The following is a 288,358-nucleotide window of genomic DNA, read 5'->3' as shown; positions in this document are numbered from 1 at the left end:
ATACAATTAACTTAGGCTTGAATAGAGACTGGAAGTGGATGGGTCATTACACAAAGTAAAACTATTTCCCCATGTTATTTCTTCCTCCCCCCCGCCCCCCACTGTTCCTCAGATGTTCTTGTTAGCTGCTGGAAATGGCCCACCTTGATTATCACCATAAAAGGTTTTCTTCCTCCCTCCCCCCTTCCTGCTGGTAATAGCTCATCTTAAGTGATCACTCTCCTTACAATGTGTCTGATAAAACCCATTGTTTCATGTTCTCTGTGTGTGTATATAAATCTCCCACTGTATTTCCACCGAATGCATCCAATGAAGTGAGCTGTAGCTCACGAAAGCTTATGCTCAAATAAATTTGTTACTCTCTAAGGTGCCACAAGTACTCCTTTTCTTTTTGCGAATACAGACTAACACAGTTGCTACTCTGAAACCTGTTTATAAACAAACTCCCTGCCCCAAGAGCAGAAATTGTTAGTAGCACAGATCTCATCAGATTCCACACTCAAGCTCTGATTTCTGGGTGCTAAGCACCCACTATTCCCTCCCTCCTCCTCCTCCCACCCCATGGGTACTTGAGCCCCAGGGCACTCACGGAGTCAGCCCCATGTGTGGGAGAAATATTTCAGTGTGTACACTTGCACTGTTGTGTCCATGAAAGCTGACTTTTTTCAAGAAAACTGTGTAGTGTAGATCAGGCCTAAGAATCATGTCTCTACCATAGCCTCCTGCACATCCTCTGTTTCCTGATAGTGTCCTGCTGTGGTGCCTGGATCCCAAGAGTCCAAACATCTTGTCTGAATTTGTCCCGAATATATTTAAACTTAATTTCCCCATGTCTTTTAGACTTGATACCACAATGCTGTCTCCTTGCATTTGCACTGACATTGTTATGTCGTAGTAATGACATGCTTATGTCATCTTCATAGGCTTGTAATGACAGGTTTCATGTGGTCTTGATGTGAAAATTTGCTCTCCGCTAAGTTGCATTTACAGCTTCATGACAGCATAGTAAAAATGCAGTCATGGGTAAGTTGAGGTGTGGAATCAGCTGTTGCAGACTTAAAGCATTTCGAGTAGCAAGGGGGGCCTTGCTTGCTGGAAGAATTAACTCCCCACTAAGTTATTCTTCAATTACAGTTTTGCAAAACAAAAGTTTTGAAGTTAGGTAAAGATGAAGGAAGCCATGTCCTACACTGAAGAGACAGCTTAATGCTTTGCAAATGTTTGGTTTTTGGCCTCACAAATTTGTTTGCTAAATTTCAGCCTGATGCAATCGGAAGCAGCTGGGACATTTCAACTCTGTGATGAGACTGACCATTTTCTAATGATAGCTTTCAACACCATGTTTTTTCTGGGCACTGCAGAACTGCCTTCTCCCTTTCATTTAGCAGCAAGAACACTGGAGCCATTGCCAGAGGCCACAAGGCCTCTGGATCTCGGCAGTTGTCGTATTCCTCTATATTAGGATGAATAAGGTCTTCTGATTACTACCCTCCCCTTCTCCCAATACTTGCAGCCTTCACTGATGAAGTTCATTTCAAGTGAATGTGGTGAAATTGCTTGAATTTCCCCTTTTCAGTCTTCAGGGTGACAGCAAGGAAAGGATCTTCCCTTGTTCAAGTACTGAAGCTCCTCACTATTATCCTCTTTGTGCTTTGGCTGTTGTTTATATTTGATTTTCTGGCATACTTTATATCCCATGTGGACGAGTAACCCCAGTTCCCTTTAAGGGTGATGTCAGCATTCCTGTGTGTGCCACAGCTAATAGCATACAGTGTATATTGCTTTCTATTACTTTATCCATAAATTGTTATGATTCTGTAACATAGCAGGATGTGGCCCATTTAAGTGGCCAAGGAAGCAGTATCTCTACCTCCCTCACTGGTTACGTGCAGTCAAGCTGTCTGCCCTCCAGTGGGAAAACAGAGTATGGGAGAGAATGAGCAAGCACCCTGTCCCGGAGGAGTGTAGATGCTACATTTGAGAACTGCACATCAAGGTGTGATAGAGTGGGAATTTTTCATAATATTTTGTGTGAATATTGTATGTGCCTCAGTTTCCCCAACATGGTGCATGGTTAAATATGTGGTGGGAAAAGGTTGCTTACTTTTTGCAGAGACCCAGAAATCTGGGTGTGACTGATGCCTAGCTAGCTGGGCCCTGGGCCCCCATTACCATGGAGTGTCCAAGAAGACAATGGCCACTCCAGGTGCCCAGATGTCTGACACCTAGCAACTAATGACCATGGATGGCCTACCTCCTTAGGAAGCCAGCTGGGTGTGACCAACCGGAGAATAAAGGGCTAAGGAGGAAGGCCAGGTGACAATGTTTGCCTGGGAACAAGGAAAAGACTGAGGAGAGGCCAGGTAGGGTGTTAAGTGTAGGCTGCTGGAAGGAGGGGAGATGCTCCTGGACTGGGACTAAAAGGGATTAAAGGGCTCTGGGACTGACCCAGATATGATGTAACTTTCTGTTCTCTATGTTAACTAAGGACTTCCTATGCTGTGCTCCAGACATCTAATAAATTCTTCTGCTTTTACAAGGCTGGTTGAGAGTCACGCCAGTTTAAGGAATTTGGGGGTGCATTGCTCCCTTTGGGTGTACAAGTCTCCTCAGATAGCCAACTCAGGTGGACTTGCGGCAGGGAACTCGGAGCATGGAGCAGATTTCTTTTCTGAAGGCTCCGAGGTTCAATTCCTGGAGAAGGTGAAGCCAAGGGGGCTTACCCTAGTGAAAGAGAGTGACCCGAAGGGGGAGAGGGCTGACACACTGAAGGGGTACTCCCAGTGACTGTTCCAGAGCTGTCCAAGAGCACTAGACCTGTGGATTCATGACACAAGGCTCAAAGTATAATGTGATAGGGAACTATATGAGATGATAATGCACTGGAGCTAGAGCCACTGTAATCAAAGGCTGTGCTGAATAAAGCTATGTAATCATCATCTCCACATGCTGTTACTCTAGCCTATCCAACTCCTGCAGAGCACCCAGCAAGCTGACCCTCCAAGACCCCACTAGATTTTGAATTGAAATGAGCTGCTGTCTCCTGTTATAAGAACTCAAGGGGGAATAAAACCAGCCAGCAAATACATTACATCACACATTTATTTTCATTTTCTCCTGCAGTTGAAGCTGGCATTTTGCTTATTAAATTTAAATACCCATCCAAAGATTTCATTTGTAGGAAAGATTTGCTCTTTGCTTAGCTGGCTTTAAGCCAAAGTGTTACGATTTAGACATGGCATGTGTTGTAAAACCCTGCCAATGCACTGAAATGAAACCTTTTGATGTCCTGCACAAATCTTTATAGAGGATGTGGCCTTTAGTTTAGTTGTTCTGCAGTGAGATACTCAGGGTATTGCAGCAAGATACATTTTTGGGCACCAAATCATGCAGCACTCACAGAAAGAAAATATGCTATTTCAGCATACCCAGATGATTTCTGCTTTTCACCATGGGCCTGATTAAAAGCTCATTGAAGTCAATGGAAAGACTTCACAGCAAGCACAGTGAGCACAGCGCAAACTCATTTTGCTAGATTGCACCTCCACACAGTATTACACATCATACTCTACATTTGTAACAGGATTGCAATCCAGCCATCAATTCCATGGAGGATTTTTAAGCATGGTTATATTAGAAAAGTTCCCAGTGGAGAATATGTCTAGATGAAATGCACTGTGCAGATAGAGAAATGCCCCAACGAAGTCAGTGAAAGCCCACTGAAGCTGTGATCTCAACTGAGCCCCTTCTGGGCTCATAGGACTGGATTTCCCTTCAGGATTACAAATCTGCTTAATGCACAAGAGCTCATTGTAAAATTCCTACCTCTTCCCCAGCCATGTAGAGTCTTACAGTAAGTTTTTGAAATGGCTCAGGTCCAGCTGTGCCTCTATGGCAAAGAGAATCTTTCCACAAATCTACTGAACAGCTAGAATTACTCAGAAGTCATTTGTAATTTTTTTAAAATAAACAAAATAGATGTTCAATGTTTACTTCTTTAATGAGAGGAGGAGGAGGCAGTGTGTGTGTGTGTGTGTGTGTGTGAGTGAGCACGTGAATTCATTTGGTCTGAAAAATAAAACAAAAAGTTAAATCCCACTAGGGCTTCAAACGGAGGCAAAGGCTCTCTGTAAGTAGTGGAAATGCAAATAATCAGAGTTATTTTAGTAACTGAATAAATAGTAAAATCCTGTTTTAGGCAGGGTGGCTCACAAGCAAATGAATAGTTCTTTCAAAGAAAATAAATCCTAGAGCATATATATATATATGCTAAATCCTATTGCAGTCTTGAAAAGTAACAATCTTGCAGAAGGTAATCTTCAAAGTAGTTTGTAATTTGTACTCTGGTAAGAGTTAATAATACAATGGCAAAAGTGATAAAATATGCAGCTTATAAATTTTTGAAATCAATTAAGTCTGATACAGAAAGTGTTGTCCTATAGAGAAGAGTAGGGACTGAGTCTCATTTACACTACTATTCCTTTACACTGCTGCAGTGATGGAAAGGGGCCCTACAGTAAATGAAAATCTTGTTCAAAATCTTTATAGCGGACCATCCCAACCTGATAATGTTTTCAGACACTTTAGGGAGGAATTTAGACAATACAGATCTCCTTGAAAAGGAGTTCATAGTGCCTATTGTCTCAAAAGGAAAGAACTTATGGAGTCACTTTTGAGCTTCAAATAACTCCTTTTGGTTTAAGAAGATCCAGGTGTAGCTGCACCAACCCAAAGGTGGTTGTGACTGACACTTGGACCACTTACCTGGGGTGAGAGTGATAGAACAAGGGATTTAGTGTGCTGAGGACATAATGAATACACAGTAAATTCAGCCCTGGTGTAGGCAGTCACAATTCCCATTCTCCTTCAAATCAGCCAAGGCTGGTTGTGGTCTAAAGTGCTTCCTCTTTTAAGTCATGTTGATTATTATTGGTTTTTGCTTTGTGTTTGGGTTTTTTTGGTTATTTTTTGCATTGGCACATTATTGTAGCAGATACTAGGAGCCCAACTCTGTTCCCCACCTTCTTTAGGGGATGTCCTCCCCTACTTCTACTTTCAATTCTAGTTTACTAGGGAGTCAGACCACCTATTAAAGCAACTGACAGAGCAATACACTGAACAAGCATACCCTAAATTTAGGCTAAATAAAAAATCCCTGAGTGCAACATTATGATTCTCCGCTTCCTGGGCAAGTAGCGTATGTATGCATGTGGTGCAAGCAACTCATTGCCTTCAGAGTCAGAGGACGGGCTGTAGAGGCCAGAGTGGCTGAATTGGAGGAGCAAAGGGAGACAATGGTACACACAGGAGACTTTTAGGGACATAGCACAGCAGTCCCACCTCCTATCCAATAGCCCCTGTGTTGTTAAGGAGGATGAAAGTCTTGGGGCAAGACAGTGTCAAGCAGGTGTGCAATGAAACAATCCCATCTTTCAGATAATGTCATGATATCTTTTCACACAGAGTATATCCCTTAGGGGCTGGGGACTACAGTTATTAGGAAGAGACAGACAGTAGTAATGGGAAATTTGATTATTAGAAATGTAGATAGTTGGGTTTGTGATGAGCAGGAGAACCGCATGCCAGATGGTAGCAGATCTTAAAGAATCATTGAATTGTAGGACTGGAAGGGACCTCAAGAGGTCATCTAGTCCAGGCCCCTGTCCTCAAAGCAGGACTAAGTATTATCTAGACCATCCCTGACAGATGATTGTCTGACCTGCTTTTAAAAATCTCCAATGACAGAGATTCCACAACTTCCCTAGGCAATTTATTCCAGTGCTTAACTACTCTGACAGGAAGAAATGTCCAGCCTAAACCTCCCTTGCTGCAATTTAAGTCCACTACTTCTTGTCCTAGCCTCAGAGGTTAATGAGAACAATTTTTCTCCCTCCTCCTTGTAATAACCTTTTATGTATTTGAAAACTGTCATCATGTCCCCCTCCCCAGTCTTCTCTTCCCCAGACTAAACAAAACCCATTCTTTCAATCTTTCCTCATAGCTCATGTTTTCTAGACCTTTAATCATTTTTGTTACTCTCCTCTGCACTTTCTCCAATTTGGCCACATCTTTCCTGCAATGTGGCACCCAGAACTGGACACAATACTCCAGTGGAGGCCTTATCAGTGCAGAATAGAGCAGAAGAATTACTTCTCAGGTCTTGCTTACAGCACTCCTGCTAACACATCCCAGAATGCTGACTGCTTTTTTTGCAACAGTGTTACACTGTTGATTCATATTTAGCTGGTGATCAACTATGACCATGTGATGGGGCGCCTGCCCCACACTGGGCTCTAAGGGGTTAATAGAGCCTTAGTGGGGCTGCACAGGAGGCAGCCAATCAGAGAAGGACTGAAGGGAGCAGCCAAGCAGGGCCAAGCAGGCCCATATGAAAAGGGAGCTGCAGGGCAGAGGAGGGCAGTTCTCTGCTGGGAACCCAGGGAGGAAGGACTGTGTCTCTGGAGGGCTAAGAGAACTACCAGCACTCTGGACAGAGCAGCGCTGCTAGCAGGGACCAGGGGAGTGGGAGACAGCTCCTGGCTGGCTGCTGGGGTTTGCAGGCTGAGATCCTGAGGCAAGGGTAAAGACGATGCTGGGGCCACGAGGAAGTAGCCAGACAATTTGCTGAGGTAGGCACTAAGGGAAGTGGCTGAAAGCAGACTCCAGGTCCCTCAGAAGGGTGGAGCACATTGTCTGACATGTCCGGACTGTTGTGTCACTGAAGAGGACGCTGCGGTCCTTGGAGAAATGTGGGTCCAGGGCAGGAGTGATGGTGGCAGGGCACCATCAGAAGAGGGCGCACTAACACTCAGAGCTAATTCCCATGACAGCCAGCAGGAGGCACCAGAGTGATGAGAGAACCCCGTTACAGACCCCAGATCCCTTTCCACAGTACTCCTTCCTCGGCAGTCATTTCCCATTTTGTATGTGTGCAACTGATTGTTCCTTCCTAAGTGGAGTACTTTGCATTTGACCTTATTGAATTTCATCCTATTTACTTCAGACCATTTCTCCAGTTTGTCCAGATTATTTTGAATTTTATTCCTATCCTTCAAAGCACTTGCAACCCCTCCCAGCTTGGTATCTTCTGCAAATTTTATAAGTGTACTCTCTCTGCCATTATCTAAATCATTAATGAAGATATTGAACAGAACAGGACCTGGGACCAATCCCTGTGGGATACACTCAATATGCCCTTCCAGCTTGACTTTGAACCACTGATAACTACTCTCTGGAAACGGTTTTCCAACCAGTTATGCACCCACCTTATAGTAGCTCCATCAAGTTTGTATTTCCCTAGTTTATTTATGAGGTCAGACAAGACTGTATCAAAAACCTTACTAAAGTCAAGATATACCACATCTACCACTTCCCCCCTGTCCACCAGGGTTGTCATCCTGTCAAAGAAAGCTATTAAGTTGGTTTGACATGATTTGTTCTTGACAAATCCATGCTGACTATTCCTTATCACCTTATTATCCTATTACCTTATTATCTCCTAGGACCTAGGTGGTTGAAAATTGATTGCTTGATTATTTTTCCAGGTACTGAAGTGAAGCTGACTGGTCTGTAATTCCCTGGGTTGTTCTTATTTTATAGATCAGCACTATATTTGCCCTTTTCCAGTCCCCTGGAATCTCTCCCATCTTCCATGACTTTTCAAAGATAATTGCTACTGTTTCAGATATCTCCTTAGTCAGCTCCTTGAATATTCTAGGATGTATTTCATCAGGTCCTGCTGATTTGAAGACATCTAACTTGTCTAAGTAATTTTTAACTTGTTCTTTCCCTATTTTAGCCTCAGAAACTACCTCATTTTCACTGGCATTCACTATATTAGACATCCAATCGCTTTTTGGTGAAAACTGGAAAAAAAAAGTCATTTAGCACTTCTGCCATTTACATATTTTCTGTTATTCTCTTCCCCCCAGCCCCATTTACTAATGGGCCTATCTTATCCTTGGTCTTCCTCTTGCTTCTAGTGTATTTGTAGAAAGGTTCTTTTTGTTACCTTTTATATCTCTAGGTAGTTTAATATAGTTTTGTACCTTGGCCTTTCTAATTTTGTCCCTACATACTTGTTTTGTTTTATATTTGTCCTTTGTAATTTGACCTAGTTTCCACTTTTTTGTAGGACTCTTTTTTGAGTTTCAGATCCTTGAAAATCTCCTGTTAAGCTATGATGGTCTCTTGCTATACTTCCTATCTTTCCTACACAGTGATATACTTTGCTCTTGTGCCCTGAATAATGTCTCCTTGAAAAATTGTCAGCTCTCTCAAACTGTTTTTCCCCTTAGACTTGCTTCCCATGGGCTCTTACCTACTAACTTCCTGAGTTTGCTAAAGTCTGCCTTCTTGAAATCCATTATCTGTATTGTGCTGTTTTCCCTCCTACCATTCTTTAGAATCATGAACTCTACCATTTCATGATCAGTTTCACCCAAGCTGCCTTCTACTTTCATAATCTCAACCAGTCCCTCCCTATTTCTCAAAATCAAACCTAGAACAGCCTCTCCCCAATAGGTTTCTCCACCTTCTGAAATAAAAAATTGTCTCCAATACATTCAAAGAACTTCTTGGGTAATCTGTGCCCTGCCGTGTTATTTTTCCCAACAGATGTCTGGGTAGTTGAAGTCCCCCATCATCACCAAGTCCTGTGCTTTGGATGATTTTGTTAGCTGTTTTTTTTTTTTTAAAAGGCTTCATCCACATCTTCTTCCTGGTTACAGGTAGTCTGTAGTAGACCCGTATCATGATAGCACCTTCCTTTTTACCCCTTTGATCCTTACCCAGAGACTTTCAACAAATCTGTTTCTTATTTCCGGTGCTGGAGAGGAGCTGGTGGTCATGGTACATGTACTTAGCAGTGACAGAAGAAAAGGTAGGAAGGAGGTCCTGGAGGCCAAATTTAGGCAGCTAGGTAAGAGTTTAAAGTCCAGGACTTGCATAGTAGCATTCTGTGAAATAATGCAGGGCCAATGAGACAGGCAGAACTACAAAGTCTCAATGCATGGCTTAAATGATGATATAGGGAGGAATGATTTAGATTTATTAGGAACTGGGGAACCTTTTGGGGAAGGAATGGCCTATACAGGGAGAATGGGCTCCACCTAAATCAAAAAGGAAACCAGATTTTTGGAAAGTAAAATTAAAAAGATTGTAGAGGATTTTTTAAACTAAGGGCTGAGGGAATGCCAACAGGCGTGGAGGAGTGCATGGTTCAGGCAGAGATGTTCCTTAGGGATGAGTTTATTAAAAGGGGAACTCTGTATCCTAATAAAGAGGATAGGAAAGAAGTTGGTAAAGTACAGGTAGGAGCTAATGAGGAATAGTCAAAAGTAATAGAGTCCTATTTAAATATAACACATGAAGGCCAGCAACTGAACATTATCAAAATGTACACATTTTTAGAAGTCTAAATACTAAGATGGGTGAACTAGAGTGTCTGGTGTTAAATGAGGATATAATAAGCATTACAGAAACTTGATGGATTGAGGATAATCAATGGGACACTGTAATATCAGGGTACAACATATATAGGAATGACAAAGTAGGTCATGCTGGTTTAGGTTTGCCAGGTGTCTGGTTTTCGACCGGAATTCCTGGTTGAAAAGGGGCCCTGGCGGCTCCAATTGGCACTGCTGACCGGACAGTTAAAAATCCGGGCAGTGGGGCAACGGGGGCCTGGGGCTAAGGCAGGCTCCCTGCCTGCCGTAGTTCCACACAGTTCCTGGAAGTGGCCACCAGGTCCTTGTGGCCCCTAGGTGCATGGGCAGCCAGGGAGGCTCTACATGCTGACCCCGCCCCTAGTGCCAGCTCCACAGCTCCCATTGGCCAGGAATTGTGACCAATGAGAACTGAGAGGACAGTGCCTGTGGGCACAAGGGCAGCATGTGGAGACTTCCTGACTGCCCATGCACCTAGAGGCCACAGGGACCTGGTGGCAGCTTTGTGGGAGCCGTGGTAAGCACCTCCATGACCCCACACCCCAAACCCCCTCCTGCACCCCAACCCCTGCCACAGCCTGGAGTCCCCTCCTACACTCAAACTCCCTCCCGGAGCCCAAACCTCGCACCCCCCCCCAACATCTCAACCCTCTGCCCCAGCCTGGTGAAAGTGAGTGAGAAAGGGGAGAGTGAGTGACAGGGGCAGAGAGGATGGAGTGAGTGGGGGCAGGGCCTTGGGGAAGGGGCAGGGCAGGGGGTGGGGCAGGGGTGTTTGGTTTTGTGCAATTAGAAAGTTGGCAACCCTATGCTGGTTAGGAAGTGGTATTGTATATAAAAGAAAATATAGAGTTAAATAAGGTAAATATCTTGACATGCTATTGTACAGTTTGTTTCATTCTATTGATAGAAATTCCATGATTAAATAAAAAGAGTATAGCAATAAGAATATACTACTGACCATCAGACCAGGATGGTGACAGTGGCTGTGAAATGCTAAGGGAGGTTTTAGACAAGCTACAAAAGCAGAAAGGGCAGTAATAAAAGGGCATTTCAACAATCATCAAATTGACTGGGTAAATGTCACCTCAGGGCATGATGCAGAGATAAAATATCTAGCCATGATTGATTGCTTCTTGGAGCAGCTAGTCCTGGAATCCACAAGGGGAAGGCAATTCTTGATTTAGTCCTAAAGTGAAGTACAGGATCTGGTCCAAGAGGTGAATATAGATGAACCATTTTGTAGTAGTGACTATAATGTAATTAAATGTAACATCCTTGCAGAAATAATACAAAAAACCCCCACATCTCCATCATGGTAGCATTTAACTTAAAAAAGGGAAACTACACATAAATGACAGGTTTCAGAGTAGCAGCCGTGTTAGTCTGTATTCGCAAAAAGAAAAGGAGTACTTGTGGCACCTTAGAGACTAACAAATTTATTCGAGCATAAGCTTTCGTGAGCTACAGCTCAATTCATCCGATGAAGTGAGCTGTAGCTCACGAAAGCTTATGCTCTAATAAATTTGTTAGTCTCTAAGGTGCCACAAGTACTCCTTTTCTTTTTACACATAAATGAGGATGTTTGTTTGATAGAAATTAAAAGGAGATGTCACAAGGGTTAAAAGCCTGCAAGCAGCATGGGGACTATTAATAAAGACCATATTAGAGGCTCAGGCTAACCTATACCCCAAATCAGATGAGACAATAAGAGGACCAAAAAAATTCCACCATGGAGAAACAGCAGAGTAATGGAGGATGGTAGAGACAAAAAGGCATCATTTAAAATTTGGAAGGCAAACCTATTGAGTCAAAAACATGGAGATGAGTCGGAAGTTGAGGGGAGAATGGGCTATTATTGCAGGGATAAAGGAGACACAAGACCGAACTGGGGAGGGAAATCATATCAGTATCTTAGCTGTCTGTATACTAATGCAAGAAGTATGGGGAATAACAGGAAGAACCCGAAATGCTAGTAAATAAACACAATTCTGACAGCTGGCATCACAGAGACTTGGTGGGATAATATGCATGACTGGTATAGAAGGGTACAGCTTGCTCAGGAAGGATACTGATTGTGTTTTATGGGGGAACAAATGGTACATTCCAGCGAGATTTAGCTGTATCAAGGGAGACTATGCCAGGCTAGGGAAAATGCTTAAGGAAATGGAGGCACAGCTGATCTTCAGTGGTGCTATAAGGAGGGCTTTGGGATGTTTGATCACTGGAGGCATTCATGGACAGAGGACTGTTCTCATGGGATGGACTCCACCTGAGTAAGGAGAGAAATCAATTTCTAGGATGGATGTTGGCACTTAAAATAGCTTTAAACTAGGCATTTGGGGGAAACGGTTGGGTGATGCTCATGTAATCTCCATGCCTGATTCTATCATTGAGCAGGAGGAAAATCAAATAAAGGATATGGCAGTGGAGAATGGAACAGCAGTGGGTGGGAGAATGGACGTTAGGAGGAAAGAGTGCCATTACCAATCAAGTTAAGTCAGGTAAGCCATACTGGCATTAGAGTGACAGTACCTAATTGGTTGAGGAGTGCGGGCAAAGTCAAGCAGCAACAACTAAGATGTCTGTACACCAGTGCAAGGAGTCTGGACTCCCAGAAAAATGATGCTAGGTCAGATTTAGCTGCTGCACCCTCTGCTCTGCTGGCCAGGCTGGCCATTTTCTGGGGCAAGGCTTCTTGGATGAGCCGGTGAGGGGATCAGCCGGTGAGTGTGGCTGGAGGGAGCAGCAGCAGCTGCAGTCTCTTCCTCTCCTGCTTGTTGTTTTGTTCGCTGCTGTCCATGGCTTCTCGCCGCCGTTGGTGATAGGCTCCCCCTGCATCCTCTCACACTTGGCTGGGTGGCCAGGGCTAGGCGGCGAACGAAGACGAGGAACTCCTGCTGCGTCTCCTCCAGCCCCAAACTGCATAGGAATGCCCACTCCCAGCTGGAGCTGCGAGGACACATCAGCGACCAAGAGAAAATAGACAGTAAGAGGAGTGTGGCGGCTACAGGGATAGGGAGCTCCCCGCAGCCGGGGGAGCAGGGGAAATCCCTCCCACAGCCTGGCCAGGGAAGTCCCTGCTACCTCAACCCACAGGGGCAAACCCCAGTGAAATGCAATCCTCACAAGCACACAGGGAGCTTAGGGGCAGGGAGGAACTCTTTGGTCCTGTTCAAGGCGGGAAATATGGCATCCGTGCCAAGCCTCTCTCCCCTCGTACACACTATGGGACGCCCCATCACCTCTTCCTTGCCTCTCCATGTTCAATCACTTCTCTCTCCCAGGCATGACCTATTCTCTCCTCTCCTCTTCCAGTTTTTTTCCTGTGTCTTTTGATGATTGCAAAATATATGGTGAGACAGTGGCTTTGTTTGGGTTTGTATGCCTCTATCCATAGTTTCAAGGCCTCTGGATGCCCCTATCCCTGCATCACACAGTACAGCATTATTTGCTTCCACCCTAATATGTCATGATGTAGCCCAATTTATGCCCACCTGCACCCTGTGCACGTGGTTCACAATCTTAGGATCTTAGTGTGGATTCTTCCCATGCACATTGTGTTATGGCATTATTTGCCCACCTGCTCAGCTAATATGAGGCCTTCCATAGTATAGTTCTCCCACTTTATCATTGGATGAAAGACTATAGTGCTATTTACCCCAGACCATATTTGTAAGATATTTATGTGTAGTTCCAGCCTCATCCAGCATGGACTGATGTGGCCCTGTTCACACTGGTTCACAACTTCCAGACCCAACTCACTCAACTATGGATTTCACAAATGACTTGTGGCCCACCCAAATTTACTTAATAAAGATGATCAGTGGAATCAACTGTTGTCACGGACTAATGGTTATCTGTTGCTATGTGAATGTCAAAGCGAAGGCTGGTTGGGGAATAAAACTTAAAGGACAAACCCAGATAGTTATGGAAGTGGGAGAAATTTATCATATGAGAACCTTCAGTTCCAGTGACTTTTGTCCCTTCATTACACTGATGATGAGGCACTGGTATATTGGAGTGATGCATATTCTCTCTGCAGTATTATTGGAAAAACTGTATTGGCTTAGTAATAACCAAACATCCTGTTGTGTGCTCTGGCTAATCAAAACCTGACCTGTTCTTAAAAGTGTGATTTAATGTAGACGTATAAGGTAGTGTCTGATTAGCTGAAACAGTTAGTCCTAAAATTTAATTGGTAAAATGTAAACTTTCTCATGGTTTGACATAAATTGCCTTTGGCAGAAAGCAAAAGAGTCACTTTGGCACACATCAGATTCTTTCAACATTTTTTCATAGCTTTTGTGATCAATTGCAAACTTTGTTTTAGACCGGTTCTCACCATTGGCTGAAACTTAAAGTTCTGCATAATAAGGTAATTTTACCTCGGGTTAGGATTGTGTCTTTTAATTAAATTACATTCCGGAATTGTGACTGTCGTCTTTCAGACATCTTTACTTCCACAGTAGAAAACCTGGTCTGTAACAGGCTCAATGGGGCGGGGCTGGGGGGAGGGAATGCGTAATGGTCAGGTTTAAGAAAATTGGGGGAGATGGAAAAAACCACTTGTGGACATGTGAATGACTGATTCTTGTAACACCGCTGTTGTCCAGATTAGCAGTGAACACCTTTGTGTGGAGAATATCTAACCATATTCATTTTCTATGTGGAAAAATTAAGCAGTTAATTTAGGCATAATAAACTGGAATATGATTTGCTTTATTATTAAGGCAGGGTGTGAACACAACGCAGTCTTAGTATTAATGCATTTAGATACATTCATGTTCTTAATGGAGCGTGGGGGGCCCAAATGTTCTTTGTGCCCAGGGCCCTAATAAATCTTAATCTGCCTCTGCCCATAAGAACCCAAAACCTAGGACAGGGAGCCCTACACTTAGTGTGACAGGGTGTAACAACCACACACTAGCAAGGAACGGGTTAAAGAGCTTCTCTGGATGCAGGAAGCCATGCCCTTTCTCCTCTGCTGGGCATGCTCCCAGTGGCGAGACTGTTCAAAAGACAGCAGCTTGAGTCAGTCTGAGCTGAGAGGGGAGGAGAGTAGTCTCATGCAGTAGCCTCCGGCCGGGAAGGCTGCAGGATTGCAAGCTGCCAGGGTCGGGATGCATATCTGAGCTGCTGGAAACCCATTGACCACAGGAATTGAGGGAGAAAACTTCTGTTGGCAATGGAAGAGATTCTAGAAACAGAGCAGATGGGACTACAGGAAGGACAAGTCCCCTACCGATATGAAACTGTAAACCTAGTACGGAGAGCCCAACCTGCAGGTAACCAAACTGTTGCTACAAGTACACTACCCATAGGAAACCTATCCCTAGGGTGGGGAGCCTTGCCCATAGGATGCCTAACCCTAGGGAAGGGAGGCATGCCCATTTGAATTATATCTCCAAGTATCCTACACTCAGTGGTGAGCTGGAGCCAGTTCGCACCGGTTCATGCAAACCAGATGTTAAATTTTGCAGCCGGTTTAGAACTGGTTGTTAAAGGGGTTCGGCAAACTCCAGCCCGCAGGCCACATGCGGTCCGTGGGACCGTCCTGTCTGTCCTGCCTGAGCTCTACTCACCCGGTGGCCCTGCGGCCCTTTGGGAGCACTTCGGCGGCGGGTCCTTCAGTCGCTCCAGGTCTTTGGCGGCACTTCGGCGGCACGTCATTCACTCACTCCAGGTCTTCGGTGGTGGGCCCTTCAGTGCCGCTGAAGACCCGGAGCGACTGAAGGAACCAGTTCTTCAGCTTCTGGCAGCTCATCACTGCCTACACTTAGAAATGCTATCCCTAGTTCAATGTACAGGGCCTACAGGAACACTAACTCTGGGGCGGGGAGCTGGGAGCTGAGGAATGCTAACCCTGAGGAGGAAAGCCAGGAACCCAGAAACCCTAACCCTGAGGCGGGGAGCACTATTCATAGGAACCGTAACCGTAGCCGCAAGTCCTCTACCCATAGGAACCCTGACCCTAACATAAAGTAATTTACCCATAGGAACTCTAACCATAGCTCCAACTCCGCTACCCAAAAGAACCATAAATATAAGAATGCTAAAACTAGCCACAAGTGCCCTACCCAGAGGAACCCTAACGTAGGATAGGGAGCTCTACTCATAGGAAGTCTACCTCAAGAGTGGGGAGTCCTACCAACAGGAACCCTATGCATAGTCCCAAGTCCCATACCCATAGGAATCCTAGGTTGGGGGGGAGCCCTACACTTAGGAACCCTAACCCTAGGATGGGGAGCCCAACCCATTGGCCTAGCCCTCAAAACTTAAATATACAAACCCTAACGCTAGCCCAAAGTCCCCTATCATAGGAACCCTAACCCTAACACCAAATGCATAACCCATAGGAACCCTAACCCTAGGGTGAGGAGCCGTACCGATAGGAACTGCTAAAGTATGATCTGCTGTTTGAATGAGAAATGATTTGTACATTGCTGAGGACAGGTGCCAGATTAACTGAGCTGCAAAAAACAGTCTCATATTTCTTATCAGTGAAAGTGAGTTGCCATCAATATTTTTGGTGCTGCTTCTAGTAAAAAAACAAGTTGGGGGGAGGGATAGCTCAGTGGTTTGAGCATTGGCCTGCTAAACCCAGGGTTGTGAGTTCAATCCTTGAGAAGGCCATTTAGGGATCGGGGCAAAAATCAGTGATTGGTCCTGCTTTGAGCAGGGGGTTGGACTAGATGACCTTCTGAGGTCCCTTCCAACCCTGATATTCTATGATTCTATGAACCCTAACCACAGGGCGGGGAATCCTACCCATAAGAACCTTAACATTGGTCCCAAGTCCCCTAGCAATAGGAACCCTAATCCTACTGTGGGAAGACCTACCCATAGAACCTTAACCCTAAGATGGGGAGACCTTCCCCTAGGAATCCTAACCCAAGCCCCAAGTTCCCTACCCATATGAATCCTAATGCTAGCCCCAAGTCCCTTTCCCATAGGAACCTTAACCCTAGGGGAGGAGCACTACACATAGGAACCATAAATCTTGGGTGGGGAGATCGACTTATAGGAACCATAACACTAATCCCAATTCCCCTACCCATAGCAACCCTAATCCTAGCCACAAGTGTACTAAACATAGGAACCCTAACCCTAGGGCATAGACCCCTAATTTTAGGAACCAGAACCCTAGGGCGGGAGACCTACCCATAGGAATCCTAAAGCTAGGGCAGGGACCCCGACCAACAGGAACCCTAACTTTAGCCAGAAGTCCCATACCCATAGGAACCCCCACCTTATGGTGGGGAGACTTACGCATGGGAATCCAAGCTTTCCTCCAAGTCCCCAACCATAGGAACCCTAACCCTAAGAAAGGGACCCATACCCATAGGAACTCTAACCCAAGGGTGGGGACCTCTACCCATAAGAACAATAACCCTAGTGCTAGGACACCTACCCATGGGAACCTTAAACCTATCACCAAGTACCACAGGAATCCTAACCCTAGAGTAGGGACTCATAGCCATAGGAACCCTAACCCAGGGCAAGGACCTCTACCCATAGGAACATTAACTCTAACTCCAAGGGCCCTACCCATAGGAACCCTAACCCTAATGTGGGGAGCCCTACCAGTAGGAAACCTAACCCTAACTTCAAGCTGTATGTGAGCAGACCAAGAGTGATAGCGCTCACAGTAAAGCTTAGGAAGCCTAACCCTAGGGCAGGTAAAAGGCACCTCAGGCTGGAGAACTGAGGGGACAAAGCTGTTCATTGGTCCAGATTGTACCCTGGGTAATGTCACACCTATCCACTAGTTCCCTGGGTTGGTGAGAGGAAAGCAAAAAAACCTCAACCTGATCAGACTACTCTGGCAGTGATCAAAAATTCCTTCCTAGTCCCCAGAGCCTATTAGTATGATGCCCGCGGCTAAACCCAATAACGCAGTCCTACGCTAATCCCAATGGTGGGAGTTGCTGCTCTTGGATACAGAATAGCACCCCAGGCAACGGTGGCACTTCCCCACCGGTGTGTGGGAACCATTGAGCTTCTGCCAAACATTTCTATCCAGCCCAGGAGCTCCCACTCCCTTTCCCCAGACCACTGAGGAGATAGCCTTCACTAGGAAGGGGAGGGTAAAAAGGACAACACAGTCCTTAAAGGGGACCGAGTGTTTTCTTTTCCCTGCTAGCCCGATAAAAGCCTCCCCATCTCTGAGGCTGTGGTCTGTAGCATTGGCCTGGAACAAAAACAAAAAGGAGTCCCCACAAAGCCAGCAAGGGAAAGAATAATGTGGTTTTAGGATATATAAAGAAGGTCTGAAAGGTGCTGGGGGTTTCAAAGTCTTTATTTCTGCTTGTTTTTTCTATTATAAATTCTGGTCTTGTCTACCTGTTTTTTCCTGGCAGAGACTGTGGATGCCTTGAGAACGAGTAGGATTATGATATCAGAGAAAACATGCAAGTGAACCTTGATTAATTGAGAAGGGGAAGTGGTTTTTTTTATTCAGACCATTTTAAACTGTTTTATGTTACTAACACTTACTTCACTTTTAGGAAATGCTTGTTGAAGATTCAGGACCACTTGTCCCTTTGATTTCTGACGTTTTAAAAAACTCCCGCACCCCAATCTGGGTCTATGCTGGTTATGTGCTATGTATATATCTTATGAACCTTGTAACTGACACTTGTAATCCCTCATGACCCAAGGCTGATCTCAGATGTACAGTACCTTTCCTCTTAACTTGTGTAAATTTGATTTTAAACATTAACTTTAATAAAATGTTTAGGATTTAGTATTCTGATGGTGCAAGGGGGCAGAGTCTGAGATAAGAAACCGCAGCAGTAACCCTCTAAAAGAAACTTTTTCTATGTAAAATACTGAAGCTTGTGAAATTTCTTGATTATATCCAATGGTTGCCTTTAATTTATTTATTCATTGCATTTTTTTTCTGTTGTGGTAGTGCCTAAGGACCCCAAACAAAAATTGGAGTCCCATAGTACTAGAAATTGTATGAACAAATAACATAAATGTGGCTTCTTTCATACTCTGCCCTAGATAGTTTATAGTCTAGGAGTCAGACAATATGCAATAAGTGAATAAACACATGGGGTATAGAGAGGTGAGGTATAGTGAGGAAAAGAAGGCAAGGGTAGAGAAAGGTGTTTGCGCATGATTAGTAGTCACACTGGTGTCAGAAATCACAAGAGGTCACCAGCCCAACCAATGCCGGATAGCAGGGATTTGTAGGCATCACAGCAAAGGTGTAATCACTGAAACAAATAGCAAAGATGCGCAACTTGTTTTGTCCCTAGACAGCTAGCCCTCATGATAACTCAACTGAGGAAGCATCTGAAATGGCAACTACCCCAAAACACACAATCCTTCTGGACAGTAATGGGCCTCTATGCTGAGCTAATGGTAGGCCAAATTCTGTAGAATCTTCATGATGGCAAGTACAGTTCCTATACTTTTCCACAATGCAAAGCCAGCCCAGGTTAAAAAGAGTTGTTACACTAATGGCATCTATGTGCTAGCAAAAGACCTATAATTAGAGCTGGTAAATGAAGAGATCAGCAACATCATCACTTAATGTACTGGTCATATGAAGATCTCTTGACAACCATGAAGAAGTGCAAGCTGAAATGGTACGGCAATGTAACAAGATCATCTGGCCTATCCAAGATCATCCTACCAGGGACAGTACAGGGGAAGAGAAGAAGAGGTAGACAGAAGCAGAGATGGACTAACAACATAAAAGAGTGGACAGGAAAGGACTTCACGGAGACTCAAGCACTGACACACAATCTTCGTGGGGGGGGAGACAATTGGTTGATTGCTCATCAGTGATGGTGCCCCAACAATCAATGTGGTCATGGGAATGATGATGATAATTTTATAAATGAAAAGTTTTTGTTGAAAAATGACCGGTTTGCAAAAACAACATTTTTGGTAAGAACTTCCCGACAGTTTTGAAATTTGGGAGCTTTTGAGGAAAAAACTGTTCTAAAAACATGTTATCAAAATGCTTATGAAAATTTTTCATTTACTGAAAACCCAGATGTTGGTAAACAAATTTGATAACCATTTCTGATCCTAAGACCGCCTCAGTGCCCAATGGCAGACAGTGCATTATACTGTAACTCGTATCAGGCCTGATACATTCACTATCCAAACACACTGTTGTCATACTATGCAGCTAAAAGGTGTCATGTAAGGTATTGTATGTAAACTGATGACATGCTGGTCCCAAAAATAGTGTCATATGTACAAGTTGTATATAGAAAGAGTTGTGTTTGTGCTGGAAATATGGTATTAAAATATGTTTGGGAGGCAGTGCATACATCAAGCCTACTCTAAAGAAAGGAACGTGTATTCCCCCTCTGACTGGAGGGCTAGAGATTCTGGTAACTTGATGTGAATAAGAAAACTGCTTAAGCAAAGACTGTAACTTGCTAAAAATTAAGTTTTAGTCACTGGAAAGCATGTTTTATTTTGTTTTGTTTGTAACAGTACCTGTATTTTTCTATTGTTTAGTCTCTGTTCTTTGTTAAAAAAAACCTTATTTTTATGGTTTCAGAGTAGCAGCCGTGTTAGTCTGTATTCGCAAAAAAGAAAAGGAGTACTTGTGGCACCTTAGAGACTAACATTTATTTGAGCATAAGCTTTCGTGAGCTACAGCTCACTTCATCGGATACATCCGATGAAGTGAACTGTAGCTCACGAAAGCTTATGCTCAAATAAATTTGTTAGTGTCTAAGGTGCCACAAGTACTCTTTTTCTTTTTTGCTTATTTTTATGTTATTACAAAACCAGCTCAGTGCTGTGTATTAAAGTAAAGAGTGAGTCTTCAACTAACCAAACAGGCTGATGTGTGTTCCTTCTCTTTGGAGGCAGCAAACGTAATTTCCGTAGGTGTCCAGTGAGAGGGACTGGACACCGCAGGGAGATGTCTCTGGGAAACTTGGGTACATTGATTGTTACCTGCAAAGCAAGGGTTAGACTTGAAGAGTTTGCTCGCAAGGCAGACAGGCTGGTGTGTCAGAGAAGCCAATACACAGCTTAGCATCATCAAAGCTTTCACTTGCTGAGGTAGAGGTGCAGCACAGTGGCTTATAGTTCTGGGTGTCCTGAGCAGACTGCAAAGCTTTGACAAAAATTTTAAATAATTGTAGAAAAAGTTTTAAAATTCTCAAAACTACTTGTGACCAGGGTCCTAGGGGGGAAACCAGCTGTGGTCACTTAATTAGGGTGAACTGCAAAGAATGGGGCAGCCAAACCCCAAAGAGCTGGTGGATATTCCAATACTTAGATTCACCAAGCCAGCATAATGAGTGGGGTCCCACAGGAATTGGTTCTGGGTCAGGTTCTGTTCAAGATCTTCAATGATTTAGATAATGGCATAGAGAGTGCACTTATAAAGTTTGCAAACAATATCAAGCTGGAAGGGATTGCAAGTGCTTTGGAGGATAGGATTAAAATTCAAAATTATCTGGACAAACTGGAGAAATGATCTGAAGTAAATAGGATGAAATTCAATAAGGACAAATGCAAAGTACTCCACTTAGGAAGGAACAATCAGTTGCACACATACAAAATGGGAAATGACTGCCTAGGAAGGAGTACTGCGGAAAGGGATGTGGGGGCCATAGTGGATCACAAGCTAAATATAACGTTGTTGCAAAAAAAGCAAAACATTCTGGGATGTATTAGCAGGCATATTGTAAGCAAGATACCAGAAGTAATTCTTCTACTCTACTCCACGCTGATTAGGCCTCAACCGGAGTATTGTATCCAGTTCTGGAAAGATGTGGACAAATTGGAGAAAGTCCAGAGAAAAGCAACAAAAATGATTAAAAACACGATGTATGAGGGAAGATTGAAAAAATTGGGTTTGTTTATTCTGGAGAAGAGAAGACTGAGAGGGGACTTGATAACACTTTTCAAGTACATAAAAAGGTTGTTACAAGGAGGAGGGTGAAGAATTGTTGTTCTTAATCTCTGAGGACAGGACAAGAAGCAATGGGCTTAAATTGCAGCAAGGACAGTTTAGGTTGGACATTAGGAAAAACTTTGTCAGATCATCAGGTTAAGCACTGGAATAAATTGCCTAGGGAGGTTGTGAAATCTCCATCAGAAGTGTTTGTCCCACCTGCTCTTAAAAATCGCCAGTCGGGGATGGTCTAGTTAATACTTAATCCTGCCTTGACTGCAGGGGACTGGACTAGATGACCTCTCGAGATTCCTCTCAGTTCTATTATAAAACAGTTTCTTTATTACCTTTCTGGTTACTCAGAAGTCCAAACAACACAGTTCCCTTAAAGTGATCCAGTCTCAGGCCTCCATCCAGGTACCCACATCAAATATGATGAAAATTTTTGTAAATCTTATTTCATCGTATAAAAGAAAAGGATCTACCAATCCCAAAGGATCAGACACATTACCTCCCAAGTTAATGAATGTTTCAGATCTTACCCAAATACATGCTACAGCCAATTCTTATTAACTAAGGTCTAAAGATTTATTTATAAAAAGAAAGAAAGGTGAGAGTTAAAATTGGTTAAAGGAATCAATCACATACAGTAATGGCAAAGTTCTTGGCTCAGGCTTGTAGCAGTGATGGAATAAACTGCTGGCTTAAGTAAAGTCTGGAGTACATCCACAGCTTGGATGGCTCATTCAGTCCATTGCTCAGAGCTTCAGTTTGTAGCAAAGTTCCTCCATAGGTAAGAAGCAGGATTGAAGACTAAATGGAGAAGATGCAGTTGCCTTTTATAGTCTCTTGCCACGCGGCTTGTGCTTCCTTTATTTCAAACACAACCTGCCCAGCATATGGATTGGAAACCTTAGAGTTCTCTTCATGGGCATTTCCCTGCATGCCTTGCTGAGTCGTAAGGTGTATCTGCCTTCTCTCAATGGGTCAGTTGTATAGCTGATGGTCCTTAATGCAGCATCAAGGAGGCTAGGCAGTGCTGATGCCGAACTGTCTGGGGGCACCACCCAGAAGCATAGCGCCAGTTTGAAATACAGACATACTCATAATACAAAGGTGATACAAACATATAAACAAGATTATCATATCTGGCAAATTATGATATTTTTGCAGATATCTTACATGGAATATCTGGCTGTTTACTTCGTGGGTGTTACCCCAGGAGCAAACATTTGAAATCCAGGTATAGAGCCAATACTTATAACTTTAAATACAAAAATGATACAGGCATACAGATAGCATAATCATAACCAGCAAATCATAACCTTTTCATAGACATCTGACTCAACAACCTTTGTACAATATTTGCTGCAAATAAATAACAGTGGTTGCAACAATGATCTATATGGTCATATTTTAATCAGATAACATCACACTACTACCAAGGGTCCTTTTTAAATACTTTGAAATGAAACAACTTCAAAATTCTAAAATTTTTAACTAAAATACATTCTCATTTTGCATCCAGCTCTCCCTCTGACAGCATTCACCATTGATAGGGTAGGAGTCCTTGAAAACCTACTAGATAGACCACAATTTCTGGTCTTTGAGAAAAAAAATCCTGGAAACTTGTGGCAGCAACCCACACAGTTTGAGGGTGCTGAGCCACTAGCTTCCAGTATCCTCCGCCCATGAGTGGGTGGATGTAGGGGATGTAGGGTATGTCTTCAGTGCAGAGTTAACTTGGGTGTTTGGCACTCAAGGCTGAGCACTTGGGTTAGACTAGCCCAGGTGTGAGCAGTCACAACTGAGTTATTGAGTCCTACATGGTGTGGCTCCCCTGTGTGTGTTACTAGAACTTCTGGTGTATGTCTAGACTGGAGTGCAAGCCTACTAGTTAGTAGAACTTGAGTTAGCAGACACTGGGTTTATTAACTTAGGGTTTGAGCATCTACACATTTGTAGCCCAAATTAGGAATCGCTGAACCTTGGGTCCCAACGTACACTGCATTATACAGGCCCAAGTCCAACCACCCATATCCCAGACTTCCTAGTGCCTTCTCAAAATGTAGCAGCTCTAGCCCTTTGTTCAGGGTGAAGTGTGGGAAAACCTGACTCTCCACCAAATATTGACTGTCCAGAAAACAAAGTTGGCCTGGGGGATACGTTTGGTGGATGCCCAGAGCAAGGGTCCAGTGGAGCTGCATCCACATGGCAAGGCAATAGGGATTGAACTCTGGCTCCCAGCTTGACTCAGTCAAGCTCTACCCCAGTGGGGTTCTGGGACTGAACCCTGGGTTAGCGTGATTTTGTGCATCCATAGAAGGGGGGTTAAGTTTGAACCTGAATTAGAACTCTGGGCTTACGTTGCAGTGTAGACATACTCCTGGTGGCATACCCTATGGTTCTTTGTGCAGTGGTAAACTGAGCTGCTATACAATTATTTTGTAGTGACTTGTGGGACAACTTGTTTGCCCTTCTGGATTCATGGGGTTTGGGGGAACTATGGGAAAGTATTGGGGGACTAGCAGTACTTGATGGCTTTAACCTCTGTCCACACGACAGAGTGGATATATGATGGGGGTGGGCTCATCACACAAGCACCTTCTGCTGATAGTATTGCAGATCAGCTCCACTGGTCAGTACACCAACTCTCAGTGGTGTCTCACCTGCTGAGACTTTTGCTTCTGGACTTGTGTCACTCCAAGGATGGCAGTGTCCTCTTCAGGACACAGCCCTCCGGCTCTGCCAAGCTCTGTGCTCCCCCCTTCTGGGGGACAGTACTGCAGTCTAACAGTCCAGTCATTTCCTAAGTGGTGGGTGGGAAGACCCAGGCCTTCCCACTACTCTGGGTCCCGGCCCAGGGACCCTGTAGATCAGAGGTTCTCAACCTATTCACCCTTGTGGGCCATATATGCAGCTCTCTGTGGGCCGCATTTACACAATATATACACCACCCTGCCATTTGTGGCTGCCCAGTCGGGCACATGTCCCACAACTCCTACTCCCAGACAGTCAGAGGCAGGGCAATCCCACCCACCGAGCCAGGGGAAGCCACCAAGGGACAAATTTCCATCCTGCACCAGCTCTTCCCTCAGAGTCGGGACTTACAGGGCAGCCTCCTGCTCTGGCTCTGAGCTCCAGGTCTGGACATGGCCAGCAGGGAACGGGCAGGCATGCATTGTGTGCTGCAGGCAGTCCAGGGCATGCTGCAGCCTGGAGTATGCTCATCCTGCATAGGTGACATGTAGCTGTGGTTAGTGAGGGGACATGTGCCCCCTCCCATTTTTCCAGATGCCTCTGGCACAAACACACAGAAGCGAGGAGGCAGCGCTCCCTCAGCAGTGGTATCACAGTCTTCTCCTACCCCTGCCCCATCTCCCTATCCTCTCCCCACTGTCCCCTGCCTTATTCCCCATCCCTTTCTCTTCCTCCTACTCTATCCCATCCCTCTTCTTTCCCCACTGCCTCACCCTGCCTCCACACAGGCACTCGTCATTATACAGAAACAGGACCCAGGAGAGGTAGAAGAGGATGACAGCAGGCACTAGGACCCAGGAGACAGCATCCCAGAGCTACCAGCTCAGCCAGGTAGAGGCACCAAGTGAGCTGGCGCAGCATGGGAAGGACAGAACCTTCCTCCTCCCCCGAAGCTGAACAAAGCAAACCCTGCTCAGCATTTGCAGAAATCTGGAGGAAGTGGGGGGCAATGCCCACCCCAAAGGACACCCATGGCTGGCATGGGTTGATGACCAGCACCTCCCCCTACCCTGGCAACCCTACAGCATGTTCTGCAGCATGGAGAAAGGAAACAGCAGGCTGTCAACTGACCTCTTCCCCCAGCACAGCCAGCTTCACCTTCCCTATTGGCAGGGAGCTCTCCAGCAAGGCTCAGTGGTACCATCTCCCCCTCAGCAGGCCCAACCCCTGCCAGGACCCAGGAGCAGCAAAATTTTTTTTTTTAAGTACTTAGCTAGGCCACAGCTGTGTGCAAATTGGGCCACAAGCAGCCCACTGGTTGAGAACCACAGCTGTACATGGCAGCCACGTGCTGCGTTCCTTCCAACCTCTTAGTCTATTTTCCTAGGCCACTTCCCCACAGCCCCAGTACCTTCTTAAACCGCAGGGCCTCAGCTTGCAAGTCCCACCACCAGCTCTTCCCTAGCTCCCCTGGTCCCTGCTAGCAGCACTGCTCTGTCTAGCATGCTGACTTTCTTCTACCTGCAAGGGTTTCAGGGAGCAACTGAACCTGCTCTGCCCTGAAGCTCTTCTTATATGGGCCTGCCTGGCCCTGATTGGCTGCTTCTCGCAGCCCCTCTCCTATTGGCTGCTTTCTGTGTAGCCTCCCTAGGGCTCCATTAACCCATTACAGGCCAATATGGGGTGGACACCCCATCACAGGGTACCTGCTTAAGTGAAAGTAGAACCTGGGCTTTAGCCTACAGCCCCAGCTGAGCCAGCCAGCTCAGGTTGAAAGGACCACCAAACTTGGGTCAGAGGTTTTTGTGTGTAGATGGGAGTGGGGTTAGGGCAATACCTAAGTAAGAGCCTGAATTAAGTTTGCAGTGAAGATGTTTCTCTAGCTATATTCATTTAGGTATCCATTTTAATTGGAAGCCATGTAAATGTAATCCACACACCTTCTGGGTGTGGTGTTCTGTCCCCTTTAGTGGCACCGAGACCACATAGAGATTAATGAGTCTGCTACAGTTTTATCTAAGGGCCATGTGGCTTTTAGCTCATGCACTAGAGGCTTATGCATTTAGCTTCAGAGATCCCAGGTTCAAGCCCCCTTGCCGACAATCAGGGTCTGGCAGTGTTATATAAACATGAACCAACCAGCATAGCTCAGAAATTAGTTTTGTCAAGTGACTTTCTAATAGCGAAACATGGAGTGGTTTTTAGCTATAAATCCACACCACATATGCCCATTCTAATTACTATAGCTTTATAGGTTTTTTGTTGTTGCTGTTCAGGATCATTTAAAATAATGATCTTATATCTGTTCAGAGAAATAACCTCTGACCACTAGACCCAGACTTGGGTCACAGCAAGAACAACATCCTTCCAAGTTGGGGACCAGTAGCAACTATTTTTAGTTTTGCCATCTTCAAGGAAGATGTACAAAATGAACAAAATTATAAGATGGGTGCACTGAAGGAAGTTGGTGGTAAAGTGAATTTACAACACATTTTCTTTTTCACTTCAGTAAAAGTTACTCAAATTAATCTGTAGGAACTGGGAAGCAGCCAGTCACTCAGTCATTTTGTATGTGCACTAATGCAGGAAATTTGACCATGGTCTGCTTCTTCTCAAAGTAAGCTACCCATTAGGCTCTGGTGTAATCACAATTTCTTATGAACAAAAGGATAATTACCGGTCATTAGTAGACCAGGCATTTTATGTACTCTTTCATTTTGGAGCATTTCTTTGCTATTGAGGTAATACAATATCTTTTTTAAAAACATAAATAGAGACATCAAAAAGTAAAGAGAAATTTTATAGCTCTACAGGGGAAAGAAAAACACTTCCTAGTTTTAAAAAAACATTCAGGTTTTCTAAACTTCATGGGTGAAACCTTGGCCCCACTGAAGTCAATGGCAAAACTCCCATGACTTTAGTGCGGGCCAAGTTCACCCTATTTTATTTATTTTCAATGTACAAAGCTTGATCCTTTCAAAGATTATCAGCAGACAGAAGAAAACACAAAACTGCACAAATTTAGACAGGGACAGTACACATGTAAATTGAATTTATAGGTAAAAAAAATTTCCAAGGGCACTTTTTGAAATACTGTTTGAAAATGTAGCCTTACACCAATTTTCCTCTTGAAAATGCATATATTTAAACCCAATCTCATCTGCATAGCTCCTACAGTATTGTATGTATTACTGTGGGAATGTGGTTTTCCATGTGTTATACCCTTTCATTGCCTAAAGTCTGTCTGCAATCAGTTTTTGCCTGAAAAGGAACTACAGGACTGAGTCCCTGTAATGCATGACTGCATAGTGGAATGATTTATTCCATAATAATTATGGTTGTTAAGTTTGGAAACTTTTGGGGGAATATAATGTAATCAATATGTAATTGATTTTCCAGACACACACAAAAGACACTAGATAGATAGATGTGTGTGTGTAGATATTATGCAGAGTTTGAAGATATGATGTACATCTTGCATGAGGAGGAAATATCATGAAAGACATATTAAAAAATAAATTGTGATATTCTGAACAAACACTTCAGCATAAAAAGACTACAGCTAACAATCTATAATAATATTAAAAATATAAAAATAAAATAGCACAAAATTAAAAAATATAAAATAAAAATGTCACAATGAAATGTTTCAATTGACGAGAAACAACATTCCCAGAAAATTTTGAAATTTGACATTTTGTGCAGATTTACAATGAAAATGCATTTTGTCATCCCAGAATTTCTTGTGAAATGGAAATTCCAGTTCCCAATCATCTCTAATAGATAGACAGATAAGTATAAGCTCTACACTGGAATTCACTTCTGCAAGTAGCTGACATATAGTCCATTTTTCAGCTTCTTCCTTAGGGTGAGATGAATGGGATGTGTTAGTTAATTTGAGGCATTGCCTGTTGGTGTAAGTACAGCCATATTCTTATTTACACTAAAGCCCCTTTAGACCATCCTGGCAGTGTAAAGGGGACATAAAGTGGTGAATATGTAATTTACTTTTACTGTAAGGTACCCTTTACACTGCCAGAGCAGTGGAATGGGGAATTAATGTAAATGAGAATATGTCCCAGTGAGTCTTATTACGTGATTTACCTGTGCCCTGAAATGTGAAAGCAGGCACATTTTTTAAAGATAAATAAATGCAGACTCAAGTACAACGGGCTACTCTACGTCAAATGGTCCCTTACAATATGTGTAGAGTTCCACGTATTCAGTTTTTACCGATTTTCACTGATAAATTACCAGGTTTTTTAATTAAAGGAGTTCAGTTTTTACTGATTTACACCCATTTATCAATCCACTCAATTTTTTGAGGGTACTATTTTTGTTAAACACTAATGCTTAACGTGATTGTTGTGTCCTGCAGCTCTGAGACTGAAGCCGTTCTACAGTGTAAAACACAGAACACACACACGATGGAGGTCAGAAAATCAAACAATGTTAATATCATGCTGTGACTGGCTCACATAGAGATGCTGGATGCCTATTTCTTTGTGACCGTTTAGTGCAGCAAAGTGAACAATCAATTCTCCACAGATAAAGATAAGGTTAAAAGGTAAACATGGGGTGAAAACACATGAACGCCAACAAGAAAATCAGTGCTTAGAAATTTTCAAGACAAGTAAAGGTGGGAGTGAGGAGGACACCTTGCGCTGCAAGTACTGCAGCAGTGAGGTCAGTCCTCGCCCTGACATAATATAGGAATGTGTCCAAAGCAAGTGACACAAAAAGCTCAAAGAAGACAGTGAGCTTCGGGATAAACAGGCAATATCAGGAGCTTTCAGCAGGGCTTTAGTGAAAGAGAGGACACAGCATGATTGTGTCAATTAATTTGTGTGTGCTCTTTGTTTCATTGGACAACTGCTGTTAATTGCAGAGGGGCTTATTGGTGACTTTGTGCAACAATACTGTCCAGCAGCAAAAACCCTTCCTAATGCAGACAACATCACTCATAAGTATCTGGAAAAAAATGATGATTTTTTGGTATCTAAACTCATGGAACAAATTGATGGAAATGTGGTGTCTTGTCTGATTTTTGACAAATCTCCCAATGCTTTGGACAATCCAATTCTTGGCCCTGTGTTTTCATTTTTTTATTTCAAAGCAAATAAACCTGCATTGTTTTGTGACATTCATCCCCTCTGCTGACATCCGTTTGTTTGACACAGCAATAACTGACATGTTTGAGATGTACCAACTAACTGGGGAAAATGTGGCCACAGCTAACACAGATGCTGCTTCCTACATGGCTAAGTTTGCATGGGAGATTAAATTCAACCCGCTCATCTGATTAACGTTGCACCATCAGCAGCTACTACTATATAAGAAATGAAAGACGTAAAATCTTGCATAATTGGATTTGGAATCATTTTCAAGTATGTGAACAAATTGAAGGCTTTGTTTTACACAATGCAAAATGAGTGCAGCGCCGACTGCTGATTACCTATGACTGTCGTGCCACATTGGTGGATGAACTTGTACTTCGCTGCCTGGCATGTAAATAACACATGGACTGTGCTAATGCATCTCCTAAATTCTCCTGAGTTTGTTGGTTCTAAAGCAAAAACTCTGAAGAGACTGGCAAATAATCGAAATGACCGCCAGATTCTGCACGCCAAGGTAATGATCATTGTTGAAAACTTGGAATCACTGTGTGACACACAGAAAACACTGGAGTTTTCTCTGATTACTGCCAACACGTTTACCAATATAGACATTTACCAGATCCTGACAAACAAAATCTCATCTGAATTGAGTACAAAAGCTGCAGGAGAAACATACAGTGAGAAAACCCAGCTGTTTCTGGAAATCCTTCCCACCCTGGAACATGAGAAAACCAAAAAAGGGGTCAAAACCTTCAACACAATGCTGAGTGAAAAATGGAAGACAATTGTGGCCCATAATTGAACCCTGACACGTTTGGTTCTGAAGATTCTTTTTGGAATGTCATCCAGGTGTTGCACCCCTTTGTGGAAACAGAAAAGAAAGAGAGGGTTTAAGTGCAGCCATTTTAATTTGTTAGAAAAAGAGCAACTTTTATGCTAAGTCTTAGCCTAATATCGCGGGACCTGTAGAAGCAGGCTCACATCAAAAGTGGGTAGGAAAACAGCAGCGCAGAGTCAGTGTGACCTAGCCTTGAGATAATGATGTTTTAAGAAGTGAAAGTGAGAAAATGCTGGATTAGACAGGATATAATATAAACAAAATGTAGATGTTTTCAATTATTTCATGCCACAAAAGAGTATAACTGCTTGTGTGATATTGCTTGTATTTTGGAGAAACTGAGGCAGAGATGCTCTCTGTCAGCTGTATTCTTCCCTTGCAAATGCTTGAATAAAGCTGTCTCTGATTTTGTTAAAAGAAAAGGAGTACTTGTGGCACCTTAGAGACTAACAAATTTATTTGAGCATAAGCTTTCGTGAGCTACAGCTCACTTCACAAAAGCTTATGCTCAAATAAATTTGTTAGGCTCTAAGGTGCCACAAGTACTCCTTTTCTTTTTGCAAATACAGACTAACACGGCTGCTACTCTGAAATCTGATTTTGTTGCTTCCAACCTAAGAGTGAAGACTCTGTTTTCTTCCACACCTTCCTCAAGGTAAATTTTGCAGCAGACTATGACCATTATGCCAGAGTGTTTCAACCATTTGCCATTAGAGATGAAATTTCAAATCTGAAAGGAGAATTTACTACTTATATGAACATGCCTAACCCTGACAATGTGAAACCAGAACAGTTATCAGGACACACTTCCCAACTTCAGCAAAGTGTATACCCTCGGGATCTATTGATGTAGAGTGCTTACTTTCAAAGTTGGACTACCTTCAAGACAGCAAGAGGCTCAACATAAATGAGGATAGGTTGAAGAAAATTATGCGAGTGTAGACAAAACAGGATTTCTGGAAAAACTACTAGCTGTGAGAGAGAGAAAAAATACCTTTGTACCTAAAAAAAAGTTTCAATTATAGTGCAGTAAAATGTGTATATTATACAGGATTTTTGTCTTTCTTTTTTCCCCAATTTTTAAAGTATTTTAACCTGATTTTTTTCTGGTTTTAATGTTTGTAAAATAAACACTGAAAAAGTCCTGGAATTTATTTTTTTTTTACAAATGAAAACGAAAATGTGGAACACTAAATATGTGCTATCTACAGATGCCAAACAATTTGTTCCTGCTTGCATTTTGCTGTGACTCTGGGAGTACTTTTCCCAGACCGGAAGAAGAGCTTTTTGTGGATCAAAAGTTCATCTCTCTCACCAGCAGAAGCTGGTCCATTAAAAGATATTCCCTCACCCACCTTGTCTCTCTAATATCCGTGGGACCAACTCAGCTACAGTTACACTGAATTCAAGGACAAACAAGCCTTTTCATTTCAAACTGACCTGAGAGAACTGTGTAATTGCCCAATTACTATTAGTAGCTCTTTGGGGATGTGATGCAGGATATAATGATGCTGTTCACTCAGGAAGTACCTGGGGCCAAGGCAGGAGCAGGACTGGAACAAGAAGGCACAAGAGCTTTCACAGCCATGGGCAAATACTTTGAGCAGCTGCTGAACAGCTGTTGCTGCTGAGCTTAAAAGTGGGTCAGCTGACTCTTCCAACGAACCAGGTGGCACAGCGAATCAGGCAGCCTATTACGCGCCAACTGCATTCATCAGATTGCCTGGAGACTGGCTCTGCTGCAGGCCCTGATTCCTGACAGTACCTCACTCATTCCCATCTATGGAGTGACCCATCTATGGGCTCCACTAACTCAGGGAAATCCTTGTGCTGGGTGGGCTATTATGTGCTCTGGTGAACTCCGGATCCATGAAATAGCTCGAGGCACCCAAGCTCACCAGTGCCCACCCTCTGTACTGTTTCATGCTTGTTTATGGTTTCAGAGTAGCAGCCGTGTTAGTCTGTATTCGCAAAAAGAAAAGGAGAACTTGTGGCACCTTAGAGACTAACAAATTTATTTGAGCATAAGCTACAGCTCACTCACGAAAGCTTAAGCTCAAATAAATTTGTTAGTCTCTAAGGTGCCACAAGTTCTCCTTTTCTTTATGCTTGTTTATGTTCTTCCTATGTGTTCAAAATTAGGCTCAACAGTCTGATTTCAGTCTGACAGTTCCCTGCTATAGATTATACTAGAATTTGATTTTAGACATCAAGCTATTCCTATACTTTACAAAACATGAATTAGAAATCCATAGAGCTGTGCTATGTAGGCAAACTGATCAGCCATTATGTACTTCACAGTACATAGGGTCTTGAACATTCAAACCTGGTTTACTGAAGGAATAAACATAGGTCAGGAAAATGAGGTTATCCCCATGAGTTCTTTAAATATTATCTGGAAGAATATCAGATATAGACCAAAGGGACTTCACTTTAATGTCTCATTCAGAGAATGTATTCAATCTGTTTGAGCAAGATTCCTTTCTAAAAATAAAATATTTAAGCTGATAATAGAGGCATTAATCTGAAGAGTTGCTTATTCAGTTACCGAAATGTCCATAAATCATCAGCCTATTAAAAGCAAAATGTTTTATTTAACTCCAAAGTAGCCTTGCATAACCTTTACTCCCCAGCCTTGGTAAAAGAAAAACAGTATGCTTGTGAAATATGTTTTCCAAAGCTTAAAGCAGTATGGGGTTGAAAAATATAACAGCTTAAACCTCAGGCTTTTCCACAAGTGTTGTGCTCTGGGCTACAATTAAACTTTTCAACTTTAGAAATAAAAATTAAAAAATCCTTAGTTACTCAGACACAAGCTAGAATGTTTAGATGACATGAATCAATATTGGATATTATAATACACAGGGAAGAGTTCTGAAAACAATTTATGGTGCTTTTCAGTGAAGCAATCCAGAGAATTGGCAGAAGAATAATTTGGTAAAGTTTCTGGTGAAAGACAGAAGGTATGGGGATAACAGAGTTATTTTCTTCTCTCTGTTTTTAGGAAATAGATTTCTTAAGATTTTGAAGCTATTAAAACAGAGTTGTACATACTTCTTGTAATTGTTTGGGTCAAATTTATATTAAGGCTACATTTATAAAGAGTTTACAAGTGGTTAAAAATGAGAAATAGATGTTACAAACATGATACAGATATAAATGGTATAGATCAGTGGTTCTCAAACTGTGGTCTGCGAGCTCCATTCAGGTGGCCCACGGATAGTTCCCTCTAAGGTGCGCACCTGGGCGGCCGCACATGAGAATGAAGGGCCACTCACCTAATTAGTAGAGCTGTGCAGATGTGGCTCCACTAATTAGTGCCTGGACCCTGAAGAAGACACACATGTAATTGTGTGGTGGCCTGGGGGGGGGGAATAGGGGATAGATGGAAGGAAGGGGGCAGTGGGGTGAGAAGAGGGGTGGGGGGAATTTGAGATGTGCAGGGCTGCGGTGGCCAGAGAAAGAGCAGACTTTCCCCAGCCCCAGCTTGGGGGCTGCCACAGCGGGGAGAGAGGGCACATCCATTGCATTAGAAAGGTAAGACAACTTATATTAAAATATGAGTTGTGTGCTTTTATTTGTACAGCAAAAAAAGTTTATTATTATTATTATTAAGTTTTCTTTATATAGTACTTTTATCCAAAGCACTTTACAAGAGTTAGCTAATGTACAAACAACATTTGGAAAGATCATTAAGTGGTCCGCCGAGCCCCTCAGCAATTTTCAAGTGGTCCGCGAAAAAAGTTTGAGAACCACTGGTATAGATAGTTTAAAAGCACATCAGTGAAAATCATAGTTCTAAACAACCTGTTTACCTGTTGGATTCTATTGATTAGCCATGTATTAAGACACCTATTAATCATGAATCTATACATGATTAATTAACTTTTTGTCAATTATTTATAATTTACCTCAATATAAAGTATGACCATTATTTGATCATGCAAACAAAAGAGTTTAACTTAAAAAGTTATGCACACTCCTGATTATTTTACAAACCTTCCGGTTGCTAATGCTAGCATTCAAAATCATCAGATAGTGTTTGCTTGTTTAATGCAGTAGAGTATTTTAAAAGTGATCTTTTATATTGGGGAAATTTTTCAGACACATCAGATATACAGGGGGGGAGGGATAGCTCAGTGGTTTGAGCATTAGCTTGCTAAACCCAGGGTTGTGAGTTCAATCCCTGAGGGGGCCATTTGGGGCAAAAATTGGGGATTGGTCCTGCTTTGAGCAGGGGGTTGGACTAGATGATCTCCTGAGGTCTCTTCCAACCCTGATATTCTATGATTCTATATAGAACATAAATTCCACAGACATGGTGCTCAGAATGATCAATCAGGAAGTGGAATTAGATTATGAAAGGAAAGACATTTTTATTCCAGGGCAAATATTTTTTGTTTGATGTTTGTGCGTGAAAGTAATTGCTACAGACCTGATTGAGCACCCCACAGCTGGCCACTCACTGGCCTGCTTCTTCTGGACCCACACAGTGGGCCTGGGTGGTTTTAACTGCCCTTTAGTTTGGGTAAGCTTAAAACGCTGTCCCCTTCTTTGGCCTTTAGGCTCACTCACTGGACACAGATTGTCTGGTAACCCTTCTTGGAAGTGGGACCCTGTAGTCCAGCTGCCCTAGACCCTGAGACTAGAGCTGAACTTGCCCGAGACTCCTGAGTAACTTAAGCACAACCTCCCAAGAGTCCACCCTTATGGGCACTCTGATGTATAATTTACCCTTTCAGGGACATGGGATAATTGAAGCTAATTGACACAGACTTTGCAGAAGGATTTATAAAACAGTCATTCTTTATTTAGCCATTACAAGAAATATACAGATCTGTGCAAAATAAGAAACACCTACACATTGTTCCTTGTCTCAGTTTCCTCACCAGTCTTGAGTCCTCTTTTGGATCTGGTCAGAGTGCTCTAGGGAGTCCAGGAGCCTGCCACTTCCTGCGGAGAAATGGATGGGTCTCCCTTTGGACCCTATTATTGCTCCTCTTTATAATCCAGAGGCATTCCTGTTGTATAATTTGAGACTTTCCTCTCTTTACTTGGAGCCTCTGGGGTGCTCCCAGACAAATCATTAGTCCTCTTGAACCTCGCAATGAAATATTACACACACACTGGGCAACCTAGTCTTCTTATACCACCTAATACTGAACCTTTCATTACTCACCGTCTCCTTGTATTATTTGTGAGGACTAGCCTCCTCAATTTTATCTCCCTTCCATCCTGGCAATATCTTATGTGTACATTAGGTATTAGCTGCATACACTGCTTTTCTTCCTGCTGAGATTAGCATTTACATAAATTATTATAAAAGAGCTGCTGTCTATGTCTGATGAACAGCAGGGATTTTTCAAGTCTTGCTGCTAGGGCAGGCAGGGGCTTCATATATTTTTATTGGGAGAAAAGACTGACATATGCTGAGCGCATTGCACCCAACCCTAAAGAAATTATAAAGATGACTCTACAGAGAAAGATCCCTAAGAAGAAAAATTCCTTACTCCTCGACTCCCCAAAATGGAAACCAGTTGATCCTTCCCTATACTGTAAATAAAGCAGAATATGTGTAGTTTAGAAGAGCTGTTTAGAGACATGCAATATACAGCTGACGTCAACCACAGAAGAATGGTTGAGGCTTAACTACATTTAATTAAAGTTGTTCCCTTACTAAGGTTGGGAACCAAACATTCTATTCATACCAGAGATTTTATTTCTACCTCTGACTTCAGTTTCTTTTTAGTGAAAAGAAAATGTTACCTTAAGATGATTTAAAAAAAAAAGTGGGCTTTCAGAAGTCATCTTCTGCAGTCTATAACACTGATTTTACAACAGCTGGGAAATGGCAAATGGTCTATAAATTATAGTATAAGTTTAGGCTATAACTATTGGTCAACTGAAAAAAATACAGGTGCCAGGTTTTTTGTAGACAGCTGGAGAGTTGAACAGCTGCAACAAGAGCTATGGAAAACAGACCACAACTTTGATCTTTATCTACATATTTCTAAACGTCATGGGCCCAGATCCTGGGCTGTGATTCTGGAAGCACTCAAGCTCAGACGATCTTCTCGGAGCTAAGGCCTGGTTTAACAAGAGAGTATATAATAAACTAACTTGTGTGTATGGGTGACACTGCCTTCTTTGAAAAATGGCAGATCTGACTCTAAAACTGTTCTGTTTGCTTAGGAAGGTATTAAAACTGTTCCTTGGGCTTACCATAAAGAAACTTTTTTTGGGTACAAGTTCAAATCCTGTGATTTCCCCTGGAGAAGGTTTGTAGGTGTAGATCATGAGTATATAAAAAACTGTGGAATCCAAAGGATAATTGAAGTTTTCAGCTGAAGTTGTCATCTAGTCCTTTTTTGAAACATGGAAGCAAAAGATAGCTAGTATAGGAAGCTTTCAAGGTGATTGGTTACTCCCTTCAAATTTAGTAACCAGTGAGGAGGAAAAGGAATGATCTCAATATTCAAAAATCATATAGTACATAAAAGCTAGTTGAAAAACAGAATGAAATTTTGTTAAACATTCAGGAACAATAAGAAAAGGAGTACTTGTGGCACCTTAGAGACTAACAAATTTATTAGAGCATAAGCTTTCGTGAGCTACAGCTCACTTCATCGGATGCATTTGGTGGAAAAAACAGAGGAGAGATTTATATACACACACACACAGAGAACATGAAACAATGGGTTTATCATACACACTGTAAGGAGAGTGATCACTTAAGATAAGCCATCACCAGCAGCGGGGGGGGGGGGGGGGGAAAGGAGGAAAACCTTTCATGGTGACAAGCAAGGTAGGCTAATTCCAGCAGTTAACAAGAATATCAGAGGAACAGTGCGGGGTGGGGTGGGAGGGAGAAATACCATGGGGAAATAGTTTTACTTTGTGTAATGACTCATCCATTCCCAGTCTCTATTCAAGCCTAAGTTAATTGTATCCAGTTTGCAAATTAATTCCAATTCAGCAGTCTCTCGTTGGAGTCTGTTTTTGAAGCTTTTTTGTTGAAGTATAGCCACTCTTAGGTCTGTGATCGAGTGACCAGAGAGATTGAAGTGTTCTCCAACTGGTTTTTGAATGTTATAATTCTTGACGTCTGATTTGTGTCCATTCATTCTTTTGCGTAGAGACTGTCCAGTTTGGCCAATGTACATGGCAGAGGGGCATTGCTGGCACATGATGGCATATATCACATTGGTAGATGCGCAGGTGAACAAGCCTCTGATTGTGTGGCTGATGTGATTAGGCCCTATGATGGTATCCCCTGAATAGATATGTGGACAGAGTTGGCAGCGGGCTTTGTTGCAAGGATAGGTTCCTGGGTTAGTGGTTCCGTTGTGTGGTGTGTGGTTGCTGGTGAGTATTTGCTTCAGATTGGGGGGCTGTCTGTAAGCAAGGACTGGTCTGTCTCCCAAGATCTGTGAGAGTGATGGGTCATCCTTCAGGATAAGTTGTAGATCCTTGATGATGCGTTGGAGAGGTTTTAGTTGGGGGCTGAAGGTGATGGCTAGTGGCGTTCTGTTGTTTTCTTTGTTGGGCCTGTCCTGTAGTAGGTGACTTCTGGGTACTCTTCTGGCTCTGTCAATCTGTTTCTTCACTTCAGCAGGTGGGTACTGTAGTTGTAGGAATGCATGATAGAGATCTTGTAGGTGTTTGTCTCTGTCTGAGGGGTTGGAGCAAATGCGGTTATATCGTAGTGCTTGGCTGTAGACAATGGATCGAGTGGTATGATCTGGATGAAAGCTAGAGGCATGTAGGTAGGAATAGCGGTCAGTAGGTTTCCGATATAGGGTGGTGTTTATGTGACCATCGCTTATTAGCACCGTAGTGTCCAGGAAGTGAATCTCTTGTGTGGACTGGTCCAGGCTGAGGTTGATGGTGGGATGGAAATTGTTGAAATTATGGTGGAATTCCTCAAGAGCTTCTTTTCCATGGGTCCAGATGATGAAGATGTCATCAATGTAGCGCAAGTAGAGTAGGGGCATTAGGGGACGAGAGCTGAGGAAGCGTTGTTCTAAGTCAGCCATAAAAATGTTGGCATACTGTGGGGCCATGCGAGTACCCATCGCAGTGCTGCTGATTTGAAGGTATACATTGTCACCAAATGTGAAATAGTTATGGGTGAGGACAAAGTCACAAAGTTCAGCCACCAGGTTAGCCGTGACAGTATCGGGGATACTGTTCCTGACGGCTTGTAGTCCATCTTTGTGTGGAATGTTGGTGTAGAGGGCTTCTACATCCATAGTGGCCAGGATGGTGTTTTTAGGAAGATCAGCAATGGACTGTAGTTTCCTCAGGAAGTCAGTGGTGTCTCGAAGATAGCTGGGAGTGCTGGTAACGTAGGGCCTGAGGAGGGAGTCTACATAGCCAGACAATCCTGCTGTCAGGGTGCCAATGCCTGAGATGATGGGGCGTCCAGGATTTCCAGGTTTATGGATCTTGGGTAGCAGATAGAATACCCCAGGTCGGGGCTCCAGGGGTATGTCTGTGCGGATTTGTTCTTGTTCTTTTTCAGGGAGTTTCTTGAGCAAATGCTGTAGTTTCTTTTGGTAACTCTCAGTGGGATCAGAGGGTAATGGCTTGTAGAAAGTGGTGTTGGAGAGCTGCCTAGTAGCCTCTTGTCCATACTCCGACCTATTCATGATGACGACAGCACCTCCTTTGTCAGCCTTTTTGATTATGATGTCAGAGTTGTTTCTGAGGCTGTGGATGGCACTGTGTTCTGCATGGCTGAGGTTATGGGGTAAGCGATGCTGCTTTTCCACAATTTCAGCTCGTGCACGTCGGCGGAAGCAGTCTATGTAGAAATCCAGGCTGCTGTTTCGACCTTCAGGAGGAGTCCACCCAGAATCCTTCTTTTTGTAGTGTTGGCAGGAAGGTCTCTGTGGGTTAATATGTTGGTCAGAGGTGTGTTGGAAATATTCCTTGAGTCTGAGACGTCGAAAATAGGATTCTAGGTCACCACAGAACTGTATCATGTTCGTGGGGATGGAGGGGCAAAAGGAGAGGCCCCGAGATAGGACAAAAAGAAAAGGAGTACGTGTGGCACCTTAGAGACTAACAAATTTATTAGAGCATAAGCTTTCGTGAGCTACAGCTCACTTCAAGCTTATGCTCTAATAAATTTGTTAGTCTCTAAGGTGCCACACGTACTCCTTTTCTTTTTGCGAATACAGACTAACACGGCTGCTACTCTGAAACCGAGATAGGACAGATTCAGGAACAATGTATCCCTTTTTTCAAACAAAGTTTAAAATTCCAATAGAAATCTTTGTTGTAGTTTTGAGTTTCCACTTTTTTTTAAACCAAACCAGGTGGGACCAAATACATTTTCCACAGAAAATATTGTGCCTCCCCCCACCACCTCTTTTTGTGGAAAATTAAAAAAAAATCACCAAAAAAATTGTCAAAGTTGAAAATTTTTGACCTGCTCTGATTTGTAATGACATGCTATTTTTAGTACCACCCTTTTATTTCTAAAATACTAGCTGTAATACTGTCTCAATGCAAAATGTTATGAAAGGAGAACAGTATACAAAAGTAAAACTACTGAAGAGACAATGGATAAGAAAATTAGAAACTGGCAGAAAATGAATTTTTTCATTCTTTCACTTCCACTCTAATGAAACCTGCCAGAAATTAAAGCCTTTGGAGGATGTTTCCAAACCACTTAACATAGCCACATTGTTTTTCATTTAGTAAAAGTTGGAGGAAAATCAGTGCAAGAGTCTTCTGTGGATTGATGGGCCCAAGTCCTCAATGGGAGTTAGATGCCTAAATAGGTTTGATTTCAGATCCTTGAAGGCTAATTCAAATCATCATAAGATTCCAGTTCCTTCTTATTGTCTCATAGTTTGAGAGATTCACAAGCTTTTCCAGTAGTTAGACTTGCCAGGATTTCACAGTAGAACCAGGCTCCTCCTCTCATCTCGCTGACCTTGTGTCTTCTGCTTGTAGAACTCCTTGCCCATCTTGATGCTGACCTTGAGTGTGATGCTATCTGCTCATCACATCCTATGTGGCATCAGAATTTACCCCTGTAATATGAAATGTGGTGATGTCAGTGCATTTATAGCCTTGTAAAAAAAGAAAGCTAAGAATGAAGACTATGTAAAAGAGAATTTAAAAAAAAAAAGAAAGGTTTACTTCAGTTGCAATGAAAAGAACAAAATGCACTTGTATGGAGTCCATCATAGAAGGGGAAAGCAGGAAGCTTTACAATAAAAATGGGATTAAGATCATCAGCATTTAAAAAACAGCCCAAAGCAATGGCACACAGATATTTCCTAAGGCTATTCTTAAAAACCCATAGCAAGGTGTGCACAATGAATAGAGGAAGTTAAAGGCCCTTCCAGATTCTGTACACTGACTGTATCCCATTTGCTCTGCTCTGAATTAAGGCTTGGAGAGGAAATGAGAATTGCCCAAAGTCACATTGCAGGTCTGTGGCAGAGTGGAGAATAGTACCAAGATTTCCTGAGTCCTACTTTTGTGCCTTTACCCATTGGGAATCACTGCCTTCCACCCCTTCTCTGCTCTGAAATAGAGAAAGTTGCTGACTTTCAGAACATGCAGCAAGCCTGGTCTAATTTCTTACTTGTTTGGGGAGGGTTGCAAGTATAGGTTGGATGGGGTTTTCAGTGGACAGTGCGGTGTTCTTTTCACATGTGATTGCCTGGTTGCATTAGTATTTTGTTACCTTGGTTGGTATTAGTTCACGCTGGACTTGCTATTTTAATTATTCTGCACGGATTATGTAATTTTAAATAGGGTTGGTCAGAAATATTTTGCTGCTTTGACAAAAAATGGCTTTGAATTACTTCAGAAATTTTTCCATCATTTGAAATTTTTCAGCAAAACTTAAACCCATTTAATCTTGAATCCAAAAGTATCAATCCCTTTTAAAAAAACCACAAACATTTTCCAGTTTCTTTTTTTCTTGCTTTTCTCGTCCTTCCCTCCCCGCCCTGCCCCCCTCACCACCACCTTTCAGCGGAACAAAAGAGGAAAGTGGAGATCAAAAATGAAAACCAAACATTCATTTTTTAGCAATTGTTGAAAAAAATTCTGCATAGAATTTCAAACAAAATCCCCCTCCCCAGAAAATACTTAGCAGTTTTCAATCAGCATTAGCATAAAGTAGTTAAAGCTCTGTGATAAGCACTCTGCATAAACTGAAATACAATTAAAATTAAGTGATGAGACTAAAATGTGGCATTCCATACAACTTTTTTTATTCTACATGTCCCTTTGATACAGGGGGAAAATCCTTTATTGGTTTCCAAAATAATTCCTGCAATAGTTTTAAAATCCAAGCTGATGCACTAGGCACCCCAAACACAAAGTATGGATGCTGGAACTATTGGAGGTACTGGAGTAGGTATATGTCATGAGCGTATACATCCCTTCTGTTGCTGTCCTGCAGGCTCTTTTCTTGATTCCAATCCCTTGCCAGCTCACAAGAGCAACATTCTTCTACGTGTTGGAATTTTGACATCTGAGTGGGGTTCAACACTAGACAAAAAAAGACCTGATCCTGCAGCAGTCCCTGAGCACACTCAAAAGTTTGTCCACCCTCAGCTTTCTAATCACTGCAGCCTTCACTCGAAGGCTGATAGATCTTTTCAGACCTAGCCTACTGCTTGGTGGGGGAAGGGGGAATTTAAAGGATGTCAGATTTTGCACCCATTAACCTTACTATGTCTCTTTAATAGAAGTGTAACTTTGTGTGATGCAAAGGGGTTTGAATTTAAAATATTTCCCTTTGGGGCATTATCTTTTATTCTGTCTTCATGATACATTAATGAAATGTATACAAACAAGTATAAGAGTCAGAGAATGCTGATTATAACTGTCTCCCTCTGCTTTCCCTGATCCTTGCTGAATGGTGTGTATGTACAGCTGGCCAGAATCCTGACTTGTCAATTACAGCAAAGAAAACTTTATCCTTTATGTACTCTGAAAAGGGGCGCCCCACACACACACACGATGGAGAATTTCAATTTATGATCAAGTTACAAGAAAGAGCTTCAGAGTAGCAGCCGTGTTAGTCTGTATTCGCAAAAAGAAAAGGAGTACTTGTGGCACCTTAGAGACTAACAAATTTATTTATTAATTTATTTAATAATTTATTATTTATTAATTTAAATTTGTTAGTCTCTAAGGTGCCACAAGTACTCCTTTTCATTTTAAGAAAGAGCTTGTCACTTTCTCCCACCACCCTCATCATTGCTGTAGAATAATGCAATAAAGAAACATTTTGTAAACATTTCACATGGTCAAAGGAGCTGCATATGAACGAACAGCTGAACAGGGCAAGTAAAACAACTGATTTTTTAAAGTCTAAATCACTTTTGATTGGTTTTCCTAAAGATTCCAATTGTAGCTGTAATTGGATAGGTCAAAGAAAAACAGACTGGATTTAATCTCATGCATCCTTCCCAAGCAAAAAATGGATAATATTTCAAAAATAGAGAAACCCTTTGTGAAATTAGAAATCTTTGGACTATCAGCCACTTAATGTTTTCCCTGAGCTATAAAGATCTTGAGAAGGCAACCACTAAAGCAATAGATCCTACTCTGATTGTAGGCAAATTTCATAACACTAAAGCAATTTACTCCAGAATTTCAGTAAATATCAGGCAAGCACTTACCATATAGTACAAAGATTTTAGGACCAACAAAAGCATGCATAATACTATATAATGGCAGTAGGCCCAATTACTAGAATTATCTGGCCTCATCTGGCTTCTTTTGGCAATATTATATGCATAATACGGCATGTTAACACTAGGCTCCTTGGCAGCTCTTAAAAGATGAAATACAGCTGGCAGCCTGAAACTGGAACAGCTGGGAGAGGCATACGTGGTTTCTTCATATTAAAACATTTGACATTTGATATCTAAAGGGAACAATGTTTGTTTAAAGCTAATAAACAACTCTTGAATCATGACAACTTGTAATGACAGCTTTTATTATGGTCTGCTTAATCCTTAAATTCAGCTTTGTCCTTTTGGACCATCTGCTGTTGATTTTTTTTTTTTAAATAATTTACTTTTAGCATCATGCACTTCAGAAATTTTAGTCATAGAAACATGGTGTCTTGGAGTTGTCTGCAAATGAGGCAGAACTAAAAACCACAGTTGGAGATGATTCAGCAATAAAATGAGTAGGCTAGCGTATGAGTGGGCAGTTTGAGATTTTACCCAGGACCTTTTGTGCATGGATTTGTAGAGCACTGCCCCAAATTACATTTGATTGATGCTGGCATATGTGCAGATCTGGTTGGATGCATTTTCCCCTCAAGCATTCAAGTATATAAGATGGGGAAAATACCACCTTTCCCCCCAATAATGTGCTCTATTTCCACTAGTGTAATTATAAGCTTCTGTCTGCACAAACTTCTAATAAACAGAAGTCAGTTTCCAAACAATGATTTTCCTGGAGCCTTAGGCAGTATCCAGGCAAGGAGCTGGTATATTTCTTGAAGGCAATAGAAATCTGTTTGTGTACATGTAGTGTTATTGTTTATGCCATGAGACTGTTGATGACGGATATCACTCTCAGCTTTTGATACATCTTCCAGACATGAATCAGACATCAAGAATTATAACATTCAAAAACCAGTCAGAGAACACTTCAATCTCTCCGATCACTCGATTACAGACCTGAGTGGCTATCCTTCAACAAAAAAAAACAAACTTCAGAAACAGACTCCAACAAAAAGAAAAGGAGTACTTGTGGCACCTTAGAGACTAACAAATTTATTAGAGCATAAGCTTTCGTGAGCTACAGCTCACTTCATCGGATGCATTTGGTGGAAAAAACAGAGGAGAGATTTATATACACACACACAGAGAACATGAAACAATGGGTTTATCATACACACTGTAAGGAGAGTGATCACTTAAAATAAGCCATCACCAGCAGCAGGGGGGGGAAAAGGAGGAAAACCTTTCATGGTGACAAGCAAGGTAGGCTAATTCCAGCAGTTAACAAGAATATCAGAGGAACAGTGGGGGGTGGGGTGGGAGGGAGAAATACCATGGGGAAATAGTTTTACTTTGTGTAATGACTCATCCAGTCCCAGTCACTGTTCCTCTGATATTCTTGTTAACTGCTGGAATTAGCCTACCTTGCTTGTCACCATGAAAGGTTTTCCTCCTTTCCCCCCCCCTGCTGCTGGTGATGGCTTATCTTAAGTGATCACTCTCCTTACAGTGTGTATGATAAACCCATTGTTTCATGTTCTCTGTGTGTGTGTATATAAATCTCTCCTCTGTTTTTTCCACCAAATGCATCCGATGAAGTGAGCTGTAGCTCACGAAAGCTTATGCTCTAATAAATTTGTTAGTCTCTAAGGTGCCACAAGTACTCCTTTTCTTTTTGCAAACACAGACTAACACGGCTGCTACTCTGAGACTCCAACAAGAGACTGCTGAATTGGAATGAATTTGCAAACTGGATACAATTAACGTACCATCTAATTGTGTCCACAGTACCCCAAATTCGATCCAGCAAAACCGATTTCAGCACTAATCCCCTTGTCGAGGGTGGAGTAAGGAAATTGATTTTAAGAGCCCTTTAAGTTGAAAAAAGGGCTTCGTCATGTGGACGGGTCAGGGTTACATCAATTTAACACTGCTAAATTCGACCTCAATGCCTAGTGTAGACCAGGGCCCAGGCTTGAATAGAGACTGGGAGTGGATGGGTCGTTACACAAAGTAAAACTATTTCCCCATGTTATTTCTCCCCCCACCCCCCACTGTTCCTCAGACGTTCTTGTTAACTGCTGGAAATGGCCCACCTTGATCACCACCACAAAAGGTTTTCCTCCTCCCCTCCCCTGCTGGTAATAGCTCCTCTTAAGTGATTACTCTCCTTACAGTAAAAAGAAAAGGAGTACTTGTGGCACCTTGGAGACTAACAAATTTATTAGAGCATAATATTTCGTGAGTTACAGCTTACTTCATCGGATGCAACTGAGCTGTAACTCATGAAAAGCTTATGCTCTAATAAATTTGTTAGTCTCTAAGGTGCCACAAGTACTCCTTTTCTTTTTGCGAATACAGACTAACACGGCTGCTACTCTGAAACCTCTCCTTACAGTGTGTGATAAAATCCATTGTTTCCTGTTCTCTGTGTGTGTGTATATAAATCTCCCCACTATTTTCCACTGAATGCATCCGATGAAGTGAGTTGTAGCTCACGAAAGCTTATGCTCAAATAAATTTGTTAGTCTAAGGTGCCACAAATACCTTTTCTTTTTGTGAATACAGACTAACGCAGCTACTACTCTGAAACCTGACATACCAAACAGTGTTACCAGGACTGGGAAAATAAAATAAAATAAAATAAAATAAGGGGGGAAAGCTAGTGAAAACAAGAAAATTTACCTCCATCCCTAAGGACTGCTTACAAAACACTATGTAGAGAATGAAAGATCGGATGGAAATTACCATAAGTGGTGTGGTGCTTTTGGTGTGTGTCAGTAGGTTTCTTGTTGAAGGAAAAAGACAAATTTTGCAATGTGATAAACTGTATTCTTCTGGATAATGAGAACCTGAGGGTAAGAGAAGGAGCTATTTGAAATTGAATTTTAACACCGATGATCCTTAGGCCAGGTTGACTCTAAAAAGTTAGGTTGACCCAGCTACACCACTCAGGGGTGTGAAAAATCCATACCCTTGAGCAACATAGTTAAGCTGACCTTACCCCATCTTAGACAGTACTAGGTTGATGGAAGAATTCTTCCATCAAGCTAGCTACTGCCTCTCAGGAAGGTGGACTAACTATGCCAGTGGGAGAACCCCTCCCATCCGTGTAGTATATACTGAAGTACTACAGTAGCATAGGTGTTGAAACTAGGGGTACTGCCTCATCCCCAGCTTGAAGTGGTTTCTATTTTGTACAGGGTTTACAGTTTGGTCAATGCCTCAGCACCACCACTATATAAATTGTTCCAGTGCACAACTATGCAGCTGTAATGTTTCAAGTGTAGAAAAGTCCCATGTTATTTTTGACACTCTTGTGTAGGAGTAGGAATCCCTGATGCAGTTGCCACATTCCAACTCAGGGATTGGCAACCTTTGACACATGTCCTGTCAGGGAAATCCACTGGCAGGCCTGGCCAGTTTGTTTACCTGCAGCCTCCACAGGTTTGGGCAATTGCAGCTCCCACTGGCTGCAGTTTGCTACTCCAGGCCAATTGGGGCTGTGGGAAGTGGTGTAGGCCAAGGGATGTGCTGGCCATCACTTCCTGCAGCCCCCATTGGCCTGGAATAGTGAACTGGCCAGTGGGAGCTATGATCAGCCAAACCTGTGGATGTTGCAGATAAACAAGCCAGCCCAGGCCACCAGAGGATTTCTTTGATAGGCCACGAGCTAAAGGTTGCTGATCTCTGTTCCAACTGGAGTAATTAAATTCCCTGTCCCTAAAAGGAAGGAGGATGGTCTTGCGTTGGAGGCATAAGACTGAGGAAACTTGGGTACAGTTAATTGCTCTTTCACGGGCTACCTGTGTGGCCTTGAACAAGTCACCTTTTAGCAGCACTGCTGTTGGTGTGTAGTGCAGCCACTCTTGGTCAGCAAGAGAGCTCTCCCACCAACAAAGCGCTGTTCACACAGGCGCTTTTCATCAGTAAAACTTTTGTCAGGGTGTGCGTTTGTCACACCCGTGAACGATGAAAGTTTTACCAATGGAAGTGCAGTGTAGACAGCTTACTCTCTCTGCCTCTGCTTCCTCACCTGTAAAATGTGGGTGAAAACTTATTCCTGTTGTAGTAACTCCCCTCTCAGGGATGGTGCAAAATTACATGGGCTCATGTTTGTATATCTGCTACGAGCCTCAAAAGGAAAGTGCTTCAGTACATAAGTGCAAAGTATTTTTTTTTTATAAAATTCCCCTTGCAGTTTGAAACAAATTTAGATCACTTCTCATCCAAAAAAGAACTATTAGTGCTTCAGAATGGCTATGTTTCTTCCCTCAAGTGCCCTATGTGTTCCTTCAGTACAGTATAGGGACAAGGGACTATTTAGAGACAAGCCTAAATTAAAATCCATAAGAATACCTGATTGTTTGTTGGGGTTGGATTGAATGGGGGCAGTTTTTGAAATCTGAACCAAGACCCATATGTGAATTGTGCCTGGTTCAAGCAACCACATTGATCCAAATACTCTTGAATTGTAGGTTGTTCTATCTAGAGCTGCATTTTGAAGCATTTTTCAAGGACCCATCTGGTAGTACCTAGGGTTGCCATAGGCCCAGATTTTCCCCAGCTTTGTCCCTTTTTTGGGGTAGCCCTCCTGGGAAAACAGTCATCTTAGGACATTGAAAGTCCCATTTTTGTCAGCTGAGTCCCCTTTTGGGTTGCTGCTGGGTGATCTCACCTTCTTCCTCCTTCTCAGCTGTCCCACAACTCCTGCTGCTTCCTCCCTGACCAACAAGCTGCTGAGGGCCATGTAAAGAGCTCAAGGCAGCACATCCAGAGCACCCTGCTCCTCATCACGGTGGAGGCTATTTCTGGCGAGCAGGCCCCCCATTCCCTTTCCCAGGAGTCATCTCCTATTCCCACCCCACCCCAACCCCTGTGCTCCCTATCCCCAGCTCAGGGCTGTCCTGGTTTTTTGTACCACAGGGAGAGCAACCCTCCTAGTAGTGGACTGTATGTTTCATCCTCTTTACATTCACTTTCACAACTGCCTTAATTTAATCCTCACTTCCTTTCATTAACTTCTCCATGGTCCTTTTCTTTCAGGTTAAAACTCACCCCCTGTGCAGAGGGCCCACGGCACAAGTCCCAGGTTAAGTGCTTTAGTGGTGTGGATGTCCTAGGAACCCCATCATGGATGGATATGTTTATGTTAGGGCAGGACTTTTGATTTTTTCCCCCACTACTCTCCATCTGTAACAGGTAGATGTGGTCTGTTGTTAAGGAGCTAGTCTGGGGGATCAGAATTCAGTTCCTGGCTTTACTATAGACTGTGACTAAGCAAATCACTTGACCTCTTTCTCCCTCAGGGTCCCCATCTGTAACATGGGTTAATAAGCTTCCTATCCCAAATGACTGTTGTGAGGATAAATCCATTCATATATGTTCAGATACAAGGTTTATTGGAGAGCCAAACACTTGTGCCCACAGAAAAGGATTTTAAGCTTAAACTACTTGGTAGCTTGGTAAACTACAATCTTGATTTAACAATAAATATTCCTTAATTTCCCTTGGGAAAGTGCTTAAAGCTCACAGGTAATGGGGAAGCTTTTGTTTTCTATGAATTAGCTAGAAAGAAACAGCAGCTGGAATGTAGCTGTATTTCATATAACAAAGATGGGGTGTTTTGGGTTTTTCACCCTTTGATTTCCATTGTATTACTCATGTTGCGTGATACATCTTGCAGCAGCCTGTCCATGAATGCCAAGTATAACAAATGAAAACAGATCTGTCTAGTGATCATGTATTCATCTCTGATGAACTAAATATAACCAGGGAGAATAATTAGAGCTATGGGTGCTCACCACACTACAGATTTCACAGCATTTTGCAGATATCAGAAAAAATTCTTTAAACATGCTTCTGTGATGTGTAACCCAGACTGGCAGGTAATTCTAAATCTTTAGAAACAGATTTAAAGTAGGCCACTTATACTAGTCAGGAAAAAAATCAGTGTTTACATAAAAAGCCTTCAAGTAAATGCAGTAGAATAAAAAAAAACCCTCTTTTCAACTGGGGCAGATTACACTGGGAAGTCTGCCAGGTTACCTACCAAATGCACTTCCATCTGCTATGAGAAGTTCCAAGTCCACCTCAGCTTGATTACATCTGACCTACACCGGAATAGTTCAGCATGGAAACTGAAGTACTGCACCCTGGAAGGCACTTAAATCAGCTAGTGCATGGTTTCCCCAGTTTCAATCACAAGTAGACAGCAAACATTATTCCTGTGCTAGTGTAAGCTTCTCCATTCAGAGCAAGCCAATACCTTTGCTATGGGAAATTGTCTACAGGCATGGCTAGGCATGCCTCAATATACTATTAAGAAATGCCATACTGAAAGAACAATTGTTTGTCTAGTTCTGTGGCCCATCTCCCATAGAAGCCAGTGCCAGCTACTTCCGAGTAAGGTATAATACCTTCAGAGTTATAATGTAGGTCAGGATTCTCAACCTAGGGGTCATGAAAGCTATCAAGGAGTTGCAAACACCTTGCCCTTCACATATTGTGAAATTGAAGAGGTCTGGGTGATGGTGCTGGTATGAAGAAAGGGTCCCATTATGGACAATTTGAGAATCCCTGACTTAGGTAATCACCTTTAGTAACGGAGGATTTATAATACAACTATGTGCAAGGGTGCCCTTTTGGGGGGACATGGGAGAGGCTAGATCCCCTCCCCTGAGTTTTGTACCTGTGGTTTACTCACAGCATATGCCCTAGCCAGATAGGTGCTAGAACTAGAAGTGCTGGGGGTGCTGCCACACCTCCTGGCTTGAAGTGATTTCCATGGTAGACAGTAGAACCTCACTTACAAGCACCTTGGGAGTGGAGGGTGTTCATAACTCTGAACGAAACATTACAGTTGCTCTTTCAAAATTTTACAACTGAACATTGAATTACAGCTTTGAAACTTTACTATGAAGAAAATGCTGCTTTCAATCATTAATTTAAATGAAACAAGCACAGAAACAGTTTTCTTACCTTGCCAAATTTTTTTTTGAACTTTCCCTTTATTTTTTAGTAGTTTACATTTAACAATACTGTATTTGCTTTTTTTGGGGTGTCTGCTACTGCATGATTGTGTACTTCCAGTTCTAAATGAGGTGTGTGGTTGACTGGTCAATTTGTAATTCTGGTGTTTGTAACTGAGGTTCTACTGTACAGGGTTTACAGTTTGGTTCAATGGCTTTCAGTACTCCCACTATACAAATTGTTCCAGCGCCCCTGCCTAGCCCCAGATGGAGCTCTCAACTGCAACACAGCTTGAGTGCGATATGTGATTAATTCTGTGCTGCTCCCAGCTTCTGCCTTTGGGGCAGGGTGATTAAGATAACAAAAGGCTTGTCATTAAATTAAGGATTTTTAGATGATCCTGAAAGCATTGCCAGGCACTCCAATTAAAAAGATAGGAAACAAAGGGTAGGAATAAACAGTCAGACTGGAGAAAGGTAAATAGTGTTCCCCAGGGTCTGTACTGGGACAAGTGCTGTTCAACATATTCATAAGTGATCTGGAAAAGGGGTAAATAGTGAGGTGGCAAAATTTGCAGAGGATTTAAAAGTACTCAAGATAATGAAGTCTAAAGCTGACTGCAAAGAGTTAGAAAGGGATCTCACAAAACTGGGCAACAAAATGGCAGATGAAATTCAGTGTTGATAAATGCAAAGCAATGCATATGGCAAACTATAATCACAACTATACATACAAAATGTGGGTCTAAATTAGCTGTTACCCATCAAGAAAAATTGGATAGTGCTCTGAAAACATCTGCTCAATGCACAGCAGCAGTTAAAAAAAGTGAACAGAATGTTGGGAATCATGAGGAAAGGGATTGATAAAACAAAAAATATCATATTGCCTCTATATAAATCCATGGCATGCCCACATTTTGAATACTGTATGCAGATTTGGTCACCCTATCTCAAAAAAGATGCATTGGAAAAGGTACAGAAAAGAGCAACAAAGATGAGGGGTATGGAATACCTTCCATATGAGAAGAGATTGAAGACTGGAACTTTTCACCTTGGAAAAGAGATGACTAAGGAGGGATATGATAGAAATCTATAAAATCATGAATGGTGTGGAAAAATTGAAGTGTTATTTACTCCTTCACACTACACAAGAAGTAGGAGTCACCCAATGAAATTAATAGGCAGCAGTTTAAAAAAACCCAGAAGAAAGTATTTTTTCAGTCAACCTGTGGAACTTTTTTCCAGGGGTTGTTGTGAAGGCCAACACTATAACAGGGTTACAATAAGAACTAGATATCCTCCATTAACTTAGGTCCATCAACGGCTATTAGCCAGGCTGGGCAGGGATGCAACACTGTATTCTGCATGTCCCTTAGCCTCTGTTTGCCAGAAGCTGGGATTGGGTGACAGGGGATGAATCACTTGATGACCTGTTCTGTTCATTCCCTCTGAAGCACCTGGCATTGGCCACTGCTGGAAGACAGGATACTGGGCTAGATGGGCCTTTGGTCTTACCCAGGATGGCTGATGTTCTTATCTAGAACACAGATGCATCTGCCCCTTGCTGTAACCCACTAGACCCAACTCCCCTCCCAGAGCAGAGATGGAACCCAGGAGTCCTGATGGGGTCTCCATCTGCAGACTTAGTAACAAAGAAATATACATTCAAGTTTTAAACCTAACCAGTGTCCCTTTAGTGACTTGCCACAAGGCATCAGAACATTAGTATTAGAGCTGAGTGGATCTAATATTTAATTTTCTTTTTATATAGGGAAAAGATAGTGCTCCTGTCAGCTAATTGCCAAGTTATCTGCCCCAAAAAAATAGAGCTTTCAAGTGCCTAAGTAGCCCCTGGAATCATGGTTAAAGTTTCTCCCCCCACTAAAATCTGAAAGTGCCTATGAGTACATGCAAGCAAGGCTGAAATCAAATGGCAGCCTCTTAGGGATCTTTACCTGATAATTTAACTCAATCCAGCCTCACTCAATGAAGCCTTGTTTATTAATTTGGTTGTCAAATTCAGTTTATCATTAGTCACCTTTGGGCATTACTTTGCCATGCCAGTATCTTGTGGCAAGCACTATAGATGATGTGCAGCCAGTGGAAATCCAAGTCCTCTTCTCCCTTCAGAGAGTTTGTCTCATCCCGATTTGTTTCTATGGCCTGGTCTTGCTTCCTTTTGATCTGGTATGAGTCTAGGACTTGGCTTGTTACTTGGGTATGTTACATACTTGCCTCTTGTGAAGCATTATGATGAACCTTGTCTCTTCTGGGAAGAAGTTTATAATCCTTTTCAAGTCAGGAAAGTTCCCGTCTTTCTCTGTACTAATCCCTTCCACCCAACAATCTACACAGATTGCTTCTTGGTAGAACAGCATATCCCTTTGACCTTTCCTTTCTTCTAATTGCTTGAACCTTGCCTCAGCTCCAGCACCTTCAGCTAGGCTCTCTGATCTGCCCACATTCTAGATGTTAAAAAAAGCAAAGCACCTAAAATGGGCTGTTCAACCAGATATTTACCTCATCTGGCCTCCAAGCCATCGCCCACCCGCCTCCTCAAAAGAGCCTAACCACTTCAAGAAGTGTGGGGTGAAAGGGAAGATTTCCATCCTTCCATAGGCAGGCTGTTAGAATCGTGGGAAAGCCTAGAAATCCCATTTGTGTCTCAGGGCCCTGATTTCTGCAAAGTAAAGATGTCAGCTAAGATTTTCAGAAGTTAGCAATTTTGAGTGCTTCCATTTTTGGGTACCCAACTTGAGATACCTTAAAGAGGCCCAGTGTTCAGAAAGTTGTACCTACCTTCCAAAAATCATGTCCCTTAAAGTTGTCTCAAGTCAGGCAACCAAAAACTGAAGAATCCCAAATCACTAATCACTTGTAAACCAATATGGCCAGTCTTCAAATGTCAGAAGCTCCCTGTATGCTAACTCTCTCTGTTCCAACTAGCTAATATCAAGAGCTGTGTCATGGGGCAAGTACATCCCATCTTCCTTTGGGGCAAGGCAAAGGTGTTGTGCCCCTGTGGTTAAGTCCACCTGCATGCCCTTAGCCTCAAGGCAGTACAGCCCAATGTCCAGTGCCCTTGATGTCAGGGCAGTATGGCTCAATGGCCACAGTTAATATGGTCACCCTTGCCAAAAAGGTCAGTACAGCTTAATGGCTGGAGTCAATATAATCACCTTCTCACTCAGGCTGAGTGACATGGGGCCCCAGTCAGTATGGCTGACCTCCTCAGCACAGTTGTGCAGCCTAGTGGCCAGAGTAAATAAGGTTGCCCTCCTTAGCAGGGCTATGCAACCTAACAGTCATAGAGGGGAAGTGGGCTACCACCTGGGCAGGTGAGGGGAATGCAAACCAGGCCTTCCCACTCCACCAGGTCCCAGCTACTTCCTACTATATTCCCTGATGCTGCAGTCTGGGCATCTTTGGGGTCTCCAGGTTCCTCAGCCAGAACGCCTCCCAGCAGCTCTGACCTCCCTTGGGTATCCACAGATATTTGCCTGGGTCTCAATGCCTCTGGCTCCTATGGTCTGCAATTTTAGCTGTTCCTGGGCTGGAGCCTGCAAGGTACATCCTTCCTCTCTAGCAGTCAACCTAGAATGAGCTGGGCTGCTCCCTTTTATACTGAAGCATCAGCTGGAGCATGCCCAGCAGGGGCAAGGGGGCATAATTTCTGCTGTCAGGAGTGCTGGCTTAACCCCTTCATCTCCAGTGTGGGGCAAGTACACCCCGACACAAGCTGTTAATATTCCTTGCCATTCTTAGGAAGGAGAGGATGGTCTTGTGGCACACAGGAGATCTGGGCTCAATTCTTAGTTCTGCCAGGGACTTCATCTGTGATCCTGGACATCTTGCTGAATTTCTTTGTGCTTCAGTTGCCCAGCTATAAACTGAGCACAATACTTCCCTGTGCAAGGGGCATAGTGTGAGGTTCTCAGATAGTGTGGTGATGGGGGCTATATAAATAGAAAGATCTGATTAAGGGCTGTCATTATTCCAGGTGTCTTACTTTTGTTGAACTGACTTTCTAGGACATCCAGTGTGGGTCCCTTCAAAGGCACTAGATTTACTGGCAGCATTTGATGATACTAACCCTTTATTGGTCTCTCAAATATCTTTTGCGTATTATTGGTGAATGTATTGATAAAGAGCTATGTAAGTTGGATACAATCAGTGCTGTTTTGTACAACTCTGGAACAAGATAATTAAAGGATTACGAAAACAGGGAGATGTACAGCATTGGTTCTCATGGCCAAAGGAAGGGGCATAACATAGCTGGGGGGTTTTCAGGATAAAATATGGAAACACATTAAAGTATGCATAGCTATTTTGTCCGCCTCATTCTCATTCTTGTGGGGAACTTCCACTGTTTTTTTTGTTTGTTTTTTTTAGAAAATGTCAGGAAATATCGTGATGCTATTATTAATGCTTCCAGGACCTTTGTTCCTGGACCGCTGTGTTTGATATTATGCAAATACATAATTCAAATACCATTAATATTTTACTTTACATTTAGTAATAGTTAGAACTTTATAGGATAGCTTGCAAAGATCATACTACAAGTGCTATGGAGTATATCAGTGAATCTTACCAGCATAGGGCCTAGTTGTTTACATATGTAAGTAGTCCCAATGGGCATAAAGTTATGTCCAAGTGTTTGGGCCATAGTGGCTATTAAGTATAGCACAGGCTTATATCACCACAGAATATAAAGGCTATGAATATTACTTCCTGACTTTTGAATGTATTTTTCTTCAAGCTTAGGGGATATTTTTTGGCAAAGAATTAGTCAATTTTTGCATTGATGGTATTTGTGTGGCTTCTAATATTCTCACCATAGGCAGACAAATTTAGCTTCCCCCCACTTTTCCCATTGTAATAGTGTCCCAGGAACAATATGAAACCAAAGAATAAGGATATGCAAGGACAAGAATCACACAAATAGTTCTTCACTCTTTTCTATACTGTACAAACTAACATTTGCCACTAAGTCTGCTACTTTTTGGCAAACATATATTGAAAAAATATCAGTTTGTAACCTACAGTTAGAAGTTCCTCTTCCCTATATATCACAAGACCATAGATGGAGAGTTTTATATAGTTCATATCAATGTTGCAAAGAGCACTCGGATAAGACCAGTGCTATGAAATATCTCAGGGGCTTAATCCTTCATCTCTTGGTTCTTAACCAGGATATTCACATTGGTGGCATTTATTTCAACAGCTTTGGAAATACTTTGCACTGTAGTTGAAAGCCTCCAATAAATGATAGATGCCTGACTTCCTGAAATGTCACCAGACAATATCGCAAACTAGCCATATTTTGCCATATTATTGTTAGAATAAGAATTATCAAATATCAGCTGCTGGTAAAACCAAAATTGAGGTCCAGAGGAAGTCTAACAGGTTTCAGCCTTTCTGGAGCTTCCCCACAATAGTTATATTTTATGTTAAATTGTGGTAGTAACCAATGAAAACATTTCACTGGAAGCGGCTTTCTAAGACCCCCTAGGACTTCACAGTTGTCAGTGTGCAGCACATTATGAATGCATTCAAATTCATGCCAACAGCAACAAGAGAATTCAGGTCTTCAGAAATTAAAAGAAGAGACTGGAGCTAAAGCAGAATATCTGCTAGGGCCTCATACTGTAAAGCCAATGGAACACAGTTGAGTAGTTCTGTTTCCAGTGAGTAGAGGGCAGTGGCACACAAGCACATTAACTAGCTGTACCTTATAACTAACTAATTGCCTAACTCCAGTGTAGAGATTAGGGTAAAGCAGACCCACGAAAGAAAGAAGAATCCCTGGTGTCAATCATGATGGGAGCTCAGACTAGATATAATGGCAGCTGACTGCCCAACATCTAACTCCCGGCAAACTTGGATCAGCAACATGGTAGCATGTAACAGAGTCACTAGCTAACTGGACCAGTTCCACAATCCCACTCTTAGCTGCACATGGGACATATGAGACTTATTGACAATGAACATGGGTGGCTAGTGTGCTTGTATTCTGGGTCTAACCTGTCTAGAGTGTAAATATCCTGGTTCTGGAGCTAGTTTTGTGTACAAAGCAGATAAGCTTTATAAGATATTTGTTCCTCTTCCTGGTGTGTTTTTACGGGGGGAAATCCTACGTCAAACTTAACAGAGGCCACTTATATGTAGTTGCACAATAATTATTTCACTAACATATGTGAAACCTCTTCTTTTCCCACTCAGAAATATGCTTTGACACTTTATTAGTTAGACACAAAGAAATGGAGCCAGAGAAACAAAGGTGCACCTGTGGACTTGACCTGGCTTTTAGGGTGGTTCATTTTTCTTCCTGGCCATTTTAGAACTATTCCAAAATATTACTTGAACCATTCAGTTGAGAGTCTCAAGTGGCTATCGCAGCTTCTACTTCAATATGATGCCAATATTTTGTTGAGCCTAAAGCTTCAAACTTGTTGATACAATTTTGATGAAGTGGAGTAGCGGAATCCTCAGTGTCTGAGCTTACCAGCTGCATGGAATAAACGTATATCATTAGATTCTATTTTAATTTTTATGAGCACAGTCTGTGATGAAACTATGTCATATCAATGGCCAACTTGTTAACAGTGAGAGTTTCAGGGCATGACATTATTCACACAGAAGGGTTTTGCTGCTTCACATGACTTCACATGTAGGAGGTGTCCCACTCCAAAAAATGGATTTAATGGCATGTACTCCCCTTTAGCACATGAGGGACAGGATTACAATGGAAACAATTGTGTTGTGCAGGCTCCTTTGCTATGCCTCAGATTATTCAAATGAAATGACAGTGTTTTATCTGGCTGAGGTTGTGTACAGTCCCTGGGTTTTTAAATCTGTCCCGAGGAGGAATGGTCCTGGACAATGTCCCAGGAGTCTGTTTTTAAAACACAGCAGCTATCCTCTCCTGTAGGATATTATGGTGAGGAGGGGATATAAGAACCTATATAGAATGCTCCCCTTCTTGCATCGGGAGAAGGTAACTTACAGGTTTCCTCTCTCACTTCATTAGTGTCCCTTCCCTGCAAATCTAAAAACCAGCATTGATACTCAACCCCTAGAAGTGAGGAGCTAAGGCTAAAAATCAAACCTTCATGACAGGGCAAAGTTCTTCTAACACAACAGGCCACTCCCAACCATTTGCTTTTCACTTGTTAACCTGTTGTGTTAAAAATCATGAGACAGTGCCAGGCCATTGTATATAGAGCTCCTACTTCTCAACAGGCAGCCCCGCAGGGTGGCTCCTAGCACTGCATTAGTCACAGTTCCCATGATGCTAAACCCTGTGGGAGTCACGGGAGCACAAACCCTTTGTGCAGCTGACGCTGTACTGTGGGTTCAGACTGATCAACAGAATGACGGATTTTACAGAGCTCCAAGCTGATGTGCGTTGAACTTCTCAAAATTGTTGATTGCAAATCAGGGTCACACAAAGGTCATCTGGCGCCCTAGATAGCTCATCCCTGCACTGGTGACTTCTTTCCTGCTCCAGACCCTAGAGACAGACAAGATTCAAAATCCAGTTGTCCGCTTTAATCAAATTCTACATGAATATGTGCTTCAAAGGGATGAGGGAGATGTGAAATGTGAGAGAACAAGGAAATATTTCAGGTCTCATATGTTCACTGGAAGTAGAAACCAGCGTTACTAAACCTGAAGCAAATGTTCATGGTAGTAAAGAATGTGTTTGCTAAGGGCATAGTGTTTATAAGTGGCTGAATACTATAAGGACTGATTAGTAGGGAGCAAATCCTAATGTGTACTTTGCTTTTTAATAGAATGAAAATGGAAGCTAGTTACTTGTGAAAGTTGCCAGATGACACCCACTGCAGACCTGCCTTTGTCCCCAGAACAAGTACAACACAGACTGTGGCAGCGGATGCAGTCTCTGCCAAAGTACCTCAAATCCGATCTTCAGGGGCCCAGATTCTGGGAGTGAGAGGTTAGGCTGGTTATCTTCAATTCCTGGCCTTTCTGCTAAGACTGCCAACCAGGGCACTAGTTGCGATGTGTGCACCTGTTTATTAGGAAAAAGCTGACTCATTTCATAGAGACCAGGCCAGGCAAGTGTGACCTAAATTCTGTGCAACTCCAGTGCAGCAGCCTGGAAATTCTGGAGCAGCACCAGATAAATTAAAAATGGGGCAGGGTGTTTGGAATGAAGTATGAAAATGATGAACACAATCAGAACATCATCCCATGTCTTATTTAATGTAACTCATTTTGTGTTGCCCCTAAATGTTTCCGTTTCAATGTGCTGCAGAATTTTGTGTAGAAAATATATGTACAAGTTATCGGGGGGCGGGGGAGGGAAGCAGGAGGTTTGGGCAGCTGGGTAGGGGACTGCTGGGGCTTTTGCTATTTGGGGAGTGGGGAAGTATATCTAGGACAAGCATATAATGTGAATGTTTCTGATGAAATGGTGAGCAGGAAAACAGTTAATAACGGTAACATTTAAATTGTCATCAGTAACTTCCAAAGTTAATGGTCCCATTGAGATGAATGGAACAGGCCACACCTCTCAGAGTTATTGTTAGGCTGTTTGAAGATTCAGGCAGACATCACTGTATAAGTCTGCATTTGGTTCACATTTGGAAGATCTTCACAGGCTGCCAAAAGGTTTTAAATGAAAACTGTTCATGTCAGGGAAATGTTCTTGCTTTTCAACAAAACCCAGAATATTGTGAAACAATACAAATGTTGGCAGGAAATTTGCATTTGCAAAGAAGTTTTCACTCAAAAGATTTTGACCCGCGCCACTAAAAATGTAGGGCCAGGCCCTCAGCTCTTCTATTGATTTTGACAGAGCTATGCCAATTTACACCAGCTGAGGATCTGGCCCATAACTTCTTACAAAGGGAAAGCTTTGATTTTGGAGCCCAATTCTGCAGCAAGGGGTAGATTCTGTGGCTAAATTCATGGCTTCTGGATTGTGGTACACATATGGGTCTGCATATAGACAACCGAACAGAAATGAAACTCAAACAGCAGCAACTTTCAGTCACCAAGGACTCACACCAAATTTGAGCCAGTGACCTAAATGGTAAATCCTGAACCCTCATTCGACTAACTGGGAATATCACCACCTTCCGGTTGAAATCTAAATCCCAAATCTTTAATTTTGCCATTCCACAGTAACAAACAACACATTAGACTTTATAAGGTGCTCAAGCACCATAGAGATGAGCATGGTATAAATAACCTAGGTAGAGTATATCAATCAATAGCCACCCAGCCCAAATGATAAATTACGGCTCAGATATTCAAGTGAAACTAAAGGAGCTAGATGCCTGTATCCCATTGAAATTCAATGGCTGTTGGGTTCCTAACTTCCTTTTCAAAATCCCAGCCCAAAATATTAGTGAGCTCCCTTTGGAGTGCTGGAGCCAGATCCTATGCATAGCTCCATTTAATGGAGTTGTCTTCAGTGGAACGCTTCCAATTTACATCACCTAGAGAATCTGGCCCTTGGAGTTTTCACTCCAACTGCTTCATTTTAGGTCTCAATTTCCCACCCTCCAACCTTTCCAATTTTCTTCTATAAGGCAGCAAATGCATACATATAGCATTTTACCCTATAGCTAGGAAAATAGTTTCTGAGACCCAGTTATTCTGGCAGGGTCAGTGCAGTCGAGACTGCCCAGAGACAGAGAACTGTTGCTCTGTAGTCAACAACATTCCCAACTGCAAAAGACTCCTGAAAAGATCTCATGTGAAATAACCCCACTGTGGTATCACCAACAAAGGGCAACTTAACATCCAACCCCTCTTCACTGTCACTCAGTTGACATTTCCCACTATTACCTGGACTATCAGGGACTAACTGACTATATCAACATATAGCTTTCAAAAACCGCCACAGAAATATTATTTTCCTATATAGCAAGATGTTAGGGGTAGTCAGAAGGCAGCCAGGAGCATGGCCCAAGGGCCAGAGGATTGATACAAAGTGTTTTGTTCCATTCCCAACTGCATCTACACAGGGGTATTCTTCAGAGAATAATATGTTACTAATGATACCAATGTTACTGTATTTGTTTGTACTCAGATACCTGGTAGCCATTATTTATACGCAGTAAGTATATTCCATGGATTTTCTTCTAACCCTACCACATCAAACTTTTAACTAGGTAATTGTCTGCAGTCACCGATCTTCTGTACAGCTCTACACAAACAAATACAGGAACTCCTCACTTAACGTTGTACTTATGTTCCTGAAGAATGCAATTTTAAGCGAAACGATGTTAAGCAAATCCAATTTCCCCATAAGAATTAATGTAAATGAGGGGGTTAGGTTCCAGGGAAATTTATATATATACACATACACACACACACAGTATGAGTTTTAAATAAACAATTTAATACTGGTACACAGTGTGATGATTGTGAAACTTGGTTGAGCTGGAGGAGTCAGAGGGTGGGATATTTCCCAGGGAATGCCCTTCTGCTAAATGATGAACTTGCAATTGGCTGAGCCCTCAAGGGTTAACTCTCACACTCTACAAGGCAGCAGGAAAGGAGGGAGGGCAGACCGAGACAAAGACACACACCTTGTGTATGTGTGTGTGTGAGAGAGATGCACATTTCCCCTTTAAGTACACTGCCTTGTTAATTAGATCAGCAAGCTGAGCCGCAGCTGCTCCTAGGGCAAGCTCCCTCCCTCCTATCCTGTGTCCCTGCTCCATGGAAGATGGGGTAAGTGGGGTGCAGGAGCAGGGGGGGACAACCTGACATGAGCCTCCCTCTTCCTCCCCTCCCCCCCAGCAAGCAGGAGTCTCGGGGAGCAGCTCCAAGGCAGAGGGCAGGAGCAGCACATGGCAGTGGGGGGAGGGACAGCTGAAGTGCCAGCAATTGATAGCCTGCTGGGCAGCTGCTGCACAGGGAATTTAGGGGAGCAGGGAGCTGCTAGGGGGGCTGCCGGGTACACTCTGGTTCCAAGCCCCCACCAGCTCGCTCCAACGGGCTGCTCTTCCTGCAAGCAGTGGACAAAGCAGGCGGCTGCCAAACAACATTAGAAGGGAGCATTGCACAACTTTAAAGGAGCATGTTCCCTAATTGATCAGCAACGTAACAAGGAAGCAACATTAACCAGAGGACTTTAAGTGAGGAGTTCCTGAATGTACTCACTGGCAAGGGAGAAGTAATTGCTTTGAATAGGACAATGATTAGCTGCTTCAAAGACAGGTTCTTTGTACAAGTTCAAGCCAGTCTGACTGTTCTAGTCAAGCCACAATACTTCCCTCTACTGAACCTATTACTTGCTAAATGAACTCATAATTATTTGAAACTGAAGATTTTGAGCAGCAGTTGTACTCCAATACCTGTCACCTAAACGCTGCTCGTCTGATACTTGAATCTAACTCTCAGCTATAATACTTAACTAACACCGGGGGAAGGCGATTGATCAGCATCACAATTGTCTTATGTGAAATGGTGCTTGCTGCTGAGCACTGAGAACACGAATTGATGACAGAGAAAACAAGTTCTGACTCATTAGCAGACGCGCTTGAAAACGTGAGACATGAAAATCAGTCTCAGAGTTTCTGAGATAGACTCCAATATCCTGGTGCTGGGTGGAGCAGAGATAGGTAAGAGAGGTAAATAACACAAGTTGGATAGAGCAGAGACTTTCCATAATCAATTCTGAGGGTGCTGGGTACAGATGATTTTGAACTTCTTCCATGATGAATGAGCTAGAGGTCATGGCAGCTCTTAGCCCTGGGAAGGCCAATAAGGCCACAGCTTACATGGGTGGCATGAAGGACACAGTTTAATAACTGGTACATAAATTTAAACCCCACCATCCTTTCTGATCAGGGCAGGAGGTATCTGGTGTGGTGGTGCACACCTTGCTAGTAAGAGATTCGGAGCTCAGACTGTCCACCTGCTGTGTCCCTGCAGCAGCAGCTGCTGCTGCTCCTCCCCAGACATAGTTACAGCATGAAAGAAACATTCAAAAATGTTTTAAGCATGACATTACAAGGCAACGTTGTGATGCAGCATTAGTATGTTGGATGCTGTGTCAGGATCTCACCACCCAACATGCATGGCAGTTCAACCAAATTAAGAGCTCAGGTGGCACAGAGGAACTGGATGTAACTGGCCAGATTAGAGATGTCCCAACAGCAAAAAGCCAACAGAACTGGCTCTTGTGTGAATCGTCTCCTTACAATGGTCTCCAACCATAGGGAGAATATTAAGGGTGGGAAAAGGATGAGATGTGACCAGCTGGACCACTCAAAGTCATAATTGGCTGCCTTGTAGACAGCCTCTCCTATACTAGGTCTGAGATGTCTTTCTCTTGGCTGCAGATCCTAAGGTGTTCCTGCAGAAATGAGAATGTGACTTAACTTTGAACAGACACAATGCAGGAGGAACTCTGACATGCAATTGGACTTCTAAATGTTCTAGCAAACTTTGATTTGCCTCCCCCTCCCCCACACAATGTGTTTCTATCACTGATTTTGTTCAAAAGAGCACACACTCCATGAGAGCAGAAATGTTTAATGTAATTACTGCCGATGAATGATACTGACATGCATTGTCTTTTCTTTCTGGAAGCCCTTGAATCTAAATGTTTTTACTTTTAGAAAAACTGTGGGTTTAAAAGAAGATGATCTTTTCTTTTACAGTAGCTTGTTATCCTGGAAATTATAATGCATTCTCATATCATTCATGAGGAAGGTAATGATCTTTTGTAGAAAGGCAACCCTTTGAATTTTGAGTTTCATCTCATTGGTTGTTTTCTTTGTTCACAAAAAAAATAAAAATAAAAGGCCTGAGCTCCCTGAGCCTGTTCCTATTGACATCACCAGCATGAGTTCATAATGCCACTTAAAGCTCTCCTCTCCTGCTCGCCCTTCTTCCACTGATGTCAATTGCATGAGGTCACAAAAAAGTCTTCTCCCGAGAGTGCAACTGCTGATGTTTCGCCATAACCTCATCTGCTAGCCTCTTTCATCCTTAAATTGCTTGTATCAGATGGGCAAGGACCACCAACAGCAGTGTTGCTGTTGAAAATCCTTCTCATGCTGTCAGAGCCATAGGACAGCCTTAAATCACAACAGGGATGTGAACAAAAAGAGACCTTTATAGAAACAGGCGAGGAAAGAGACAAAGAGGATTTTGCTTGCTTATTACATTGAAAATGTAATGTGAATAGCAATCTTTTGTCATATTCTAAGATTTTTATCTCTGCACATATACACACAAGCCAAAATGTTTAAACCTGTGTGCATAATATTAAACTCCTAAACACATATTTAGGCACCTAAATGAAAGTGGCCTGATTTTCATTGGTTCACAGCATCTGCAGCTCTCAATTAATCCCAGTTGCACTTCCTTGCTCTTGGAAGAGGGTTTAGCGCTCCCTTTCTCCAACTAAGAGTATTACCCTTTTACAATAAATCTCTGGAATGCAGGGGAGTGACAGTGTGGGGAAGGGTTCAGAGGTTGAGAGGGACATGTTTGTTGGTGCTATGTGTGCATGGAGTTCTTGGGTAAGTGGTCAGTCAGAGAGAAGAGATACTTAATTAACTGCAGTGACTGAGAAATAAATGTTAGGCAAATCTCTTCTCTCTGATTGGCTAACAAGAGCCTTCACAAAGAATACAGGCATTTGCATGCCGTACAGTTAATAAGAAATAACCATACAATTATTATACAACCCAGATCCCTTAAACACTCAGAATGTAGGGAATTGCATAACTGGGAGATGAGTATACACAACGACCATCCAGCATCTCTGTGCTCGGATTGGCTGAGGCAATTACATTTCAGTATGTTTAACCCAGATGACAAGAGCTATAGTGGAGTGGAAAGAAAATGATGCAGACTCTGCCCTGGGGAGCGGAAAGAAGAGTTGGGAGAGCCTGAATAGAAGAGGGAGTTTAGTTGCTGGCTGTTATTGTGGATGTGCGTGCTCTGGGGTATAAAGAATGAGAACAGACCTCAAGCTATGTCAGCCACAGGGCCTTTGCCAGCACAGAAATAGCCCCCTAATGTAGATGCTGCACAGACCAACAGAAGATTTTCTGCTGGTATAAGAATATCACCTCCCCGAACAACATAAGGCCCTGTCTACACTGGCAAGTTTCTGCGCAGTAAAGCAGCTTTCTGTGCTGTAACTCCTGAGATGCACACACTGCCAAGCCACTAAGTGCGCAGAAACTGAGCAGTTGCAGCACTGTAAAAAACCACCCTGATGAGAGGCGCAGAGCTTTCTGTGCTGGGGCTACAGCGCCACGGTGCCAATGTAGACACCCTCGTCGCTTACAGCACTGCAATTGGCCTCCGGGAGGTGTCCCACAATGCCTGTTCTCACCTCTCTGGTCATGAGTTTCAACTCTACTGCCCTGCCCTCCGGTGACCAACCCTCATCCCCACCCCGTAAATTCTTTGGGAATTTTGAAAGTCCCCTTCCTGTTTGCTCGGTGACACGTGAAGTGGTCTCAGCACATCTTTCCAGGTGGCCATGCCTGCTCCACGCATTAGGCGATCCCCCACTTGGAGCAATGCCGAACTGCTGGACCTCATCAACATTTGGGGAGAGGAGGCTGTCCAGTCCTAGCTGCACTCCAGCAGTAGGAATTATGATACCTACGGACAGATTTCACGATGCATGACAGAAAGGGGCCATGACCGGGACACACTGCATTGCAGGGTCAAAGTGAAGGAGCTGTGGAACGCCTACCAGAAGGCGTGGGAGGCAAAGCGCCACTCCGGTGCTGCACGCACAAGCTGCCAGTTCTACAAAGAGCTGGACGTGATAATCGGTTTGACCCCACCTCCACTGCTAAGGCCCCTGTGGCTACTTTGGTTGCTCGTGAGCTAGTCGAGAGTGAACTGAGCCAGGAGGAGGAAATCTTGGACAAAGATGTGGAGAGGGATCCAGAGGCAGAGGACGACTCGGAGGTCAGAAGGGCATGCAGTCAGGAGCTCTTCTCTACCCCGAGGAGGCTAACCAGTCACAGCTGTCAGAGCTTGGTGAAGCACAAACAGGAGAGGAGCCCCCTGGTAAGTGGCTTTGATTTTGGGAATCGCTGAAGCAAGTTGTTGGGGGCAGGAGGGTTGCAGAAAGCAGGCTTGGGTATGCATGATGCACCTACCACCATATGCCTAGTCTGAGCAGTGGAACAGGGTATTGATTGACTCCCTCACTTCACAGGAATCTGCCTCAGAGATCTCCAGGAAACTCTCATGGAGATACTGGGCAATCCGCTGCAACAGGTTCTTTGGCAGAGCTGCTTTGTTTCTTGCCCCATTAAGGGTAACTTTCCCACACCACTCTGCCATCACTGTGGGGCCAGGAACCACTGCTGCAAACAGGTGAGCCACAGAAAGGCCAGGGTGGAAGCCACAGTCTTGGAGAAGACCCTCCTTTGATTCCCCGCTCACCCTCTGCAGCGAGTTATCTTCCATAATGAACACAGCCTGTGGAAAATGTGGGGACAGGAATGATTATAAGACCCCCCCGATAGTGCTGGCTCTCCCCAAGAGCCACATTCCCAGTGCAGTGTGGTCCTGGAATACTGATTTCCACTGCTCCTGCGGTTACTCACCATTTTGGGGGTTGGCAGCTCATGGGCGCAGCACCGGAGTGGCGCTTTGCCTCCCACGCCTTGTGGTAGGCGTTCCGCATCTGCTTCACTTTGACCCTGCACTGCAGTGTATCCTGGTCATGGCCCCTTTCTGTCATGCATCATGAAATCTGTCCATAGGTATCATAATTGTGCTTGCCTTGGGGCAGCCAGTGACAGGTATGTGAATTGTGACTGTGTTTTAAATCAGTGGTCTGTATGTTGCAAACAATACTGCTTCTGCAAAATGTTGCATTTTGGCTTCACAGATATGACCTTGGGAGCCCAGCCTCCCTCTTCATTATCGCTGGCTGAACTGCTGCACAGAATTAGAAAGTGGCCACAAAGAACTAAAGAGGACTTTCTGTGTGATGTCATGATGCACTCCGCGGCCAAAAAACAATAATTGAGGGAGTGGCAGGACAGCAAGAAGAGGGACCGAAAGGAGAACGCAGCGCGCCAGAATGAAGCCACGGAGTGGCTCTTAAACGTTATGGAGCGCCAAGTGGACACGCTCCAGGCGCTACTAGCTCTGCAAACCAAGCAGCTCCGTGCCCACCCTCCCCTGCAGCCGCTGTCACAAAACTCTTTCCCATGCACCCCCCAGACACCACCAACACACTCTTATCAACCGCCTGGCTCCAGTCTGTACCCACAGCATTCCACTCCTCCCCCGTCACAGTCCAGCATGGCGGACTCACAGTACCCACTGCACTCAACACCCGTCCCTCTGCAGTTTAGCCCTCCTGAAGTACAGTACCCACTGCACTGTACTCCAAAGGACAAGGCTGCATATGATACCTGGACATACACAAATCTTTAACTGTCCCTGGGACCCCACCTCCTCCTGGGACGCTCCCTTCCCCTATCCTCCACCCCCCACAGTGCTGATGTGTTTTTTTGTTTGTCTCTCTCCTCTGTTGTTTTTTAATAAAAGAATTGTGTTAGTTTTAAAGCAATTTTTATTCTATTAATTGAAAGCAGAGTACTGCAAAGCAACAGGCAATTTTCTTAAACCTTCATAGTGCATCGTCTGCACCACTCATAATCACCTCCTAGCATTACAAGCACTGCACTCCTGAGCATAGCAACAAATATTAGTGGCTTTCAGCTTCAAATTGCTGCCTCAAGACATCCCTGATCCTTATGGCCCCATGCTGCGCCTCTCTAATAGCCCTGGTCTCTGGTTGTTCAAATTCAGCCTCCAGGCGCTGAGCCTCAGCGGTCCAGCCCTGAGTGAAGCTTTCAACTTTCCCTTCACAAATATTCTGGAGCGTACAGCATGCAACTATAAGCATAGGAATAGTGTCATCAGCCAGGTCCAGCCTCCCATATAGGCAGAGCCAGCAGGCCTTCAAATGGCCAAAAGCACACTCAACAGTCATTCTGCACTTGCTCAGCCTGTTGCTGAACTGCTCCTTGCTCCTGTCAAGGTGCCCCATTAACATGTTGGAGTGAGCTGCATACTGGTCAACAGTGTGGGATCCATTCCTGAAGACCAAAGAGGCAGAGTGTGCAGTACACAAACCATTGAGAGATGGTGCCAAATGCGGACGGAAGCACAGGATGCGAAGCAATGCGTCATGGGGCATTGGGACAGGACTCAGGATGCTCCGCAACCCCCTCCACTTTCCCACAACTCTTAGAGGCAGAAGAAGAAGAGATGCTCTGTGGGATAACTGCCCAGAGTGCACTGCTCTGAATGCCGCTGCAAGTGCCACAAGTGTGAACACGCTATTGCGCAGGCAGCTGACAGTGTGAGCACACAACAGTGGTTTCCCTTCAGTGCTCTCAGAGCGGCGTTGTAACTGCCGGTGATGTAACTCTGCAAGTGTAGAAATACCCTGACTGTGTATAAAGAAATAATAACCAGAGGCTTGGTCTACACATAAAACGTATACCAGCATAGCTATGTCGGTCAGGAGTGTGAAAAACGACATTCTTAGCAACGTAGCTATACTGACTAAACCTGCAGCTGTGGATGGAAGAGGGCTTCTTTCAGGGTAGCAGTCTTCTAGTGCTCTCGAGCCCTCATCCCAGATCCCCATCTGGCGGGATTTCTTATATCAATGTTGATTTTCTTGCAATGTCTGGGGCACCAGAGCCAAATAATGAAGGAATTATAATGAAGGTGACAGCTCAGAAAGCCAACACAGACAGTCTTCAAATGCTTTGCGCCCTTCAGTCTCTAATAGATTCATAGATTCATAGATACTAAGGTCAGAAGGGACCACTCTGATCATCTAGTCCGACCTCCTGCACAGCGCAGGCCACAGAATGTCACCCACCACTCCTATGAAAAACCTCACCCATGTCTGAGCTATTGAAGTCCTCAAATCATGGTTCAAAACTTCAAGGAGCAGAGAAGCCTCCCTCCAGTCAACCATGCCCCATGCTACAGAGGAAGGCAAAAAAACCTCCAGGGCCTCTCCAATCTGCCCTGGAGGAAAACTCCCTCCCGACCCCAAACATGGCAATCAGCCAAACCCTGAGCACATGGGCAAGATTCACCAGCCAGATACCCAGGAAAGAATTTTCTATAGTAACTCAGATCCCATAATAATAACTCAGATCCCAGTAATAAACCGGGATTTATCCATTCCCTGGGAAGGTTCCTCTTTTTAAAACCAGTAGCATTCTATTACTTTGTATTTTCCCCAGTTTTCCCCAGTGAAGAGATGTCTGTGTACTATGGGCAAAGAGGGAGAATTGGTGTCCTAATGCAAAGATCTCAAGAGAGTGAGTAATCCAACGTACTGAAAGGAAAAGAAAAACATGTGGAATGTTTCCTCTTAGTCCAGTGAAAAGCTCTTTGGGACTCAAACAGTCTCTTCTCTTTTCTTTTTCTTTGACATTAAGGAGGGGGTGGAGCTGTGCCCTCCTACATTACTTAGTCTGAGGAATGGTTTGGGTGATTGTTTTTCCAGTTGAACTGCTCTGCATTATCAGTTGCCCTGCCCCTCATCCACTGTATGAATGAAGGCCTTTGTGGGGGGCCTCCAGTCTTCCTTTAATTACATGCCCAGGGCACACAGAGAAGCACAGAAGCCAGGCCATCATTTTCCCCAGTAAGTAGAAACAGTCCCAATTCCTAGCTAAGCTGGTTCTCAAAAACAAGGTGCTCCAAAGTAACCAGACATTTTAGGAACAATAAGTAGCCTCAGAGAAAGAAGAGAGCTGACAAAGACAGAGGAGCAACAACTTTCTGTCATGGAGAGGGTGATGGAAAGAAGAATTCTGGGGATTTCAATCCGCAACCAAGTCCCCATTGAAGTGATCAGACAGCAGAGTGGAGTGCAAGACGTTGTTGTTGAAATCAGGAACAATAAAATGTGATGGGCAGGGCATATAGCTAGGCTCACTGACAATCAATGGACTGCAGCTGTCACCGAGTGGTACCCGCGGGAACTGAAACAACCAGTCGACTGACCTCCAAAGAGATGGGAAGGTTTTATCGTGAAAAGGTCTGGCCACACATGGAGAAGGAAGGCCAGGGTAAGAGAAGTATTGAAGACATGTTGTGATCGGCGCAATCTATATGAGGGCTGAAGGACCGATTGATCAAGGTGAAGGTGAAGTAGCCTCTTGGACCACTTGCCATTGCCTTAGTTTACTGAACTATTCAGTTCTTTACTGTAAAGTATCTATTTCTTTACTGTGCTGTATAACCTTAACACAGCATTTCAGTCATTTTGCGTCATTCTCTGATTTCAGGAAAATCTTGGCAGCTGGATTACGAAAAACCCTTGATATTCAAACTCTAAGTTGATATGATATGACAGAAAAAAATCCACCACTATTGACTAGAGGTTTTTCAGTAAGATGGGGAAAAAGTTCTTACTGGTATATAATAGCTTTCTTCTGCAGCTTTACACAGTATGTAGGACATCATATAGAAGTTTTCCCAAGAGAACGATAAATAGAATGTTGCTGCAGAGTATGTTTGGAACTGACTCCAAAGAGAAATGGAATCTTTTCCTTATGGTGAACTGCAAGAAAATTTTACTATGTCCTGTTTTTTACATGACATATAAATAGAATCAGGAAAGGAGTGACTAATTAACATAACTATTTGACCTTAGATTGAAAGAAAAGAACATGAAGAAACTCCAAGAACTCACCCAATTCAACATGCAGGAAAATGTGACAGAGCTGGCACCTTAATTATATGCTAATGACATTGCCCTAAGGAGAAAAGTTTCAGAGGTGTGAAAGTAAAATAATATTTGAATGAAATGGGTTTATGTGTAATCACAGAGCACGTTCTAACAACCATTGTTTTTCCCCCTTATTTTTATTTTTGTTAGCATTTAAAAAACAAAAGAAACTAACTACAGAGCTACATGAACCTTTGATATTTGTATTTGATTTTCAGCCTGTAGGCATGAATCAAAAGGAAAACGAATTCTGCAGCAGAGAGGTTTGAATGTGCAGACTTTCAATGAACCCTTTGTTCATTATATTTTTCTGATTTACACATAACTAAGGCCAGGTCTACACTCAGAAGGCTACAGCAGCATAGCGCCAGCGTGGTTGCTATGCTACAACACCACAGCTAGGCTGGCATAACCCCATAATGTAGATACAGCTTATAGTGACAAAAGGGGTTTTTCCTGTTGCTGTAGGAACTCCGCCTCCCTGACTAAGAGTAGCTAGAATGCTTCCATCAACCTAGGGGTACATACATGGGGCGCTAGCTTGGTGCAGCTACAGCACTCAGAGGTGTGGATTTTTCACACCCCTGAGCATGGCTGCTGTGCCGACGTAAATTTGAAGTGTAGATCATCTCCCGGTGGTTTTATCTTCCTAGTCAGTTATTTACCCCTCATGGGTCTAATTTCTCATCTGGTATAAATGGGAAGCAGCATCAACATCAGTGGAGCTATGCTCATTTACACCACCTGAGGATCTGGTTGTAGATTGTAGGACTCACTGCATTCCCTTGATCTCATTGCTTCTGTTTCAGTGGGTGGCTTCCCAAGGGCCTGCATGTTCCAGTTGAATACTTATGGAATCTTCTACTGATAGCAGGAACTAATGACAACATTTAACTGTCCAGTTTTTCTGACCTGAGTTTTCTACCATTTACATATTATATATTTAATAGCACCAAGATTGCACTCTGTTTGATTATAAAGAATTCTTCTTCTTATTGTTTGGCCAGGAATCTTTAGATAGTTTTTCAAGGCTCAGTTTTATTCATACCCTTGCCAGGCCTAACTTGCTTGTACTGAAGTCAATGGTAAATCTCCTATTGACTTCAGTAGGAGCAGGATGAGGCCCAAGCTGTACTTTAACTTTTGTTACTTGAAAAATCTTTCAATGAGCGCCACACAGAAGGACCCTGTACCCACACAGACTTCACTGGGAGGAAGTGGGGTGAGGCAGGGATCCACCAAACAGAGCTCATTGAAGGATAAGGGGCCTTAGATTTTGTTACCTGGTTTTTGAAAGAGGCACTGCACGGCCCCTCAAAAGGAAAACATACATGAAGTGCAAAAAGAGTCAAGTATCAATTTCTTTGAAGAATGCAAAAACCAAAACAAAACAAACAACCCAAACAAAAACTAACCTGCAATCAATGCATGGAAATAATTTAAAATACTCAAAATAAATAAACAAATAAAAGTTCAAGAGGACCATTGTTGCATGCACAGCTGCATAAACCAAACAAAACCAGCCATAACTATGAAAATAAACCTCCAAAATAGTTACAGAGCATTCTGCTTTGTCCTAGCTCAGTGGGAAATCCTTTGGGCTGAAAGTACCAGCAAAGCATCTGGCTAGCACAAGCCTGCATCTGCAGAGCCTTAGGGTTTGTCTACATGGGGAAATTGACCAAAATAGCTATTGCAGAACAAACTATGCTGGAATAAGAAAAGGAGTACTTGTGGCACCTTAGAGACTAACAAATTTATTTGAGCATAAGCTTTCGTGAGCTACAGCTCACTTCATCGGATGCATTTCGTGAGCTGTAGCTCACAAAAGCTTATGCTCAAATAAATTTGTTAGTCTCTAAGGTGCCACAAGTACTCCTTTTCTTTTTGCGAATACAGACTAACATGGCTGCTACTCTGAAACCTGTCATAATGCTGGAATAAAGTCCCTTTATTCTGGAATAATTAGTGCTCTGTCAAATGAAGGTAATTATTCTGGAATAAAATCACTTTTATTCTGGAATACAGTATCCACAGGGGGGAGCTATTTCAGAATAACTATTGTGGAATTTTGACAGGTTTAGGCAAGTCAATTTCCCTATGTAGACAAGCCATTACCCACCAGTTGTCCTGTTGACTTCGAGGCATGTTGAAAAATAATTGTTGACTTGCCAATTGCTTTGGAACAATGTTGTAACTAACCTGGCTTTGCTCTCAGTGTGAACTAAGAGAAGCCAGTGATGGGGTTTCTGTATAATCTAAACAAAGATTATGAGAGAAAGTGTGTGTGTGTGTTTGTTTGTGTGTGTCAAATACAGACGTGTGTGTGTGTGTAAAATACAGAAAGGAAAGCAGGCTGTTTATTTCAAGCAGCTAGAGTCAATGTGACAGAAGACAAACAACAGGAGCCTCTATTCAATCCTAATGAACAAATGGGGTCAGGGAACTCCTCTCAGACTGTCTGCAGAACATTTCAGTTCACACAGTAACACTAAATGCACAGCTCGTCACACCCATATGCTTGATGGGTTGTCTAACTCTTTCCATATGAGTGTTGTTTATTTAGCTTATTGACTAACCCAGCTATTTCAGCTAACAGGAACTTCACATTTTCCAAAGACAGATATGAACCTTTAAAGGCTGGTGACCCCTCCCTCCTTCTTTTGAGAGAGTATAAGCCACTCTTTGTAAAGAGAATTGATTTGTGTTACATTGGGCTTGAGCAGTTATAGAATCAAAAGTCTGAAGAGGAAATGAGAGTGAGTTCTGCTTCAAGAGAATTGCTGGAGATTGTTGGGTTTTGCTATGCAAAATTACTTACTTCCTTTCATTTTGACTAGTATGAAAAATTTGGTATTGCCTGTAAGATATTGTCACTAAACTGGACTGATTCCCAAAAATCTCAAGGCTGACTTACTGAATGAAAGAGGGATGCACTATACTTTACAAAATACCTTTGCTGTTGAACTGGGAAAGTTTGGAGGATAGTGCTTTAGTTTTCCGGTGTATATAATTTAGTTGATCTTCATCTCATTAGTAATGATAATGACTTTATTATCTAGGTTTCAGAGTAGCAGCCATGTTAGTCTGTATTCACAAAAAGAAAAGGAGGACTTGTGGCACCTTAGAGACTAACTAATTTATTTGAGCATAAGCTTTCGTGTTAGCTACAGCTCACATGCTCAAATAAATTTGTTAGTCTCTAAGGTGCCACAAATACTCCTTTTCTTTTTATTATCTAGGTTTTTCTGTGGTGTTCATCACCATAGCATCTCACAGACATTTCTGAATTTAACATCACAACATTCCTGTTGAGGCAAAGAAGTACTATTATCCCCATTTTACAGATGAGGAACAGAGAGGTGAAGTGACTAGCCCAAGGTCACATAGGAAGTTGGTGATAGATCTGGAAAGGGAACCCAGATCTCCTGAATCCCTATCCGGTTCATCCACAAGGCCATCCTTCCTCACTACTGGCCATACCCACAATCTTTACCTCTAAGTGGGAGGAAAGGCAAGTGACTGTCTTTGAAGGAGATGCCAACACATCTCTGTGCACTCACCAGCCAGGACTGGTATGAAACTAATATAGGACCCAACCCTGCCTCAGATGAAATAGATGGACTATCAGTCCCATAATTGGGAGCAACCTCTTTGTCTAGAGACGAAGGGTCACATATTGAGTCCATTGAAGTAAATGGCAAAATTCCCTTTGACTTTAATGGGACCAAGCTTTCGCCCCCATTCCCTCAATCTGGTCCCCGCCCCACTTATATTTAGGAAACGCTAGACATGGGATGTGCTGCTGCAAAAGCAGCCTCTTCTCTCTAAAAATCTCCTAGAAATGTACGAGCTAAACCTTCAGTTCCACTGTCTTTTGATCTCTTTACCCACCTTCGTAAAGCACTGTGAATTCCTTGGATGAAAGGCATGATATAAAGGCAAAGTATTAATTTATTATTAATTATTACTATTATTAGATTTTTGAATCTTGATAATTACTCTGGAGCCATGAAACTATATCCATGCCTAATTTCCTGGAGTTTGAAGCTTGATTTCTCTTGAACCACTCCTACTGGTTACAAGTATCAGAGGGGTAGCCATGTTAGTCTGGATCTGTAAAAGCGGCAAAGAGTCCTGTGGCACCTTATAGACTAACAGACGTATTGGAGCATAAGCTTTCATGGGTGAATACATCTGAAGAAGAATGCATCTGAAGAAGTGGGTATTCACCCACGAAAACTTATGCTCCAATACGTCTGTTAGCCTATAAGGTGCCATAGGACTCTTTGCCACTCCTACTGGTTACTCCTTCTGGAACGTGGGGCAGGAGGAAATGAGACCAGATTGCCGAATTAATTACCTGCCATCCTGCTGGACTAATGAGAAGTCAAGCTAGCATAGGTAACCAACTATTGGTCATGAAGCCAGCCTCCATTGTCTACTTGTTAAATTTTCAAACAAGCTCCTTGTTGCTTTCTCCCACCCTGACCCTCATACTTGGGAGGAGCATCCCATAAATATTTACAAAGCTACCTCTTTATCCACTTCAAATCGCTCCTTCAGTGCTTCTTTGCCATGATGCTTACAAAAACCTTGACAATGGCTAGGCTGTGGTGTGCCAAACTCATTGCCTATTATGCTGACCACTATTGTCTCATTGCTTCCTAATACTCCCTGTCTGTCTGTCTTAAGGTTGCCAACTTTCTAAATGCACAACATTGAACACCCCAATCCTGCCCCTGCCCCGCCCCACCCCTCCTCTGAGGCCCCACCCCCACTCACTCCATCCCCCCCTTCTGTCGCTCTCCCCCACCCTCATTCACTTTCACTGGGCTGGGGCAAGGGGTTGGGATGCGAGAGGGGGGTGAGGGTTATGGCTGGGGGTCCGGGCTCTGGGGTGGGGCTGGGAATGAGGGGTTTGGGTTGAAGAGGGGGGCTCAGGGCTGCAGCAGGGGATTGGGATGCGAGAGAGGGTTCAGGGTGTGGGTTCCCAGCGGCGCTTACCGCAGCTCCCAAGAAGTGACCCCCAGGTCCCTGTGGCCCCTAGGCATATGGGCAGCCAGGACGGCTCCACGCGCTGCCCTCGCGCCCACAGGTGCTGCTCTTGCATGTCCCACTGGTCACGGTTCCCAGCCGATGGGAGCTGCAGAGCTGGCACTCGGGGTGGGGCCGAGTGTGGAGCCTCCCTGGCCGCCCATGCGCCTAGGGGCCACATGGACCTGGCGGTTCACTGGGCATTCCAGTCAAAAACCAGACACTTGGCAACCCTAGTTTGTCTCCACCTATTATCTCTTGTCTTCCACTTATCTTGTGAGCTTAGTGGGGCAGGGACCTTTTTGTTCTGTGTTTGTTTAGTGCCTAGCACAATGGGGTTCTAGTCCTTGACTAGGGCTGCTAGGTGCTATGGTGGCAATAAATAAATACACTAAAATAAATACATTAGTTTTATGTTAGGAGACAAATACAACCTGTAACTATACAACTGAAAACCATGAACAAGAATTAGTAGAATTCATGTGAAAAACATTTAAAGTACAGCTTCTGTGAGCTGTTAAAAAGAGTTCCAAAGAACTGTGATCCTGCCTTTGCTACAGGTCTACCTTAATAGCCTGGCTTTACCATGTGCAGCTCCAGTTCTTGCCCAGTAAGCTCACAATAAAATAATTGACACTTTCTTGTCACACCTCTAATGAATGGCACTGAAAATTGCTGCAAATGAATACAAGGCTGGAAGTGAGAGAATAATTCTTTAAGCAATCTTGCTGCTGCTGCTTCATTGTGTTAGAAATGCTCTCTGGCTGAACTCAGAACATCTGACTGAAAGGAGAAGGAAAGATCTGTGCTGAACCTCTACTACTACTACTACTAATAATAATAAAAAGAACATCCAAAGGATGCCGTCTTTTCCATGTCTTGGAAAAATTCCAGATAGAATGGCTGAAACAGGAAAATCCTGGAAGATAGGAAGAGAGTAAGTGGCTCAGAGTGGTGTTTCTGCTGGCCGACACGTTGTTATGTGTCCCCTTTCCCTCATTTCCAGTGACTTGTACCTCTTTGCTCCGATTCTTTTGCTTTGAGTTTTCTTCAACATAAAGAAGTCAACAAATGTAAAAATGTGTTACACAATAACAATCTCTTTAAGAGTGCCCTTACTCTTTTTCTAATTATTCTTTTCCTTCATAAAAGAAAAAAAGAAAGATTTGTTGCTGTGCTGGACACCAAAATGGATACAATGGTTGCATGAGCAACCACTCTGGAGCTCATTTCAACAGAGTAGAAACAGATTTGATACCTAATCCTGCTACCATTGAAGTCAATGGTGAAATTCCCATTAGTTTGAATAGCAGCATGAAGAGAGCTACCTAGCAGGCTACGGTGCACAACAGCGCCAGAATCAGAAAATGAAACTGACTATTAACAGAAAGCAAAATCCACCCACCTAGTTGCATTATTTAAAATGGGCAAAATACAAAGATCAAGCAAAATAGCTGAAATGGAGAAAAGTAAATGACGGAGCTCTGAATGTTTGATATCTTTGAAAACCAGGCCACTTTTATTCAGCTGCCAAAACAGGATTTAGAGGATCATAGTTTAATTTTAGGAACCCACGTTTGAAAATGTGGGCCTACCATGTTATATGCAGTGTCGTGGGTGTAGCTGTGTTACCTCACCCACCTGGCCTACCATATTAGTTAGTTAATAGATATATTGCTTGGCTTCTAATATATATATTTATGATTATACACCTGCACATGCACACACATGTATTTGATTTATTTTCTTGAAGGTGTCCCTTTTATATCTCCATTTACTCCAATTTAATCAAGAAGGTTGAAAAGGATGAGAAGCAATCCACCAGCTCTTTCTGACCAGATGGGGATTTTCCATGAGGCTTTCCTATAAATCTAGCTGACGGAAAAACTCCATCAGACAACAGAAGAAATGCCTTGAGTGACAGCTTTAATGGGCATTGCATCAGGCCCTAGACACAATGGGCCTGATTCACAGCTGCTATAAATCAGTGTAGCTCCTTAACAGGCAGAATGATTCTGCTGAGAATCTGGCCTCATTGATTTGGATGCATTAGAAATCCATATGTCAAGTAGACAGAGAGCAGGTTAGAGGCACAAGTATTGAAGTCAACATTGTTAACATGACTAAAGGAAGTAGACAACTCTTTACTGGAGAGAAATACGTCTGAAGAGCTTCTGAACCTGCAGAGAGTTTTGCTTACCCTTTAGATCTGTAAAGGTTTTTGCCCTTCAGATAATTCACATGTATGTCCCTGCAGTCTGTGAAACAGAGATTTCTGAATCTCATGCTAAATAATAATTAATAACAGATATCTCCCCCCCCCACCAGCGTAATGGAAATAAACCTGGAAAATAAATAAAGAATTTATTTTGTCAGGTTCCATACAATGTTGCTAACATTAGACACGTTAACATGAGTTGTATGGGGAAATAGTTCTTACCAGACATTTCCTGAACCCAAAACCATGTTATTTGTTATTATCTCTCAGTGTTACAACAAACAGCCTTCACAACATACAAGATATTTAAGCATAAAAAGTGGAAAGCTACTAAAATTTATCCCCAAATCACCAAAAAATCCCAACCACAAACTGACTGTAGATTTGGATAGCCAGGAGTTTGTTAAACCCTCCACAAAATTCCTGCATTCTCAAATGCACTCATTCTCCTTTGACTTTTCTTAAATTTCTCACAATACCTAAGAGCACTGCTGTCTTCTGGAGGTCACTGATCATGATATCTTGCTCTCCTAACATGTTCTTGAGCTGCTCATCCATACCGGTAGGGATCACTCCAAGTGCTCCAGGAATGACTGGGATTGTCTTTGTTCTAGTTTTCCACAATCATTCCATTTCGTGGCAGAGTTCTTCATACATCACCCTCTTCTCTTCCTGTTTCTTTTTGATGTTTCTGACTGTTGGTATGGCAATGTCAAATAAGATAGTCAAGTTTGTTTTTGCTGATGTTGTTATATCTGTGGTCCAGTGGCACCAAGTGACTCCAGTCAGAATCAGGGCTCTATTTTGCTAGGAACTGTACAAACATAAGAAGAGCTTACAGTCTAATGGAAGTGGGTGTAACAAACAAAAGGAGGGAATGCAGGAGGGATGACAGGGATAGGAATGTGTGGTTACATAAGGAGCAATATGCATGACTTGATGGTTCCAAGTCGAAAAGGATCCCTGCCTAAAAAAATATAGATATATAGTATCTATACATAATTAGTAGGCTCCAGTAGCCATCTCTTGCCTTTTGTTATTGGTTCCCTTAATGCACATGCATAACTCTCGTGGAAGCTAATGGGAAAAACATGCACAAATGATGGGACTACCCCTCATGCTGCAGGGGGGTTGCTAACAGGCCACTCACATTTCACAAGATAAACAGTGGGTCTCTAGCCTGTTCTTTGAAAATTGCACACTATTTAGTAGTGCAGAGCCAGAAGCAGGCTTGGGGCAAATTTAGAAACCCCTACAACAGAGACTAACTCAGGTGACAGAGGAGGAAAAGAGAGTCCTGAAAAAAATGAGGGGAGGGGATATGAATTAAGGAAGTAGGAATGATGGAAAAAGACACCCTGAGCTCTTTAGTGGTGGTCGAGGCACTCATGGAGACCCCAAATCACAGTGCCAAGGAGAAGCAGCCCAGGCATGTTTTGGAGGGTTGGGAGAGCCTGAGGTCCCGTGCATCAAGGGAATGAGGGGAGTGCTGCCAATCTACTGCCAGATACAAGGTGGAGAATAGAGAGAACAACCCATAGGGTGCCCATACTGTGACAACTTGTGGGCCAAAACAGGGCTGTGAGGGTCTCCTTCCACCCCCAAGTGCTATGGGTGGAAAATGAGTGGACACCACAAGGACGATCTAAAAAGAGTCAGTAGACCACAGTCAGAAGAGAAGGCCGGGCAAAGGGAGATGGGGATGCAGAAGGATCCTGGACTACCTTAAGGACAGTGACTGAGACTCAAAGGGACTCAGGAGGGATGAGGAAACCGAGGGAGGGTGCTGTGTGCAGGTGTTTGTTATTTTTCATAGAGATGTATACTTCTGGTGCTTTGTCTATGAGTAAAGTGTGTGTGCATTCAGAAGTGCCTTTGCAAAGTCTGCAAGTTTATTACTTTAACTGACACAAAGTCCTCAAAGGGTTAATCATCGAACTAAAGTGACCATGTGGCTTGATTTCTGGAGAGGGTGTGCTTAAACTACTGGGGTGACTGGCGGGGGGGGGGGAGGTCAGCACTGGTGTTGGGGCCTATGGCAGCTAGTTCACATGACCTCACATCCCAAGAAGTGGTAGCAGCATTTGAACCAGTACCCTGGGAGTGTGCCTGAAAGGCCAGACAAAGGCAGTAGGCATAACAGCACATGGCATCCAAAGTTTGGATCTAATAGAGCAGCCTGGTGAACATCCATGAGAGCTGCACAGCCAGGACTATAACAATATGATATGAGATAATGTGATTATTTGATTGGGAAACTACTCATCAGGTCAGTTCCTGGGTTTATAATTAAGATGACACATGAGTTTGTGTCGGGGTGGGGAGAAGAGAGGTCTGGAGGGGTTAGCCAGGGGAAAACTAACAGAAAAAAATGCTTACTCATCTTCTCATAACTTGTTTTTCGAGATGTGTTGCTTGTACCCATTCCAGTTAGGTGTGTGCGCGCCACGTGCATTGTCATTGGAAAGTTTTTCCCCTAGCAGCACCCGTTGGTTGGCTGTGGAGCTCCCTGGAGTTGCGCCTTCATGGCATTCAATATATGACCTCCTCAGTTCCTTCTTGCCAGCTACCCTAACAGAGGGGAAGGCGGACAGGTCTGGAATGTATATGAGCAACCCATCTCGACAAACAGTTACGAGAAGGTAACCGTTTTTTCTTCTTTGAGTGCTTGCTCATATCAATTCCAGTTAGGTGATTCCTAAGCCCTACCTCGGAGGTGGGGTCAGAACTATGGTATGACAGACTGGAGCACTGCTCTGCTGAAGGCAGCATCATCTCTAGGTGATCTCATGCTGGGTGATGGCGTAGTGGGCAGCAAAAGTGTGCACCAAGGATCATGTTGCCGTCCTGAATCGGCACCTGGGCCAGGAACACCATCGATGAGACTTGTGCTCTTATGGAATGAGCCATGAGAACGTTGGCTAATTCGTAGCAGATGCATGAGGTGATCCACAAAGATCCTCTGCGATGAGACCGGGAGATCTTTCATATGGTCTGCCACCACCACGAATAGCTGGTTTGACTTTCGGAACAGCCTCATGCATTTGATGTAAAAGGCGAACGCCCATCAAACATTCAGAGATTGGAGCCTCTCCTCCTGGCTGCTCGCATGAGGTTTGGGATAAAACACAGGCAGAAAGATGTCCTAGTTGGAGTGAAACTGGGACACGACCTTTGAAAGGAAAGCCGGGTGTGGCCTGAGCTGCACCTTGTCTTTGAAGAATACTGTGTATAGAGGGTCAGAAGTGAGGGCTTTGAGCTCCAAGACCCTCCTTGCCAAAGTAATGGTAATTAGAAATGCCACGTTTCTTGTCGGGAGAGATAGCTCAGTAGTTTGAGCACTGGCCTTCTAAACCCAAGGTTGTGAGTTCAATCCTTGAGGGGCCCATTTAGGGATCTGGGGCAAAAATTGGGGATTGGTCCTGCTTTGATCAGGGGATTGGACTAGATGACCTCCTGAGGTCCTTTCCAACCCTGGTATTCTATGATTCTACCTTCCATGATAGATATAGGAGTGAGCAAGTTGCCAACGGTTCAAAGGGAGGTCCCATCAGTTTGGAAAGAACCAGATTGAGGTCCCATGTAGGGATTGGGTGCCAAACCTGTGGGTACAGATGCTCCAGGCCCTTGAGGAAGTGGACAACCATGGGGTTGGCAAAGACGGAGCACCTGGCCGCTCCCGGGTGAAATGCAGTGATAGCTGCAAGGTGTACCTTGATGGAAGAAGCAGAAAGAACTTGCTGCTTGAGGTGTAACAGGAGGCGGAGAGGAATGGGGACCTTCATAGATACTATGGTCAGAAGGGACCATTCTGATCATCTAGTCCGACCTCCTGCACAACGCAGGCCACAGAATCTCACCCACCCACTCCTACAAAAAACCTCACCTATGTCTGAGCTATTGAAGTCCTCAAATTGTGGTTTAAAGACTTCAATGGTGGTGTGTGGCCCTGGGAGCACCAGATTGCAAACCTCTTCCACTTTGTCAGACAGGTGGCCCTAGCAGAGGGCTTCCTGATACTGAGCAGAACTTCCCTGACCGACTGCGAGCACATGAGCTCCAGGGAGTTTAGCCATGAAGCTTCCAGGCTGTGAGGTGGAGAGACTGGAGGTTGGGGTGACGAAGCTGACTGTGGTCCTGGATGATCAGGTCCAGGAACAGCGGCAACATGACCAGGGCGTCCATCAACAGCTCAATGAGTGTGGTGTACCAGTGCTGGCGTGGCCACACCAGCACTACTAGCATGATTGCTGCCTTGTCCCTTTTTTCAGAGTAGCAGCCGTGTTAGTCTGTATTTGCAAAAAGAAAAAGGAGTACTTGTGGCACCTTAGAGACTAAGAAATTTATTTGAGCATAAGCTTTCGTGAGTTGTAGCTCACGAAAGCTTATGCTCAAATAAATTTCTTAGTCTCTAAGGTGCCACAAGTACTCCTTTTTCTTTGTGCCTTGTCCCTGCAGCTCTTGAGCAGGACTTTGTGTACGAACTGAAATGGCGAGAATGCGTACAGCAGATGGTCCAACCATGACGGGAGGAAGGCGACCACAATGGAACCTTGGATATGGTTCCAGAAGGAGCAGAACCGTTGGCACTTCCTGTTGCTTCAAGTGGCAAAGAGATCGATGTGGGGAGTTCCCCACCTCTGGAAGATGTCGGCCGGATGGATCACTCATGGCTGCAGAAGGACCTGCTGAGGTAGTCTGCCAGCTCTTACTAAGATCCTGGGAGATATGTTGCTTCCAGGTGAATGGAGTGGGCTATGCAGAACTCTCACATTTAGAGGGCTTCCTGACATAGGGGAGAGGAATGGCCCCACCCTGCTTGTTTATATAAAACATTGCAGTTGTGTTATCTGTCATGACTCCCATGCACTGACCCCACAAGTGCTCCTGGAAGGTCTGGCATGATAGCCACACCACTCAACTCCTCTCACCATTCTCGCGTCCTGGGTGAAAAGTTGACGCGAACCACACCTGGAGATGTCTGAGTAGCATCCTGGCGTGATGCACCACGTACGTGCAAGATGCCATGTGGCCAAGTAGCCTCATGCAGCCCCTTGCTGTGGTGGTGGGGTACTGTCTGAGACTGCATATGATGTCTGAGATTGCCTGAAACCAGGCCTCCGGCAGGAACACCAAAGCCTGAGTTGAGTCTAGCACTGCCCCGATCAATTCTATTTTTGAGTTGGTATCAGGGTCGACTTGCCCTTGTTGAGGAGGAAACCTAGCTCATCGAAGGTGAATTTAACTAGTCAAATCTGCTGTTCCACCTGGTCCCTGGAGTGCCCCCAAAGCAGCCAGTCATCGAGGTAGGGGTATACCTGCACCTGCCTTCGACGAAGGAAGGCCACTATGACCGACGTGCACTTGGTGAATACTCGGGGGGCTGTTGACAGGCCGAAGGAGAGAACTGTAAATTGGTAATGGTTACAGTTGACCACAAACAGGAGGAGCCATCTATGTGCTGGACGTATGGATATGTGAAAGTAAGTGTCCTTGAGGTCGAGGGCGGCATACCAGTCTCCTGGATCCAGAGAAGGAATGATGGTGTTCAGGGAGACCATGAGAAACTTCAGTTTCATGAAGTGATTGAGGACTCGCTGTTTGAGAATGGATCTGAGACCCCCTTTGGCTTTGGGGATTAGGAAATATCGGGAGCAGAAGCCCTGGCCTCTTAGCTCCTGAGGAACCTCCTTCACTGCCCCTGCAGTGAGGAGTGACTGCACCTTCTGGATAAGGAGTTGCTCATGAGAAGGGCCCGTGAAGAGGGACGCGGAAAAGGGGTGGAAGGGGAGGAGCAAAATTGGAGAGAATATCCCACTTCTACCATGAGAAGAACCCAGTGGTCTGATGTTATTTGGGACCAAGCATGGCAGAAGTGGGACAGACGATTCAAGAAACAAAGGGAAGGATCCGGTGTCATGGCTGGTGCGCCATCCTCAGGTGCGCTGTCCTTGGGCCTGCTTTGAGCCTGAAGATGGTTTCGTTGGCCTTGGCCCTTCCCGGGAAGGGGATGGGAAGGCTTGCGCCTGCCGTTCCTGTCCCTCCTCCTATAGAAATCCTGCCTCAGCCAAGGAGGATAGGAGCGTTGCTGCTGTTGTTGTGGCTTAAAATCTTTGCGATGGGTTGCTGGGGCGTGCATGCCCAATGATTTCATGGTAGCCCGGGAGTCTTTTAGGCTGTGTAGCCTGGAGTCTGTTTGCTCCACAAACAGGCCTGCCCCATCAAAATGCAAGTTCTGCAGCGTGTGTTGGACCTCAGGTGGAAGCCCCGAGGCTTGCAACCATGAGATATGCCTCATGTCAATTCCGGAGGACAAGGTGCGCCCCGCCGAGTTCACAGCATTCAGTGAGGCCTGTAAAGAGGTCCGTGCCACTGCCTTGCCCTCCTCAACGATAGCTCCAAACTCCTCCCTGGACTCTGCTGGCACCAGCTCCCTACATTTTAGTGTAGAGTTCCAGGAACTGAAGCTGTAGCTACTCAGAATTGCCTGCTGGTTGGCAATCCTGAGTTGCAAACCCCCAGTGGAGAACATTGTGCGCCTGAACAGATCCAGGTGCTTGGAGTCCGTCGACTTAGGTGTGGGACCTTGCTGCCCCTGCCTCTCCCTCTTGTTCACCGCAGCCACCACCTATGAGCAGGGTTGCGGGTGGGTGTAGAGGTATTTGTACCCCTTAGAGGGAAGAAAATATTTCCTTTACACACCCTTTGCAGTCAGAGGGATGGAGGCCAGGGTCTGCCAAAGGGTCTTTGTGTTGGCCTGGATAGTTTTAAGGAGAGGTAGAGCCACCCTTGATGGGCCTTCTGGGGTTAGGATGTCCACCATAGGGTCCTCTGACTCTACCACCTCCTCGGTCTGCAGACCCATATTTCATGCCACCCTGCGTAACAGGTCCTGGTGGGCACGGCTGTCTGCGGGGAGGGTGGCTCTGAGGTGGAGGTCCCCGCAACCACCTCATCCGGGCAGGACGACCAGGAGGCTAACGGTGGAATGGGTCCTCCTGACCCTTCTGGTCCCTAGGGGCCTCCTGCCCAGCCTTCTCTTCTGGACCAACTATCCCAGGGTCTGGCCCGGGAACGGGGGTTGGCCCCGGGGGAGGTAGTGTCACCAGTGCAACCTCGGCACTCCTAGGGGTGGGATGACTGGCTGATGCCTCTGGCACCCTTGCTTCGGATACCACCAAATGGGAAACCTTGGATTGGGTGCCCCGGACTTGGTGGTATGCCCACAGAGTCCAAAATGGCCATTACATAGGTCTCTGCCACTGCGCAGGCCATAGATCTGCACTGACATTAGGTCTTCTATGGGCCAACTGGTGCCATCTCCACTCTGAGTAAATAGACACCACCTCCAAGTCCAAAGATGAGGACCAGGACTGTGATGGCCAGGGTGGTGCCGAGTGGAGCTGGGCTGGGGATCAGTGCTGTGACCTGGAGCAGTGCTGGGATTAGGGTCCACACGGAGATGCTGACCTGTGTCGAGATGCCTGGTGCCGGGAGCGGGACCTGCTGCTTGACGGGGACCGGTGCCGCAAAGATCGGTGCTGCAATTGGGAGCAGTGCTGCGAGTCTGAGCGGTGTTGCAAGCCACAGCAGTGTGAGGACTCCTAGCGGTATCTTGCCTCCACTGGCGGTGCCAAAGGACAATGCACGTTGTGGCACCAGAGGCTTGTGTCGGAGTACCGGGGACCATGGCACTGTCATGGTGATCAAGTCCCTCATGACCTCAAAGGTGTCCGGGGTGAATGGCAGTTCCACCTCCTCGACCACCTGGCTCGGGGGAGTCCAATGGCACTGGACTTGATGGCCCCCCTTATAGGGCCAAAGTCAATGGTGCTAGCTCCAAAGTTCTCAGTGCTGGATGCTTCTCCCTGGGACACGCCCCACTGGCTGGCTTCAAAGGAGTGGGTCTTGGAGTTGGAGATCCAAGCTGGGGAATGGGACTAGTGCTGGGCCATTCCCACCAGTTTCGGCCCGTGGGTCTCTGTGCCCAGAGTCATTCTGCGATGCCGCTTCTGCTATGGATGCTGGAGCGCTGCACACCGATGAAGTCAGTGCTGGGTCTTGCCGCACCGAGGCAGAGTGCGGTCTCAAAGCCATCTCCATAAGGAGCTGCTTTAAACGGAAGTTCTGTTCCTTTTTTGTTCTACAGCTAAAACCTTTACAAATCCTGCACTTGTCCGCTTGGTGTGCTTCCTCCAGACACTTTAGTCAAGCGTCATGGGCAACGCCTGTTAGCATGGGCTTATTGCAGGACTTGTAGGGTTTGAACCCTTGAGATTTAGGCAAGCCCTGAGTCCCCAAGGGGGAATATGTGGTCAGGATGGAGGGGAAACCCCCACTCCAAACAGCTAACAGTAGTGACTACAATAAAAACTAAACTAAAACTAATGCTACACTACACTAAACTGAAAGGCTAGGAAAAATGAGGAGAACTTGCCAAGCAAGCCACCACAGTTCCAATGACCATCACTGGCAGTAAGGAGGAACTGAGGAGGCGCCGGGTCGGCAGGGTCATATATTAAGCGCCATGAAGGCGCCACTCCAGGGGGTTCCACAGCCAACCCGACAGGTGCTGCTAGGGGAAAACCTTTCCAACGACTGTGCACGCACCTAACTGGAATCGATATGAGTAAGTACTCGAAGAAGAAAATGTGCATTTTCAGGACAGATTTGAGGAAGAATGAGGCTGCAAGGCACAAAACATGAACCAAAACAATCAAAAGCTAGACCAACGCTCAGGAACTCTCAGAGAGGTGAAAATCAATCCACTCTACTACTACTTTAGAAATCTGGACATCATGAAAAAGCATGCTCATGGATTTTTCAAGATGATGCAAGAGCACCATTGGGTTTTTTTCAAATCTTTCCAACGAATTGCTGTGAACACACAAGTTTATTTGTGCATGGGTGTTTTCATTCCTTTGCATCAGACCTCAACACACACAAGAGGTAGAGAAATGTTTTGCAAGAGCTCTCCACCCTCATGTGGCTATCTGCGACCCAAAGCAGCAAAGACAGACAATTACAAATGTAAACACACCCAGCCACATTTCTGCCAAGGAGAGTGGCTAGCAGCCCAGGAGGAATATGGTCCAACTATCTTCCAAAGGATGACTCAATGTGGATCACTTCTGCTGAATAGAGCCTTTGGAAAGAACTTTGCTTCCTTTCCTATGGATTTACTAACTTCGAAGTCAAGCGACACATCTGATTAGGCTGGAATGTTGATTGCAAGTTCGATTCTAAAGGTAGCTCCAGTTACCCAGCCTTTACAATTACCCAAAGGACTTGGTTAGTACTTGAATAGGGACCCACTTGCTTCTAACAGGTCTCTGTAATAGATAAAGCAACAGCTATTGCTCCTGGAATTTAGCAGCTTCATTACGATAGGGAATTTATGTAGCTACGGGTCCAAAATCCTATGTATTTTGGGTGAGGTTTACACAGACTTTAAAAAAAGATGAATTCTGATAGCACACATCTAAGAAAGTAAATATTAAATAAACCTCCTCCAAAGTTTGCTAATTCCTTTTCAACTCTGATACTTCATAAGCTTAGCTCTTTCGAATCAGTATTGTAATGCTATGCTGTTCTGACATAAGTAAATATCCAAGTTATGTATGGCCTACAGGGCAGTAATCAAAAGTTTTAGGGAGACATGGATTTGCAAGGATTCTGGCTTAAATCGAGGGCCTTTACATGGGTGCATGTTACTCATAGCTGGGAAGACGACTAAAGCAACTGGTGGTTTGAAAAATGAAGAAAACAATTTAAGTGTGAGCAATGAGGAGCCTATTGTTAGTCCTACACTCTGATACTTAATTGTCTGAAGTCAGTGTCCCAAGATATTTTTAAATACACATTTTGTGGGCCGATATTTTAGTTCTGTGAGGAATATATTCATTCAGAGAACTATTCAAGATTTGCCATCCAACCAGAAATGTTAATTATTCAGTGGTTAATGGTGTACATGTTGTCATTCAAAAATTAGTTTGTGAGCTTCATTTTCTAAATGGCAGACTAATTCTGTCAGAGAATACCAGATTATCGGCTATCTGTAAAATCCTTAACAGGCAAATGTTCATGATTCCTACCTCAGCCTATTTCTCTCTGTAAAAAGGGGTAAATCATTTTTGTTTGCATCAAAGAAAAAATGTCTATGGTCTGACACAGATTTAATGTGTGCTTAGTACATTTTGTTGCTTCTGTAACATCTTACACATTTGCAGCAAAATACAGAGGTGAGTCATTTTACTTTAAAGATTTTTCTAATCTTTATTATGCCTGTTAATGTTCTTTAGAGAAGCCATCAAAGGAATAATAGCCCACCCTGCATAAGGAACTCCTAGGGTTAATATTGGATGCGATTCCAGGGGATTCTCCTTTGTGGCTCAGTAAAAAATAGTACTGGAATCTAAATGGTATTCATTCAACAAATCTTGCATTTCCTGCCTAATTAGTAACAAAGCAGGGCAGTTGGCAATCCCCAAGTAAGCCCAGCAAATCATCATTGAGCAAAAAGAGAAAAGGCGGCAAGAAAAGCAGTGCTCTATAGAATGACCTGAGTCATGAACAAACAGAATAATTTACTGAGAAAAAAAGAAATTCTCATTAACTCTGCTAAGAAGAAATCTCTTAAGGAATTTTTGAAGTTGAAAGGAAAACAGCTCTGGAAATAAATGTTAAATAACTCATACTGTTATCAGTTTGGATATGGCTGCAAGTCCAACGAGCTAATACCTCCAGTCAAAAGCAGGTCAACTGTACGATCTACTTCAGGGAATGGCGACAGGAAGGTTGAGAGACTGTAAAGGGGAATAATTAGATGGTGGAATATGCCCCCTTGTGTTCCAACTAAGAAACAACAGAACCGGTAAGAATTGTCAAGAAGGAAATTTACATTACATGAGAGATCTTGAAGTCACTGCCCAGTTAAGGGCAGGTTAGAGCTCTTCTCAGATCAGAGGTACTGGTCTCAAGAAGTCTGGAAAACCACAGGTACATTAGCCAATAAGATAGATATTGAGTTGGTCACACTATTTACAAGTTAAAACATTAGGGTCAAGATTTTTAAAAACAGTTGCCTAAAGTTAGGTTCTAAAATGAATATTTTGGCACCTATATAAGTGACCGCATTTTCAGAAGTGTTGAGCACACAGCAACTCCCCTGGACTTAATTTGGAGTTGCTGGGTTCTCAGCACCTCTGAAAATCAGGCTCTAAAATCAGGTGCCTAAATATGGATTTCAGAGCCTAACTTTAAGCAGCCATTATTTAAAATCATGGCCTCAGAGAAGAAACCTGGAAAGGCTTATTTAGAATTCAAAAAGAAAAAAAAGGGGGGGGGGGGAGGTCGATTAGAAAATCATCAATGCACCAAGAACTTAAACATCCACAATATCTGAGCACATAACATACATAGATTTTAAGGCCAGAAAGGACCATTATGATCATCTTGTCTGACCTTCTGTATAACACAGACCATAAGACTTCCCTGAATTATTTCCCTCTTGAAATAGAATAGCTGTGGTTGAACTAGAGAATATCTTTTAGAGAAACATACAATTTTGATTGTAAAATTTCCAGTGATTGAGATTCCACAGTCCTTTGTAAGTTGTTTCAAACATTAATTGCCCAGTTAAAAAAATTCACCTACTTTTAGTCTGTATTTGCTTATCTTCATCTTCCAGCTATTGGATCTTGTTATACCTTTGTCTGCTAGAGTGAAGAGTCCTCTATCATCAAATTTTTGTTCCCATAAAGGTACTTTTGAACAGTGATCAAGTCTCTCTCTTATCTGTCTCTTTCACAGGTGACATGGGGGGGGGAATGGAGGGTCAAGTGCCCCACCCTCCTCCAGATTGGCCTGCCAGGGTTGGGGAGGGATGGGGCTCTATCCTTCTCTCCCTGCATGTTAGTCACTCTTCCTGGCAGCTGGGCGGGGACAGGGCAGAACCACTTCTGCCTGAGAGAGCCTGGCTGGGAGGCAGCGGAGGCCTGCTCCCTGCTCGGACTTGGCTGCAGGGGACAGGGGCCAAGCATGTCAGGGGAGGGAGGACTCTGACTTGCTTGGCCCCTGTCCCTGCCAGCAGGACCCGGGTAGGGTGCAGCCCCCTGCTGCACTAGCTGCCGGAACAGGGGCTGAGTGAGCCAGAAACATGCTAGGGGGAGGGAGAAGGGAGAGAAGGGGCTCCAGCTTGACCGGCCCCTGTCCCTGGCAGCTGGGGCAGCAGCAGGCAGTTCTCTGCTGCCAGGGACAAGCAAGCTGGAGCCCCTCCTCCCTCGCCGGGCATGCTTGGCCCCTGCCCCCGCCCCCTGCAGCCAAGCCTGGGCAGGGAGCAGGCTGCCACTGCCTCCCTGACAGGCTCTCCCAGGTAGAAGCTGTTACATCTCAAGGCCCCCCCCCCCCCGAGGGTCCCTTGGGGGAGGCAAATCAGCACTGTATATTGCTGTTGAAAGCATTGCAAGGCAATTTGGGAAGGGTCAAAGGTGGGAGTGGAAGATTTTTTTTGCAGGCTGTGAGAGGCCAAAGGGGGAAGGAGAAAGAGCAGAGAACGGGTTAACTCAACACTGCAGCTAGCAAACTCAGTCTGACAATAAAACGCTGGCCTCAGTCCAAGGTCACGGTGCTAAACAAAAAGTCTGAAGCCGTGTTTATTTCTTACCCAGCCACAGCCAGCCATTTAAAAAAAAAAAAGTACACTGAACCAGGGCTGCAGAAATAAAAAATACTGGCGAAACAACGAGCAGGGGGAGCAGAGCTTCGCATCCCTGGAGCTGTTGTATTTTGGGAAAGCGGACACAACCACAAAAAGCCAGTTTGACCGGCACAAAGAGCACCAGGAACAGAGGTCGTGAAATGGAACACCCACAAAGGAGCCCAGGATTTACAACCCTCCTAAGAGCTGGAGCAATTCGGAGATCAACAGCAGACCCTGGACGACCTGTGTGCACAGGACAGAACTCCTGTCCACCCTTTCCCCTCTTCTTCTTACGTTACACCCAGGCCTGGCCAGCCTGGGGTAGTGAGATATGCACAACAGTTGGCAGCCCCAGGAGGGTTTCTGTGATCTAACCTGTCACACTGATGATCTCTTCAGTATGAATTTTTCCAATTCCAATCATTTTATTTCATCTCAGCTATAGAATTTATTCTCCTGTGATTCTGTTTCTCTTAAATCTGTTGGCTGAGATTTTCAAAGGAACATAAAACCTTGTCTACATGGGGAAATTTACTGGCATAGCTATTGCGGTATAAGCTATTAAGCAGTAGCTACAGTATTCCAGAATGGCTCCCTATGTGGACATTCTATTCCAGAATAAAAGTCACTTTTATTCAAGAATAGCTACTTCACTTTCAGAGTAGCAGCCGTGTTAGTCTGTATTTGCAAAAAGAAAAGGAGGACTTGTGGCACCTTAGAGACTAATAAATTTATTTGAGCATAAGCTTTCATGAGCTACAGATCCCGAGTGCCAGAGGAACTAGCTTCAGCATGTGCAAGATGTGTTGTGTCTGTGTGTGAGCCCCTCTATCACCTTTTGCATTTCTCATGCCCAAAGGGACACACAAATACATGCACATGCATTAGACGCGAATGCACGCACACTCCACTCCCACCTGTCTTGGCCTGGCAAGTTGCACCCATGTGACCAAAAGGGAACAGAGGCTGAGCCATCAGGATCCCTGTGCAAGATCCCAACAAACTTTGGGACAGGTGCCTGGCTCCGCAGTCCAACGATGACTCCACAGCAGGTCCAGCACTGCAAGCCTCAGACAGGCACCAAATTTGAGTCCCACACGCGGCCCCATTGGCCTGGCTGGAGCTGCCCCCCCAAATATAGAAGTCACAGTACATCTCTGGTCAACATCTTCCCCTAGCCTCATTTCTTTCTGGTAGCAGATTACTTAAGTGTCTATTATTGATAACTAGTTTTATCACTTTTCCTCCCCAGAATATATCACTTACTATCTGTATTCCAGACCAGATCACATTCTGAGACTGAGATCTCAATATGTAATCCTTAGATCATGTAAAGAAATTTTTCTATTGACATATCTGTTTAGATGCATATACTCAAGATGAGCTACAAAATAAAACGTGCCTAAGCTGAATCACTCCTGTGTCAACTGTACACTGATTTCTGGGCTGATCAAGCATAAATGACAATCCTAGAAATGTAAGGCTGGAAGGACCTCAGGAGATCATCAAGTCCAGACCACTGGAGAGACAGGACCAAGTATACCTAGGCCATCCCCGACATGTTCTCATGAGCACATAGGACAAGTGCAAGAAATTTAGAGTAGTAAATTTTGAATGTGACCCACTTCATAAAGCTGAGCCTACTGTTTATCCTGGGTTCTGGGAGAGAAACTGAGGAGACAGGAGAAAACTAAAACAATGCAGGAACAATTGCCCAACATCACATACTGCCTATCAAGCAATGAGCAATACCATAACTTCAGAGAGACTACATAGCATGGTTCACAGTATACTGAAAGTGATAGCTGCAAGTTTTAAATAGAGACATACATGGATCTTAACTCACAACCACAATATTTAAGATTTTAGTGCTCATATGTACAAAAACAGTTGTTTTACACCTAAACAGAAACATTTCTTTAGTCATTACCTTTACCCTGGCTGTTGCCTTGACTACTAATTAACTGAAGATGGAGTTCACTAGTTGATCATTGTGATAAAATATGTAATTTCAACTACAGGGAATACTATACATACATCCATATGCAAGTCTGAATCTAGGCTGTTAGTTGTACACTTCAGCAGAACAGCAGCTGGCAACACTGATTGACTGGAAAAAGCTACCTCAAAGTCTGATTAAGTTAGTGGGTCTAATCTCTTGCCTTTCGAGTCTGTGCTCATTCTTCCCCCATAAGCCCTGAAATTTTAGTGGTTTGCCAAGGAAGAATCTTTAGAAGCAGTTGCCTGAGAAGCGCAAGCATAAAAAGGCCAAAGAGAGCACTTTTTGAGGACGGGTGTTCTGGATTTTCAGTCCCAGCCACTCCAGGGTCTGAAGGACACATTGACCTTTCTAGGAGTAACTTCAGGTGAAATTCTCTAGCCTTTTGAGGATACTTTACAGAAGTGCCCCTCATCAAAACAAAAACTGGTTAAACTTCTGAAGGCCTTACATTCAACTTGTGGCATTTCTTCTGTCTGTATCTAATGTGATAAACCTTGAATGGCCAAATCCAGTCAACTCCAACATTTTAGGGAATGTACTAGTCTAGGCATCAATGGCTGGAATCTTGATTTTGGGGGGGAAAAAAAATCAAATTACCTGGGGGACACCTGAAGCTCCTGCTATCTATTTAGCACACTTATAGCTTCAAGCACCTCTGCAACTGTCTATAGATCAAACTGACTTATGGCACCCATTAATGCCTTCCAGCATAATACTCCATCTCACCGCTGCTCATTCTCTCAATAATTAAGTTTGTGAGGGTGTCACCATACTAATCTCCCACATAAAAAATTGTGGGGAGGGCATAGGGAGAAAATGCTGGTCCCCGTTATATGGGGAATAGGTACACAGAACCCTGGGCAGGTCGACAACCGGAGGGTGGCACACAAGGCATTTGTGGGGTGGAATTGAGGAATGCAAGGAGCCCCTGGTGTATAATAAACTCAGCCTACAGAAGCTAAAAAGCGTGTAGCCCGCTCACAAGCATCCGGTATGTCCATCATTAAGAGGCATTGCTGCCTTGCATGAAGGGCAATTTTTGAAGCCGAGAGATTTGTGAAGTCTCACAGGCAAAGAGAAAGTTTCTTCTTAAAAGTAGAAAGTAAACACTTGAAATATAAAAAGCTAGCAGTTAGTTAATAATTAATGTTAGGTATCTAGGTTTAAAACTATTTACAATACAAACAATGGGGAGGGAGGGGAGAGAGAGAGGAAAAACTCATACACTGCAAGTTCTGACTCAACCACTGGCAGTGAGAAGGAACTGAGGGGCAGTTGGGATGGCCCAGCTTTTTATGCCATCAGGTAAGAGGGACAAAGACACTCAGGCCACAGGCGTGGCCTAAAGAATCCAGAGTGCATTGGGCACATGCCTTCCAACAGTGGAACATAAATAGAAAAGCAGTTGAAGCAGCATCTAAAAGATTATCTGACCACAAGAGAAGTTCAACTTCAGTAAAGTAACACTGAGGAGGGACAAAAATAATCACTATGGGGCCATGACAGTTGATAACTCAAGAAGAGTATTTAAAAGGGTAAGGGAAAAATAAAACTGTTGTGGTCAGAAGATAAAGAAAAAAATCTTACATGGCTAATGCTGAAGGAAAATAATTTCATTCGAGTTTGGAGAAGTTGTACAGCAATTTCTACTAGGAAATAATTTCAGTGAAGCAGTTAATTTGAGTTGTACATTACACAATGCAGCCACAAATTAGTTATAGCCTAATTATAATCTATATACTCAATTTATCAGAGAGCCTTTTGCAAATAAATTGGTGTTCACTGTTTATTTGAAACAGAAAAATAGAGATAAACAACATGATTTGCTTTCACTGATTGATTATGATTAGAGTGTGCCGCTGCCTGCTGACAAATCTGTGTTAACTACCACAGCTTAGGTTATACTTGGAACAAAAATGTTGTAGTTTGACAATTTGCACAAAGTTTCAAGGGACAGAAAGTGCTGAAGTAAGAAAGCCAGCAAATCATTGATCTAGTTTCTTTTTTATTTTTATTAGAAATGTATTTACAAGACTTTAAACATTTTACATTGATTGTCCAAGTACCTTGGTTTCATAAACAAATTTATAAACTAATTCTAAGTTTTGCAAGATATTAGAACACAACCCTTTAAATAAAAATCAAACAATTACAAAATTGATATCAGAACCAGGTAACACTCAGACTAGAGCACTTAACTATATATATTGAGTTTAGCTTATATTTAAGCATACAATTTAAACTTGTTTTTTATCTCAAAGAAGGTTGAAGGGCTATTCACAATTTTTTTTAAGCTCCACAATAACTGCATATTTTCCCCCAAGATGTTCTATATAAAGTAGTAGTAGTTGGGTTTTTTTTTTTTTTTTAAATGTCTCCAGTAAAGAAAGTTAATAAATTCTGGCCAGCCCAAGGCTAGAATGCAGAACCTGCTACATTTAAATCCTACTGCTCAATGCCTGGCAGCACAGGTCAAGGGAAGGCTGTAAAAATAAAACAAAATGATGAACAAATTCAATCATCATTTCTCTAAGAAAGTTCAGGGTTAGCTTGTTACTTTAGTTTTAGGAAATTGAATAGATGTCAGTTCAGCAGATAATTCTGGATGACTCTCTCAGATACTGGCAAAAGGGCTACCCAAGTTATACCATGATATGAGTCATGCTAGCTGAAATCCAAACAGCACTAGTCAGCTTCAGGAGAATCTATTTAACTACCCTTTTAGGTAGAAGTTGCCCAGAGCATGGGCCAGGAGACAGGAAAAAAACCCATATATAAAGGTAGCATGGATGTCAGCAGAAGGGAATATTTCAATTTCACATACATCATCCACAAGTCAGTATTTTGTTCCATTAGAAAGACTGATGCAGTTTTTGCGCTATTCACAGGAAGGCTTTTGCAGCACTCCAACTGATTCTGGAGATTATAAAAGCAAGCTTTCCATGAAGCGTTCCCAGTAATAAGCTACATACATGAAGTTTCTTTCAGCTGTTATGACGTAATGCAAAACTTGATTCAACTACAGACAGTCTTGCCTCCAGTGCTTTCAGTATAGTTTCTGCCTGTTAAGTGAATTGGAAAAATAGTTTCCCAGAAATATGAATTTACAAGACAAAACAAATCAACATCATAATGCTAGCTCAATGATAGCTACATAACTAGTATTGACCACAGGAGATCCATTACATTTCTGTTTTCAATCTTTACTCACCATCCTCACTAAAAGTAAGAGTTTACATAATGTTTGGAGCTTCAGTTAATTCTGACAACTAATATAGCGATGTAGTCCCACAACTATCCTAGAGTTATCTGACACTTGGCTGAAAGTTTCACTGTGTTCATCTTTTGTATTACAAGTTTAGCTTCTCTCAGAAGTTTTGTTCATGTGTTCTCTTCAGTACTGTCCTGGCTGCAAGATTATGGAATGATAGGAGCCCAGACTACAGGCTCAAAAGAAGGCATTTCCATAGTTAAAAATATTTTGTATCTCTGTTGTATAACACTAGAAAAATATTTAAAATACAATTATTTTTACTTTATGGCTTCAAACCAAGCTGATCCAAGAAATCCAAAAATGCATCAGTGAAAAGTTTGTTTGTAAAAACTGTATCTAGAGGGAAATTCTGAACTACATACACACAATAGGCTATAGTTAACTGTCTAAAAATGAAACATGATAATATGCATAAAAATTAAGATCAGTCTGGCTAAACTCATAGGTGATTAAGTGCGATTATTATTGATTTGGCTGTAAATCTTCCTCCTCAATTGTAGTCAACTCTGAATTATTTAAAATGAAATCTTACCCTTTCTATTGCCTCTTCTAAGCCAGCTCGACTTTCAAGAGTTAAAGGTTCATCATCAGTTACAGCTTGTTTTTCTGATGATCCTAGGATGTAACTAATATAGTAGAGTTACAGTTCACATGATTGTCATTCATAATGCAAAACAAGGAAACCAACTTAAAGGACCATTTAGCAATAAAAGTATGACAGTGACAGAGTGAAGTGCTGCAGTGATCAAAAAAACTCATGCTATTAATCACACAGTAAAATATTGATTTTTTAAAAATAAAAACAGAATTAAATCATACTAGTTTAAAAATTAATTTTTTCAGTTAAAATAAATTATGACAACTTAAAATCATAGAATATCAGGGTTGGAAGGGTCATTAGTCCAACCCCTTGCTCCAAGCAGAACCAATCCCCAATTTTTGCCCCAGATCCCTAAATGGCCCCTTCAAGGATTGAACTCACAACCCTGGGTTTAGCAGGGCAATGCTCAAACCACTGAGCTCTCTCTCCCTCGCTCCCTCCCTCAACTTATGTTAAGGTCTCAACTTACTGTGATCTATTAAAGTAACAGTAAGCTGTGAAGTTTTAAAGATTTCAAACCATTGAACTAGTGGAAGTATATCGGAACAGGTTTCAGAGTAGCAGCCATGTTAGTCTGTATCCGCAAAAAGAACAGGAGTACTTGTGGCACTTTAGCGACTAACAAATTGGTGCCACAAGTACTCCCGTTCTTTATATTGGAACAGTCTGCTGAAGTGCTAAACTACCTTTAACAGAGGTAGCCTCTTCTGCAGGTGCAGAGAACATTTTTTTCATTTCAGTTTTTCAAAGTTAAACTAGTTGGGAGTTGAAACACACACACACAGACAAGGACACTGTTTCCTCTTCTAACCTATGAATAAAAAACTAGGTATAAGAGAATGAGATAAAATGGTTAACCTTTCTGTAACTGTTGTTCGAGATGCATTGCACATATCCATTCTCATGTAGGTACGTGCGCGCCCTGAGCACAGTTGCTGGAAATTTCTCCCCTACTGGTATCCATCTGGTCAGCTCTAGTGCCCTATGCATGCAGTACCAAAGGGCACTGCCTACCCTGCTCCTTTTCAGATTCTTCTTGATGACCGCCTCCAAAGAGGGGACAGGGGGTGGGTCTTGGAATGGGCATGTGCAACATCTTGAAAAACAAGTTACGGAAAGTTAAGTAACCGTTTTTTCTTCTTTGCAGGTTTGCACATGTCCATTCCCACATAGGTGATTCAAAAGCAGTTATACAGGAGGTGGATTTGGAGTTTAAGGACAGGCTGACTGCAGAACTGCCTGGCCAAAGCCAGCATCCTCTCTAGCCTGTTGAATAATGGCATAGTGCATCATTACTACGTGACTGGACGACCAGGTCACTGCCCTGCAGATGACCTGAATCAGAACTTGCACTAGAAAAGTCACGAAGGCAGCTTGGGATCTTGTAGAATGAGCTGTAAGGATAGCTGGGGCCGGGATGTCCGAGTTTGTAAAATTCCCGGATACACAAGTTGATCCGTGAAGAGAGTCTCTGTACAGGGATGGAGAGACCTTTCGTTCTTTCTGCTATCATTATGAATAGTTGAGAAGACCTACGGAACAGCTTGGTCCTTTACACATAGAAATCTAAGACCCTCCAGGCGTCCAGCAAGTAGAGACGCTGTTCTTCTCTATTTGCATGCAGCTTAGGGTAGAATACCAGTGATTGTCTCAGTTCCACTGTAGTCAAGCAACTTTTGGAAGGAACTGGTGTGGCCACAGCTGTACCTTGTCCTTAAAGATTGTGTATGGGGATTCCAATATGAGGGCCCAGATCTCCGCAACTCTTCTGGCCAAAGTGATGGCCACCAGGAAGGCCACTTTCCAGGAAAGGTGTAACAATAAGCATGACGCTAATAGTTCAAACGGGGGCCCGGTGAGCTTTGACAGGATGAGGCTCAAGTCCCAGGCAGGATGGGATCTCTGGAGCAGGCCTTGATTAACCACGTGTAGAGATACAGAAAGACATTGACTCCCCACCCTTTTTTTGAAAAGCTGCTACCACTGCCACACATTTGATGAAAACTCTCAGGGCAGCCGACAGGCCAAACGGGAGCACCGGGAACTGGTAATAGGCTTGATTCGCTACAAACCTTAGGAAGCATCTGTGGCAGTGGAAGATTGAAATGTGGAAGTAAGTGTTCTTTAGATCAAGGATGGCATACCAGTCCCTTGGATCCAGCGAGGGGATGATGGAGGCCAAGGAGACCATGCAGAACATTAAGTTCTTGAGGTATTAGTCTAAAATGTGTCTGAGCCCACCTGTGACTTTGGGATTAGGAAGTAATGGGAGTAAGACCCCTTCCTTCTCATGTGAGCCTGAACTAGATTATGAGCTAGGGCTCCCACAGAAAGAAGGGATTGGACTTCCTGTTGCAACAGATGCTCATGAGAAGAGTCCCTGAAGAGGGACGGAGTGGAGGGGAAGATAGAAATTGGATGGTGTAACCCAGTTCTATTGTTAAGGACCCAGCGGTCCAATGTGAGCCGAGTTCAGGCACCCGAGAAGTAGGAAAGGCGGTTGGAAAATAAGGGGGGGTAGCTGGATCCAATGCAGGAGGATAGCAGTGCCAACCTGGAACATCTCCTCAAAACAGATCCCGAGTGCCTGGGTCCGGGTTGAGTGAGGCCTGCTGACAAAGACAGGGGAGGAGGTCTGCGTCTAAACACCATATTTTTCCTCCTATGTTGGCCCTGCGCAAGAGGCTGACAGAAGTAGCAGCCTGTCTTGTAGCCTATACTGCTTTCTTGACCCTGCTGGCACGTAAAGTCCCAAGGATTTCAAGGTTGCTTTTGAGTCCTTGAGGCCGTGCAGCCTGTGATCCATTTGCTCCAAAAAGAGTGATGTTCCCTCAAACGGGAGGTCCTGAATCATTTCTTTCACCTTTTTAGGTAGCCCCGAGGTCTGCAACTATGAACTGCTCTGCATTGTCACCACAGTAGCCATTAATCTGGCTGCAGAATCAGCAGCATGCAGAAAGGCACGAGCCAGTTTTCCCTTCCTTGACAAGGGAGGAAAACTCCTGCATGGAGTCCTGTGGGAGAAGGTCCTTTAATTTAATCATGGACTCCCACATATTAAAATCGTAATGCCCCAGCAAGGCTTGCTGGTTCGCTATGCAAAGTTGAAGACCCCCTGTGGAACATGCCTTCCATTCGAACTGGTCCAGTTTCTTTGGTTCCCTTGCTTTAGGCATTGGAGCAGTCTTTCCCTGGTGGTCCTTCTTATTGCAGCCACAACCACCAGGGATCCCAGCAAGGGCGAGAAAAAAGGGAATTCAGACCTCTTGTCTGGTGCAAAATACTTGTGCTCTGTGCACTTCGCTGTCAGAGGCAGAGAGGCAGGGGTTTGCCACAGTGCCTTGATCAGTTTCATGATGGCATCATGCAGAGGTAGGGCCACTCTAGAGGGTCCCACTGGTGATCAGATGTCCAGGAGTCTATGTGCAACCTCCTTGACCACCTCTACTTGGAAACTCAAGTTGGAGGCTACCCGCTTTCACAAGGAGTACGAGGATTTGTTGTTGTCTTGTGGATGGGAGGCCCCTGGTGTCACTAATGCCTTGTCTGGAGAGGATGCTAGGCAGACTGCAGAGCCTCTGTAGTTTCCTCAGTGTCCGCCAAGGCCCAGTTGGCTCCCTCCCAAGGCTCGGTACCGGAGTCTCCCTGCACGATGCCGGGGGTGCTCTCACCTCCGAAACAATGGAGTACGAGTGCCTTGAGGGGGTGCCATGAGGTAGGAAAGTCCTCAAGGGTTCCAAAAGGGCCACTGTATCGTCATGGACCTATGACCATGCTCCTGGTGGTACTGTGGAACACGGGGCCGTAGTATAGTACGAACAGCCCAGAGAGCCGCAATGTCAATTATGTCACAGAGGGGAATAGGATCTGACCTTCAAGTTTGACCAAGGCTCTGAGCTGTAGTACGGAGACCAGAGCAGTGTCGTGCCGCTTAGAGCCGGAGACAGTCGAGAAGGCAATCTTGTGGCTGATAACAGGAGCTTCCACCTAGACAGTGGTCACACCACCAGGTGAGATTCAGGGGGTGGCTCCCTGCCTCTCTGTGGAACTGGTGGTACAGAGTCTTGCTCCTCTGGGGATCCCAGTACCAGTAGGGTGAGATGGTCCCTGGCTGCTGTGAACGCCTCAGGAGTTGATGCACCGCAGACTGGCTAGTATGTTGTCTACTCTGACATTGCTGCTTTGTAGGTGTCAGAGCAGCTTGCTGTAGCATCGGACTTGCCAACACCTGATGCTGTGGTGCCAGAGGAGACAAGCAGTCCAGAGCGGATCTTGCTCTCTCCCTGCCTCCCTTCGATTTTGACACCGGAGACCTGGTCTTCTCTTGGTGCTTGCAGTACTACTTCTTAGGCACAGGGGGAGGGCAATAGGTGCCAAGAGTCCCAGGTCAATGCTCTACACTGAAGCTGAGGTGCTTGGTGCTGGGTCCAAGCGCAGCTCCGAAGCCAGTCTTTAAGGCTGCATCCATGAGGACCTTCAGTTGGGCCACTTGGTCCTTCTTGGTCTGCGACCTGAAGTGTTTGCAGATTTGGCAGTGGTCTTTCCTATGAGCTTCCCACAGGCACTTGAGACAACTCAAGTGTGGGTCGCTCAGGGGCATAACTTACTGCAGGTAGTGCAGGGCTTGAAACCCGCGATGCCCCGACACTAGCAAGGCAGACAATCCTGCAAGTTAAGTGCGGAGGCATCCGAGCTATCTAAAACTATAACAACTATTTACAATTACATATTTATGAAAGGCAATTTTCTCCAATTGGTTTAAGAGCAATGAAGGATTCCAGCCAACCATCATAGGCAGTAAGAAGGAACAGAAGGGAAATGGGGTCAGCAGGGTCCTTCATACCAGCATCATGTGCACGCAGCACCAGAGGGGTCTAGACCCATCTCGATGGATACTGCTAGGGGAAAAATTTCCAGCAACAGTGCTCAGGGAAAACACACACACACCTATGTGGGAATGGACATGTACAAGCGCTCAAAGAAGAACTGCTGGTTCTAAACTCATGAAGAACATGGTGACCAGAACAAATCAGATCACTTCACTAACTAAAGCTAGTACTTCCTTTGTTTACTAGGTTAGTTGTAAATGCAAAACTCTTAATAATAATTTCTTATGTATCCAACACATTTAAGGTAGTTTTATTTAACTAAAAGAATTCAAAAATCTATTTTGTGCATCTTAACTGAATTTGAATTTCCACAGAAATGATTAAATCACAAGTAAAAAATGAACTCTCTCAATACATTTATATTAAGCTATAACTGGTTAAAAATATAGATAGCGTATTCTCCTAGTTAGCAAAATGCACAAAATTTAGCATAAAGGCTATATTTAGTTGCAAAACAACATGCTTTAATGGTTAGCAACTAATGAGAATGAACCATGCCTTAGGAAAAGAATTAAAAGTACAAATACAAAACAAGATAAGAGATTTAAAATCAGTCCACACTGTTAAAGAATAACTTAATCCAGGATTTAGATACTGAAGAAAGTTTTAAATTAACTATTTAGCACAATGAAAAATGTGTTTCAAATACTGTAGCTATATCAGCACCTGAACTTCCGGCTTTAAGCACAAGGCCAATGCATCAGCACACCTAGATTTCACCACCACATTGTCATCCTGCTCACTTTGTCCTTGTGGTTAAATGGAACAAATTTTACTTAAGATAGATACCACAGGTCACTAAGAGCGAATGGATTCAGATCTATGTGCAATGTCTCTGGAATGAGATTGGAAGTAGAGGTACCTTCTGGCTGTGTTGGGTACCTAGTGTAATTTTATGCACTGGTGAGTTGCATTATATAAAAGAACACCCAAGATATGTAAATATCAGGTCTTAGGCAATATTATACTGTACATGGAATGTTTTCACAACTTAAGTGCTGTGGTATAGGAGACATTAACAGAGAACACTGCACTTGAAGAAAAGGAATTTAGAGGGGTAATCCATAACCTTCTCCAAATACCCACCCCCATCCTCACCCTAACAAGTTTTGCACAATTATCCGATTGCTAAAAGTGTTAGTAATGATCCCAAACTATTTGTCTCAATCTAAAAGGCAAAAACCAATTAGCATATTTATCTGACAACTTGGACCTTCAGGTCTCATCCTTACCTTTCAATAGAGTCAACATTGAAGCAAAATAAGTCTCGCTTATAGTCAAGATGTTTTGGGGTGCATCTGTAGATGTTCCCAAGGGTCATTGAACAGCCAGAACAGAACAAAGTTTCAATCATGCTGTAAGCAAATACGTAACCACTTCTTTAGAAAACATTTAAATTGATTCTAATTCATTCACTCCGACTCTTAGACTAGATTCACATACATCTTTGTTTCATTGTATTCCAAATATACAACCTTTGAACCCTAGCCATGATTTTAGCAAGGAACATTCCTCATCTCTATAGCAGAGCACATTAGACTATCCTGGATAAAACCGACTTCCAAACGGGTGTTCTGGTTTAGGTTATTCCTAACCCCCCGTCTCCCTCCCAAGCAGTATCTACGTTTTTTTGTCCTATTAGGCAAGATCCTTTGCACTTGCCCTATGCGGGCTTTTACAGGAGAGTTCGCCTATTAATTAGCCGAGATTTGTTGGGCCTTTTTGATTATGAACTAACTGAACAAAATTTCTTCCACTTTTGCTCCCGGGTTCAGATGCCCGCAGCGGGCACTTTTGAAGTCACCGAGCCACAAACCCTTCGGATTGGGAGAGTCTCTTCAGCAGCAAGGCCCAACAGCAGCGCCAACGCCGCACCTTCACCAGCCGTTTCAAAACCAGCCCTCAGCGGACCCCGGGACGGGACGGAGCGGGGGGGTCAGCTCGGCGCCGGCTCAAGCGGCGCCCCTGCAGGCTGACCCGGCCCGAGGCGGGGGATGCTCTGGGCCTACCCCAGCCCTGACTCGGGGGCGCCCGTCTCCCTGGCCGCCCCGGCTGCCAGAGCCCGCCCCGCGGTCACTCACCATCCGCACTCGCCGGGCCGGCTGGAGAGTTTCTGCTCCTTCTCCACCGAGACGTTGGGGGAGGCGCCTGCAACAGACAGACGGGGACCAACCGTCACGCACGGCCACGGGCCGCGGGCGGAGGGAAGGGGCTCGGACAGCGGCGGGGCAGGGGTTGGAGCCGGGCACGCTCCGGGGGACTCACTGCGCAGCAGGACGCAGCCGGTCTCCTCGTCGTTGGCCACCCAGCCCAGCGTGTCCCCCACCGGCCGCTTGCAGCCGGCGCACAGGAACACCATGGGCAGCTCCTCCTGCTCCTCCGGGCCCGCCGCCGCCGCCGCCGCCGCCGCCGCCCCCGGGCTGCTCGCCGCCTCCAGCAGCGACAGCGACGCGTTCAGCCCCGCGCCCGGCGGCACGTACTGCGCGCCCGCCATCCCCCGCCTTCAAACCGCCCGCTCCCAGCGCCGGAAGCGGAAGCGAGCCGCACGCGCGGGCGGGGACAAAGAGGAGCCCCGCCAGGAAAGCCCCGCCCCCTTTTCCTGTCTCCGAAGGGCGGGGACGGAGAAGGGCCCCGCCCTTTCCCGGCTCCGGCGCGTGCTGTGGGGGCGGGGCCGCTGTGCCCAGGGCTGGGGTCGGAGCGCGGCCCCTGTCGGCGGGGGCGGCCAGTCTCTGCAGTGCGAGGCGCGGGGAGGCTGCAGGGGGGTGCCCAGCACGGATTGTCCGGCCGAGGCTGCTGCTCGCCTCCCGCGCCTGCTTCCAGCCTGCTCGGGGCGAGTCCCACCCCGTGTGGGCTGGCTGGGGCAGGCCTCACCTTTCCCACCCTCACGTCTGCCACCCGCGGGGGGGGGGGGGAGTCTGCATCTGCTCTGTGTGGCCTGGCAATGGAAACCCCCTTGCGCAGCCACTGGGAGAGCTGTGGGCGCAATAGCCGGCCTTGCCTCCCTCTGCGCTGGTTTCTGCAGGCCTCCGCGCTGAAGAGTGGCTACTGGGATGGAGCACGGGCCTCCTTCCTCCTCAGCCAGCCTAAGGAGACTATGAACTAGGGGAGCTCTGCCCACTTCAGGAGCCGAAAGGGCCCTATCACCCAGCTCAATACCCAGAGCATGGCCAGAGGGACTTGCCCCCCGTCTGGCCAGATTAGCCAGCAAGACATTCCCGCATGTAATATACTGCTGCCAGCAGAGGCTGCAGCCCACCCCACCTTCTGCCACTATCAACTGGCACCTATGGGAGCCGTTGTGAAGAGGCTTCATGTCGTGCTGGAGAAGGGGAAAGCATTGCTGAAGGAGGGATGGTGGGCTGGAATGACTGATGGATTTGGGAAGGAGCAGCGTGTGAGATTGTGATGAGGTTTTTTGGGAGGGATGTTGTTTCACCCAGGTAATTTGTCTCTTGCCAAATATTAACAGCACTGGACAGACAGCAGTAAACCTGTTACAGCAGCATCTTTCCCAACCCTGCCACCTTCAGATACAAGGCTCCAAGCTCTTTCCACTACATTTGCTTCTCAGCTGTGCTCAGCAGCAGCCTTCAGGGAGGAAATCAATCTCCCGGGGTGGAAGGTGAATTTTGTGTGAAAAAGGTAGGAAGGATCTAAGGGCTTCTCTCGACTGGTAAATTTTGTCGATGGAACTAATGTCGACACGAAAAAAACAACAAAAGTTGCGAAAGTGAGTCTATAGTTGCTCCCTCTGTTGACAGATCGTGTCCACGTTCGGGGCACCATTGTCGACAACGTGAGCAATGCACTGTGGGTATGTATCCCGCAGTGCCTGGCAGCACCATCTGTTGCTAGGTGTTGTGGGAAGGCAAAAACGGAGTGCAGTGCATCCTGGGATGTGCAAAATGTCCCGTCCTGTACCACTTTGTGTCTCAGCGCTCCAATGGTTTCTGGCTTCCTTTCGTACCGTTCTGGCTTTCCTTTCATGCTGTTTTTCCATCTGTCAGTCAGTACTGCGTGCCAGCATCTGCAGTGAGAGAGGATGGATTCCACACTTCTCTCCTATGACTTGTTAACTGTCATGAGGACATCGCTCATGGCAGCAGAGTTACTCACAAAGTTACTGGCAGAGGATGAATCACAGGCACCCAAGTGTGATAAGAACAGCAGCTACTTATCAGTGCTTTTGGCATTCACAGAGCAGCTGCATACGGTAGACTGGGTCACTTTTGGGCTAGGGAAACAAGCACTGATTGGTGGGATCGCATTGTCATACAGGTGTGGGATGACGACCAGTGGGTACAGAACTTTAGGATACGTAAAGCAACCTTCATGGAGCTATGTGCTGAGCTGGCCCCCGACCTGCGGCGCAAGGACACTAGAATGAGAGCTGCCCTTTCAGTAGAGAAGCACGTTGCAATCACCAGGGGGATGAGGTGGGCGAGGCTTTCTTCCAGAACTAACAGAAGTTACTAGATTGCAGGCCCTGGTTCTCATGGGAGACTTCAATCACCCTGATATCTGCTGGAGAGCAATACAGCGGTGCACAGACAATCAAGGAAGTTTTTGGAAAGTGTAGGGGTCAATTTCCTGGTGCAAGTGTGGAGGAACCAACTAGGGGCAGAGCTCCTCTTGACCTGCTGCTCACAAACTGGGAAGAATTAGTAGGGGAAGCAAAAGTGGATGGGAACCTAGGAGGCAGTGATCATGAGATAGTCGAGTTCAGGATCCTGACTCGAGGAATAAAGGAGAGCAGCAGAATACGGACCCTGGACTTCAGAAAAACAGACTTTGATTCCCTCAGGGAACTGATGGGCAGGATCCCTTGGGAGAATAACATGAGGGAGAAAGGAGTCCAGGAGAGCTGGCTGTATTTTAAAGAATCCTTATTGAGGTTACATGGACAAACCATCCCGATGTGTAGAAAGAATAGTAAATATGGCAGGCGACCAGCTTGGCTTAACAGTGAAATCCTTGCTGATCTTAAACACAAAAAAGAAGCTTACAAGAAGTGGAAGATTGGAAAAATGACCAGGGAAGAATATAGATTTTGCTCAGGCATGCAGGAGTGAAATCAGGAAGGCCAAATCACACTTGGAGTTGCAGCTAGCAAGAGATGTTAAGAGTAACAAGAAGGGTTTCTTCAGGTATGTTAGCAACAAGAAGAAAGTCAAGGAAAAAGTGTGAGCCCCTTACTGAATGAGGGAGGCAGCCTAGTGACAGAGGATGTGGAAAAAGCTAAGGTACTTAGTGCTTTTTTGCCTCTGTCTTCAAGAACAAGGTCAGCTCCCAGACTACTGCACTGGGCAGCACAGCATGGGGAGGAGGTGACCAGCCCTCTGTGGAGAAAGAAGTGGTTCAGGACTATTTAGAAAAGCTGGACGAGCACAAGTCTATGGGGCTGGATGCGCTGCACCCGAGAGTGCTAAAGGAGTTGGCGGATGTGATTGCAGAGCCATTGGCCATTATCTTTGAAAACTCAGGGCGATTGGGGGTCCCGGATGACTGGAAAAAGGCTAATGTAGTGCCCATCTTTTAAAAAGGAAAGAAGGATGATCCAGGGAACTACAGGCCAGTCAGCCTCACCTCAGTACCTGGAAAAATCATGGAGCAGGTCCTCAAGGAATCAATTCTGAAGCACTTAGAGGAGAGGAAAGTGATCGGGAACAGTCAGCATGGATTCACCAAGGGCAAGTCATGCCTGACTAATCTAATTGCCTTCTGTGATGAGATAACTGGCTCTGTGGATGAGGGGAAAGCAGTGGACATACTGTTCCTTGACTTTAGCAAAGTTTTTGACTCGGTCTCCCACAATATTCTTGCCAGAAAGTTAAAGAAGTATGGGCTGGATGAATGGACTATAAGGTGGATAGAAAGCTGGCTAGATTGTCGGGCTCAATGGGTAGTGATCAATGGCTCCATGTCTAGTTGGCAGCCGGTATCAAGTGGAGTGCCCCAAGGGTCAGTCCTGGGGCTGGTTTTGTTCAATATCTTCATTAATGATCTGGAGGATGGCGTGGATTGCACCCTCAGCAAGCTTGCAGGTGACACTAAACTGGGAGGAGAGGTAGATACGCTGGAGGGTAGGAATAGGTTACAGAGGGCCCTAGACAAATTAGGATTGGGCCAAAAGAAATCTGATGAGGTTGAGCAAGGACAAGTGCAGAGTCCTGCACTTAGGATGGAAGAATCCCATGCACCACTACAGATTAGGGACCGAATGGCTAGGCAGCAGTTCTGCAGAAAAAGACCTAGGGGTTACAGTGGACGAGAAGCTGGATATGAGTCAACAGTGTGCCCTTGTTGCCAAGGAGGCCAATGGCATTTTGGGCTGTATAAGTAGGGGCATTGCCAGCAGATCAAGGGACATGATTGTTCCCCTCTGTTCGACATTGGTGAGGCCTCATCTGGAGTACTGTGTCCAGTTTTGGGCCCCACACTAGAAGAAGGATGTGAAAAAATTGGAAAAATCCAGCGGAGGGCAACAAAAATGATTGGGGACTGGAACACGACTTATGAGGCGAGGCTGAGGGAACTGGGATTGTTTAGTCTGAGGAAGAGAAGAATGAGGGGGAATTTGGTAGCTGCTTTCAACTACCTGAAAGGGGTTCCAAAGAGGATGGATCTAGACTGTTCTCAGTGGTAGCAGAAGACAGAATGAGGAGTAATGGTCTCAAATTGCAGTGGGGGAGGTTTAGGTTGGATATTAGGAAAAACTTTTTCACTAGGAGGGTGGTGAAGCACTGGAATGTGTTACCTAGGGAGGTGGTGGAATCTCCTTCCTTGGAAGTTTTTAAGGTCAGGCTTGACAAAGCCCTGGCTGGGATGATTTAGTTGGGGATTGGTCCTGCTTTGAGCAAGGGGTTGGACTAGATGACCTCCTGAGGTCCCTTCCAACCCTGATATTCTGTGATTCGCTGTGTGGAAGCTGGCAAATCCAGAGTGCTACCGCTCAGTTGCAAATAAATTTGGAGTGGGGAAGTCCACTGTTGGAGCTGTATTATTCCAAGTGTGCAGGGCAATAAATCACATCCTGCTGTGGAGGACTGTGACTCTGGGAAATGTGCATGAAATAGTGGATGGCTTTGCAGAGATGGGTTTCCCTAATTGTTGGGGCAACTGATGGCACACACATTCCAATTTTAGCGCCAGATCACCTTGCCTCAGAATACATCAATAGGAAGACATACTTCTCCATGGTGTTGCAGGCACTTGTGGATCACCTGGGGCATTTCACGGACATCAGTGCAGGCTGGTCTGGAATGGTGCATGACACACGCATCTTCAGGAACAGTGGCCTGTACAGAAAGCTGCAGGCGGGGACTTTCTTTCCAGACCACAAGATCACAGTGGGGGATGTGGAAATGCCCATAGTAATCCTGGGAGACCCCATCTTACCCCTTAAAGCCCTGGCTCATGAAACCTTACACAGGGCACCTGGACAGCAGCAAGGAGCATTTTAACAACAGGCTAAGCAGGTGCCACATGGAAGTCGAATGTGCCTTTGGCCATTTGAAAGGTTGCTGGAGGTGTCTCAGTGGCAGGCTAGACCTCACAGAGGATAATATTCCGGTGGTCATCGCCACATGCTGCACTTTGCATAATCTGTGTGAATCTAAGGGTGAAGTGTTTGCGCAGGTGTGGAGCACTGAGGCAGAGCGCTTGGCTGCATAGTTTGAACAGCCAGATTCTAGGGCTGTCAGAGGAGCCCAGAGGGCTGCTATTAACATCAGAGAGGCTTTGAGGAACCACTTTGACAATGAGGGGCAGTAACACGTCTGCTTTGGAGTTGCTTCCCTGGTGCATTCATGTACAATTTTGGGGCCCTAGATCCATGCAGCAAAATGCTTTAGAAGCCTGTTCCCGAGAGTGAATTGATTGCTATATGCTTTTGTAGAACACAGAATAAAAATGCTGTACCATTAAATACCTTAGCCTTTACTTATTGTTAAAAAGGGTAAAACCTCACAACTGTGTGTAGCTCCCGTTATCGTTGTCCAAGCTGTGAGAGGGGGTGGAGTGATGGGGAAACTCAGGAGTGCTGTGAAGTGAAAAGGAATGTGTGGGCATGGGGGGCCATAGGCGGGTTGGCAAAGAATTGTACATGTGCTGCAGTGGAGGTCGACCACGGATCTGCTCAGTCTGCAGCTATATCAAAGACCTGAGCATCTCTGTCTGATCCTGCATAACTTTTATCATCCGTTCTGTCGCTTGCCTAGCAAATGCTGCATTGGCTTCCTAGCAGTCTGCATTCCCTGATGTGTCTGTCATCGTGCTGCAGCACCTCCATGAACATGTCTTCTGTGCTGTGTCTCGACTTCTTCCTTATCTGCCGAAGCCAGTTGGCAGGGGTACATGGTGTGTTCCTAAAGGTCTCAACTGCTGAGGGCAATGCACAGAAGAGGGATTGTTACATTCCAGCAAATGATTGAAACATTTCAGTAACAAGGGCCTTTTGGAACTTAGCAATCACTTTCTCACTGACTCTAGGCACACAGCTCCGTGAGCACCCCAGTCATAGTGAGTGTCGGGAGTGGGGGAGAAGGCGGTTGTGCATATGGACAAAACTGTCATGGCTTGCAGGGCAGCTTTGCAGGGAACTCATTCTAAAATTATCACACACTTTTTCACAGGCAGCCAACCTGCTTGCTGACATCTCACTGCTGTGGGTGAGCAGGGAAACCAGGGCACAACTACTGCATGCTTTCACCCCCGTCTATATGCAGCTCAGCTGTATGCCACTTTGGTCCCAGCTCCAGTGATTGCTGAATGGCGTGGTACAGTTTCCTACAATGTGGGAAACTAACAAGGCTGCAATCCCTTGGAATCTGCGGCGGAGGATTAACAAGTACCTCTTGGAAACTTTCCAGAGTCTCGCTCTGGAGGATTCCCTGCAGGTCTCGATGTCCATCGACACCTTGCTTGGCCATGCAGATTAGCTACACAGGGCAATGTCCAGCTCACATAAAACACTATCTACTTTTCGATTCCCTACACAAACCACAGCAACTTACCCGACATCTCATCTGCTTCCCGCTCCCCATTGAGCACTTCTGGAGTGGAGAAAAGTTCCTGGCTGCGTGCCCCACTGAGCGACCCCAGTGGGAGCTCCACATCCTCTTCTACCTCCACTTCTTCATCCAGAATATCAGCCTCTGGGTTACCCACCCTTTGTGCAGCCTCCAAAGTATCCACGGGGCTATCAGCGATGGAGGTGGGGTCACAACCGAGGATAGCATTCAGCTCCTTATAAAAGGAGCAAGTCTTAGGTGCACCACCGGAGTGATGGTTTGCCTCCCTTGCCTTATGGTATGCATGCCTCAGCTCCTTTATCTTCGCTCTGGACTGCTGCGTGTCCTGATCATAGCCCTTTTCGCACAAGCCTCGAGAAATTTGCCCATATGTGTCCCGATTCCTATGGTTCAATCGCAGCTGCAACTGAACAGACTCCTCTCCCCATATACTGATCAGATCCAACAGCTGAGCAGTGGTCCAAGCGGGAGCCCATTTGGTGAGATAGCCAGCCATGCTCACCTGGGAGGCCAGCAAGCAGGAAATGAGATTTAAAATTCCTGGGGCTTGCAAAGGGGAGGGGTGGGTTGGCTGCAGGGCAGCGGAGTTCAAACCACTAACCAGAGCGGCAGCATGGGAATTGTGGGACGCTTTCTGGAGGCCAATAAAATCGGGGAAAAAAGGCTTGGTGTTTACAGTGGCTGTTTGTTGACAATAAAGAGAGGGGAAAAGATAAAAGTCTCTCAGAGGGGTGGAAGTTTTTTGTTGCCAAAACTGAGCTTTTTTTTTCTCTCTCTCTGACAAAAATCCCATTGCAGTGTGTATGCTATCACTGTTTTGTCGCCAAAAGACAGTTTTTGGCGACAAAACTTGCCAGTGTAGACAAGCCATAAGGTTGTAGCCATTCCTTAAGTGGGTCCAGGAGCAGAATGGGAGCCACTGGAGGAAAGCAGGGAGAAGTGAAGGAGCTGTGAGCAAGCCATTGGGAGGGTTGTGAGAGGGAAACATTTTTCAAGTTTTTCCTCCAAATAAGCTGGCATTTGGGGGCTGATGATGCAATATAAATTTTAGGTTATTTTCTCTATTTTCCCTTCTAAGCAGAGTGTAAGCTAACATGCACTAGAATGCACATAGAAATGGTGACCTCTGACTTATTTGAAGAAAGGACCATGTGAAAAAGTGTGCACGGATCAAACTGCTCAGTGGGGCAAGAGCCTTATTATTGGGTGGGGAAAAACAGGCCTGACAGAAGAAAACCAAGTTAAAAGGAACACACAACTTCAGAATCAAACTTTTGAATTTTGATTTTGCTTTCTCTTGTACGAACTACTTTACTGTAACTAAAGATGTTAGCGGGAAAATAATTCTCTTTTTTTTTTTTTTGCATACTTCAAGCAGTTGATACAGCTTTGTTGAAAGTCATTTTCCCTACTTCTTCTTCTCAGTCAGTTTCCCCTGTTTATATGGGTCTTTCACAATGCAGCAGGAGAGAGAAAACATCTTAAAGATAGGACAGTTATGACTAAACTCACAAAAACTAGTAGGGAGATTCTCAGGGAGGAAGAATGGATCAGTGGTTAGAGTTCTGGCCTGGGCTGTGGGAGGTGTGCATTCAATTCTTGCTCTGCCACAGACTTCCTGTGTGACTCTGGGCAAGACACACACGGTATGCCTACACTACAGCACACAGCTGTGGCACTGTGGTTGCGACACTGTAGTGTAGACTCTTCCTACATCAAGAGAAAGAGGTTTTCCATCAATTTAATTAATCCAACTCTCCAAGATATGGTAGCAAGATCAATGGAAGAATTTCTCCCTCGACCTACTCCGGTCATCAGGGTTTATGCTGACCAAGCTAGGGAGTGCTCAAGGCATGACATTTTTCACAGCCCCGAGCAACTTAGCTAGGTTAATCAAGTATAGACCAGGCCGTAGTCTTTTTACCCCAGATCCTCAAAGGTATTTAGGCATCTAACTCCCATTGATTTCAATTGAAGTTAGGAACCTAAATATCTTTATGAATCTAGGCTTCAGTTATTCATCTGCAATATGCAGATAAATGTTATTTCTCTACCTCTCAGGGTGTGTTGTGAAGATGAATGCATTAAAGATTGTGAGGTGCTCAACTACTGTGGCGATGGGGACTATACAAGTATGTAAGATAAACAAGTAGCTGTAGTACTTTTGAAACTGACAGATTTAATTTTAACTAATCTGCCTCCTACTGCTGTATTTGTGATTCCTGCTTCAGGCTGACAACAAATGCTCCTCTGCAGTCAGTCTGTTTTAGAGATAATTGTAGAGACCCTATGCTACACAGATATCAAAAGGAGAAATCTGGCACTATTCAGAAATCACATTTAGTCTCTAGCAAACTCTTATCACCAAATATTGTGTCTTTTGAGATGAAGTTTTCTGGGACCTTAGCCTGAATAAACAGCCATCTCTGATTAGGATAACCATGATGTACGGTTTAGTTCTCAGGAATACATTTAAAAAGTGATGGAGGATCTGTCTTCCTGTTAATGTTTGGTAATTTCTCTTCTAATAAAATGGTTTTGCATATGCACGTGTGTTTGTGTAGGCATTGCAAAGATTACTGTTGAAAGCACCGAATCTCTTCTACTTACATCCTGCTGGGGGTCTATTTTTACATCATTTGATGGGGGTGGCTGGTGTTAAGGCAAATCATTTAAAATATTTGCTACAAAATGTCCAGCTGTTCCAATACTGGCTTTTATTTAAGGAGTAATTTATTAGGCCCTCTTAGGGTATATGTGACAGAGTCATGATTAATTTTTAGGAAAGCTCTTTTCAGTGGGTCAAGAATCTGTTTCATCTGAGGGCTTCACTGATGCTAGTTACTCATGGGGAATAGTTTATAAGTCATTTTGTCTTTTGTCCATTCTATTACTGTTTATTTGACATCCATGTCAATACAAAGCAGGGTGCAAAATAGCTAGTACATAATTGCCCCCCAGCCACAGATGTTGCTATTAGGTGTCTGTCATAGTCAGACATTCATTTCTGCTAAATGCTATCTAAGCAGTCCTTGAGTTGCAGGTTCTGAGGACTACCAGAATGATTTACACAGGCATCAGTTATGCAATCTCTATATGAGGACACTGAAGTGTCGTCGAAAATAAAAAGAGTATTAGATTGGAGTTCCGAGCTGATTGAAATGGCTATCAGAACAAACTCATCTGAGTATTATTGGTCTTATGAATATTACTGGGACTATTTGGATCCAGTTCCTGTAGATGAAAGGAAGTTGAAGGCTAATAAATGTAAGTATTGCATAGTAACAGCTGCTGATCTAGTATGTTAAGAGTTAGATAAGAACAAAATATGTTGAATAAGCTCCCTTAATATCTTCACTATCACGTCTCTTTGTAAGACTATAGTGGGTTATATATGCATAATTTGTATAAATGACCCTCTGTATTTCCATACACAACACTTATTAGGTTCTAATGGTAGTTGATACTAATACTGCAATGTTATTTCATATACAGTATATATATTTGAGAAAGATTTTGATATTAACTCATCTAATTGGAAAGATTTTTTTAAAACAATTTACTAAATGGAAGCCTATTCTGAGATGTTAATCAGTAGTTTGTTGTACTTCTAACTGTTTGCATAATAGAGTAACAAAATAATCTTTTGTTACTCTATATTGATTTTTTTTTTGTCAGCAATAGTGGTTTTCTTCATGGAATGCCAGGCTTGCATTAAAATTTACATAAGGTTTTAAGATCTTAATGGAGAAAAGTTAAATTTTGGTTAATCAGTAACAACAAGAAGCTGAACACGCACACTTTATTCCTTTTATCTGACATTCATCTCTAATCATATTGATGTTTATTACCATAACAAAAATAATGCATTATAATGGACATCATTGGGTGCTGTGCAAACCTAAGACCAAGTGCTTGTATGAATCATATGTACAGTATGGCCATGGAAGGAGATTCCTTTAGCCTTTGATATTTATTTTCAATTGATGAAGAAATAAGATGTCACTCATTCCATCCAATTATAATAACTCCACTTAGAGAAAATTAGAATTTCCATTTTGAGTGTAATTAATATTAATGAAATCTTAAATTACTTAACATGATAGGTCAAATTCATTTCTAGTGTAACTCCATGGCTTCATCTTATGGAAGCCAAAGGATAAATTCACCAGGGATGAATTAAAAACCAATATGTTTCAGACAGGTGGAATTTATGGTTAAGTGACAAAAGACAAAATTACATTATTGGTTCCTGTTTAACTGTTACCAAAGAAATGTTAGAATATATACAAGTACAATATTAAAGGTTCAAAAAACTTCAGTCAATGATCTAGACTACAAAGAATAAATTATAGTCTTGAAAGATTTTTGCTTATTTGTATAACAGACATACAAGAAACATTCTCTATAGTGCAAAGTAATTGATAATATTGAAACTAACATCTGAAAAATCCTGGGGTTAACCTCCAGGTGGAGGAGAGCAATGCTTGGTGCACCTGGGAAGGGCTGGGGAATAGGTGGCTTTACATCTGTTTTCTGAAGACTTCTCTCCTGAAGACTTTAGGGACTGCTGGAGGCTGAACCACCCTTGCACAGAATAGAGAACTGCTGTGACAGACTACTTAGGATATAGCAAGATACTGGCAAACTGTATTGAATTAATTTAAACCTTAATGAATTAGGTTTAATACCTTTGTGTACATTGTATTAAAAATGCAATAGTGTATGATTCTTGTGGAATTATATGGTACCTTCTCTAGTAGGGAGGGGGATGCCAATGTATTTCCTCTGTTATCAGCCCTTTGAAGTGACCCCTCTGGAGAGGTTTGTGTAGACCTCCAGGGGCTAACAGACAAAGAAAGGCTTTTTGGATAAATAGCCTAGTTTTAAACTGGCTCAGGCCTTTCATCCTGCTCTAGCAAATGGACAAGACCCCTGGTCCACAAAGGACCCCAATCCTTAGGGTAGGGTTGGATGGTCTGTGTGCTTGTTCTGAGCTGGAGCTGTGATGAACTTGTAACCACAAGGAATCTCCTTTGGTGAGGAAACTAAAGGAGTGCTCCTGCTAGGATCCCTGTTAAAGTGAACTGTGGTAAACATATTAGCATATGTGTAGGGTCTTTTATGGTTTTTAATATTTTCTCTGAAATGCTTTTTACCTTAAGAATAAAGTAGGCTTGCATAGGAAGTGCTGTGGGGTAACTTATAAGTGTAGCAATTATACCTGTTAATCTATAAAGAGAAAGAAAACAAGTGTGTGAGCAACTCTGTGCTGGGAATAACACAGTGAAGGCAGGGATGCATGTATCCACTCGAGAGGCAAGAGCTAGGGAGATGAAAGCCTGAGAGTGGATGCCCTTGCTGGACCACCGGGCAGTTGCCCTGGTCTGACACAGCTACTAACTTGTTGGCAGAGAATGGTCCTCAAGGCCCCATTGTGCTCTGGTCCTGCCTTGGAAAGGTCACTCTGCTCGTGCTGGAGGGATGGGCAAAGTTGAGGATTACCTTAGACTAAAGGAACTCTCAACTGCTGCCATAAACCAGCTGTAAGTCCCCTTTGCACAGCTGTATCAGCAAAAATGGGACAGTAGAGCACCCAATTTGAAGCCAATGGGCCTCGTATGCAGGATTATATTAAGCACAGGTTTAAGTGCATTGCTGCATCTGAGCTTCAGTCTCTTGTGAGATGTCATAATATCACTAGTTTTCTATTCGCCAACGTTCTAGAGTGGACTAAACCTGAATTTTCAACTTCAAACAAAGCAAAAAAGGAAATAAGCAATTTTTTTCTCCTGTGCAGGTCAATTTTAATGCTTTTGTTCCTTTGGTCCAATATTAACATTACAGGGCTGAGCTTCTCTTGCTGATGAATCTGAAGCCAGCTATGAGGACAAGAGGAATGATGCATCACTTCAGAGAATTACTCAAAGATTTTTCTTTCTATTAATAACATTGGGCAGTTTTACCCATTTTTTACTAAATAATAATTAAGCGGACCCTGTAATTGAGTTATAAAAAGGCAGGTGAAAAATATAGTTAGAATAAAATCTGTTAAAGAAAAGAAGAAAATCCCAATTGGTGAAAGGCTGAAAACAGGAAATGTCAACTGTATATCTCCCAAGTTCAAATACCACCTTGAGATCCAGAGTGATATTATCCTCCATTACATATGTAAATTGTTGCACCTTGATTGGTTCCAGTGAGCTCCATGAACAGTATCTCTTATTAAAGTTGGACAATCCCCTCTAGTTCTGGTTTGTGCTGAGTTTTATGACTCCAAACCACCAGATGCAGTTCACACTGTTTTTCATCATTTCAAGCCCTTGAGGTTTGCTTGGAGTATGAACACGGTCTCTCCCAATACAAGAGCCTCCCTCCTTACTTTAAAGACTTACTGGGGAGAGAGGCCAGGCCAGTGCTCTACAATCCCCGCTTTGCAGTCTAATATTTCTGGGGCACTGTCTGGCTTGTTTATCACATGTCTGGCATCTTCAGGTGCTGTAGATGGCTGCTTCCCCAACTTTAGTCTTCAGGGGGCTGCATTATAGGTGTTCTATACCTCCTCAGAGCCTGGCAAAGGTCTTTTGAAGGAGCTGTACAGCATCCTGAATCTGAGTCAAAACTCAGAGCCTTGACTCCACTTGGCAATTCCTTCTTTAAACCTGGGTTGAATTTTGCTTTCAAAATGAAAACCAAAATGAGTTGAAACTCTAGTAGGCTTGGAATTTTCTTACCATCATTTTGCACCATCCTGTTAGTCAGTGACCCAAATCTAGTTAGTGTGGCCAAATCTCAACTGCCTGATAGGAATCCTAAATAGGTGAGCTCTAACTTTAGATTAGACTAGATTAATAGGGAATAAAATGGGTAGCCCGGTAAATTAATTTATGACTAATTGCTGATACATTCCAGGTGTTTTCAGTAGAAGCACATAATCCTACATAGAGTTTATTTCAATAAACGTCAGTTTTTTGTTCTTTGAGGTAAACATTTATTTTATCTTAGTAAAACATTTGCCTGTTGAGTCAATGACCCTTGTTTTTCACCTCAACAGAAGTTAACATCTGCTTATAAATTCGTTACACTTCACAGATGTTCTGCCCCTGGCACCTCACGATATTAAGGCTGAGTAGCACAGTTCCACACTGACCCCAGAAGAGAGTAGCCAGTCCTAGAAATGCCATCTAAATATTAAAAACACACTTCTGACGGTCAAGCACGTGCTAAAGCTACTTGAAAGCTACTGTACAGAATTTTCCATTGGACTGACACATTGATGTCGCTTGTGAGCCTAGCACTTTTCAACAAGCTGTTCCCTCCATCCTTAGACTCTGAAAGGTCAATTTTAAAATTCCTGGCTAGCAAGAGTTTAAGGATCACATTCCATCCTTTGAATGCATTCACAGAGCTCCTGTTGAGTTCAATAGATATTGTGCTCATACATCCAAGGGCAGAATTTGCTTCATAGACTGTTAGGCTGAGCAATATGAGTGCAGTTTTCCTTTAAAATAACAGGTGCATACACTGGAGTTCTGAGATTCAGTGGTAGGAACTGAGTTTGTAATCTGCAAATGGATAAAATTCTCAAAACCTTCTTATGTGTAATATATTGCTTTTCCAAAGATACATGGAGTGCTGGTCACATTAGTGATTAGAGCAGGGGGCTAGAATTAGGATTGCTTTATTTCAGGGATCAGCAACCTTTGGCCCGCGGCCTGCCAGGGTAAGCCCCCTGGCGGGCCAGGCTGGTTTGTTTACCGGCCGCATCCGCAGGCTCGGCCAATCACAGCTCCCACTGGGCGCGGTTCGCCGCTCCAGGCCAATGGGGACTGCGGAAAGCAGCGGCCAGCACATACCTCAGCCCACGCCACTTCCTGCGGCCCCCATTGGCCTGGAGTGGCGAACTGCGGCCAGTGGGAGCTGTGATTGGCCAAACCTGCGGACGCGGCAGGTAAACAAACAGGCCCAGCCCACGAGGGGGCTTACCCTGGCGAGCTGTATGCCAAAGGTTGCCGATCCCTGCTTTATTTCATTCCCAGATTCATATTGCAAGCCACTGTATAGTGTCTTTGGACAGTCACTTAATCAAGTTGTGCCTCAATTTCCCCATCATGAATAGCGATAATACCACCATTCAGTGGTAATGTAAAAAAAAATTAAATGGTATAAAATGCTTTGAGATCATCAGTTTTATCTGCACATTTTTCATTTGATACTCTATCACTGATGCTGCATGCTTCTTTTTTAACAGATTCAATTGTCATAGCCTTTTGGGTTGGGCTTGCTGCATTTGTGGGGTTTCTGTTCCTTATATTGCTCTACATGTCCCGATCTGGGTCAACACCAGTCAAGTAAGTAAGGCTGTTATACTGCAGATGATATGTTTAATTCACGTTATAATCAGCATGTAACACTTGTTCACAGTTTCAGGGTAACTGCACTTGTATCCCACCTCTGTCGCACTCCAGGGGTGCCCAATGAGGTCTCAGGTTTCCAGCTGTCACTAGTCTGAGCAGGGAACCTTATCCCACTTCCTTCAGCCTGGAATGTAAAGACTGTACAGCCCCCCCGACATACTCTGTGGTATCCTCAACAAGTCAGTCTACCTAAATGCCAGCACCTGGTCTGTGCTTTCTCTCTGAGAACAATGCCCAGTGTGTACCAGCAGTTACAAGTATCATGCAGCTCTTCCAAAGCAAGATACATTTATTCACACGGCAAAACCATTAGAGACAACACATAAAAACCACCACAAGTTCTACATGCTTACTAAACATACCTGAATCACTCACCTTCCACATGGTGAGTCTGGTAGGCCAACATCCCTTCCAACCCTTCAGCAAGGTTTGGGGTCTGCTTAGGACCAAAGGTCCTGTCCATTTGCTGGATCAGAAGGAAGACCGTGATTCCTTTTAACCTCAGCCTTTATATATCCTTCGTCTCTGAAAACCCACTTTGAGTCAGTACATGCAAGAACCACCTCTAGGGGATGGTACGTCGGAGGCTGTTTACAGTTTAAGTGGCTCGCCTTAATCACTCCCCACTGGAGACCTGTGGTAACCCTCCACCATAGAGCAGAACACTATCATACTAAACCATTCATAAATTTAATCAAACGGTCCCCAAAGATACTGCATGGGTTGCAATATCCGTCACAACCCTGACTCACCTTGAAATGACAGAATGACTACATTCTTAATTATATATATCAGTGCATAAAGCATGACATGTTTTTCTATTAGCTGGCCTATGGAAGGGATCAATCAGTTCTCAGTCCAATGTTATTCAATATTTTTATCAATGGTCTGGAAGAAAATATAAAAGCACAACCAATAGTTTGCAGACAAGACAAAGATTGGGAAATAATGGAGAATAGGCCACTTGTTCTGAACCATCTGGATTGCTTGATTAGCTGGTGCAATCATATAATTTGCATTTTAATAAAGCCAAATGCAAAGTCATATCATGCAAACAAAGAATGTAGGTCATATGTACAGGGTGGAGAACTATATCCTGAAAAGTAGCATCTGAGAAGGAGTTAAGAGTCATAGTGAACAAACAACTAAACAAGGGTTCCCAGTGTGATGCTGTGGTTAAGCATTTGTGATAATGGAGTGGATAAACAGGGAAATATTAAGTAGGAATATGAAAGTGATATTACCTCTGCATACAGCATTGCTTAGACCATGTTGCAGGTTGAGCCCACAGTCACACCTGTGCACCCCCAGCCATGGCTGCACAGTCTAGTGGTTGGAATCAATCACTGCACCCAGGCTCAGGGCTATGCAACCTACCAGCCAGAGTCAGTCACCATCAGGATGGACCACCACCTCATGGTGGGCAGCAGCCAGGATAGCAGGACCCAGGCCCTCCCTCTCCACCGAGTCCCAATCTAGGGCCCTGTCAGTGGCAGGGTTGCCTGTCACCAGCTCAGCAGGGATCTGGCTGAAACACACCACGCTAGCCTCCAGTTGTCCAACCAACTCCACACAAAGACTCCCTGGGTTACTTCCTACCCACTTCTCTGCATCTCGTGGCTTCATAGTTCCCCCAGTTCCCTCTCCCTCAGTTGCGTCCAGACCCTGGGGGGTTGAGGGTTGCTGTCAGCTAGCTGGCCTCTGTGTTGTGAAGTGCCTTCAGCAGGAGCGAGCAACACACCTCCTTCCCCTACAGCAGACCACCCAGACTGAGTCAGGCTGCTCCCTCTGATGCTGGTGTAGCACTTTGAGCATGTCCAGTAGGTCTGTGGGGCCTGGCTTCCTCAGACCACAGTGAGGGGTTAACCCCTGCAGTCCCAGTGCAGAGTATGCACGCCCCATCACACACACACCCTTTTAAGAGGGTGTCCAGTGATGGCCCCTCTTCCTCATCTTCCCCTCCTACCTGGGAAAAGAAGTCTGCATTTGTGTGGGCCTTTCGGGGTTGGTGAGTGACCTGAAAGTCATATGGCTGGAGTGAAAGGTACCACCTCATGACTCTGGCATTGGTGTCCTTCATACTGTTAAGCCATCAAAGTGGCGCGTGGTTGGTGACCAACTGGATGGTCCGTAATCAGTTGGACGGGTTGCTGTGAAATTACTTGAATCACTTGCCCACCATAACCTTTGTTTTCCAGAAGCTGGGAATGGGTGATAGGGGATGGATCACTTGATGATTCCCTGTTCTGATCATTACCTCTGGGGCACCTGGCACTGCCACTGTTGGAAGACAGGATACTGGGCTAGATGGACCTTCGGTTTGACCCAGTATGGCTGTTCTTATGTTCTTATAACTGGAGCTGAGTGTTGCCTCTGTAGTATTCACAGTCCTGGTCAGCCTGCAAGTGAAAGGCTGCATTTTAAATTGGGTTTACTCATTAGTAGCCTCTGATGCTCAAAGGCCTGATTTTGTCACCCTTACTCACTTTGGGTAATTCCTTATGTATGAGATGTCCCATTTCAAAGGGACTGCTTGCAGAACAAGGTACTACTTGGTGTTAGAGTCAGGTTCTGAATTAGTGACACAGCAGAGCATAATAGCTTTCTCAGTCTCATGAGCCTGTGTGACATACTAGGATACACTGAGAGAGATCACAAATGGACTCATGTTAGCATAATGCAGTTCATCATTTGAGTAATTTAAAGCTAGACTTGACAAAGTAGGGGACAATTGCTTCCCTGGTGGTCTAGTGGTTAGGATTTGGTGCTGCCACAGCCTGGGTTCAATTCCCGGTCAGTGAAAAGTGATTTTACATCAAAAAAATGTAAGTTTTAGTGGACAGGGTACTGGACTCAGATTCAGAAAACCTGGGTTGTATTCCCAGCTGTGTCACTAACCTGTTGTGTGACCTTGAGCAAGTCACCTTACCTTTCTGTAGTTGCTAAAGTAGCTCAGTTGGGAGAACTTTAGACTGAAGATCTAAAGGTCCCTGGTTCAATCCCAACCTTTGGCATGCCCTTACATCCCTCTTTGTGCAGTGGTGGCTTGTTTTCTGGGAGTGTAGTGGTTCCTTTAGTGGGGGAGGTTTAGGTTGGATATTAGGGAAAAAAATTCACTAGGAGGGTGGTGAAACACTGGAATGGGTTACCTAGGGAGGTGGTGGAATCTCCTTCCTTCAAGGTTTTTAAGGTCAGGTTTGACAAAGCCCTGGCTGGGATGATTTAGTTGGGGATTGGTCCTGCTTTGAGCAGGGGGTTGGACTAGATGACCTCCTGAGGTCTCTTCCAAACCTGATATTCTATGATTCTATGAACTCTCCAGGAAAAGTAGGAGGACTAGGTGATCTAGCCATTCATTTCCATCTCTAACCTCTGTGACTGTGACATAGACCAAACGAAAGCAATGCCCATTGACACATAGCACTGATTTGTTTAGTGGGGTTGTAGACCTAACATTATTGGAGATTTTGAACTTTGCTTAAGTTAAGTTTTTATTTGATGCAGTCCATATTTAGTTTACTTTGCTTGCTGCTGGTTTCTTTGAGCAAACAACTTTGTGTAAACACGGATGAATCTGGAACGCTGTTCCCACTGCTTTTCATAAGCTGATCAGGAGGCAAAGAAATCAGCCCAGCCGTTGAGAGAGGTTCCAGATTAGGTCACAAACAAGCAGACACAAACAATAGTATAATATAGTAGTAAAAGGGAGTAATAATACAGTCTAATATGGGGGGGAGGGATAGCTCAGTGGTTTGCGCATTGGCCTGCTAAACCCAGGGTTGGGAGTTCAATCTTGAGGGGGCCATTTAGGGATGTGGGCCAAAAATTGGGGATTGGTCCTGCTTTAAGCAGGGGGTTGGACTAGATGATCTCCTGAGGTCCCTTCCAACCTTGATATTCTATGATCAGCACGCTAAGGCCTTTGGGACATTAACAAAAGGTAACAACAATACAAAAAGGCAGCTTTCCCAAAGAAACTGCAAAGCAGGAGGCAAACTAATTTCCAAATAAGACATAAATAATACAAGAAGCATATCCAACATAAAATTACATGGTTACAGAGGCAAATTCCCTTTAATTTACTGTGCCTAAAGAATTGGCAGGAGAAATTGTATACAAGTAATATTCTCCCAGGAAAGAGTGATTCCTCGTTGTAAACAGAGTACTTGCAAGACTTACACAGAAAAGACTAAACATTAGGTGAGCTTTTATACTGTGCCATTGAGAGAGAACACGTAGGACATGTATTGTGCAGTATTACAATATTGCCATATTAATCTCTAGTGTAACTAGTATTTCCAATGGAACCCATTGAAAGTGCTGTGGTAACCAATTAAACCCTAGGGGCATTTTATACAAACTATAGGTGTCAATAACTGCAAGGAACACTGGATGATGGATTGTTTATTTAGAGTTTGAAGTTCATCTTCTGTATTGTTTTTCTAGATGTTAGAACATACTGTAAGAAATTTTAGGAACAGGAGAGGCTATCCAGCCCAACACACCTGCCCTTTTTTGATTTACGTTCTACCTGTTTTCATTCTGTTTCACCATATGCTCCAGTTATTTCCAACTATCACAAGAATTGGTAACGCTAAGGACAAAGATCCTCCTGAGGCCACTGCTAGATCATTAGGGTAAGGTTAAAAAATTTGCCACTAGCTAGGAGAAAAGGTAGCAGAAAACATTCTTTAGGGCACAAGTCCAGCAACTGGATTGGTGTGACATACCCCTTTACCTGAGTGGGGCTCTGTTGAAGTCAGTAGATATCTCCACATAGGTGTAGGTTTGCCTGCATGCTGTCAGTTGCAAGATAAGGGCCTAAAGCTTCTAATTAATACAGAAATGTTCTCTCTCTGTGAGAAAAAGTAGATATTCAGGGCCTTGCAGGCTGGTTTCCCAGTGGAGATGAAATCAGTGATATGGCACCTCGGTATGCATTAAGAGTAACTTGTTTTATTTGCACATATACATCAGTCCTGGAACAGAGGTGGTCAGACAGTTTTCAGGGCAATCCCTTCTTTCAGGAATCTCTGCCCAACCCCAAAGCCAAGTTCCCAGGGGGCAACCCTGCCTCAAGAATTTACTCTAATCAGAGATGAAGGGAAATTCTTGTGTTACTTGCACAGCTCCCTCTACCCAGAACAAAAGTTAACAACAACACTGCATGTCTTCCCAAGACCAAACGTTTACTTGCGCACTAAGGAAAACGGTCTTATAAGACAGCACTACCTGCAATAACAATATTTTTAAAGAGTGGTGCAGTCCTGAAAGGGAATTGTGTAGGAGGAAAGTGGTACTGGGGAACATCAAAAGGTGACATAATGTTTCATTCATATTAACCACAAAACATCATTGATTTTATTACTAAAGTGTCATGAACAATTTCACTGTTTTTAAATATTAAGGGCCTGATGCTGCAATTGCCAGCTCATGTGCGGTCTGACTTCAGTTGGATTCAGCAGATGCAGCAGCAGGCCCTTGGTTGTCAGTTTCGGGATCACAGCCTGCAAAGACTTTTGAAAACTCTTGCCAGGATTCATATAAAGGTTCCCCCAAAATCTACGAAGATAAAAATACAGCTCTCACTATAATACTTCCCCTTCTCCCTCTAAACCAATGCATTTTCCTTCCCTGGTATTTCAAGATATTGTTAAAACTTATTAGTGTGTAATCGGTGCTTCAGACTTTGCAACAAGGTATAGAGGAAGGGTTTGGATTTCCTAGGGAAGTGCACTAAGTTTCAAGGCCTAATAAGGATATAATTGGTTTCTAATATTTTCAGTCCTTTCCTCACCATCTTTCAGAACAAGACAGCAATGGTAACTAAAATATGAATATTCTTCTGGGTAGACACATACTTTGAATCTGGATCCCTTTCTTTAATTTTTTCTGTTTTATTTTTTTTCAAAGGGAAGGCAGGCCTGAGAAAAATGTTTCTGTAGAATTATGCATAATATATCCAGTAACACTGAAATCCCGTAGCCAGCCATACCAGCCCAGGGTTTCATAGAGTTTGTGGCCAGAAGGGACTATTAGATAATATAGTCTGACTTCCTGTATATTATAAACCATAACTCAAGTTATGTTTTAGTCACAGGTATTTTTGGTAAAAGTCATGGAGAGGTCACAGGCAGTAAACAAAAATTCATGGCCCATGACTAGTCGATGACTTGTCCTATATATCCCTGCCGAATCTTGGGGGGGCCTGGGAGACGTCACTGGTGCTCTGTGGGAAACAGCCCAGGAAGCACCGCAGGTGCTCTGGAGAGGGGGCAGTGTGTGGCCCAGGACCCCTGCTGTTGCTGGAGGGGCGGTTGATAGGGCTGGCAGGCTCCCCACCTGGCTCCTTGCAGCTTCCCTCTAGACGAAGGTGCGGCCAGAGGGTTCCGTGCGCTGCCTCCACCCCGAGTGCCGGCTCCACAGCTTCCATTGGCTGCAAACTGCAGCCAGTGGGAGCTGCAGGGGAGGCACCTGTGGGCGGAGGCAATGCACGGAGCCATCTGCTAGGAGCTGAGGGAGGGACATGTTGCCACTTCCAGGGAGTCCCCCGATGTAAGCACCACTCAGCACCCTGAACCCCTCCCACACTGAAACTCCTGCTGCTGCTGGGGGGGAAAAAGGGGGTGGCCCAAGCATTCCCTACCAGTGGCTGATGTGGCTGTCCTGGGGGCTGCCTGAGCTGCTCAGGCAGCCCCCGGGCCAGCCGTAGTGGCCACTGCAGAAGTCACGGAAAGTCACGGAATCCATGACCTCCGTGACAAACTCACAGCCATAGCCATTACATCTCATCCAGCTAGTCCTGTTTTGAGTACAATAAGATTTGTTTGACTAAAGCATAATTAATATTTGGCACAAAGTATATCTTCCGGAAAGGCATTAGTCTTGATTTGAAGATATCAAAAGAAGGAAAATCTATCACTTCCCCTTGTAGTTTGTTCCAATGGGTGATCACCCTCACCATTAAGAATTTATTTAAATTTAAAAATTGCTAATTTGAATGTGTCTGGCTTCAGCTTCCAGTTAGCTTCTTGTTATGCCTTTCTCTGCTAGATTAAAACGTCCTTTAGAAGCTGGTATTTTCTCCCTGTAAAGGTATTTATACACTGTAATTAAGTCACCTCTCAATCTTCTTGTTGATAAGCAGATGGAGCTGATATTCTTTAAATCTCTCACTGTAAAGCATTATTTCCAGAACTTGAATAATGTTTTGTCTCTCTTTTTTGCACCCTTTCCAATTTTTCAACATTCTTTTGAAATGTGGATACCAGAACTGTATGCACTATTTCAGTATCAGACTTATCAATGCCAAATACAGAGGTAAAATCATCTACACACACTCTCTCTCTCTCCTATTCACTACCCTCCTGTTTATACACCTAAGGATCACATTAGCCCTTTTTGCCATAGCATCACAGTGGGAGCTCATGTTGAGTTACTTTCCCACTATGCCCCCTAAACCTGTTTCACAGGCACTGCTTTAGTCTCCCATTCTGTAAGTGTAGTCTGCATTCTTTGTTCCTAAACGCATAGCTTTGCATTTACTTGTATTAAAAAAGCATTTTGTTTGAATGGACCCAGTTTACTAAGTAACCAGATTGCGCTGTATGACTGCCTTGTCCTCATGATTTACCATTCCTCCACTCTTTGCGTCATCCACAGAGTCTACCAGTAATGGTTTTATATTTACTTCCAGATCATTGATGAAAATGTTTACTAGAAGGCCCAGTACCTTTCTCTGTGGAATCCCAGTAGAAACACTGCCATTCCATGAGGATTCCCCATTGACAACTACTTTTTGAGATCTAGCAATTAGCTAGATTTTAATCCATTTAATGTATGCTTTATTGTTATTGTCTAATGCTAATTTTTTAATCAAAATGTTGTGTGCTAAAAATCAAAATATATTACATCTGCACAGTTACCTTTTTCGGCCAAATTTATAATCTCATGAAATCATGAAATCAAGTTTGTTCCTTTTTGAATACAGGCAGATTAGCACTCTTCCAGTCTTCTGGAATGTTCCCAGTATTCCAAGATTTATTTAACATCAGCAAGCCGTAGTTCTCTTTAGCCAACTCTTTTAGGACTCTTGGGTGCAAGTTATCTAGATGTTGATTTAAAAATGTTTCTCCCTACTAGATGTTGTTTAACATCATCCTTAGATACTAATGGATTGGAAAATACTTCATCAACCTCATGTGATATGAATACATCATCCTGCTTCTTTCCAAATTTAGAACAGAAATATTTATTGAAAACTTCTGCCTTTTCTGCATCGTCATTAACAATTGCACTATACCTCGTAATGGGCCTATGCCATTGCTCGAATTTCTTTTGTTCTGAACAATTGTTCCTAACTAATTTACTTAGCTCTGATTGCCATGGATTTTTCCCTGCTGTCTTTAACTTCTTATTGTTTTTTTTAACACTTCATAACTTCTAACTTATATAGATTGATATCAATTTTCCCTTTTTACATTCGTTATATGTTTTTTTATTTTATTGCTGCCTTTGCTTTGCCACTGAACTCAGAGGAGCTTTTAGCCAAAGTCGTCCTCTTGATCGTGGAATCATGGCTTTTGGTCATCTAATAAACTCTTCTTAAAGAACTCCCAGTTTTCAAACACAGTTGTCTAAAATTTTCCTCCCAATCAATTTTGCTCATAATTTCCCTCCGTTTGGGGGAAATTAGCCCTTTTGAAGCATCAAGAGTATAGATTAGTGGTTGGGACTGTCCTCTGTGCACCCATATTGAATGTAATCAGGTCATGATCGCTACTGCCTAGACCACCAACTAGCTTCCAGTCCAGTAATTAACTCATCTTTATCCATCATAATGAGGTCCAAAACAGTTATCTCATGTTGGATGCAATACCTTTTGTGTTAGAATATAATAATCTATAATGTTTATAAACTCTAATTATATGAGATCTGCAGCATGTCTCCAAAATTGAAGTCCTCTCTAACAACACTTTTTTTTCTTTCCACACATTGCAGACAAGTGCTTGTAGGTAACCGGATAGAACATCTGGAAGGAAGTAGCTCCAATGTTGAGCGGCTGCATTGTGATCATCTCAGTAGTCCGAACTCAGACTTGATCGCTACTGAACTACGTAATTCTTTTTCAGACGAAACTGGCATTCATGGAAGTATCTCGGCTTGAGTGAGAGCTAGAAATGGATTCCTTGAAAACCAATCATAGTGGGAAGACACAAGAATGCTCTTGATACCTATTAGTAGCTGTATAAAATTAAACTAAATTAGCCCTGAAAAAGAGAATAAAAATAATTTTAAAAACTAAAGCTAAAATTCAAAATATTCAAACCTAGATGCCTAATGAGTTAGGCTTCTCAAGCCATTTAGGCACCTAACTAGACTTGCTAATTATTAGAGGTGCTGAATAATCCCAGATCTTGCAAATGTTGACCATTGTCAAGTTACTAATGTACTAGATGTAATAAAAACTTAAAAAAATAATCAGGGACAGATTCTGCTCTCAGTTACATGGTTGTAAATCTGAAGCAACTCTTGTGTTGTCAAGTATATTACTCTGATTTACTCCAGTGTGGCTGTGAGCAGGGGCTGTTCCAGCAAGTAGAGGTTTATAAAAGTGGCTCTCAACCTTTCCAGCCTACTGTACCCCTTTCAGGAGTCTGATTTGTCTTATGTACCCCAAGTCTCACCTCACTTAAAAACTACTTGCTTACAAAAATCAAAGTGTCACAACACTCCATTACTGAAAAATTACTTAGTTCCTCATTTTTACCATATAAAATAAATTGATTGGAATATAAATATTGTACTTCAGTGTATAGTATATAGAGCAGTGTAAACAAGTCATTGTTTGTATGAAATTTCAGTTTGTACTGACTTCACTAGTGCTTTTCATGTAGCCTGTTGTAAAATGAGGTAAATGTTTAGATGACTTGATGTACCTCCTGGAAGACCTCTGCCTACCCTCTGGGGTTCACATACCCTGGTTGAGAACCACTGGTGTAGAATACCAAAGTAGATACCAAACCTGCAAACTGTTATGTATTGGGCTTGCTTTTATGCACTACATATCATCTTCAGCTAAACTGTTCAGGTACATGGAGATAAGTGTAAATTTTTGCAGGATCAAAGGTTTTATTAATTTGAAGAGAACCCTTTGATTGTATTGGACAGCTTAGATTTAAATATTTTTCCTGCAATTCTTATTCCTTATGAACTGCATCATGACCACAGGCATCAATCTTATTTCCTCAGGCGCCTGTCCTCAGCTCATCTTCTCATTGCCAACCTCCTCTTAGCATATTGCATTATCTGGCCACTTTGATGAAAAGGACAATTTTAGAGCAATATCAAATTTAAAAGCTTTGTGACTGCAGAGCAGAGAATTGCACCTGGCTCCACCAGCTTCAAATTCAGCTATTTTTTTTAAGTATAACAGAATGTGTTTTATTTACTTTGTTTAATATTTAAAAATATCTGGTTACTTTAAAAAAGTTTACCTGCTCTGTTTAGCCAAATGGTCAAAAGCAGCATTTCTTACCATAAACAAACTGAAGTGTATTTGTAAATAAAGCTGGCAAGTGATGCTAATCATGACCCGGTAGCCCTCTGAAAGATTGTATAAACCGATTTCTAGTCTGCTTTAATACCAAAGTAATGACCAGAAGGAAAATGTTAACACTGAAACTCTGCCATTATTTGATTGCTACCTCGGTGTTAAAGTCGGATGAAAACTTTGTAGTCTTTTACTTCTGTTTTATTTCAGCGCAACAACTTGCAATGTTACCAACTCTTGGGATTTCTTCACAATCAACGTGATTTTGGCCAGGGCTGGAGCCAGTCTGGTGATGACATGAGAAACTCCAACCCTCTGTCTGGAGGAAAAGTAAAACCCCCTCTAACTTTCCTGCTTCCTGGGGAAGAGCAGCCAATCAGATCTGATGCAGAAGATAGGCATAACTTTCATTCCTCCTGCTCTCAGGAGCCAGATAGGTTTTTGGGTCAGGTGAGTGAGAGTGTCAGGAGTGAGAGGGAGCAGCCGACACCATTCTTACAGGACAGGATAAAGGAGGAGGGAATTTCCTCTTTCCTCCTGTGAACAATGGGTCAGTCTAGTCTTGGCCCCTCCTCCTCCCGTTCCATCCCTACACCACCAGGCCTGGGAAGGAAAAGGTGGGTGAAGACCACTGGAGCTTCCCAACCCCCAGGCCTAGGAAGGAGGAGGGGGAAGGGCCTGGGAGAGAGGGGTGAAGAACTCTTCAGGCTGTAGGATGAGCAGAGGCGAGGCTGGCAAGGACAAGATGATGTGGGGGCTACGGAGCAGTACTGATGTGGGGGTTGCATAATTAATTGCTGGGCTGGGTGGGACACAGAATTAATTAATTAGAACTGTGGGGTTTGGAGAGAAGCTGGAAGCTCCGTACCATCAGGCAGGCCACAGAATCACCATACGCTACAAATCTGGGAATTGGCAATTCTAATTGTCTCACACACACTAAGGATGGACAAGGGCAGTTCAAAAATCAGAGAGACCAAACAGAACCTTTAAAAAAAACTCATGTCATGATTTAACGATAGGGGTTAGTGATACTGCAAATAGTACTGTAGAATATATTTTAAAGCAAGTCTATCTATCAGCAATAGACTCAGAAACACCAGGGGTTAAAGTGGCTTGAGTCAGACTGAGTCATGGATCAGGTGGGTGAGTGTGGAAATGATTGCAGGAATTCAAGGCAGGTTATTAGCAAGGAAATGTTGAAGCACCTCACTTTCTAATAGGCAAATAGATATGGCCACAGCAGCCTTCCCCCTTTTTTCCTCAAATGTGCTCCTCTTTTATTAGATTGGAGAGTACTGTATGAGATACTTGGCAGGGTTCATGGCTGACATAATAAATAAATATTTGGGGTGAAATCCTGGCAAAATTCCATTGTCTTCAATAGGGCCAAGATTTCACCCTGGATGTTTTTCTGCTTAAGCGGTGCTAACAGATCATTACACCAATTGACCTGCTCAGGCCTTCAGTCTGAACTGGTGGACATCCTCCTCATTGACTAATGATAGCCTGTGACAGAGATCTACTTGGTATCAAGAACTATTCATAATGGATGGATTCTAAGGGGATTGCTGAAGTATGTTAATCACTCAATCATTCCTTGATCACGGGTGTTCTATTTTTTAGTTACAATGTGGCATAATTCAAGCACAGACCCACTGAAGTTACTTATACTCTATTATTTCCTTGACATTATATGTAACAGTTCAGCGTGATATGGAAACCTAAGATGGATTATTATTTTTTATACAAAGTCCAAAGAACAAGGAAATAAAATATGTGTTTAAATTACTTTAAGAAAACAATAGCGTTATATACAGAATAAATCTAACCTGGAAAACAAACTAATATTAAATATACTAAAATGCAATCCACCCCTTAAAAAATGCTAAATACTTCTGGGGAAGAATAGCTTCCCTTTTGGTGACATTCCTACCTACACCAATTTCTGGGCATCTCAAGTTTACCAATCCTCTCAGTATGCACTTTTCTTCACATACTTTTCTGTAGGTAAAGGCTCCTCCTCCTTGTGGTTTGCCAGGTTTCATGGTTTGCTAGAGTTCTACCCCATTCTGTAGGCTACAAACTTCAAAGCAGTAGGACTCAAGTCCAGTCCCTTTATATGCTTCAAAAATCAAGCTGAGCTCTTTAAAAAAAACACAATGCCAAATGACTCTCAAAGGGTCCTAATTTCTACTGAATCAATCCATTAAGAAACCTCTACTCTAGAGGCCTAAAATTGTTTTCTCTTGTTACTTCAGCAACCCCTTGCTGAACCAGTCAGAATGCCCCAGAGCTGTGGTACTACCACTGAGCCACATCTTTCCTGGTCTACTTTAAATCCTGAGAAATACCAACTGCTGCTAAAAACTAGAAATCCATTTCACACACGTTACACAAAGGAAAGTACTTTTAGACCCAATTCAAAGTCCACAGAATCCATCAATGGACAATGGGATCACATCTTTACTGAACTTTAAAGGCTTTGATCCCTACAATGAGAACTAAGGGTGACCCTCTCATGAAAAGCCCCATTGACTTCAGTGGTGATCCATCGACACAGTTCTCATTGTAGGACCAGGGCCAAAATTGGCAACTTACTTTATTTAAAGTAGTGCCGCTCCTTGGTTCAAAATGTAGATTAGTTTTCTTGGGTATATTTATTGTATTTGTTTTTTATTGACATTGCTGTTATATCTTTTTAATATCAGAGGGGTAGCCATGTTAGTCTGCATCCACAAAAACAACGAGGAGTCCGGTGGCACCTTAAAGACTAACAGATTTATTTGGGTATAAGCTTTCGTGGGTAAAAACTCCACATCTGAAGAAGTCCTCATTGTTTTTATCTTTTTAATATATTTTTAAATGTTAAATTAAATGCCCACATAAACAGTTTACTTAGAAAGCATTTATAGTGAGGCAGTAAAACAAATAATTCAATAGATCATATGAACTTTTAAAAATACAGGGTAAGTGGCCAAACATCTTTAAAAGTACCTATTTACCACATTTGTAGAACAGATTACAGCTCACCAGTTGGAAATCAATCTTTATTTTTAAAAGTGCCCAAATGAAGATTTAGATAAGCCCCACTGAAAAAGTCTATGTGAACTGTATGTCACAGGCCAAACTGTAATAATTTTAACTTGTCAGCTCATTTACATGATAAGGAGTTTTCTTCTGGTTAATGTTTTTGAAAGTACCATTTAAAAAGAAATGTGTCTCTGTACCAGCATAAGCAACAGCAATGTGTTAGCACAGGGATCGGCAACCTTTGGCACACAGCCCGTCAGGGAAATCTGCTGGCGGGCCAGGCCTGTTTGTTTAGCTGCCGCATCCGCAGGTTCGGCTGATTTCACCTCCCACTGACCGCGGTTCGCTGTTCCAGGCCAATGGGGGCTGCGGGAAGCAGCGGCCAGCACATACCTCAGCCCCCGCCGATTCCCGCAGCCCCCATTGGCCTGGAATGGCGAACTGTAGCCAGTGGGAGCTGCCATCGGCCGAACCTGCGGGTGTGGCAGGTAAACAAACCGTCACGGCCTGCCAGCAGATTTCCCTGACGGGCCACATGCCAAAGGTTGCTGATCCCCGTGTTAGCACTACATAAAGGTCTGAGAATAAAGTTTTCTCTTGGTTGCTGGGTGCAGCTTGCATGTTATTTTTGGTATGTCACACCAAAATGGCAGCTATGGCTTTAATATCCTACTTCTTGGCAACAGTGAACATTTAAAAAAAAAAAAAAAAAAAGTTTTTTTTTTTAATTGAACAGAACATTCCCATAATTTTAAATGGTGGTCAAATTTTAGGCCTAAATTATGTGACTGTACAACCCCTGATGGGCCCTTTGGAATAAAATATATTTTCACTGAACAAGCAAAGAGAATGGTTTTATATTTTTTAAAAATCATCTTCAAATAGACTGATATGAATAAAAACTACAAGAAAATAAATTATATTTCAGAATATATTAACATATAAAATGCCATACTATGATGTGAACGTGAAATGTTACACTTGTATTAAAAACAGATTCTATAAACATTAAATGGAGTGTGTATATCTGACTTCACTTCGAGTTAGAAATCTGTACAAATTACCTATGGCATTATAACAAACCCTGTTTAACATTTCAAAGTTTGAAATGCAGTATCTCCATGTTTGCATATCTGAAATGGTACATTACATTGTCCCTTCCAGGTCTTGTTCAAGAAATATAATTAGATTTCATGAACGATGTGCAACAGAATACAATTTTAATTGATGAGGAACAATTCATTTAGGTCTTGTTTGGTCAATTATACCATTTTTTTGTCTTAATTTGAATAAAGCAACACTTGGATTTAACATAAGTGAAGCAGTACCAAAGCCTTATGCTTTTACCGAGAAAACAGGTAGAAGGACCAATCATTATCCGATTGAAATCTGAGTCTTTAGACTGTCCTACTCAGGAGTAACCTAGTGCATGTCACTGTTACACAGGAGACTCAGGTTCACATTTTTCCCCTCTCTCTATGATACAGAAGTCGGGTCTGCTTCAGAAACACTCATCCCCACTCTCTGGAAAAGCAGAGGTTAGGATACAGATAAGCACATAGAAGACCATCCCTCATCTCTTCAGAAATGTGAGAAGATAGGTCTTTGCCATAGTAATGTCTCCTCCTTGGTTCTGATGGCTAGGACTTGTGTTCTCTGGCCAGTGGGGAAATGAAAATGAGTTTGGAGGCACTGCAGTAATCAGCAATTTTTCTTTTTAATATTTTAGAAAGTAAAAAATGTTTGCAGTATAAATTACATCATAGCTCCAGCATCCCACCTTGCCCTGGTCTGCGAAAGAAAGAGCAAACACTGCTTGAATATTCTACTGCTAGATTCTCTGTGTACAGAATTCTTTAAAGTCTTGCTCTCTTTTTCTGGGCTTGTAGAAGTGTATGGAAAACAAGTTAGATTTGTACACAGTACAATTCAAAGAGGATTTCATGGTTACCAGCAGTGATGACATAGGTTTGACATTTTGAGTACAAGTCAATATAGAGAATTAATGCCCCAAAATAGCTAAATAAATGTCTTTGCAAAGAGATACCATGGCTTCTTCCGCTTCTCTGTGCATTTTCTTGTCATCACCATTTAATTTACCATCTGTACCACCACAGATCAATTTGACATGGCTTATAAACATATCTGGTTCCTGTGCTCCAAGCCAAATGTCCCCAATGTAAACAGAAGCCAGGAATACACAAGAAGCTGTGAAACAAAAGTGAGGAAAAAAGGAATCAGAATAGATACTCTTCAGTTTCAAAACAGTAACATGGAAAAATCTATTTTACCAAAATTTCTCTTTCAAAACAGTTTTTAAAGCTAGAGTTCGCTAATCCTTTCCTTTAATGGGATATTGTGCTCATCTTGGACCATCCACTTCCCACCTCTAATAGAAAATACCCTCTTTTTAGTGGAAACCTCGGACATCTTTGAATATAGCTAATTATACCCTTAGCAACCACTTTTGTCAACAAATGGACAGAACTGGTGTCATGCAAACCAGAACCTGTAATATGACTTTTGGTGCAAGAATATTTTCCCAATACAACTTCAGATATTCAAGTATATAATTCAGCAAGGCAAATTTAATCCAAGACAACAGCTTCTTTTGGGGAATGGGGCTAATGTTATATCAAATATTCTTGTGAGGTGAAAACCATATTCTATATTAATTAATGACCAATAGGCTATCTTCCTGGGAAAGACTTAGCTTTCTGAAGTGATGATTCTCCATATTAGCGAAGACAGATTTCAAAAACATTTGATGAATGAAAAATATTTAAGTACACAACTACTGTCATCTACTCCTCTGCCTTGTTACTGAGTGTAAACAAAAAAAGGACAAGTTACCTTTCTTGATCTCGTCCTTCTCTTTCATTGCTGACAGGCAGAACGCTTTCACCACCTTATGACAACTGGAGTTAGTCAACCCCTGAGTATCCAGAAAGTGAAGCATGATTGTACTAAACAAACAGAGCTCTTCAATGTTTGATGACTTCTCTTTGTTGGCTTCACAGATTCTGTTGTAAAGCTTAAAGATACTACTTTTCAGTGTGGCATCCCTAAGAATCTCCCGCACTACTGGAGGGTGTGGCAAAATGCTACTGTTTAGCCACTTGAGAGTCAAAAATACATTTTGTATATTGAGGCTATGATCAACCATGGACTTCACTAGCCATTTGGTTACTATGTAAGCAATTGCACATGTAAGACTGATAGTTTCATTCTCTGGATCAGTAGATTCAAGCCGGTCCTCTGGAAGTTTAGCAAACAGGGCTGGATAAACAGGCTCCCAATGAACCAATATGGACTCCAGATGGTCTCTGCATTTCTCTAAGTTTGAAACCTTCAGCTGTGAGCCAGTTTCTTCCTCTATTTCTACCACATCCTTTTTCCGAACATGGCGAGATGAAGGCCGAAATGGGACTTGACCTTTGTTCTTTTCTTTAATATTTTCTGTAAATGGGAAAAATAAAAAAAAAAGTCTCAAGCCCCCCAAAAACCTCTCTTGTCATTATAATGCAGGGAGGATGGCCTTGTGTCATTACAGCTGCTGGGAGGTTGCAAGGTACATGCCTCTGGCCTGATGCAACAACCCGACCTAAGTGAATGGAAGTATTTGTGTGCTTAAAAAGTTAAGTTACATGCTTAGGTACCTTGCTGAATTAAAGCCTCTAATTGCAAAGGGTGAAATTATTTCACTAGGGCCCTGATTCAAAGCTCAATGAAGCCAATGGGTGTCTTTCCATTGACTTCACTGGGCCCCACGTCCACAGGATGTAGTTTGGCACTGATCTTGTGAAAGCTTAGACTTTTATGTAAGGTTATGTGAAACTTTCAGTTAAATTCATTGCTAGTTATATTATCAAAGCAATAAAGCTTGTAAACAGCAGCAATGCATTTATTTTACTTCATCAGTATTGAAGGGGGTATTGTCAGAGATCCTAATTTTGAAAAATCTGGAAAGTCATCAGAAATCTCTATTTTGCAATAAATGAAATGGATTTAAACCAATTTTGATTACTAAAAAAAAAAAATTAATATCAACCCCAGCAAGTGATTTTAACAGCAACATTTCAGGTCAAAAGGAATTTTTGTGACTGTCTTATAAACTGCTGAGGGCTGGAGAATGAAACTGGACACAATAATTGATCTATAACTATAGAAATGGTAAAAAATGCAAACATAATTCACTAAACTAAAATTATATATAATGTTAATAATATGGCACAGGCAAATATACAGAATCCCTAGAAATACCTAAAAAAAGATTTTTGACATCTTTTCAAATATGATGGGCTTTTAATATATTATATACACTTTTTTAAGTGACAACACATTCTGTAAAAAATACAGTATTGCTGATCCTGCTGTACTGGATTAAAAAATATATACACCTCTTCCCCTTCTCCCCCCAATATCCTTATATATTATTGAAATGGAAAGAGCGGTAAAAAGTTTAATTTGCTTTTCACTCATTGTGCTGTTCCTTTCCTTTTTGTATTTCTCTCAGCAAGGACAATGAAAATAAACTAGTCAATTTCCTTGTACCCAGTTTCAAATCAATTTCGTTTTTAGGTTCTCATGCCCTCTCAGAACACTGCAAAGCTTTGGCTGCAAATGCTACAACTTTATTAAATGGAGGAGACCAGCCAGCAAAACTGTTTGGGTCAGAATGTCATCATTCCAGCTGATTAACCCGTTGGCTTCTTGATCAGATATTTCTGTTGCAAGGCTTATACTCACTAATAGAACATTAAACAGATACAAACAGGCTGCCAAAACTCCAGAAAATATTGTCCACGCAATCTGCCACAGTCATTATGCCATTTTGTCAGACAGAATATTTTGAACACTTTGAGTTTATTATGGCAAGCTGATGACTAAGCCTCCACACAATTTTTTAAAAACAGCATTTACTTTCATGTGAAAATATAATACAATATATTTTTACAATCCCACAATACTTGATTTATTACTGATTTTTTTCTTACTTTAAAAGTGGTTTCCTTTGGAAATCTGGGTTCCTAAAAGCTCTCAAAATCCACTTTTATTTGTTTAAACAAAGTTAAAAATCACTGCAACCGATGTGCTTTTAAACCAACATTTTTAATACTTACTAAGCAACTCTTTGACTTGATATTTTTGAGCAGTTGTTTGCACATCTTCTTGGAGCTGCAGATTTCTTTCAATGATGCTCCACTTATGCAAGAGCATGAGGACATCTTTGTTTGAAAGGACACTCTCATTTACAGTAAATCTGCCCATTTGTCTGAAGGCCTCACCAACAGTAGCTCGGTACCCTAACACAGAACCTAACGTACTGAAAAACTGAGCAAGTGTGGCAAAATCCAAGTTGGTCCTATTTCAAAAAGAAAATGGAGATTTTTAAAAAATTCACGAAGTATATTTTTCTACATGTTAACTAAAAGAAAAAAGCTAAATATATGGCTATTTAAAGTCCTCTGATTTTTTAAATTTAGTTTCTTAGGATGAAAGAGACATTTATTCTCACTCTGACTGAATGTCTGCTGCTTCTCTCCATTCGTGCCTGATGGGATAGACAGACAAAAAACCCCACATACACCAGAATTCTGCTCTACAGATTACTTGCAACCTGGAAAAGGTAACAGTAGAAGCCAAAGAGCACACAGTAGTGTGGGAAATGCTCTGGTGCTTCATCTAAAAGTATTTATTTTACATTAGTTTTCAAACTTCAGGAGGGAAGAACAATACATTTATTTTTCATGATGTGACAAACAGCCATCTGAATGAACAGCTATGGTGGAATTACACCACTGCTTATTGTTCCAAACATCACCAGTTTCCTTGTCATCTCTCCTTGCTCACCGTGACCTGATTTGTCTGTTCTCTCAGCATAAATGTCAAAAGACAACAGGGGAAGACTGTAAACCTTTTGAGAAAGGGACTATCTTTTTATTAATTTGTATTCTATACCTCGCACAATTACTATTATTGGCTAAGATTTTTCAAAGCCAACTATGTGAGTCAGCCACATACTCACAGAAACTCCTCTGAGTATGGAGCTAACTCCCTAGTGTCAGCTTTAAAAAGCTTAACGATGACTATAACTATTTATTATTTGTATGGTAGCATCTAGAGGCTGAGCTCAGTGCCCCACTGTGTTAGATGCTGTACAAACAGAGACGATCCCTGCCCCTAAGGGCTTATGATCTAAACAGAGAAGAAAACAATAAATAATAGTAATAAATCCTCTTCCTCTGTCAGTCGGGCAGATGGTAGTCAGTCCAGACCAGTGAAATTTGCACCCAACCCCCTTCCAGCTGCCAGCACACAGACAGGCTTCCCCAGGGGAAGAACTGCCAGAGCTGGAGAAAAATGTTTCTGGGTAACATTTTCAAAAAAGTGACTCAGGCACCTGAAATACTTTGTCATTTTTGAAAATTTTGCATTGTTAGCCTATACCTCCCTATACCACTTTGCCTGAGCCTGATTCTCCCACACAGACCACTCGCTAACCAAGGCTGCATCAGGTAATGCATGCAAACCCAGTGAGTGGGGTCTTCAGAAGGTATGGACCAACTCCCAGTTCCTCAGGGGTATATAGGCACCTAGCTCTCATTGATTTCAGTGGGAGTTCGGAGTCTAAATATCTTTGAGGATCTGGCCCAAGCATCAAGTAGGGACCCAGCAGAACTCATCCATGGAGACTGCGCCACTTGCTGTCCAGACTGTGGCCACTGCTCAGGCAGAGTGAGCTTGAAGCTTTTCAGGGAGGAGGCCTGCCAGAGAGTTGAAGTGCTGGATTTACGCTCTGATATAGCAGGAAAAGGACAAATTACATAATGCTGCCTTTTTAAAAACTACATATCCATTACTTAGAACATGAGTCACCTTACAGTCACCACTTCATTGTTAATATTTTTAAAAGCAAAATTTTTCTGCAGAAGTTTCTCCACCCGGGTTTATTTATCACCATTTAAAATTAAGGGAAAAGGGCTAATTTATCAGAGATTAAGTGAATTCATGTTGGCCTAATATATTTCAAACTGAATAACAACGTGATCACATAAGCCTGGAAACCTGATTGGAAAAGACTTACCGAATGTGTTTAACAAGCATGATCAAAACATACAGAAACTCATTTATAAGCTGAAGAGGAAGGAACTTCTGGTTCTCCTGCAGTTTTTTTTTGCAAGGAGTTTGAAGTGGCATCGCCCTTCCTTTGTTTCCTAAATTTGTTATCCACAGAGTGTGGACTAAGGAGATTACACTGGTTAGCACCTTGTTTTCCAGAAACCTGAAAGACAAACAAAAATGCTTTTGTGGAAGGCAGAAACTGACCCAGTCACCCTCCAATCCATCCCTAGAAGGAGCCACATGTTGGCATTTGGGGCATGAACATGAAGGGAGACCTGGATTCAATGCAGCTCCAAGTGGGCTGAGGAGTCTACCCAGGTAGAACTCATTGCAGGATTGAGGCCTTGGTTGCCAGGCTTCACCCATACATTGAAAATGCCCAACATTTCCTGTTTGGATGGCATATAATAAAAAACACCTCTATGGGTGGCAGTGTGGCCTAGTGGATAAGCATTGTTCTGGAATTCTGGAGACCTAGGTTCTATTCCCCACTCTGCCGCTGGCCTACTGAGTGACCTCAAAAAAGTCACTTTGCCACTGTGCCTCAGTTTCCCCATCTGTACAATTGGGATACTGACCTCTTTTGTAATGCTTTATAAGAGCTACATATTAATTATTATTATTATGAGGAATTGACAGAGCTTTCTGGCAAAGGTTCATAAATAGAACTAGTGATTTTTGACTCAACTATATCTTTTATTAAATCTGAATAATTTTCCAAAGCAATCCATAAAACTGCAAACTACGCAACAGCCACCATTTGTTTTAGATCAATTACTATTTAAAACAAGAGTTTCTCTTATGGTTTGTATTACGGATTTTTCATTTGCAGATTACACCAAACTGGGAGAGGTTGCAAGCACTTTAGAGGACAGGATTAGAATTCTGAATAACCTTGACAAATTGGAGAATTGGTCTGAATTCAACAAGATGAAATTCAATAAAGACAAGTGCAAAGTACTTCATTTAGGAATGGAAAAATCAAACGCACAACTACCAAATGGGGAATAACTGTCTAGGCAGTAGTACTGCTGAAAAGGATCTGGGGGTTACAGTGGACCACAAACTAAATCTGAGTCGTCAATGTGATGCAGCTGCAAAAACGCTAATATGATGCTGGGATGTATTAACAGGAATGTTGCATGCAAAACACAGGAGGTAATTTTCCCATACTGCGTGGCACTGGTGAGGCCTTAGCTGGAGTACTATGTCCAGTTCTCCTCACAATGTAGGAGAGAGTTTAGAGGAGAGCAACAAAAATGATAAAAAGGTTTAGAAAACCTGACCTATCAGGAAAAGTTAAACAACAACTGCACACGTTTAATCTTGAAAAACATAATACTCTTTCAATATGTTAAGGGCTGTTATAAAAAGGACTGTAATCAATGGCTCTCCATGTCAACTGAAGGCAGGACAAGAAGAAATGGCAGCAAGGGAGTTTTAGGTTGGATAGTAGGAAAAACTTTCTAACTATAAAGATAGATAAGCTCTGGAATAGGCTTCCAGAGGAGGAGGTAGAGTCCCCATCCTTGGAAGCTTTTAAAAACAAATTGGCCCAAGCCGCTTTCCGCAGCTCCCATTGGCCAGGAACAGCGAACCACGGCCACTGGGAGCTGCGGCGGCCATGCCTGTGGACGGTCAATGTAAACAAACTGTCTTGCAGCCGGCCAGCGGATTACCCTGACGGGCCGCATGTGGCCTGCAGGCCATGGGTTGCCCACCACTGCTTTAGGAGGACAGGTCAATCAATCTTTCTTTTTCCATTAAAAGATCTATTATAGGTGTCTGCATGTTGATCATCAATCGATTGTCTGCATTTTATTAACACAACAAAAGCTATTCTTATGTCAATTATTCATTACCTTGGAGGTCAGTGACCCATCCCACATAATTAGAAACAATACCCCTGTTGCTTGATCATAGGCAAGGAAGATGCTTTCTAATCTAATCACAAAATAAGTATTGTGCATATTGGGCCAAATCCATGCTTCCACTTCCAGACAGGTGTGAAGAAAGATGCCTAAAAGGGATATAAATAGTTGTGCCCTGCTCTGGGCACTTGAAAAACCTACAGGGTTTATGCTCTGCAAATCTATCCGGAGGTGGGGGCTGGAAGCATGCTCAGTCTGTTTTTAGCACAGATTCTCCTGATTCCTTGTCTGTAGCTGGTAAGAATTGTGTGTGTGAGTGTGTGTGTGAGAGATTGAGATTATGGCCAGTTCAGGACAGAGGATCAAATTAACAGCCATGCAGAGGTCATTGCAGGATTGGGTGCCTAAGGCAACATTTGAAGTGAACGGCTAATGCGCTATCCTAATATGTCATCTTGATAGTACCTTTGTGAGAAACTTCTAAAAAACAACCCCCAAAATTTAAACAACACTAGATAACATTTTAGGGTTCAGCAAGTTCTTTCACCCCAAGGATGGCATTTATGCGTGGAAGTACCAAGAGTACTCACTGGATGCCTCTATGCAAGTCTCTTTCACACATACAGATAGGTGAATAATCCCCTTTATATTCATTTTCAATTGCACAAATACTCCCTTTATACAAAAAGAGTACAATTATTCCTCATTACAACAACATCCCTCTTCTATGTACCTTTTCTCCAGAATATATAATATCCAGGTTAAGAGGCTATGGTCTTGTATCAGTTGATAGGCAGCTTTAGTGATACTTGCAGCATTTTGCAGTATTTCCAGAATGTGACTCTGAAACGGAAAACAAAATATAATTTTATTTTAATAAACTATAACTGTGGGCTAGTTCACTAGTATAAACATTTAGGAATGATAGAATAGTAATCTAATTGTTTGGTAAGCTTTTATTCAAATGAAAACAACAACAAGAAAGGGAGAATGCCAGACTTCACCCTATAACCTTCCACACAGACATTAGTTTTGATGATATATCGCAGAGACGTAGGCACCCGTTCCTCACTGAACTTAAACAGATAAGCAGCATCAAAGCACAAGTCAATGGGACTACTGAAGGCTAGGAACATGCTTAAGTACTTTGCTGAATAGGGCCATAGAAAGGAAGTCTGTCTATAAGTTAAAGCACAGAATTGGGAGTTAGGAGACATGGCTTCTATGTTTAGCTTTTGCTATGTAACGAGAGGCAAGCTATTTAATTTCAGTACATCTCACGTTTCCCCATCTATAAAATGGCAATAATGATACCTACCTTCTAGGAGTATTGTGAGGCATAATGAGTTACTTTTTGTATAGTGTTCTGAGATTTTGTAAAGTGCCTGGATTGCAGTGTTATTAGGAGTTCAAGGTATTCGTTATTATTGCATCACTTACGACATTCCTCTACTTGGACCGCCAATTGTTATACGTTTTGTGATATAAGTAAACAAAAATGTTTGTAAAATGTATTGTTAGAGGGATAGCTAATAGAGGCAGCTATTAAAATACCCACTCATCCAGAAGTAAATATAATACTGAAATAAAAAACAAACTATTTAGAAAAACTGGTGGACAGTATCTAATCACATAAAGGCAAACACTGTAACAAACCATTTCAAGTTCTTCAGAACGGCCAAAGGACAGCAGACTTTCTAATTTTTAGGCAGATATATTAGAATAATTAAAGAGAAGCAGTGCCCAGGCAACAAGATACTTTTTTATTTTTAGGTCAAGATTTTCAAAGGCAACTAGTTATTTTGGATACCTCAATTTCTGAGCACCCAACTTGAGACACCATAAAAGGACCTGATTTTCCAAGGGTGAATGCTCCATATTTTCTGAAAGTTAGGCTTCTTTAAGATGACTCAAGTTGGGTGTCCAAAAATTGAGGAAACAGAATCACTCACTTTTAAAAATACTGACACAAGCCTCCACTTTTCTCCATTGTAAGGATGCCCCCAATGTTATTGGGCCAGATGCTCATCACAGAAAGAATGTCCCCAATATGCTTCTATTTGGAGATAGGTAAAATTAATGAAGGAATTAGAATGACCTCATTAAATTCTGTTTGGCTGCTTCCCCAGGATATAAAACTAGTGCATTAGTTCACTGTATCAGCTGGCCACTCCGTATCTACCCACATCTTGGAGGAACAATTCAATCACCTATAGGACTGAGCCCTTCATTTCTGACAAACTTATAAACAGGTTGCATTTCAGGTATAATGACTCAATACAACAAAGCAAGCTATTAATATTATTACTTTAGGGTACAGTGAAGGTGGAATTGATGATTATGAACCATCCTAAAAAGGACAAAGGCCCAATTACGCAACTGAAAATGCACAAATTAGAGTTTTGAATGTTAGTGTCAATGGTGTAGATGAGGCCATTGACCACTGCTGTTACCTGGTGAAAAATGGTGCAAGTCCATGATGAGACTGTGGCACACAGTCTTAATGTAAGTGTAATGTAAGTGGGTATTTCCCCCCATAGAATTGAATAATAGTAAGTTTGAAAGAAGAGCATCTACATATCCCTTCTTAATTTGCTTGAAGTTTTACATTTTTCTTCTTTTAATTACCTGGGAGGCTTCATCACACAGTGGACTGTTGAAGAAGCACAAAATGACATGGAAAATCCTCTGACAGTCATACAGCTCATAGCAGTGCTTATCTCGCAGTCCTTCTCCAAGAAGCCCAAGAACCCACTCACGTTCTGTTTTGTGCTGGAAACCACACAGAAAAAGTACCATAGTCACCAATTTTAAAGCATGCTGGGAAAAGCCTCAGCACAAACAATATGGTTTCCTACAAGTGGCAATATCAACTTTTCCTGACTTCCTCTTTTCAGTTTTTACCACCACAAAAGGTAACCAACAGACAGATTTCTGCAGGAATAATGGGTCAATGGGGCAAACGTGATCAGACACAAAACTTAAAAGGTTGTTATTTCTAAAATATCTTCACTGATTTCAGCATTAATAACTAAGTTAGACTATCACTATAGGCTCTTCAGGGTAGGGACTGCACAGTGCCTGGCACAATGGAGCCTTGATTCCTAATTGGGCCCACTAAGCACTACCACAATAGAAATAATAAATATTTATATGAAAATAAAAATGAAACAAAAATGCCAGTAAATAATTATAAATGTTGAGTAGAAAATTTCTGGGATTTTTTTGGTTGATTGCTAGACATTTATGACTTGAGGGTGTTATACTAGCTAGGCCAGGCAATGTATTGCTCTCTGAAGGTTTATGAAACATACAGGACATGAATCTCACATTACCTCAAAATCAAAGCTGTAGAAAAGCTGATAAAATCCCGGTACTTTCTTCAAGTCCAAATACTGATGCGACAGAAGGAATTTATTTATCTTTGTGTACATGTGCTCCTCTGTGAACAGATTTCAGTGGTTATTGCTGAGGAGGGAAATTTAAGCGTGCACATTCACAACCTCACTGACGAAGTGGGACCTACACTTTATATTGCCTCAGTAGATATCAGAAATATTTCACTTGTGGCAAGTATGATGTTCTCATACTGTAACAGTAAAGGTATTGTTGATCACCCTTAATTTTTCTTAAATCAAAAATACACAATCAGAGAATGCCCCAAGCAGATGATCACATGAATATTTAACATTGGTCAATTCTCAATACTTCCAAAGTTGCCCTTCACTCAGAAATAAAAATCTACTGCAGAGTTAAAAGCAAATCCCTCAGTGATATTCACAGAGAAGCCCCAGGGAATCTCATAAAAAATACAGGATTCTAAGCACAGTGAAGAGTGTTAAAGGAAAAGCAAACTCAGAATCATGGACAAATTCCAGACCATGCAATCATTGGTTTTAGCTTACAGGAAAACATCGGTACCGAAGAAACACATCACTGAAACATTATGCAGCTATTCCACATTTTATATATTTGATAAAAATAGCCATTTAGGGCAGGGATTCTCCAACATTTTCCATAGTGTGAACCACAGCCTAGAAGAGATTGTCTAGTGGAGATTGTCCTCCCATATATGATCCTATAAACATTCTTGTGGCAATTACAGTAACTAACCAAATGGAAAAGTAACACAAGAAAAGTATTTTCCTATATTTTTAGATGTAAACACAGAGGAGAGCCAGCACCATGCAAATTGCCAGGTCTCCACAGACCACATTTTTAAAATTTTGTATTATGGCCAAATCTGGAGATGCACGCATTAATGCCTGGATTTAAGCATGCAAATATCCCACGTGGCTTGCACAGAGATCAGGCTATTCACATGACTAAGTCAGGCATGCACACAGATTCTAAATCCCGAAAGGACCATTAGATCATCTTGTCTAATCTCCTGTATAACACAAGCCATTCATTTTCACCCCGTCATTCCTGAATTGAGCCCAAAATTTGTGAAGAGAATATCCATCTCCTCTGCAACAGATTAGACGGGATCTGAACTGGCAACCACTTGCACACAAGGCATGACACTTTCCACTCCGCCAATAAGTCAGTGCATAAGATTTAGATTCTAATGAAGGTTTTTCCTCAAAACATTTGAAGGCCTGCATGATAGGGTGCATAAACTCTGTCCCTGACTGGAAAGGGTTAAGCAGCAATTTGAGGCTTAATTAGTCAAACTCTGCTACATCAGGGTTGGCTGTTAAGCCTGAAAGGGAAGTTTAAAGAGGGAAGTCCAGCAGCAGGAGGCTGGTGTGGAAGGACTACAGCAGACAGGCTATCCTGTGGATGACCAGGAGCCTGACTGAAGACAGGAACTGTGATGACCTGGATGCTTGAACCCCTGAGTGGAACCGGTGCTAGGCATTAGCAGACTAAGCAATTGCTTAGGGCCCCAAGCAGCTCAAGGGGACCCCCATATGCTTTTTTAGTATGTGTTGGGGAGAGGAGAATATTCCTGCTTAGGGCTCCCAAATGTCTAGCACCACCTCTGTTCCTGAGTGAGGTGAGAAGAGCGCCAGCCCCTGGACAGTGGGGTTGTTTGGGACACAGGAGCCTGTCCCTCAAAATCTATAGCAGCTGAGGTGTGCCTGTGAGGAAGAAGTGGCCTGTTGAGCTTGGCTGGGCTATATAGTTGCGCTGGCATTTCTGTAAGAGTCTCTAAGGCACTGCAAGGAGCTGAACTTTGTAAAGTGGTCGGGCCAGGCCACACCCACAACTGGAGCAGGAAAAAGGACAGTGGAGGAAACTGAGGTAGAGTTGCAGCATCACTACATCTGGCTTCCAGGGGAAATGCTGGAGTGGCAACTGTGCTATAGCATGTCTCATGGTTTCTATGTTTATCAATATGCTTTGATTCTACAGTATCACTGAAGCTAATCGTTCTATGCAGTGTTGTTTTCCCTGCTTTAGCCCCAGAAGCTAAACCACAGAACATACAATTTAATCTAAAATACCTGGCTTCAGCATTTGCTGCACCACTCTAGCAACGAAGAGGGTCAAAGAGAAAGTAAACCTGAGATTCGGTTGTCTGATTCCATTTTGCACAACATCCATAAGATAGAGCAGCTGTAGCACAAGAACAGGGAAAAGAAAGCTCTAGTATTACTCATCACCAGCTAATACAGCAGGACATACCTCAATGGGAGTGTGAGAAAATAGGCCTTAATTGTATTTTACAAGTAAAAAAATCAAGCCACAATCCCAACAGAATGACTGTTCTAAGAATTCCAAATGGTTTTTGGGTTTTTTTAAAAAGCTCACTAATTATAATCATAATAAACACAGAATGAAGAAAAGAGAATAGGAAAGCGGATAACAAATCTTTTAAAAAACAATTATATGAATTCAATCAACTCTGAAGTACACATTTCTATAGATGGGAATTGCTAACTCTGGGACAAGTGAAAGTGTGTGAGAAACACAATCCCATCTTTGAGGACAGACTAATAATAATACTACACACGGAATCAGGGCTTGAGAAACCAGTTTGCTCACCCACTCAAGGGCAAGTGGAAACCAGAGGCTGGTGAATGGGTCCCTTCGAGGAATGATTTTGCCTTAGTGTGCCTACCACGGCAGGTTCTAATATCATGGATAAGTTAAATCTAGAACATTCGTACCTGTCTCTGTTCTCGAAAGCGAGCTCCTTCCAGGTGAGAACGAAAGGAACCCAGGATATAATACGCTGCTGCTCGCATATTGGAATCATAGCTGCTAAGGGCAGCTACTGTTAGGCCCAAAGCATTCACTTCCACAAATGTATGGCATGCCACTACACACTCTGTGGAAAGGAAATAAATTAACATTTGTAAAAGCAACAACTACAAAGGACATGTGGCAATGCAATTCTTCATATTAGCTTCATTTAAAAACATAATTTCTGAAAGATGAACTAGAAACTGTAAATTTAATTGACTGTAGCAATGCATGGTGAACAATCCACTCCCCAAGTTAGGAGGGGGCATTCTGCGCGCACGCATACACACACGAACATTTTAGTTTCCCTGAATTTATGTTATCCAGTTCCTGGTGTGCTGTGATGCACCAGAGCTCATCTTCAAGGGCAACTCAAAGAATTCTGCCCGGTGCATGAAGCTGGCTGAGCCTGTGATCAGGTAGAGTGGCTTGTTCAGCTTATGTTCTTAGCTTGCCAAACAGCAAATGTAAGGAAGACCCGGCTATAGAATAATTCAAAGAACAGGGCAGAATTTAACTAATAAACCAACTCTTGCCCACCCCTTTTCTATCTATTGCTATCTTTTCTCTTCTCTTGATCACCATTGATTTCATTGGGTCTTGAATTGGGCCTCAACTCTGTAGCTGGGAATTGTAGCCTTGTGCAACAAGTATATAAGAGTGTTTCAGTGTTTATGGGCACCTATCCATAAGAGGGCACCCCCAAAATCAAGAGGTATTACAGTTTCAAATTGCCTTATTTAGATTTCATTTCTTGCAATCTGCTGTACCGCTGTAGATTTTGTCATTTTTGGAATGATGTACTCACTGTAGCTCGTTCAGGGCAGTTGTCCCTTTATGGCACAGCTTCGAGTTAGAGTTAGTATGGAACTGCCTTGCTCAAGAGGGAGTTTCAGGAAGCTCTTCTGACATGGGGGTCGGGGGGAAAAGGGGGCAGTTTGGGCCATGGCCCTGCTCATTTCGGAGTGTCATACACCTCAGAGCGTGCAGAGAGCAGTCCAGCAGTTCCTACATGCAGGGACACAATCTGTGTCCCAAGGCTGCACAAGGAGAGGGGGGCTCCTTGTGCACAGCCGCTCTTGCACACTTAGAGCAGCAGGACACAATCCAGTGCTCATTATTTGGGAAGGACGTTGCTGTAAGTGGAAGACCATGTAAAGTTATGAGTAAGTTCTGGGAAGGCTCTATGGAGCTCAATGTTTGATTAATGTTAACTGTAGGGAAAAAACAAACCTCTTGGGCACGCCCCATATCCTGCGTCTGAATGAAGAAACAGTGGGGTGAGTAAAAGCACCTCCAAGATAAGCATCCCTTTACTGAAAGGGATACCAGAATAAGACATGGATCCTCCCTCTTAAGCTACTAGCCGTGGGCACAGAATCTAGTTTACTAGTTTGAATTACAATGTAGGCCCATTAGAGATTTTAACATGTAGGGCACTTTCTAATTTAAACCCAATTTACGCCCCCTTTAACTTTCTGAATAAACCTACCTTCTACATAAAATTTCTCTTGTGTAGTTCCGCCCCACCCCCTCTGGGGCTGAATTTTTTTTAAGGGATTTTGAGGTTAATCAAGACATTTTTAATGAGGTTTTGAAAAGGTGGCGGCATTTCTATCCACTCATAACTCCACACCAACTTGATGTAAATACTCCAGACTTGTTGTCTATGCTAATATTCAAGGAGAATCAGAGGCATAAGAGTATTTTTTTCCCAGCTGAATAACAAATGTTTTTTTACTTAGTGGCAACATCCACATAGGTTATAACCCCAATGAAACCTTTAGTGAATGTTTACCAGCTCTGCTCTCCCTCTAAATCAAGACGTCTAAGTACGTTCCCAGCCCTTTGATCACTAAAGGGTTACATTTGCCATGGCAACTCCTCCTCCTCACCCCCAAAAATCAGATTATCCATGTCCCCATCCCAACAGCTGTGCTCATTCCCTCCTCAGCTGCCAGAACATCCTATCTCTGTCTCTTGGCTGGCATGTTCCACACATAGCTCTGCTGAAGGTGGGACAGCCAATGGTAGAATCTTCCCCTCCCCACACTGCTTCCTGGCCAGCTCTATTCCACATGACAGAGTGACAATCTGTGCAACAGCACCACTGGAAACGCATTTCAAAACCATCTGCTGGAGAGAGTCAACAGCTGTTCTCAGCACTAACGATTGCTGTACATTTCCCCACGAGCCTCCTGGCTAAGTTAGATCCATCATATTGAATTGGCAGTACGCAAAATGCCTCAGGTCTTCCCCCTCATAAGGGGCTCAGTCATGAGCCTGGATGCACGGCTGTGCAGGGGAGCATGAAGAGCCCCCTAACTCCTCCGCATGGGATGTCCACATCATCAGAGTCTGTGCAGGGCAGGAACAGCAGCTACGGCCAGCTTGCTCTCACAGAGGTTTGGAGGAAATTGGAGGACCTTTGGCTCTTCCCCCCTCTCCCTCAGCACCAGGGGCACCAGAAGATAGCTGGCAGCACTTCCTTCCCTGCTCGATTCTCACTCACAGTCTGTTCTCTGCCCTCTTCCTGGGGTACAGGGGCTATGTGCCGCACTTACTTGGGCTGGGTTGCAGGGCCTGTACAGCCCAAGGAAAGGAACTTTTCCTGGTGCATTTAACGTACACACTTCAGAAGAATGATCTGAAGCCAACCAGTCTGTGAAGGGTTCTCTATCCACCCATTAGCAGTGGCTGATCCAGAGTTCTTGCCTGAAGTGCAAATGCGAGGCCAGAAGCTCTTTAGAGCAGGGACTGTGCCTCACTATATGTCTATGCATAGCCTAGCACAATGGGGCCCCAATTCCGAGTGGAGTCTCGGGGCACTTCTGTCATATACAAACAACAAATGATAACTTCCCATGTTCATGTCCCATAACAAAACCTTATTTCAAGGGTAATCTATGTAACTCATAAGGATTTATCTAGATACTCCTCTTCCACTGCACTCATGGCATGGAAATATTTTCAACCAAGCTGCCCTTGGAAAAGGCAATCAACAAATTGATGTGAAATAACAAGCTATTGGAAAAAAAAATGTTAAATGTATGTTTGACATCCAGTTTGTTTAAAGAACCTTGGGAACCACAGTCGGAAACCTTTTGATAAGATGTATATCAGATCTAAAGTTAGAGAGAACTGGGTATTTGCACAATTCAAGGCCTTTACTCAGCAAGCAGTAATCATTTGTATGTTTATAAATATGTACCCATACACTACATAACATCTGTGCACATGATGCTGTACAGCAAGTGATCATAGAATAGAATATCAGGGTTGGAAGGGACCTCAGGAGATCATCTAGTCCAACCCCCTGCTCAAAGCAGGGCCAATCCCCAATTTTTGCTCTAGATCCCTAAGTGGCCCCCTCAAGGATTGAACTCACAACCCTGGGTTTAGCAGGCCAATGCTCAAACCACTGAGCTATCCCTCCCCCCCAAAGTGCAAGGAGCAGGCACAAAATAGTAGGGGTGATATTTTCAAAAATGGCTCAAGTGACTTAGGAATATATTGGGACTTCGGATCCTAAGTCACACAGGCATTTTTCAAATCCCACCTGTCAGTCAATAAACAGCCAAAAATACGAGGCCATCTAACACTGATCCTGTTAGAACACAAGGGGCATCCTGAATTTCTATACCTTAATTTTTTTTTTTTAAATATACACAGGATGACAGACTATGTTTTTATTACTGTCAAAAGCATATTGGTGAATTTGCAACACCAACTTAAAACAGCACCCCCTCTCCCTCCGTTCCCACCTACACAGGTACTGTATTACTCAGGTTTATATTTCCTTTCTCTTCATCTGCACTTTTTATTCTACCTTGAAAAGCAATTATATTATCAGATTGCCTTTTGTTTGAGAAGATGTTATTGCTACAGCAAACAAAAGCCAGCTGCAGCAATCCAAAGTTCACCCAGAAAAGAACATCATGATGGACATGGGAGAGAGGTGGTTGGTAAATTCACTGTGATAAATGTCTCACTTTGATCTTTAAACATTTTATTAACAGATACAAAGCCCCTTCTGCAGTATAGCAGTTGGGTGTACAGGGAAATTGTCTCATATTAAATTAGAAAAGCAATATTGAGCAAGTGCAAATATCATAATCTCTCTCCTCTCAAAAATGGTGTAAACTCTTTCTTTGTAATACTGAATTCTTCCTTCAGATGTATGTTTGCAGTTCCTGACAGTTTGGCCTAAAATGTGAGATGAATATATACTTTACCTGGTCTGGTCAATTCACTGAAGAGCTGAAGTAGGAAACAGGGGTCGTAGAGATCATCAAGATCCTTCTCACTTTTATCTCTATACAATGGCACTTGTCCTTCCTGAAACAAAATCCAAAATAGAGAGATACTACTTGAATTTAAACCAGCTTGATTTCAAACTGCCCTGACAATATCATCATGGCAGCTCACATTAAAGCCCTGCAAATACTAGGCACAGAATCATGCTTAACCATTGCTGTGTTTAAATATGGCTATTGCTGCCACGGTTCCAGTATGTTTGTCCTTGACCAATATAAGCAGAGTTAGCAAACTATGCGAGAGACTAAACTAGAGAACCCAGTGCAACTGTACCGATATACAGATGTGACAGTCAAATGTGGTGAGTCACTAGATGCCAAATTCTGATCTTAGTTATACTTTGGCAACCTCATTAAATTCAGTGGCATTGCACAGCTTTAATTACAGGCAAGATGTGGTCCTAGACTGAAATGAATCTGAAAAGAAAAAAAAAAAAATACTGGCTCAGTTGGAAATAGAACAGAAAAAACATGTTCTGTGAAATGATACCAGCTAATTAATCTTAGCCATCTTGTTACGTATTTCTGAATGCAAAAAATGGACTATATCACATTAACAACAGCATAAATTACTAAAAGGAAAGGATGCCACATCAAAAGAGAATAATCAATAGTTGATCCAAAGCACCTCTCGTGGCAGGAGACGGCGATGTTGAGGGAAATGTAGGATAGTCTTCATCATCTTCTCTTTATCTAGCAGACACAAAATTTCCTCCATGCTTGGCTGCTGCCATAGTGACTTCCCCAGACTCTTGCAAGTCTTGTGATGTTCCACAGCGGCCGGTCCCCACAACAGTATCCTTAAATATTGTTAAAAGTAAGCCCTTAGTTAACAGATAATTAGCATGGAGAGAAAGGCAATTATAGAGATAGATTCAATTTATAAAGGATATAAATTAGTATTTAAATTTTCCCCTCACTTGTACTTATTATCCTGTGGGAACTTGAAACTAGAATCTGTTTCCCTGGCAACACCTTTCTCATCCATCCAAAGGCTTTCAAAATTCAGCCTGATGGTGTCCCTTTAGCCACTTCCCAGCCTACAAATCAAAGTCTGTACATGCCTCAGGAGACCGATTTATTGACTGTGTCAGTGCCTACCACCACCACCTCCTCACACATTGTCCGAGATTTGATCAAACTATACAAACCCCAGAATGTCTTGTAGTTCAATTAGTTTTTTCAAGCCAGCACCAAAATGCCTCCATGACCCCCTTAACCAGACCCTTCCACCCTCTCCTTGGAAATCCACTTATTGTGCTATGGCTTATTGTTTATTATTTGGATAGGGCCTACAATGTGTTAGGTATTTTATGAAGTCATATGACGACAAAGACAATGCCACTAATCACTTACAAGCTATACAGGCTCCCATCAATGACTGACTATGACTCTGCCGAGTCCCACTCTCAAGCATGTTCCTTGCATTGGTCTGTATTCCCTGCATGCCGGGGCAGGGACCATGTCTATCTAAGTGTCTGACTACCAATTTACTTCAGAGTGCAATATTAAAGTGTTGTTTCTCACCTATAAAGATCTAGATCTACAGTACTAGGTACCTCAGAGGCCACTCTTTGCCCCTGTGATAACTCAGCAGGAGGAGACTAGTGGCAGGGTCCTTGACTCTGGAATTAATTTCTGTCCTTACTTCACCAGAGTTCAAATATGCTGACCCTCAGGACAGACGACAAGGCTTATCTGTTCCCACAGGCTTTTCCATGGGTGGGATGGGGTAGAATGGGTGAGAAAAAGGAGAGTCTTTGACTTGGTCTACACTAAAATGTTAGGCTGACCCAGATACATCGCTCAGGGGTGTGAAAAATCCACAACCGTGAGCGACGTAGTTAAACCAACCTAACCCCTCTGTGTAGACAGTGCTATGTTGACAGAAGAATTCTTCCCATTGATGTAGAATTCTTCCCATCCCTCTCAGGGAGACAGAGTAACCACAGTGACAGGAGAGCCCCTTCTGTCAGCATAGATAGTGTCTACGCTGAAGTGTTGCAGCTGTGCCGCTGTAGCATTTCAAGTTTAGACAAGCCCTTAGTTTGTTGGAGATGGGAGGTGAGGCGGCTGGACATAGGCTGAATCTGTACTTTGTATGCACTTTGTTAGCAATGCTTATGCAGGTGAAATGATGGAAAGGTGCATTTAAAATAAACAGAATGAATAAGCACCAAAATGCTAAAGGCAGCAGAGCCATTATAAGTGCAAAGTAGGCTGGCTGAGCAGCAGACCAAGGACTAAAAGAACTGGGAGACTATGCAATCCTTTCACCCCCCCAATGTGGTCCTCTCTACACCAGTGTAGTGGCACGAGGGGGAGCTGGAATGCTGCTCTGTACCTGCTTTGTGAATAGTGCCCAGGTTCTATTAATCCAGCACCGTGCAACAACATCAATTTATTCCCATCCTGAGTTTTGGTCCTCAATTCAAAAATAAGGTGCCAGGTGTATATTAACTTTCAGATTGCTTATATGGCACATATGCTAGCAAAACAAAAGGTGGCAATCAACTTACCTAAAGTTGATAAGACTTAGATCATTCTTCTCATATAACTGAAGAAGCAGTAATATTTTCTGATCTAAAAAAAAAAAAAAATCAGTAAGACATACATTAAGAATTTTAAAAATAGATCCAATGGAAAATATCTTTAACAGTCCAATACACTTACCGACACCACTCAGTGTTGCACCATAGGATCCTAGTAACACAGCAAAGTGGCTGCTCTCACAGACTGAGGGATTGAGTTTCACTATAGTTGACAATACATCCACTAATGCCTCTGAAACAAATACGAAACTGTATTTTTAGTTTTTGCATTCTCTATCAGATGGTAGCCAGAGAGAGAACATTTAAACAAACACCTTAAGACTCTGCATTAATATTTACACTTGTGACACCACATAGGCAAAACATTTCTCTGTCAGTGCTGTAGGCCAGTTTTGATACAGGAGCTTCAACTGGAACAACCTCTGTAGAAGCCAGCCTGGTATTTACCATCCTATCTAGGTATTTACACAGAATCCATCACTGCAAGATCTGATTGGATAACAAATTTTAGTGAATTTATCCTGTGACATACAGAAGTGTTACCATCTCCGTTTTACAGATGAGGAGCTAATGCCCAAATAAATTAAGGACAAACTTGCCCAAGGACAAACAGGAAGTCAGAGGCAAAGCTGGGAATTGGACCCACATGTTTCGAGTTGCAGTCCATTGCCTGAGCCAAAAGCCCATCCTTTCTCCCCTACCTGCCATCCACATCATAAATCAAAGCAAAACAGTAACAACCTCTTTATGAGAGTTAGAGAAAAGATAGAAGTATAGATGAATGAACTCATGACAGTAAACTTCTGAATTATTGAGGCTAGCTTCTTTGAAAGAGCCAGTCTCCTTGTCCTGTGGAAATACTGTCCAACTGACAAATGCATGGAATAACTGATATATTTTCATGAAAAATATAAGCAATCCCTTCCTCCTACTGCATCACTGGAGCTTTCTCACCTTGTCAGGCATTTAAAAGCCTTAAAGGTTGCCTAGATTTTGCTCATAACTATCAGTGTTGGCAGTACAAATTTGTCATCAATCTGTTCCACTTAGAATTTCATCATCATCTCATACATAGCAATTTTTATCAATTTATCTCAAAGTTCTTTATAAAGGGCAGCTAAATGTTATTCTCATTTTACAGCTGGAGAAACTGAAGGGCAGAGCAGGTAAGTGATTTGCCCAAGGTCACAGAGCAACTCAGTTGCAATGCCAAGCATAGAACCCAGGACTCCTGACTCCCAGCCCAATACTTTATCCATTAGACCTTGCTACCTTTTTCAGTTTAGGACTGAACTAGATTCCTCATAGGAGGATTGTTCTATCAAACACACAAGCTAAGAAATTAAAAATTGAAATACAACCAGCAAAGAGCAATATTAAATCCTCTATATCAACACAGATACCTATTTTAAAATTAACGTCTCTTATGTAAGCAATTGTTTAAATAAATACTTAGCCAAATAATATTTCTGCCTCCTTGATCTAATCTATATCAAAATTCTGGTCCTACTGAAATCAATGGCAAACTTCCAATGACTCCAGTGAAGCCAGGATTTCACCCCACGTCTTCATCAGTAAGAAATAACAACCAAAGAATGCTTTTAAAAGATATTAATGTTTAAAACTGGCATTCATGAGGAAAAATACAACATTTAAATTCAAGCAGAGGAGAGCAGGCAGGCTTTGAAATGAAATGCTAATAACAATTTGGGAGTTATTTTAGTAGCTTGGTAAATATGTAGATGAGTAGGTAACTGGATGGATGGAAAACAACACTGACAAGATACTATTACTATATATAGCTGAAGAAAAGAAAGAGAGATACCTCTTGTCTGAATCTTCGTGTTATCTTCTTCTCTTGACCTCAGCATGGTTGACAAAAATAAAGAGTGCTGCGTGATCATCATGTAAAGCCTGGAGAGCTTGACTAATCTCTGACTAAGCAGGCTCTCTTTTGTGTACAACAATTGCACAGCAGCATTAAGAGTTTTCAGAAATCCATGATCTCTGTAGCGATACCTTCAAAAACAACAATCAAAGAAAACTCAGATTTCAATAAAAGGCAAATTTGCTATTCAAAATAGTGAAACACAGTATAGAAAGCAAATAAAAAAAACATAGCCCAATATTTCATTCAGTTTGTGAACTAGCCACATCTTAAACTTCAGAAGAAAGGAATATTTACAGTCAGAACAGCAATCTGCTGTACAGGCTTTACTACAGGTTAGCATTTCACAAATTTTATATTAAAACCTTCATTTGATAGCAATCCCTTAGCCCTACATTTCTATCTCCACATAAGGTAAGACTCCCCCAAACTATTTATTTCTTCTCACCACTCTTTCATTGGTAAAGGGAAAGTGCCTGATCCTGACTTCATACCAGAGTAAACAGGGAATATTTTTAATTAAAAACCATGGGTTACACTAGTTTAACTAAGAAAGTAGGAGCAGTTCCAGTAATTTGCTACCCCACACTAACTGAAGGCCAAGTCTGGCCTCAGTTGTACATGAAGTCAATGGAGTTGTACTGAAGTGAATGGAGATTGTGCCTATCCATGGGGCTAATCCTAAAAAGTGACTGTCATCCTCAAGTCCCACTGATTTCTGTAGAAGTTGACAGCACTTAGTACTTTTTAGGATGTGCTTAGTACACTGTAGGATTAGGCCCTAACTGATAGGATGTGGCCCAGCAAACATTACAGAGTGCTTATTCCATCTTTGCTTCATCTCAACAACAATACAAAATTACTTACTTAAGTCCCATTTTCAGAAGACTGTGCCAATCAGCTGGAACCACTTCATTAACAAAATGCTGTGTGGGTAGTAAACAACAAGTAGTGATATGTAACATTCAATATGAAGCAGAGCAAAGTTTCCATAGACCATCAAGACCTCAATTTTCTGTTGAACACTTTGGAGCCATGATAGCAGAGTCCAACCTGTTTCAAGGGTTTAAAAAGTACCAAAAGCAAAATACAACTGTTCTGCTTATGTCAAGCCTTAATGCCTTTTTTACTACCTGGTACTCGCTTGTCTTCCCATGTTTCTCAAGCAATGGTCTAAGGCTATGTCTACACTACAGACCTTACAGCGGCACAGCTGAGCCACTGTAAGGTTTCCCATGTAGCCGCTCTGTGCCGGTGGGAGAGAGCTCTACTGTTGGCATAATTAAACCATTCCTAAGGAGTGGAGGTAGCTATGTCAGCAGGAGAGCGTTTCCTGCCAACATAGTGCTGTCCACACCAGCACAGGGATGGAGGTTTTTTTTTTTCCCCCCACACCCTTGACCAACAAAAGTTTTACCAACAAAAGTGCTAGTGTAGACATAGCCTATGCTGTTACTTTAGATCAGGGATCGGCAACCTTTGGCACGTGGCCTGTCAGGGAAACCCCACTGGTGGGCTGGGACGGGTTGTTTACCTGTAGCATCCGCAGGTTCGGCCGATCGCAGCTCCCAGCTGCAAAGAAATTTTTCATACCACAGCACTTCAAATATTAATAACTTAAATGAAAGGTGTGATATGTTCCCTTGCCTAATTACATTGCAAGTATCAGAACCTCCTCTCACTTATTCCTTCTCCCTGGGACCCAAAAGAATAAAGGGCTGATGCTGTGAGGTGCCAGGTGCTCTCCTTTTCTGCTGACAGGTGGGATTTGAGGGTGTTCATCACTTCTTAGAACTGGGCCCTTTTTTTTTTTTTTTTTTTAAACAGCTCAGCAAGAAGGAATAGATGAGACGTTACAATACTTGCAATATAACTGGGCCCTACAAACAGAAGCATAATCACACTGGCTAATATGAGACAGCAGCAATTCCAACTTCCTTAGAACAGAAGTTTCTAGCTTGTGTTAATGTAGCCCACCACTGTAATGCAGTACCCACATTTACTACTGTTATGAACTAACACTTCATTTTGCAGGAGGAGGAGGGATCTTTAGTCAATTTAGGTAACAGAACATTACAAAGATACAGATAAACTCAAATGTACTGTAGATCAGTTATGGAAATCTTTAGGTGGAATCTACAGTGGACATGGAGCAGCTATGTAATAATTTTATGAATACCATGTGTGACAATCATACAGATATAGTTTAGAACTATGCTGGGTTAGTGGAATGTTTATTATATGCCTGTATTGCTTTAAGTCAATGGGAGCTGTCTCCAGCAAGAAGACAATAGCTCCTGGTAAGAACATTCCAGCACACACTTGAAAGACAATGGGGAAAGCTATTAGTTTCCTGGAGGCTACATTCAACTAAGTTGCAAGTCTTGTTTTGCCAGTGCTGGTAGCTAACAGTTAAAAAGTTACATGTTGCTTGCAAAGGGGAGGAGGACAAAAATGTAACAGGATTTCAAGACTTTGTCTCTGAAGTAGAGAGAAGAACTAGTTTGGGGGTTAAGAGAACAGATTATGCCACTTGACCCGAGGGCTCTGGGGTGTCTGTAGGAAGCTTAGGCCTACCAGGATCCCAAATGGATGTTGGATTGACACCTGGTAAGCTAGATATGCATGTTTTAAGATCTTTTTCTCGGAAATGCTGTAGTTCTAAATAAACAATATTTTGCTTTATAAAGCTGTCCAATCACAAAGTAGCATGGGTCATAGCTCCTAGAGAGAAGTGCACTGTAGGTGCTGACCACAAGTCAGACCTGCTGAGGTATCATCTTTAGTACCAGGGCCCTGTCTGAGAGTGGGAGAATTGTGTATTTACACCTCAAGAGACAGGTGATGGCCTGAGAGGAAGGGCACACAAAGAGACCAAAGGGATAACAGGGGCAGTTAGCCCAGTATCTGTAAAAGCATCCTTTGCTTTTACTATTTAGGACCTGGTCCTGCATTCCTTACACAGCTAAAGAAAATCTGAAGTGCACAAGGAATATATAATTAGGAACTTACGGCATTGATCAGGCTGCCACTGAAGTCAACCAGATGACTGTCGTTGACTTCAGTAGGAGCAGATTCATGCACTTTGTAAGAACACTTCTACTTTTAGCATTTTCTCTCCTTCTCTCTCTCTTTTTTTTTTTTAAAAAATACCATCAGGGACTGATCTTGAGAGGTACTGAGCATCTCAAAATCCCGCTAACTTCAATGGTAATTGCAAGTGTCCAGCACTTCTCCCAACAAGACCCAAAATTCTTTTGCATTAGGATCTTGCAAGGCCAGTTACATACTGTACAAGCTGCAAACAAAATACCAAAGAAACCAAGACAAGCACAACAACTTCATTTACATAATATAAAATATAAAAGCACAATAAATGTTCTACTGCAGTAAGAAAAATCCATACAATCAAGGTTTAGATTAAAGCAAATGGAAAGGAGTCTCACCAATAACTCTTCTAGCCTCAACAGCATGGAACTCTCTGTTCCTTGGTGGTTTTCTTGTTCTTTACTGATGTTATATGTGGTGATTAACCACTTTATACAGGCTGCCAAGAGGTTTTTCTTCCAGGAGTGCAACTCCTCAGCAGAGTTCTCCAACACTCTTGATATGGAATCTGCCACAATCCAACTGCAGAAAATTCAAATGTTAGAAGAATGTTTCTGTTTGTGTTAATTTTACCCTGATTTTCTCCACATATTTGTAATCATTTGATTTTATGCATAGGGATACCTAAGCCCCAGATGACCAAAGAATCACCATCTTCTAAAGCTCATGATAACCATGTAATAAGTTAGTCACCCAGGAATTTACATGGCCAGTTCTTCCCTCATGTTCCCCCAGATGAGATGAGTACTGTCACATCTGTTATAAACCCAGCCATCAGCTTAAGCAGGGATAGAAAATGTTTTGACCACTTGCCCAAGAACAGAGCTTGTGGAAGTGTACTGGTGAGGAAAGTATTTTTACTGGTCCCAGCTAAGTACTACCAGACCTTAACGCATAAGTCCTTACAATATTTTTTGTCACTATGTTTATTATGCTATTGAATGTTAACTTTAAAAATGGCTCCAAAGTTCCCCTAAGTTTAAATAAAACTTAATACGGGTATCTATACTGTGGCTCCCTTTCCCAGCAAGATATGTGAGGCTGTTGTAGCTTTATTCTGCTGTGCTATAAACAGTTTATTTCTGAAGCACACCAATGAAATTAAATGGAGAAAACTCCAGGCTCTGAATTCCTGATATTTCCCCTTACACATTTAATTTCACTGAACCATTGTACATCTTCATGAATTAGGAATATTTTATTTAAAGTTTTGGGAGACTTTTGAGATTTTTAAAAATATTTTTACATGATCTACATAAATTAAAGGATACCTAGGCTTAAAAATACTATCACACTTAGACAGTAGATTCTTTGAAGCAGGGACTATCATTGTAGATCATGTGTGTTTTTATGTACTGTGTCTATAACAATGTTTTATGCAACAAAATGACAATTCCAGGCATTACGTTACTTAAAATGCAAAATCTGGAAAGAGAACTTGCCTACCTCTCGTAATTTTCTGCCCTCTCAAGAGTTCCAGGTAACTGGTCAATTAGATCAGTTAGCACTTCAATTTCTGAAGACTGTACCAGCTTGGAAAAAACTTGCAACTTCACGGTTTTGAGGTCTTGCGATGGTTCTGTATCTAGAATTTTTTTTGACAGTTCTTTCCACAAAGCTACTCTCAAGACAGGTACAACAGCTGAGGAGACTGTAGGAAGAAAGAGTGCAAAGAGACACAGGGATGTCATTGTAAGCTCTCTGGCAGTGCTCTCAACTCAAACTGCTTTATGTGTTCAACAGAATGACAGAACACAGACTGTGGGCCTACTGTGAGAAAGCGCACACAGTGCGAGACTGTAACAGATCTATGAAGTGTTTGAAAGACAAATGTTCTGTAAAGTGTCTGGTATCTCTTTCAAACACCTACTAGCCAGAGAATTAAAATGACTAGTTACAGGCAAATATCACAGACCTCCAAGACACAGGGACAACATCCTGATGAGAAGCCCAGCACGGATCTGTTAGACAAAGGCAATGGTAACTGCTCAGATTCTTACCAAGGTGCTGACACTGGACTCTAATCAGAGGCTTCTTCTTTCATATCAGCTCTCAGATAGTTACGTGTCTGATAAATTTGAAGCTACCATCAGTCTCTGGGTAATGGAATGGAGAAAGAGTTCTCTTCCTCCACCGGCCCTTCACCAAGCAACACCTCTCTTGAACCTCCTGTAAGCTGGGTCTGCTACTCTACCCCTCCCAGACTGTTGGCTGCTGCTGAGGATTCTCCATTATTTTATACTTCTTCCAGACACAAGTGTCCTGCCCCATCAACAGCTACAGCATGTCTGCCTCTGTTGTTGCCTGTAACCTTCCTTATCAGTAGAAGAATGAAACAGGCATGATCCTGGTTAGTTTAATTGCAGCACCTAATTTTCTGAAATGCCACTGTGACACTGACCAGATTTTTGTCAGTTAATTCTGCTGTTGATTGGGAAAACTCAGAGCAGCAGCAGAGCTACTGGAACTGTCTGAGGTTCAGGAAGGCATCACTGTATTGATTTATATTTGGAAATTTATTTTTCCACCCCGAGGGCTAGAATTTTTTTTATTTTTTCTATTTATTTATTTATTTATTTAACATGACAGATAAAATTCTGCTGAAATGGATAGTTTCCAACATTTCACACCCAACCACTAGATCAATAGGGTTTATTCTAAACTGAATAATTATCTAGACAGATTTTAATATGTGTTATGCTTTGAACAGCTGTACAGGGCTCAAGAAGAGCCTGGGGCAACTGCAACTAGCAATGTTCTATTTGAGTCTCTTGAGTTCTATTTGAGCCCAACCTGGTTGTGGCCCTTTAAGCACTACTGCAATAATGGTCTAAAGAATAATCATAAAATGTCTCTGATTTTCATTATCAGCTGTTCCATTCATGGTGCAGACAGACTGATTCATAGATTTTAAGTCCAGAAGGCATCACTGTGATCACCTAGTTCAATGTCCTGCATAAACACAGACCACAGAATGTCACTAAAAAGCTCCTGCATGAAGTCCATATTCTGGTTGAGCTAGAGCAATGGTTCTCAAACTGTGGGTCGGCATCCCAAAGTGGGTTGAAACGGCTCTCTAGGGCTGCCGTTAGACTTGTTGGGGCCCAGGACTGAAGCCTGAGCCCCACCGCCCAGGGCCAAAGCCTGAGGGCTTCAGCCCTGGGTGGCAGGTGCTCAGGTTACAGGCTTCAACCCCAGGCGGGGGGGCCTTTGGGCTTCTGCTTTGTCCCCTTCCCCCCCAGCCCGGGGCGATGGGGCTTGGGCTTTGGCCCCCACACCCAGGCAGTGGGGCTCAGGCTTCAGTCCCCCCTCCTGGGGTCGTCTAGTAATTTTTGTGTCAGAAGGGGGTCGCAGTGCAATGAAGTGTGAGAACTCCGGAGCCAGAGCATATTGAGTGTTATGGGTCATGTTACGGGATTCAGGATGTAGGTAAATGACTCAACTGTTGCTGGGATTCCTGCTCATTGATGGTACTCATCAGCATACCTATTAATTTTTGTACTATGTTTTCAATTAACTTATTAGGTTGCCTTTGGGAAAGTACTGCTACTATATGATGGAGAGTTAAGAGGTTACTCTGCCAGGTGATGAGAACACAAAGAGGAGCAGTGCCACTTTGCCATCAAAAAGAAAAGCAGAAAGCCACAAAATGACCAGAGTGATCAATGTCATTGCACTGCCTTGTCATGAAACACATTTCTCACATACTGAAGCAACACCACAATGCAAAAATGACAATGAAACCTCATGGCTAGGGTGGACTGATTTATTCAAAGTGATTTAAATCACTGATTTTAATCATTATTTAAATCAGCAACCGGGAAATCTTGATTTAAATCATTTTAAGACTGTTTTGCATTTGTATTTTTTAGTTATTTTCCCAAAGAAAAGTTGGTTCTCATTAGTTAGTAACCATTAATACATGCTGATTTGCAACTAAAATGATTTTTTACAATAAATTTGGTACTACTTTTTGCTAACCAGGGCAATACACATTTATTTAAGCAACTATATAGCTTAACATAAATTAATAATATAAATAAATGTATTATATTAGAACCTGATGAATGATGCATTTCATATGTACTAGATGATTAATTTTTTACTTGTGATTTTGTCAAGCTCTGTTCAGGAAACAAAACTGGAATTCTATAAATGCCTAAAACAGAGTTTTCATTTTTATTTTATTAGTTAAATAAAATTACCCTAACTGTGCTGAATATACTGAGAAAAAGTTAAGTTTATCAAAACAAGTTTTGTGTTTAAAACTAACTGGTTTATTAAACAAAGGAATAGTTTAATATTAAATTATCATCTGTAGTTTGGGAATTGAAGAGACTGTTTCTGGTTGCCATATTATTCAAGATTTTAGAACTAGTAGACCTCATCCTCTCACTCCTACTTTTTATTCATAAATGGGAAGAGGAGAACAAGCTTTCCATATTTTTCAACTCCCAATGAGTTTTTTAACTTTGAATGAATTAGTCATTGAACTGAACTAGATGAATGAAATGAAGGAAATATTCTCTCTGCACCTGCAGTGGAGGCTACTGCTGTCAAAAGCTGGTTTAGCTCTTCAACACCGCTGGTTCTAGGTGCTCAGCCAATGGCTTCTACCAGTTCAGTGGTTTGATTTTCTTTAAAACTTTGATAGCAAATATGTATTGCTTATTTTTTTTTTAATTTAATTTAAATTATTTTTAATAGATGATATAGTAAGTTTAGACCTTAACATAGACTGTCCATTTCAAATTCCATTTTAAGGAGGTTTATTTTTAAAAACAAAAATGCATTTAATTTAAATTTAAAAGAAAATAAGTAATTTTTTTTAAAAGTCATTGATTTTTATCCACCCAGCATATGACACTACACCAAGATTACTTTCTAGCATTCTACTATTCCATTCAGCACAGTATTTCCTCCCCGTCTCACTCTCTGATCAGAGGGTGCTTCTTTCTCATCCACCCATTCCTGCGAGATAGGAGCAATGAAAGGTTTCTCCTCTCTGTCTCTCCCACCTGTCACCTTGAAGAAACAGGGAGCGAGCTCTGGGTCATCTGATTAGAACACCACGTCTATGCTGCCTCTTGTGTCCAGCCAGGGGAGAGGCCTGCTCCTGTTTATCCGTACTTTACTTGCTCTTCATGAGATCAAGCAGAACAAGAAGTATGCCAATCAAATCTTTGGATTCAGTGAGAGCCACAGCGGTGCTCTAAAGAGCCACATGCAACTCTAGAGCCATGAGGCTAAGAATCACTAAGCTAATGGGCCAATAAAACGTACTTCATAATTTTCTATCAATATCAATTTCTATCTTTTGAACCATCATAATTCAGCAAATACTACTTTTTAAGTATGTATTTACATAACTGGCAACAATATTCACAGCATTTGCTGCAGATAGCACTTTTTATTTCCTAAGTGCTGAACAATCACTTAATACCCAACATGGAAGGAAAGTTATCTTCATTTTAAAAAGATGGCAATGGAAAGAGGCCTGATGACTTGACTTCAGTGCCTTGTCCTGGATAGCTCAGTGATGGTCACATGATAAACACTCATCAAATCAGATAAGACTAGACAGAAAAGAGCAATTTTTGTAACTGGTTAACAAAGTGGAGAATCCCAGCTTTCCAGTGGATAACAAGTATTGATTTTACCAGTAAAGATTCACAAGATAATGGACTTCTAAACTGTCACTGGTCCTCAAGTCTAATAGTACCTTTTGGGGGGACTAGTCCAGAACTGAATGTAGTAAGTCCCAGACCTTAGGCCAGTGAAATTTTCATTTCCTGAAAATGCTCTTCCCAGTGCACCCAATGACAGACACGTCATTTTATCTGAACACTCTGATGAGAATAGTTAAAAATCCCCAGACAATATTTACATCATTAATATTGATCAGTTGTTGATTTTACCTTTTGATGACCGTGTAAAGTCATACTGCTCTCTTCTCTGCAAATATACGTTGATGAGTGGAAGAAAGATGTCCATATTTTTCCTTAGGTACTTTCCAGTTGCACAATTCAGACACCACAGCTCAAACTGCAGCAGGTGAGTCCTACAATGCTGGATCAGCAAAGCCACAATGGCAAGGGAAGTTTCAGTCATGTGGTTAAGGCAATAAACGTGTACATCTACACCAACCGCATGGGCAAAGAGGGGCTCTTGAGAGAGCGTCTGCAGGAAGACTTTTTCCAGATCCTCACTGTTTGACGTTGACAGCAGAGTCCCCACCCCTTTAATGTGCTCTGTTGATAATAGCAGCTCTCCTTGAATTGTCTGTCTTTGGTAGCTTTCTGTGAGGAGCTGCAGCAGTGTCTTCCCATAGAAGCTTAAATGTTTCTCTTTTTTAGGGGAATTTTCAGATTTTTGAATGGTCAGGCTTGCCTCAGGAAGCTGGAGCATGGTTAGCGTGACTTCTTTTAACTGAGCCGCATCCATATAAACATGTAACTGCTGCAGAGCCTCCAGCTGCTTGGACTTTTTGGGAGACACCTTGTTCTTTTCTTTTCTTCCAGCACGTAACTCTTCCAAGATGCTTTTAGTGATGGCTTCAAAATACTTAGATAGCATGTCTATGTGCTTCATATTTTGCAACATTGGAGCACTCACCTTCAGTAACTGAAGGATGCCATTATTTACATGAGCTGACAGAAGCTTCACCATGACAGGGTTTAAGTTGTGTTGGGGAAGAGAATGCTGCTCTAAAGCCAAGAACCAGGTCTCCAATATAGGATGTTTAAAGATCAACATAAGCATATCTTCTAGCATCTGCAACGTACACAGTTATGAAGAGATCACAAAAAAGATAATTTAAAATCATTTATCTGCTTCTACTTATAGTGCATGTTTATTGAAACCTAAAAACCTGTAGTTTTGGACATTAATTGCCTTTTACTGGTCAAAAGAATTAATGAAATACAGGTACAAACAATTATGTTTATCTCAATGTTTATGGTATGGTAAAAAAAAAAAGCCTTTGTTCTGTCGTTAAAAAAAAAAAAAAAAAAAAAAAAGAGATTCTAAACATTAAACAACATCTTAAAATTATTCATCTCAATTTCTATTCTGCTGCTTCTGGGATAAAGCCAAAAGCTTTCTCCATTTGTTCATTCAGACAAGCATGACTGAATCTTTCAAAGTCTGTGGCAAAATTTTACACAGACATCAGAATGTCTTAGTCCTAAGTCAAGAGTTTCTCATGTGAGGGAAAAGACACCACTTTACCTATCACAGAACATAACTTTGTACATTTCCGTAAGTTTAAAACTACATTCCCAGGGAAGGTATCACAGGTTTCATCAACTAAATACATGACATTCTAATCTTCTCAAATCCAGGAATCAAATAAAACTAACACTACGGAGAAATTTCACCCCTACCTCCACAAAACGTGGGCAACAAAACTTTGTGCCAGGGTCCAAAAGGAATGGATAAATAGCATTCACTCACTCAATATGCAGGTGAGCTGTAGATCTGCAGTGCAGCCCCTTCCACAGCCACTATTCTAGCCTGTGGGTTCGAATAGTAGAGGCTGCTGCCCAGCCACCCACCTATATGGTAGTTTAGAGCAGTGGCTCTCAACCTTTCCAGACTACTGTACCCCTTTCAGGATTCTGATCAGTCTTGCTTACCCCAAGTTTCACCTCACTAAAAAACTATTTGCTTACAAAATCAGACATAAAAATACAAAAGCGTCACAGAACACTATTACTGAAAAATTGCTGACATACTCATTTTTACCATATAATTATCAAATAAATCAATTGGAATATAAATATTGTACTTGCATTTTAGCGTATAGTATGTAGAGCATATAAATCAGTCATTGTCTGAATAAAATTTTAGTGTCTACTGACTTCACTAATGCTTTTTATGTAGCCTGTTGTAAAATTAGGCAAATATCTAGAGGAGTTGATGTACCCCCGAAAGACCTCCGCGTACCCGGTTGAGAGCCACTGGATGCATGTTCTCATAGATCCATTGGTCCCTCTCCCAGACCTCCTCTAATGGCACACCTCTGCATTAATCTATCTGTGCTTGACGCAAAGACCCTTCTGTGGAACACTGTGTATGAAGCCCACTATTCATGTGGCGACATGCATCCCGCCCGTCACCCTGCAGAAAGCTACAGTAGTGCTTCCACTTAGTGTGCAGCTCTTGCACAGCCCTTCAGCAAGTGATTGCATGTTTCCCTATCAGACAGGCATCACCTTTAATCCTAATTAAACAACCTAACACAAATAAATACCAGAAAGAGTCAAACCCTCACATTCCACATTAGACTGTAGCATTCACTGAAGCCCCCTTTCTTTCTTCAGCTTCCATCACACTGTGTGTCTCAGTAAGAATACAGGTCAGCTCTATGCTAAAGGTTTCAACTACCAATGACAATTAGTTAATATAGTTTGCACCCGAGAGCCATTTGTATGTTTTGCCTCAGTAAACTGTTCTCCAAAACTGATGAAAGACTTACTAGAGTCCAATTTAATTGTGCGGACTAATATGGCAGCATTCATTGTTAGTGTACCAAGGGATTTACACCTATGCTTGGAAGGATCAGATTTTTATCGGAAATTGCTGCTAAAAGTTGATTTCACCATACACACAGAAACCGACAAAAAATATATTTCCATTGATAATAACTGAAATTTACAGATAGGCAAAGTAAAAACGGTGCTGCTTGAGGTTTGACAATATTTACTTTGTGTACTTTGGCATGTGATGTTGACAATTTGTATTTTAAGGGTTATAAAGCTTTAATATTTTTAATCTCAATGTCTACTGTTATTAAATCATTCTTGTATGACCCTCCCCCTCCATAATTTTGCACATTTATGAAAATTTAAATCAATAAATATTGAAAAAAAATTGCTTAAAAATAAACTGATATTATCTGTCAAAATTATACAAAAAAAATAAATAAAAATTGAATTCTGCCAAGCCTATTTATACCTTGTCATTTGCAGACTCCACTGTGGCCACAGACTCTAAATCCATAAAGAGATCCAATTCAGTTTGGGCCCCTTCTTGTTTCTGCTGGTTGCACAACTGATCACATCGGCACAGCAAGCTGCTCAGCAGGTCCACGTAGAGACCGAGAAGGTGAGGACCAGAACTTTTACTGAGCTGTGAAAGTAAACACTCTGGAGGATGAGGAGAAAAGTGTAGGAGGCTGGAAAGAAAACTGTGTAAGAACAACAGGTTTAAAATAATATCTTCTTAAGTTGTAAACTCTTTGGGGCAGGGACCATATACAATGGCTCCCACAATAGGGGCCTGATCCTGATCAAAGCCTCTGGGGGGCTAACACAATATTCATGTATTTTAAGGGAAGAAGGAATCATCAGATCTAGTGTGCTTCCAAGATAACACAGGTCAAAGAATTTAATCACAACTAAAGCATATCCTCCAAACAGGCATCTAGTCTTGATATAAAGATAACAAGAGATGGAAAGAAAGCTGCAATTCATTTGCAGTATATACAACACACACAATTGTAACGAATCCTATTCTAAAAGGCAGCCAGTCTCAACAACAAGTGATACAATTGTTTACAATCTGGGCCAGATTCCTGAGTTGCTCCCTAACTTCAGTGGGGCTTGTGCACATGGAGAGGCTACTCAACTGAAGTACATTTGCACCACTTCAGCATGCCATACTTAGAACCCAACGTATTCCTTACAATGCCGAAGTTCTCCACCGTGGTTTTTAGGTATAGCAACACGTGCTTGACTGCTAGCAAAAGCTGCTGAAGTTGGAGCTGGGAAGCTGCCTCTCTCAGCTTTGCCTGGACACCATCTTCCAACAGGACAGCGCCACCTCTCTCAAAGGCATTCTTCAGCAAGGAGTAGAATGAAGAATCTGGTGGTAGGATGGGCTCCCTGCTTATGCATTCAGTTTGTTTCAACTGTTGAAAATAGAAGTAATACAGAGAGGAAAAAAAGTCAGAATGTGTATGTCAAACTCTTAGGGCCAAACTGTGCTCTGCATCTAGGCTGGGAAAATTCCCATTGAAATAAGGCACGTAACCAAGCACAGAACCACGCCCAACCCTGCAACCACAGTGCAATACTGCTGTATTGTTATCAGAGCATACAGATCAATGCTGGCCGAAGGCTTCTATCAAAGTGTCCCTTATATATTCTCTGGCTGGCTGAGGGAACAACACCGCAGCTTCTACCGTGGATGATCTGCGTGCTCCTAACCCCTGCTCCCATCTAGCCCTGCACCTTAATCGCTGTCGCACCAGCCGCTCCTGTTTGGAGGAGATGGGGAGCACCCACAACCATTCTCCTCCTTGCCCTTGCAGGGATGCTTCTCATCCACCTGCCTCCCCATTTGGGGAAGGGACACTCATGCCTACTACTGCCTGCTCCAAAAGGAATCTGAAATAATTAAACTTAATTACATATTAGAGTTATAAACATTATTTATTCACACCAGTATGACACCTGCAATGGTTCTAACTAACACAGAACAAATAAATAACAAATCCATTTAAAAAGCAAAACGCAAAAATCTGTTTTTAGCAGGATCTGAACTTGCAGCAGCCTAGCACTCCTGGCAGGCACCACAGGGCTGCCTGGAATTGCAGGCACTCCCTTCACAGGGTCTTGGCTGACCTGCTCATGCCATGATGGAGCTGCAGTGATGCTCTCACTGGGGAAGAAAGATTGCCCAATGGTTAGGGCACTAGCCTTGGACTCTGGAGACCGACTTTACATCCTTGCTCCACCAAGGACTTCCTGCGTAACCTCTGGCAACTCCCTTAGTTTCTCTGTGCCTCAGCTCCCCATCTGTAAAATGGACTGTTCCCTTCCTTCCAGGGGCCTTGTGAGGATAAATACATTAAAGATCGTGACATGCTTAGATACGACTGCAGTGAGGGCCACAAGTGCCATAGATAGATAAAAAGATGGCTATTGTCAAGGTATTACAGCAATTTCCTTACTTTTTTTTGACACTCAGGCCACTGGTGCATGTAAGTAACTTTCCAGCCACTTGCTAAACATGATTCTGCATATAAATTATTGTTGCAATTTGATAAGAAGTTGCTTCTAATGCAAAAGTAATTAAGGATTCAATTAACAGTTCGACCCTGCACCAGCTAAAATGTATTTGCACCTCATTTAAAAGTCTCAAATACCCTTCAATCCAGCAAGGTTCTGCAACGCGTTAGAAAACGAGGATGCCTAAACTTGGGTTTGGAAGATAAAAGCCTAGATGTACTGCACAGTGGAAATGAAAGCCTTCTACAATCTACTGGTCTTTTAGCAACCCTAAAGCTAGCAATCAAATGATTTTATGCATCCCTTACCAAGATTTCCTTAGCTTGCTGTGGAATCCAGAGACTATAGTATTGGTTAAACTGGTACAGCTGAGGATACTGAGATGCATTCAGTGACTGGAGTTCTTTATCGAAGAGCTGAAACATCAGACAGAGAGCCAGGGGATCTCTCTGTGCGTGCAGGAGATCAGTAAAAACAGCAACAAGATACTCCACTATACTTCCTCCTACAAAAGCAAACAACAGGTTTGAGACAGAGGTTCTCTCACTGGTAAGAATCTGAGTAAGTATACTCTAGCCACACCACTATTCTCACCCACCTAACCTGAGCAGTATTTAAACAGCAATCACTTTGAGACCACAGCGTGGGATTTTCATAAGCGTGTGCCTAAGGAGTACAAATCCCACTGAATGTCAAATGCATTTATGCTCCTAATTTCTTGAGGTGCTAGTGAAAATCCTACATACTGTAGTTCTTAGTAAGGTAAATGGTGCCAGATTACACTCAGGCTTGCTACTGGGTTCAACCCCCAACCTGGCACAAAACTAAGTGCTTTTCGCAGTGCTATATTATACCCGTGTTCTGGCTGGTCATAGGCCCCAGCACAGCTGCACACAGAAGCAGGCATAATCTACATGCAGGAGTGCAGATCAGAGTGGAAGCTGTGCATAAATACACAGATCTTGGCCCGTAAATCACTCTGGACACCCCATCCTTCGGGCTACTCACCAGTTCACCATGTGCAGGACCTGGAGAATGCCAGCTTTGCGGATGGGGCATGGGGAGAGAATCCTGATCTTGTGCACAACAATTATACCAATAACTACCCATTGTGGCTACCTCACGTATATAGCAGGGTCAGTAAGAATTTATACCTAAAACTTTTAACTCTTTGAAGTTGTATACAAACAAAAGCACTTCTACCTTAAGTCTACCATTTAAGCACATATTGCCAAGTTCTGTCCTAAAGTTATACCCAGTGCAACCTTAATAAATTCAGGTCTGAGCAGAGTTTAACCCATTTTGTCATTTATGCTCCCAATGAACCCCAAAAAATAATGTTGTAAATCAAGGATTAAAATGAAAGCTTTCTTTCAAAAAAATGTTAATTCCCTCCCCCATGGGTCCATTTCTCCAGTCCCAATTAACTGGTGTCAATGGGAGAGTTTCCCACTATTTATTAAACCAAACACAATCCTTTAAAACCATTCAGCTCTATTTCACTTAAGCACTTCCTTTTCCCAGTCAGGGCTATTGTAACATAATCGTCACTAAGCTTCAACAGGGTGCTTTTAGAATATGAACTTGCATTGTTCTTCCCCCAAATGAGCTTTTTTGGGGGGGGTGAGTGTGGGGGATGGAGGAGGGAAATGTGGGGGGAAGGGGAGGGGAGGTTTGGTTTTCAGCATTTTCCATAAGGCCACAAATTAACAGGAGCAATATTGCTTCCTACATGGCTACATTGCATAAAAGGACAGGAACTCCAGGAAGTTCCTTTGGGTGACTTTTGTACATGTTCTTACCTCAGGAGCAAGGGAGGAAGGCATGCACTCCTCTCTCACAAAAGAAACAGGAAGTAAAGGTTTATGCTACAAGAATTTTGGGGGCCTCTCAAGACAGGGCTGTCTATGCTGAGACACTTTGCCTCTGCCCTGGTTCCCAGCCCCAGCAGAGTTGTGCTTACAGGGGCTCCCTTCTCTGGCTCTCTCCCCAGCCACTGATGTGGGTTCCACAGCATCAGAGGATAGGTGGGCTCTTTAATTCTGATATGACCAATGTAGCTTTCCCACAAGAGTACCACAGAGTCGGTGGTGGTGGGACTAATGTTGTGGAGAGCAGTCATAACCTTCATACTGCCCTCTTGGCTCAGGTTCTGAACCCTGTGCATCTTCCTTGAGGTCAGAAGAGGACAGAGGCACTTTGCACCCTTTAATGCTTCTTGGAGCTAGGATTACTTGGATCTGTTTTTTCTCCACTTGTAGAAGCAGAGGGTACAATATGGCTCATTGATTTTCATACACAATAACTAGAGTAATCACTGCATGAAAATGATAAACTATTCCCCCCCCCCTTCCACATACAGTGTGAATCTTTTTAGCCACTTTCAGGGACATATATAAACACAGTAAGTACCCATTTCATTTTCAGTGTGAAGCAACAACTTATTCCTGGCTTCTAACGCAGCAGGGACAACAGCACTGAATGGAAAAGTGTGTAGAATCATGTCTTCGTTTAAACTGAATCCAATTTCTTCATCTAGGCCTTCACTGCCCTCCACAAGGACATCAACCATATCCAGGACATCTAGTTACCAATGAAAAAATGTCAGGGTTCCGAGTTCAAGTAGACGCTACTTTTAGGATACAAGTACACAGGAAATAAGAGGACATTTAAAGGCATGGGTAATTCAGGAGAAAATAAAGGGAGCATCCAATGTTAGTGCTGTATGCAAGTGAAAGGGAACAATTTAATACAGTTTGGGGGTCCAACAACCCAGGGATAATAAGGTGTCTCTTTGAATATACATTAACGGTACAAATCAGACAAAAGGTGAAAGACAGGTATATCTGGCTCCTAATGATGGTAAAATTGATGGCACTCATAGCATGTTTACATTGTGGGTGGCTTTCAAAGCTGATGCTCCATTAAGTATGGAGAAAGGGGAAATAGCACAAGCAGAAGTGGATGAAGGCATCGCACCAAAACATCAGCAGTCAGAGCACCTCTGGAGGAGACAGGGGAGCGCATACAGGGGAGGCAGCTGCTATACTCTTAAAAAGAAAAAAAAGAAGGAAAAAAAAAAAAAAAAAAGGATGGATGGATGGGTGTGCTCATGTTCATTCTCCTGAGCCCTGAATTCCCAAAGTGGAACTAACATTCCCACGTCTGTATTCTCAGCTAGCCAAATCCTGGTCCCTGAAGTCAATAGGAATTTTGATGCTGCAGTCAATGGGACCAGGATTTGGCCTAAAGAGCGCAAGCAGCAAGATTCCAGCTGCCTACTATGCGTGAACACAAGAAGTGGGAGGGGCTCTGGTACGATCCTTGCCCCTTGCTCATATATGCAGGGGGAGCTGGCCCTGTGGTTTAAAAGGAAGCATGAATGCAATGGATTTGACTTTAATTAAAAACTGGTACTGTGGGACACTGAACTGAAAGCAGATCAAAAGTAAGATTTTACTTGTATTTTTAAAACTGCAAAGCTGTGTCACAGATTACCTTCTGGTGCGAGGAGACGCCCTGGCCATTTAGTTTTTATTTACAGAGCTGAATACAATTAAAAGGCCTAATCCTGTAGTTCCTTACTCAGGCAAGATTTCCACAGGCATCAGTAGCAGGTTTGCCTGATTAAGGACTGCAAGATTAGAGGGAGCAGACATCACTTTGGGATCATCACATACCATCAATGTGAGAGATGGGTATGCTAACACTGTCCACGTCTTGTTTAAATAAGTTGACTCGGAGCATACTGGCTTCCTGGACAAGGTCGGCGGCTTTATCTGTGTATGGATAGGGGTTTGTCACCAACTTCATTAAAATCTGTGAACCAAGATAAAAGTCAGTCATAGATCCATGAACAAGCATGCTCACTACAATTCTATACAGAAAATGCTAGTTATAGGGATATTAAGTGAAACAAATGGAAGGGCTTGGGAATTTAACATCTGGAAAAGATGAGCAGGAAAAGAAATGTTTTCTTTTAAAGATTAGATTTTATTGGAATTAGTTAATTTTATATGGGAGTTTCAAAGGAGCCTAGCGAGTGGGATGCCTAATACCTTAGCCTCTTTTCTCCTCATGCCAGCACTGCTCTAGTAACAATACATCCTACGGGAAGTCAATTCCCCCCAACCCTTTTCATCCACCCCTTCACCAAGGACAACAGATATGAGTTCTGTGTAAAGGATTTAGTCACAGCTTTTCTCAGAATTCATTCACAATCCTTTGAAAGGATTTTCCTCAATAACAGCAAAGTAATTAGCTTCCCATTAACGTTATTCTTGACATTGTTTATCTAAGTAATTTTAACAATTACCCTCTCCAAAAACTGAATCACTGCTTCCTTTTTGTCTTCTATTGTATTATCCAAGTGTTCCAGCCACAGTACAAGTTCCTTCCACGTGTGCTCAAATACTCCACTGTCATGCAAAACCTAGCCGGAAAAGCAGCATGAGATAGAAAAGAAATAGTGTCTATTTATAGCTTTTTATACAACAGCTTTTATTTTTATTTATTTTACTAAAGACAGAGTAGCAGCAGATTGCTGAACTCCAACACTGTCCCCCTCTCTAACTTCTGACAGAAGGGGCCTGATTCTTACATATACCAATGTTGCTTCAGATCACCCTAGTTCCACAAAAGGGCCCCGAAGTGGATGTAAATATTATTTACTGACGCTTTACATTGCCAAAGCTGTGCCGTATAGGTTATTCTCAGAAATTGTGGGTAACAAGCTATAGGGACGAGGTCCTTTTCACAACTGCATCCACGCTGGTGATCAGTTGCAAGCCAATATAGTGAAAGCAGTACAAAAACTGTGTAGACAAGTTCTAACTCCACTGAAGTCAAAAAAGTTAAAGCAGAGTTAAGTGATATCAAAATCAGACCTTTTGTGTTTAAAATAGTAGCACAGGTAATCATGTAATAATTAAACTAACTGAGGTTACTGAAAGAGAGAGGACATTATTATACCAAAAATCAAAACAAGATTCTATATAGTTTTATGAGCTTTGTCTTTTACAAAAGATATACTGAAAACAGTTCTCTTTCAGGGCTCAGTTTGTTCAGCTTTCACTCCGTGTGCTATACCGGCAGATACAAAAATAGCATCTCTGATTACACGAATCTGACATGACAATTCATCCAAAAAAATGATTCACTCTTAAATAATTAACTACTTCTGGCAGATTCTCAAAAAAGAACAGTACTTTCAGCCCTCATGAAAAGAGGCAGGAACAGAATGCAAAATTTGAAAACATTCCTGCAATTTATATTCCATTATGTTGAAAAATAAAGCAAAAAAGACTCATTAAAATCCTTTTTTTTTTTTAAGTTAAGAATTTTTAAAAGCCCATTGGAATTGATACAACTGTCCTGACCTTGCCGCTTATGTCTCCCTTTCAAAGAAAACAGAATGAACTGAAAGGAGAAAATGAATCAGGCAACCCAAATCTCTGCTCATCAACCAAATATACTACCAAAAAAACCCACGCTATTGCTTTTAAATGTAAATATGTTTAAGCACCAGAGGCTCACACAAGAGGAGCTTACCCACCATCATTAAGGACTGCACGTTTTCGAACCAGGCTTTTCCTATGCAGCTGCCAAGAGTAACTATAACAGAAATTCTACTGGGTACCAAATTTGTGGCTCTGATCCTGAACCCTATAACATCTGTGGGAGTTCTGTCATTGTCCTCGCTGGAAGCAGGTTCACTGTCTTTAAGCCTCTACAGCACTTTGTACTGAATCCCACTGCCCCAGACGTGGTGTTACCATGCAAGCATTAAAATCCAGAAGCCACTGAACTCAGTGTGAAGACCCTCACTAGCTCCAATGGGCTTTGGATTATAGCTTAAGTCCTTAAAAATTCATCTGTGATCCGGCACCTTGCTTTGCCAACAGTGGCAGCCAATGCTAGTGCCATGGGCAGGAGGAGCACACCAGTGGGTAACAGACTCATGTGCATCTCAGTGGCTGCCATGAATTATACAACGGAACTCCTTATGTAATTTCTCTGATAAAAGCAGCTGTTTCTAGCTTTCAGAATGCAACCTGTGATTAAACTTGAAAACAGTAATCACATGCCAGATTTAACTTTTAAAATCCATACAATTTTGGTTTGGGGCAAGTTCCTTTACCTGTGCAGAAGTCCCTTGAGTTGCTGGGGCTATGCACAGTCACAACGATCCACCTGCATGGACCTGATTGCAGAGTCAGGGCCTAGGAACACCTAGGACAGATTTTTTTTAATTTAGGCTCCGAGATCCATATTGAGGCATCTAACTAGAACTGACCTGATTTTCAAAGGCACCAAGCTCCTGCAGCTGCCATTGACTTCAATGGGATTTGTGGGCCCTCAGCACTTCTGAAAATCAGGCATCTTCTATTTAGGTGCCAAAATTTGTTTTTTAAAGGGTAAATTATATTTACTGCTACCCAGAAAAGACTGTGGCCAATGGCACTATTTCATGTGAGCAGAACAGGCTGGCTGTGCGCCATGCTCCACACAGGAAGGAGTGAATAATTACAGTCAAATTAAATTAGAGACTCTTTAAAACCAAAGTGCTAGAAAAACAACCTTAGCGTGATCAACATCAAAACCCTGCTGTTAGCACAAACTATATAAATTTGTTTAATTATTTGAGGCCAACGAAAAACACTTACCTTGATGATCAGTTGTTTTGTTGATGTTTTCAGTTGTGAATGGTTACTTGTGACAAACATTTTCATCAGTAAATAAAATACTGATCTTTCACCACGAACCTTTTCTGCTTCCGAGACATCCTAAAAAGAGTAATGGGTTTAAACCTCCCTTGTGTGGTAACACGGACAGGAAAAAGTTACACTGAGGCAGCAGAATAACAAAAACTCTTTTGCAGGCCATAGCTTTTTTGGGCTGGCCAAGTCGAAGTAGCGTGATTTGAACAAATTCTGCAATTAGTGGATGAGCAAGAGGAGCGTAATAGCTTTTGAGCAGTCGAAAGAGTGTGTCTAATAGGAAAACCAACTAACAAAATGGTCTAAATAGAGCAGTCTCTTCACCACACCCTTTAACTTTCACTTATCACCAATAATCCTGACATCACACTAATACTGACTCAAGGGGAAATAAATCCATTTATCCCAGGGCTGAATTTAGCTCCCGAAGAACGGGAAAATCATTGTAAGTTGCTTCCGTTCTGACAGGTGCCAAATTATTACAAATGTGCACTACTTTACTGCTTATTCTATTTTTCTGACCAACCCAATGTGAAAAATACAAAAACCCTGTACATCACTGTTGAATGGGGCCTTCTAATTTTTCCTTTAAGCACTTGCCTAACACTAATAGCGTGCAAAACAGAAAAATTACACTGCTGCTGAAACTGGCAAGAAGTAAAGGGTTTTGGATTTTTTTTGCCAGTTTCAAAAGATCTTTCCTGATCCCTCTTAAGTCTCTTCCCTATTCTCTATGGCTGGCTGAATATGATGGAGACTCTGTTATCATGAAGGGTTCCAACCAGGGCAGCCTTGAGTCACTTCTTTCCCCCACTGCCAACTCTCACAAGGCAGGTTCAAATCCTTTCTCCAGCCAGCTGTAGAAGGTTCTCTTCCTATATGTCCCTGGAGTAAATGAGAAGAGAGGGGAGTTTGTGAAAGCCTCTACTTGCATAAGCAAGGAGCCACGTAGGGTAAGGTTCTTCTCCAGCAGGTGTTTAGAAGCAGCACCCTAGCATCCTGTTCATCTCCTTGATTTGCAGCCAAAATCTTTTCATCCCTCGGTATCCAGAAGATTCTCACTCTTACCTCTGGGAGCAGCAGATTTTAGGATGCCCATGGATAACCCTTCTTAGGAGAGGAGGGAATTTCTATTCCCATGGACAAAGGCCCTAGGTTGGGACTCTGCATATCTGATGTTGAGCCAATGATTCCTGTTTGCAATAAAGAGGGGCTCTTGCCTAATAGAAACAGATGCTGAAATGATAAGACTGGCACCGAAGACGTGCAGCATCAGAGACAAAGACATGAGGGCAACTGGCAAAAGAAACAGATAAACATCTGCAATTCTCCTACCTGTACTCTGAACCAGGCAAATTTATTTGCCGGCAGTTCCAGGGCCACCTTCAGTATATGGTGCTGTAGAACAGGAGGGACCACCTCTCGGAGTCCTTTTTCAGTGACAATACCTGGGGTTGGAAAACAGTTAGTAATAATGTTATTTCGCATTTCTAGAGGAACTGTCATGCAAGGACCTCAGAGACCTTCACAAACATCCATTATTTAAGCCTCAAAGCACTCTTATGAAGTGAGCAAGCAAGAAATTCATAGATTTTAAGGCCAGAAGGGGCCATGATTAATATCTAGTCTGACCTCCTAAGTAACACAATCCAAATGACCTCACCCAGTTCACACTGTAGGGATCATTAGGCCCACCCCTGAAAACACAGCCCGTCGGATCATCACATAGTAACTACAAACAGTAGTTTTCCATAGCAAGTGAAAAAGAAAACCCAGGTGCAGTTCAGACTGCAGTGGGAAATTTAGCGAAGACTATGACACGGAATTTGACCGAGGAATTATACCCGTACTGTTACAAAATGTGCAGTGCATATTTAGTAACCACAAGAGAACTTTGGGCTTACATCTCACCAAAAGTAGCTTTTTATCATTTGTTTGCACTAAGTTGTATTTTTCACCTAAAGCAAAAAACAGACTGAGATAGGATACTTTATTTTCCTAAATTAACCAGAGATCAAATTCTAGCCATATAATTCACAAAACTAGTGATGCTACCATTGGTTCACTGAGCACAGACGTACTGGCGATACATTCCACACTATGGTAGCTGCCTCATATTTTAACTCCACTCTGGTATGGGGTGAGCTCAGTGTTCTCTTTTCTTGTATTGTGTAATTTATATATGGGACAGCACATTTAAAAAAGATAGCAGAACTAACAAAACTCCAAAGTTCCACCAGCAGCAAAACCGAACAATAAAGTGGGATCAGCTGTTAAACATACAGATTGTTACAAGTCAAAAATAGACTGTCTTCAGTCTCACGGGCAGACTGCTCAATTCTGTGCAGGAGGATGGGAGTTTTGTGACTAATTTTTAAATGTACATTGCTGCCACAAAATGTGAGGCGCTAAAATTTTATTCCTTGTGTCACATTATAACTAAACACAATACCAAGGGTTCATTGCCTTATCAAGATACATGTCCCTCCTTTAGTTTTTTGGAAAAATCAATCCATTATGATGCAAAAAATACTGGGACACACAGGATATGTGATTTGTGAGGCAGCCAGAGAATACACTGACGACTGCAGTGCGCTCTGATTGGGGGAAGAAGGGAATAGAAAGTCCATGCATTAGTGTGTTTATTTTAAAGACTTTTGGCTCTTCTTTTCTTGATTAACTTTTAATTTATGTAACTCTTACTCTTATATACCTAACAAAGGACTGTACATAGTAAAAGATAATTATTCTAGTTCTTGGGGTACAGAAAATTTACATACTTCTCTATTCAGTTTTGCTGCACAAAGAAACACTCCTTGGGCAACTGTTACATAGGAGACAAACTCAAACAAACAATCTCATATCACTGTTAATTAATCTCCTATTATGATCTTCCCTCAGAAGCAACACCATGTAGAATTCCATCCCTCTTTCCTTGGACTGAAGGAAGCATGATTGAAAAAACAGCAGAAGAAGAAGAAAGGGTTACTTTTGACACTTCCAGATGGGACCACTGCATTGATAAGTGATTTTTTTAAACCTCTAATGAATTACCCTGTCCCTTTAAGAGATTGCAATGTTGTTGCAAATATGAAGAGTTCTAAAATAATTTATTTAGGTTGGGACTGTCATAGGGGCCTGCGGGAGTTAGACGCCCATATCCCATTGAAAGTTACTGGGAATTAATAAACAGCAAGTTTAAAACAAACAAAAGGAATTATTTCTTCACAGAACATACAGTCAACCTGTGGAACTCTTTGCCAGAGGATGTTGTGAAGGCTGAGACTATAACAGGGTTCAAAAAAGAACTAGATAGATTCATGGAGGATAGGTCCATCAATGGCTATTAGCCAGGGTGGGCATGGATGGTGTCCCTAGCCTCTGTTTGCCAGAAGCTGGGAATGGGCGACAGGGAATGGATCACTTGATGATTTCCAGTTCTGTTCATTCCCTCTGGGGCACCTGGCATTGGCCACTGTCAGAAGACAGGATACTGGGCTAGATGGATCTTTGGGCTGACCCAGTATGGTCATTCTTATGTTATGTTCTTATGAGTTAGAAATTCCAGATTTTTGCAAGTAAATTTTCTGTAAACAACATCAAGAAGTAGATTAGAAGATTATTTTTAAAATTTAAAAACAGGAGTGGATGTGACAAAATGTATATGGAATTTAAGAAAAAAAATGTCTTTTTCCTGTTGTGACGCTGGCAGACCAGGTGCCAGCACTTGCCAAGTCTGAAGGCATCAGCTGAACACTGACAAATTCATATCTGGAAACCAGACCCTATATATCAGTATTGTTCAAGATAGGTGTTAGACTTGTAAGAATCTGTTTGGACTCTGTAAAATCCTTATAAATTGCTTCACGCATTGATCTTACTTCTAATGTCTGTAACCCATGCTGTAAGGCAACATGAAAGTTTTGTTCTATAATTTTAAAAATGCCTGCTATGAACTTGTGAGCCTCAGCAGGAAGAGCGGTTCCCCCACCAACCAAGAAGGACTATCCAGGCCATCGTAGGATAGAAACTTTGTGGATTGCCCAATCCATCCATGAAGAAGTTACATGCGGGAGCTCTTATCCCATCAGTTTAAACTCTGGGGGAAGGGCATATAAAGATGCTCTCAAGAGGAAATGGTTAGCTCTTTGCTGTTTCGACTCTTACAAGGGCTGGAGCTAAGAAACAAAAGCAGAGATTCCCCAGAGTCAGCCTAGGTTAGCCCTAAAAGACATAAATGGACAGATTACTACATCTCTGTCACTTTTTGGAACCACAGACTGTAACTCATTTGTGCTTATAAGTTGCCTGCTTTAATGTGTAAATAACCCTCTCTTCCCCCCTCCCCCAAGTTAATAAATACTTAGTTTATTACAGGATTGGCTACCAGGGTTGTCTTTGGTGTTAGATCTAAGGTACAAACTGATCTGGGGTAAGTGACTGGTCTCTTGAGACTGGAAGCAACCTGAATATTTTTGATGCAAGTGACCATCCATCACTAAATCCAGCTTGCCCGGGTGGCAAGATAGACTGGAGTGCCCCAGGGGACTGCCTGTGATTCCATGGTAGCACTCTTACAGTGAAACAGGAGTTCACATTTGTTACTGGGTTGGAGAAGTCTAATTATAGAACATAGCACCAGCTTGCCCTACTTTTCTGACAGTCTGGCTGGCACTTACAATCGTTAACCACTCCAGACAGTGACACCCCTGTAACCCTTGATATTTATAGTTTTAAAGCTAAATCTTTGGAGCAGCGATCTGGTCATTTTACATTTGTTTGTGAAGTGCCATGCCCTGCATAAACAGCAAAACAAAATGGTAATGTAATGGAGAGCCTAAAACAGGTTACTCTTTTGAGAACAAAAAGAAAAGGAGTACTTGTGGCACCTAGAAGAAATGCATCCGATGAAGTGAGCTGTAGCTCACGAAAGCTTATGCTCAATTAAATTTGTTAGTCTCTAGGTGCCACAAGTACTCCTTTTCTTTTTGCGAATACAGATTAACACGGCTGCTACTCTGAAACCTGTCTTTTGAGAACATTTCTGTTCCTTTTTACTAAGTAGAAAGGCAATCAACCTCTCCTTCTAGAGGCTTTTAATGCCAGCTGAAGAACATTTAAATACCCTTAACATACCTTTTAGAAGTTTGCTGAAATCAAAGTTGCTCTGAGCTACCAAATGGGGAACAACCTTCTGACAAAGGCATATGACCTGAAGTAACACAGCTTTCAGAAGAGTAGTCTCTGCATCATCTGAGCCTGAACACAGATAGAATTAGTTTATTTTTCCTTCAGACAAAGGAAACCCACAATCTCACAATGCTTTAACACAGTGATACTCCAACTGAGGCTCTCAAGCCACAAGTGGCTCTTTAATGTGTCTCCTGTTTGCAGCACATAATATTAAAACACTGTGTGATTTACTTATTAACCAATCAGGAGGTTTTTACTATGTTATCAGCCAATTAAGTTATCAACTTGCGCTAAGTTATTAACTTATTTGCTGTGAGAATAATATATTTTATTATGGTATATTTCAATATACACACATACTAAATATTTCCCCTGTCATTCATACTACTGTGGCTTTTGGGGGTAATGTTGATTGCTAATTTGGCTCCTGAACCACAGAGGTCTGAGTATCACTGCTCTAACCCACACTGTGAATTATTATTTGTATTATCAGTAGCATCCACTACGAGCTAGGATCTGTCCAGCTGACTAATAAAAAGAAGCAGAACTGGATGCATACCTCTTTTTCTGTATAAATATTTATACTTTTAAATCTGGATTAGTTTATCAAATTCTTACATGGGGAACTGTGATTTTAAAATCTGCCTGTAAAGTGCCCCACACATATGAAGATACAACCTCTTCTCTTAAAAAGCATACAATCTATATCATCCATCAATCTCTAAAGTTGAATGTCAGAAAGAAATAGGAAAACAAAGAATCCAGCTAACCAATATATTTGCTTTTTGTCACTGACACTGGGTACATTGGTGTTTGATATGCAGTACATACTGGAAGTGTATCACCATTTATTTCAGCTAAGGTTTCTCTCTCCCCTGCTGTTGTTTTTTAAATAATAATCTCCAAATATGAAGCCTTAGAAGGAGACCACTGGGTATCTGTAAGATGTGCAGCAGGTACAACAAACACCATCATTCACATACAGCAGCCATCCACTTAAAAGCAAAAGGCATTTCAGCAGCCTAAACTATTTTTCTGGTTTATTGACAGCTGAATTGATGCGAGGCTGCATAAAGGCAAATTGTTGTACAGCTGCAAGTGGAAGTAAATAAATACAGAGTAAAAATAGCTGACCGATTCTTTACAACATTTTTTTCCCCGTCGGCCAGCATTTCCCAAAAAATGGAACATCCTCTTGCTGCCCCCCCCCCCCCCGCCCCCAGCAAGTGTTAAAGGCTAGATGGGAAGATGAGGACACATCTCTCAACTGTTATCTACACTGTCAGTTTACAGTTTTTAAAAAATGAAATCTCTAGCTGTAATGGCTGCAAAGAAAATCTTGAAAACATGACCTGTGAGTAACTGATGCAGCAGAGCCTATCTCAGTTTGCAGAGAGCCTGAAACAACTGCTTTTTAGATGTGAACTGCCCAGTTTGTTAAGATTGGCCTCTGATTTAGCACCTATCACGATACTTGAAGTGTCAATATTATTAACTGTTTCACTGCTCACAAAACTCCTATGAAAGGAGAGGAAGTTTCATATTGTGAAAAGCTACACAAGCATTTCTCTCATCATGGGACATGCCACCCTGGGAGGGCACAAAGTAAGAATGGGTGCACAGAAGACAAATCAATTAAGACATGTAGGCCATTAGCAATACTTGGCTAGGCTACAGGGGGCACGACTGGTTTCATTTTCCTGTAGAGGGACTCAGTTTTAAAAAAAGTTGGAACACAGCTATAGACAAAGGTCCTTACTAAAGGACCAAACTGACTGCATACCGAATACCAAGGATAAAATGCAGGCTCCAATGAAATGGTGGCAAAACTTCCATTGACTTCAATGGGGCCAGGATTTCACCACAACTGTTTATATACATATAGGATGCTATGCCTACAAATATTTTCCTACCGTGTTGTTCATTGGTTTCTGTGATCTCAGTCATTTCCTCCTCAGTGGAAATGGTGTCTTCCCTTCTCTTTCCATCATGTTGTTCTCTCTCTTGTTTTAGAAGTGACTGCCAGACCGCCACTATGCTGTTCATGTCGGGTAAAAGCTAAAAGGCAATATATATATATATATATATGTGTGTGAGAAAAAAACCAAAAGCTCTTCAGTGCTGCACAATGCTGTAATGTTGCAAATATTCCTAACACTGAGAAGGAGAATTGCTTACACGATGCAATCTGAATACAGACTGAAATCAGATTTTTATTTTCAACTCTGCAGAGAACAAACATATGAAAGAAGAACACTGTATTAAAAACAGATATGAAAAGTTACCAAGTGCTTAGCATTTTTTGGCTGTCTGGATTTCAATGTAATAAACATTTTCAAACCAAGGACCAGTTTCTGCTATAGATCACCAGCGTGTAAATCTGGATGAACTCCATTGACAATAATTTACTTAAAGGAAGTGTAGAATTTGGCCCCAAATTATTAAAAAGTTGCTCTTAATTTTAATAGTTTTCCTCAGTACTAGCACACCAGTTGCCAATGTTATTAATTCATTTTAGAACAGAATTTTTTTTGGCATTTCCACTGACCAGATTTATTAGCTACCATGATGTACTACAGCACTGGTTATTAACACTTAATAAAAATGTCTATAAAATACCTAGGAACTTTTGAGTCTTGGATCCCAGGATACAATAAATCAGGGGCAGAGTGCCCCAGTGCACCAGAGCAGTTATCTGCTGCAAATGTGTAATTCTAGGCCCTTGTCATTTTTTAATACTTTCTATTTTGTACCTTGCTAAGGGCTTCTCTGTACAGTTGGACAAATTCCTGCATCATCAATGGAGTGTAGATTTCTGACTTTTGCCATATTTTCTCATTCAAACAGTGCTCAATATTTTTCAGGGCTCTTCTCAAAATAGTTGACATAAGGGACAAGATGGTGTGTTTCACTGTTTTGCTGGGTAACTAAAAGAAAGAGAAGCAGAATTAACAAAGTTACAGTGCTTTTTCCCTATCCATTGTATTCAAACTACTTATTTTGGCGTATATGTCGAAACTTGTAAACAAAATTTTTTCTTAAAACGTGGGTTGGGTTCTTTTACTGCATGCATTCTCACTGCATGCGGTAGAAGAAAAAACACCAGCCCTTACAGCCAGTGAGCATTTGTTCAGCTGTAGCTTACAAGAAGTTAACAGAAGCAACGATCAGTGCGACTTAAATACATGTTTAAGTGCTTTCTTGAATTGGGGTCACTATTTGGAGCATTCGGCATAAAAACTGATAATTACTTGATTTTAAGTTACTTGGATGATCACCTTTCACACTCTTAATCCTAAAGAGGTTATTTGGGAAAAGCCACCCTGAGACAATAAAACACTTACATTTAATCCTTGGGTGAAAATAGTTTTATTGCACACCACAGGAACTGTTGTTACCATCACCATAGAAAGCAATCTAGGGAGTGGAATAAACTCTGCAGTTTTAAATGAGTTGGAAATCTCTGGTTGAGCCTCATAGATCTGAAATAAAAATGATAGCGTTTAACCAAGACTGATGTAATAGTGTGGATTTGCAGCCAATTCTATAGAACACATTACAAACACAATATTATTTGTCAAAGGTTACTAACAACAGTACTAAATGTCAGGTTCCACACAAAGAGAAGGGCACTCAAAAGTTCACCACAAAGCATACATACTTAAAACACAGTCATTCTGCAATGAGGATTAGTAATGAATAGTAGTATATCCTGCAGAGAATACATCAACTTTATGTTCAGTTATACAGGAAACCTGCAAAAAATTTGCCTATTATCCTTGGAAGCCCTGCTCTATTCAATAGATGACACTGTATACACCACTCAGCTATTTTAAGATAAAAAAAAAAAATACATAGGAGTATACAGCAAGGACAAAAGGATTCTCTAGCCATTTCTTGTTGTGTCTTGAAAATCAAAATCCTCACTGGGATTCTTCTCACAGACTGTAATGCCAACTCCTTCTTTCCCAATTTAGCTAAATGTTTATACCTCTTTCTACTCCCAGAATGGCCTTTTACCAAATGACCCTTTACCAAATGACCTTATCACTCACTTTACATCTACACTTCTCAAAGCTGCCATGGCTCCCAGCCACAGTTCATTTTACTCAGCGTTCACAGAAAACAGGATGCTACTTTTTTCTTTACCATCTTCAACATTTATTTTACAACATCCTGCCTCTTCTTTCCTAACATAACATCAATTACTGAAGGTATTTCAGAACCCTTATGTCCTTCCTGTTTAGATCATTTAAACCACAAAAAAGTTTACCTTCTTTGTAGCTGGACCTTTGGATATGGTTTGATTTTTAAAATAAATTAATTTAAAGTAAGTGCCTTGCTGCCTTTTTGGTGAGGGAACATCACTAAACAGTGTGTGTACACAGCTGGGAACACACTACATCTTCATCCACTAGAGCCTCAGCTTAGGCACATTCTCCTCTGACACCAAATTACTGTTTCTTTCAAATCAGAGGCTAGATCCTCAGCTGGTGCAAATCAGTTTAGCTTTACTGAAGTCAACAGAGCATTCTCAATTTACACCAGCTCAGGCCAAGATCTTCAATTTGAAGTCACACACAAAAAATTATTTCCACAATATAACTGACTGGGCCCATGTATTGCATGGCACCCCAAGAGTGGTAAATTTTGCACCGTACTAACAGTACAGTACTTAGAATGTGCTGCAAGACCCAGCTGTAAGAGGTGGAGTTAAGGGCAAATTATTCAATATAGCATTGAATTTCCTTGTTAAGTGGCTTTCGGTAGGCCATGAGTGTTTGAATTTTCTGTCATTTGTATTCCACAATCATACAAAATAATAGTACTTGTTTAAACAAAAAAATGTTCATCTTTTTAAAAAAAAAGCCTCAAAACCGGGCTTTTCCATATACAGAAAGCACGCATTTTTCCATCTCTCTCTTACCTTTTTTAGCAATTTGATATTGTCTAACCAGGTGGACTTCAGTCTGGGAATGAAGGAATATTGGGTTTCCTTAAAGTATTTATTCAGTAAATCTGGGCACACTTTAAGAATATTCACCATAAGTTCAGCAACCATCTCATCCTCTGTAGCAGTTTTTAAATTCAGCAGAAAGCGCAGAAGCACCAAATTTCCTCCTCTATAAAGACAAATTGGGGGGGTGGGGGGTCACAATTTTAATATTTTTAAGTACTCCACTAGTTCGGTAACTCCAGTATTAATAATGTTAAAATGCAAGAGGTCAAATTCTGCTCTCCTCTCATTTTTGCTGGTGTAAATCCAAAGTGACTCCACTGACATTAATAGAGTCACTCTGGATTTATATTGGTGTAACTAAGAATAGAATATAGCTGACGGTCTCTTACATAATGTACTGTAGCTAAAACAGAACCCTCACTGAAACATTCCAAAAAATATTCTAACCAAATTTCACAAACTTGAAAACATAGAATTATAGCATTATATTAAACTGGAAAATATTTTTCTGTAACCCCCCCTTATGAAGATAGATTCTTTTAAAATCTGGTTTTCATTTTAAAATCTGTTCAGTTGTGGCATTACAGATGGCTTCTTCTAAATGACCCTGAGACAAGTGAGAATGTTGTAAATGCCAAGGGAATAGCTCTTCAAATTTTGCTCCTCCAAAGCAAGAAAACAATTTGCGTGAATATAAGAATTATAAATGGACTTCAGCCACTGGTTTGTCTAACAATGAAGCACTACATCACTGTACCCGCCTCCCTCCATGGAAACATAAAAGCTTAGATTATTTTCCCTGTTGTTCATAAACTGGATGCATAAGTATTTTAGCCAGTAAGCCAACAGTGACTGTGAGACAAATGAAAAACCTGGTCAGGTGTTATGAACCAAATTCCGGTGCCACTGAAGTCAACATCAAAACTCACATTACATTTAGGGGGACAAGGATATGTATATGTAGTTCTATAAGCAGCAAGTTAAAATAGATACTTCGGCATGGTAAGGTCTACATTAGCAATTTCATCTTTGTTACTTTATGATAACATAAATGATCTGAAGTTTGGAAAAAACACCTTACAATGAAAGACTTAAAAGGTACTTAATCTATTTAGCTTCTCAAATACCTGATGGTTAAGAGGTAACTTAATCAGAGTCTATAAGAACCCATGCAGTCTATAAATCACAGTCTATACATACCTGATCCTAGAGGGATCTCTAATTTAGCAGACAAAAGTATAATGAGATCCAATGGCTGGAAATTGAAGCTTAAAAAATTCAAACGGAAAACATTTTTAAACAGGGAGGGTAATTATTGGAACAGATTCCTAAGGGATGTGGTGGATTCTCCATTACTTGAAATCTTTTAATTGAAATTGGATGTCATTCTAAAACACATGACTTAGTTCCACCCAGTTATTGAGCTCAATCCAGAAATTACTGAAAATCTATGGCCTGTGTTATCATGTGGTCAGACCAGATGACTAGAATGGTACCCTTCTGGCCTTAAAAATCTATGAAATACAGATTGGAAACCCAATACCCACCCCCAATATATATAGACAAGAAGCACTGGTAATTCACCTGCCAGACGTGCCAAGGCTTCGGTCATAGAAATTAATGCCATGTTTCAGAGAACAACACAGGTCCATTAAGAAGTTATGAACCAGTTCTCTTACCATGACCTTTCCTGCCTCCTCAGGATCTAGAGTAATCTACAAAGTACACGAGAATTGTAAAAAACAAACATTTTAATTGTTAGTTTAATGAAAGAAAAATCTTACAACAAATTCACTTTTATCTGTATTTTATACAGCTTGATTTATACACAGACAACTCTTACTTCACTCACTTTGGTTTTTGGTTAAGATAACAAGGCAAGTTTTAACCTGTGTATTAAACACATTCAATAATATAGGATTCCTTCTATTCATAGGACTCAAATTGCATACCTTGGGAGTGTTTTTATTAATTACAGGGCACTTCTTGGGCTTTCTGGCAAGAAATAGGGATAGTAAAAAGAACCAGGCTAGATGAACAAAGAGAAAAATGAAGCTAAATAGAGATGCAAGTATCTCACTTTTATAAAGGGATTATGACCAAACAATGTGCCGGCACCATAAAAATTAAGATTTCAAAATTAATTTGAAATGTCTACTTTCAGTCTTACTACTAAGAATCAGTGCAAGAAAGCGGTCATAGAAATCACAGACGCTAACAGCATGAAGCATACAAAACAAACAACATGTTCCTTGGATCAATTCTGGGTCAAGATGTTGGCCACACCAAGAACAATTTTAATACAGCACATGAAAGATGGATAGCTACCAATATCCTGTACATGCTAACTCTTCAGGGATGAAAAAAAACCATGAATTCCATTACAGATACAGCAAAAAAAAAAAAAAAAAATAAAAAAAAATGAGAGACCAGACCAGGTCAGTGACTGATTACTTTAACTCTTTAGATATGGCAGAGTTTAAGACTTCTGCAAATGCAAAATTCATTGTCAAGTTATTGTTGGGAAATCACAAAACCTGCTGACAAAGCAGCAGTTTGATCCACATAGCAACAGCGTGAAACGCACGTAGAGTCATATGTGTGCATGGCTCTGTACTAGACACTTAATGGAAACAGGTCCTTGCCAGGAGTTTACAGGCTTCTTATAACCTCAACTTAATTACAGTAGGTACCAGGATAGGAGCTGACAAAGCGACAGCCCATTAATGGTAGAACTTTTCATGGAGAGAGTGGTCTTTTAAAATCTATGGATACTGATATAAAGACCTGATACAAAGCCCATCAAAAGCAATGGGAGTCTTTCATTCCATTCCAGAAGATTCCCATAGGCACTAAGACAATTTAGATACCCTACATCTCAGATATTTCCATTACACAAAAGTGGAACTAAAAGATAACAACACGTGCAATTCTTGTTATGCAGAGTAAAAACAAGTGACGTACGCAGCAGCAATGCAGTGCTAGCAGGTATTAGGTTTAATGAGTTGAGTCATTCTTCTGAAAGACAGTTTTATACAAGCATAACTTCTTTTGCTGAGGGAAGCAAGAGCAGAATCAGTCCGAGAGATGAGACTTCTCTTTATTCCGGGGCATTATTTCAGAGTCAGCCCAGTCTGATGTATGGAAACTGGGTACATGGAAAGGGTATTGAGAGAGGCACTGCACATTCTAGCCTTTGCTCTCTCCTACTTCATCTTGCCCTAATGCAGGGAGGAAATTCTTCCCGACAGCCAAGCAGAGAAGAATGCTGAAGTATCAACATACCTCAAAGGCAGCACTTCTGCTCTGGAGCTCCAGAAATTGGGAGACAGAAAAGAGAGCCCCCTCAAAGCAGCATGATGGTAGAGGTCCCTCCACACCTTTCAGGCAATCAGAAAAAAGGGGCAGCCCTACTGCCACTCATCGTACGACTGAAGCACTAGTAGTCCAGCCCAGGGAAGTCGTTTGTTGGTTTATTTAAAGCATGGCTCTCTCTCCTCTTCTTGGGATCATAAATAGAGGGAGCCCTAGCCTCACCTGTCTATTTCTCCTGTTTGTAAGCCACACAGATTCAAGCAAGGAGAGTGAGGAAAGAGGTACAGGAAAGGGAGTTAGGAGAAACATCTCACAAAAGAAATTACCAGACCTTGACAGCCTCAGTCCTGACATCGGTAATCCCATTCCAACGGTAAAGAGAAGCAATGTGACTTAACACTTCCACAGTAAAAAAGCGCACCTTCTGCGTCTTACTGATACTTTTATTTTGAACCACCTGAAAACAATAAAAAGAAAGTCTTTCGTGTATTGCAAATTACAACAAAATGGAAAATAATCATCTCCATCACACCTTGCACTCGTATTGCTTTTGCACAGCTCCCTCTCCTCTACTAGAGCAAAAGTGTTTCCCCTTTTCTCCTTGGCTTGGGGAAGCAGCCCTCTCCCACTGCTCCTCTTCCTTCTTGGCTAGTGTACCATGAGCAGCCTCTCCTGTTTCAATCTACTTTAAGCACAGAGCATATTAAGGAGCTGCCTGCACCTCTGGAATGCCAAAACCCCATTAGCTCCAGACAAGGAACTGGAAAGCTGTTAGAAAAACTGGCAGAGCTTGCTAGCTGTGGAATGTGAAGAGGAGGGAGTGTTAGCTATACATGGAGTTTGTGTATGTTGGAAGCTCTACTCTGATTACAGGACCTGACAAAATCCACTGGGGGAAGCTGGCAAGAGTTGTTACCAGAGTAATCCAATGAATGCACCAAGCAGATGTTAGCAATGGAGACTGGTTTGTTCAAGGCTAAGACATAAGCTTTGCAGAATCAGACTCTTCTGCAGCTCTACAGAACCTGAGCTTCAAATCAGACCTTCAGGGGACCTATGTGACTTTTGGAGAACTAAGAGTTTTGGTTAAGCAAGATTTGGATAGCTGAGGCTTGTTTATAGCTTCATTTTTTTATTCCTGTTTTCCTTGTTAAATTGTAAACCTCGTGTATGATGTTATTAACACAACCATCATACATACCAGAAGAAGATATGCAACACAGACAAGCTAACAACGCAGGAGAAAAATTCATTTCTGGAACTCCCTGATTTCTAAGGTCCTGATTTTGCAATCATGATGCTAGTTTTTTTAAAGTTTAATTTAATGTAAGCAAAAGCACAGTTTTCACATATATTGTCAGTTACCCTTTCCTGTTAGATTTCTTCCATATGGAAAAGGGACAGAAGGGGCAACAGAGCTCAAAATGTGGAAACTGCTAATACACAAGGAGATGTGGCCAAAGCAGCTGAAGACAACTGATTCTACAGCAATTCTCAATTACTTCTGTTATCAGGCTTCCATAGCAGCCCAATCAGGAGACTCCCAGTGTCAACTGCAATCAGATTCAGACCTCAATAGTTATCTCTAGTCAGGAGGTCAGGATGAGGGATGCTATAGAACCCTATCAAGACTATGTCTTTAATTGGAAACCTATGGTAAAGATGCTTCACCCACCAGACAAGGACAATTCTCTGCACCCCATTTGCCCCAACAGCTCCCAATATGAAAGCAACATAAAATCTCTATTCCTTCTGGAAGTGAGGCAGTGTGTTCAAAAGGTAGATTTTTGAAGTAAAAGTAATAACTTATTGCGGATTGCCACCCCACTTCTCCAGGAGGTGAATGAGATGGAATGTGTGAGAAACGTAACATACAAGCATAATTAGCTTTTAAATTCAGCAGCTTGGTTACTTCATTTAAAATTCTACTTAAAAAATATCACATTACAAGCTTTAGCCCTGAGACAATTTTATGGCCAACATATAAACCCCCGATGAACAAGCTCAGCAACAGAAATGCTGATGATCCTTTGCAGCACAATGCCAGAGTAATAAATAGGTGTATATTCTTTGGGATTGCATTGCAAAGCTGTCTTCAGTAGCAAGAGAAACAGAAAGCAAGTGACAAAGCCATTTCAAGGGCATACCAGACCTTTGTTCCCAGCGTGGAAAGCAGAAGATTGATAGCAGAAACTTTATCTTCCTTTAATCCAGTCCTAAGAATATCTGGAATGAAATCTAAGAACATATTTCAAATGTTAGAGTCGTGATCTGAAGACAAGCAGCATTTGAATATGAAATTAATTTCAGGGAATTTGTTCTTGTTTGTCTACAATGTCATGTCACATGTCAACATCTCTGTGTTGTTTTTAAAGATGAACAAAAATACCAGTATTAGCATGCATGGTGAATAGATAATACAGTGATAAACAAACTGCTGTGACATTGCCTTTTATGAAATACTTATTGTAAGAATTATTAGCCAGTTAGCTTAGTTATTATTATTTAATATTTATATTGAGCTAGCGCCTAGAGACCTCAACCAGGTCAGAGCCCCACTGTGCTAGGCTCTGTGTAAATATATAGTTAATGACAGCCCCAGCCCTGAAGGACCTACAATCATTGAAGTCAATGGGATTAATTATAGGATCTGATCCAAGGCCCACTGAAATCAACAGGAATATTCCCATTCAATGAGCATTGGATCCAGTTTTTAGTACGTTAAGTCAAGTGTGTAGATAAGTCTTTTCAGAGGTAGACCCTAAATTAGCTAAAAACCCTGATTTCTTTTCTATTGCAGTTCTGTGAGCTATTCTATGTGGGGCTAGTATAACCACCTCTTCCTCAACATATGGGAGTTGTACAAACTCCCTCTGATGGCACTTCCCTGCAGAAGCCAAATGAAGAGATTAAGGGGTACAGCGGCCAGAGACAGTGGCCATTTAACCCAAGAACAATTCATTCAAAGGGCTTACATGGACCTTGCACAGGCTGTCTACACAGGAATTAATTTCACTGTGTTCAAAAACCAGATCTTGCCAAATATTTATCTTTAAAAGAAGGCAGCACATCCAATGTAATTACATTATGAACGACTTTTAAAGCCATAAAGTCTCCTGTCTTCTGATCTTTGTGGTTCTGAAGGTAGTATAAGTTTATTTATCGTTAATTGGGTCATCTAGGCCTTCCAATTTATCCTGCAGTCTCTTTGCAGTCAGCATAAGAAATACCATCACCATTATTTTCAGCCAGTACAGCCAAGTGTTTTGAAAAGCATAAGCTTATTTAAAGTTAATTTTTAAAAATGAATTTCCTTTGTCTTGTCAATGCTATGTAATTGGTTCATATTTTTAAACATTATCTTTAAAAGATACTCCTTTAACAAAAGCAGTAAGTGTGAAGTACCTTTTAACTCTAGCACTTGTACTAGGATAGTGTTGTCACCAGCAATTAAAAAGGAGAGAGCAAACTGAATATATGCCATACGGACATCTGGTCTCCCCTAAAAAAAAATTAAAAGACACTTTTAGCATATAACTTGTACACAATTGCAAAATTATTATGGCAGCAGTTAGTTATCATAAAATATGCAACATGTTTTATGTAAACACATCCGCAGTATATTAATCTGAAAAACTACATGAGTTTGTCAATCACAGTCTATTAACCTTTCATATCTTAGCATCTAGTTAGGAAGGCTGGTTGATTCACTAATTTTTCAATTTTGAATACCTGGGCTAGGTCACAAATGATAAGTGGTTTGGTGGTCAGACCCTAATCCCCATTTGTGCATATCACCAAAGCACCACAGATTGTTGCGCTATTCAAGACAACTGGCTGTCTCATAAGACAACCCAAGGACCAGACTAATAGGATGTTGTTGCTCAGGACCAATTTGTATTGGCAATGCTACTGAAACTGACAGGAGTTCTGTCTCCATAAAGGCCACAGGATCTGACTGTAAATTATGATTATTTTTAAAGATTAATTATTTAACTTCCACTTGGAAAATGAAATCCCTAGCCCGTTAGTGCAGTGTTTCTCAACCAGGGGTATGTGTACCCCTGGGGGTACTCAGAGATCTTTCAGGGGGTACATCAACTCATCTAGATATTCGCATAATTTTACAGCAGGCTAAATAAAAAGCACTAATGAAGTCAGTACAAACTAAAATTTCATAGACAATGACTTGTTTATACTGCTCTGTATACTGTACACTGAAATACAAGTACAATATTTATATTCCAATTGATTTATTTTATAATTAAATGGTAAAAAATGAGAAAGTAAGCAATTTTTCTGTAACATTGTGTTGTGACGTTTTTGTATTTTGATGTCTGATTTCGTAAGCTTTTAAGTGAGGTGAAACTTGGGGGTACACAAGACAAATCAGACTCGAGAGGGGTACAGTAGTCTGGAAAGGTTGAGAGCCACTGTGTTAGTGTACGTCATTTAAACTATATATAAAAATCCCCAAATAAAATATAATTACTGGAGTACAATGTGAAAAAACCTTCCCTTTAAAAGTGATTTACAAAAAGGGGGAAAGAAAAGAAATAGCAGTGGGGACATGAAAGATTTTGGGAGTTTGTTGGTTTTCTGCTTGATTTTTACATTAGAAATTCAGGTCTGATCTACACTGAGACACTCTTACAACTAGAGAACCAGTGAAATGATGACATCACAATAGAGTGAAATCTGAACAACTGAGACGAGGAGGAATTTTCAGGCATGTCTGAAACTCTGCTTTGGTTAATAATATCTAATTTACTCCCATGACTAATGAACACATTGTTAAATTAATATCCTGGATAAAGATTTAACACCCGAGTCCTTCAATTAAGATGTGAGAGTTCACAAAGGCAGCAAAACCAGGGAACACCAGACTAGACACTCCAGATAATTTAACATTAAAAAAAAACCTATTTTCCCCTAAAACCATTAGTTACAATTTCCAAAGCAGAGTGTAGTTTTTTCATAAATATTGGGTGAAATCCTAGCCCCACTGAAATTGATGGCAAAACTCCTATTGACTTCTACAGGCCAGGATTTAACCTGTTGATTTTAGAACTGGACAATTTCCATCCCTCTGAAACATAAATTAAAAGCATTAAAACATTGCCTTTGCCTTCATTCCATTCTAGCCTTAAAAGATCTTGCCTATGGCCACCAAACCACATAATAAGCCATGATGCAGTTTCATGACAAACTAGGCCACCCAATACTATGACAACAAAACTCAACCTGTTTTCCCCATGGCATTATAAACTTTAGGTGCTCCACTTCATCAGGGTAGCAGAGATCAAGCAGGCATAGAAATGAAATGAGCAACTCCCATGTGCCAGGACTATGTTATACAAGATCTCCCATAATGACAGACACTTAGAAACATCCATGACCTCTGGATGTTTCCCATTTAAGTGAATGGGAAACTCTTCAGAGATCAGGGCTAGTACCTATTATAAACAATCAGACAGAAAAGGGGAAGGAAGAGGTGGAGAAGCAGTAGTGCATGAAAAGACAGTGGAGTCGCATTAGCACGTTTATTTTAAAAAATTAGCAAAAGTAAACCGAAGATACCTCCATGCCATATCATCTGAACCCTGCAGTAACTTTGCTCACTTTACCTTTTTATCTCTTTTCTTCACTAATCCAGGCAGGAATTTATTATTAAAATCAAAATGGCTATAGACATCCCTTGCAGAGTCTGGCCCCTGTGCCACCATGGCCGACAGCAAGGTGAGGCATACTCGAGCCATCCTATGTGAATAAATAGGGGGGAAATTAATGTTATTGAAGGAATGATGGTTACACGGACGTTATAATGTGAGATTTATACCTCTCAAATCATCCAGCCACAACTTCCACAAAAGTCAGTGGGAGTTGCAGGCACAGAGCAGCACTCTGATTCTGTCCCAACGTGAATAAGCAAGCAGTCAGGAAAGCTAAGCTCTAACCACATTGAACCTGATCCTGTATTCCTGTTGCATGCAAAGCTCTCGCAGTATATGGGAGCTACGGCTCAATAAGGAATGCAAGATCCAGCATCTTTATAAAGCAACCAGAGTTATTAATTTAGGAAAAATGCATGTGACTTTTCCCTAATTCACACAGAATTCTGGCCAATCTTATTTTCATATTGACTGTTTTAAAATGTGTGTTTCTCTCAGATCAAGGCCCTGAGCCTGCAAATTCTTATGTATGTGCTTAACTTTAGTATGGGGAGCAATGCCACTGGAACTACCCCTGGCAGGAACGTTAAGCACCAACGTAACTGTTTATAAGATCGTGGCCTTAATTCATTCCTATAAAATTGTTTGTATTATTATTTTCTTTGTTAAAGAATGCAGTGAGCTGTAGCTCACGAAAGCTTATGCTCTAATAAATTTGTTAGTCTCTAAGGTGCCACCGGTACTCCTTTTCTTTTTGCGAATACAGACTAACACGGCTGCTACTCTGGAACCAGAAAAAGAGCTGTGTTCCTGTCACTGGATCAAACCCTGAGGTCCTTACTCAGTTTTCATTTAAATTTTATATTCAGTCCTTACTCACGCACTAGAGTGGAAGTCTATCTGAGTAACGAAAGAAAAAAGTCAGAGGTACTGATGTAGAGGGAGTAGGCACAAGGGAATTTACATCTACATTGTTCCTATCTACTCAGCTTACACACACACAAATATACTGGGAGGCTGGATGTTGATTTTCCAGAACAAGGGGGAGAGCGCAAGAAATGAAGGCTCCAATCCCTGCATCCACTGATGTCAATGGGATTTTGCTGTTAACTTCAAAACTGGGGCCATAAGGGCCCGATTCTGCAGACCTTACTGATGTGCGAAGACATGCCATTATTAATGGCTGCAGGATCAAGCCCTAAAGTTCCAATATTGAAACGTTATCATGCATAAAAAATCTTGAGGAGATGCATACGAAGCAGAGATCCTGCCTCCATATGCCACAACAACATGACCTCTTTATGCTTCAGCTGGACAACATACGTTCTCAGCAAATTATTCTAATCATTAAATTCTATGCCCTGTTGGTGCAACGGGCACATGAAAATAATTGTTTTGTGACTGCCAAACCCCTGGGCCTTTCCATTTGGCCAATGTAGCTATTAAAAGTCAAAACACCCTATCTGAAATTCAACAGAGCAGTTTCCCTTAGGCAAGCTCTGGAAGGATTTCTCCAATAGCTGTATTTTGGGGTCATTACTATGAGGGTACATTATTTCGTTCGTACTGTTATTGGAGCCATGTTGATCCCAGGATATTAGAGAGACAAGGTGGGTGAGGTAATATCTTTTATTGGATCAACTTATGTTGGTGAGAGAGACAAGCTTTCACGCTTACACAGAGCTGACGAAGAGCTCTGAATGCCAGAGACAGGGTCCCTGAACCAATAAGCACCTTCCCTCATCCAAATGACATACTGGGATGTAAAGCAAGAACCACCCTCCAAACCTCAACTGCCATGGAGGGACAAGGCAGAAAAAATGGTTGTTGAAGTATCTCCTTTGGACTTATGTTATAAATAAATTAAGAAATAAATTCCATCAAAAAAATTAGTTGTCACATTTAAGAGACAGGAAAAGATGTCGAAGAAAAGTTGGGCTAACGGAGAAATTATATTACAAATGTGACGATATTTTGTGAAAGGACTAGGAAAAAGAAGCAACAATCAAACTCAACATTTCTTGCCATCACCATGATACAGTAACTCCACACTTAAAGTCGTCCCAGTTAACGTTTTTCATTGTTATGTTGTTGATCAATTAGGGAACATACTCCTTTAAAGTTGTGCAATGCTCCCTTCTAACGTTGTCTGGCAGCTGCCTGCTTTGTCCACTGCTTTCAGAAAGAACAGCCGGTTGGGGGCTTAGAACCAGAGTGGACCAACAGCCCCCCTATTAGCTCCCCGCTCCCCTAAGTTCCCTGTGTGGCAGCCACCCAGCAGGCTACCAATTGCCGGGCAGTTCAGCTGTCCCTCCCCCCACTGCCCTGTGCTGCTCCCAGGAGCCTCCTGCTTGCTATGCAGGGGCGGGGGAAGAGGGGAGCTAATGTCAGAGTCTTCCACTCCCCCCTGTTCCTGCCCCTCGCTTACCCCCTCTTCCATAGAGCGGGGGAAAGGGGGGACGGACACGACAGGGCTCAGGATGGAGGGAGCATGCTGGCAGCAGGGGCTGTCTCAACTTGCTGATCTACTTAAAAAGGCAGTGTACTTAGAGTGGAGTTAGCGTACTTAAAGGGGCAATGTGCATCTCTCTCTCACACAAACAGGGTGTGCGTCTCTGTCTGCCATGCTGGCTCCCCTCCCTCCATTTGTGCTGCCTTGCAGAGTGTGAAGCTACATTAACAATGTATTAACCCTCGAGGGCTCAGCTGTTCTAGTTCATCATTTAGCAGTAAGGCATTCCCTGGGAAATATCCCACCCTCTTCCACACACTGACTTTACCACCTCAACCAAGCTTCACAATCGTCATTGCTGCATACAGTATTAAATTGTTTGTTTAAAACTTTGTGTGTGTGTGTGTGTGTGTGTGTGTGTGTGTGTGTCTGTCTTTTGTCTGGTGAAAATAATTTCCCTGGAACCTAAACCGCCCCTCCCCCATTTACATTAATTCTTATGGGGAAATTGGATTCGCTTAACATCGTTTTTCTTAAAGTCAGATTTTTCAGGAACATAACTACAACATTAAGCGAGGAGTTACAGTATTCTGCTCAGCTTCGGTGAGCAATAGAAAAGGAAACCTCTCTCTGTGCCTCCCTGGCACCTAAAGCAGTTTCATACCACAAATGACGTAGTTAGGGTAAACAAAGCAAGCAGAGGAAGAGAATGGAAAATTACAGACTTAGCTAAAGTCAAGTGCAGCTCTACTCCCTGCAGCATTCCTGCGAACATTTATATGTATGTGCCTAAGTTTATACACTGTGAGCAGTCCTCCTAAAGTCAGTGGGACTCTGCATATTGCAAACAGTTCAGCACATGCTTAGGTCTTTTTGCAGGATGGTGGCCCAAGGCAGCATATTGCGACTGTGTCAGAGCAACCAGCACAGGTTCGCATTCTGGTATGCAGTAGACTTACCTGTGACTTTCAGAATACAAAGCAGCATAGATTAATCTCATGTAGCTATTAATCAACTTCTTTACTATGTTCATCCCCACAACAGAAAAATGGGACAGGTCACTTGCTGTTCTCAACAAGATGGCTTCCAAAGCTTGAAAAATTAACAGCATCTGCAAAGTTCAGAGATATTTTAAAATATTGTTACCATTACTTTCCTCAAATATCCCTATACAAGCAAATATAATAGAATATATAAATAAATATAAAATAAAATATATAGAAAATTAGAACAGTAAACATCATAAATAATGAGTAACTGTGCAACAAGAGGAAATGCTTCCAAATATGAAACTCAAGGTAACACACTGATTCTCTTCCAGATGGTTAATACTGAAATAATGTGCTTGGACAGAGGCTTCCCATACTATGGTCTATGGATCACTACTGAGCAGCAGAGAGGTGGCTAGTCACATGGTACAACTCTTCTCCTTGTTTCCAGCTTCAAAAGTCATGAAATTCAGTGTTGACAACGGCAAGACAAAGTACATCAGAAAGAATCATTGGAACTATTCACACACTTACTGTATTCTAAAGTAGTTGTAACCAGTAAAGATTAAGACCTACGCCTCAATATGGACAGCACAATTAAAACACCTGCTCACAGTGCAGCAGCATTCAATAAAAGGAAACAAGATGCTAGGATGCACACATGGACAGAATGGAAAATAATATTCAAATATACAGTAGAACCTCAGAGTTACAAACACCAGAGTTACAAACTCACTAGTCAACCACACACCTCATTTGAAATCAGAAGTACACAATCAGGCAGCAGAGACCAAAAAAAAGGCAAATACCATATAACACAGTACTATGTTAAACGTAAACTACTAAAAACTAAAGGGAAAGTTTAAAAAAAAGATTTGACAAGGAAAGGAAACGGTTTCTGGGCTTGTTTCATTTAAATTAAGATGGTTAAAAGCAGCATTTTTCTTCTACACAGTAAAGTTTCAAAGCTATATTAAGTCAATGGTCAGTTGTAAACTTTTGAAAGAACAACCATAACGTTTTGTTCCGTTACGAACGACCTCGACTCCCAAGGTTTTCGTAACTCTGAGGTACTACTGTAATGCCATTATATACAGAGTTCAAAAAGGTTTCAGAGTAGCAGCCATGTTAGTCTGTATTCGCAAAAAGAAAAGGAGTACTTGTGGCACCTTAGAGACTAACAAATTTATTAGAGCATAAGCTTTCGTGAGCTACAGCTCACTTCATCGGATGCATTTGGTGGAAAAAACAGAGGAGAGATTTATATACACACACACACAGAGAACATGAAACAATGGGTTTATCATACACACTGTAAGGAGAGTGATCACTTAAGATAAGCCATCACCAGCAGCACCAGATCACTCTCCTTACAGTGTGTATGATAAACCCATTGTTTCATGTTCTCTGTGTGTGTGTGTATATAAATCTCTCCTCTGTTTTTTCCACCAAATGCATCCGATGAAGTGAGCTGTAGCTCACGAAAGCTTATGCTCTAATAAATTTGTTAGTCTCTAAGGTGCCACAAGTACTCCTTTTCTTTTTGAGAGTTCAAAAACTATACCTAAGCCCAATACTGCACTGAGCTCCTCACAGTAAAACCCTACATACACACACACACACACAACTCTACTGCTGCATCAGGGCCTTACAAATTTCAAACTCTGTGTTTTATTAGTAAGTGGAAGAATATCTACACAGCAAGCAGCTGACAAAGCAAGATACGATGTATACATAGTTTTGCTGTTATGTAGACAGAGAGAATACTTTATTAAAGTGATTGTTTATTGAAAGTTAAAAGGGGCTCTATCAACTTTAATCAGTTGTAAACAAACACTTCTTTACCTAAATTACTAATAATGCCTCAGATAATTAGCGGTAAGAGAGTTCTATAAATCCAGTTTATTGGTCACTATTTACATACTTGTTTACGTTTTGCATTTCTCTCAGCGCAGACAATAAGTTTTACCTTCTGGTTCTTAATGCTACAATAGCTGGATATCAAACTCTACAAAGGAAAGCTTATTTATCTAAAAACAAATGCTTTTATTAGATTTGTGTGTGCGCAAGTGTGTATAAACATTTCTATTGGTCTTGAGTTTTATAAAAGCTTTCCTTAACAAAATTCAAAGGCCCCAATACTACAGAGCTTGACTTCAATGGGACTATTCAGAATACATTAGGTTTAGCACATGTAAGAGGCTTTGCAGGACGTCTTTACGTTTTATGACAAAGTTATAACGCCACTGCCAATTTAACAACCGATTTTTCTGCTCCTCAGATCTCCTAATAAATGCTTTTATTCTGTGTTTATACTACAATTATTAAATGTTCTATTCAATGCACACTCTGCTGTCCATTACAAATGCAATGCATGTGGACAACTTACTTCACTTTCAGGCCTTCTTTCACCATCCAAAAGTCTGAATATTTCAGCACACTCCACAGAAATTTTTATATATCCCTCTACTACATCATATAGTTCAGTAGATGGTAATGTCTTAGCTGTGGAGATGAAGTTTTCTAAACCTGAAAGAAAATAAGCATTTACATCTGTAATCAAAAGCATGCTTTTCAAATGACAGATATAACCTTTATTCCAGCTTCACAAACTCTGCACATTGGATTATAATTTGCGAGGGTTCATGGGAGAAGTGCCTGATATGGAGTATGTGACATTCAGTGTGGGAAGAAACTTAGACCAATATCATCTATTTGTTAACGTTTTCTTTCTTGCTGTATATTCACCTGAGAGCTAGGCATATTATTGCCAATCCAAAGATACATCCACTAATATAGAATGGGAAAGTTATAAACACACAATGCAAAACCAACTACACTTCACTGAATAAATCCCCACAAAGGACAGAATTTATCCAAGAATATTTCTACCCTAAACACTGAATTACTTCATATTATTTCAAGCTCTTTAAACATGCAAAAACTGCAAAATAGTTTTAGAGAGTAATAAAGGTGCCCCCCCCCCTTTTCTTTTTTTGCATAAGAAACAGGAATACTTGTATACTAAAGAAAATACACATAAGGCACCCAATTACACCCAAGACCGCCTAGTGAAAAAGTAATATATAGAGAGAGAGAAAATACAAAATCTTTGTGAACAGTAACAGCAAGCAACCCACAGTACAAATGCAACAATAATTCATGTATCACTGGGGCACCTGCACTAAACAAGCTCCTAGGTGTGGGTCTCAATCTCCCCTCCCCGCAGGGATGGGCCATAATGCATAAAAGTGACATGAAGGGAACAGTAAGGCGCTTGGAGCAGCCCGGGGAGCACAGCACAGCAGAGCAGAGCACAGCACAGCACAGCACAGCACAGCACAGCTAAGCTAGACGGACACAGTAGCGATGCCCGGGAGCAGGGCAAGGGGCGAGCGCAGCAGGACCTGTTTCAGAGTAGCAGCCGTGTTAGTCTGTATCCGCAAAAAGAAAAGGAGGACTTGTGGCACCTTAGAGACTAACACATTTATTTGAGCGTAACCCTTCGTGAGCTACAGCTCACTTCATCGGATGCATTCGGTGGAAAATGCAGTGGGGAGATGCTCCCAAGCAGAACCTGAGCACACTTTGAAGAGCGCAAAGGCAGCCGCAGGAGGGGGCGATGGCCGGGGACAACTCAAAGAGCAGCATGGGGGCGCCCCACGCTGGGGCCCAGCCAGTGCCAGTTCAAAGGCGGCGGCGGCGGCGGCAGCACGGGGGGGTGGCAACGCCCCCGGCAGCGGCGACGGGAGCAGGCTCCCCCTGGGCAAGCACGTGCCAGCCCCCGCCCCAGCCCCGCTCCCGCCCCGGCTCACCCTGGATCGCGGTCTCGGGCTCCCGCAGCAGAGATTTGAAGTGGGTGCCCGTGAATTCCCCCTCCGCGCCGCGGGCTCGCTTGGCCTCCGCCGGGCCCGGCGCGGGGCTCTTTCGCTTAGGGGCGCCCATCGCGGCCGCCTCCAGGCTGCGCGCGGCGGCTACACGCGGCGGGCAGGCCCGGCCGGCGCTCTCCCGGAAGCCGCCCGCGTCCGCCGCCCTGCTCGGTCCTCTGGAAACTGCAGCCCGGGCAGCGCCGGGCCCCGAGCCGCCCAGCGCTGGCTGAAGAAGCCCCAGGCGGTCCCCCTGCCCTCCCTACGCCCCCTTGGACACCCGGCCCCATGCCCCGGCTGCTCGCCCAAGCCCCCCACAAGCACATCGGCCTAGGCCCGGGGGGAGGCAGGGAATTAGGCCCCCACTGCAACGTTAGGCCTTCAGTGCCTATTCCACTGACGGGGGGGAGGGGTAGCTCAGTGGTTTGAGCATTGGCCAGCTGAACCCTGGCTCGTGAGTTCAATCCCTGAGGGGGCCGCTTAGGGATCGGGGGCAAAAATTGGGGATTGGCCCTGCTTGGAGCAGGGGGTGGGGCCGAGATTAAACCTCCGGAGGTCCCTTCCAAGCCTGCCATTCTATGATTCCATCAGGAGCCCAACGTGTGCTCGCAGCTCTCCCATGATGTTAAAACACCAGTGGGCTGGCCCTGCCAGGGCTCACCTCCCACCAGTGTAAGCAATTGCAGGACGTTTTAGAAAACGTTCCCTGCAAGCCTCTGAGAACACAAGGGAAATTCCCCTAAAGATCCTGCTTTCTGAGTATTGGCTAATCCCTCAACCACGACAGCAAAAAATCAGTGGAATCCAGTGGGTGTCTGTTTGCTTCATTCTTCTTCAGTGAGATGTGCCGGGCCATCCTTGCAGGAAAGGTTATCACAAAAATGTGTTTCATCAGAGAGACATCTTGTACAGGCTGCTTTAATCTTAATCCCTAAAGGCAGAGTTGATACTGAGTACTTCCTTATTCCTCAAGGAATCCTGCTAATTTCAATTGGACAACTCAGCAAGAGTAAGGGCAGCAGAATTGGGCCCTAAATCAGGGAGTTGAAACATCTCCTCATAAGTACAACCATGCGAGAAGGGGGGGGGGGGAATATTGCATCTGTCATTACTACTTCACTGACCTGTAAATATCTATCTGTTTTAATAACCCTCATCACTGTATGACAGGTTTCAGAGTAGCAGCCGTGTTAGTCTGTATTCGCAAAAAGAAAAGGAGTACTTGTGGCACCTTAGAGACTAACAAATTTATTAGAGCATAAGCTTTTGTGAGCATCCGATGAAGTGAGCTGTAGCTCACGAAAGCTTATGCTCTAATAAATTTGTTAGTCTCTAAGGTGCCACAAGTACTCCTTTTCTTTTTCCTCATCACTGTAGTATGTGAGCCTCTAAAGAAACCTGAAGGATGTAGGCACTTCTACTCCTGTTTTCCCTATCCCAATTTATTGTACATAGCTGCATCTTTACTAGTCTCTCTCCCTCCTGGGATTTCCCTCTTTTATACTGTTGTTTTTCTGGGACTCCTCTCCCACAACCTTTGGTTCTCCATCTTCATTATCCCTCTTCTTTGTGGTCTCCTAAACCAGTAGCTCTTAATCTTTCCAGACTACTATACTCCTTTAAGGAATCTGATTTGTCTTGTGTACCCCAAGTTTCACTCACTTAAAAACTACTTGCTTACAAAGTCAGACATAAAAATACAAAATTGTCCACTGCCCACTATAACTGAAAAGTTGCTTACTTTCATTTTTACCATATAATTATATAATACATCAACTGGAATCTGAATATTGTACTTCCATTTCAGTAAGTACATTTTCATATAGAGTAGTATAAACAAGTCATGGTCTGTATGAAATTTTAGTTTGTACTGACTTTGCTTGTGCTTTTTGAGTAGCCTGTTGTAAAACTAGGCAAATATCTAGATGAGTTGATGTACCCCCTGGAAGACCTCTGCATACCCCCAGGGAAATGCAGTACTCCTGGTTGAGAACCACTATAAACTCCACTCTGACTTCCCTTTCCTCCCAAATTCTCTGTCCCTTTAGTCTTCTCTCTCCTTGTATTTCCCATATCCCTGGATCGTCAACCCCCTTTCCTATCTTTTGAGGATTCCCCCCACCCTGGAATTCCCCCATCTCGAAGTCCTTCTCCCACCTCCCAGTTAGGTGTCCACCACTGGTGATGCTGCTGTTGTTACTAACATTCCCCCTGCAGCTCAGTTGGATATACTGTTTACTTCCTGTCATGGACTATTGTATATAGTTACTGCTTGGTGTCAGTCAGTCACCACATTCAATCCCAGAGATTAACCATATCAGTGCTGCTTGCAGTGATCTCTTTGCATAGTATGCATATCAGTTTGTTAATGTCTGTAAAACACTTTCAGATCTTTCTGCATAGAAGCCATTATAAAAATGAAAATGATTACAAATGTAAGATGTTATTCTAATAATAAGTCAGTTATACCCAGTTGTGTTCTTAGAACCGGTCAAACATGGGAAACACATAATTAGAGTGACTTGATTTCTTTGTTTCCCAGAATTATTCTGAAACCAGGGTTTTGTCTTGGTTTCATCAAGAACAGTAGTTCTCAAACTTTTGTATTGATGATCCCTTTCACTTAGCAAGCCTCTAAGTGTGACCTCCCTTATAAATTAAAAACACTTTTTAATATATTTAATACCATTATAAATGCTGGATGTAAAGTGGGGTTTAGGGTGGAGGCTGACCACTCACGACTCCCCCCCATGTAATAAACTTGTGACCACCGAGGGGTCCCAACCCCCAGTTTGAGAACCCCTGATCAAGAACATGGGACTACAGGTTACGCCAGCATGAATCAGAGCAGTCTGAAGGAATGTGAGTCTGGAATAATAATTTTGCACGATAAATGTAGAATACTTACATTTCTCTTCTTTACAGGATAATTAAGTTAAACAACATTAGCAGCACAAATTAGATTCTTCCAAACAATGATTTTCCCCCCCAGAGTTATACACTATACACGAGTATATCGTAGCATGCCACCCTTGGCCAAAAAAAAAAAAAAAAAAGACTTCTGACTCATAAGTAAGGGCTTCACTTTTGTCTGCAGATAACTTTTGTTCAGGCTCTGTTCATACAACCTGTTCGTATACACACTGCATTCATACATACACCAACTGTTACTTTAAGGCAGAGGTTCTCAACCAGCTCCATTCAGGTGGTCCATGGATAGTTCCCTCTAAAATATGCACCTGGGAGGCTGCACATGAGAGACTGAAGGGCCACCCACTTAATTAGTGGAGCTGTGCAGGCGTGGCTCCACTAATTAGGTGCCTGGACCCTGGAGAAGACACACATGTAAGGTGAGTTGGTGGCCTTGAGGGGAATGAGGGTAGGTGGGAGGGGGCAGTGGGGTGAGAAGAGGGGGAGGGGGAAATTTTGAATCTCTACAGCAGCCAGAGAAAGAAAATAGCAACTTTCTCCAGCTCTAGGGCTGTGGCTGTGGGAGAGACAGCTCTCCTTCCCAGCCTCTCTGGCTGCTGTGGCAGGGGAAAGACCCTCCTCCTTCCCAGTCCCAGCTTGGGGGCTGCTGTGGTGGGGGAGAGAGGGCACATCCATCGCATTAGAAAGGTAAGACTACTGATATTAAAATATGAGTTGTACTTTTTTTATATAACAAAAAATGTTTATTATTAAGTGTTTTTTTTTTTTGTTTGGTTTTTTTTATATATAGCTCTTTTATCCAAAGCACTTTACAATAGTTAGCTAATGGTACAAACAACATTTGGAAAGATCATTGAGTGGTCCGCTGAGACCCTCAGCAAATTTCAAGTAGTCTGTGGGGGGAAAAAAAGTTTGAGAACCACTGCTTTAAGGAATATAAAAATTACTGAGCAACCTATTAAAATGGATGATCTATTTCTGTTCCAATACATCTTCTCTTTCCCCTTATGCTCTACTTTTTTTTTTTTTTGAGGGGGTGGAGGGGTGCAAGGGCAGCATCTGAAATTTCCAGTGCTGGGTTATCACCCAAAGATTATTTTTGAGCTGCTAGGGTTGGGAGCTCTACAGAGGAGAGAACAAAAATGCCAGTGAGTCATCAGCATATGTCTAGGATCAAGAAACATACAAGATCTGATGGCAAAAAATGTATTATTGTCTGTTATGAAGGAATACAGGTGAAGATGTTCCCTTAAAACATTGTTACAATTTCAGGACATGTTCTAGATTCAGATACCGCTTCTGATCATGTTGACTAATATCGTCTCATTGTTTCCTTGTACTCCCCTATTGGTCTGTATCAATGTGTTTATCTATGGTCTTATACTGAGACTGTAAACTCTTTGGGACAGGGATCACTTTTTTGTTCTATATTTGTACAGCACCAAACACTATGGGGTGCTGGCCTATGACTGGGGCTCCTGGACACTGTGGTGGTGGTGGTGATAATTAATGGAATGTTAATTTTTTAAAATAATCCACATCCACTCAGAAAACAAAGAAACATTTTTACAGCATGTGTCCTAGGCATTTTATAAAAGCAGACTGTGGCAGAACTACACAGTTCCTAGAATATAACACTGCAAGGCCATAAGTGCTCATTGCTTAAAAATAACCACCATATCACATTAAAAACTTGAGCTATTGCACCCAACTTTAGAAACCTGTGCTAAAAGGTATGATTTTATAATCTTGAAAAGTCTGCGAAGGACTGTTTGGTTCATTCATTCATTGGTGAATCAATTAGGAATACCTCTTTCAACATTCCTTCTTCTACAGTTAATCCTAAAAAATGGGTTATGTGTACTTGATAGAAGTGCTCTGATAAAGTTTATTATTAAAGTATTCTATTAAGAATTTTAACACGTGTAAAGAACACATGGCTATATACACATTGTCATATACACAATACATGCCCTTATAGTTCCCTCCACAGTACATCAGCAGGACTAAAATACAATTAAAAGCAATGGATTACTCCAAGAAATACATCTAGGAGAGCCTTTTGCCATTTTGGCACAAATTTTAATCTCTTTAATGGCAAACCTGTTTCTTTGAAATTTATTAAGGTTGAAAAGGTTAAATTATCATGCCTGCATGGTGTTCAGAACACAAAATTACTTCAAAGGGAGGCTTTGTGAATTCCTACTATGGCCACAATATTTTAGAATGTAGAAATATAGATCATGGACTTGTCTATAAATAAGAGTCAACTCACTCTTTGCTTCTCTGTTTCCCCTCCCCATGCTGACTCGGTTATCCATATATATATATTTGCTTCAGGAATACCTCAAGCAAAATGACAGTATTTTTATTCCTCTGTTCCAGGTGGATCCCAACCTTGCTCCAACTGAGGTTGATTGAAGTCCTATTGACTTCAGTGGGTACAGGACTGTAACGGAGATCCTCAATGGGTGTAAATTGCCATAGCGCCATTGGCTTCAATGAAACAACTTTTTACACAAGTAGAGACTGTTTGTTTGATGTGCCAAGTTACACATGACTGTTTGACGTGCCAAGATTTTGACTTAAATAATTGTAACCTTCTTCCAGTGTTCTGGCTTTTGAGTGATGATTAAGAGCCAGATTTTGTAGTGCTGAGGTAGTCAAAACTCCTTTTAAGTCCCCAACCCTGCAAACACTTAGGCTTGTGGTTAACTCCAGTCATGTCAGTAAATCTCACTCACTTCTAGTGCTTAAAGTTAAGCATATTTTTGTTTGAAGGTTCTGTGGCTTAGTCAGTAGAAGTTATGACAGTCTAAGGACTGCAGGAGTAGGCCCAAAGGGTTTATTATACATACTGGGATGCGGTGTAGGGGGAAAAAATTATCCCTTCATTGAAACAATAAAAAAAAAATAAGAAAGAGCTTCCTATTTCTTCAGTCTTAAAGAAGGTGGAAATTGTGAGAGTTTGGTGCATTGGATAAGTGACATAATTCATGCTGATCTCCTTAGTAACTTAATATTTAGTAGAGATGTAGCCAAATGATACTTACCTTGTACAGTCACAGACGTCAGGGGGACTACTGGTGTAAAGTGAAGTGAGCAAGGTTTATAGCTCTGGACAATGATTGTCAAATGAAATATAGTACTGTTTGTATATAGACTATAACTATGTGGCTTCGGTCTTTTTTTTTTTTTTTTTTTAAGACATTTGTGCTTAGGTAATTTTTAATTTTCTAGTTCTAGGCATTTACTATTTTTGATCATACCACTTGTAGGGATATATTTCTATTTCTCTTACATTGACACTCCCTCTCAATTGCTCTCACTTCTGCTAAGAGAGCTATTGCTTTTCCTCTCCCATTTTACAGAAAGAATTGGTTCAATATACTGTCAATATAAAACATAGGGAACCAAACCAAGGGTGAGATATATAGAAGACGTGATGTTGCATTATGATTGTAGCGAAAACAAAAATTAAGTTACATTTCTGTCCAAAATGGGGGGATTTATATTTAAAAGTAACTAATAAAAACCAAAAGCACTAATATTTTTTTATTTCTGTGCCAGTCATGTCATCCTTAGATAATCCCATAAAAATAAATATTTGGTCACGAAGAGGGCAATGTCAACAGCTACTTAAGTGAAATTTAATTTTAGGATGGAGATACGGATTAATTTCCATAGAGGACAGCCTGGTAACATTTTGAAAAATGGTTGGTGGGGCAAAATAAGAAGGGACAAGGTGGAATAAGAAAAGAGGAGGAAAAAGGAAAGGTTTGGGGTGGAAAAAGAAGGGGAAATATGTAGGGTAATAAGAAATTAAAATGTTAGATCTATGTATTTAAAAAAAAAAAAGGAACTTTGAAAAACAAAGCTAAAGTGGCATCCTGTGGTTTATGCTTACCTTCATTCTCCATTCAAACTCTGTCATAATGTTACCAGAAACCCCCGAGTTGCAGCTCTGGTGCTCTTGCGGTCCTCCCTTTCTGTTTGTTTTTATAAAATATTTAGCAGTTTTATTCAGGATTTGAAGCGGCAGAGCAAACATTTACTCAAAGGTATATTGTTCAGTTCTTCAGTAAAACAGATGGTGCTAATACTCTCTTTTGGGTGGCAACAACCTTAATGACACCTTAAAGTTTTTTTCTAAGTAAACAAAGTATATTTTCAAAAAAATATTTTAATTCAAAAAAGCTTTAGCGGTATACAATGTGGAAAATAGATAATATTCTTTTAAGGTGTTTTGGATGAGATGAGACACTTTCAACTTTAAGTTAACAATTGTCTTAGGATGGCTCAAACCCCACCTAATTATAGTATCTCCAAGAAAAGCTCACGTGACGTCACAACTATAAGCCCTCATCACCTCACCACTAGATCAGTGCACAATTCTATAAAATTTCTGCTACTAAAATGTGCCATTTTATAAAATACATTATTCAAAATAGTTTTTAATTCAGCTAATCTTTCCCCTGAGTGCCTCAGCATCTGCTGCAGTTGTTGACAAAGGGGGGCAAGACAGATGCTGTTAACTGTGAGTTGTTTTCAACTCGGACCTCCTTTTCCTTTGCTGCTCTCTTGTTCCTCTGTCATGGGTTTTCTCCACTCACACCTACACTATCCTCTTTTCCACCACTCCCATCTGTACTTTGGGGTAAGCTCTCCAGGTCCTGGAGCATACTGGGTGAAATTCACCCCCATGAAGAGGCCCTACTCAGGCATCGGTTAAGCACTATGTTAAAGCTGACATTTTTAAAAGTGCCCACTAATTCTGGACGCCCACATCAGTCGCCTAGGTGCAGATTTTCAGAGGTACTGAGCACCTACATTTCCAAGAAGAGCTGTAGGTGCTCAGCACTTCTGAGCATCATGCCCGAGATGATTTTAGCCCTGCCCCGCACCCAGTTAGAAGTCATTTCTGAAAACATTGGCTTTGACACAGGGCTTAAGAAGTGCATAGGTCTTGTGTGGGCCTAGGAACTGGGGTAAATTTCACCCTTTGGGAGTGCCAGCCTGTGATTACATTCTTAATGTGTCTCCACTGCTGAGCCAATGCAGCCAAGCTGGCCTTTCTGTTATTTACAAGGATTAGCAGCTTCAGCAATTTAGGTAAACCACCACTTGTTTTAATCTTAAAATATATACAGTCTTTTAGCTAAAAGAAAAGGAGTACTTGTGGCACCTTGAGACTAACAAATTTATTAGAGCATAAGCTTTCGTGAGCTACAGCTCACTTCATCGGATGCATTTGGTGGAAAAAACAGAGGAGAGATTTATATACACACACACACAGAGAACATGAAACAATGGGTTTATCATACACACTGTAAGGAGAGTGATCACTTAAGATAAGTCATCACCAACAGCAGGGGGGGGAAGGAGGAAAACCTTTCATGGTGACAAGCAGGTAGGCTAATTCCAGCAGTTAACAAGAATATCAGAGGAACAGTGGGGGGTGGGGTGGGAGGGAGAAATACCATGGGGAAATAGTTTTACTTTGTGTAATGACTCATCCATTCCCAGTCTCTATTCAAGCCTAAGTTAATTGTATCCAGTTTGCAAATTAATTCCAATTCAGCAGTCTCTCGTTGGAGTCTGTTTTTGAAGCTTTTTTGTTGAAGGATAGCCACTCTTAGGTCTGTGATCGAGTGACCAGAGAGATTGAAGTGTTCTCCAACTGGTTTTTGAATGTTATAATTCTTGACGTCTGATTTGTGTCCATTCATTCTTTTGCGTAGAGACTGTCCAGTTTGGCCAATGTACATGGCAGAGGGGCATTGCTGGCACATGATGGCATATATCACATTGGTAGATGCGCAGGTGAACGAGCCTCTGATAGTGTGGCTGATGTGATTAGGCTCTATGATGGTATCCCCTGAATAGATGTGTGGACAGAGTTGGCAACGGGCTTTGTTGCAAGGATAGGTTCCTGGGTTAGTGGTTCTGTTGTGTGGTGTGTGGTTGCTGGTGAGTATTTGCTTCAGATTGGGGGGCTGTCTGTAAGCAAGGACTGGTCTGTCTCCCAAGATCTGAGAGAGCGATGGCTCGTCCTTCAGGATAGGTTGTAGATCCTTGATGATGCGTTGGAGAGGTTTTAGTTGGGGGCTGAAGGTGATGGCTAGTGGCGTTCTGTTGTTTTCTTTGTTGGGCCTGTCCTGTAGTAGGTGACTTCTGGGTACTCTTCTGGCTCTGTCAATCTGTTTCTTCACTTCAGCAGGTGGGTATTGTAGTTGTAGGAGTGCATGATAGAGATCTTGTAGGTGTTTGTCTCTGTCTGAGGGGTTGGAGCAAATGCGGTTATATCGTAGCGCTTGGCTGTAGACAATGGATCGAGTGGTATGATCTGGATGAAAGCTAGAGGCATGTAGGTAGGAATAGCGGTCAGTAGGTTTCCGATATAGGGTGGTGTTTATGTGACCATCGCTTATTAGCACTGTAGTGTCCAGGAAGTGGATCTGGACCAGTCCACACAAGAGATCCACTTCCTGGACACTACAGTGCTAATAAGCGATGGTCACATAAACACCACCCTATATCGGAAACCTACTGACCGCTATTCCTACCTACATGCCTCTAGCTTTCATCCAGATCATACCACTCGATCCATTGTCTACAGCCAAGCGCTACGATATAACCGCATTTGCTCCAACCCCTCAGACAGAGACAAACACCTACAAGATCTCTATCATGCACTCCTACAACTACAATACCCACCTGCTGAAGTGAAGAAACAGATTGACAGAGCCAGAAGAGTACCCAGAAGTCACCTACTACAGGACAGGCCCAACAAAGAAAACAACAGAACGCCACTAGCCATCACGTTCAGCCCCCAACTAAAACCTCTCCAACGCATCATCAAGGATCTACAACCTATCCTGAAGGATGACCCATCACTCTCACAGATCTTGGGAGACAGACCAGTCCTTGCTTACAGACAGCCCCCCAGTCTGAAGCAAATACTCACCAGCAACCACACACCACACAACAGAACCACTAACCCAGGAACCTATCCTTGCAACAAAGCCCGTTGCCAACTCTGTCCACACATCTATTCAGGGGATACCATCATAGGGCCTAATCACATCAGCCACACTATCAGAGGCTCGTTCACCTGCGCATCTACCAATGTGATATATGCCATCATGTGCCAGCAATGCCCCTCTGCCATGTACATTGGCCAAACTGGACAGTCTCTACGTAAAAGAATGAATGGACACAAATCAGACGTCAAGAATTATAACATTCAAAAACCAGTTGGAGAACACTTCAATCTCTCTGGTCACTCGATCACAGACCTAAGAGTGGCTATCCTTCAACAAAAAAGCTTCAAAAACAGACTCCAACGAGAGACTGCTGAATTGGAATTAATTTGCAAACTGGATACAATTAACTTAGGCTTGAATAGAGACTGGGAATGGATGAGTCATTACACAAAGTAAAACTATTTCCCCATGCATCCGATGAAGTGAGCTGTAGCTCACGAAAGCTTATGCTCTAATAAATTTGTTAGTCTCTAAGGTGCCACAAGTACTCCTTTTCTTTTTGCGAATACAGACTAACACGGCTGCTACTCTGAAACCAGTCTTTTAGCTGTTTCAAATGGAGCAGCACTTTTCTAAATAGCTAAAGAACTGCATTTTAAAATATGACTTATGGGGGTTTATCTTCCTCACTGTCATACTTGAGCCATATCAATATCAAAGCAACCAGTCTGGCTGTGGTGTCAGCAGCAGTGGACATGCTAGGATTTCAAACCAGGACTCGGAATGGTTTGGGAATTGGGCTGCTTGCCCAGAAAACACAAACTGGGGGAAAGATCAGGACAAGAGAGAAAGATGACAGGGGACCAGTAAACGAAGTGAGCAAACCTGCAAGGAGCAGTATAAGATGAAGCAATTGTCATTAATAGAATAAGCCCCTCTGCCCATTGGCATCTTCCGCACAGTAGTTGGGTTATAAAGGAAAAGGAGAAAAGGTAGCTTTCTCACCCACTTTATTTTAATAGAATAATATTAAATTACCATTAAGCCTTAGCCACTTTGACTTTATAAAAACTGATTATCTCCTCAAAATTCATCATTGAACCCTTGCAGTCCAGAGGGAAAGAGCATCAGTGCATGTACAAGTAATGACACAATGAGCACCAATGAGTAGGCAGATTTTCAAATGTGCTCGGTCCCAGCAGCTCCTATTGATGTCCTTTTAAGCTGGTCTGCAAGGCACATACTTGCCCTGCATTCTGACCCCTCCTGAACGTGCACTGCTACTGTTGCATCCGATGAAGTGAGCTGTAGCTCACGAAAGCTTATGCTCAAATAAATTTGTTAGTCTCTAAGGTGCCACAAGTCCTCCTTTTCTTTTTTGTGGCACAAGAGATGCTTTGACTAATAATAGCTAGAATGAGGAGCAATTGGGGATGATCTACACCATCAATGCTCTGAATTATTGAGATATAGACAATCAAAACTTTGACCTTTCTATATCTATGTTTTACTCCTTTCTTCCTTTTTGTTTTGTTCTTTTAGATTGTAAGCTCTTTGGGACAGTGGTTGTGCCTTTTTCGTTCTGTTTGTATAGTGCCTTGCATGCTGTGGGTGCTATCAGAAAAAAAAATCCGATTACAGGAGAGGTGACATTGGCAGTATGATTTTGGGGGTGGGGGGAAGTTCCCTACAGTGAGGGAGTAAAGATGGAATTTAGAGGGGAACCAAAGAGAAGGTGATTGGTTTAACTAACTAATATGAATGCACAGCACAGCTTGTTCTGTCTTACTGCTTTCTTACAGAGTGGGCATGGTCATTAGAAAATTATGATTAGCTGGGCAAGAAGCTGACAGTGCAGGGAACTGCTTTGACCACAAAGCACAGAACTTTTTAGATCAGTGGTTTTCAATATTTTTTTTTTTTTTTCATTTGTGGGCCCCTAAAAATTTTTGAATAAAAGTGCAGACCCCTTTGGAAATCTTAAACATAGTTTGCAGACCCCCAGGAGTCTGTGGATCACAGGTTGAAAACCACTGTGTTAGATAACTTTGTCTATCACATCAGAGATCATTACTTCTGTGAAGGAGGTGTGGCAGGGGGATGCTAAAATGTTTCCCCTGCTTTTAAAAAAAACAAACAAACAAAAAAAAAAAACCCTGGGTCAAGATCCACTGAAGTCAATAAGAATTTTTCTTGACTAGAGCATGCAGGATTTGGCCTGTTTTCAAAGTCAAACTATTGCAGACTTGAAGACCTTGTTAGATCCTACAGTCTTTAGTACTATATGAAAAGTAGAACTTGTAGCATTCAGAAAACAGCCACAGCTGAAATATACAAAAGAGAGGTCGCTGTTACTGGTTACCTTTTTTATTCTTGTTTCCATAGAAATGGAGGATGAATCAGTAAATATGGGACACATTATTTTAAATAACCACCATATAGTAATTATTTTAAAGCACTTACTTTATTTTAACTGGTCTGACATTTGTTGCCATAGAAACCCAACTGATTATAGCAGCCCAGTTGTTAGAACTCTCTTGTAGATTTCATCTGTGTAAGAGTGCAAGAAAACAAAGTATTTAAAAATGCCCTAAGTGGTGGGGAAAATCTTTTTTAATTTTTCATGCTCAGAATTTTCTAAAATAACCAAACAGAATTTTACTAAGCATTTCAAAAACCTCACTTTTGCAGTTGAGAATAAGCATGAAAAGATTCAGCTCTAAGAGAATTGTTTTGAGGGGAAGAATGGTATGTGCCTGAAAATAGGGATTTTAGAACTAAATTATTTCCAGTGCAGTAACTGTGGTGTCATGGTGCTATAAACCTGCCTGGTTGTGAACTTTTTACTAATAATCTAATATTTACTAACTGACTCAAGATTCTTCTATTATTCCACACTGCTGGCTTATTTTCTAACTGACAACACTAATTTTATTTGAGTTTCCATACAGTAAACTGTGATATGAGTTTCAAATTGGCAGACTGGCAGAGGTTCAGAGAAAATGAGTAAAGCATAGTTATGGTATGGTATGTTTCTTGCCTTGCCATTCTGAAACTTCCAATGGTAACTTCATACAAACAGCAAGTTAGCCACATTTCTGACATTATGAAATGATTTCTGTTCTCCCCAGAGCAAAAGAGAGTAAACTGATTTGAGCAAACAGAGTACCCAGCTCAGATGCTAACTTCTGTCCTCAGGAATAAATGGACTCAAGTGTGGCTGCTCCTAAGGAATCACTTAAGAGAGCAAAAGATGTCATTCCACTTGTATGGGTCTGTATTACAGCATCATGGGTTTGGGAAGTGTGTAAACAAACACATAAGCTGTGTTCTCCCTCTGACTATTGGATATTGTCAGCTGGCAAAAACTGCTTTCATAGGCAAAGCGTTTACTAGAAGTGAAAGGAGAAAATACATTCTGTAAATATTACTTTCTAACTATCTATGTTAGGGTTTTATATTGTCACCAATCAATGCAGTATCTGAACTCCTTCAACATAAAATCAATAGCAATAATGAAGTCCCACTAAAAAGATTAGAGATAAATTCTAACAAACTATGGCCCTGATTCAGGAAAGACACTTAAGCACATGCTTAAAGTTAAGCATGTATTTAAGTCCGATTGACTTCAAGTCCTAAAATGCTTTCCAGAATCGGGATGCTTTCCTGACCTGGGGCTATATGTGTATCTGTCTGTCTATGCAGACAGATAGATTCCCCCAAACACATCTGGTGGTGATATGCATATGATAATTTGCACATCCATAACATAGATCTGAAGTTATACATCTTTGACTACCTCACCTTTCCCTCTGCCCACTCATCCATCTTCTCTGAGATTACTTGCAATATTCAAAACCTCTTAGCAGTTTCAAATTTGCCATATTTAAAAAGCAACCTTTCAGAGAAGTGTTTCCTTCTCCCCTCATACATGTGAATCTTCTCCCCAAAATTTCGTCTGTCTGAGGGCTAGTGTGTACCAGATTCAATCCTGAACCACTGATGGATTTAAGGTCCTTTTTCTCATAACTTTATAGGCAGGGCTTACATTCTCAAAGTATTTCCTGGAACCCCCCAGGCTTCCCCCCAACATGATATTAAAAACTCCAGGAGGGTTGAAAATATTTACTCAAGCTCTGCTCCAGACACCTCCAGCTGAATTTAAGCCTTGCTTATAGGGCTAGAATGTGAGCTTTATCTCATAGGAAAGGGAAGATTCACAGTTTCCCAATGGAACATACAGCCCAGGAAGGTCCCTACATATTAAACCATAAAAATGTAAATTGTTAAATATAGAAAAGCTATTTTAGGTTATTTTAAACATTTTAATGTCTCCCTCTGAATCTAGTATATTAGATTCATGATTGCTGAAGCACCTGGCTTAACAGGCGGAGGGATAACAAAATATGGTACTTAAAACATCAATGTCCACCCATGCCTCGCCTATCTTTTCACTCCCTTCATTGCTAACTGCAGCAGAGCTGAACCAGTGCTATCCACAGTGCAAAATTGTAGAAAAAATCCTAGTGTAGACAAGGTTGTTCAGTCAGTCAATTGAGAGAAAGGTAGGGAGCTGGGCAAATTCCAAAATGCACTGGTTCAGTTACAGGTAATTGCTTCAGAACCAACCAACCACCATTAATGCTTTTCATGCATGGCTAGCACTAACATTTTTATCTTTTTTTATCTGAATTCAGTAAAAATTAGTGGAGTGCTCAAAACCACAGGCAGGTTACTGCAAAATTTAATTTGCTTTTATCTGCCCAAGACCAGGGAAGCATGAATATTATGTATGTGGTAATCAGCTGGTGTACTCTATATGTGTGTGAGAGAGAAAGAAAGAAAAATTTCTGTTAGAGATGGGCCTGAAATTAAGATATGTATTCAGAGCCAAATACAAATTCTTACAAAGTTCAAACTGGTCAGATATGATGTTCCAGTTTGCCCACTTCAGATATATGCCAGACCTGAGAAATTCAATATGGATCTGATCTAAATTCCTGCAAAGAGTGAGGTGTGGGATTGGAATATGATCTGCAGTGCTAGTTTGGTCCCATCTCCTATTACATACTCACCAATGTCATCTAACAAATAAGTTGTAGAATGTGACTGTGCATACTAAGCTACAAACTGTTTAAATGCTCATGAAAAAAGAAAAGGAGGACTTGTGGCACCTTAGAGACTAACAAATTTATTTGAGCATAAGCTTTCGTGAGCTACAGCTCAATGCATCCGATGAAGTGAGCTGTAGCTCATGAAAGCTTATGCTCAAATAAATTTGTTAGGCTCTAAGGTGCCACACGTACTCCTTTTCTTTTTTGCGAATACAGACTAACACGGCTGCTACTCTGCCACCTGTCTAAATGCTCATGCTTTCACATTTATCTCTGAACACAATCCCAGTGCAGGGAATTGATTGAAGTTCCTTCCTTATATTTCCAATATTGCTTCTATCCTCCTTCCTGGTGACAAGCCTTAAAGGGACTGGAGAACTAGTGCCCTAGCTTAATTATTACTTAATTAGTCCTATTAATGGCAAAAGGAGATGCACACAGGCTAAGCCATTTTCAGCAATTCCCTACTGATGGTCTTGAAAGAACATCTGAAGGCAGTATAGCACTGTAAGGGCAGTTTTTGGATCCCTTACTTTCCACTAAAAGAAAAGGAGTACTTGTGGCACCTTAGAGACTAACAAATTTATTTGAGCATAAGCTTTCATGAGCTACAGCTCACTTCATCTGAAACCTTACTTTCCACTAGTTTAAAAAAAAAAAATCCTGCAAAAGAGACTACAGTCCCCCTAATATTTTCCCAAGGCATATTTAAAACTTTAATGGGACAAAATGCGGGGGGGGGGGGCCTCTATCTCCGAAACTGGACATTGAATGAAGCAATAAAATATTTGCTAAGAGAAGGATCTACATTAGGAGAGAAATCAGGGAAACAAGATTGCTTTGATACATGTGTCGGTATGGTTTCTTTAAACAGATACACTTCAGCTGAAATCCTCACAGCCTGAGTTTTGATCCTGAGAAGAAAGCTGTAGCTGGGTTGGGTTTTCCTCAGAGAGCCCCAAAGCAGGCTGAAAAGCCGTGTTCTGCTGCGTTAGACCAACGGAGCTGGTAGCTTCTGCTTTGCGAAGGATCGTGTCAAAAAGCCTGAAGGCGAGCAGGAAGAAAAGTGTGGCGCTCGCTTCGGGGCCAAGGGGGGGGGGGGGGGCTCGGGGAGGGCTCGATTGATGGCGCTGAAGACACAAGGGGCGCATGTACCCACGCCAGGTAAAGCGTGGGCGGGTGAGGAAGGGGCCTCTCCTGTCCGACAGACGGGGGCCCGCCGCAGCGTGACTAGGAAGGAGCGCTGAGGAAGAAGCGATGTGTGTGGATCAGGAGGGAGGGCCCGGGCCCTAGAAATGCCCAGCCGGGGAGGGAGGGGGGACAGAAGGGGGGGGCACTTCGGGATTGACTCCCGCAGGCTCTCACGGTAGCCGTGCCCTGGGGAAAGGCTCTTCCCTTCCCCTCGCACACACGCAGGCAAAGCGCTGTGCCAGGGACCAGTAATTGCTGGGACTTCCTCTTGGGGGAAACGGCGCGGAGGCGCGGGCTCGGTCGCGGCGGCTCTCGGCTCCCTCCGCCCCGCTGGTGCCGGGGGCAGCGCGCTCTCGTCCCGGGAAGGACGGCGAAGCTCGCAGGGGAGGTGGGCGCTGGGGAGGATGCGCTGCCAGCTGGGGGCCGGGTGCATCATGTGACTCTCCCGGGCTGCAAAGACCGACAGCCCCTCCCCCCCCCCGCCCCGCACCATGAGTGAACTGGATGCTGGGCAGCATCCAAGCCGGAGACAGGTAGAGCCCGGGCTGCTTCTCAATCTCCTCTACTGCGTGTTCCTGGTGGGGACCAAAGAAATCGAGGCTCTGACAGACTTCTCAGGTAAGGCAGCATGGCCATGCCCTGCCCAGGGCTGGGAGGAGACGGGGACACTCAGTAACAGGGGGGCACCTCACTAGCCTGCCCTGTGGGGGGAAGGGGGTAGAGTGCCTGCCTGCCCAACAAGCAGGGTGCATGGCCAGGATCACGGGGTGTGCCTAGGAGGGGCTTCTCAATACAGTGCGTGCCCAGCCCTGGCTCATCAGCAGGGTGCATGGCCAGGATTAGGGTGCCCAGCTTTCAGCTCAGCGGGATATGTGCACAGGGCTAGGGCAGGGTGTGTGCCCAGCAAGGATGTGTGTGTCTAGGAGTAGTTAGGGGAATGTCTGGGAGGGGCTCATGAGTAGAACATATGCCGAGGGACCGGGTTATGGTGCATCCTGGAGTAGTTCCTCACTAGGGTGCATGCTGGGGATTAGGGTACATGCTCTGGTATGAAGGTATAATGATAGATAGATGAAAAGACTGGGACATTTTACTTTGGCTAAATTGTCTGATTTACGTTTTCCATTTGAGTGATTCAGGTCATAAAGGATGATTTTGGAATCAGTGAAACTTCTAACTGGTACCGTTGCTTTGGAAATGACAATTAGGGGTTTAGTTTTAGCGTTTGGGCCTGCATTGAGCATAGGTGTTAGCTGTACAAAGCCCAAATTTAGACCCGGGGCAAAGATTCGTCAAAGGGAGAACAATGGCTACCTCTCCAACCCAGATCAGTTAAAAGGAGAGACCCATTAACTCTATAGCATCCATCAAGATCATGACAATCCTGATAGGTTGTTAGGCCTACACCACAAAAGTTAATAAGAGCATGATTCAGACCTTCTGGTGCTGTAGAATTACTTAAAGAGGAGGACATAGGAAGAGGGGGGTTAAGGGTTCCAGGGAAGTGGCATAGGAAGCAGTGTTACAACTTTAACCATTCAGTACCATCAATCTCTTTTCAAATAAAACCATGAGAACACAATTTTGGTAGCAAGTAAGAGCCTGTGCCAAAGTCCATAGAAGTCAATGGAAAGACTCTCATTGACTTCCATGGACTTTGGATCAGGCCCTAAGTGGAGAGATCATACAAGGTCAGTTCTGAGACCAGTGAACATACCAGTCCCCCATCAAAATGACATGTGGCTGATAATGCAAGGGAACTATTTCATAATGCAAAATTTAAATAGCTTTGGAAATTGTACTGATGCTGCTGCTTATTTTCAGCAGAAAGAAGGGACAGCATTTCTATTGAGGATTACTATTTCTGTTACATTTATTCTGTTACATGACATCGGACATTTCATTGTTGTTATGAAAGTACTTAGAAGATCAGCTGTTTGCCTTTGTGTATTTAATAATATGCTTAGTATTCCCCTCATAGTTGCAACCTTACCAAACTGTAAGCCAATGTTTTCTCCTATGGCAAAAGGTAAACCTCACAATTAAAAAGCAGAGTGTAGTTTTCCAAATCCTAATCAAGTGCACTGGGGCAAAGTTAATACACCATAAATAATATTAACACATTATTATAAATATTAACATAGTTAATGTTAATACTCTTTAAAATGTTGGTGGGTGGCTGTGCAGACATGTTTGTTTTCTCAAATATAGAAAAAATTGTTTGTGCTATTGTTTCAAATTTCAAAATCCTATTCCTGAACAAACATACCTAAATTGTAGAGAACAAAATACAGATGTATATATTACATTACTACCCTTAGATTCCTTTTCACATGTAAGAGGCTTTTAAATACTTTATCTTACTCTTAGGTGTTTTGTGGTTTGACTCCCAGTTATTGGTAGTAGTATTGGAGTTACTAATGTAACTTTCTATAAGTAAGAAAAAAAATTAATAGAGTTCACATTTTCATTTCTAATAGCAACTGAATTAAAAATATCCCAAGATCCTCTCACAAAAGATTATTCAAAGTTGAAATTAAGTTATTTAGATAAGGAAATCCAAGATAAATTTCAAAAGTACTTATGTATTCAGTATTTCATTGTTCATAGAGCTATCTAAATCAATTAAATGAATCAAGACTGTTCCTTCCCTCCCAACCCAGAATCCAGCATTAAAAATATGCCATACAGACAACTGTGTAAGTAAAATGTAGAAGAGCCTCTTAAATTCCAATCTATTGCCAGCAGGAACTGGTGACATTTGTAGGCATTACAATCTGCTCACATTTTTTCTTACTGCAGGGATGTAATCCGTAGTGATAAAGAAAAAAATCAAAATGTTACTGATCCCTTTAGGGAAAAAAGAATGCTATCCAGAACAATCCAAGCAGGTTTTTCAGTAGTTCCGAATTAGTGAAACTTACAGCAGGTAGTGCAGGCCAAAAGCTGTCAGAAAATTCTCAAGAATTAAGATGAAACCTGTAAATGCCATCTTGAGTCTGCTTAAAACTAATATACCTGTTAATGAGCTACAGGCTATTCAACAGCAAAAATGAGTACTGAACTTCTAAAGTTGCTGACTTTCCTTATACTTTCCCTTCCTTCCTCAATAAAAGCACACAATTGATTTTCTTAAGCCTTGTTGAGTTTGTGAAAACAAATCTGCCTCTTTTAAAGAGACAGTACACTATTGGCACAAAGACTCGTAATAAACAAAACAATCTCTCTCTGGCAGAGGTGACCTGTACTTGCTGATGCCCCCCCCCACCCCGCCCACGTATCCCCTCTGCTCTCAAGGACAGATGTTAAAAGAAGCTGTGCTGATTTACATCAGCTGAGGAGCTGGCTCTCAGTGTTTTGTAATCCACATGCATGTTCACTTTTTGGAGAAGGTGAATCTAACAGCAAAATCTCCATATGGCCTGGTGTGCATTTCCTTTTGAAAACCATGTCACAGCAAAAGAAACGGAAAGAGTCAACGGGTCATTTAAGTGTTCCGTACAGTTGGATCCAGTAGTGAGAGATTAGTGATGCACACGGAGTTGGAAGGAAAGTTGCTTAAGCTTTTTCTCCTCTTCACAGATTTTGAGCTTTTATACTAAGATTATCAGGTGGCATACTTTCTTGGTTCACTGATCTTTTCGCTCTATGTGATTCTAGTATCAGATCTCTACCTCAGCAGCCCCAAACTGGGCTGTCTCTCTCTCCTCCTTCTCCTGGCATTCTGATGACTTCCTCTAATCACTTCCCAGCCTGCTGTGAGAGCCTGCATGAAACAACAGTACATTTACCCTTTCCCTTTTTAAATACATTAAATTGTGCTGTCAGTACTAACCTGGAAATTTTTCAGTCCTTTGTTAGTCACAGGACCTAATTCCCCCCCATATGCAAAGGTTTGGAGCACAGAATTGGGCTTATACAATGGAAAGACACACAAAACAACAATGACATTTTAGGTAGAACAGGGAGGGTAGGGTTTTTTTTTTTTTTTAAAGTGTTCCTGGTCATTTTTGAGAGGGTCCCTACAGTAGTTCAATGGCCTCCAGAACACTGGGCTATCCTGCTCTCTGTACCTTACAGGGCCCGCCCAAGCTACTTACCATAGCCTTGACACGGTGGAGGCCCAAGGCTATACCAAGGTCAAGGCAGCCATCTCACATGTTTTAAATATCACCACCGAAATCCACTGGCAATGTTTCTACCGGGAAAGATTTTCCCAGGGTACCTGGCTGCAGGCTCTGGCCCAGCACCTTAAGGAACACTGCTGGAGGTGCCTTCAACTCGAAGAGCAAACCAGGAAGCAGATTGCCGAACAAGTAGAGTTGGAGCAATTTACACAGATTTTCCCTGCCAGCAGCTGGGAATGGGTGTTAAGACACCAGTGGGGCGTTGGCCAATGCAATTAGGTTGGTGGAAAACTTTCTGGGGGCAGGTGGCACCACAAAGAGCTGGGTGGTGATCAGAAGGCCCTAGACACATGGTCTTCCTGCCCCGGGGATCCAGAGACTACTGAGGGCAGCATGCCCCAGTGATCGTGGGATTCTACCCTGACCCGCAACCCAGCCACAACTTGGATGGGACCCTGGGAGTCCAGGCCCAAGGGGCCAAGCACCCCAAGGAGAAACCCATCCCTGATGGGGGAACCCACAGAGACACCCTACGACCAATGCTGAGAAGGGATAGAGTGAGCCCTCTGACCAAACCCTGCTTCTCATGCGAACGGCCAGGCCATTTCTGTCAAGAGTTCCCCTACATGGACTGCTCCTATGGGCAGGTCTGGATGGCGGATACCCAGGCCAAAAAGAAAGGACCAGACAAAATGCAGTTAATGGGGTGGCCATGCTGGCATTGATAGGTTCTAGGTATAGCCAGACAATGGTCCAAGTACACCTAGCCAGGCTGGGAGACAACCTACATACCATCTATCTACATTATGTCCATGAAGATGAAAGTCTTTCATTACCGCCATACCCCACTAGGGAAGTGCAGCTCACAACAAGTGAACACTCGAGGAAAGTGTGGGTCAGGGTAGCCCCTGCACTGGCTTACCCAGTGATTCTGGGTCAAGACCTGGAAGATTTTAAGGAGATTATAAAATCCTGGGATAATGACCTGCTGAGGGAAGAATACATCCAGGGAGGGACCCCAAGTCCCTGGGGTCAGGAAACGTAGCTTGAGTCAGGGATGAAGAGGACTCCAAAGAGAGCCTGTCCCAACAGGAACCACCACCAGGGAGGCAGAAGGCTCCCCAATCTCAAGACGGGATTTGCTGATGGCCAAAATAGATTTTATAAGTGCGCAGAAGGAGGACCTGACTCTGAGCTGGGCATATGAGCACCTCAGAGGCGTGAACCGGAAAGTGGCAGACCCATGGCTGCTGCAACTATGTCCTCACTTTGAGCTATGGGAGGAGAGAATGTACTGGATGGCCAAGGATGCCCAAACAGGAGAAATACGGGTACTAGAGCTGTCACATACAATACCCTGTGGGGGTACGATTGGGCAAGAGAAAACCTTCAACTAGGTAACCCTTAGGTTTTACTGGCTGGGGATACATGGAGATGTCAAAGATTATTTTGTGTCATGCCCCGAGTGCCACCTGCCAGGTCCACAATACCCCTGAAAGCCCCGCTCGTCACCCTCCTGGTGGTTGGGACCAACTTCAAAAGAATCGGCATGGGTCTGGTGAGACTGCTGGAGAAGATGACAACCGGGTACCAGTACATTCAAGTGATAGTGGCCTATGCCGAGGCCATCCCCCTTTGAGCTAGCACAGCCACTCACATCATCCCTGAGCTACTGAAGCTATTCACCTGGGTCGGGGTACCAAAGGAGGTCTTAACCAATCGGGGAGCAACATGACATCAAAATTGATGAAAGAGCTATGTGATCTCTTAAAGATTAAGGCCCTAAAGATGTCAGTCTATCACCCTCAGACGGACAGGCTAGTGGAGTGCTTCAATAAAGCCCTAAAAGGAATGCTGAGCAAGTTCATCGCCCAGGACCCACGGCATTGGGATCAGTTATTCCCACCCCTCCTTTTTACTATCCGTGAGGTGCCTCAAGCTTCCATGGGGTTCTCATCATTTGAGCTTCTGTATGGGAGACTGCCCCATGGGTTGCTAGACCTCCTCTAGGGGATGTGGGATGAGCCACCACTTAAACCCAGTGTGGTCCAACACATCATCTGCCTGCAAGAGGATTTGGAGAGGTTAGGGGCATTTTCCCTGGGAAAACTTGCTGCAGGCCCATGAGGACCAAGAATGAGCCTAAAATAGAGGGGCCTGGATGAGAGAGTTCAGGCCCATGGATAGGGTCCTGCTGCTCCTTCTGACCTCAGAGTCAAAACTGATGGCTCAATGGCAAGGCCCATTTGAGGTGCTGAGGAAGGTGGGGCAGTTAATTATGAGCTACATCAGCCCAGAAAATGACAGGTGATACAAATTTACCATGTCAACCTGCTAAAAGCCTGGTGTGAGTGGGAGAGCCTCCTCATTGCATCATCTTTGCCCGAGCTGGAACTCGGTTCACACATGCCCCCAGGACACGACACTGGACTGATTCCACCAGGAGAAGACTTTCAGCCAGAGCAAGAGTGCCAGCTACAGCAGTTGGTGGAAGCCTTTCCCTCGGTGTTCACTGCGCTGCCAGGGCGTATGCACCTGGCACATCTCATAGACACCAGCCAGGGGAAAAGGTCCGGGAGAACCCCTGACTCCTGCCAAGAAAGATATGGGAGGTAGTCCACTAGGAACTGCAGACAATGTTGAAGTTGAGGTAGTCGAGGAGTCCCATATGAGTAGAGGAACCCCATTGTGCTGGTACTGAAGACCAACTGGTCAATCTGCTTCTGCATAGATTTCTGGAGTGTGAATGCTATATCAAAGTATGATGTGTACTCTATGGCCTGGGTCAATGAGCTACTAGACAGACTGCGGACCCCCAAGTATATATGACAGGTTTCAGAGTAGCAGCCGTGTTAGTCTGTATCCGCAAAAAGAACAGGAGTACTTGTGGCACTTAGAGACTAACAAATTTATTAGAGCATAAGCTTTCGTGGGCTACAGCCCACTTCATCGGATGCATAGAATGGAACATATAGTAAGAAATATATATATATATATATATATATACATACAGAGAAGGTGGAAGTTGCCATGCAAACTGTAAGAGGCTAATTAATTAAGATGAGCTATTATCAGCAGGAGAAAAAAAAATCTTTTTTAGTGATAATCAAGATGGCCCATTAAGACAGTTGACAAGAAGGTGTGAGAATACTTAACTTAAGGAAATAGATTCAATATGTGTAATGACCCAGCCACTCCCAGTCTCTATTCAAACCCAAGTTAATGGTATCTAATTGTGTATTAATTCAAGCTCAGCGGTTTCTCATTGGAGTCTGTTTTCGAAGCTTTTCTGTTGCAAAATTGCACCCTTAAATCTTTTACTGAGTGGCCAGAGAGGTTGAAGTGTTCTCCTACCAGTTTTTGAATGGTATGATTCCTGATGTCAGATTTGTGTCCATTTATTCTTTTGCGTAGAGACTGTCCGGTTTGGCCAAGGTACATGGCAGAGGGGCATTGCTGGCACATGATGGCATATATCACATTGGTAGATGTGCAGGTGAATGAGTCCCTGATGGCGTGGCTAATGTGATTAGGTCCTATGATGATGTCACTTGAATAAATATGTGGACAGAGTTGGCATTGGGCATATTTTACCCTTGATCTAACAAAGGGTTACTGGCAGATTCCCCTAACTGCCAAGTCACAAAAGAAGGCCACCTTCTCCATGCTGTTTGGATTATACCAATTTGAGATCATGCCCTTCAGCCTACATGGGCTGCGGCCACTTTTCAGTGCCTAATGGATCACGGGCAGTACGCTACTGCACACATTGACGAAATCAACATTTATAGTCGGGACTGGAATGACCATCTAAGGCATGTGATGGTGATATTGCAGACCCTCCAGGAGGCAGGGTTAATGTCTAACCAAGCCAAGTGCAAGCTGGCCAGCTTGGAGATGACATATCAGAGCTACCTAGTTGGGGGCAGGCATCTAACGCAGATAGTCAGCAAAATGCAGGCCCTAGAGCCGGTGCATCGCTTCCTAGGCTGAGTACTTGCTGAGTACTACAGATTCTTTGTGCCCAATTTTGCCACCATTGCAGCACCCCAACCGATCTAATAAAGGACACCAGCCTGAAGATGAGATGGCCTGAAATAAGGCATTCTGTGAGCTAAAAGAGCAGCTGAGCCAAGAGCCAGTGCTTGCACACCCTGACTTCATCAAGAGGTTTATGCTACAAATGGATGCCTCCAAGGTAGGGTTAGGAGCAGATCTTTCCCAGGACATTGATGGGGAGGAGCACCCCATACTCAGCCAGAAACTGTTCCTACAAAAAACATCCTACTCGGTCATTGAGGAGGAGGTCCTGGCAGTCAAATGGACTGTGGACACCTTAAGATATTATTTATGGGGGAACCCCTGTCTCCTAGTGATGGACCATGCACTGCTATGGCGGCTACACTCTGCGAGGGTCGCCAACCCCAGGTTCATGCTTTGGTACCTCTCCTTTCAACCTTACAGCTTCCAGATATGTTGCAGGGCTAGGAAGGGCCATAAAAACAGACTTTTTTTTCAAGAGGTGCGGGGGGAGGGGTAGAGGTAGATGTGCAAAGGTCTGCAAGACAATACCCCAGCACTGGATCTGAGGGGAGGAGGCTGTGTGATAGTGTGTATAAACCCCTCTCTGGACAGAAAAGGGTTAAAGAGCAGCTCTGAGCTCAGGAGGCGCTGCCCCTCTACCTTTGCTGAGAATGCTCCCCTGGAGGTGGGGTTTAAAAGGGAGCCGGACAGCTCAGTTGGGCGTAGACAGGGCAGGGAAAAGGACCCACTGTGAGTTGTGGAGGAGGACGACGTAGCCAGATCCAGACTGGGAGAAGGCATGCTGATGAGCGGCAGCTTTTATGGGTCGGAGGCGGGTAGGCAAGCCTCGAGGTAGCGCTTGCAGGGACAAACTGCTACATGTCCTGGGAAAGAGGGAGGTAGGAGGAGGCCCAGGAAGGCTAACTTAAGGCACCTCAAGGTGAAAGATACTGAACAGGCCTCACAGGGTCCTGAGTTGACACTTGGTGGAGCAGGAAGGAGTGGGTTCCCTGACCCATCCTATTGCAACCACTAGGTGGGGTGGCTGCCAGCGGTGGCAACCCCTAGGTGGCGGACAGTGTTCCCATTCACAACCCTCTTCTCCCAAATTCTGTTCATGTAATATTTTTGCTGGATCACCTCACAGTATGAAGGCAATATAATGTATACAGGATTTGTCCCTTTCTTTTTCATAAGAGTTACACTGGCATCTATGGCTGTGGGTGGAATTTTCAATCTCCTCACATATTGTTACCACAAATCAAGTTTAAACATGTTTTTGCCTTTTCTGTAACCCCTCTAGGGTTATGTAGTCACATATGCTTGTTCCCACAGTATTTCTTAGTCTGGCTTTCAAATACAGAAATAGGGTTTTTCTAGGTATCTCTTAATTTTGTGAACAGTGTTCTCTGAAATACATGTCATGAAAATCCATGCCCCCAACGTCAGGGTTCTAAACCACTTATTTGGATAAAGAAAGCTGAGTATCAAAAAATTTAATGTCGCATTTTGGAAACAGGACATATCTCATGTAGAAATTGTCCACATGGAGATGTAAGATACAGTAGTTTAAAGATCTACATAGTCTGTACTTCTTTAACAATTGTTTGATGCAAACATGTTGCATCCTGTATGTACTGTGAACTGCAGAATAGAGAATATTTGTTCTGATGTCTGCTATCCTAATGCCATTTTTTTTAGTGAAATCCCATCCATATATTTAAACACTGGGAACTGAATGCCAAGGGCTTGAGAAACAAATGTAGGGTCTGATCCAATGCCCAGTAAAGTTAATGGGACTCTTTCTTTCCATTGACTTCCATGGGAACCAGACTGGGCTCATGGCTAGAGAGCTCTTTTCTTCCCTCTTAGCTATTCACTAGAGGAAGTCTAAGGCCCCAGTTCTGCAAAGCATTTAAGCACATACACAAATTCATCCCTATTCAGCAAAATACTTAAGCATGGGTTTATCTTTAAGCCTATGCTTAAATGCTTTGCTGAATAGGGATGGTTTGCTGAATCAGGGCCTAAATCAGAGGTCCCCAAATTGTGGGGCACACCCCCCTAGAGGGACACAGAGCAATATTTGGGGGCACGGCAGGACCTGGGCCAGCCCCCATGAGGGGAGGGAGCACCACCCAGCCCCACTCTGCCCCCAGCCCTGCTCCAGCCCTACATACAGTCGCAGCCATGCTCCCAGCCCCAGACCCGCCCCCCATCTGTGGCCCCAGCCTCAGCCCCTTTACCCCTGTCCCCCCCAATCAGGAGCTACGGCCCTGCTCCCTGCCCGGCTCCCTGTGGTAGGCGCAGACAGGGATAAGGGGAGCATGACTGTGAAGAGTTTGGGGACCATTGGCCTAAATGCATATTATTTCTTCAGTGGTAACTTGCAACTTTCATATCTGAGAATGGGTCAAAATCCACGTAGAAAAGCGAAGACTTTCTATTATGCTAAATCATCCCATTTTTGAGAGCCACCATCACAAATACTTAGTTCTTTGCTCATTACAGAATGCTGGAATTGTGGTGGGTCACAAGGATTTCATGGAGGTTGTGGTCATCTGACCCTTATATATGAAATGACCTACTTCATCAATCAACCACCCTCTCTTGTTCCAGATCTCTTCTGAAAACCCATTTCTTCTGTGTAGCCTCCAAGAAGTAAGTCTGTAATAGAAAACCAAAAGAATCTTAATGGAACCTCAAGATGTGTACACATCAAAAGGGAATAATCATGGGATCTTATACCTGGGTTGGAAAATTATTTTGGGGGTTGAAGAGGCAAAAGAAGCAGTCCTTAGTTTTGATAGCTCCAACCCTTTTTGTCTTAGTCCACTCACAAAGACATCTGTTTTTTCAAGAACAGTTCAGGCAGAAATAATCACTGCTTTAACAAATCAGGCTTGGCCTTCTACCCCAATAACAGAGAGCAAATGGAGTCAATGAAAAGTAGACAAAAACACCCAAGAAACATCAGCTGACCATGCAATCCTCCTGAACAATAAGTTTCCATTAATTTTCATTAATTAACACAATCCAGATTCTCCTAAACTCAAAGAAAGCAAGTGAATGCCATTTTATTTGGGGCTTTTAATAAAGTGGTAAGAATTTCGATGGCCACAGTGATGCAGCATTTGTTTTGTCGACTTACCACATTAGCAGGAGATATAATCCTGTATAAATCCATTGAGTAAATTCTATTGACGTGTTGTGGTAAGTGATGCTTGGAACTCAACCAAAATATTAAGAGAGATGATAAGAGATGTAATTTCTTGATATTGTTTGAAAAGGTTAGGTGCAAATGTTGGTTGCTATATTTAAAGGAAAACATTTGTTCCATGTCAATAAGAAAGGGACGCAAACTTCAGAGTTCTGGTCTGAGCTGGTCTGAGGTTAAGGATCTGGGATTTGGTTCTGTGAAATAGAGGTATACACCCAATGTGAGGGTTTAGTTAGATGTGGGTGTTTTGTGTCAGGCCCATCTCTATATTTTTTGAGTCTGCCTTTTAGGCTGTTAACTCCTTGAGGCAGGAACTTGCTTTATTTTTGTGTCTTCTAATGCATTGAGCATATTGTTGGCACATAACAAATTGTATATTCTGTATGTCAAAGGAAAAACAAATTTAATAAAATAAATTTGTTGATTAGCTCCTCATGCCTTTATACTACAATTCAAGCTGATAAACTTCTCAGTGGGATAGGACTTTCAGGTGACCTCAGCTTTATTAAGGAAAGTGGGTACTAATTCCAAAGAAATACTAATCTCATTTTTTATGCAATATGTTTCACATTTTTCAGTAACGTTCTCTAGGTTTATAATCAACCACTTTAATCAGTCACCAACTATCAGACTTTTTTAATCTTCCAGCCAATCAACAATTATAATTAAAATATTTTTCTTTGTCACTAAACATAGAAAAAATATTCTATTATCTTAGAGAGAACTAGAGAGGCACAACTAGGCATGGTGGTGCCTTATTTGTTCAGCATTGTGAGTCACTTCATCTGAATTTCTGTGCATTTTAAGAGAGTTGTTTAAAAGATCCATTGTGCAGTTTTTGGCAACAAAAAGAATACCAGCACTGTTTGGACACTAATTTAGAATTAATTTCAAAACATAAGTTGTAACATAAGGCCTGGTGCAAAATCCATTGAAGTCAGTGGAACAATTCCCAAGGATTTCAGTGGGCTTTGGATCAGGGTCCTAAAGAACTGTAGAATTTTTTTTTTTATTTATCTCTGTATTTTTTGTTCACATGCTGGAAGACACGAATTAAATTTTCAGAATCACTTTGCGTTTTTGGACCACAGCAGAATTTTTGTCTTTCAGTTTATCCAACCTAAAGTTGAATTGAGTAAAAAAATGTGAAGCCAATTGCTGCGCTAATTAAAGTAATCCAGCCATGAAGATAGCTTTTTGGCCTTGATCTAGTGTACTGTTAACTGACATCTCCTCTGCTGGGGGGATTGTAGGCCACTCTTGAAAGGGAATGGATTAAGTGATCCCATTCCTCACCTCTAACTCATGTGATCCTATGTCATGTGAATAAACTAGGACTGTTTAAACCCTGCAGGGTTTCGGTCACAATGGTGTTTGCAAACTGAACCTTGCATTGTGTTTCTTGAGGGATTGACCCCCGCAAGATTGCATGGAGATTCAAGTTCACAAACCCACATTTTAAAGGAATATTTTTCTCTAGACTCCAGGATCCACCTACTTAAAATCTTTGGGTGTAGTGGTTTCCTGCTATCTCCTGGGCATGGTTGCCCCCTTTCTCAATCTTCAGAAGATGATGTCACCAGCTATGTATTTCTTTCATCTTTTATTTACCAGGGTTCTAGCCAGAGCTACTGCCCTCATATACTTGAGGGTAAGATTGAGGTCTTGAGGCAAGTTCATTCCTGATGTAATTCCATTGGATCCTCTATTTTGGCTTCAGTGGAGTCACACCCATGATGCATTTGGCCATTGAAGTTTGATATGTAATCAGAGTTATGATATGTCAGATAATTATGGTCCACAAGACATGTTCATGAAATAAAGGAAAATAAGTGTTTTCCTTTAGGAAAATGCATGTTGATAAAATATTTTACGTAGCTAGTGACTATAATCTTCATCAGTAGAGTCTACTTGGATTGCTGCCCCTATGGTATTAATTCTAAATTAGTGTCCAAACAGTGCTGGTATTAAAAACACTTATTTTTAATATTTGCTTGTGAAGGGCCTGCTGCTCCAGCTCTCATTGAGGTCAATGGCAAAACACTCAGGATCTGGTCCTAACAAAGCAACACAGTCAGAACTTAAGATCTGGAACTAGCATTTGTTGGTTGCAACTTTGCTGAGTTCTGGACTAGACATCTGAGAACAGAGAATTCTAAGGTCGCCAGTTTACCATTGTGCTTTCAAAGCAAACATCTGCCCATTACAAAGGGTTAAGATAACACCAACTGCTGGCACAATGTCTAAAATTAAAAATAAGATGATTATACAAGCATTCTTTCCCTTGCGTGACAGCACAGCCTCTCATGCTGCCACTGTGGGAATGGGAATCTCCAACACACGCTGCTCTGGGGGACTCCATAGGGATTCCAGAAATGTTTACAATCCACAGTGAAAACAAAATGATAGAGTTATAGCTCCATGTTGTAAGTTGTGGAGAGATGGGAGAGAGGGGAGAGAAGGAGGGAAGAATCATATCTAAAAAACTAAGGAAATGGGAAAACGTAAGTGAAGCTAATGAGTATATGCCAAAATAAAATCTAGCAAAGTAGACACTTTGGCATTATGCTCAGTGCTGTACAGAATGTGGAGTTGGTTCAAGGTCCCTTTCCAAAGAAGATTACCATTGAATAAGACTATTAGACTAAGACTTTTTAGGGTGACTTGAACTATGCATACTGGAAAACGGCTTTGGGGAACATGGGGGAAGAAAGAAGCAAATTATGGAACAGATGAATTGGATTGCTCTGAATTCCTTGAAGTAATGTTTTTTCACGGAGGACTTCCCCCTCTGTCCTAAGCATTAATATTAAGGAGAACCCTCTATACCTATAGTAAGAGCTTAAAGAACACCTGGGTGATGGACTTATAAGAGTTACACTGACTCTTTGCTAGGTGAGAGGCCCCTTTGTAAAGAATATTACCTAACTTATAGACAATGGGAAGGACGATCCCTCGCTGCATACATCACAATCAAAAGAGTTAATGTACACGTATAGATCCTGATTCTCCTCTCACTTTTCCATGTGTACCAGTGTAAAACTGATCTACTCTGGCATAAGTGAGAGATGAATCAGGCCCTTTATGTTTGCCACTACTAATTTTTTTTCCTGGAAACAGAGCTGATGAGAGGAGCATTCCCATTTTACCTGCCAAACCTGTACTAGACAAAGCTTTCTTTTATCACTGTACACACTGCTGCCATCTCCAGCACTCTCTTCTTGCATAAAGCCTACTTCTATAACTGGTTCTTTTTTATTCTGGGGGGAGGTTTTAGACTGCATACTCAGTTCCTCTATGTGTCTGACTGTTATCATTCATTATTGTTATTAATATATATTATTTGTATTGCAACAGTGCCTACAACATGCTAGGCTCTATCTAGACCAATATGAAGACATCACTGTCATTATTCAGAATCTTAACTTTGCTTTGATGGGCAGAAATCTTGAAGCTGTCTCTAACCCCAAACTTTCTTTCCCTCTTGATTTTCAGACCAAGATTGCATGCCAGTTTCAGCCTGCTCAATTGCCACCTACTTTGCATATGTACAACAAGCATGTGCATGCACAAAAGCAGGGATTTTCATGCCCACAGAGTTAGATGGCAACTATCCATATAGCTATCCAGTGCACATGCTCAAATCTTTGATTTACACATGTGTATGTGGTAGTTCCTGCAGTAAACTGTCACGTACTTGAACATATAATCTCAGTCTGAAAATCAGTCCTCTAATGTCTTGAGTATGATAGTTCCTTCTTTTACATTCTTCCTAAATTTCTCTTCTTCAAACTTCAGGTGTCCAGAACTATCCAGCCAAATGACTTTTTCGCTCTAGGAAGCAGGAACACTGTGTAACAACCTAACCCTCTGTCATTTCTGATGGCTTCGTAGTTTTTTCTAAATCCAATTCATATTGCCTCTCCATGGACATGTTTCATGCTACCTCTCTATGTTTGCTTGCCTATTTCCTGTCTATTTCACTCATCTCCTCCACTATCGTCTTCCCCTCTCTTACCTCCACAGGTAGGGAATCACTTATTCATTTGTGCTGCCCCTTTTATGGCCCTTTCCCCCTCATTCATCCCCTTGAATGACTTCCCCACTTCAAATTTCACCTTAAATCCTTTGTTTTATGGTAATGAAGATTAACTTTCTCAGAAAACTGTTTTGTGACATCATGAGTGGAGATCACTGTATGCTACAATAGTACTGTATTGTAGCACAGTGAAACCGAGCCTAGTAAACCTTAGGCACTTTCATTTCATCACTGCAGTACATCATCTGTGGTGTTAGCTGGATAGAGCCATTAGAAATGGTCAAGCCGCCTGTACAGAAATTATAATTCTTGGAGCAATATTAATCGATTATCTAACACTGCTAAATAGCCCTGCACAGTGTCCTTGTGGGGCAGCAGTTATCATTGAAGACCAGCTGAGAATCAGTCACTTTCTGGTAACTTAGTGGGAGAAATCCTGGCCCCTTTGAAATCAATGTGAGTTTTGCCATTGACCTCAATGGGGCCAGGATTTCACCCTGTCTCTCTACATATCAATAAAGGAAGTGTTGCTGGGTAGCTATTGCTAAAAATTCACCCATGGAACAGCAAGTGTCCAGAGATATTTCTTCAAGAACTAATATCTCAGTTGTGGTAGAGTTTATCAGTGGCTTAGTCATCACTGGGAGAGTTTTCCTCTTCTGAGTCTGTCAATCCTGCCCATACAATTTTTACTGGCTGTTGGCACAATTCTTGGAAAAACTGCAGGGGTTGATGGAGATTTATAAAATGGATTATCTTTTTGGGACTCCAGTAATAACATGTGTGGTATTTCAGTCTATTTTCATCTGAAATGAATTAGCACCTCTTAAAAAACTGAGAACAAATTACTACGCTAATCAAGCTAAATTGAACTATGAACTATAACCAATATAATAAACTTATATAAAGGCCTGATTCATAGAGCTGCTAAGTTCTGTGGGCCCTTCGTATTCAGGCTCTAAAAATAAATGTTTGCAGAATGCATTCTTCAAAAAAAGGCATTCTATTAGTAAACAGTTAGATTGCTTTTAATATGTGCCAGATATTATCCTCAGAACTCATGATTATGTTCTGACAGTGCCATTCTTCACTAGGGTGAAATGCACCCCAGTGCAGTGGGCCTGCTCAAAGCTTATGCATCACTTTAACCTTATTTCGAGAGAGATAAGTGGTGCACAGGTCTTATGCTGGCCACCTACACAGAAGTGAATTAATTCCAAATGAAATGATATTGTTCTGGATAAGAAAAACTAATGAATTCCAATGTATTGCCAATTACAGTATTTGTGCTATTTTATGATGCACTGGAGTCGTAACTGAGTATTTCCAGACTTTCTGATGTTTACATTTGTAAACTACAACATTCCAATTTCCAGACTTTCAAACTTAAAAATAAAATTCTCCCTGAATTTCCAGACTTTCAAAGTTTTTTTTAATTAACTGCTACAGCATTCTAAGAATGTTATTTTAAATTGAGAGATCTATTTACAGTCTTAACTCTATTTAAGCAAGGTTGGGGTTTTGGGGCTGGGATTGTCTTTATGGTTGATCAGTGCCATGTCCTCTTTGCATTAAGAAGTGACAGTGAGGGGCCAACTTGCCAAATCTCTAATGATCTCTTCCTAGCTAAAGCTCAGACCTAGTACCCCACCTTCATTCTCCTTGACATGCCAGCCGCCTTTGACATCATCAACCATGTTCTTCTTGAGGTCTTGTTCTCTTGGCTTGTATAACTCTGTCCTTTCCTGGTTCTCCTTTCACCTCTCTAGTCACTCATTCAGCATGTCCTTTGGAGGATCCTCCTCATCTACCCTCCAGTTGTCTGTGGGGATTCCACAGGCACTGATCTTGGTCCTCTTTTCTTCTTCCTCCAAACCTTATCTCTGGTCATTTTATTTGTAAACACAAATTTAACTACCATCTCTATACTAACTTGTAGATCTACCTCTCTACTCCAGAATTGTCTCCTTCTGTCCGAACTAAAATCTTGATATGTTCACAGCATACACACACTTTTGTAAGCAGTATTTTTTTTTTGTTTGACTTTTCTGTAACACCGCTTCATTTCTTAGAATGCAGGTAACATATGAGAACCCAAAAACAGAGTGACAAAGCAGGCTGCTCCCTAAACCAACTCAGCCACCTTCCTGTAGGCTGTCTGGCTGCAGACTGATTGCTGCTCCCAGATCATACACTTCACTACAGAGTTCCCTAGCCTGCAAGCAGGACCAGGAACCCTTCACTCATTCTTGACACTCTTACAGTGATAGCTTGCAATTTCAACACAGTCCTCAATACACCAGAGGCCTCTCTCTCAGACATCCCCTTGTGGATGTCTAGCTGTCAGCTCAAGCTCAACATGGCTCAGGTCAGGTGGGGCTCTGAGACTGCTGGGTATGGATGCAAGAGTGTGACTGGGGGGGGGCGGGAAGCTATAGCAGTTGTTGCAGCACCTGGGCTCGGCCTAGGGAGCAGGTAGGAACTGGGGTAATCAGGCCAGGGCTGGGAGCAACTACCCCAGGCCCAAATCCCTAAGACCCTTCTTCCCAACTTGGTGCCAGCTATCTCCCTCCTCGAAATCTTCAGTAGCTCCCTTCACATGCCGTGCAGAGCATCACCCTACTCCCCCTCCTTTCCCTGGCACCCCGACTGTCCCCATCTCCCCACATGGAGCACCCATCCTAACTTTCCCTGACATCCCAACTTCCTCCCACTCCCTCTAAATCTCCCCGCTCCCCATGTTAGTACATTTAGGTTTCCATGTGCGCCTCCACCCCTCCCATTCAAAGCGCCTTCTGCCACTTTTGGATGGTTTTCCTAGTCCATTGCTTTGACCATGTCTCACACCTCTTTGAATCCCTCCATTGGCCCCCCCCTTCTCAATCGCATCAAACATAAGCTGCTTGTTGTCTTTTTCAAGGCCCTTCACAGTCAATTCCCCCAGCCATCATCTCATCCATCATCAGGGGGTGGAGATGCTTGCCTCCACTCGCCCCATAATAGCAGCCTTCACTGCTGACTTGTTACGTTGTCAAACAAGCACCTTTGTACTTTCTCCCATGCTGCCCTTCTTGCTTGGGAGGTGCTCCCCATAAATATCCACAAAGCTACCTTGTTGTCCCCCTTCAAATCCCTCCTTAAAACTCTCCTTTGCCATAATGCCTACAAAAAACTGGACAATGGTTAGGTTGCTGGTGTGCTGAGACCACAGCGTATCATGCTGGCCAATACTGTGTCATTATTAATTTGTGGTCCCTTATCTGTCTGCATCCAGCTGTTGTCTCTAATCATAAACTTATACTGTAAACTCTATGGGGCACGGATATCTTTTTGTTCTGTTTCTACAGAGCCTAGCACAATGGGGTCGTGGTTCATGATTAGAGCTCCTAAGCGCTATGTTAATAATAATTAATAATAATACTATAATAATAATTAATAACATAAATACTGTAGCTCAATCTGCATGTATTTCATGCTTTAACTGTGTAGTGAATTTTAGTCAGAGTTCTTTGTTAGCACGGTGGACATTGTAACTAAGCCGGTCAATTCTGGAAGAAAGGATTCAGCTTGGATTTCATGTGTCTTTTGAGTCCTAGTAAAAAGTTGCATTGAGTTCCTGACTTGTGTTACGCAGTAGGTCACACTAGGTGATCACAATGATTCCTTTTGATCTTAAAAATCTTTGAACCTACAAATCAATTTATGATGCTGTGATTCAGGCTTAACTTCTGAGTAGGGTTGTACAGGTTTTTAGGTTACTTTGTACACAGTGTAGCCCATATAATGCTTATAACTATATGCTTTGAGACAATGGGAAAAGTCATTTTCCTTAAAGCCCCAGCTGCTGGAGTCATGTTATTACAAAGGAATCTCTACTTTCATTTGTGGGGGGCGGGAAGACAGGGAAAGGAAGTTTCTAGCTCCCATGTTTCAGAAAAAACCTTGAAAATGTGAACCCTTGAAGGCTGAAAAACCAGAAGACAAATTAAAAGAGCCCAACATTTATTATTTTTTAAAATCTTGATTTTTAAGCATATCTCATGATTTTGGGGGGCCTGACTTGTGAGTTTTGTATGTTCAGGTTCTGCAATACTATCCCTGTCAGATTAGCTATGGCTCCCAGTTTAGATGTGTTTTTAAAATATACTTTTATAGAACATATGACCAATAAAAATACTTCCATCATATTAAACAAAAAAGAGACATCTTGTAACACAAATAAACATTCCCCTGTAATGTTTGTAATAATACAGACAATGCTGCAGAGCCTGTATCAGAACCCAAAGTGAAACAACTTGACTGTAAAGCAACATGAAACTGACCAGTTGCCTAGGTTCATTGTCCCAGCCCAGAGAACTGCAGAAAAGTAAACAGACATCATAAATATTGGCAAGTCCGTTCAATTGCTAAAATGTTCTCTCTCTGAATAATCCCAGCTGTTATTAGTTAGAGAGATAAGGACATTTTTTCTAACCTGACATTGCCCTTTGGTTGGAATAGATGCCTTTAGGAAAATTAGTCTCTGCATGGGATTATGTAAACAATATAGAAGCACATTGTGTCACTGAGGCACAGGCCTGCATTAGAGGTGTTATGAAGTCACACTCCCTGGGGAAGTTGAAGGAAGCAATTAGAAACTGCTTCTGTCTGCATGGCCCACCTGGGAGACAGCAGCTTTCCTGGAAATGTTATTCCCCTCCATGAGCGAGTGTGCAGAGCCATGCCCCCCAGGCACAAATCAGTGGAACTGAGTCAGCATGAGGGGGAGGTACGCTGCATTTTGTAAAGGACTGCAGTGACTTATTTCCTCTTAGAGCTAAAGAGAAGCAGGCAGATAATTGCGGCTTTCTGAGGCACCATCCCTTCCCAGGGCTTCTGTTTGCACCACCGTTCCACAAGGTGAGACATTCAGTCTCAATATAGCCCTCTAAGAGGTGCAAGGCTGTGTGTGTAGCACTCTGTGTAATAATAAAAATGCACGTCTACATAGTACCATGTGCGTGAAACAATCCAGATACCCATACGTCACCACTTTTCTTATCAAAGGTTAGCAGCCAATTTCCATGACTATTTTTATCCTGTATTGTGTGCAAATATACAAGCATTTTAAATGCCACTTTGAAGGTTGGAGAGCATGATTTATATTTGTGTCAGCCCCTTTACCATTATTTTCTGAGAGAAATGCAACTGCTTATATAAAATCAGAGCAGATTTTTTAAAAAGCATTTTTAGAACTGAATAGTTGTGGTTGTTGCAGAAAGGTGCTTAGATCCTGGGTTAGGAATTTGCAGGATCAAAGTTGCAGTTAAGATGCCAGGGAACTCATCCAAATCACACCATCACTGATATTCTTTAGGGAATACTGGGCTGTTTTGTACACAGCACATTTGGTTCCAAGTAACTTAAAGTAACTAAAGTAGTGGTTCCAAGTAACTAAAGGATTGAAATGATTACAGCTATGGGACCAAGTCTTTCATGGTGTTGAGCATCCACGATGCATGTTGGGCCAGATGCTCATTTACACTATGGCTCCTTTACACCACTCTTGTAGTGTAAAAAGTCATTAAAGTAGCAGTAAATTACATTTAAGGCCCCTTTACAATGTCAGAGTGGTGCAAAGAAGCGACAGTGTAAATGACAGGTTTCAGAGTAGCAGCCGTGTTAGTCTGTATTCGCAAAAAAAAAAAGGAGTACTTGTGGCACCTTAGAGACTAACAAATTTATTTGAGCATAAGCTTTTGTGTGCTAAAGCTCTGCATGCATCGATGAAGTGAGCTGTAGCTCACGAAAGCTTATGCTCAAATAAATTTGTTAGTCTGTAAGGTGCCGCAAGCACTCCTTTTCTTTTTACAGTGTAAATGGGAACTTGGCCTATCCTCAGTACAAGCCCAGCACCTCTCGGGGGCCTCAGCACCTTTTGGCATTGGGTCCACAGAGAAATGTCTCTGGCAGGGAAGGTACTTTATTTTTGTACAGTTTGAGTAGAGAAAAGTTCTTGTTTAATGAGAACATTTTCAAAAGGAATGTAGAGCCTGATCCTGAAAACACTTTTTCGTGTCAGCGGCCTCGCTGACCTCAAAAGGAAAGCTCACATGAGTGAGGGACTGCAAGGTTGGGGTGAAATCCTAGGCTTCCTGAAGTAAATGCCTGAGCTCCCATTGACTTCAACAAGGTCAGGATTTCACCCCATGTCTTTGGTGCAATGGGAGATGCCAGACTGACAGCCTGGCAGCCTTATGCCCTCTGTTTACCTTACAGTAAAGACAGTACAAACTTTCCCTCATGAAGTTTCCCTCCTCCCCCATGCCTCAGACTTTTTCTGGACTTACCAACTCTAGGCATGAGAAGGTAGTTGAGTCTTCATGTCCATACAGCCCTTGGCCGGTATGCTGAGATTGCCAACAAAAGTGTCAGTTCAGATGTCTGTCCTTAGGAATTAGATGAAGAATGCCAAATCATTTCACATAAGCCACCACACAGCTAGCAGATAACAGTGGCTTTTACTGGCTATTAACCTATATTAGATTTGATGCAGTGACCTAGGTGTGAAGGGTCCCATATTTCCATCTATAAGCCATCTATTCCTTTACGAAATCTATCCCTAGGGCAATTAAATATAGAGGTTTGATTTGTTTCTACCCAGGGGTTTTCTACCACAGGCTCTGATTCTATTCTCACTGAAGTCAGTGGAGCTTTCAATGGAAGCAAAATTGGGCCCTTAGTGAGTTTTAAGGGTGAAAAAAAAAAAGTCAAAATTAACAAGACTAGGGGAATAAAACTTCAGAAAATACCAAAGCAAGACTGTTGGCTATTTTTAGTGGGTAAAGAGAAGACAAATCAAGGAAACTTGATGACTTAGAAGTTTTCAGCATATGAGAATATCCTTTTGTGTGTGTAACACTCTTTAATATTATAATTCCTGTCTTTCTAGTGGTACAATTGTTATAGTCAGTAATTTTTCTCATGTGTCTCAGGAGTGGCTGCATTTCAGTAGTAAGGTGAATCCCTACATGAATACAGGTTAATATTTTCAGAAGCGCTTTTGTGCCTTTGAAACTTAACTCTCATTTACAAAAGTGATCAAAGCACTGAAGAGCCTAAATCTCACTGAAAGTCCGTGGGACTCTCATGGGCATAGTCCCTCCATCACACCTCCCTGGGATTCGATGGTGTCCTGTACTCAGCCTCTTGTCATCCAGGTCTGGGAATGGAAACTCAGCCCTCTGGTTGGGGTCCGCTGAAGCTTGCTCCTTCCAGGGTTTAGGAGAAAAGGAACAAAGGAAAGGAAAAACAAATGAACAGGCTCAAACATCATGCAGGCCTCCCTTCCTTAGATGAGCCTCTGGTGAATTGGAGTCAGCTTTTTTGAAAATCAGGCAAACAGGGATGATTAAAAATGTTTTAAAATAATTCATGCAAATTTTGGAAAAAATGGTCATGGAAATTAAAAATGTTGATGAAATTTGACACTAAAAAGAATTTGACTAGCTCAGAGTTGGTCAAAAAATACACCAAAAATAATAAAAATTGTCATCCCCCCAATTTTTTTTCATTTCAAATTTTGATGAAAAATGACAGAATTAAATTTTGGTAAATGTTGTCTACCTCTATCTCATATGAAAGTAGAGCCTAGATGCTCAAAGGTATTTAGGCACCTAATTCCCATTGAAATCCTTGGGAGTTAGGCACCTAAATACCTTTGACGATCTGGGACGTAGGAGCCTAATTATAGGTACCTATTTTTAAAAATCTTAGAATTATTATGTTTACAATATCATTGACTCCACGTGACCGATAATCACAATGGAAGTTTCTCCTTAGAGCTCTGACCCACAACATGTCACTGGACCAGTTGTTAACACTCATGTTGTCATGTTGCAACCACTATTATATATTTGCAACAAATCTTGTACAAAATGTGGCATGTAAGATATCTATAAAAAGATTATGATTTGCTGGTTATGATTATGCTATCTGTATGCATGTATCATTTTTGTATTTGAAGTTATGAATATTGGCTCTATACCTGGATTTCAAATGTTTCCTGTTGGGGTAATGCCCAGGAAGTAGTTAGCTAGCACATCTTGGAGGGACTATTCAAATTGCCCATCAAAAGGACATTTAACTCACAATGGGCCATGGGAGACACCCATCTACACTGAGTGGACTGTCCTATAAACGTGCTGTCTGGAATATAGGTAATGGCTTCCTGCAATGACTGAGCGAAATTGGGCATGAACATGTGACTTGCCCACGTGACTCCAAACACTATCTGGTCACCTGTGATTCTCCACTAGCTGGGTTGAGGTTTTTGTTTGAAACAATGGGTTTTCCTCCACATGGCAGAGGATATAAATGGCCCTGGAAACCCCTCTATTTTGCCTCTTTCTTGCTCAAACCTCTGGACTATACTAACAAGAGCATTCTAACCAATGGACTTACAATGATTTGGAAGCAACCAGAGATTTATTAATCCAGCAGTTTATTCCATCACTGCTACAAGCGTGAGCCAAGAACTTTGCAATTACTATATGCATTTGATTCTTTTAAGCAATTTTAACTCTCGCCTTCCTTTCTTTCTTTCTTTTTATGAATAAACCTTTAGATTTTAGATACTAAGGGATTGATATAAGTGTGATTTTTGGGTAAGATCTAAGTTATATATTGACCTGGGTTTGTGGCTGGTCCTTTGGGATCAGAAGAACCTTTCATTTGATGAGACTGGTTGTAAAGAACCACTCATCTCTGAATCCAGTGTTTTTGGTGGTGATATAAGAACTGGAATGCCCAAGAAAGCTGCTTTTATGACTTCTTGTTAGCCAGTGTGGTGAAACAGAAGTTTACTTTTGTGGCAGGTTTGGTATATCCTATGGGGGATTAGCCACCAGTCTTGGGGTGTATCTGCTCTATTTCTCAGCAATTCTTCCTGAATTTGGCATTCTCAGTTGTGACCCACTGAGGCATGGTTACAGATATACTCATATAGAGTATATATAACGGGGCGGGCAAACTTTTTGGTCTGAGAGCCACATCGGGTTTCGGAAATTGTACGGAGGGCTGGTCAGGGGAAGCTGTGCCAGGCTGTGCCACTGCCCCCATCCACCCCCCTTGTTTCTTGCCCCCTGACGGCCCTCCCCGGGACTCCTGCCCCATTTAACCCACCCTGTTCCCTGTTCCTTGTCCCCTGACTGCCCCCAGAACCCCTGTCCCTGACTGCCCCCCACCACCCCATCCAAACTCCTCTCCTTCCTGACTGCCCGCCCAGGACCCCTGCCCCCATTCAACTCCCCCCCGTTCCCTGCACTCTGACCGCGCCGACCCCATCCACGCCCCCGCCCCCTGCCCATCACCCCGAACGCCTCTGCCCTGCTACAGCCGCGCCACCCAGGGCATTGCCTGGCCACCCAGAGCATTGAGCTGGTGTAGTGTAGTAAATTGCTCTCCGTAACTGCTACCAGTAGCACATTTCTATGCGGAGCAGTTTAACACACTATACCAGCAGCATGGCGCACTGAGGCTGCAGGGGAGGGAGAACAGCGGGGGAGGGGCTGGGGACTAGCCTCCTGGGCCAGGAGCTCAGGGGCCGGGCAGGAGGGTCCTGTGGGCTATAGTTTGCCCACCTCTGGTATAGAAAATGCAACATGACTTCAGAGTTCTCACCTTTTCAGAATGTTTTTCAAAAGAAGCAGATTGGTGAGAATGGGTAGTCTAGGTAACAACATCTTCTGTATGTCTCACAGATAATCTACCAGATAAGGACTCATTAGCTGTCCTTGGTCTCCTAGAACTATTTGTGTGTTTCTAGTGAATGGACACATGATAGATAGATAATAGCTGTGGCTGGGATTTTCAAAGGCCCTAAGGGAGTTCAGCACTGAACTCCTATTGAAAACTTAGGGGAGTTATGAATATTTTATGGCTCTTTGAAAACCCCAGCTCAGGTGCATATAGTATCATATCGCTATGTCTGTTTACTGTAATATTTTGACATTAAACTGTTAAATAATAATAAAATCCCATACTAAGTCTCTTTTGTTTCTTATTCCTTAGTCACTTTTTGCCTCTTCTTTACTGTATATCATGGTGTATTATTTTCCCTCTGATTGTTGTTCTTTCCTTCTTTTCCCCTTCCTCTCATTCCTTGCACTGTGTTCTTTCCCTATGTTCATTCTCTCTCTCCTCTCTCAATAATCTCTGACACCTCACTGCACGAGCACATAAATCCTCTCTCTACACATACCCTCTCTTCCCCAAATCTACTCATTGTATTAACAAACAGATACACATCCAGATCCATCCCTCTGCTTAATCTCCTTAAAGAAGTGTGAGTAAGTTGACTTAGTGCTGGCTTTAGCTAGTGTATCTGGCTTATAAGGATATGTCTACCCTAAAAGTGCTACAATGGTACAGCGCGGTAGTGTATGTAGACATTTACTACATCGATGGAAAAATTATTCTCTTGACCTTGCTGCTTCTAAAGCAGGGGTTAAATTGTCCTAACTACATCACACAGGGCATGCAGTTTTTCACAGACCTGCGTGATGTAGCTGGGTCAATCTAAGTTTTAGGCCTAGACCAGGCCTGAGAGACTGTTCCCCAGTTCCTTCTGTGGAATGGCGGGGACCCAGAAGCAGAAGATGTTTTTCTGTCAGTTCCCCCAGAGAGGGCAGGGAATCTTCTTTCCATCTTCTCTGGTGCTTCAGCTCTTCTTTCACTTCCTTGAAGGGCAGGTCTAGTACGGCTCTTTCTTTGCTCTTCTCTGCACAGACTAAGATGAGGAGGCCTCCAGAAGCGATGGACACTTGAACAGATTTTTCAGTTGGGCTTCAATGTTGGAAATTTAAAATTCCTCATGCTCTTTTTAGTTCACTTTGGAACACAAAGCGCTGGACAACATGATCTTTGAACTGAGGGTTTGTCTATGTGGGAAATCGCCTGGAATTTTGAGGAATAACTATTCTGCAATAACAACAAGGAGTCCTTGTGGCACCTTAGAGACTAGCAAATTTATTTGGGCATAAGCTTTCGTGGGCTAGAACCCACTTCATCAGATGCATGGAGTGGAAAATACAGGAGCAGGTATAAATACATGAAAAGATGTGAATTGCCTTACCAAGTGTGAGGTTAGTCTAATGAGACAATTCAATTGACAGCAGGATACCAAGGGAGAAAAAATAACTTTTGAAGTGGTAATGAGAGTGGCCCATTTCAGACAGTTGACAAGAAGGTTTGAGTAACAGTAGAGGGAAATTAGTATTGGGGAAATTAGGTTTAGGTTTTGTAATGACCCAACCACTCCCAGTCTTTATTCAGGCCTAATCTGATGGTGTCCAGTTTGCAAATCATTCCAGTTCTGCAGTTTTGCATTGGAGTCTGTTTCTGAAGTGTTTTTGTTGAAGAATTGCCACTTTTAGGTCTGTTATTGAGTGACCAGGGAGATTGAAGTGTTTTCCTACTGGTTTTAGAATATCATGATTCCTGATGTCAGATTTGTGTCCATTTATTCTTTTTCATAGAGGCTGTCTGGTTTGGCCAATGTACATGGCAGAGGGGCATGCTGGCACATGATGGCATATATCACAATGGTAGATGTGCAGGTGAATGAACCCCTGATGGTGTGGCTGATGTGGTTAGGGCCTCTGATGGTGTCCCTTAAATAGATATGTGGACAGAATTGGCGCCGGGTTTGGTTCCTGGGTTGGTGTTTTTGTTGTGTGATGTGTAGTCACTGGTAAGTATTTGCTTCAGGTTGGAGGCCGTCTGTCAGCGAGGACTGGCCTGTCCCCCAATGTCTGTGAGAGTGAGGAATCGTCCTTCAGGATAGGTTGTAGATCCTTGATGATGCGCTGGAGAGGTTTTACTTGGGGGCTGCAATAGCTGCTTATACAGCCACTCTTATTTACAATAAAAGTTTCTTTTTATAGTTTAGCTTAATCCACTTCCAAGTCTGTTTTGGAAGTAGATTAAGCTAAACTGCAAAATCGCACTCTTAGTGCAAAATAAATGTGTCCACATGGGCAGTTAGTACAGAGTAGCTGTTGAGCTTTACATTCACATCCTTGTTTATTGCACAATAGCTTCCCCATGTAGACAAGCCCTTGCATGCAGATCAACAGAATTAAGGACAGGGAGAGGTATGAATAAAGACAGAGGGAAGGCATCAGTGCAGGTAGGCCTCAGAAAGATTATACTCATTGTTTCAGTGCGTGTTGCTCCAGATACCTACTCACAACATGTGTGCAAATCAAAAGCAGGGGATCTCTACCTGGGTTCGTCACCACCCTGCCCTTCTCATGTTGCTAAACAGGAGAGCGGTCTCAGCATGCAGAGGTTGAGAACCACTTATCTACACAGTTTCACACCTCAGTGCATGCCTAAAAAAAACAGTGGCAAAATAATATATTGTGTATGTTCAACACATTCTGTTGAGACTTACAATTTGGTTATTCCTAAACCAGACTTCTTTAATCATGTCTTAGGCGTGTGTGCTTATCGACATCTAGAGCCATGACAAATGGGAACTTTTAAAATAAAGCTGTTTTTGAGATATAAGAGCACAGAAAGCTTCTGAGTAACTTTCTTAATGTGTAAAATCCACCATTTGTTGTGCTCTGGTAACTCAAAAATGGCCAAACTGAATTTTCCCAAACTTGCAGAAAGACAGAAAGAAGACAGAAAGAAATGCTTTTGAGTTAGTAACAAGAATGAATATTTTCATCCCAAAGGGTAATTATTTTCAGATTTATAAGCATGTGAAAAAATGGACTGATAATTAAACTTCCTTCTTCTCACTCCAAATTTAGTGCTGCAAGTGGAGCTCTGTAAGGGTTTAATCCTAAATTCAGTGACATCAATGACAAAGCTCCCACTAACTTTAATGGTGCAGATTCAGAATTGTAGTAGTTTTTTTTGTAACAGTTACTTTCTGGCGTTCTCAAATTTCCCAAGTAGGTCAGAACATAAAAAGTGGAGTTAGCTGCTAGATGTGGCCTAAACTCACCAAATCTGTATATCATCTATGAACAACCAACCTTAATTTTAACAACAAAAAATCTAAATGTGGAAAGAAATATCAAACTGTACTAACATACAGTATTCATCTGTTATTATGGTAAGGGATTTCCTGGTTTTCCCCTGAAATTTCTTAAAAGTTGTTTGTAGAGAATTGAATTGTGTACTGACGAATTAAAATGACTCTGTTGTGCTATTTAGGTTGATTTTAAAAATTCTGTTTCTCCCAGTTTAAAACAAATAACTCACTGGAAGAGGTCACTCATTATTAAAAATATTGTGGATGTTTTTGTCAAGAATATGTACTATTTTGTTACTATAGGATTGTAGGTTTTGATTTTTTTAGGGAGCAAATATATTTATATTTATATATATATTTAGGGAGCATTTCATGGCCATCTCAAGATAAAAGTTCAAATGTTAGGCTTACAACCTTCCAAGTGCTCCTTTAAATACCATTGTTGTATACACATCAACATAAGGGTGTGTTAAGACTGGATAATTAAAACAGAAGATAATCAGAGATAAATTTTAAATGTAGCAAATGGGGCATTAGTCAAACAACTCTTCTTAAAAAAACAACTGTGGTTCTGATTTCTTGGCCATTTCATTGAATTATTCCCCTAATTTTATTTTATAACATTTTCTTTTTTAAATTTAAATGTGAGAAGAAAAATACGTAGGGATGCTGAGTACTGAACATGCATTAATTTTCAAATGTGTGATGTTGAAGGTTTAAAAATGCAGGAGTTCGCTGCATTTTAAGACAGTAGGGAACATGGTCATGCATATTACCTGAAATCACATGATAAATGCAGCTGTTATGACTAGGGTTGCCAGGTGTCCAGTTTTCGACCGGAACGCTCACTCAAAAAGGGACCCTGGCAGCTCCGGTCAGCACCACCGACTGGGCTGTTAAAAGTCTGGAGAGTGGCACAGCAGGGCTAAGGCAGGCTCCCTGTCTGCTGTGAATCTGTGTGGCTCCTGGAAGCAATGGCATGTCCCTCCTCTGGCTCCTATGCACAGTGGCAGTCAGGGGGCTCCACACGCTGCCCCCACCCCAAGTGCTGCTCCGCAGCTCCCATTGGCTGGGAACCATGGCCAATGGGAGCTGCAGGGGTGGTGCCTGCGGACGGGGCAGCACACAGAGCCTCCCTGGCTGCCCCTATGTGTAGGAGTCAGATGGGGGACAAGCCAGATGGGGGACATGCCTCTGCTTCTGGGAGCAGCCTGAGGTCAGTGCTACCTCTGACCCCCTCCCGCATCTCAAACCCCTCATCCCCAGCCCCACACCAGAGATCGTACTCCCAGCCGGAGCCCTCACCCACCACCATGCCCCAACCGTCTGCCCCAGCCCTGATCACCCTCCTGCCCTCCGAAGCCCTCTCTCCCAGCCCGGAGCACCCTCCTATATCCAACCCCCTAATCCCCAGCCCCACCCCAGAGCCTGCACCCCTAGCTGGAGCCGTCACCCCGCCATCCCAGCCTGATCTTCCTCCCACTCTCCAAACCCCTCGGTTCCAGCCTGGAGTACCCTCCTACATCCAAATCCCTAATCCCCAGCTCCACCCCAGTGTCTGCACCCCCAGCCGGAGCCTTCACCCCCTTCTGCATCCCAACCTACTGCCTCATCCCAGAGCCCCACTCCAATACTCTGAACCACCCTCAGCTTGGAGCCCCCTCCTGCATCCTAAACCCCTCATCTCTGGCCCCATCCTAGAGCCCCCACCCCCATCTGGAGCCCTCACCCCGTCCTGCATCCCAACTGCCTCAGCCCGGAACCCCCTCCGTCACCCTGAACTCCTCATTTCTGTCCCCACCCCAGAGCCCACACCCCCAGCCAGAGCCCTAACCCCCTCCCTCACCCCAACCCCCTGAGCCAGCCTGGTGAAAATGAGCAAGTGAGGGTGGGGAGAGCAAGCAATGGAGGTGGGGGGGAAATGGAGTGAGGGGGCGGGGCCTCAGAGAAGGGACGGGGCAAGGGTGTTTGGTTTTGTGTGAATAGAAAGTTGGCAACTGTAGTTATGACAGCAGCATATGAATTTCCACCTCTTCATATGTGGTAGTTATATGCTAGCAAACACAAAACTACATGCACATCAGACTAGTATATCCAATTTTTATTAATAATGTCTGAGAGAAGTTAGGGGAGATAATATCTTTTACTGGACCAAGTTCTAATGGTGAAAAGACCTGAAGAAGAGTTCTATGTAGCTTGAAAATGTGTACCTTTCACCAGCAGGAGTTGGTCCAATAAGAGATCTTGCCTCACCCACCCTTGTTTCACATATATATATTAGGACCAACACAGCTACTGCACTGCAAACAATTAATAATGTCTAACAGTTACACAGTATCTCTCATCAGGAAGGATCTTGAACTACTTTAGACTCTGATATGCAAATTATACAGAGAGAATCACTTTATCCATCAGTTGGATGAAACACAGCAACCATTTAACAGTACAGTAAGATTACACCTCAGTTTAGGACAGGAAATAAAGAATACCTTATCCAACTGAGACTGGGAAATAGACCAGAAAACTGAGGAATAACCCCTTAGACTTTTGAGAAAGTGCCTTGGGATCTTTAATGACCACAAGTTGCCATAACCTAGCTTCAGGCCTCATCTGAAAAATGGCATCTCCGGCAGCACAGTGCCCCCTACTGGAGCACTGGTTTAGTACTTACTCAGTGGGAAGGATGCCACCTACTGGATCACCAACAAGATTGCCTGTAGCATCTGGATATTTTTGAGACCTGATCCTGACCAGGTTGTAAGGCAGATAAGCTAATAGTATCATGTGGTATGGCCATGTTTACAATCCTGATTTTTATGCCCTTTCCAGAAGATGACCCCGGTTTTCATATTACCTAAAGAGTTTATCATTGCCTGTACTAATTGTAACATAGCTAAATATTTTATAGGTTACCTAACCAAACTTCTGCAAAATCACTCTGTGTATGCCTGTGATGGCGATCGTTTGAGCCTGCAGTGTCCTCGACATTCAACAATAAGTGTCCAATCAGCATTTTACGGGCAAGATTACCAAATGTGTAGTACACAGCAGCCTGAAACAGCGATGAAAGACCCCTTAAACTGTGTGGCGTCTACCACTTTGCAGGTAACACATATTGTAGATGATTTTTAAAAAGCAGAATGTTTTAGATCGGATTTCAGTTTTGTGACCCATATTCTATGAAAATGCCAAGTATTCACAATGTTAAGTGAATTCCACAGTGTTTCAACTGGTATATAACACAAAATGGCACACTTGGAAGCACTAATTAGACCAGCAGAAATATCAGGTGAATAGGTTTTATTATTCCTGTAGGCTTATAAAAGATTTTCAGGATTCCTTCTACACTAACCTCCACATTTAACCCCCATTTTCAAGGCCCTACAACACCCATCCTTTTACCAAGCAGATCTGATCAGAATAGTCTTAATTAGTCTCAAGGACCCCTGACATGAGGCACTTCTTACCCCAGCAGTTGAACACTCTGAGCCAAATTAATCACCCAGAGTGTCAGCAACCTACTTTATCATAAATTTGACAGGAATATTGAAGTTTACCAGTAATATCCTAAGAGTTGCTTCACATACAGACTAGAGTATGGCTTACACTTGCTGTCATGGGAATTTCTTTACATCAGTTGAGGAAGCCCACCCTTCAAGTATAGTCAGGAGCTTGTTTCATCACAGGAAAGAGGTCTAGAGTTCCGCTCTTAGGCTATGCTTCAGCAAAGCATTATCAATGGGATTTAAACATATGCTTAAAGTAAAGATGCATTTAAGAGCTCTACAGAACAGGGGTGCTTTGCAGAATCAAGACCTTAGTGCTTACAGCTGTTCCATTGCTTCATGTCAGCAGGGAATTTCCATTCCATCCATTAATAGTAGTATTAATAAGTGATTTAGTATAACATCCTTTTATAAAAACAGCATTGTGACAGAGAGTTTTTAAAAACGTGGCTTGTCCATGCCGTACTGCAATTAACATCTAAAGGCATTCCATGAATGACCTTGGGGCCATGTGAAAGTCCAGCTGTCCACTAAAAAAATGTGGGGGCTAAATGCATCCTTGATGTCATTTCATTGACTTCAGTGGAGTGACACCCATGATTACTTTGAGTCCTGAGGGTCTCTGTGAGGTTTCCATAGACAATTTTTCTTGAGTACACTACACATCTCAGCTGACAACTGCATTGTAAAATAATTAAAACTTTGACAGATATTTTCCTTTTTTCAAAACTACAGATATGAAAGATAAGTGTCTGGCTTTTGCATCCCAGAAAGCTCTGTCAAATAGAAAAGACACATACTGTAAACTGAATTCTTGGAAAAGAACTCTGATGATCTCATTCTGTCCCTCTCTTTGGAACAGAGTCTGAGATCTGCATAATCAAGCACAGTATTATCTTACAGAAAGGAGAAAGAATAGCTGGCATTTTATACAGTAGCCTCCTAGTGAAAGGATAAAGGCAAAGTTAGATCTGTCCCAATATGTTAATAACCTGACTAATAATGCAATCTAATTATGATAATATAAGTAGCTGGATGTTTTTGCACAGCTGAGTCAGTGCAAAATGTGTGTGTGCACTTTGTATAAAGAGATACCACTATAAAGAGATTTACAGATGATGGTTCAGCTCAGGTGTAAACAGATGCAATGTTCATTGAACTCAATGGGAGTCAGTTATGCCCACTTGTTCAAGAGCTAAATTTGTCCTGATTTTGTTTAACTGACTCTTTCCTGAGCAATTCCAATGAAGATGTGCCAGGTTGGTAGTGATTATTGATTTGACTTGAAACATTTTAAAAGAAGAACTGAATGTCCAAACTAAGTTCTCAGTCCTTTTTCTTCCCTTTTAAACAATTTAATAGGAATTGTAATGCTCATAAAAAGTGTTGGATTTAAGTCCTTTTTCTCCACAAAAAAGAAAAAAGGGTCCAGAACTTTATAGGATTGTTGTTATGTGTGCCAATGTGCATCATTTCTGTTCTGGAGAGACTGCATCCAAGGACTATGATAGTTCAGCTATTGGCATCTTTTCTGAAAGTGGAAACGGGAGTGTCAATTAGTGCAATTGTTGTGATTTGAACACCTGGTTTAAATTCATCCCTGGTGTAAATAGTTGGTAGAGCTATGCCAGGGATGAATTTAGCTCCTTCTGACTGGAAACTAGACCAGGGATGGGCAAACTATGGCCCGCAAGCCATTTTAAGCCAGCCCCTGAGCCACATGAAGTGGTTCAGCCCCACTCCAGCCGGGGTGCTGGGTCGGGGGCTGAGCCGCGTGGAGTGCCCCGCTCCAGGAGGTACTGCATCGGGGGCCACACCCCTGAGCCTCTCCCCACATCCCAACCCTCTGCCCCAGCCCTGATCCCCCTCCCGCTCTCTAAGCCCCTCGATTCCAGCCCGGAGCACCCTCCTGCACCCCAAACTTCTCATCCCCAGCCCCTCCCCAGGGCCTGCACCCCTAGGCCAGCACATCCCTCAGCCTGCGCCACTTCCCACAGCTCCCATTGGCCTGGAGCTGCAAACCGCAGCCAGTGAGAGCCGCAATCGGCTGAACTTGCAGATGCGGCAGGAAAACAAACCGGCCCGGCCCACCAGCGGTTTTCCCTGGTTTGCCGCATGCCAAAGGTTGCCGATCCCTGGTTTACACTATCCTTTTTTCCTTAAGATTTCCCACCATCGCTACCACTGGTACAGCTCCAGCTCCAGCAGCAGAAGCAAAGTGTAAGTGCTGCTGTAAACAGCTTCTTGCCTGCTAGCCACCATGTTCTTTCACTCTGCTCAGAGCAGCTCCAGTTGACAACATGGGTATAACGTTGTAAGCCTTTCTGCTCTCCTCTTCTCACCCTTACAATGACTGATTACTTGCTGGAGCAGCACAATAGGAATAGCAGGATATTATCAGAAAAACAAATTGATGTTGATAAAGGTCTGAGTTTTTTAAAAAATAGATTTTAAGTAATTTGGTCACATCTACATCGGCTAACCAAATCATGTCTGAAATGCGTTCAGGTCCCAGTTGAGGAAGGTATTTCAGCATGTGCCTAACTCTAAGGACACGAGTAGTCCCTGTTGAGTCTACTCATGTGCTTAAAGTTCATCATGTGCTTAAGTACCTTGCTGCATCAAGTCCTTAGTTTGAACTGTGTTTCAAATGAACTCACCCAGGATTTTCAGCCACCAATCAAAGCTCAGCACAGACATGGTCTTATTCCTGTCATATATCTTTTTTTTAAATGCATCTATGACAAAAAAAACAGTGCCACTGAATAATTTCTTTCATGTACAGAGCAAAATGCAGCTAAGGGTTTTGGTTGCTGTATAGCTTCATATCTTGTTTTCAAGACTATCCTTTTTGCCCGTTGTTCTAGAAAGTACTGGATGAATGCCAGAACCAGAGAGCCTGCCAACTCCTTGTCAATAGTCGGGTTTTTGGACCCGATCTATGTCCAGGAACCACTAAATACCTCCTTGTCTCCTTTAAATGCAAACCTAGTAAGTAATTTCTACAACAGGCAAGTTCATTTTTGTGTATGTGTTTTATTTGTTTTGGTTATAATGGCAGTACAGAAAGCTTTGCAGAAATCTACATGAAGTTTTCAGATTTTAAGATTAATAGCAAATTGTATTTCTACTTTATCTTAGCTTTCCATCTTGTCTGCAATATTCACATGCTTGCTACCAATGTAACTGCTTGTACAGTTTGTCAGAATCTAAGACAAAGTTAAAAAAAAAAAAGATGGAAAAGCTCATACTTTAGAGAGGAATATTATGCCATTTTTCACAAAAAGTGGTTTGTATTAAAAGCATACAAATGTCAAAAGGCATAAGTGTGGGAAAAAATGCCTAGATAGCTGGAACAAAACCTCAGAATCTTTTGAAGTTCAGCCATAAACAGTTTTTGTGCATAACAGAGATTTGTTTTCAGTGGACATGTAAGAATAAATATACACAAAAAACTATTTATATTTCAGTAGAACCTCAAATATCATGAAAGAATAAATATACATGATAAACTATTTATAGTTCAGTAGAACTTCGAATGAGGGTAGGTTCTGACAACAAATGTAAAGAGACAGTCATTGCCTCAATGGGCAGTCATTGTACAAACACGAGAGAAAAATAGGAAGGGTAGAGAACAGGGAAACAACAATCAAGAGGTTGGATTTATTTTTTTTTTAAGTTTTGTCTTATTAAATATAAGAGTGAATTCCAACTCCCCAGCACCTAGCCATTATTTGCTGACTAATTTTTTCTATAGTGGAAATGGGTCTTCAAGAAGGCATTTGGATTTTCAGAGTAGTGACTTTGCAGCACAGAGAAGATATTCCATGTATAGGGGGAGCATCATCGAAGCACAAGGGGGATTGTGAAAGGAGCAAGGAAACAGGGCATCAACACTGGCAATAAGGAACAGGAGAAGGGAAGGATGGGATGACACAAGATACAAATAGGTGAAGGGAAACTGAATTGTGTAGGACCTCAAAGTCAAGGACAGGAAGCTCAGATAAGGAATCACTAACTTTGAAATAGCACCAACACATTTACTCCCATCACCAATATTAATAGGTGAACCTGTCTTTAGAAAAATAAATATGTGCCTGCATACTTACTTCCTAGGATTTCTATCTGTTATATTTGTATGTATCCTGGATATTATATTTAGGTCTATGCCATTAAAAAGCTCTTTCATTTTATGGATCTCAGTGGATTGGGATTTTCTTTGTTTTTTTAAAGTCACTAGATATTTTTAATCTACTGTAGCGCAGATATTTCATATGTATGATTGACTTTGTGATTTGACTTTTACAAAAGCTACCTAAAAGTATATTTAATGGAGTTTCCTGTCTGCAGAATTACTTTAAGTAATAGGTTTCAAGGTGAGTGCAAACAATCTAATCTATCTCAACATAAGATTTATATTTCTCAGTATGATATTAACATTCTTGTGGTTAGGCCTGATTTTGGAAAACATCCCTATATTCAGGAAAACTCTTGTGCATATGCATAATGTCAAGCCCCTTTGTCTACACAGGGATAAATAACCTCCATCTAGCCCAGGTCAACTGACTCGGGCACCAGGGCTGAAAAATTGCTGTGTAGCTGTTCGGGCTCAGACTGGAACCCGAACTCTGGGAAACTGCAAGGGTGGAAGGTCCTAGACTTCAAACTCCAGCTTGAGCCCAAATGTCTACACAGCACTTTTTAGCCTCACAGCCCAAGTCAGCTGATCTGGGCCAACCATAGCCATGCCAGGAGTCTTTTATCCCTGTGTAGATGTACCCATTGTCTTCAAGCATGTGCTTAAGTACTTTTCCAGATTCTTAGAGGTCAGCTTTATGTAGTTTTTAGTCTCATTAGGAATGCTATTTTTTCTTTATTAGTATGATATAGCTACAAAAAAATCTTCATTATATTCTTATCCTAGGCAACTGGCTTGGCTTGTCCTGTAGTATAACAGCTTCTGGTTTCTTTATTATTTGTATTGCAGTAGCCTCTAGGAACCTCAGTCATGGACCAGGATCCCATTGTGCTAGATGCTGTACGAACACAGAACATAGTTTTAGGCTGTTAGCCCCCCCCATTTCAGAACTTTTTTTGTTTGCTTCACACAACTTACCTATTGTGCAGCACCATTTGCACTTCTACACAACTAATAATTAGTGAGCCAATACAAAGAATGTTTAAAAGTGACTACTTTCTGTCTGCTCTTGTGTGAGGAACTGGATTATTCCCAAGGAAATCAAAGCTATTTTATGTCCCTTGTATTTCAGATGAAACAATTAAGTTTGTTTTATGAATAGATATGAAGTTTTCCTCTCTCAAGTCTGATCTTAGTACTTCATGTCAACATCCCTGATAACAATAAGGATTCCCTTTGCCCCTTTTCAGCTGTGTAACCCCCTTTTCCTGTTTTCATGACTCATTTTAAAAGATGTTCAACAGAATGGGCTAACCTTCACTCTGTCATATCTGTGCAAACCCATTGCCTTCACTGGAGTTACATGGCTATGGCTGAGACCAACATTTGAAATCGAGCCATTCTTATATGGCAGTGCCTCAAATTCTTTGGCGCTCACTTCAGCTGTATGCTGTGGCACCAAGTGATGCAGACCATCTATATTATTAATGTGTGGGCTGAGCCACTTAGCAGTGAAGCAGTGAAGAATGTGGCCGGGTCCTTTGGAGAAGCAAAGAGAGATTAGATTTATTGTAATGAGTATGTTTATAAAGCAGGCCATAGAAGATGAGCCAGTGGGAGAGAATTCTGGGAAAATTATTTTTAATTAATTTAATATGAGGGAACCATCTAGGAGGAATTAACTTTCCCCTCTGCTGTTGGTTGAGTTCCTCCTTGTAGGTATGCCATATTTCATTAATTAACCATTAACAGTCCAATGGTCCACCTCGTAATATAACATTGTTATTGGTTTCTATTTTAGCTGAACATAAAACCAAATCAGTGTGTGAAAACGAAGAACTGAAACTCCACTGTAAAGAGTCAAAGTTTCTTAACATCTATTCTGCCACATATGGCAGATTAGCACGTGAGAAGGACATCTGCTCTACAGAAGTGGGCCATGCCCCTCAGTTTGGTAAGTTTTAGTGTGTTTATGCAGCGTTCTTAAAAGAAATGTGGAAATTTAGAAAACAGATAGAAAAGTTGATATGCAAGATCCACTGTTCTTTGGAATAGCATCTGATTCAGCTGTTAATGAGAACTAGTATTTTTAAAACACAGTGTACAGGCTGAAGAACAAAAATTAGATCAGAAGTGTAGCTGAGACATAACACTTGCAGTCTAGAAAATGGTCCAGCAATAGTTTTAAAAGTTCTACTCCTGATGTCTGTTATGAATCTAATTAACTTGTAGTAAATATCCCTGTTTGCTTTCCCTTTTCCCCTAACCTCTGTCTGCTTCTGACAATGGTTAGGCAGCCAATGTGCTGTGGCAGCTGCTTATAATGCTTGTCTTATCCTTGCCCTGTGCTCCCTGTCTGTCTGTATTCACTGTTGGCTCTTGTCTTATACTTTGATTGTAAAGTCTTTTGGGCACGGTCCATCTCTCTGTTCGGTGTTTGTATAGCTCCTAGCAAAACTGAGTCCTGGTCCATAATAGGGGCCTTTAGATGCTACTGTAATACAAATAAATAATAATATTTGTCCTTAGACTGTGAACTACTTCAGGCAGGGACTATACCCCTTTCAAATGTATAGAAAGAAGGCCAGCTGTGGGTGCTACTGTAAATAATAAATAATAACCGGTCAATAACAAATGCATAAACTCAGCTGATGCATGGCAGGAAACAGACCATTTAAAATATATTACTGCAGCTGCCTTTAAGTTAAATAACCTTAAACTGTAGCTATGTGAGTGCTTAAGGCTAGTACAAGCCACCGAATAAATGAAAAATATTCAGTGGATGACATTCAAGACGTTTGGAGAGAATTTCACTCTGAGGACCAGCACAAGATCTGTGCACCACTCAAGTCCCACTGAAGCCCTGTATTGAGTATTCAGTGTGATTTAACCGATACATAGAATTCGTGCTGGCCCTCTGCACAGAGGTGTATTTCATCCAAGAGTGAGAAATATGATACTTACAACATTAAGAGGGGATCAATAATTAGTCTACAAAACCATTTGTCTGCAAGCCAAAATTTCTATTTAGCTTTATATGTACTATTAAAAAGTGTATTAGCTGAAAATTATATTTAGTGCTTATACAAAAATTCAGTAAAAAGATCAATACCAATAAGCAGATAAAAGCTTATGATTATTTTTATGCAAATGGATCAGATCCTCTGGTGGTACTACAAATCAGCAGTGCAAGCGAGGTCATGTTGTGTGCTCTTCAAAATGGCATCTTCCATGCTGTCTGGGATTCTGGGAGGAAATAATTCATTAAAATAGTGTCATACCAGCAAAAGTCTGGGAACCCCTGGTCTACATGCAAACTTGCACCGAGGTAATGAAATTGATTTCCTAAAACTGATTTTGCTGTGTCAGTGCACATCTGTGTGTGGCTACACTAATGGCAGAACAAAAAAGGCTACAGTAAATTTAGCTAAAGTCAATAACAAAATGATTTTGGCTCAATTAATTTTTGCTGTTTTTATTAGAAAATAAGAGTGCCTGCACACTGACTTGCATCACAATAATTAAATTAGCTTTAATTGACACCTGTTGTTATCTCTGTGTGAGTTTGTGTGCAGATCAGCCCTAAGACCTTTAGTCCTACCATTACTTTCTTTGCCTCATAGTGCAGACATGAGAACTTTTTAGTTTACATCAGGGAAGAAATTACCTGAGGTGAAATGCTGCCCCCACTGAAGTCAATGGCAAAACTCCAGTTGATTCCAATGGAGCCAGGATTTCACCCCTGTTCAGTACTGGGTCAAACTGCCAGTGGTGTTGGGTACTGAATTAATTAGAATATTTTCTAGGTTTTGGTGACCTTGTATCCCATTGAATAGAGTTGATAAGTAACTCATTACAAGAAGCAGCTTAGAGCTGACACTATTAAAAAACTATTCTAAATTCTCCCTAAACTTGAAAAGCCGATTGACTGATTTTCAGAGGCTTGATTCAAATGGGGCCCAGATAAAGTACATAAAACTTTAAGAATTAAAAACAGATGCAAGAAGTGTACTCTCTCATACATAAATACAAGATAAGAATCCTCTAGGCCATGCTGAATGTTCTGTTATTGTTTAATTTCCCCAGCCCTGAAGGATGAAAATGAGATCTAAAGTTGTTCTTGTTCCAAAGTTTGAGATGTTATTGCCCTGATTCTTTGAGTTGCTGAGCCCCTTTATTGATTCTGCATTGCCACTTCTGCTTCTTGGAATGAGCCCCCCTCAGGGCCAACTCCAAAGGCACTACTTGAGCAGGAGTGGCAGGTGGTCAGGACCTCTGAGGATTTGGGCACAGCTGAGTTGATGGGAATGCTTCAAGTCATGCTTACCAGTGCAGCTTAGTTTCCTTTGCTTTTAACAAGGGAATGTATGAATTGCCATATTGGGTCAGACCACTGGTCCTTCTAGTCCAGTATTCTGTCTCCAACATTGGCCAGCACCAACTGCTTCAAAGGAAGGTGCAAGAAACCCTGCAGAAGGCCGTTATGGAATAACCTGTCCACAGGAAAAGTTTCTTCCTAGCTTCCATTAATCAGATGTTGGCTTATGCCTTGAAGCCTGAGTGTTTATACCCCATACATCTTCAGTGGGACATCAGAAGCATTGGCCAAACTCTACCTCTTGAAGGTCATGGCCCACTGACTTCAACAGGAGCAGAATTAAGCTAGCGCTGAGTGCTTTTGAAAATCTTACCCTTCATATGTTCCAAGAGTAAAGTCAGTTCAAAAATGAGGGAGGAAAGCAGTGCTTAATTTGTAATGAAAAAGGTGCCAGGGCTCAAGCAATTTTTTTTTTACATTCATAACTGATGCAGCAAGCCCAGAAATGCCGGGGCCCTGAACTGCCAAGCTGAGGTGCCTTCATGGTGCCCAATATTTTTAAGATACTGTAACTGGGATCAGCCAGTACGGGAGTTTGTAGCAGTTTGTTTCCATGTACAGCTTTGTCTTTTCTAACATGTTCTGTTCTTTTCTTTTTTTTTTAAATTCTTAGTAACATGTGAATGGGAACAAGATGTAATAGAGAAAATTTATTAGCCAAAGGAAAATAAAGCATTGTGCCAAAGCATAGGTTACCATAGAGAGTGCAAGGTCACTCTTCAGGTCAACAAATACTCCTAAATTCATAAATTACTCTTATTAACACATGAAAGTACTTGAAAGAAGGGTTGGTGCATAATAGATAGCCCCTAGCTGAAATGTTCAAGGTAAGATACTAAAATGTACTTTTACACAGATTACATCTATTCTCCCTTATTGATCATACACATACATTTCCTGAAGCACTAACGGCTTAATTATGACCTTGGATATGTGTGCTCAATTCCCACTGAGGTAAGTGGGCGTTGTGTGCATGTTGCTAAGGGAAGAACTTGGCCCTGAATCATTTATTCATTAATAATCGTCAAAAAGCTTGCGGCTTACATAGTAAGGGGTATGTTGTCCTCTTGGTGTGAGGGATTTCCACGTGTAACCCTCTGTGCACTGAGATGAGAACATCCCCTAAAAAAGTAAAAGTACAAATCACTGCAGGCAGCTCAAGGAATATACATACACCACTGTAATTATACCCATTATTAACTACACACTTTTAATTTCCAGAAATCATTAACAGTTTAATGCAACCAAAATCTAGGAAATTTAAATACCAGCAATTCAGGGATCATTCAATGTATTAAAGGAAACCTTCAATCGTTTTGCTGCAAATTCAAAAGCACTTCTTGTCAAGAGCTGATGTACAGAGCTATGTAAAGGGAAGCAAATTACAATACACAAGTCTTATTGCTCCTACAAAACCCAGGGACCATGCAACCTATTTTTGAGAGCCATCTACTACTAATTTATGTATTAAGTAATTATTTACATACACATAGACATGGAGCACTCTTGTAGCATTTCTCACCATGAACGAAGTGGGGAAAATACTTAAAGCGCAGGGCCTAGTATAGAGACTTCCAGGAACTGCTGCATACCCACAATCATGGGAAGCTGTAAAAAGGGAAAGAGATTAAGAAAGTTGTGAGGAGAGAGAGCTCCACAATACCGGAGGGAGATTAGTGGTGTTATTCAAAGGCAGGAAGAGAGCAGCAGCCATTTTGGAATCCCCTCCCGCCCCTCTCAGTGCTGGGAGTTGGAGAGGGAAAGAGATGAGGAGTTATTAACCAAACTTTTTGAACCTCAAAAACAGTTTGAGAGATGGGCAAAAATTGGGGGCCAGTTTTTCTTTTATGTGAATCAGTTTGCATAGCCCTAGTTCTAAAAGAGATATTGTTTCTTGTTTTCAGATGGTTATACATGTATTTCACTATGTTTCCCTTCAAAAATACTGTCATTGCAATCCAAGCAGAACTACTGAGAGGAGGAAATCCAATCCACACTCCTACGTATTTATTTTCCAGACAGTTCCTCTTTGATCTGTTCTCCCCCTGAATTTAATTATGAAGTTAGGATTCACACTTTCTGAGGTGAGAGCACCTGGTTAACTGCTCTTGCTGTAAACCCAGGTTACAAACTCAACTCTATGGATGCTAGCTGTGCAGTAATATGTTTCATTAATATATAAAGGCTTTCACTAGGAGGACAACAGCTTGAGATTTTGTGAGGTTACACCTACTTCCTCCAGTGACTAAAAACTGAAAGGAGTGGTTTCCTTCAATGGCCTCTTGTACTAGCCTAGGTGCCTTGGTTTATGCCGCCTCCTAGCTGCAGAAAGAGATAGGAAAAGAACTTTCTTGCTGCATCAGCACCGTTGTTTGCTGTCTCCAGCAGGTGGAATCAATCTTGATGCTGATTTTGCTGTAGGCAGCTGATGAAGGTTAGGCCTTGGGACTAGCACAAATCTGCACCATATCTCAGAGTGCTGTATTTTGCATTTGAATTGCAGCACTCTCCGAGATGTATGAGATCAGAAATATAAAAACAGCTTCCTATTGCCTATGCTGTTTTGTGTGGCTCATGCAGCACATTAAATGTAAATTTGCCACCAAAAGGCAGGAGAAGCTTTTGATATGGGGACAGGATACATCTTCTCTTTCCCTTCCTCTTTTGGCTACTGGAGTTGACTTGACATTTGGAAGTTGCAGAGAAGGGGAATGTACTGAACTTTTCACTTCCCACTCCAGCAGTCATAGCCTGACCCACTGCACCTTGCCCAAAGTGGTTGCCTACATCCAACCACTGTGGAGAAGTTTCTGTTGAAATGATTAGCAGTAAAATAATTAACAATGATAATATTTAAAACTTCTCATTAGGCTTCAGAGTTGACATCCAGAGTTGGATGGGCAGATCGCATCCCTCAGAGTGATTGTTTCAAGCTGTCTGCAGACTCAGGCAGACATAGTTGTATCAGGTAATGTCCACATCCTTGCAACCATAAAGGTTAACAACTTAGGTTGGTTTGGGTTTTTTTAAATGGAAGCTCAGATTTCTGAACTTTATTTGAAAATGTATTCTGGGTACTGTAGTTTAAAATAAAATAAGAAGTCCCTTTAACCAATCTATATACATATGGAGCTGAATTCTGCAAAGTGCAGTGATAAACATTTAAGAAGTTTGCAGCAAATAAATTCTAGTTTACCAGTACTCTGTTATCACCCCACAAAGAATAAAGAACTCCACGTGTCTGTCCTGCACACTTGTGCTGGCAAGTTTCTGTATGTCGGATAGATAAAAATTTTGCTAAATCCATAAGGGCTGGATTCTGAACTCGGGTCCACTTCAGCGTAGGACCAAAACATGAGATAATCCTGTTGGAGACTGATGCTGTCTGCACAAGCACATAAACTGTTTCTCTGCAAAGAGAGAGATCAGTCTTTCATTATTGTACTTACATCCAAGGAATGGTTTCAGTCATAAGTGGTATTTTTAACCCGATTTAGTGCTTTGTTTGCTCACATACTTGGATCTGAAACTGAAAGGTATCAGGAATATGTTTCATGAACACAATGTATTCCATGTATTTGCTACAGTTAACAATATTACTGAGTGTCTTCTGATGCCCAAACTGGGACCCCTGTAATATGCTCCTGCATAAATTGCCATGTTATTGTCCTTTTTGAATTTCCAGCATTAATGTGCTCCAGAATTGCATTGTTTCCCCCAGTCAATTTCTATCCCCAGAGTGACCTTGGGCTCTGAAAAGCATAAGCCAGCCTAGTTTGATAAACTGAAAGCAGAGATTTCACACTATTTAAAATGCAAGTCCTGACTAGCTCTTTTTTTATTGAGGAGACAGCCTTGAAAACATAAAATCATGAAAACCAATGATCAGGGATGAAAGGAACAAGCAGCTGGGCTCTGCTTCTGCGGTCGGAAGTTGGCAAGGACCTCCTCTTCCCATTCACACATGTATTTATTATTATTATTTGTATTATCGTAGCACTTAGCACCCCCAGTCATGTACCAGGAACCTATTGTGCTAGGGGCTATACAAACACAGACCAAAAAAAGGGAGTCCCTGCCTGCAAAAACCTTACAATCTAAGTAAAATTGGTCTAATTTTGAGGTGCATCCCAAAAAACCATCTCATTAACCCTCCCCACAATTGCTAGCCGGCTCTGTGCATGGCAGTGGGATAGTCCTGGACAGCAATTTGTAAGGAGTGACAGAACATTGTTTCACAGGCTTGGCTAAAATTGCTGCTACAGCCAGCTCTGGCCATTCCATTGAATTGCAGGTTTTGTGTGCAAGGGAAAAGAGAGTGCAGGCTGAAATGTGAGAAGCTTTAAGAAATCAGAAGAATTGCTACTAATTAAATCCTGACGATTTATGCCTACAGCGGCTAGGTGTAATTTGCATGCCAAAACATTTCTGACTAAAGCTAATTACGAGCTGAAAGAGCCCTTCCTCCGGAAACAAGACTTTCTAATTCGTTAAATAACTGAGGTCAGAGCCGATATTTTCCTGCTGTATTAAACCCCCTTTTTGAGGCCCCATATTCCTCAGTTCTACTCAGCTAAATGTCCGCTTCACAAAACCCACCACCCAACACTATGGCACCTAGTTGGCAATCTCAGCAGAGAGGCCTGGAGAATTAACTGTCTTCTCTCTCTTGAGAGGGTCCCTTCAGAGAAGGGTGAGGTAAACTGGCAGTCTGGAGACGATTATACTGCTACTTTCTGTATCATACGTGTTCTGTGGATGGAAGACTTCAGCCTCCAGCTCCATCGATCAGCCATCTTTCACAAGCTATTCATTTCAAACATTTAAGTAACGGTTCAGCAAGCTATGCAAGCACATATCTAAGTTAAGCATTAAGGCATTCCAGAAAAAAAAATTAGTATGTGCTTACCTTCAAACCTTAGTCCATGCTTAAATTCAACTCTGTTCAGGAAAACTCTTACACATGTGCTTAGCTTTATGTACAGACTTTAGTCCCATTGAGTTCATGGGACTATTCACTCATATGCTTAAAGTTAAGCACTTGTTTAAATTCCATCCTGAACTGGGTCCTCAAAGAAAAACTCTTTTTGAAGTAATGCTCTTTAGCTGGAAAACAGATCCTGTTTGCAGAATACAGTCTACCCACTGTGTTTAAACCATTGTTGCCAGAAATATCATAAGGTTGCACAATCTTGAATTAATCTCTCTCATTTGAAGTGTGTCATTCTCTGCTTTCCATTATTAAAGGAAAGTTGATTTATTTTTCTTATTAAATAACATGGACATAAAAATGAATTTTTCAAATATAATATAATATACAGGTCAGATGAGGCAGATATATTTTAGATTGTTTTTGACTTTATTAAATTTTCCCTTCGAACGACAAGTGAACATATTTATTTATACATGCATCTACCCATCACAGATGTGGTAATATGATACATTGCATTTATTATGTATCTTTGACTGACTCACCTGCACGTTGCCCACTAACCCATCTCCCCTAGGAATATTTCTCATATTCCAGACCTCCTTTAAGCTATGCTTATTCTTCCCCTCCCTTGAGTGGTGCTAGATGAGGGTGATCCCTGTAGTGTTTGTGACAAGAGACACTGCAAAGAGCCCTGTAGCACTAGTGATTCAGGGAAAAAGAGGCCTTGTTTTCACTCCTTACAAAGGTGTGCTTTTTACCTCGGGATAGCTAACACTGTGACATTTGGGAGTTCACACAGGCCAGTGAGGGTTTTGGTCACTGTTTGCCTTGTAACCCTGGGTGCCTTGTGGCTGTGCAGCTTTGGTCCAGCACTCTGACCCCATCGGTCTGCCAGCAGCCCACAAGCCTCACCTGGACTTTTTCCAACTTGGTTACTCCTTGCGGGCCGACCTTAGTACCCTTCCAGCCCCAAATTTGCCCCAGAATTGTCCTTCTGCAGGAACCAGTACCTCTCAGTGGACCCTCACAGAGAAAGCCTTGGGTTCGCTGCCTTTACAGAGACAGTAAAACAGTCCAGCCTGTTAGCTTTCTGGAAGCACACTTTACTGAACTTACCCAGCACTGATGATTGATAATGAAAGCAAAACAAGTTTATTAACAAAAGAGCTTGTATTAAGTGACACCAAGTACAAGTGGGAAAGGTAGAAATGGTTACAAGCAAATAAAAGTGAAAACACACATCTAGAAGACTAAAACTTAATCTAGCAAGATAATCTTTGTTCACAACAGTTTCTCTCACCTATAATCTCCTTTCCAGAATTTTACTGGCCAGGATCCATCATAGAGATCAAATCGTTGATTTCATTGTCTCCTAAGGTGAAGGATCAAGATGGAGTCTCTCTCTGTTCCTTATATCCCAAAAAAGATGCCTTTGGCAGACTGGGGATTCAGTCTCCTGTGTCTCTCTGGGGTGCACAAGCTGTGTTCATTCTCTCTCTCTTGAGTTTAGCTCAATGGCTTTGTTTATTGCTAATATGTAAATTGAGGTAAACCCACATTCCTTTGTCTAGGACAGACCAGTCTATCACCTTTTACCTAGGCTATGCTGTCTGGTCTTAAACATGTTCTAGTAACATCATGCAGATGGAATTCTTAGCTTTACATATAATGTTAACATATGCTTTGTAAAATTATATTAATAACCAGCATGTTCTTAGCTTTCATATTGCACCTCACAAGGCATATTTGGCACAAATATTATTGCAGTAGTGCATAGGGTGTGAAAACAAGGGGGATCTAGGGTCACAAATGCATATGAGCCAGGGGTTCCCACAACAAATTTTGTGGTGGCCTCAGAGTGTGGCCATCACTTCATGCTGGTGGCTGCTCTGACAAACCCGTCTCTCTGTCCCTGCCTCCTGTGGCCCTTCAGTAAGAGCCCACCCTGGGGAAGATGAGTCGGGAACTCACCGGCTGCCTCTGGAATCCCAGGCTCCCCATGCCCTGGCCAGGTGGGAGTGGGTGAGCTACCTAGGGAGTGTCCCAGCAACCAAACACCATAGCCGCTTCCAGCGCTGTGCACACCAGCCCCACGTATATCCAGATGTGCTGCCTAGAGCCCCCGAGGAGGCTGCGCAGTGCAGGGCTCCAATCCCTGCTGGTGATGCCAGCACAAACACCAAGGCAGTACATCTCGCTGCCATTGCTAACAGCTATTCCGGAGCAACAGCTGGGTGCTGCAGGGAGAGGCTGTTCTTTGCCCCCAATCTCTGCCCCGGCTTTGGATGCTGTTGTAGGCTGCAAAAAAATCTGCTGGTTGCCACATGCAGCCACAGTGGCCTCGTTTGAGAAATGCTGATACGAGCAACCCTGCAGTAAATGTACAGTGAAGACAAGGTACTTTAGTTTTACCACGAGGTAAACTAGTTGAGGTCCTACCCCACTGGGGATATAGAATTGACTTCATCTAGTTTACCTCACAGTAAAGCTAAAGTGCCTAGTTTCTGTGCTTTTACTTTAGGATAGCTCATATATGTTAGCTACCCTGAGGTAAAAAGTATACCTTTTTTAGCAGTAAAACAAGGCCTGAGAGAGAACATACAGCCATGGCAGCAGAGAGAGAGAGAGAGAGAGGAAAAATGGCAAACCGAAGTGGGGGAACTTGGAGGCAAGAGGAGGACAGAGTGGAATGAAAGGGCTAGAATGAAAAAACGAGGTAAAGAACAAAAACGAGAATGAAGATAGAAGGCAAAACTACTAGAAATCTACAGAAGGGAAAAAGAACACAGAGAGAAAAAGGCTCAGAAAGGATAGTGGAGAGAGAGAGGAAATAGGTGAGACAACCAAAATACAGTGTGACATGGCGGAAGAAGAATAACTAGGCACCAACTACTACAAGTTGGCTCTTCAATCAAGAAAAGGATGGACTCACTCACTTGGGCCAAATTTTCAAAGATATTTCAATCCAGTCCCATAATTTGCACCTGCTATTCTGTGTATTCAAAAACCTGAATTTGAATGTGAGAATAGCATATGCTGCTCATCTGGTTAGGCATCTCTTTGATTTATCTGTGTAATTTCTGCTTGGGGAGGTTTGCATGAGCAAAATTGCAGGGGCACATTTTGAGCCTGTTCTTGAAAATGTACTCTTTAATATTAAGTATACAGACTTCCTGCCAACTGAACCACATGTTTGCCAGCATTCTAGCTGTGGGGAATTATTGGAAAGATAACAAGCACACACAAAAAGTATGCATGAAGTTGTAAAACATTTTGAACTGAATTGTTTAGCTGTTAAACATTGGATAGCCTACGGGGAGCAATTAAATAGTTTTCTTTAGTCATAAAACTTTGCATGTAAGGCCTAGAAAAACTACACCTTCCCGTAAAAGAAAAAAAGGACAAATAATTAGCATGAAAGGTTCAAATGGATCCACCCAACATGAAACCAGACAGATTCTGGAATTTCCTCCAAAACATTTAGATGCCAAGAGCCTATCAATCTATGTAATGTGCCAAGAATGGCTCAGGTAGAGGAGCCTAACCCAAAGTCAACATGAAAATGGACTAAAAGGAGTTATTAACTTCAACAGCAACATGAACCAACACCTAAAAAAACTGAAATAAAATATGTTCTCATTATATCATTGTACTTGAATGAAATAAGCAGGCCAACAGCTTGAGCCTCATATAAGACACCATTCATATAAATAAAATTAACAGCATAGCAAGAAAGGTTGTAGAAAATATAATTAAACTTGCAAGAACAATATTATTATCATGAGCAGTTCCTGTACGGATCATCTGATAGTTCCTCTACAGAACGTTCTTTAGTTTCTTTCTTACTTGCCAAGATAAACTATTTTGCTGCCTAAAGAGTCCTAAAAATGTCCACCTAATCTACTAATCCACCTAATCTACTAATCCACCTAATCCACCTAATCAAGTTGCAATGGGGGAGGTTTAGATTGGATATTAGGAAAAACTTTTTCACTAAGAGGGTGGTGAAACACTGGAATGCGTTACCTAGGGAGGTGGTAGAATCTCCTTCCTTAGAGGTTTTTAAGGTCAGGCTTGACAAAGCCCTGGCTAGGATGATTTAACTGGGACTTGGTCCTGCTTTGAGCAGGGGGTTGGACTAGATGACCTTCTGGGGTCCCTTCCAACCCTGATATTCTATGATTCTATGATTCTATACTCTGTCTTCCAGCATTCAAGCTCACCAAAGGGAGACTAAAACAGCTGAGTCATTGAATCGAAACTCTTCCTTCTCTTTGTCAGCTTTGAGTTTATAAAATTCCACTATGACAGACTTCATATGTAATGTGGTCAGAAGATTTTGCAAACTAAAGTATTTTGTTTCTTATAGTTTTCTGACTCGCATCAAAAGTGCTGGAGTTAAGAGTCACCAGCTTTTTCTTATAGCTAAGAATTGCTTTCAAGGGAATATTTATCTCAAGATTACCAGTGACTAAGCCATTTACCAAAAACAAACAAACTAATGCAGTATCCGCAGACTAGCTACTCAGGTTTACAAGTTACTCATAGTTGCTTAAGTCTGGTCTGCATTTAAAAGAATTAAATCAATACGTTAAAGATTTGTTCTATCTTTGGACTTCAAATTTTGAATTTTTATTTTTGTCAAAAACCTCAATATGAAATCTCTGTTTTCTTTTCAAAGGTGACTGATTTTTGCCTTGTGTTAAATCTATTGTGAATCCTATTTTAACTCCTTGTGATCATTAGCATGTTTCTTCTAAAGTAGTACTAGCCAACCCAGATGGAAATGAAGAGGAAGAAGATAATGAGCTGCCTTCTTTGTCTGACATTTGTGGTCAAAAGGAGTGAAATAGATTTCTTACCTCTTAAAAGTCCCCAGCTGGAGACTCCAAAAAGAAAGCATCCATCATTCATGGAAAGCCACAAAGGAAACTAAATAATATTGGTTGGGAGCAGAGAGCTCCAATAAACAATGACCTTCTCCTCACTTGCAATTTCAGAAGGTTTCGTATTTAAAAAACAAGACAAAAAATGCATTTTTCCTGTTAGATTTGTGTTTAGTGCATGTGAGAAATTAATAGCATTTAAAGATATTCTGCTTTTTCTGAAGTAGATTAAAGCAGGTAGGTACAATACATAAACTTTCCTATTCAGTTCATTTCACCTTCAATGTAAAATCTGGGTGGATGAGTTTATTTTTATAAAATTAATGCACATGGCATGTTATTGAAACTGGGAGCACATTTTTGACCTGCAACAGAAATATACAAATCCCATCTTCTAACAAATGCAAGGCAAATGTAGAAGTTAGCAAGGTAGGTTTATATTCAATGAATAAACCTAAGATCTAATTTTGCAGTCCTACTCAGGGAAATCAATGGGAGTTTTGACTGAATATGGATGACATGTTCAGGTTCATAAGTACACATGTAGTAGATATTGTCTTTGATAACATAAGTATATGTATATAACCAACATTTCAAATTTTTTTCTTTCAGACTGTTTGTCCTATACAGCTTTAGAAATATTATCAAAGAGGTGTTATGGGAAACAAAGGTGTAAAATTATTGTTAACAACAACCATTTTGGAAGTCCGTGCCTGCCTGGAGTGAAAAAATATCTTAATGTCAGCTATGCATGTGGTAAGAGCAAATATGTGATAATTTTGAAGACCTCATTCTACTTGCAGAGCATAATAATGCAAAGTTGTGTGTATATATATATATATATATATATATATATATATATATATATGAGCGCACATGCCCAGAGCTGGATTCTTAAACCTGGCCTTCCTGTTAGTATCTGTAACCTATTATAGCTACATGTCAAAATACCTGAGATGTAGGTACAATCACACAGCTAGAGATCTACAGAACATAAATTGCAATAATTAAAATATGTGCTTGACAAATGCACTAGATATTAAATTGTGCTCCACATAATTCATCTACAGCAGAGCTAGGTAAAGAAAATCCACTATTGTATTGTGTTAGCCTTTATAAAGCACTTCAGCATAATCAAAGCACTGTATAAAGGCCCTGATCCTGAAATATGATCCACATGGGTACACCTAAGTTCCTCCCCCTACAGAGGATTTCCTTACTCTGGGTAAAGTCTCAGGCCAGGTCTACACTACAGACTTACATTGGTATAACTATGTTGCTCAAGTGTGTGAAAAATCCACCCCTGAACGACAGAGTTATACCAACCTAACCCCTAGTGTAGACAGCGCTTTGTTGACCAGAGAGCTTCTCCTGCCAACATAGCTACTGCCTCTCTCAGGGCTTGGCTACGCTTACATTATATAGCACTCTAACTTGTTGGCTCAGGGGTGTGAAAAATCACCCCCCAGAGCGCAGCAAAGCAGAGCACTTTAAAGCGCTAGCGTAGACAGGCTCAGCACGCTGGGAGCCACGCTCCCAGTGCTTGGAGCTAATCCCCTCATGGAGGTGGATTACCAGGAGCACTAGGAGAACTCTCTCCCAGTGCTCGCACACGACCACACTCGCACTTCAAAGCACTGACGTGACAGCGCTTTGAAGTTTCCAGTGTAGCCATGCCCTCAGAGGTGGATTAACTAAGGTCTCCTGTCGGAGGAATAGCATCTCCACTAAAGCACTACAGCGAAGCACCAGTGCAGCTGCACCCCTGCAGCCAGAGGCAGATTAAGAGTTATTGAGGCCCAGAGCACAAAGAACTTTTGGGCCCCCCACACCTTCCACCTGCCATGGGACCCCTCTGCTCCTCCTCTCCCCCTGCCCCGAGGGCAGAAGCCAGAGCTGGGCTATGGTAAGAGTCACCCAGGGGGGCTGGGCTGCTGTGGGGAGCCTTGGACCCTCCACTTGCCCAAGGAGGCGGGGACACAGGCTGGGGCTGCTCATGGGCATTGTCTTTCTTACCTCTCCGCTTCACCCTCACAGGGCATGGCTACACTTGCAGATGTAGAGCACTGTGAGTTAAACCTGCCTTCGGAGAGTGCAGCAGGGAAAACGCTGCAGTCTGTCCACGCTGACAGCTGACAGCGCACTGGCATGGCCACATTTGCGGCACTTGCAGGGGCATTGGGAGCAGTGCATTATGGGCAGCTATCCCACAGAGCACCTCTTCCCATTCTGGTGCTGTGGCTTGTGGGAAGGGGGCGGTGGGGCCAATGCCCCATTATGCATCAGTTCGCATCCCAGCAATCCCTGTGCTTCCATCCACATTTGGCACCATCTTTCAATGTTTTTTGCACTGCGCGCTCTGTCTTCCCTTTTGGTCTGCGGGAATGGAGCCCGAACTGCTGAGGAGTATGCTGACGAGTCTCGCCAGTGCGTCACGTTTGGCAGTCAAGTTACTCCTTAAGCTACAAACTGACAGGACTCCAACGATGATATCGACGTGAGTAACACATACGACACGAGTTTGCAGGGAGCCTTGACAGCAGCAAGGAGTGGTTCAACAACAGGCTGAGCCGGTGCAAAATGACTGTGGAATGTGCTTTTGGCCATTTAAAGGGCCGCAGGTCCTCTCTGTATGGGAAGCTAGACCTGGCCGATGACAGCATCCCTGCGGTTATATCCACATGCTGTACCCTCCATAACATTTGCGAAGGGAAGGGTGAACGATTCACTCAGGCATGGACCTCGGAGGTTCAACACCTGGAGGCTGAATTTGAACAGCCAGAGAGCAGGGCTATTAGAGGGGCCCAGCGCTGGGCTGCAAGGATTAGGGATGCCTTGAGGCAGCAATTTGAGGCTGAAGCCACCAGTAATGTCTGGTGCCCTGCACAGGAGTGAAGTGCAGTGGTTCCAATGTTAGTAGGAATCTGTGTTTGCTAAGCTGACTTGCAGTGCCTGTTTCTTTCCTGGGCTAAGGTATCTTTTACTTTATGCAATAATAAAGAATGTTTTCAAAGCCAAAAAATCCATTTTTTGAAAAGAAAATTCATTTATTGAAAAGAAACACAACTGTTTGGGAAAGGGTAAGGGGGTGGGGTGGTGAACGGTAAAATCACAGATTTGCATATGTCCTGTCTGGAGTGCTGTGCAATGAGTGCTGCACTTCAGGATGGCTATACTGCATTGTGATGGGGGTTGAGTGCACTGGGTAAGGGTCGTAGTTTGCAGGGCTGGGTGGTGAAGCTACAAGTGTTGGAGGCAGCTGGTGGCAGTAAGAACCTGGATGTTGGGGAAAGTGGGTTGGAGGTGACATGGGGGCATAAGGGAAAGAGTATTGGGACAAGGGCTGCGGGGGCGGGGGGGAAGGCTGGCGTGGTAGTGCTCCATCTGCATGGCTACGAGCACCTGGATAGAGTCAGCTTGGCACTCCATTATGCTTATCAGCCGCTCCATGCTTTGGTGCCGGCGATCCGCGCTTTTGTGCTGGCGCTCCTCATTCTGCTGGCAGATCCTCCTTTCACTGTCCCGCCCCTCCTGCACTTTTCAATTTTCATTACTTGAATGCTGCATTACTTCATGCAACATGTCTTCCTTGCTTTTACGTGGCCTCTTCCTGATTCTTTGGAGTCTTTTGGCCGCTGATAACACGGACGGCTGAGATCTCAAGGTTGCATCTGTAAAGGCAAAATGCAACACTTAACAGAGGCAGCATTGTTCACACCAGACAGAGCAATGATTTCCCCGTACTTAAGGGCAAGCACAGTCTACAGAATAGCATAATTTGGCTGTCCCAAAGCAAGTGAACATAACTCACGGGAGCCCCAAAATGGTGAGTAAGCACGGGGTCAAGCGTGACTAATTGTTTCACGGCTGTACTGTCCTCTGAGTTTCTGTGCCTTGGGGAGAGCCAACAGTGGCAGGGGGCCCCTATACTAAACACTGTCCCCACATTTACCACAGGAGTTCGTCCTGGAAGATATCTTGCTGCTGAGGGTGACCTGGGAAGCAGGGGAGGGTCTTCTACTGCAATGTAGATTCTGCCCTGGCCCATATGCAGCTTGCCTGTGTGCAGCAATGGTCCCCCCGCCCCTCACGGCACAGTGGCGTGGACACGTAGGCCTTACTGGGATAAGGACCACAGTGGCTCTCCCAAGAAACCTGCGCAAGCGCATTGCCCAAGTTCTGGCTGAGACCTTTGAAGAGATCACTGAGACCGATTATCATGATGTGAGAGAGCATATCAATGCCCTATTCTGCATCTAGGCATGCATGCAGCCCTAACCCTCCTCGCCCCAAGAGCCCACACCAAATAACTTCCTTCCTAAAATAAAAGCTGCTTACCGGGAACCTCTTCTGGTGTTTGTCCTTCTCCAAGCACCATCTGCCGCGACTGGCTACCCTCCTCCTGGCTTGAGAACAGCTCCTGGCTGCATGCATCTAGGGATTCCGGGGTGTCTTCCTCCACCTCAGCATCCTGGCTCCTGCTTTGCTCCTCCTCCTCCTCCTCCTGCCTTCTTGCACTGGCCTCTGAGGTGTCCATGGTGGTACTCGGAGTGGAGGTGGGGTTGCCACAAAGTGTTGCGTCCAGCTCTTTGTAAAAACGGCAGGTCACAGGGGCAGCACCGGAGCAGTGGTTTGCCTTGCAGGCTTTGCGGTAGGCATTCCGCAGCTTCTTCACTTTAATCCTGCACTGCAGTGCAGCCCACTCATGGCCCCTTTCCATCATGTACCTTGATATCTGCCCAAAGGTATCGTAATTCCTACAGTACATTCCCATTTGTACCCTCATTCTCCCTCACAGGGAAGAGAGCCAGAGGATTGGGGGGGAGAGGTGAATCCTAGGGGAGAGGCTGAAGAGGTCCAACCCTGAACATTAGATATTTGGCATAGAGGTCAGTTAACACCACATTGAACCAAATATGTTTTTGGTATTGGGGCTGGGGAGAGTTAACCCGCTCAATTAAAGTTAAAAATTAATAATGTAACATCCTTCCACTTTAAATTCCATCCCTGTATCTGTGTTTTCATTCTCCTGTATGTCCTGATCAATAACAGCTCTTGCCCAGTAGTGGGTTTGTTTTAATGGTTCTGTTTTAATGGTTCTGCCCATTCTGCTTTAATGTTTCATCCAACAGTTGGTCGGTGTGCAGGGCAGAAAAGCCCCCAGACCAGAGAGGGAGCATGCTCTATGCCCCCTAGAAGCCTGCACATGTCATTGCACCTGAGCACCAAATAACTGGGGCTCTGCATTTTTGGCAGCCGGGTAAGGGTGGCATCTAGCCAAAAGGGAAGTAGCTAGCTCCTGTAGGCAGCTTACATATAGCCTGATCCAAGTCTTTCCAATAACTTCTTCAGAGGGCTTTGGATCAGGCCCCTACTGCTACACTACAGAAACTGCAATAGTATCATTAAGTCCCCCCATGTCTGTTTTTTCTTACCCCCTGGCCTGAGCACTGAGGTAAGATACTCGTATAACTGGTGAAGCCAACAGCAGCAATCTGTGCTGCCAGTCGAAAGGAGGTGTTAACTCTTGGCAATATCACCAGAGATCTTTGGACTTCATAGGTTTGAAAGCTGTGCACCCTGCCCCTTCCCCTCTGCAGCTGCAATCTCCTCCACTCCCAATGGGGAATATGCCGAATTAACTCTATGGGGAAATACTGTGGAGTTTTCCGAGTCTACCTCTGGCAGGTCTTCCCATGGGAGAGGCCCAAATAAGCAGTACTCAGAGTTTACTTGCATGGTTGGCAATAAGTAGCCATTTTGGGATTGATTCTTATTTTAGTTGTACAATGCCATATATCTGAAGATCAGAGAAAACAATGATCATCTATGGATTATCTAGAAGGCAGGTTCCTTGCAGGCACAATAGGGGATTTTTAAAGGTATGTTTTAGAGCTTCTAAGAATCTACCCTCATATGTTAGCCTTCAGGTGAGAGGAATTACAAAGATTGATGTTTATTTTTATGAAGAAGGAGCTGGAGGCTTGCCATGGAGCTAATACATAATATGCTTAGACAGTAAATTCTGTATTTGGTCCTTTTATAAAAGGAGTTACTGGAATTCCCTTTAGTTACTCTAACAATAATTATGACACCTTGTTCTTTATTTGTGGGCTGAGGGGTATGTATGTGGTAAAATAACTCATACTATTAATCATTGTAGTGGTTTTGCAAAGACTCATAAACCAGGTAGTAGATAACATTCTTCTGTGTTGCTGGCACATTTTGCAGGTTTTTTCTGTCAAACACTACTAAACTGTGCAATCTGAAGCATTAGCAAGTGATTTGCAGCTCTAACTATTTTACAGATCATCTAGTAGCCATGAGAAAAGAAGAGTTTTGGAATTCTTGAAATTCCACACACAGGGTGGGAGCTCTTGTTGATAAAAGACTCCCAATGGATAGGTACAGTAGTATGTTTTTAAAGCAAACCTCTCCATTGAAATTTCTGATTATGGCAGTATATCAAGTTTTACTTTGCTAAAGCAATTTGCTTGTTGCAGCCAAACTGAACTGAATTGATAGCACATCACAGTGGTAAGGAATGCCTATGTTCAGAAATAGACGGCTTTCTCAATTGTAAGTCCGCTAACTATGTACTTTGAGAGATGTTCCTGATTTTGCCTCAGAATTTCTTCTCACCTCGTCCTCTCTGAGCTGGTGGTTTCCACTCACTTGAGATTTGGATTTTAACATAGACAATATCTGTCCCGGTTTCAGGGCTAGTTGCACCTCTGTCCTCTTTCAGATCTTTCAGATTTTTCAGAGTAAAACTTTACTTCAACCTCTTGGACTGGACCTCACTCTGTTCCTGTCAATCTTTTTTTACACAGTTTATTGGCGAACATTTGTTTCATACCTGAAATGTCTTCCATTTTCCAAATGCGTGTGAAACTCCATCAGTCTGTCTTTGTATAGTACAGTGAATAGATGCCAAGATCAGGATAACTGAAGGACCCATTCATCTGACACAGGATTTGTGAGCTCTTAACATGTACACAATGTGCCTTCCTTTGAGATCATTTTAATCCCTGTAAGAAGAGTGTGAAAGCTTCCAAATTAAATCCACTAAAATGCAGAAGAACAATAAGTTAATTAAAAGGAAACAGTTCTCTGACCACTCAGACCAATGCTTAGTCTACACTTAAAATTTCGATCAACCTAGCTGCGTCACTCCAGTGAAAAGTTCACACCCCAGAGGGCTGTAGTTAAGCTGAAATAGCTCCCAGTGTAGCTCTGGCTAAGTCAATGGAGGAATTCTTCCTTCAATGTAGCTACCAGCACTCAGAGAGGTGGATTAACTGCAGTGATGGAAAAACTCCTTCTATCGCTGTATGAAGCATCTACACTACAGCAGCACGGTTGCAGCATCATAGTGTAGACATGGCCTAAGAGCTCATTCCATCTGGAACACTCTCCTGTTACTTACCTTACCATAACTGGAGTTCTTCAAGTTGTGTGGTCTCTGTATTCCACTGCAGGCTTTCTGGCACATGGAGTGCATGAACACCCACAATGGAGTACCAGTAAGGTCCACCACTTGAAGTAGAAAAAAAACTTCTAGTCAGGAAAGTTACAGAGCACATCACACAGAGTTTCAAACATTTCTTTACTGACTGTTACAGACTTGATCTGTTCTCCTCATCAAAAGCAATGGTTGGCACAATTTAAGGTCTATCAAAAGTATGCCTCATTATTTTCTGTTCCTTGGCATTTCCTTTTGGTCCAGAAAGCTGGATCTAGCTATTAGATAGTTATGTCTCATGGAAACCATGCCCTGTGAGACAGATCTTTGGCAGCAGTCCAGACCCTTGCTCTCACCTGGAGCTAAGGGATTTAACAAGAACTTGTTTCTTTTACCATCTATTACTTTTGACTACAAGTAGAAACATAAGAAGAGCAGCAGAAAAAGAAAGATCTTGCCCCTGAAAGAAAGAAGAAAACTGCTCTCCATTTGATTCATCTTTTGTTATTAACAGGAGAAATGTAGCTCTTTTGATAACTGTGGCTCTGGGAGCACAAACCCTGGCCCTATTCGTTCAATCCAACCCAGAAGAGCAGACCCTACCACCCTCATGCAGCCACATTGGCTGCACTTGAGCTGCATGCAGACACAAGGGTCTGCCTGTGCGAATCCAGTTGCAGGACTAGAGCCTTTGTATGAATAAAGAAAAGGAGTACTTGTGGCACCTTAGAGACTAACAAATTTATTAGAGCATAAGCTTTCGTGAGCTACAGCTCACTTCATCGGAGTGAGCTGTAGCTCACGAAAGCTTATGCTCTAATAAATTTGTTAGTCTCTAAGGTGCCACAAGTACTCCTTTTCTTTTTGCGAATACAGACTAACACGGCTGCTACTCTGAAACCTGTCATTTGTATGAATGTTTTTTAGTGGACGAGGCCAGCAGAAAATTACAGCCCTGGTCTTTTGTGTTACAATGATCATAAAGGTGTTGATTGTGCACATTTAAAATGGATTAATAATGGGTTTGATTATTATTCTGGGCCATAGTTTATAGTGAATTTTCCTTATTTGCAGTGTGATTAAGATAACAGCTCAGACAGCATAATGTTCTTAAAATTGACAGTGCACAATTTTTCTTTTTTCTTTTTAGTTCCCAAAATCATACTTACAGCAGTTGATCCAATGATTTCTAATCTAAATCCTTCTCTGAAGCAGAACGATGGTGAATATGGTAATTTTTATGGTTTTATTACCATAATTTGTCTTTAAGGTAAAATAGGAAATATGTTTGATCACAGATGGACATAGCTGTATTAGAATAAAGAGGGGGGAATAGTAAAATCGTGTTAAAACTGGCTCTGACTGCTGAAAGTTGCAAAAAAAAATGATGTTTTATCATCAACAGAATGAGTTCTACACAATTAGATTCTGATGATACTGTAAAGTGGGAATTTCACAATGAGAAATCCATTCAGGAACAAAGGCAAAATTCTAGGGCCTGATATTAAATAAGTTATTGTGGGCCAAATCCAGCAATCCAAATGCCTGTAAAAATATATAAGATGTTGGCTCGAGCAAGGGTTGCAAGATTTGGTCCTAAATTTGGGAGGTGAAGCTGGTAAGCTTGCAGCTGAGGGGTGAGGACATGCTTCCCACACCTGTTCCTGTGGAAGAACCTGTTGACTCAATAGATGCTCAGTGGCTCTGGTAAGTGAGGAGCTACCCATTTTCTCCAGGACCCGTGTATGCCAATCGCTGCCTCGTTATGTCTACCTTTTACAGAGGCACAGCCTGGAATTCTGTCTCTGCTCCAGAATGCATATGCCCAATGTGCGCTGTAGTTCACTGCCAGCGTTTCTGAATATTTAAAGGGGTGCCTTAAAGTGTGGAGAAGTCATTTGCCTGAAACTGCATGTTCAAACCAAACAAGCTACCTGATGTGGTTGTTTGTCCACAGAGCTAAAGATTTTCTGAAAAAAGCAACCTTGATCAATGATGTGTTTATATACACAAGCTTTCCTCAAGAATCAGAGTGGCAACACTTGTACTGTTCATTTTCATCGCTGTTCTCCTCAGCTGCTTCTCAGTTTGGTCACTTTCATTCCCTGGGAAGTAGCCATCCACAGTATAATCTTATTAATGTCTTAGCATATTTCATTCTTGTCTATTAATTTATTAAATTTAGATTGGAATAAGGTAGAGGGAAAACTGCACGTAAAAAACCAGTTATCTTCTAACCATCCCCTTATACTACATACTATGAGCTGTGATCTTTAATTAAGCCACTGAAGTCACTTTAAACAGAACTTTAAACATATTGCATTTTGACATTTCCATCACTGGAACATGGGCACATTGTGGTTATCCATAACTATTGTACATCTTTCTTAACTGTGGTCAAGAGATGTGAATAGTCACCGTGAGTATATGATTGTTTCAGACTGGATAACCATATATGAGTAAGGCTGAAATGTAATTTTGTGAACAGCAGAGAAAATGAACGGTGTGGCTAGCACACATCCTCTATGGTAAGAGCGGGCAAACTTTTTGGCCTGAGGGCCGCATTGGGTTTTGGAAATTGTATGGAGGGCCAGTTAGGGGAGGGGGTCATCGCCTGGCCCCCACCTCCTATCTGCTCCACCCCAGGGACTCCTGCCTCATCCAACCCCTCCATTCCCTGACGACCCCCCTGGGACCTCTGCCTCATCCACAAACCCCTGCTCCCTGTCCCCTGGCCTCCCCCAGACCCTCGCCCCTAACTGCCCCCCGCCGCCCCATCCAACCCCTCCTCTCATTCCTGACTTCCCCCCCGGGACCCCTGTCCTATCCAACCACCCCTTCTCCCTGTCCCCTGACTGCCCCCGTAACCCCTGCCCAAACTGCCCCCCGCCGCCCCATCCAACCCCCGCTCTCCTTCCTGACTGCCCCCCCGACCCCTGCCCCCATTCAACCCCCGTTCCTGCCCTGACCCCTATCCACACCTCCGCCTTCTGACCACCACCCTGAACTCCCCGGCCCTTGATCCAACTCCCCCTCCCCCTGCTCCCATACTGTGCTGCCTGGAGCACCAGTGGCTGGCAGCGCTACAGCTATGCCACCTGGCTGGAGCCGGGCCACGCCGCCACCACCACCACCACGCAGCACAGAGCACCAGGTCAGGCCGGGCTCTGCAGCTGCACTGCCCCAGGAGCTCGCTGCCCCGCCGCCTAGAGCATTGTGCCGGTGGAGCAGATAGCTGAGGCTGTGGGTGAGGGGCTGGGGCCTAGCCTCCTGGAGCAGGAGCTCAGGGGCCGGACAGGAGGGTCCCACAAGCCAGATATAGCCTGCGGGCTGTAGTTTGCCCACTTCTGCTCTATTGCCACCATTTCTAGGATACTGCAGAGATTGTTTTGGGAAGTGATTCATTTAGGGTCTGATCGAAAGCTCAGTGAAGTAATTGGGAATCTTTCCTTTGGCCTCATTGGTCTTTGATTCAGGCACTAAATGGGATTGGTCATAGCTGCTGTTTAATAACAACTTTGTAGTTTTCTAACTATCAGTTATGTTTTGTTTGTAGATCACGGGTTTGGTCTAATGTTTTGCAAAGTCCCTGAAACCATAACACTGTCAGTCCTAAATTTTTCCATGAGTTCAGTTAGATGACCTGTTGGATTTAAAATTACTTGAAAGAAAAATTAGAATTTAGTAGCATCATCAAGCGTAACATACTCTAATTGAATTTGTCTTGTATTTTCACATTACAGATATAAGCATTGACTCCAGGGAATCAAGGCTTCCAAAGAAAGATGGAATTATTATTAGCAACTCTTTGGCTACATTTGCTTACGTTAGAGGTAGGAAAATGTTGGGTTTTTTCCCCCTCCTTATACTGTGTTTGGTAATCCTGTTACTTCTAGTAATTGTGCTGGTAGAGCATTACCACGTTGCCGGGAGGATGAGATGATCATAACATAGCAACTGACATTTATGTAATATGTTCCATCCCAAAGGATCCCAAACTCTTTTAGAGGCTGCAGCCAAGATTTTTTAAATGACTGATTTCAATGGGAGCCGCTGTGTGCTCAGCACTTTTGAAAATTAGGCACTTATGTAGGAGCCTATCTTTAGGAATCCATTTCTGGAAATTTTGGTCCGTGTATATAAGGATCATTGAAGCACAATTAAAATTCAGCCACCTCTGGGATGGCACATGACAGGAATTCTGACCCATTGCCACTACCACCACCACCACCAATCATCAAGGCAAATCCCAAAGGGATGTGGCCTTGTTGCAGATTAAGTGCCACCCAGATCAACCTCTAGCTAGATCTTTAAGATGGTCTGGTTGGATGTTCAGTCTGTGTCCACCATTGGCGATGTGGGAATTCTGACCCAGCAACCCTACAAAGCAGGATTTAGGAAACTAAATATAAGATAATGTTGCCCCTTTTAGACCTGAGTGGCTAGTCAAAGTTTGGGGCCCTATAGATATTCCAGTTAGAAGTAGAAATTAGTAATAGGAGTTTTTTTGATCCAGTTTTGTTTATTTACAAAGAATGTACAAAATCCTGTGTCTCTGAATGCAAAGGGGATCAAATAGCAAGAAACAGCTTCTTTTGCTCCCAGCACCAAGAGCACACTTTTAGCCTGCACCCATAACCCAAAAATCTCTTCCCAGGTTTCTTCCAGAGTCAGCCATCTTCAGCTTTCAGCTGCTCCTTTAGGTTGTCTCTCATTCTCAGGGCTGGTCTACACTGAAAAGTTAGGTTGACCTAGCTACATCACTTAGAGGTGTGAAAAATCCACAACTTTGAGAGACGTAGTTAAACCTAGCACTGACCTAAACCCCAGTGTAGACAGTGCTAGGACAAAAGAATTCTTCCATTGATTTAGCTACTGCCTCTCAGGGAGGTGGATTAACTACAGCGATCTCTTCTCACATACACATCCCTACCCAAAACAGTATTCAGCCAAAAACTCCTGAATGGGTTCACACACACTTTTTGCCTTCGGTGGGGCTTATGCTTACAGTTATGTTAAATGAAGGATGAGTTCACACCTACCACTCTCAATGGGCTTTTAACTCAATCCATAACAAGGTATCACCCAGCTCATATCAATAATATCACCAGCTAACTGAAAACTGAGAAAAAAAATGTAGGTAGACAGACTATAACACCACAAGTTGAAATTTGGGAGCAGCCCTGGAGCCAACATTTCTACTCTTTCAGAAGAGGTCATGGGATCTGTAAATGAGCACAAGCAATTACGGCTTTAGTTTTACATAACATTTGAAACATGACACTGCTGCAGTGTCCCCTAGCACTGTACTGGGAAAGACATTAACTACTGAATCAGACACAAGAGTATTCCCTACTGAGTCACCATCACACCTTCCTGTAGCATACCTTTGCTTTAGAGGTCTCTCATACAAGTACTGACCTGATGTGATGCTCCTCAAGGGTACCCGAGTGTGACTGGAGGCCTCAGGGTCCTGCCACACTCCATCTCAGAGAGGAGCAGAAGAGAAGTCCTCCAAGTGGTCAAGAGTGGTTGTGGAGAAAGAGCTAACAATGAGAGAGGCTGCAGGGAGCAGTCAGTCAATCAGGGCCCAGCAGGACCATATAAAAGGAGCTGCAGAACAGAGAAGCAGTCAGTTACTGCCTGGAGTTGAAGGAGAGAGGACTGTGTTCCTGACTGTCTGAAAGAGAAGTAGGACCACGGACAGCTCAGTCTGGAAAGGGACCGGGGGAGCAAGAGAGAGCTCCTGGCTCGCTGCTAGGACTGAGCCTAAGATAGTCTGCAGGCGGGGACCGGGGAAGCAAAGAAGGATCTCCTGGATGGCTGCTGGGACTGACTAAGGACTGAGCCCAGGGAGGCCACTAGAAGACAGTGTCTCCAGGGAAGAAGCCTTGAGGGTATGGCCTATACCATGCCTGGGGCAAGTTAAAGACTGTAAACTCTGGAAAGGGTTTGTTCTGTTTCACATACAGACAGTGTGTGTGACTCGGCCGGAGGGCTGAATCGCTAAAAAAACACCTGAGACACTACTGATGGGTCATCATAAATGGAAAGACTGCAGACACACCATACCAAAAGAGGGCATTTGAGAGAAGTAGATGTCAACTCTGTTACACCAGGGTTGTGAGGCACCTTGCCATCACTTGTCCTTCACCATGAAGCAGCGTCTCTGCCTGCTGTGGATCAGCTCCCTGAAACCAACAGCCTCTGGCAGCACAAGCACTGCCTTCCAGGCCTCACCAGGTCTTAGTCTGGTTGTACAGATAGGGACAGGCACACACCAGTTCCCTGAGTTCTCAGAGTGTTCCCAGCAGTGTCCAGCCCCTTATTCACTGAATACTCGCAGCATTACCAGGCCTGCTGTTACCGAAGGAACAGTACACACCAGCATGTAAGATTCAATTAAGAACAGCATTTTTCTTTACGCCCCAGCACTTAGATGTAGGTACAGTGAAAATAAGAATGTAACTTATAACTTGTATGTTATAAAAAAAAACAGAGATTTAAGTGATAATAGATAGCAGAAACAAACGGTTACATATAAAACAAAATCATAACACACTTTCTAGAGACTAAACTTAACCTTCTATCTAAAGAAGCTTATCTCACCCAAAACTCAGTCCAGTGTTTTCAACCTAGCCTGATTGAGACCCTTTTTTTTCATGAAGCAAAAGTGCTATTCTTTTCTTCCTCAGTGAAGGGTGCCCAGGTGTCTTCTTTCCCTCCCAAATATAGTGGAGTAAACATTTGATGTGTACCTGCAGATGGAATTCTCTGTGCTGCACTCCTTCCCCCACTGCTTTTCCTTTCTGCTTAGTTTCTTTTTAAAATTCTTGCAATCCTTCATTTGCATTCAGGCGAGACTGGTTATAGGAGACCCACTGTGAAACATACAACACTTAATTTACATGAGAACGGTCAAATAGATAAGCCTTTCTGGAGAGAACCTGTTTTTCCCCTATGCTGGTGACTAGTCTCTAGACACAAACTTAAGAACATATTTTTAGTATCTATGCATAACTCCTTACATATTATCTGTACATTCATTTCACAATGCTATTGCTGACCAGTGTGACACCAGCTTTTATTTGAGACCTCACATGACATTCTTTGGTGAACCAGAATGTACATACCAGAATCAGGAGGTTCGGGTAGCCCCTCTGCACCCCCTTGTACATTAGCATTCTCGACTCACACCTGGCCTTTACTTATGACATTTGACAAGAGCACAGCCTGAGATGGAGTGACTGCAGATTATGAATCAGATCCTCAGGACTTGCCATTTTGCATGTGACAGCTTGGGGGACGGGAAAGCTGCAATGGGTAAGATACTTTTGTGTTTCCCTGATACTCAGACTGCACATGTTGGTCTGGTCCTGAGTGGCAACTTAGAGCAGTCTCAGGACTGCTTTACGAATGCATCTATATTTGAGCTCACAGGTGCTATTCTCAGCTGACAGAGATGTACCCACATTAGTGCTGCTTATGCCAGAGCACTACATATAGCCGTGTATCTGGGGATAGCAGCTGTGTATCTGGGGGCTAACCCCCAAATGTATCCAGGGGGGCTGGGCAGGTATGTACTCAGGCGGCGAGCCAAAGCCACTGCCCTGGCTATGCTGCTATTTTTAGCATGCTAGCTGGAGCAGAGTACGCCTACGCTAGCTAGCAATCACACCTCCCAGCTCAAATGTAGATGTACCCTTTGTCATGAAGGCTGCAACAGCCTGAGGGCCTTTCGCCAGAACACAGAAGCTCTCTGACCATACCCCCTTTTCCCCAGGCCATGCCCACTATGGCAAAAGGGCTAGAAAAGGTGGCATGGCTACCAGCCAGTGGTTAAGAGTGCTAGTAAACTATTCATAACACACAGCCTAATACTTTTAGGGGCAAGTCTTTTTGCACAGTAATTAAAGAAATTGACTAGACAGGATTTAGATTACAAGTATACAGACTTTTTGTTGCATGGCAGATAAGGCTAAAGAAGTCCCAAACTTACCCAACCTCACATAGGACTCTTTGGAAATGACCGCTGACTTTTGTATCCGTTCTCGGCTTTTGTTTACAGATGTTTTAAGAATGGCTTTTTGTTTTGAATTTTAGATCACCCTGAAAGAGCTGCTCTCCTGTTTGTGTCTAGTGTGTGTATTGGCTTAGTCTTCACACTGTGCGCTTTGGTGATACATGTGACGTGCACTAACGACTTCCCAAAACTGCACAGAATGAAAGACCATTCAGTGCTGGAAAGTGACAAAGCAAATGATCACAGTGATGATGAAGAAGAGGAAGATTCTTTGGATTCAGACTTGCCAAATGAGCTAACAGGGTTTTTTAGGACTTCTTACTCGGGTTATAATTCAACAGAAGCAGCTGAACTGGCTGAAAGGATAGAGCGCCGAGAACAGATAATGCAAGAAATTTGGATGAACAGTGGTTTGGACATGTCTCTTACTAGAAATATCAGTCCATTTTATATTAATGAACAGCAAAGTGTTTATTTTGGATGATCCAAGCTTTTTGTTTTTAATGTACCTTCTGTGAAGGGACACGTGTAACTATATATAATTATTTGTAAAGTAAAAAAATATATAAATAATAAAAGGACTGTTTCAAACCATTGACTACATAACCCAGTGTGGAACAAATTCTGCAAGTATTTATAGTTCGTTGTTGTTTTTTATTGACTAGTTGAAGATGAATTCCTGTACATAAGTGAAAAACATAAACGTCTGCAGAAAGAAAAGTAACAAAGCAGCATAATACAGGATTAGGTATTTGTGTTCCATAAGGACATGGCATTTATTAGTTAACAGGTTAATTAGGGCAGGCTTCTATAGTATTTTGGAACTGCCATGTGCTAAAGCAATGTAAAATATTTGTATTATTAATAAGGCAGGTGGGGCTAGACAAAACCATCCAGGGCTCCCTGAGGCCCTTCTGCTATTGCTCCAACCCATCCCAACTCAACCTTCCCCCCCCAGTAAACCACTATATAATTGAGCTCAGTATAGCTGGAGCTAAAATCCTGCTAGCGTTAGGCAGATTAACAGGTTTGGTTCTTTAGGGTTGTATGCAAAAGAGGTAAAAAGTGTGGGAAGCCCTTGAAGTTAAGCCACAGTGAAGTCATATTTTTTCTCAAAAGTGCTCAGAACCATGGTTAGCCAAACCCCACCTTAATGCTCATGCAAAATGCACACAGGCCTAGATGATGGGTCCCTAATGTATGCTGAAGCTTTACTCCACAAGTAGTCCCATTGATTTCAATAGCAAGAGTAAGGTGCTATTCAGTATGAGTAGGAGCTTCACAATTGGGCTCTTTTTTCTGCATGCAGGTAGCAGGAACATATGCCCTCACCACTGAAAAAAAAAAATTCGCTTGCAGGGAAGGTATGCATGGGTAAGTGTAAACTGGCATCAGGACCTTCAGTGGCATGTACTGCTGAAAAAAGGATTAAAAATAAAATTGCGATAAAGCACTTACCTGAGGCATATTCAGTTGTTACGTATGTCTGTCCTTGAGTTTAGCAACCTTTTAATTCTGTAAGAGCCAAAATAAATCCCACCCCCCCTTAGGATTGGTAGCATGTTAGACAAGTACTTTTGTGAGTATTGTGGCCATTTTTGCTAATGTTTATATCAAAGTATATTTTTAGAGCCTGCTTATCTGATTTCAAGTTATTCTCCGTGAGGCTCTTTGGTAAGGGTCATAATCTTCACTTCAAGAGTGTTCATGGACTAATCATGTTTGATTTAGTTCAATCACACAGAAAATTAAATCAGAAATTTATCTACATTGAAAATGCAGCCTTCCTGCCTTTAAGTAGAATGTCTCCAATAATTGAATGGCAGTCTGTAGGGACCTAGCAGAACAAAAGGAGGAAAAATGTCACTTCCTAGTGGTAATACTTATGAGATCACTGTGCTGTCCCTGTTCAGCCCCCATGTACAATGTAGTTGTATGAATCCTTTGAAAGAAAAAAATAGGGCTTGTTTTAAACTCAAAATTGAGTTTGGGAAAAAAATTAGAAAAGAGAAGCGAGACTTGCTCAACTGGCTTAGCAGCAATCAGATGCTGAACTGGAAAATCTGAACACTGATTAGTGTCCTGTTAAGGGAATGAACACAGATTAAGGAGATGGGAAAGGATGACATTAGCCTACTTCATTTAGCTAGGCCACTTTTCCAAATTATGCACATTGTGTTAAACATGCAATACAGTGTAAATTTGAGATAGGACTAGTTTTTCATTCGCTGGGACTTGAGAGCCCTCTTTCCACAGCAGAGTTCTTATGGTTAATGCATTCCTTTAACAGGTTTTGGGTTGGAAAAGATTTAGTGAATTACTTGATCTTTTCAATGTGCACTGCAAAGTGAAAGACTTTTTTTTTTTTTAGCCTAATAAGGCCAGGTTTTTCTGTTGACCGACCCTGCGAGTAGGTGTTATCCCACAGGGAAATGCTGACTGATTCCAGCTGACCTCCCCCCCCCTGCTCAACATCATAGAATAGGGCAACTTGGGATGCCAGGCAGTATGCTCGTGACAGACCATCAGCGTTGCCATGGTGACATCCAGTCCTATGCTGTATGCAGAACTGGAATGGAATAAGAACCACCTGGTGACCCTTGCATTCTTTTCCTTATTCTGCTGCATCCACTGGAGGGGTGCATGGTCCATCACAAGAGTAAATCGCCGGCCTAAGAGTGTCTCCATAGCCCATTTGACAGCAAGGCATTCTCTCTCGACTACTGCGTATTTTTGTTCTCTTGGGAGAAGCTTTCTGCTTAGGTAGAGGATTGGGTGTTCCTCTTTTCCCACCATTTGCAAAAGAACTACTCCCAACTCCACCTCGGAAGCATCTGTTTGTAAAATAAATTCCCTGTTAAAGTCTGGGGCTATGAGTACGGGGTCATTATAGAGGGCCGTCTGAAGGTCTGTAAATGCCCCCTCTGCTGCGTTGGTCCACTTTACCATGTCTGGACCTCGGGCCTTCACCAGGTCTGTTAGGGGACTTGCCCTAGTGGCGAAGTGGGGAATAAACCGTCGGTAGTAGCCTACCATGTCTAGGAACGCACGGACCTGCTTCTTTTGGGTCTGCCGGGGCCAGTTTTGAATTGTCTGTAGCTTATTCATTTGGGGCTTCACTATGCCCCTTCCCACAATATATCCCAGGTACCTAGCCTCTGCTAGCCCTATGGCGCATTTAGTGGGATTAGCAATGAGGCCAGCCCGCCTTAAAGTGCGCAGTACTGCCTCAACTTTCTCCAAGTGGGTTCCCCAGTCTAGCATATGGATGATGACATCTAGGTATGCAGATGCATAACTAGTATGGGGGCGCAGCAGCTTATCCATGAGGCACTGAAATGTGGCCAGGGAGGGAGAACAGTGTACTGGAATAGCCCATCCGGGGTGGAGAATGCTGTCTTTTCTTTAGCTTCTTTGGTCAGAGGAATCTGCCAGTACCCTTTTGTCAAATCCAGTGTAGTCAAGAATCGGGCACTACCCAGTCGGTCAACCAGTTCATCGATGTGTGGTATGGGGAATGCATAAACTGGGATATTTCATTCAGTCGGCGAAAGTCATTACAGAATGGTACCGTCAGGTTTAGGCACTAGATCAATTGGACTGGACCACCTGACTGTAAGATTCTTCAATAACCCCTAATCCTAACATTCTCTTTACTTCGGCCTTGATTTCTTCTCTTTTGGCTGCTGTGATTCGGTAGGGTCTCAGTGTTACCTTGGCTTCATGGATCATGCAGATATGGTGATAGGTCTCAGTCGTCTGCCCTGGTTTTATAGAGAACACATCTCTGTTGCGATTAATCATGTCGGCTGCCTCGATCTTTTGGATCGGCGTCAAGTCGGATGATATCCTCACTTGCTCGTGTAAGTTATCCTCCTGGGAAAGAGTTTCCTGTATGACTAAGCATGCCTCTCGATTGCGCAAAGGTTTTAGAAGATTGATGTGGTAA

The 288,358-nt window shown here is 42.5% G+C and overlaps 4 protein-coding genes, 2 long non-coding RNA genes and 1 other non-coding gene across 11 annotated transcripts; 3 read left to right on the top strand and 4 right to left on the bottom strand.

Annotated features, from left to right (window-relative positions):
• Positions 1-93,370: 93,370 nt before the first annotated feature.
• MIS18A (MIS18 kinetochore protein A) lies at positions 93,371-102,699 on the bottom strand. Its single transcript, XM_038412539.2, has 5 exons — positions 102,415-102,699; positions 102,231-102,297; positions 101,382-101,504; positions 95,192-95,285; positions 93,371-94,447 (listed from the first exon to the last, which is right to left on the bottom strand). The coding sequence occupies exons 1-5, from the start codon at positions 102,641-102,643 to the stop codon at positions 94,370-94,372; spliced, it is 591 nt and encodes a 196-aa protein (XP_038268467.1). The 5' UTR covers positions 102,644-102,699; the 3' UTR covers positions 93,371-94,369.
• Positions 102,700-112,181: 9,482 nt separating this feature from the next.
• LOC122458890 lies at positions 112,182-119,362 on the bottom strand. Its single transcript, XR_006279202.1, has 3 exons — positions 119,198-119,362; positions 117,974-118,064; positions 112,182-112,286 (listed from the first exon to the last, which is right to left on the bottom strand). It is a non-coding gene; the product is annotated as an uncharacterized LOC122458890 (long non-coding RNA).
• LOC119852913 (melanocortin 2 receptor accessory protein) lies at positions 112,343-127,080 on the top strand. The gene is made up of 3 exons (XM_038395050.2): positions 112,343-112,448; positions 117,433-117,532; positions 126,599-127,080. The coding sequence occupies exons 1-3, from the start codon at positions 112,343-112,345 to the stop codon at positions 126,762-126,764; spliced, it is 372 nt and encodes a 123-aa protein (XP_038250978.1). The 3' UTR covers positions 126,765-127,080.
• TRNAF-GAA lies at positions 120,540-120,612 on the top strand. The gene has a single exon. It is a non-coding gene; the product is annotated as a tRNA-Phe (tRNA).
• Positions 127,081-132,096: 5,016 nt separating the features above from the next.
• Positions 132,097-202,600, bottom strand: URB1 (URB1 ribosome biogenesis homolog). Of its 2 annotated transcripts, XM_038413470.2 has the most exons (39): positions 202,369-202,600; positions 200,943-201,082; positions 198,524-198,675; positions 195,068-195,200; positions 192,846-192,942; positions 191,593-191,678; positions 189,772-189,897; positions 187,710-187,840; positions 186,093-186,288; positions 184,510-184,647; positions 183,919-184,092; positions 183,079-183,223; positions 181,109-181,231; positions 177,308-177,420; positions 175,919-176,038; positions 173,569-173,685; positions 172,934-173,072; positions 171,666-171,836; positions 169,562-169,758; positions 167,927-168,151; positions 167,197-167,370; positions 164,157-165,012; positions 159,685-159,889; positions 158,577-158,760; positions 155,998-156,056; positions 155,068-155,261; positions 153,364-153,474; positions 153,210-153,273; positions 151,319-151,490; positions 150,610-150,712; positions 146,299-146,459; positions 145,633-145,744; positions 143,515-143,621; positions 142,808-142,951; positions 140,913-141,022; positions 138,271-138,468; positions 136,307-136,548; positions 134,037-134,642; positions 132,097-133,391 (listed from the first exon to the last, which is right to left on the bottom strand). In XM_038413470.2, exons 1-39 carry the CDS (start codon positions 202,496-202,498, stop codon positions 133,186-133,188), a joined length of 6,861 nt encoding a protein of 2,286 aa, XP_038269398.1. In that variant the 5' UTR covers positions 202,499-202,600; the 3' UTR covers positions 132,097-133,185. The 2 variants fall into 2 exon arrangements, 1 of the variants encoding a protein (XP_038269398.1); XR_006279198.1 differs by lacking the exons at positions 132,097-133,391; positions 134,037-134,642 and adding an exon at positions 136,797-136,868 and having other exon boundaries at positions 136,484-136,548.
• Positions 202,601-218,453: 15,853 nt separating this feature from the next.
• EVA1C (eva-1 homolog C) lies at positions 218,454-285,005 on the top strand. Of its 4 annotated transcripts, none has more exons than XM_043508706.1 (8): positions 218,454-218,614; positions 249,989-250,185; positions 253,454-253,577; positions 256,526-256,678; positions 269,534-269,677; positions 277,537-277,617; positions 280,130-280,219; positions 284,490-285,005. In XM_043508706.1, exons 1-8 carry the CDS (start codon positions 218,575-218,577, stop codon positions 284,891-284,893), a joined length of 1,233 nt encoding a protein of 410 aa, XP_043364641.1. In that variant the 5' UTR covers positions 218,454-218,574; the 3' UTR covers positions 284,894-285,005. The 4 variants fall into 4 exon arrangements, with proteins under 4 accessions (XP_043364641.1, XP_038271851.1, XP_043364632.1 ...); XM_038415923.2 differs by lacking the exon at positions 218,454-218,614 and adding an exon at positions 218,617-219,259; XM_043508697.1 differs by lacking the exon at positions 218,454-218,614 and adding an exon at positions 218,685-219,259 and having other exon boundaries at positions 277,537-277,608.
• On the bottom strand, positions 229,375-260,717 carry LOC122458883. Its single transcript, XR_006279197.1, has 4 exons — positions 260,625-260,717; positions 260,147-260,224; positions 240,380-240,478; positions 229,375-229,458 (listed from the first exon to the last, which is right to left on the bottom strand). It is a non-coding gene; the product is annotated as an uncharacterized LOC122458883 (long non-coding RNA).
• Positions 285,006-288,358: the final 3,353 nt, after the last annotated feature.

This window comes from Dermochelys coriacea, chromosome 1 (assembly GCF_009764565.3).
Source record: "Dermochelys coriacea isolate rDerCor1 chromosome 1, rDerCor1.pri.v4, whole genome shotgun sequence".
NCBI classification, from domain to species: domain Eukaryota; kingdom Metazoa; phylum Chordata; order Testudines; family Dermochelyidae; genus Dermochelys; species Dermochelys coriacea.
Note: the sequence above shows the minus strand (reverse complement) of the source record. Positions and strands in the feature narration are given on the sequence as shown.

Coding starts and splice junctions, on each gene's coding strand:
- URB1 (XM_038413470.2), bottom strand. CDS start 202,498: ATGGGCGCCCCTAAGCGAAAGAGCCCCGCGCCGGGCCCGGCGGAGGCC. Junction 150,713..151,318: donor GCCGTCTCCTGCCACGAGAG/GTGCTTTGGATC, acceptor ATTTTGTTTCAG/GAAGGACAAGTGCCATTGTA. Junction 134,643..136,306: donor TCAAGTCAAAGAGTTGCTTA/GTAAGTATTAAA, acceptor TCCCATTTACAG/AAAATATTAAAGAAAAGAAC.
- EVA1C (XM_038415923.2), top strand. CDS start 219,133: ATGAGTGAACTGGATGCTGGGCAGCATCCAAGCCGGAGACAGGTAGAG. Junction 250,186..253,453: donor TGGCGTCTACCACTTTGCAG/GTAACACATATT, acceptor CCGTTGTTCTAG/AAAGTACTGGATGAATGCCA. Junction 253,578..256,525: donor CTCCTTTAAATGCAAACCTA/GTAAGTAATTTC, acceptor TTTCTATTTTAG/CTGAACATAAAACCAAATCA.
- MIS18A (XM_038412539.2), bottom strand. CDS start 102,643: ATGGCGGGCGCGCAGTACGTGCCGCCGGGCGCGGGGCTGAACGCGTCG. Junction 101,505..102,230: donor CGGCCCGGCGAGTGCGGATG/GTGAGTGACCGC, acceptor ATTTGCTTACAG/CATGATTGAAACTTTGTTCT. Junction 94,448..95,191: donor TAGAAGAGGCAATAGAAAGG/GTAAGATTTCAT, acceptor TTCACTTAACAG/GCAGAAACTATACTGAAAGC.
- LOC119852913 (XM_038395050.2), top strand. CDS start 112,343: ATGGCTATCAGAACAAACTCATCTGAGTATTATTGGTCTTATGAATAT. Junction 112,449..117,432: donor GAAGTTGAAGGCTAATAAAT/GTAAGTATTGCA, acceptor CTTTTTTAACAG/ATTCAATTGTCATAGCCTTT. Junction 117,533..126,598: donor TCTGGGTCAACACCAGTCAA/GTAAGTAAGGCT, acceptor CACACATTGCAG/ACAAGTGCTTGTAGGTAACC.